The sequence below is a fragment of the Misgurnus anguillicaudatus genome, chromosome 19 (assembly GCF_027580225.2).
Source record: "Misgurnus anguillicaudatus chromosome 19, ASM2758022v2, whole genome shotgun sequence".
NCBI classification, from domain to species: Eukaryota; Metazoa; Chordata; class Actinopteri; order Cypriniformes; family Cobitidae; genus Misgurnus; species Misgurnus anguillicaudatus.
Genome location: NC_073355.2, coordinates 39,105,224 through 39,393,581, shown reverse-complemented (window position 1 = coordinate 39,393,581; position 288,358 = coordinate 39,105,224). Strand labels below are relative to the sequence as shown.

General features: G+C 39.3%; 5 protein-coding genes and 3 long non-coding RNA genes across 10 annotated transcripts; 2 read left to right on the top strand and 6 right to left on the bottom strand.

Moving 5' to 3' along the window:
* Nucleotides 1–3,587: 3,587 nt before the first annotated feature.
* Nucleotides 3,588–4,875, top strand: LOC141350903 (uncharacterized). The gene is made up of 3 exons (XR_012359002.1): nt 3,588–4,039; nt 4,127–4,228; nt 4,310–4,875. It is a non-coding gene; the product is annotated as an uncharacterized lncRNA (long non-coding RNA).
* Nucleotides 4,876–58,365: 53,490 nt separating this feature from the next.
* On the bottom strand, nt 58,366–169,837 carry LOC129425632 (Fc receptor-like protein 5). Its single transcript, XM_073856674.1, has 21 exons — nt 169,543–169,837; nt 160,356–160,622; nt 149,104–149,370; nt 148,395–148,589; nt 147,768–147,896; nt 147,186–147,281; nt 146,008–146,067; nt 137,548–137,820; nt 137,033–137,308; nt 136,189–136,470; nt 135,949–136,105; nt 135,714–135,853; nt 135,322–135,600; nt 113,347–113,598; nt 69,316–69,442; nt 69,021–69,199; nt 68,626–68,907; nt 63,408–63,656; nt 63,099–63,314; nt 58,674–58,730; nt 58,366–58,496 (listed from the first exon to the last, which is right to left on the bottom strand). Exons 1-21 carry the CDS (start codon nt 169,835–169,837, stop codon nt 58,414–58,416), a joined length of 4,161 nt encoding a protein of 1,386 aa, XP_073712775.1. The 3' UTR covers nt 58,366–58,413.
* Nucleotides 149,583–159,802, top strand: LOC129420928 (sterile alpha motif domain-containing protein 3-like). 2 transcript variants are annotated; one of them, XM_055176130.2, is made up of 6 exons: nt 149,583–149,871; nt 151,329–151,365; nt 154,085–155,046; nt 155,136–155,294; nt 155,383–155,475; nt 158,098–159,802. In XM_055176130.2, exons 3-6 carry the CDS (start codon nt 154,099–154,101, stop codon nt 158,419–158,421), a joined length of 1,524 nt encoding a protein of 507 aa, XP_055032105.1. In that variant the 5' UTR covers nt 149,583–149,871; nt 151,329–151,365; nt 154,085–154,098; the 3' UTR covers nt 158,422–159,802. The 2 variants fall into 2 exon arrangements, with proteins under 2 accessions (XP_055032105.1, XP_055032097.1); XM_055176122.2 differs by lacking the exon at nt 149,583–149,871 and adding an exon at nt 150,517–150,863.
* A 55,741-nt stretch (nt 169,838–225,578) lies between the features above and the next one.
* On the bottom strand, nt 225,579–227,318 carry LOC141351130 (T-cell ecto-ADP-ribosyltransferase 2-like). The gene is made up of 3 exons (XM_073857601.1): nt 227,197–227,318; nt 226,806–226,932; nt 225,579–226,727 (listed from the first exon to the last, which is right to left on the bottom strand). Exons 2-3 carry the CDS (start codon nt 226,860–226,862, stop codon nt 225,954–225,956), a joined length of 831 nt encoding a protein of 276 aa, XP_073713702.1. The 5' UTR covers nt 226,863–226,932; nt 227,197–227,318; the 3' UTR covers nt 225,579–225,953.
* A 5,371-nt stretch (nt 227,319–232,689) lies between these two features.
* On the bottom strand, nt 232,690–236,006 carry LOC141351132 (uncharacterized). Its single transcript, XR_012359365.1, has 3 exons — nt 235,632–236,006; nt 233,546–233,605; nt 232,690–233,445 (listed from the first exon to the last, which is right to left on the bottom strand). It is a non-coding gene; the product is annotated as an uncharacterized lncRNA (long non-coding RNA).
* Nucleotides 236,007–236,014: 8 nt separating this feature from the next.
* LOC141350842 (obscurin-like) lies at nt 236,015–277,898 on the bottom strand (the record flags this gene model as incomplete). Its single annotated transcript, XM_073856673.1, has 27 exons — nt 277,588–277,898; nt 276,086–276,236; nt 270,760–270,817; nt 270,397–270,675; nt 269,950–270,240; nt 268,674–268,727; nt 268,393–268,569; nt 267,869–267,949; nt 265,372–265,375; nt 262,232–262,342; nt 262,101–262,122; nt 261,945–261,992; nt 261,840–261,861; nt 261,692–261,730; nt 261,581–261,604; nt 261,456–261,479; nt 246,735–246,770; nt 246,370–246,654; nt 245,679–245,969; nt 244,881–245,159; nt 238,281–238,562; nt 238,069–238,194; nt 237,763–237,933; nt 237,374–237,649; nt 236,658–236,922; nt 236,385–236,566; nt 236,015–236,169 (listed from the first exon to the last, which is right to left on the bottom strand). Coding segments are annotated over exons 1-27 (4,044 nt in total), but the record flags the coding sequence as incomplete, so codon positions are not given.
* On the bottom strand, nt 266,418–267,756 carry LOC141351131 (uncharacterized). Of its 2 annotated transcripts, XR_012359364.1 has the most exons (4): nt 267,734–267,756; nt 267,408–267,497; nt 267,001–267,060; nt 266,418–266,902 (listed from the first exon to the last, which is right to left on the bottom strand). It is a non-coding gene; the product is annotated as an uncharacterized lncRNA (long non-coding RNA). The 2 variants fall into 2 exon arrangements; XR_012359363.1 differs by lacking the exon at nt 267,734–267,756 and having other exon boundaries at nt 267,408–267,640.
* A 6,457-nt stretch (nt 277,899–284,355) lies between the features above and the next one.
* LOC141350841 (Fc receptor-like protein 5) lies at nt 284,356–288,149 on the bottom strand. The gene is made up of 8 exons (XM_073856672.1): nt 287,990–288,149; nt 287,363–287,635; nt 286,929–287,207; nt 286,708–286,845; nt 285,647–285,814; nt 285,252–285,533; nt 284,665–284,919; nt 284,356–284,585 (listed from the first exon to the last, which is right to left on the bottom strand). The coding sequence occupies exons 1-8, from the start codon at nt 288,147–288,149 to the stop codon at nt 284,365–284,367; spliced, it is 1,776 nt and encodes a 591-aa protein (XP_073712773.1). The 3' UTR covers nt 284,356–284,364.
* Nucleotides 288,150–288,358: the final 209 nt, after the last annotated feature.

Here is a 288,358-nt window from a genome sequence, read left to right as displayed (position 1 = left end):
ATTACAGAAGAATCTGGCCAACATGGAAGCAGCAGGTGGTCAACCGATCTCAGCGTTGGAGGAGTTTCTCCAGCGATCTCTGGCTCGTATGGATCATCAGGATCAAACCATCGAAGATATGCGGAAGGCCGTCCAGGTAATGGTGGCGAAGGTTTCCGAGCTCTCTCAGCGATCTCCGGACATCACGCCTCCCACTGCGCCACCCATGCCGCCCGCACCATCTTCACCTCCAGGGGGTAGTTTCATCCAGGAACCGAGACTTCCTATCCCGGAGAAATACGCCGGTGAGCCCAACTATTGCCGTACTTTTCTCTCTCATTGCTCTTTACACTTCGCCCAACAGCCCCGGTCTTTCTTTCTCGAGGAGACGAAGGTGGCGTTTACGCTCTCGCTCCTCAAAGGCAAGGCTGCCCTCTGGGGGACGGCGGTATGGGAAAACAAAGACAGCTGTTGTTCCTCGTTCGCCTCGCTTGCAGAGGAGATGAAGAGGGTTTTCGACCGCTCCGTCGCCGGGAGGGAGGCCGCCCGTCTCCTCACGGATCTCCAGCAGGGGGAGCGGTCGGTCTCGGACTATGCCATCGAGTTCCGTACCCTGGCGGCGGAGTGCAGGTGGAACGAGGACGCGCAGTGGGATCAGTTTCTGCATGGGTTGGCGGATCGGATCCATCGAGAGATCATCACGGCGGAATTACCGAAGTCGCTCAACGGGTTGGTGGACTTGGCGATCCGGGTTGACGCACGCCTTTCCACCGCTGCCAAAAGGAAGACTCAAGGTCCGTCCCTACGTCAAGCGGAGTCCACGGATCCGTCCAACAAAGTTTCCGCCGGTGGTCTCTCAGATCCGGAACCCATGCAGGTGGGTCGAGCTCGGTTACCCCGGGAGGAGAGGAAGCGGCGGAGATCCTGGGGTCTTTGCATGTACTGTGGCGAGTCGGGTCACCAATGCCAGAGGTGCCCGGTAAAAGACCAAGCCCGATAGTAAAACAGAGGCTACTATCGGGCAGGATCTCCGCACAGAAGACCTCTACTACATCCACTCTCCTTCCGGTGAGACTACGGTGGTCCACTATGTCGCACTCAGGGCACGCACTTCTGGAATCGGGGGCGGACGGCAACTTCATCGACAGCTCACTAGCACGTAAGCTCAAGTTACCTTTCACTTCACTCACCCACCAGATTGCGCCCTTCGCCCTCAATGGACATCAGTTACCCACTATCAAGTACACCACAGCACCTATCACACTCATCACTTCCGGAAACCACACAGAGACTATTTCATTTTTTATTACTGACACTGCTCTCTCCCCCATAGTTCTTGGACATCCTTGGCTTCATTTCCATAACCCAAGAATTGACTGGAAACTGGGTTCTGTTACCAGCTGGAGCGAGGAGTGTCATAAGTCCTGTCTTGTCTCTGCTTGTGTTTCTGTTTCTGAGTCTGTGTTTCAGAGGAAAGCAGTGGATTTGTCTACCGTGCCCGCGGAGTACCACGACCTGAAGGAGGTGTTCAGTAAGTCGCGGGCTGATTCTCTTCCTCCTCATCGTCCCTATGACTGTGCGATAGACTTATTGCCAGGTACGTTTCCGCCTAAGGGCAAGTTATACTCTCTGTCCGTTCCGGAGATGGAGGCCATGGAGAAATATATTTCTGATTCTCTGGCAACGGGGTTCATTCGCCCTTCCTCATCTCCAGCGGGGGCGGGGTTCTTTTTTGTGGGGAAGAAGGACGGATCCTTGCGACCTTGTATTGACTACCGAGGGTTGAACAACATCACGGTAAAGAATACTTATCCTTTGCCGTTGATGTCTTCAGCTTTCGAGAGGTTGCAGGGAGCGTCCGTTTTCACTAAATTGGACTTACGTAATGCATATCATTTGGTTCGCATCAGGAAGGGGGATGAATGGAAGACTGCGTTTAACACCCCTCGTGGCCATTTTGAGTACTGCGTGATGCCTTTCGGTCTCACAAACTCGCCGGCAGTCTTCCAAGCACTCGTTAATGACGTGTTGCGAGACATGGTAGACCAGTTCATATATGTTTACCTGGATGACATATTGATTTTTTCTTCGTCTCTCCAGGAACATTTGCAACACGTACGACGAGTGCTTCTGCGGTTGTTAGAGATTGGGCTTTTTGTCAAGGCGGAAAAATGCGTTTTTCATGCACAGTCTGTTTCTTTTTTAGGACACATCATTTCGACTGAGGGTGTTCGCATGGATCCTGAGAAAGTTAAGGCTGTGGTAGATTGGCCATCCCCAGAGTCTCGCAAGGCCCTGCAGAGATTTCTGGGGTTCGCCAATTTTTACCGGCGTTTCATTCGCAATTTCCGCCAACTAGCCGCACCTCTGACCGCTTTGACCTCCCCTGGTTTGACGTTCAGGTGGTCAGACGCAGCTGAGGCTGCGTTTGCCAAACTGAAAAGCTGCTTTGTTTCAGCTCCCATTCTCGTTACCCCTGATCGTTCACGTCAATTCATAGTGGAGGTCGACGCGTCAGAGGTGGGGGTAGGAGCAGTGTTGTCCCAGCGCGCATCCTCAGACGGAGAGCAGAGCTCTGCTCCAGGCAAGGTCACGCACCAAGGCCAAGGCCGATCGCCACCGGTCGAAGCCTCCCCGATACGTCGTCGGTCAAAGAGTGTGGCTTTCAACCCAGAATATTCCGATGCGTTCCGTCTCGAATAAACTTGCTCCCAAATTTATTGGCCCGTTTTCTGTTACCAAAATCATTAATCCGGTAACAGTGCGTCTTAGCCTTCCTCCTGCGTACAGGAGGGTTCACCCCGTCTTTCACGTTTCCAAAATTAAACCGGTGATTTTTTCCAGTCTTAATCCGCCTGCCCCGGTTCCCCCTCCGCCTCGTATCGTTAATGGGGAGACCACATATTCGGTTAACCGTATTCTGGACTCCAGACGGAGGGGACGCGGATTTCAGTACTTGGTGGATTGGGAAGGTTACGGTCCGGAGGAGAGAAGGTGGGTTCCTGCTCGGGACATACTGGATCACCGCCTTATTGATGAATTCAATCAGCAGGTAAAGCAGGCTGGGAACGCCGAGGGGCGTTCCTAGGGGAGGGGGTACTGTCACGGTAGGAAAATCCATTGTTTTCCTCCGTGTCATGTTTGTGTGTGTGTGTTGTTCACTTACCCCTGCCTTGTGCTCGTTAGAGCAATCCCTGTCACCTGTGTGTTGATTGTCTCGCTCCAGCTGTTCATCATTACATCATCTCCATATATACTCACCTGACTTTCTGTTCCCTGCCAGATTCTATTGTTTGCTCAGTCTCCGTGTTGCTTGGTTGTTCCGTGTACATTGGATTACGTGTTTCAGTTTGGATGTGTATTGTCGTCGTCGTCTTCGTGTGGATGTTCCGTGTCAGCTTGGATTTCACCACTGCTCACCACTCCACCAACGTCGCACTCAAAACACCAACTTCCACCGTAGTCATCGTCACCATTGCCTTCAACAACACCGGACTGGATTACTTCCGCATTGACACTGAATACTCTCTCTTGGTTTACATTTAATAAACATTGTTATATTTTTCACCTGCGTTTGCTTCCGTCTCTTACAAGTCATTACAATGAGGAAATGTGAGGACTTCATTGAAACCATGAGGATCCTTTACAACTCTACACTCTGTGTGTCATCTGACAAAAGTGCCACTGCAGGGCAGATTCTCCCTATCCTGGACAAACTCAAGAATAAATTTAACGTGGAAGAAAATGATTCAGCTTTCAAGAGAGATATCAAGGAGAAGATCTGGACAGATCTCGCCCCACGCTACACGGTATGTAGCTCATTTATAATAATTTAGTAGTTAATTCACTTGTGTTTGTGCTTTAAACTATTCAAAATAAATATTCATTATAAAAATTTTAGAGTGTTTAATCTGGTTGTTAGGATGAAAGAAATTATGACCTTCAGCGGTTTCTTGAGGTGGCTACAGCCCTGGATGTTCGATTTAAAGCCAAGATTCAGGATGAGGCTGTTTGGACCCGTATTGAAGAAGATGCTGTCTTACTTGCAAGCAGAATCAAGGTCTGTTCATCATGAACATATAATAATTACATGTTTTCTATTGTATTCATACTGTTTTAATTTACTATTGTGAATTCTAAAATAAAGGATGGAGATGTGATCCAGGAGGAAAAAGAACTGCTGCAGCAGCAGGAAGAAGAAGAGGATCAGTTCAAAGAAGACAGGATCCCAGAAGTATCAAGAGCACATGTAAGATATGGAAATTAATACTAACACATGCTTTATGTATTGATCATGGTGAATTTTCATAAAGCCTTTTTCTGTTTAAAGACTCTGGGGCAGCTCTTTGAGGATGAGGACCAGGCCCTACTGGAAACAGTTAAGATGACTGTCAGTGACTCCTCACTCACTGAAATGGTCAAGAAAGAAGTACAGGTGTACCAGAGCTTCCCAGCAGTCCTAAGTTCAGTGGATCCTATCCTGTGGTGGTGGCAGAAGCGGGACCAAATGCCAATGCTGGCCAGCTTGGCAAAAAAGTATCTCTGTGTCCAGGCCTCTTCCACACCCTCAGAGAGAGTGTTTTCTACAGCAGGGGACACAGTGAGCGTGGAACGGGCACGCCTTTTACCCGAGAAAGTCGACATGCTAATTTTTCTGAAAAAGAACTGCTAGTATTATTTTCTTTATTAAAGTTTACTTTTATGTTGCTTTTATGACCTTTATGTTCATTCATTATTTATTTTACTTACACATTTTGTTTATTTATTTTATTTATATGTTAGACACACATAAAAGTGTGATTACACTATGCCCTGGATGTTGTAGGGATTACATTTTTTTGTTAAGATTGTGTGCATTGTTAAACATTTCAAAATAAATAAAAAAATTGGAAATGAGAGGTTTGGGTTATTATGTTTAGTTTGTCCACTAAAAGTCACTTAAGTCAGTGTAAAGTACCGAAAAAGGATCCGTTTGGTACCGGCACCGAATTCCAGGTAAAAATGTGAACGGTACCCATCCCTAGGCTTTTTTCTCTAATGACATTTTTTTCCTTACATTACTTTTACTTTTATACTTTAAGTAGTTTTGAAACCAGTACTTTTTCACTTTTACTTGAGTAAAAAGCTTGAGTTGATACTTCAACTTCTACAAAAGTCTTTTTAAACCCTAGTATCTATACTTCTACTTGAGTAATGAATATGAATACTTTTGACACCACTGAATATTGCAGTGTTTGTTATAAATAATTGATCTGTGCTGGTCATTATTTGTTTGAATGCAGCCTGAGGGTGGGGTCATAATGATTGGCAGCACTGCAGTCACTTATGCTTAACTGCTAAATAGTTACGTAATTTAGGTAGTTTTATCTGACTTTAAAAGATAAAATCTCGTTGTTTATAATATGAATCAGATTAAACATTACCTTTAAACACTTACAGAATGTGGATGATTGTTTGCTTATTCTGGTTTAGCTCTGGTATTACACTTGTTCATTCGGTTCTCATGGTCACACATGATTCTAGTATGGGCCTTATAATTAATATACTGAATTAATATAATTAAACTTATGCCAAGTGCTAGATGTATCTCTCAAATCCTCAGCTAATTCATTATGTACTATCTAACTGGGATTTAGGCTGATCCTAGCCTGATTTCAGCCCTTACGGTAACTATAGATACATTGTTATTACTTGCAGTGTCAACATTTACCCAGCAACACAGAATAAAATCTAGGTACGTGACAATCTCGGCGGTCAAGGCTAACATTTTGGTTCCTCTCGACGAAACTTCTGATTACCTTAAGCGACGTGCGGATTACAAAACATTCTTGAAATTGTAACTTTGATTTAGTTTAATTGCTAAACTGCACGTGAACGAAATTTCAATGAATTTGCAAGGGTTGTTTTACCACCTGCAAAATAGAAAAATACAATGGGACAAAATAACATGATGATTTTCGAGTTTCAAATGGCCAGTATTTTGTTATTCTTGAACCCATAGACATGGTCTTGGTGTCATCGTAAAGGTTTTTTTTAAGCTTTTTTCAAGCTCTGTCTATCTAAACAACTTTTTGTCACATACCTATAAAATCAAACATAACAGTTTATTAAACAAGTAGGAAAAACATAATTCAGAAGCCAATTTACCATCCAATTTAAATACAAAACAATCAAAACGGAAAAAAATTGCATAGAGACAGAGCGCAGTTATTCAAATTTAAAAACCACGCCCACCGGGGGGGAAACAATCCAACCGTCTCCAATGACTTTGTATTGCGAGAGGCCGCCTCCTTGTCATTTCTGGCTTATAACAAAAAACAGAATAATGCCTAAAAGCTGCCGTGTGACAAAATATACAGCTAACAAGCCAAAAAACACAGAAATTTTTAACAAGTTTTTTTATAAGCTGTCGAGCCGTAAAAGTCAGCCTTTAAGGAGCCTTTAAGTTTCCCCCTAGTGGACGCAGTTCTACTAATAGGAAAACTATGAAAAGTTGCCTGTTTCCACTTTTAGTGCAAAGACTTCATAAACTGTATCTATTTTAGTTTGGCTATGACAGTTTTTGTGGGGGGGTTCAGAAAATGGAAAGAGGGTTAACAGGTTAAAGGCTCGTTTTTTGGCTTGTTAGCTGTACACCTTGTCACACAGCTTTTATGTATTATTCTGTTTTTAAATTTAATCTGTAAATACGTTTTTATAAGCTGTAGACCCCCAAAAACGAGTGTTTAAGACACAAAAGTGGAAACAGGCAACTTTTCATAGTACTCATATTAGTAGAACTGCATTCTCTAGAGGGAAACGTAGTCGGCGATCCAGGTTTTTCTTCTTAAAGACTTAAAGAGTTTTACGGCTCGACAGCTTATAAAAACTTATTTCTGGGTTTTTTTGGCTTGTTAGCTGTACATCTTGTCACACAGCAGTTTTAAGGCATTATTCTGTTTTTGTATAAGCCAGAAATGAAAAAGAGGGAGCCTCTCACAATACAAAGTCAATGGAGAAGGTTGGATTGCCCCCCCCCCCCGGTGGGGGTGGTTTTCAGGTTATGATGCGCTGCGCTCTGTCTCTATACCTGGTTGAAACAAAGATTTGGTTACAGATTCCTCAAAAAAAAAAAAAAAACATGATCTTGAAAGCAATTAAAAGCCTTCTATTTTAACTTCCATGACTGAAAGAAAACGACTTTTAAAGGTTTAAATACCAAAAAATATCAATTTCAATACAAATGAAAACAAGACCATTTTTTAATATCAATCTTAAACTGATGGTCTTCTTGCTCCGCTTAGTTTTTCAGTTTACAAATTCCGCCATCTAAATAGGAAATCCGCATGTCACCAGTGCAACTGTCTTCTAAAGAGGATGAGAGACTCTCATGATCTATAGCATACACCCATTACTCATAAGGAGAATAGGAACAATCCTTTTAGGCCATGCACTTACCATTTTTCCAGTCGTTAAATTAGCAAAAGTGGAATCGAACACCCATTTAGACCATGCGCTTTAGACAATGCGCTTAGATCATTAAAATAGGGCCCGATTTCACACGAGGAAAGTAATGGGCGTGGGTTGTGTTTTCTAGTGTGAATTGATAGGATATAGAAAAGTAGGCGTTTTTTTCAATAATGGAACTTGCACCAGACTGACAGATGGAGAATTCTCATCAGAGAATGATTAACTCAAGAAATTTTACATTTTTTTAGATTTTGATTAAAGTTTATGAAACAAAATGACCCACACTGACAAACTGTTTATAATTAACGCTACAATATTCCAATGAAAAATAAGACGGTCTAACGGTCAGTTTTGATTTCATGGGGACTTTAAGCATTTAAAGTATTTTAATTATTTTTGTACAGCATAATACAAATCACATAACAAGCTAAATCAATCATACAAACACATTTTATAATGAATGAAATTAATTTACCTTCTGTTTGTTGAGAATGGATGTTTGAAATCAGCACTGTAAAAATGAAGAAGAAGAAGAGAAAAAGATAGGGTTTAAACATGGAAACCACCTGAAAGTAAAATACTGTGTGTTTGTGTGTGTGTGTGTGTGTGTGTGTGTGTGTGTGTGTGTGTGTGTGTGTGTGTGTGTGTGTGTCCGGTAATTATCACATTGTGTGGACCACTTCACCACCGTCATATGAATGTCTCCCTTAGCAAGCTTGGTAACTGCACCCTTAGCAGTACCAGGCTTGGAAGCCGGGAGCCATTCCCTGAGAAATGACACCTGCCCTGAAAAAAGACACACCCAACTGTGACACGAACGAGTGGCTGTCTTTAACAACTTAGTGGTGTTTTGTTAGTCTCTCGAAGTGGATAGGTCCCCGCGAAACGGTACCCAATTCGTTAGTCACGACGTGACATCGTAGTGACCGACTGAAAGGGAACTAGGTGATGATGTCACAAATAAATTAAATAGCGTGTGATGTAATTCAGCCCCACAGATACACAAAATACTAGCTGAAACAATATCTTATTTTATTCAGTACACAGAATGCTTTAGTTTTAGTCTGTATTTTAAAGAGCACCTATTATGAGATACACGTTTTTAAACATCCTTTTGTGTGTAGGTGTGTTTTAGTACTTGCTAACGATATGTATAAGTACATACCTCAAAGAAAACGATGACGCGAGTTATCGTCTCTAATGTTCTAGGACAACAAAAAACACTCGGATTGTCGGCAACAGTTTACTTCTTGGGATTGGTGACGTAGACAAGACCAACATTATCATAGTTCAGCCCTCTCTGCTTTGCTTGGGTACGCCCTCAAAGATGGGGGGGTGGAGAGCGCCGAAGAGAGCTGAAATGGCGGAGGTTGGGAGTCCATCTGTTTTGAGTGTGTTTGTAAACTATTGTTTCATCGTTTAAGCGATTAAATTTCTCGAGTAGACGCTGTCTCTTTAGATGCGAGGGTAAAATAGCACTTTATGGCCTTCCACAGAGGACATCATGTTTAATACGGTTCCGGAAGAATCCAGTCAGACGTTGTTCACAGAGTTTTCACATTGACTGCTTCATGAACCGAAGCTGGATTTGTGCGACGTCTCCTCCTGAAAGTTGGATTACCGTGCACTTCTGGATCACAGACTGTAAGTATCCATGTTTGTTATTTATCTTTTACATTACCGGTTACCGGAGCTTAACGTGTGCGTGTAGAGCTAAGCTTGCAAGCTAATTGTTTTGTGTTGTAATACTGTATTTCATAAACAACGTACCATATGTACACATTTGAATGTTGAATTATGCAGACTATCGTTTTTTTATTGATGTTGAACTAGACGTGTTTACAAACTTGCTAAGTTACCAGCTAAACTGTTATCGGTAAAGTTTGTTCTCGTGATCAAACTCAAGAAACTCTTAAGTACAAAAGGTGAAACAAAGTAAACACGTCATGTGTGTTGCTAATGTTGGGGCATGTAATGTGTAATACATGAGCGTTTTAATGAATAGTCTAACGATTTATAGTCATTGTACCCTATTGTTATAATATGACTTTTTGACTGAATACATGTTTGTTTTATTTGTTTATATCCTAGAATCGCAGCAGGACACACTCTTCTACACTGTAGACAGCAGGACACGTGATGTACAATGCCAAACATGCCACATGACAGTGGGCACACAGTACAAGCAGTCAGACTGGCATATGGAGCAAAGGTATGTAACACATATGATGTATTTAGCTAGTGATACCACTACCAGTCTTAAATGTATAACTGATGATGACACCGTTTTTTTTCTCTGCATAATCATAGGAACCCAGGCAGTAGCGTCGTTTCACAATGTTCACCATCATCAGTGGATGCCTTTGTCGTCCGTAGCCTGAGATTTCACATTTGCAGCAAAAATGATTTTCCCATTTTTAAATAAATACTTAAAAAAACTTAATGTATGGAACATGTTGCATTCTCCTTAAAACCTAATAAGTAATAACATAGCACTTATAAGTAAGAAGTCTTTCATAATAAACTTTACCATGGTAAAATGATGTAGAACTAACATTCATTTCAATGAATACTTTCTATGTGCTACATTTGGTGTTTCAATTTAGTTTGCACAGTAATATAGTATGTAAGCAGTCTTTTATAATAAAGTTTACTATAGTAAAATAATTTTAACAAATAAAATAACAAATGAAATAGTTTTATAACCATTTTATAACCATGTCACCTTCTATGTGCTACATTTGGTGTTTCCATATAGTTTGCACAGCAATGTAGTACATTATAATTACCTTTTGGATGTCTTTGCAACACATTTTCGTCTTCCTTCCGTCATTCTGAATCCACTATTTCTGATTTTTGTGTGTGTTAGTTTTGATGGCTGAATGACCAGCATCTTGATACAAAAGGTTTAAAGCGCCCTCACAGCCTCGGTTGGGAATCAATATGACAGCGGACTAAATAATCTGTATACTGCAACACACGTTTATACCACGTTTACCATATGTTACAGAATTTTGCAGAGGTGCATTACAGACACTATAAAGTGCACAAGTTTATAGTAGGCTATGTGTTATCACCTATTCATTAATAAATATTTAGAATCTTTTATTGTTTGAAAAAACACTTTCTATAAAGATTCGATCAGCAAGTTCCCCAAACTTCAGCTTCATCTCAGCTACAGAATCACAGTTACTCAAAACATCTCTCTGGTGTTTGTGCTGTTTACAGACTATGGACACAACTGACTGTTTCATACAAACATCATTCACTCATATATCATGAGAAGAGCATGAAAAGATTTAGTAAAAATACAGGAGCTGTAAATCTCTTGATCCTGTAAACAATGTGACAGTAATTGATGTGTAGTAAAATGAGAGGATAATACTCACAGAGAACTAGAGGAAGAGAAATCAACTCCATGATCGACTGATGACTGAAACTTAAACATTAAACACTCTGTAATAAACACTCAACACTTCCTCTATAACACCATGTACCTCCCTTGCCTCCAACTTTGCATACCATCTGTCCTAAACAGTATTTAAAGCTAGAATTAGTGTCCCAAATCATAGTATGCTGAAATGAGTACCTTAATAATACTTGGAGGACATACTGTAAGTATAGACCTATAAACTGCTGATATTACCCATACTGTAACTCATTGTGAGAGGGAGGTGTTCAGTGATGTTTAATTGAAAACTCAATATTATATGAAGTGAACATTGCATTAGAAAAAAATGAACGAACAAAAGCTAACATGTAAGAAGTTGTATTTTGATGTGTGTGATAGTAAACGAAAACAAGATGCAACTAGACAAAAACCACCACTTCTGTTATGTGTTAATATGTCCCAATACTTGCATAATCACTTACTGCACTCAATGCATACTGTATACTTTCACAAAGACTTGCATGCATTTCTACACACACACATTTTAATTACTTTTATTTGGATCTAAAAGACATTACAAAGACAACAAGATCCAAATACTCTGGGAAGGGTCTTTAGCATGATGACAGATCCACATTACATGGCTCTATACATTTGTACAAGTCCTTCTATTTATGATAACCCATTAAGGATAAACAAAACATCTCCGTCTCCATATTTTCATACTCCCAATGGTGGCAGAAACAGAGCAAAATTTTGCAAGCCTCTTAGCCTCCTTTTTTCGTAGCCCTCCTAACTGCATCCCCCTGATCACATTCTTATGGACATGGCCTAAACTTCCAAATACCAAAATTATCAATTTACAATGGTATCCAAGTTGTTGAATGAGATCAACCAAAAGTTGATATTTCAATAATTTAGAGTAGTAACACGTGTCCATGTACAGGTCAAAACAGCAGCCCACCTCAAAAATAGATACAGATTTCATAATGTCATTTACAATTACAATATCAGGAGTATTTGAAATGTTCTTAAAATACTCATTATCAGATGTATTTGAATGAAACCAGTTCAAATGTACAGTACTGTGTTTGTGGATCTTATTATCATGTTCACAGAATACCTTCTGCAGGTCTTTTGCTATCAGATCAACCAAACGATCATGTCTGGCCACATAAAGTCCTTTATAATTATAGCATCCATTCAGTATATGGGCAACAGTTTCTTTTTCCTGCTGAGTTGGATGGAAGATACAGTAGGGTTCATGCTTTGATGGATACCATGTTGCCAAATTATACTTCGTTGGAAGACACTGTAACCTTGCTTTAACCAAGAATATTAAAATGTCATCTGAAATTGAGGAGTTTATCAGGACAGAATGAGACAATGAATGGTCGGCAAATTGAAGTAATGCAAGTTTCCCTTGTAATTTGAGACCTGTCCAGTGCTGTCCATTTTGAGTCTCTCTGTGATGAAGAATTGAGGCTCTTGCATGTTTTATCTGCAACTGATGAGGTGTATTGTCTTTATTTAGAATTGCCAACATTGAAACCAGCGGATCAGTGATTAAGTTGTCATTAAGGGTGACTACCTCTCCATCGGATCCCATCCAGGACAGCTGTATTCCTGTACGATGGCAGAGATCATTTAAATCTAGCCAGTCGGAGCGCACTCCAAATCCAGCTGCTCTGATGTCTAGTTTTCCGTTCTGCTTTACTCTAAATCCGAGGAACTGGGACTCGTTAGGAGAAGCAGCAGGTATTTTGCGGCGCTGTAGATGTAAAAACAGCGATTCCCGTGATAATTCTCTAACAGTTGTATCATCATTGTTAAGCATGTTTAAAAGATGTCCTGTTCTAGAAGCGGTATAAAGCCATTCAATGTTTGGAACACCGAGACCTCCGTTTCTACGCGACTGAAAGATGATGTCCTGAGTTGTACGACTGTTGAGACACAACCATTTCCTCACCAACCTCACCGTGTCATTGTTCAACGCTGACAGTGTACATTGCGGAATATGTACGTTTGAAAGTAGGTGTTGAATTTTAGCCACTGCAATAAGCCTGATAGCTTCAATTTTCATCCTTATAGGTAGTGGGGCAGCATCAATCAGTCCAAGTCTTTGAGTGTATTGATGACATAACTCTGTGATTTGTTCCTCCCACTCACCACTGATGTTGAATTTATGGCCTAGATAAGGATATGTTTCATGGCGTTCATACAATCTGATGGGTTTCTGTATTAATGAAAAAGCGGGAAGTTTGTCAGACTTTGCTTTATACCATCTGTTTCCTCCACTGCGTCTTTCATAAAATGCAGCACATTTTGTATGTTTGATGTCTAAACCTGACCATGTTATAAACTCATCTGTGCGGAGGAGCATATTGGAAATAACCCTTTCATCTCTTGAGGATATTACCACATCATCCGCATAGCCTTGCACTGGATTTGGGGATCGCACCCCTGCTGGTGCACACTGGCACAACCACTTCATCCAGGAATTAATCGCCAGAATGAAATTAATGGCGCTCCACGGGCAACCTGTTTTAATGCCAATTTTAAGTGGTATGGGTTCAGTTAGGGCACTTCCACATATAACTTGAATAAAGGAATTATTGTAAACATCTTTAATTATATCTGCATACAGCTGTGGTAGTTTTATTTCATCTAATGCATGAAACATGACATCATGGGGCAATGTGCCAAATGCATCACGAAAGTCCAGAAAGACTGTGAAGAGCTTGGTAGATGAATGTTTAAAATCGTCAATTCCCGTTTTGAGACAAAAGATGTGTTCGTTCATCCCCTGCCTATTGATATAAGCTTTCTGCTTTGGTGAGAGTATTCCAGTCTCTACTAACCAAGGAAGTATTCGAGACAGTAAGCATTTCATAAACACCTTATAAACTGTGGGCAGCAGGGAGATATCTCTCCAGGTAGACGGGTCTTCAGGAACATTGTCTTTTTTGGGGATACGATGGATCAAAGCCCCTTTCCATGAATCTGGGACCTTACCATTTTCCAAACAGGTGTTAAAAATATTGGTCAAAATTGGACACAATATTTGTTTAGAGTTTTTCAATGTTTCATATGTCACTCCATCAAGTCCGCTTGCTTTTTTGTTGGGAAGATCTTTAATCACTTTCTCCACTTCAGTAACAGTGAACAATGAGGTATTAAGGTGGCTAGATTGTATGGGAAATATTATTCCAGTCCATGGTGGTGCATTTAACTCGCCTTCGGACCTCACGGCCGCACATTTAGATGTATAATAGTTCTGCACGGATGGCATATTATTTGCACAGACAGGTACATCTGGATATGTACTATTGTTAAGAATAATTTGGATTGCTTTAGATGTTCTATTTCGCCATAAATATGCAAGTTTATCTTTGCCCACCTGCTTTTGTTGATGGGATCTGCTTCGCGACGCACCCAGTGCTGGCTGAACGATGTCCCGCAGGAAGCGCAACTCCGCCTCGATCCAGCTGGCAAGGGAATCCGCAGTCATGACCTCAGGAAGGCCTCCGCTAACTTGCGGCATTCTCTTCAGAACGCGAGTTGTAAACTTTAGAAAAGGTAGTCCAAACTGCCTTCCATTTTGCCGGAGGATTGTAAAAGTTCCGTTCTTAAAGTAAACTCCATTTAGAATGCGAATGAGTCTAATCCACTTTGTCGGCGTTTCTCCTGAGAAGAGGAAGGTATGTTTATCCTCTAGATGTTTTGTATCCAGTGTCTTTCTAAATGCCCGTTCCTGCTTTTGGAATAGAGACCACTCACCCTGGCCCAGTGTTCTTACAGTGGTCGAAAAGTCTGTGTAGTTTTCACCCGCCGGGTGCTTGAGCACCGGATCGTGAATAGTCCAGCTTTGTTTGTAAATCCTACCCGTCCGAAGCGCGTCTTTAAACGCGCTCTTTACCGTTGTTATAAGGCACATTGACAGCAGACTAAATAATCTGTATACTGCAACACACGTTTATACCACGTTTACCATATGTTACAGAATTTTGCAGAGGTGCATTACAGACACTATAAAGTGCACAAGTTTATAGTAGGCTATGTGTTATCACCTATTCATTAATAAATATTTAGAATCTTTTATTGTTTGAAAAAACACTTTCTATAAAGATTCGATCAGCAAGTTCCCCAAACTTCAGCTTCATCTCAGCTACAGAATCACAGTTACTCAAAACATCTCTCTGGTGTTTGTGCTGTTTACAGACTATGGACACAACTGACTGTTTCATACAAACATCATTCACTCATATATCATGAGAAGAGCATGAAAAGATTTAGTAAAAATACAGGAGCTGTAAATCTCTTGATCCTGTAAACAATGTGACAGTAATTGATGTGTAGTAAAATGAGAGGATAATACTCACAGAGAACTAGAGGAAGAGAAATCAACTCCATGATCGACTGATGACTGAAACTTAAACATTAAACACTCTGTAATAAACACTCAACACTTCCTCTATAACACCATGTACCTCCCTTGCCTCCAACTTTGCATACCATCTGTCCTGAACAGTATTTAAAGCTAGAATTAGTGTCCCAAATCATAGTATGCTGAAATGAGTACCTTAATAATACTTGGAGGACATACTGTAAGTATAGACCTATAAACTGCTGATATTACCCATACTGTAACTCATTGTGAGAGGGAGGTGTTCAGTGATGTTTAATTGAAAACTCAATATTATATGAAGTGAACATTGCATTAGAAAAAAATGAACGAACAAAAGCTAACATGTAAGAAGTTGTATTTTGATGGGTGTGATAGTAAACGAAAACAAGATGCAACTAGACAAAAACCACCACTTCTGTTATGTGTTAATATGTCCCAATACTTGCATAATTACTTACTGCACTCAATGCATACTGTATACTTTCACAAAGACTTGCATGCATTTCTACACACACACACACACACACACACACACACACACTGGTTTCCATGTTTTATGGGGACATTCCATAGACGTAATGCATTTTATACTGTAGAAACTGTATATTCTATTCCCCTTACCTACCCCATTCCCTAACCCCAACCATCACAGAAACATTTCTGCTACTTCACATTTTCAAGAAACATTATTCTGTTTGATTTATAAGCTTGTTTCCTCATGGGGACATCAAAATGTCCCCACAAGGTCACAAAAACACTGGTATTCCTATTTTTGTGGAGACAATTGGTCCCCACAATGTGATAATTACCAGGTACACACACACACACACACACACACACACAAAATAATTTTTCATTCAGCATCAAATGGAGGTGGTAATGGTGGTAGTGACAGTTTTTGTACAACCCCAAAACAGAAAAAGTTGGGACACTGTAGAAATTGTGAGTAAAAAAGGAATGGAATAATTTACAAATCTCATAAACTTATATTTTATTCACAATAGAATATAGATAACAAATCAAATGTCGAAAGTGATACATTTTGAAATCTCATGGGAAATATTGTCTCATTTTGGATTTCATGAGAGCTACACATCCCAAAAAAAGTTGGGACAGGTAGCAATAAGAGGCCAGAAAAGTTAAAGGTACATATAAGGAACAGCTGGAAGAGGACCAATGTTTAGGAATAGGAATGTTGTACTATTCTTGTCTATTACAGGCTTCTAGTTGCTCAACTGTCTTAAGTCTTCTTTGTCGCATCTTCCTCTTTATGATGCACCAAATGTTTTCTATGGGTGAAAGATCTGGACTGCAGGCTGGCCATTTCAGTACTCAGATCCTTCTTCTACGCAGTCTTGACTTTGTAATTGATGCAGTATGTGGTCTGGCATTGTCATGTTGGAAATGCAAGGTCTTCCCTGAAAGAGACGACGTCTGAATGGAATCAAATGTGTCTAGAACTTGGATAAACCTTTCGGCATTGATGGTGCCTTTCCAGATGTGTAAGCTGCCCATGCCACACGCACTCATGCAACCCCAAACCATCAGAGATGCAGGCTTCTGAACTGAGCGCTAATAACAACTTGGGCTGTCATTGCCCTCTTTAGTCCGGATGAAATAGTTTTCACTTTGCCACAGTCCATTTTAAATGAGCGTTGCCCAGGGAAAACGCCTGTGCTTCTGGATCATGTTTAGATATGGCTTCTTTTTTGACCTACAGAGTTTTAGCTGGCAACAGCGAATGACACGGTGGATTGTGTTCACCGCCAATGTTTTCTGGAAGTATTCCTGAGTCCATGTTATGATTTCCATTACAAGTGCATTCCTGTATGTGATGCAGTGCTGTCTAAGAGCCCGAAGATCACGGGCATCCAGTATGGTTTGTCGGTCTTGACCCTTAGGCACAGAGATTGTTCCAGATTCTCTAAACCTTTGAATGATATTATGCACTGTAGATGATGATAACTTCAATCTCATTGCAATTTTTCTCTGAGAAACTCAGAAAACTGTTTTTCGCTGCAGCATTGGGGGAATTGGTGATTCTCTGCCCATCTTGACTTCTGAGAAACACTGCCACTCTGAGAGGCTCTTTTTATACCCAATCATGTTGCCAAATGACCTAATAAGTTGTAAATTAGTCCTTAAGCTTTTCCTTATGTGTACATTAAAATTTTCTGGCCTCTTATTGCTACCTGTCCCAACTTTTTTTGGAATGTGTAGCTCTCATGAAATGCAAAAAGAGCCAATATTTGGCATGACATTTCAAAATATCTTACTTTCAACATTTGATATGTTATCTATATTCTACTGTGAATAAAATATAAGTTTATGAGATTTGTAAATTATTCCATTACTTTTTTACTCACAATTACTACAGTGTCCCAACTTTTTCTGTTTTGGGGTTGTAAATTAAAGGAAAACATTTATTAGAAGCTGATGAACAACTAACGTCTGTCAAGCATTTGTTAATATCACAAAACTAAAACAGAACTGAAACTAAAACCACAATGAGCTTAACTTCTTCCATCAGATCACTTATACAGACAGTGCTAAGTTTGTTCACAGGTACATATATATCATTGTCACAGTTATCAGTGGTGCTTAAATCTCACAAGATGATGGTGGTAGGATTAGGATGAAAAACAACGGTTCTGGCAAAATAGAATATGATACGGCCTAAATCCTTTGAAATATTGGGTTTAGGGTTAGCTTTGGGGGTAGGATTTGGATGAAAACAGCGCTTATCCGGCAGTATTTTGGCCGTAAATGTATCCATTCTAGCCACAACCACTGCACAAGGCTATTTAGCATATCAAAGGCTAAACTGTTAACAATACCAAACAACCTCCAATATTCTTCTAAACACTCTCCAGTCATTGAGAAATTAGTCTTAATCCTACCAGAAGCATCTCAAAGTTGATGAACACTTTGTAGCTTTCCCGTCTGCCCTAGAAAATAGTAATGGTCGCTTTCGAAACACTGCTTTGTGAGGCTTCGAAACCTTTCTGAATCTTTTGTTTTGAATCATTGGTTCAGAGCGTGCGACCAAAATCCCCCAATGGCCTACCACGTTTTTAAAAGGCCCCACTTAAAATTTCCTGTTGTCCCGAAGACCTGTTCTAGGGACTAGAACGTTTTGGCAGGCGGGGATGTCACCAAGGGCGGATTAAACACTTCCTGTGAAGTGCCCAGAGCGCCGTTGATCCGAGGATAGTTTTGTAAGCGAGCAGAAAGAGTGCGAGGTGGAGAGAGGCAGAAAGGAAGGAGTGTAGTACAGCGGAGCCCCACGGAAATCGGAAGTTGTCTGTGTTGTGTTCAGTCTGTGCTGCTGTGCTGTGCTGTGGCTACTACGGAGGAATTGGAGTTGGATGGATGAAGGAAGGAAGATCACTAAGCAAATCGCCAAGACGGCTAAGTTGAAGACGGTTGCGGTTTTCAATGCGGATAGCCGGAAGCCACATTAAGTGTGAGTAAAACGAATTCTGCCAAACGGAAACGACTAAGTAAAAGTATTACCTGATTCTGTGTTGTGAGTAGCCACGTAGCATTACGGCCCCACCGAAGAGAGAGCGAGGCGTGGGCGAGCCGAGGAAACCGTTCTGGAAGTGAAGCATTTATGTGAGTAATATTGCTGTTTATGGTGTGTATTGTAAATACAAAGTATCACCTGATCTTGTGCGGTGTACCACTACAGCCCCACCGAAGAGAGAGAGAGGCGTGGGCGAGCCGAGGAAGTTACCCTGGAAGTGAAGCATCTATGTGAGTAATATTGCTGTTTATGGTGTGTATTGCTAATACAAAGTATCACCTGATCTTGTGCTGTGTATCACTACGCCCCACCGAAGAGAGAGCGAGGCGTGGGCGAGCCGAGAAAACCGTTCTGGAAGTGAAGCATCTATGTGAGTAGCACTGCTGTTTATGGTGTATATTGTGCATACCAAGTATCACCTGATCTTGTGCGGTGTATCACTACGGCCCCACCGAAGGAAGAGAGTCGTGGGCGAGCCGAGGGACCAGCCTGAAAGTAAGACACCGGCATGAGTAGGATTGCAGTTGGTATTGTGCTTATACGTGCAAAGCATTACCTGGCCTTGCGTGAGAGTTAATCTGTAGTGTTGTGGCCCCACTGGAGAGGAGGAAGCGTGGGCGAGCCAGGGAGCATCGGAATTACCACGAGGAGGTCCTGTTTCCCTCTCCTATCTACCCCACCCCCACCACGAAGGGCCACTCAACCATCCATACGGCGGCCCGGGTCGAGTCTGGCTTCGTCCTTAATTCACGAAGTGTGTGTGTAGTGCTGTGGGTGAGTCCCTGTCTTCACTTGTGTGTGTACGCTTAATCGCTTGCAGTGCTGTGCTGTGTCCATGTTGACAGAAGCCATTTCGAGACCCGAGGAGTCGCGAGGAGATTCTGGTTGTTGAGGCCTGTGGAGTGTGGGATGAAGACTCTTATAAAGTGGGATTTCCTTGAGCGCCCCCCCCCCCCCTTTTGCTATGAGGATCCGAGGACTGGAGATGTTGTTTTTTACTATTTAATTCCCCCTATTTTAATATTTAATAAAGTTTCATTTTTTAATATTATTCATCCCTTGTGTGTCTGGTCATTGGGGTGGTTGTGGGACCTCCTCGGGGTGGAACTAGGAGGAGCGTGACCCGCGACAGGGGTTGTCCGCTTCTCCGACCTGTGACATTTACATGCTCAACATTTTGTCAATCCAATTGAAATCAATACGATTGAAGGTTACAACAATACAGTTTACAAGCACCCTTAACAATGCAATCAGAATTAAATATTTGTTTAGATGTACATTATATAGAATCTAAACTGAACGTCTGTGCAGGGTTGCCAGATTCGCATATTCAAACCATCCGAACGGACATTCAAAACTAGCCCAAAAGCATCCTTATGGCTGTCCACCGCCCAAATATCAAAAACTAATCAACAAAATCATTTCATCTTTAACCCGCAGAAAAAACAACTGGTGGAAACAGTTTAAACAGTAGCCCAAGTCTAAACTTGAAAAAAAGCAGAGGATTTGGCAACACTACGCTGCGGAGAGCATCTCTCGTCGAGTTCACGCTTTATCTCTGGATTAAAGTCAAAGCTAGGGTTGCCAACCGTTCCGTATAATACGGAATCGTCCCGTATTTGACACATACAATTCTTGTTCCGTATTGAACTGATACGGAACACACTTTGTTACGTATTTTTTGAAAATTAATTCAGTGCAAATACATGACAGACACAGCTTCTAATATGTCAGACGATCAACGAAGACCGTGTCATTTGTATAAGAAAACCCTGACGGTGCGGTAATTTCTCCCCATGTTGGTCTATGATCAGCGTAGCGTTTTTAACATCTTGCAGCATCATCGGGGAATGCCGTTTTAATTGGTCGTTTCAGTCATTGTGATGTCACGTATCATAGCAACGATGACGACAAGTGACAACAGCATCCGAGCAGCGGGCGAAAAAGAAACAAGCACAAAAATATAGAATTGAATGGGAAAATTAATACCCTTGGCTGGAATGCGTGAGGGACAATGAATACAAGCCAATTGTTTTTGTTTGTCACGGCGGAGTTTGTGATATTAAGCAGCACGCATCAGAAAATGATGACAAGAGAGGAGCGAGAGGCTGCGGGCACAGGAGGGAGCAATGTCAAGATTCCTTGTCCGTCAGACGTCTCCAGAGGCTCGTCGTAATTATGTGGATTTTTAAAACTCAAATATGGTTGATAAGAAAGTGATTATATTAAAAAAGAATGGTACAGGTTTAGCCTAACATTCCACATATATCTACCCAGTGTTCCCCCTCTGTTCCTGTGTTCCGCTCCCTCCCGTCTCATAATGTGTCAATCATTTCTGATGGGTTTCTTAATAAATAATTATAGATTTAAATGGCTCAAGGTTTAAAAAGCGTGGGGTCTTTGAAGAGGTTTCAGACGTATTATAAACTTAATAAATCCATGGTTCATTGTTGGCAAAATGATCATGATAGCCTTTATATTTCACATCTATGTGGTTCAGTCTTGTATACTGATTAGGCAAAGTAGTATACTTAGTGTATTAGAAATATGACTGAAGTACATGAAATATAAAACAAGTATGCTTCTACTTGTTGTGCTTTATTTAAAGAGTATTTAATATGTACTTTTTAAAAGTGTACTTTTAGTGTACGCACAAAATGTACATAACTATAATTTGTGCTGCAATGCCTTTTTAAGTGTATTTCCGTTAGAATGGCAATGCAACGCAATTGTACTGTAAGTGTGCGCTTAATTGCTCAAGAATCTTAATTTTCAGTAGTGTGTTTTAGTGCACTTCAAGTTTTAAAAAAGTTGTTCCATTTAAGTATACCATTTACACTTGAAGTGTAGTCAAATAGATGTTAAGTTGAAGTTAATACATAATTGAATACACTTAACTCTACTTGGATTTGACAAAAATAGTACAAATTGTAGAAAATATACTTAGTACACTTTTTTTAAAGTATATTTTTCACAGAATATTTTTCACCTGGGATACTTTGCTATTCTATAAATATTTAGGCCTAAGAAGTTGTATGAAATATATTTATCTGAATGTATCAATTATTTTCACCAGGGGCCTCATGTATAAAACGTGCGTAGGATCCTTACTAAAAGTCTACGTACGCACAAAAGCCAAATATGGCATACACCAAAAATATTGAAGACTTCTAAAACAAAGCAATGTTCCCTTTATAAATAACAGATCACCTGCAAGTGTGCGTACATGAATCATCCTAATATCCCACCCTGCAAGCCCATTCTCCCATTAAGTTTTTTTTTTATAAATCACAACCTTTGCATGGGAACTGGCGTACGCACGTTTCCAGCCCCATTTTGTGCGTACGCACGCTTTATACATAAGGCCCCAGAAGTCTTCATTTCAGGTTTTTTTTTCACAATTCTCCTCCGTGGGGGCATGTCATCGGACCAAGGCAAACCCCCCCAAACCCCCCCTACTGCATGTTTCTGTGATGAGAGTGATAAAAGAGGTAATTATAAGAAGTGAACACAAATGTTCTGTGCATGGGCCAGGTACTAAGCTTGCCGGACTGGGGGGCAATCAGGAATTTTGGGTGAGCAGCCATTTCTCGACTAAAATGCTTCATACACTAAAATGATGGATGTTTCAATTCAGTTTTATTTTTGCATTTGTATTATATATAAGAAGTGAGCTCACCTTCTTTATCAATTAAAGGTTTTTTACTGAGAATCTACTTTCCATCTCAGCAATTGCTCTGTCCAGAATATGCAGCAATGATCATTTCAGAGACATGCTAGGACCATTAGAGGAGTCTGAATCAGTTTGACCAACAGAGGTCAGGACAAAACTGTCTGAGGTGTTTGTTCACTGTTCTTTTTCTTTTCTGGCCAGGGATTTCTGCACTCATTTCAAATTGATTCCATGATGGATCTGTTCGCATGTCATCTGTTCCTGCAAGGAAGTGCTGATGACCTCGCTTTTCTGGAACTGAGTTGCATAATTTCTGCCAGTTTTTTGTCCTTCATCATAGTATACTCAAAAAGTTTAAGGAAGATGCCAGTGCTATATTCTCCACTCTCAGATTCAGAATGAGAGCTTTCAGTACTTCCACGAAATGCAAGTTCATTGACAGAAAGGAAGCGCACAACTTCAGCTAGAGATTTAACATAATAACGTTTTTTTTCTCCACATGGGACTGACAAACAGGTTATAGTTTCACCGCTGGCCTTTCTACGCTCATACTCTGCCCATGTGGTCGCAGCATGTATGTGCCCATGGCAGGATGCATGCTTTTGAAACCCCTTATCTTTGCTAACTTTCAGTTTGTGTATCACGGCGAGTGAAAGCAAGATCTTTGTCATTTCCAGTTCCAAAATTGCGACAGGGGAAACAAAAGCATTCGTCCAGCTTTACAGAATTTTCCAAGCAAGGTCTTGAATGATACCAGCTAGAATTAAAAGCTCTGGTTGTGCTACCAAACATTCGTTTTGGGGAAGAGTTTAACACTGGCTGTGTTGGAACAGTATCATTCAGCTCATGGCTAACATAATCTACACATTTGTTCTGTGCAAACTGCACACTAGCTACATGTTCAGTGGTGCTTGGAGAACTGTCTAACTGTGTTCATTTGGCACAGCATCACACAAGCTTTGCGAACAGGTAACTCCTACATTATCAGTCCTTGTCTCGGGTTTTCTAAGGGCGTTTTCACATCTGTAATTCGGTTCATTTGGTCCGAACCAAAAGAAAAAAAATGATACATTGTAACTTTTTTAGCAGATTTGGTTCCATTTCACACCACACTGATTGCTCTGATCCGCACCAATTGAAACGAACCAAAATTCTGTCATGTGATAAGATCAATATCACTCATTGGCCACATGTATTTGAACGTATTTCCTAAACCGCTTCACGATTGGTCAGAATCAACGTGCGGCAAATTCCAACGGAACCCCCGGAAGTAAACAAAAGAAGGATAATACAGCAGACACCATGGACAGACGCAGAGGTGGAAAGTAACGAATTACATTTACTCACGTTACTGTAATTGAGTAGTTTTTTTGTGTATTTTTACTTTTTTGAGTAGTTTTTAAAATCTGGGCCCAGTTGCATAAAGCACCTTAAGTGTAATTTTCCCTTAAGTTGTTTCCTTTAAACTTAAGGGTGTTGCAGAAAAACCCTTAAGTTTTTCTGTTGCGTCTCCATGGCAACAATAGTATTTTATAACAACAAACCGGGGTTGCTGTCATGAACCACTTAACGATTACCCTTACCTAAGAGAACCGTTTAAGGGATTATATGCAAAACTCTTTAATTATTATCTTACAGTAGTTAAGGGGAATTTACCCCTTAAGTGTCATAGTTAAGGGAAAAACTTAAGGTGCTTTATGCAACCGGGCCCTGTACTTTTACTTTTACTTAAGTATGTTTTATTTAAAGTATTGTACTTCGCTACATTTTAAATCATATCCGTTACTGAGTAAAAAAATATTTTAAAAAGCAAAGTGAAAAAGACGCGAAACGGATGTAAATGGGCGGGGCCCGGGGAACGCGCAAAAAGAACCATGGAGACGGACGAGACAGGTGCGCGCTAATGCAGACCCGCCTCAGTTCAAATCTTATGAGAGAAACCCCTGGTCATATTTAAGCGACCACTTTCCACTTACGCGAAGCGAGTGTTTCATTTCTATGAAAGGTAGGATTCATGCTCTTAAGTACGAAATTGCACGACGCGTTTTTAATACCATGCGCATTATCTTCCGAGGTCTAGCAGCTTCGCGTCAAGTCAAACAGAACTTCAAAACGTCCTCGAGAAAGCGCAGGTCATTAGACATTGCAGAGAGAGAGAGAGCAAGAAAGAGAGAGCGCGCGCGAGAGAGAGAAGAATAAATATCATCAGGTCCCCAGGTCAGGGAAGTAAGAAGATAATAAACGTGTCAAATGTATATAGACATGGCTCTCATCTCATTATATGCTCATTTAAACTAGATATATAGTTTAATAAAATAATGTATGTTACCAGCAATACATCAATTACAACCTTACTATAGTGATTGTATTTACAAGCTGCTGACCACCTTTAAAAGTGCATAACTCACCTGTAAAAATCATTAAACAATTCCATAAATGTTTCTTACTTTAAAAAGCTTTTTATTTTATTAACTTTTTGTTATTGCACTTTATTGTAAAGATGTTCCTACAATTAAAAACAACTAGTTTGAGATTTATATTCCCTTGTCGTTTTTGAACTATACTAGAATCCTCCACCTCTTCCCGTTGTAAAAAAAAGTAACTTTTACTCTGAGTAAAGTTAAAATGACTTACTTTTTACTTTTACTTGAGTAGATTTTTAGACAAGTAACTTTACTTTTACTTAAGTAAAATATTATTAAAGTAACTTTACTTTTACTTGAGTACAATATTTTAGTACTTTTTCCACCTCTGCACAGACGGCTGCGCGCTGTGAATATGTCTACGTGGTTGTTATACATAGTTTGTATACAGCACTCTAGACAAACTGTTCATTTTCAGAATGAATCGCGGATGCGGCTTGAAAACAACGGTTTAATGCACTACAAACGGCGAAGACAAAAAATTTCCGAGGCTCCGCCCGCACCTCCTCGCAACTCCAGGTATGTCTGCGATTTGTCATTTTGCTAATATTGCTAATAGAGACGGTCAACAAACACTTCCTCATCCGATAATGCACTGCGCAGTTGACTACGGCAGCTGGTTTAGTCCAAAATGCGCAGTACTTTTGCAGTTAGGTCGGTTCGATCTCGGATCTTGTTCTCACCACAAACGAACCGCTCTAGAGTTCTTTTGAAAGCGTACCGAGACCACCTCTGCAAGCTGGTGCGCACCAGAGTTCGATTGCTGCATTCTCACCTGCCCAAACGAATTGCACCAACTGAGCAATCGAACTCTGGTACGATTCAATCGACCTAAACAAGGCAGGTGTGAAAACCACCTAAGAGGTATTAAAAACCTTCACATGGTGACAATTAAGTAAGGAGTTAATTACAGATGTTTTGCTAGCTAACAAATTTTCAAAGCAAGCCATTCACTACAAACACTAAGTACACCAATATGCTCAATAAAAAAAATCTGAATAAATCAAATAAGCAAATTAAGATTTATAATGAGTTTTAAAAACCTGTTTAGAGTAAAATAATCTTTAATTAGTAGAGAATATCTGAGTGCCGTTCGTTGCTGTTGAGAGCTCCAGAGAAAATATCCTACTGCTGTCAGTTAAGTCTAGACTGAACTGTACAATAAATTTACTGTGAAATTTACAGTAACTTACTGGCAACAATTAGCCAGTAAAGCACTAGCATAGTGGACTATGGCACGTGTTTTATTATCCCGGGAGTTTAGGACACGGCACAAGATTTTTGTCAACACAGGAAACATTTCATCACTGGATAGTTTTATTTATTGAAAGTGTTTTTATTTCAGCTGATGCGGAACAATTTTCAGAGTATATAAGGCACAATGTTTAGCACAATTCACACCCAGCGATAATTCAGGGGGAAAAAATCTCTGAATGCTCGACATGAACTTTGGTCTTTCGATCTTTTACCATTGTGACACAAGTGCAGCAGTTATCTACATCACACCACTCAAATGGCTTTAGCAGGACAAAAAAAATCGCTTTGGTAGCTGAGAGAAATGGAGGGAGAGTTATTAATTTTCTTTTAAAACTATTTAACTTTTTTAAATAAATAACGAAAGGCAATGTGGCAGGCAGTCGGTGTTGATCCTTCGGCGCACCGCCACGAAGTAGTCTATGTGCAGAAAACACTTTATGGCTTTATGTTAATGGGGCTGGGCAAAACAAATTTGAATTTTCGATTTATCGGTTTTGTTTTGTTTTTGGTCGGTTCAAAATCGATTCTTAAGGGCTCGTTATAGTTGTGCGTAAGTCCTACGGCGTAGGCGCAACGGCGTCGGTTCCGCGTCGGTTTTCTTTCTTCGTCGACGTGCAAACATCCGCGCAGGCCGCTGGTAGGCAGTAACCCCTCGTGTAACTACAATAGCAGCGCGAACGGCAAAGAAGTAGCAGCTTTGCAAGTTAAGCCACAAACGAAGAAGAAACAGCAACTTGTTGTGTATAATTTGAGAAGACTAGCAATAATGGATGTAAATAAACAGCGATTTTTTGTTGCAGTTTCAGTTAAATCACTCCTCAACTTGGCCATTCTTTGTTTTCACCGTCGCAAACGGAAATATTTATGACGCAGTATTTTTTACCTGACGGGAGGGGTTCTGGTGGACCAATCACAGCGCTTGCGGTCCGCGTAGAACTGACGCGCTGTTAAATTTTTTGCAAGGTGCGCGTCAGGCTACGCAGAGCTAGCTACGGCGTAGAACCTACGCACGACTATAAATCGCCCTTTAGGGACCACAAATCGTTTTTTACGAGTACATTGAGCTCAGTATCGGCCCGATATACGGTATCAGTGCATCCATAATAATTATTATTATAGTCAAACTAGGATTAATTATAAAATACCTTCATATATTAATTATTATTAATTATATTATAATTATCATTAAAGCTATTATCAGAACCTCACCTGTATCTAGTCAGTTATCAAATAGAACTCCCTGAAGTCCCTGATGAAGGAGATTACATGGGGGTTCATGTATGAAGTCTTCCGCTTCACCACTCTCCCTGTTGTCTTGCTCGCCTGCTCCTTGGCAGTGCACTTGTTGGAGTCAGGATTTATCCTGACTAAAAACCTCTGAACATGAGTATAGGAGTTAGTGGATGGGACAACATGTACAAATTAATGAAAACTGTAAGTGCAGAGAGCAATGTAGAATCATACATAAAAGGCCAGCTGACAGAGGCATTTCACATCACAACAGGAGTTAGTCAAGGCTGTCTACTTTCTCGATTACCATTCCTCTTGGAAGGTCGACTAGATCATGTGGCAAGCCACTGACAACAGGCGCAAAGGGATCCAGCAAGTGATGGCGGATCAAAAAAGGGATGTAAAGAGGAGAATAGGCAAGGCAAGAGCTGCATTTGGCATGATGGGGCCCAAATGAAGAGCACGTAACATCACAGTATTAGACACAGTAGCGCAACTCTTCAGGGGAGTTCAGGTCTCATTTATAAAACTGTGCGTAGGATCCCTACTAAAAGTTTACGTGCGTCAAAAGCCAAAAATGGCGTACGCCAAAAATATTTATAAAACTATGCGTATGCACACCTGTTGGCAATTTTGCCTTTATAATGTGACAGTGATTTTTTGATTATATTTTTGATTTAAGACTTTATAAAAAGATGTAGGCCTATATAAAACAATTTTCACTCAGTACAAGCACAAATAACACCTGGATTTAAACTTCATAAAAAACATGGATCTAACGTATTATATGGAGTAAAATTATGTGTGTGTGGCATCTATACTTATAATCATTCATCTGACATTTACTTTCTTCAATCTCACTTAAATTCACAACCAATTCCCTTTGTCTCCAGAATGTGCGTACGCACAGCTCAAGAGTTTGCTTATAGGTGCACACATTCTCCTGTCAAGTTTGTTTTTTTATAGATCACAACCTTTGTGTTGGAACTGGCGTATGCACATTTTGAGCCCCGCTTTATAAATGAGGCACCTGATCTTTAAATGGCATAGGGTTGATCACGTCTGACTGAAGCTGGACTGGACACATACAACCACACGTGTGTACAGAAAGCTGCTCACTTTTTGCGGTTAAATTATTTCAAATCACTTGAATGCTAACATTTGCAAACCTTTAAAACACGTGCAAATGATAAACTTTCCCTTTTTAAATTTGCGTATTAATCCCAGAATCGCATGCGAGCCGAACCGTGGGTCGTGACTTACTTTCTACGACTTACTTTCACTTTCATATTCAGGGCTCAACATAAAGGACTGCCCGGTGGCCCGCGGCAAGCATGAGAGACGTTCGGGCCAGTAAAAAATATTGTCACTTGCCCGATCGGGCCAGTGCTTCACCCTCAGTCACTAAAATTTTTTCATCAATGTATATTATTTAACATCTTTGAAGCAGGCATTACTTGGGTAAAACACGACGAAAGAAACAATGCAATATTTTGCACAGTTTGCTGTCAGTTTACAGGTACAGCAAAAAAGTTGGGAGCCTTTTTTGTTGGAACATGTCTGTTGTATATGTATACAATCATATTTCATTATCATATTTGACTTTTGAATTATTTCTTTTAAGTATGTGACACTGACGTTTTTTATTGGGGCCAGTGAAAATTTTGCCAGGGCAAGTGAAAACTTGAACCACTGGCCCAACCCGGCACGTATAAAAAATTATTTGCGTTGAGCCCTGATATGTGACAGTTTGCGCGTTGGCTTGATGAATAGATCGCTCATCTGTCTTGATGCGCGTTGCAGTAGCGTCATCATATCTGCCTATAAAATTTTTAGCACTGTTGGGAGGAGTCACTTGACTCTCTCACCTAAAAAAAAGCAGTTCCCGAAAATTCCCACACTATTTCAATGATTGGCTCACTGGTTGTGAATCGTCACTCTAATTTGAATAAAGTTACGTCATAATTTTATGTTCACATCGCGACCCGTCCTCTTGCATGCTTTCCATGTGAAAACAATGGTATGCTTCGCTTCATTGCGCTGTTGTTCAGTGTATTGAGAACAGCCGGTCACTCGCGCACTATGCTCCTAAATTATTTTACTCCAATTATTTTTATCCAAAATATGACAGATTTTCTTATTGGCATAAACAAGCTTTACTCCCAACTGGAATGTCACTGTTTGAACAGGTGAGCACACACATCACTTTTGAAGAAAAACCTAAAATTGATAACGCGGTGGATCGCGATACACTGTAATATCGAATTAAACGGAACCGATGGCATGGTAATCGTAACCGAACCGTGAGACCAGTGTCGGTTCACAGCCCTAATTTTAAAAGGAGAAGATGATTTTGAACAGATTTTCATTTGTCAATTTGCTTTTACACTGCAATCAAACTATTTAAGATAAAAAATACCTCTGAACAAACTCCAGTGTTGTGCTGGCTTCCACCTGATAACGACCCTTCCCTCGATCGACAGCATCCATTTTTTTGCAGTCAGGATTTTCTCTCCTTAGTAAAGACAGTCATCACAAAAATTATATTTCATAGCAAAACATTCTAGAGCCCGACCGATATGCGTTTTTTCGGGCCGATGCCGATACGGATATTAGGGAGTAAAAAAAGACCGATAACGATATATCGGCCGATATTCTTTATGTGTATATTATAGTTCATTATAAAACGGTTAGTTCCAATCATTGATTCTGATTGGTCAATAGGTGTGCTTTATTCGCAATAAAACACTGCTATGACCGCTTCACCCAACGGTTCTATTTAATATCACTGCGCCCTTAGCAACACCCTTAGCAACACATAAACATATAATGAGACAAAGTCTGAGAACAGTTTGTTGTTTTTATTTGAACTTTCATGTTGTTTTTCGCAGTCAGGGACTATTTTTTCTAGCGGAAGGAATGCTTTTATTAATTTAACTTCATGAAAGTTGCACTAATATTTTTTTTTATTTAATATTGTGTGGTAACCGTTTTATAAAAGCAATAAGGTACTCGAGGCAAGTGCTGTATCGTGAATAAGTAACGGCTGAAGGGGTTGCAGGCACTCCGCTTCGCGTCGTGCCTAACAACGCCCTTCAGCCGTTACTTATTCACGATACAGCACAGCCTCTCGTACCTTATTGCTTACGTATATACTACAGTATATTATACTAAAGTACTGTACATAGAATACACTATATACTTTAACATAATATACTATGAATAACTACAATGCAATGCAATGATCACTCACAAATGTGGTGATCCAACACTTATATTGATGTGACAAAGATATGTACTATAGGCAAGAAGTTAACAATAAACTTTATTATCCAAAATTAGTCTGATATCAGTGCACTAAACAGTAAACTTGACTTATTATAAATAACTTTAAAACACAAAGAGAACAAAATACATAAAACTTGCATCATTTGCAGTTTTGACGAGAATAACGTTATAAAGAGAAACTTATGAAGTCATTGATTAATATTAGCTTTACAGTAAGTTGTGTACTTCACAAATTAGTTAGCCACTCACAGTTACGAAGACAATGCTTGACGGAGCACATACTAATGTACACTATGTTTAATGTTGTGCACAACGTTTTTATAACACAAACCCAGGGTTCCGTGCAAACTTTAGACTTTTATAAAACTAAAGCGTCTTCGCGCCGCCTCTTTTATTTAGCAAGGGTGTAGAGTTGCGCGAGCTTATTGAATCAATTGCTCTGAAATTAGCCTGTTAACTAACAACACAAGCAGCAGTAATCTCATATAGTGTTATATAAGTGCACGGCTGCGCGTAGTTTAAACGTGTCATTTCTCCGTCTCGCGTCATTTCTCCCGCTTGCGTTTTAACTCGCAAGTCGACAAAGAGACGGATTAAAAACACCAAATGTAAGCGGGAATGCGTCTCTCTTGTCCATTTATAATCCAATCGACCAAAGCGCGTCTTAATACCAGGTGTAAAAATGTTGCGAAGAAGACACTGCGTGACTGCTTCCATGCCACCTGAACTGAGAGACTGACTGACTGAAGTGAAGGGGGTGGGGGATTGGCTGGTGTCACTACAGTGAGTGATCTGGGTCGCCATTAGCAACCAGTAAGGCGCACTCTGCTGGACAAACAAGTACTTACATCTTTCAAATGAATTTAATGTGTTATGTAACAAACGTTCATATCTGCGCATATATGCGGCTTATACTCAGATACAGATATATCTGCGACATGCTCATATCGGCCTATAAAATCGGCAAAACGATAAATCGGTCGGGCTCTAATACATTCTATAAAAGATTTTCTCCACATAAACTGTAAAAACAGGGCAGGGAGCACACATATCTTCGAAGCAGTGCATAAAGGATTAGTTCATCACAAAATTAAAATGTCTTAATAATTTACTTACCCCAATGCCATCCAAGATATCCATGTCTTTCTTTCCTCAGTGGAAGAGAAATTAAGTTGGAGGAAAACATTTCTGGATTTTTCTTCTAAAAGTGGACTTCAAAGATCTTTGAAACTGCATTGATTTGGACTTTAAAACGTTACAATTGAAGTGCTTAAACAGGCTGTGCAGGATCACAGCTGAGGATTAGGGTCTTATCTAGCGATAAGATCTTTCATTTTCTTAAAATATATATATATATATATATATATATATATTTTATATACTTTTTAACTACAATTGTTCAGATTGAGCTGGGAACTATGTCATCATGTTGAAAGGTCGCGCTCGATATCGCCGCCGGAAATACCCAAAGATGGCCGGCGACATCGAGCGCGACCTTTCAACGTGATAACGTAGTTCCCATATATTTTTTTTTAGAAAATGGCCGATCGTTTCGCTAGATAAGACCCTAATAGCTGGGATCCTGCACAGCCCATTGAAGCACTTCAAAGATCTTTGAAACTGCATTGATTTGGACTTCAAAACATTGATAACAACGTCCATTATTCGAAGAAAAATCCAGCAATGTTTTCCTAGAAAAACTTAATTTCTCTTCCACTGAGAAAAGAAAGACATGGATATCTTGGATGGCATTGGGATGAGTAAATTATTCGGAAATTTTCATTTTGAGGTGAACTAATCCTTTAAAGGGATACTCCATCGTTTTGTCATATTAAACTATGTTATTACCTTAACTAAGAAGAGTTGATACATCCCTCTATCATTTTAGTGCGTGCGCTTAAGCACTGTGGCGCGCGGCGACACTTTGATAGCACTTAGATTAGCTCGGTTCATTCAATGGTACCAACCAGAAACGAAGCCAGAAATGCCCAAACACATCAACATTTTTCCTATTTGAAATGAGTAGTTATACGATCAAATATGGTGGCACAAAATAAAACGTGGCGCTTTTAAAAGTGGGTTAAAAAGGGTAACTATAATGTATGGTGGAATAGCACTTTTGGGAGTACTTTTGGCGCAATAAAAAGTCATGCCTGAAAAATCTGCTCCCCTTCTCCTTCTCATAATGAGAGGGAGAGTTTTACTGCGCCGAGTCGAAGTACTTCAACAAGTGCTATTCCACCATACATTATAGTTACCCTTTTAAACCGCTTTAAAAAGCGCTATGTTTTATTTTGTGCCACCATATTGGTCGTATAACTACTCGTTTCAAATAGGAAAAACGTTAATATGTTTGGTCATTTCTAACTTCATCTCTTCATCTCTGGTACCATTGAATGAACTGGCCTAAGCTAAGTGCTACCAAGATGTCGCCGCGCGCCACATTGCTTAAGTGCACCCACTAAGATGATAGAGTATGTATTAGGGGTGGGCGGATCGATCTAAATATCAATAGTATCGATGCCAACACTGGTATTGGTATCAGATCGATACAATTGTAATTGAAGATACTTTAATTTAAATATCTCTATTCTACGTTCTTATACTTTGCTCATGTCTCCTAACTCTACAATCCTGAGCAAACGCTGCTTTCACATCCTTGCCCACTTTGCTACTCCTCATCCTCCTGCTGCAATTCGTTGTTGTGTCATCACGTGACTCACTGACACAACGCGCCGAGAAGCAGCGAACTGAGTGAGAGATCAGGATGGCCAAGAGGAAGAGAAGCGTTGTGTGGAGCTATTTTACAGCTCTAAATAATAATACTGTGTAAAAAGTAATAATTGTGTGCACTTTATTTTACTTTATTTCATTTGCTATTAAAACCAGAAAAAAGGGAGAGATTGTTATTCTTTATTTTTTAAAAGGTTGTACAGAATTCATTCTACAATTCCTAATAACTAATACTTTTGTGGACTTCAATACATTAATAAAAAAAATAATCCCTAAAGAATTGATCATTCATTCACCTCAGAAATAATGACATACTGCTCTCCCCTACACAAAAGTATTTTTTTTTAAAGTAAAAAGTATTATATTAGTATCGGCAATACTGACCCTATATGTATTTGGTATCAAATCGATACCAAATTTTGCAGTATCGCCCACCACTAGTATGTATCAACTCTTCTTAGTTAAGGTAATGGCATAGTTTAATATGACAAAACGATGGAATATCGCTTTAAGCAGCAGTAGCTGGTTTGGTGATAGAATAACAATGAGTGAAACAGGCATAGCAAGCTATCTGAAATAGCAATCACAACATTATAGGTGGCTACTAAAGTTTAGATTACTCCACTTAACTTACTTTTTTGAAGTGATGCTTTTCCTGACTGGTGCTTTTCCTGACTGGTGCATAGCAGAGAATGACACAACACACATTCACTAGTGTTTTCCAGAAACTTTGCTTTGCTTGTGCCTTATACATTGAAAGGATTCGTTAACATTAAATGTGAAACTTACCGAGCATGATGATCTTTGGAGTGATTGGGAGAGACAGATGGGCCTCTGCGTCTGCGGGAGTGGTACTCGCCTATGACAGCAAAGAGTTACTTGAAACAAGGTTGATAATGAATATAATGAAGCACTAAAATTTGTTGTGCTCCGAAGGTTTGTGCATGTTTACACACAAAAAATTAACTAAGTACCACAATAACCTTATCAATTACAACACTCCATAAATTTTCCTTTTAAGTACTGTGGCCGGTTGCATAAAATTTTAATAGTCTTAAAAGTTAGTCATTTTTTTTCTTCAAGACTGATAACTGTTTTAAGTATGTTACATAGAATGGTAGATTGATCTAATTTAAATCGAAATAATAAGACTGAATTAGCCATAACTAATTGCTAGTTAGTCAGAATCATTCGACGCAGTCTTAACGTCACGGCCTACGAAAGCATTTTGCGACGCCACATGGAAATCTAAAGTTAGCTAGATTTCTGTGTATGCTCAAATGACGAACAAATGCAGTAATTAAAGTTGTGGTGAAAATACAGTGCTTGCACGAGTACGTAATTCATTTTTATGGCAAGCTAAAATTTGTAACGTTAACGTTATGGCACTGAACTTTTTGCTCCTAGTAGTGATAGTAAATGTACTTACTTATATTCTGGAAGTTGTATAAAGGTATAAGCAGTTGGTGAAGGTCGGATCCGCGATTCCAAGATGGATACTCCGGCAGAGGCCACGGGTGGGAAAAATATATTAACGTTAACGGCTGTGAAAACGTCTCCGTCGTACGTCTCACGGAAACGTTATCGCTGAATTCCTCTCAGGCAAAAAGTGAAATATCAACACAAAGACGAAAACAAAATAAATAACGTTACAACCACCAGACAAAGCCGTGTGTAAAGAAAGATACATTTGAGTAATAGTATGTTATTAACGTCTGTGAAAACGTCTCCGTCGGAGCTCCCACTGAAACCTTTTCGCTGAATTCCTCTCAGGCAAAAAGTGAAAGAAATCAACACAAAGAAGAAAACGAAATAAATACAACCACAAGACAAAGTCGTGTGTAAAGAAACGTTAATTTGAGAATTAATGGAGCTTTTCTGTTACTAACGACGAGTCAGAAATTCAAGTGTTGCTTCTTTCGCGCTTTTTTCCCACAGATTGAACTTTCTAGACTGGGTTGCGTAAACCCCGCCCACTCCGCCGGCGCTTTGATTTCGCCCTGCAGCTCAGAAACAGCTCTGAAAACTTGCACGTTTATCTCTCCTGCAGCTGCTTCCGAAGAAAAAATACAGATTTTTGTAAATATATATAAAAAAAACAATGATAAGTTTTTATTAGTTGACCAGACAGCACCAATTTTGGCAAGTAATGCACATGACATAAAATAAAAGTCTACCCAAAATAAAAGTCTTTATGAATAGACACGCTTTAGAGTTTTGGCTCAAGTTCAAAACTCAAAATCAATCCTGTAACCCCGAGTTTGTTCAGCTACCTTCATGGTATAGGCCCCAGATGTTATTAATATTGAGATACATAAGCTCAAAAATAAAAACAGAAAGCTGCAGCCTCCAGAGGTCGCATATGCAGGCTCCATACGTCATCAAGCCTGGTTTATTTCAGTTAACTGAGCATTACATTCGCAAGTCATAAGCATATTACAACATTTTATGATTAACTAAATATAATAGTGTAAAACGTTATAATTGTTAATTCTGTAATAAGTCAGTCTTTATGACGTATGCAGTCTACAAATGCGACCTCCTAAGGATGCAGCCTTTTGTTTGAGAAACGGCCAGTATTTCACCTCCACGAGAAATCTCGTGACATATTTAATCTCGCGAGATCTGAGGATTATATCTTCAAAAATTATGCTTTTATGAAGCCTATATTGTTAGACCATGTGAGGGAAGACTTTAGAGAAGTTTAAGATAAAGCTTATATTTTAATATTTGATTGCCCTGTTAACACCCATTTTACACCTAAACACCCAGTCACAATATATATTATATATATATATTCTTGGAATCTTATGTGAATTCTTTAAAAATTATATATTGTATGGAATAGAAAGCTCAAACTAAAAGTTACATGACACATTTTAATTTATTAATATTACTCACCATTGAGTATTTATTCATATTCCAGTAATGAATTCTGAACAACAATAATCTGGGGCCGTCCATGTGAAAGGGGTACAAAGAAAGATATGATAAAAAAAGGAAAATTACAGTAGTTTACTTTACTATTTACAGTACCATAGTGGCTAAATTGTGATTTTTTACAGTAATGATTTGATTACTGTGATTTCAACTGTAATGCCTGGATTACTGTGATTTTTACTGTCTTACTGTAAACTTTAAAATGTTCTACTGTAAAAATCTTATACAGTAATGTAACTGTGAAATCTACGGTAAATAACTGTAGATTTCACAGCCATTTTTTACAGTGCACATAATGTGTTAAATAGTTTAACACAAAGCAATGTGTTAAAATTGACACATCCAGGGTGTGTCAATTTTAACACATTGCTTTGTGTTGGACTATTTAACACACCACGTGTTAACTCTAACACACTATGTGTCATTTCGTGCTGATTTAGAGTTCATATAAATAAAAGGGACAACACAAGATGTGCCAAAACAACACAAAGTGTGTTGTTCTAAAAATAACACAGAGATGTGTTGAATTGGGGGCGGCACACTGGGTGTGTTGTCCTTGACTGGACACAGGATGTGTTGGTTTGGCACATTCATTTTGAGAGTGTAGGGTCAAAATGCTTTTCTGATTGGCTAAGCAAATGCACTTCTAGAATTCGAATATTTATTTGTTATTGTTTTAGTAATATTTTTTAAGTGAAAGGGTGATGAAAATCAAATTGGTTTTTAATTAATCCTTTAATAATTAAACATTTGTCAGTAATTTGTCATGCCATTTTTATGTAATTAAATATATGAAATTATAAGCAGCATTATAACACGTTAATATGTCATGTAATATAAAGATAGGTTTAGGTTTTAATATATAATTTGCCTCCCTTAAAAAAATACATAATTCATATTCTGTGACTTATCAATTTTCTGCTAATGCAGAGAGAATAAAAAGAAACCCGGAGCCCTGGACGAATTATAAAAGTTTTTAAATCAATGTCAACATTGAAAAATATGATAATGCGGCAACGGTGTTCAATACAGGTACTGTATGTGACCCTGTCTGTGAAAACCCAGTCATTTTTTCTGATTTGCTTTGTTGAAATAATCATACATAACTTACAGAAAATAGGCTATAACTTTGGTATCTTTATATTGACTAAAAGTAAGATCATGTCAAAGATTGAAATCATAGTGATGGTGCTAGAAAGGTTTTCACAGGCAGTGTCATATAAAATGCTGGCTGTCTCTCACAGAACGTAAGTTTGTTGGCAATTGTTGGTGCAGTGTAAACACAGGACACAGTCTGTGGATTTATGCATTTTGTATGTGAAAGCAAATTCTTTTTGCACAGTGCATTCACGGAGCTATAACGAGTGTCATCCACGCAATCGAAATGTTATTTTTATGTGTTGCATTCTTATCATCATTCTTTAAAGGACAAGTTCGGTATTTTACACTTAAAGCTCTGTTTTCAGATTGTTTATGATGAAATAGAACGTGTGAGGAATTGACAAGAACGAACCCAAATGCAGACAGGACTAAAAATAATAATTTATTGACAACAAACAGGGAAATCAAAACCCACGAGGGGGTAAAACAAGACAGGAGCACACTACACTAAACTAACATTAAACTAAACATGAACCAACATAAACTACAAATAACAAACTAGACTAAATATACTAAATACTCACAAAAGCAAGACTCAGGAACACGACAGGGAATGTAACAATACGAACGTGCACCGGACAACAAACACAAGGACTCTTAAATAGGGAGAAAGTAAATTACATACACCTGGAAATCATTACAAGTAAGGGATCGGGGAAAAAGTGACGAGACCCGGGAAATGCGTGGTCAGAATAAACCAATACTAAAACCACACATTTCCCACATAAAACATGGTACTGCCAGGACCCCGAACACAAAGACTAGATGTAATAAAACAGATGATTTCAGACGGATCCTGACAGTAGCCCCCCCTTAAAGAGCGGCTACCAGACGCTCCTCAAGGGGAACACTAAACACGGGACAAAACAGACTGCATACAAGACATGACCCACGAGAACATTACAAATACTAACAAGGGCAAACAGGAAATGACAATAACAGGATTGGGATGGGACAACAAAAATAACAAACAAGGGAGGGGGGGTGGGGGAACACAAAAGTTCAAAGGGGGTGGTCCAGGGTGGGAGGGTGGTAAATGAGTCCGGGTAAACTTTGTGTGAGTCCTAGGATTTCTGGATGAAACAGAGGGAGTCCGGGGAGGTCTTGCGGAAAAGCTAGGAAGAGTATGGCAGGAAAAGGCAGGGGAAACAGGATCATAGGGCTGCGCACATGGCTGGGGTAGCGCTGGCTGCGGCGGCTCTGTCGGCTGCGCTGGCGGCTGCGGCGGCTCTGTCGGCTGCGGCGGCTCTGTCGGCTGCGCTGGCGGCTGCGGCGGCTCTGTCGGCTGCGGCGGCTCTGTCGGCTGCGCTGGCGGCTGCGGCGGCTCTGTCGGCTGCGCTGGCGGCTGCGGCGGCTCTGTCGGCTGCGCTGGCGGCTGCGCTGGCGGCTCTGTCGGCTGCGCTGGCGGCTGCGCTGGCGGCTGCGCTGGCGGCTGCGCTGGCGGCTCTGTCGGCTGCGCTGGCGGCTGCGCTGGCGGCTCTGTCGGCTGCGCTGGCGGCTCTGTCGGCTGCGCTGGCGGCTGCGCTGGCGGCTCTGTCGGCTGCGCTGGCGGCTGCGCTGGCGGCTCTGTCGGCTGCGTCGACGGCTCTGGGCGCTCTGGCGGCTGCGCTGGCGGCTCTGTCGGCTGCGGCGGCTCTGTCGGCTGCGCTGTCGGCTGCGCTGGCGGCTCTGTCGGCTGCGCTGGCGGCTCTGTCGGCTGCGCTGTCGGCTGCGCTGGCGGCTCTGTCGGCTGCGCTGGCGGCTGCGCTGGCGGCTCTGTCGGCTGCGCTGGCGGCTGCGCTGGCGGCTCTGTCGGCTGCGCTGGCGGCTGCGCTGGCGGCTGCGCTGGCGGCTCTGGCGGCTGCGCTGGCGGCTGCGTCGACGGCTCTGGGCGCTCTGGCGGCTGCGTCGACGGCTCTGGGCGCTCTGGCGGCTGCGTCGACGGCTCTGGGCGCTCTGGCGGCTGCGTCGACGGCTCTGGGCGCTCTGGCGGCTGCGTCGACGGCTCTGGGCGCTCTGGCGGCTGGTCAAGAGTTCCCTTCTTCCTCTTCTTTTTGCGAGGTCGCGGAGCAGAGAGTGGATGAGGTGGTGCAACCAACTCAGAGGAGGACCCCCCGGACGAAGACTCCCAGGAGATCCTCCTCTCTCTTTTCCCTCGAAGGGACACAGGTGGGGAGGAGCTCTCTGGAGCCGGAGGGAAAGGTTCTGGGTCGTCGAGAGTCAAGCCTCCCATGACTTGACCCTCTGGGATGGTTTGAAGAGGGGCTGGATGGGAAACTGCGGTAGGAGTTCTGAACTCCCGGTTCATGATGTATTCCACCGAGTCCGGGAAGCTCATGGGTTTGACAACCCACCGTTCAGTCTCGGATAGAGGCTCATCTAAGCAGCTGAGGAAAATGACTTTTAGTTCCGACTCATTAAAGCCAGTGCCCTTCGCTGCCTTTAAAAAGTCCATGGCAAACCCCATCAGTGGATCTCCCTTCTGGCGCATGCCAAACAAAACGTGAGCCCCCTGGGCTCTACAATCAGAAAACATATTGTTCATCGTCTGCTGGGTTCAGTGTTGGCACGTTCGTAATGTGAGGAATTGACAAGAACGAACCCAAATGCAGACAGGACTAAAAATAATAATTTATTGACAACAAACAGGGAAATCAAAACCCACGAGGGGGTAAAACAAGACAGGATCACACTACACTAAACTAACATTAAACTAAACATGAACCAACATAAACTACAAATAACAAACTAGACTAAATATACTAAATACTCACAAAGCAAGACTCAGGAACACGACAGGGAATGTAACAATACGAACGTGCACCGGACAACAAACACAAGGACTCTTAAATAGGGAGAAAGTAAATTACATACACCTGGAAATCATTACAAGTAAGGGATCGGGGAAAAAGTGACGAGACCCGGGAAATGCGTGGTCAGAATAAACCAATACTAAAACCACACATTTCCCACATAAAACATGGTACTGCCAGGACCCCGAACACAAAGACTAGATGTAATAAAACAGATGATTTCAGACGGATCCTGACAGAACGGTTTTGACTGAAATTTGGACATATGATGCTGGCCAGAGAATTTTTCGGTTTCTGTTGTATCACCCCCCACTTCTACAATGGTGCACTCAAACAAACCTTTTAAAACGCATTAAACTTTCGTTTACAAAATTTTTTACCATTCGTTGTAAACTTGTGGACCTATTTTTCCAAACGCCTCACACCCGTATATTCTTCCGTTGAGAGCTTGAATAATAGATACTCCAGCCCAGTCGCTGGCAATAATCCACCTTTGCAAGAATAGAAACAAAGTTCCCGGTGCAGAGTAATACCGTACCTCACAGCACATCTAATACAAGTCAATGGAGTTGGTCAAAAACTATGATAAAACCTGTTGGAAAGCATCTTTTGCAGCAATTTTTGTGTGAGCATATCAGTGAACGCCCCTGACCACTCGGTGAGTTTCACGTCTTTGTAAACGAACGTTTAATGCATTTTAGGAAGGATTGTTCTATTGCACCTATGCAGCCATTGTAGAAGTGGGGGGTGATACAACAAAGAGACTTGCCATTGGCAATGTTTGAATAAATAATGAGATGAGTCTAAGAATGGGGCTATTTTGGGATGTTTTACTATAAATATATTTAATTTTAATGTGTGTTGTGTTATTAAGTTTATGTAATAGTGAATTGCATTTTTTTCTGATATTTATTTTAAAGATGTGTTTTCTTTAAGTCACCGTCGTAGGGAATGGTAGTACTTTTCCTGTGAGTTAAATACTGCTGAAGAGACCTCTCCATTGTATGGTATAGGCAGACATTGATATATTTTATATAAATAGCGTATACCAGTAAGGGATGTTATTTGCGTAAAGATTCCGTTTGTTTTTAATTGTTGGCTGAACTTCTTTTGGGGGGGAATCTGGGGGGCAATGCCCCCCTAGCCCCCCATAGACCCGGCCCTAGAAAATACTACGATTCACACATTTACATGCATACTTTTCAACTGCTGACCGGATCACAGATCGGAGTACACCACCTTCTTCAATACCATCCAAATTTGCATCCAATTGTCCTCAACTGTATTGACTAAGGTGTTTACATGAAGACTTTTCAATACAATTGAGCCATGAATACGATTAACAGATTATTTGGTTGCATGTAAAAGTACCTACTAAAGGAACTAAAGGAAGAGAAAGTAACTCCATACTGATCTACAGCTAAAACATCAACACTTACTTTAACAGGCTCTTAACTGGGCTCTGGGGTTATTTCTTAGTGTTTGGTTATTTTATAACAAATATTAATCTTTCTAGTTATTCAAAATTATTTTTCAGATTGTTGTGAACAGTAGGGCGACTTGAAGTGAGAAAAACTGAGATCCACGTCTCTAAAGCATTCAGGTAGTAGGATACATATTGTTGTAGATAAAATCTCCAAATAAGCATCACAAAGACTTGCATTTCTACACAAATGTTTTGTTGTTTAACTTTTTCATACAGCGTTAAATGGAGCAAAACAACATTCATTTATCACCAGCTGTTCAAAATAATGGTGGTGGTGACGGTGTTTGTAATGAAAAAATCTATGAGAAGCTTGATACCTGAGATCCAACTTGTTGTTGTGTTATGTTTCTAAACAACCACACTTAAGATTTCTGTTTATGGATAATACAGTGAGTGAAAAACCCCACAGACTTGCTAAACATTAAAAGAGGAACAGAGACTTTATGGTGTAATCTTTTGAAAGAGCAAACCACCAGAACACCACAGAAACAACATAAGCACTTTTGATCACATTTGCTCCTAAAATTTTGGCTGTGCTACTTTAAAAAGTTTTATTTTAATTTTTGACAGGGTTTTTGCACGTTTCACCAGGTCAAATTTAAGACTTTTTAAGATCTTGTTTCGATCATTATGAATGAAATTAGAGACCTGCACCATGACAATAAAGACAGATTTATAGTCTAGTGTTTTCTAAGCCATTTTAACTTTCATGAGAAAAACAAGACATCTAGTCAGCATGTGGAGTACCCAGAGCACCTCAACTCTGGATCTGATTCAAAAGTGATACAGAGGTCACCTATGGCAATTGCGGAGCTACTGTATGGGTCTCTTATTTTAGCATGTTTGTCACACTTTAATGTTTCAGAAATGTTAATAAAAAATAACACAAGTAAACACAACATGCAGTTTTTAAATGAAGGTATTAATTTGCTGCGTCCGAAAACTCTTAAATGCTGCCTCCAGCATTCCAAGGCAGGAAGTCATTAGGGCACGTCCGAATCCAATGTTTGTTTACTTCCTGACTCCTACCTCCATTGTCCTGTCCCACAATTCTGTGTGTGAGAATGTGATTGGTGGAGCCTGGTCGAGTACGAAAAAATAAAATGGCTGCCAAGGAAGCGACTGGAACACAAATTTAGCGTGAATAAAGGTATATTTTCACTTTGTACACCTTTTGATTGCATTTCTAGCGATAAATTTGTATTTTAGTTTTCAAATATGTGATTAGTTGTCACAAAGTTGCTCTCTGTTTATATTTCAAACACGCTGCCTTTGAAGTGTGTCCGAAAGCGTTTCTCCGAGCTGCCTTCATGCCTCTAAAGTCATTGCCTCATGAGGCAGCAAGGCAACGAGTCACTGCCTTGAGTTTTCTGACGCAGCCATTATTAGGGGAAAACAAAATCCAAACCCACATGGCCCTGTTTGAAAAAGTGTTTTGTTTTCCCTTCATAATAAAAATGTTGTGTTTACTTGTGTTATCTTGATTGACATTTAAATTTGTTTGATGATCTGAAACATAAAAGTGTGACAAACATGCAAAAAAAATCAGGAAGGGGGCCAACACTTTTTTACACCACTATCTGGGACTCGACTGATGCCACTGTACAGTTTACATTACTTTTTTATTTCAAACCTCTTCAACATTAACACAAAATTTTATACCTTTTTATAAACTTCTCAGAAACAGATCCTCTTTTCCACTGAATGTAGGCCTATTTCTTCTGGTGTGTGGTGTTTATGTTCACCTTCTTCCTAAGCTTCTCTAAAGCATGATGATAGGTTGAATTCTTTTAGATTGACTTTTTTGCATTTGGCAAACACTTTTATCCAAAGAACAGCATTATAAGGTAAGCATTTTTGTATGTGTGTTCCCTAACGCAATGTTCTTCCAGTTAAACTACAGGACACCATTGAGGTACAGGAACATTATTTTTTAGATATTTTGTTCTCACCAGGTTTGCCATGATCTCTGTACAACCATCATAACAGTCATCAACTGAATCCAGTGTAATGGATCTGTCCTTCAACAACCCGGCTGTGATTCTGTAGCTAAGAGAAAAAATAAATTTACACCATCAGTAATCGTAATATTCACAATCATGTAAGCTCACTTGTCAACTTTACTGGTGACTATGAGAATAAGAGCTGCAGGGGTCAACATCCTGATTGAGTCTGAATCCTCAGATGCATGCGGTGATTAGTTCTCATTCCTGAAATGACCTGTAGGTGGCAACAGTGTAACACTAACAGTGTATAAGAAATAGAAATAAAAATTGAGAGCTGGAAGAGATGTTAGGAGTCCAATGTTAAAATTAAATGTTGTACTTTATAAACCATACAAGCTAATATGTAACTTAACCTGTGATGTAAAACATTACCTGTGAATATATTCATATACTGTACAGTACATCCACACTATTATTAAATATCCACAAGCATCTTTGTAAGATAGTAATAGTTGCAGTACAAAACCTTTGAGGAGTTAAAACACAAAGGTGATTTTTAGTGTTTGGATTAAGAACATATTTAGTTGTGATCTAACCATTAGTAATGGTTAAAGGCGGAGTGCGTGATTTTTGAAAAACACTGGAAAAGGGAGTCGGGCCGACTACCAAACACACTTGTAGCCAATCAGCAGTAAGGGGCGTGTTTACTTACCAACATCGTTGCCTGGGTTGCATTTGTGTGGGGCGGGTCTATCAAATGAAGGTCCAGATTCTATTAGGGTATAGGGTGTGTTTGTTTAGGTCAGGGATGGGCAACTTCGGTCCTGAAGGGCCGGTGTCCTGTAGAGTTTAGCTCCAACTTGCCTCAGCAAACCTGCCTAAATGTTTCTAGTATGCCTAGTAAGACCTGAATTGGCTTCTTCAGGTGTGTTTAATTATCGTTGGAGCTAAACTCTGCAGGACACCGGCCCTCTAGGACCGAAGTTGCTGATTTCAAATGTCAACATTGGCTTTCAGATATCATGCACCCCGCCTTTAATATTGAATCGTAAATGATTACTATGAAAGTAACATATCTTTGAATAACTCATTGTGAAAAGTAGGCTGCAAATTCAATGCATCACTTTAGAATCTGATTCTTGTTATCAAAACATATCTTTATATTCACTGATTGATTTAAAATATATTCATTTACTAGACATATAGGCCCTGTGTAAAACACCAAAGAACAATGTTTTTTTTTAATTAAGCTGACAAATGGACAAAATTAGCTTGTTGAGACCAGACTTTATCCATCCAGGGAAACCAAAATGATCATGTTTTATTTCAAAGTATATATTTTTTTTTGCTGTTTTTGAACTTTTGTCCATCCTTATACAGTGATGTCTGGTAATCCTTTGAATTGGCAATGCAAAATGATTAGTATGTCACGAAGGCCACAGAAATTACAGTATAAGTTTAGAACAAATATCAAGATCTTAAGAGAGGTAAGAATATGACATGCACAAAAGTTTGAGATCTCACATGCATGTCATGAACAGAGATGAGAAACAAACTAAAAGGGTTTTGTTTTATTTTAGGTCTGTTATAAAGATAACTGGTTTCTCATGGTTCCCATTATAACATCTGAGAATTTGATCATAGTTTTTAATTTGTATTTAAGGATGTTTGCAAGGCACAAATAGACTTACTTGGCTACATGTTCACACCTTACGAACGTGTGGCCTCAGTGTGTCACATCATGTCATGAACCAAAAATATCAAAGAGCAGAAGCACACAAAGTCCTCATATACAAGATCTAAGAATTCTTTACAGAATGAAAAGGTGGTTTTCATTGGGTCTGAATAATCAAGCAATGTTAATATAATCATCATTGTAAATGTATTAAGACAAATGTCTATTAACAGACATAAACAGATAAACATGAGACTTTAAAGAGGTAGAAGTCAAGGGTGGGTATAGGGGTGAAGTTGTTGAACACATACTTGACTAAAAGTCCCTTTAAGTCACCTGTATCTAGCGTTCTGACTTTCATACAGTTTTTGAAACTGGTATTTAAATTTGTGTATCAAATAATTCTCATTCATGTCCTAAGCAAAAACATCACAATCAATATTAAAATGTAGTATAATGAAAGCAGTGCCCAATATAAAGTAAAGCAATGAAGAAATTAAGGCCGGTCAGCCAGAGAGGCAGACACCTGTGATATATCTGAGACTCGACTGATGCCACTGCACAGTTTACATTACTTCTTATTTTAAACTTATTCAACACAATGTTACAGCAGTCATCCATCTTTATAGCAACAAATTAAAGATCGATTTCTCAGATGTTATAATCGGAACCATGACAAACTCTTCAAATGCATTATGCAGTCAGTCATGTTTCTAGCACACAACAGGTTTTACAGTTGCATAAATTTGTCAGTTTAGATCAGACTTTTGATCCAGGGATATAAAAAAAGTATCATGCTTTATTTCGATGTAAGACAATTTTTTTAATGTTTGAACCCTCATGAATTCTGCTAATTCTTTGGATTAATGATGCAAAACAATTAGTTTGTCATAAAGGTCAGATAAATTAGGCTACATTATAAGTTTATAACAAATATCAAGATAGGACGTGCACAGAAGTTTGATATCTCATGCATATCATTAACAGAGAGTTACAACGAGAAACAAACTAAGAGGGTTATTTTATTTTAAGGTAGGCAGGTCAAAGGCAAATCTAAGAAAACATGATCAGTTCTGAAACTGAATACATGTGCATATTAAATAAAGGGTTTGTCATAATTCCAATTACAAACTTCTGAGAATTTTATCATAGTTTTTAATGTGTGTGAGGATGTTTGTAAGGCACAAACAGACTTTACTTAGCTACATGTTCACACCTTAGCGTGTGGCCTCAATATGCCACATCATGTCATGAACCATCAAAGAGCAAAAGCACACGCTCTTCAAACTACACTGCTGTCTTATTAACCCTTTAACTGCCACACCAAGAAAAAGGCATTTGAAAAATTTTTTGTTTGCATTTCTGATCTCCTTATGTCACCACTTAACACAATCAATGTATTTTTTTTCAACACATCCCATAATTTTTTAAAAATCGGCCTCTACCAAACGGTTGATATGTCACTTAAAGGAATTCAAACACATACTATGGAAATTAGAAAATATGAACTATAATACTATTTTTTTACAAACATAATCCAAATAAAATGGTTTTGTATATTAAATCTTCTTTATTTATTGAAGTATAACATATTAAAATATTTCAGGTTTTCATTTTAACGCAGGACATGACATGTTTTCATTTTTTTTGCAATAATAATGACCAAAATTAACAAAAATAAGGATATTCTGCATTTAAAACCTAAAATAAAAGAAGGCCAAAGATAGTAATACAATGGCATATTAGTATTTTATGATTTAAGAAACACACTGTCAAGTTTGGTAGTGCAAAATAATGTTTTTTGTCTTTTTTTAGATAAATTAAAGGGGTCACGGCATGAAAATCTGAGATTTTCCATGTTTAAGTTCTATGATTGGGTCCCCAGTGCTTCTATCAACCTAGCAAATGTGACAAAGATCAATCCAGTAATGTTATGACTGAAGGAGAATAACAGGAAGCAAATGCAAGGTAAGATGAACAAAGGTTTATTCAAACAGATGACACAGATGATAATGCTGATATGGTTGGACAGACAAAGGCTGCGGTGACAATTCCTGGTGAACGTGGATGAAGTTTGGTTGACGGATGAAACCGGATACACAAACGGGCAGAACTCCACGCTAAGACGAGACCACAGGAATACACGAACACGAGAACACTGGTGAGACATGTAGCGTAATCATCTGGCAGTGAGAAGAGAGACTGGGTGAGTATATATGCCGTATGGGTAACTACCACCAGCTGGAGCAAAGCAATCACGCACACCTGCACTCACTCAGATCATTAGCGATCAGACACGCACACACACACAGTTCAGTCATACAGACAAACACAACACAGAAAGTCACGATGGACTTATCCTACCGTGACAGTACCCCCCTCCCCCACGAACGTCACCTGACGTTCCCGGGCTCCTTGACCTGCGATGGAAATCATCAATAAGGGAGTGATCCAGTATGTCCCGAGCCGGAACCCAACTTCTCTCCTCCGCACCGTAACCTTCCCAATCCACCAAGTACTGAAATCCGCGTCCCCTCCGTCTAGAGTCCAGAATACGATTGATCGAATAGGTTGGTTCCCCATCTACGATACGAGGCGGGGGGGGAACCGGGACAGGCAGATTAAGACGAGATTTAAACACGGGTTTGATTTTGGAAATGTGGAAAACCGGATGAATTCGTCTGTACACAGGAGGGAGATTAAGGCGGACTGTTACTGGATTAATGATTTTAGCAACAGAAAATGGACCTATAAATTTGGGAGTCAACTTATTCGAGACGGAACGCATCGAAATATTCTGAGAAGAAAGCCACACTTTTTGACCCACGACGTAAACGGGAGGCTTCGACCGGTGGCGATCGGCCTTGGCCTTGGTGCGTTGTCTCACTTGGAGTATGACCTCGCGTGCCCTACTCCAAGTGCGACGACACCTCTGGACGAAAGCGTGCGCGGAGGGGACCGCGACCTCGGACTCCAGACTGGGAAATAATGGTGGTTGGTACCCTAAACTACACTTAAACAGAGATAGGCACGTAGCTGACACTGGTAATGAATTGTGCGTGTACTCCACCATAGAGAGTTGTTGGCTCCAGGAGGAAGGATTTTTAGAGACCAAACATCGCAACACTCTTTCCACATCCTGATTGGCTCGCTCAGTTTGACCATTGGTTTGAGGATGAAACCCCGAAGACAGACTAACCGTAGCCCCTAGCAACTTGCAAAACTCACGCCAAAATTTAGATATAAATTGGGGACCCCTATCGGAGACCACGTCTGTCGGAAGGCCATGTAACCGGAATACGTGGTCAACGATATCAACCGCTGTCTCCTTGGCTGAAGGCAATTTGGGCAAGGGAATAAAATGAGCCGCCTTCGAGAATCGGTCCACTACGGTTAAAATCTTCGTATTACCCTGGGAGGGTGGGAGGGCGGTAATGAAATCGAGCGAAATATGGGACCAGGGTCTCGAAGGGACTGGCAGCGGTCTAAGTAACCCGTCAGGAGGACGATTAGACGCCTTACCCACAGCACAAACTGAACAAGCCAATACAAAATCGTGTGTGTCACAAGCCATCCCTGGCCACCAAAATCGTTGCTTAACCAAAAACTTGGTTCGACTGACCCCTGGATGGCAAGCTATACTGGAATTATGGCTCCATTTAAGTACCTCTGATCTCAGTCCCTCTGGCACAAATAACCGGTTCGGTGGGCAACGGGCCGGGGGCGTTACCCCTTCTAAGGCTTTGGTCACCTTCGATTCGATCTCCCATGAGAGCGCGGAGATGAATATGGTCTCCGGTAAAATGGGCTCGGGAGAGGAGGCACGATCGGAACGCTCAAAAATGCGGGACAAAGCATCAGGTTTGGTGTTTTTAGAACCTGGACGGTAGGACAAAGTGAAATCGAAACGACCGAAAAATAAAGCCCACCGAGCCTGCCTAGAGTTCAAACGTTTAGCAGATTTGATGTACTCGAGATTCTTGTGATCAGTGTAAACTATGAAAGGCACACCCGACCCCTCAAGCCAATGCCGCCATTCTTCCAGTGCTAGTTTAACAGCCAACAATTCTCGATTACCAATGTCGTAATTACGTTCAGCAGGCGATAAACGATGGGAATAAAACGCGCAGGGATGCACCTTTCCGTCTGAGGATGTGCGTTGAGATAACACGGCTCCTACCCCCACATCTGACGCATCGACCTCCACTATGAACTGACGCTTACGATCAGGGGCCACAAGAATTGGGGCTGAAACAAAGCAGCCTTTCAGTTTGGTAAAAGCAGTCTGGGCTGCCTCCGACCACCTGAACGCAGTACTAGCGGAGGTCAAGGCAGTCAGAGGTGCGGCTAGTTGGCTGAAATTAAGAATAAAACGCCGGTAAAAATTGGCGAACCCCAGAAATCTCTGCAGGGCCTTGCGAGACTCTGGGGATGGCCAATCCACCACAGCCTTAACCTTCTCCGGATCCATACGGACGCCCTCAGTCGAAATGATGTGCCCTAGGAAAGAAACAGACTGTGCATGAAATTTGCATCTCTCCGCCTTGACAAAAAGCCCATTCTCTAGCAACCTAAGAAGCACTCGTCGTACGTGTTGCACATGTTCCTGGAGAGACGAAGAAAAAATCAGTATGTCATCCAGGTAAACATACAGAAACTGATCTACCATGTCTCGCAACACGTCATTAACGAGTGCTTGGAAAACTGCCGGCGAGTTAGATAGACCGAAAGGCATCACGCAGTACTCAAAATGGCCACGAGGGGTGTTAAAGGCAGTTTTCCATTCGTCCCCCTCCCTTATGCGAACCAAATTATAAGCATTGCGTAAATCCAATTTTGTGAAAACGGATGCTCCTTGCAACCTCTCGAAAGCTGAAGACATTAACGGCAAAGGATAAGTATTCTTTACCGTAATGTTATTCAACCCTCGGTAATCAATACAAGGTCGCAAGGATCCATCCTTCTTGCTAACAAAAAAGAACCCCGCCCCCGCTGGAGATGAGGAAGGACGGATGAGCCCGGTTGCTAGAGAATCAGAAATGTATTTCTCCATGGCCTTCATCTCAGGAACAGATAGAGAGTAAAGCTTGCCCTTAGGCGGAGACGTACCTGGCAATTACTCTATGGCACAGTCATAGGGACGATGAGGAGGTAGAGAATCGGCCCGAGACTTACTGAACACTCCCTTCAGGTCCTGATACTCCACGGGCACGTTAGTTAAGTCCACCGTCTCCTCCTGAAACACAGACGCAGAGACAGATACACAAGCAGAAACAAGACAAGACTTATGACAAGCTTCACTCCAACCGGTGATAGTTCCTAATCTCCAGTTGATAGATGGGTTATGTTTCAGCAACCAAGGATGTCCAAGTACAATGGGAGCCAGAGGGGAAACGGTGACATAGAATTGCAAAGTCTCAGAGTGATTTCCAGAAATACAGATGGTGACCGGGTCCGTGATGTGAGTGATGACAGATAGTTCACTACCATTGAGCGCGAAGGGTGAGATGGGTTTGGTGAGAACTGTCAATGGAACCTGGAGCTTACGTGCAAAGTGGTGATCGATTAAATTCCCCTCGGCTCCCGAGTCCAGTAGTGCGTCACAGGTGAGATGTGTGTTGCGCCACCGCAGCTTTGCCGGGAGGAGGGTAGATGTTAACGGGGTCTTTGCTGAAGAGATTCCGCCCGAAAGTAACCCCAGCACTACTCTCGGGCGTTGCCTTTTACCGGACACCGATGGAGGAGGTGCCCGGCCTCTCCACAGTACATGCAAAGACCCAGTGATCGACGACGAATCCTCTCCTCCCGGGAAAGCCGAGCTCGACCCACCTGCATGGGCTCCGAATCGGAGAAGGATGAACCGGCCGCAGAATCTCTCGACAGGGGCGTCTTCTCCCTGCCCGCATGAGACACATCTTCATCGTCGTAAGCAGAAATAGTCCTCAATCGAATATCCGCACGGATGGCCACATCAATCAAACCATTCAGAGAGGCTGAAATCTCTCCGTGCTGGAGCTCCCGTTGAATGCGGCCGGTTAACCCATGCAGGAAAATATCCCACTGCGCCTCTTCGTTCCAATGCGTGTCCGCAGCAAGCGTACGAAAGTCAATTGCGTAATCAGAAACCGACCGTGTACCCTGACGAAGATCAGCCAATTTCCTGGCAGCGTCTCTTCCCACAGCAGATCGATCGAACACCTTCCTCATCATCGTGGAAAGCGCCTCGAAATTCTGGGTACACGGGTCGCGATTCTCCCACACCGCTGTTCCCCAACGCGCCGCCTTTCCCGTCAGCAGAGACAACACAAATCCAACTTTGCTTTCTTCTGAAACGTAGGTCTGGGGCTGAAGAAAGAAATGAAGAGAGCATTGAGATAGAAATGATCTACAACCTTCTGGATCACCTGCGTATTTATCTGGCGTGGAGAGCTTAGGTTCCTGACGGGAAGCGCTCGCGGGTGGTGTGGTAGGAACAGATGGTGCGGGTGGCACAGTGGGTAGCGTCAGCTGTTGGATCGCCTGGGTGAGCTCGGACACTTTGTCTGTCATGTCCTTCATTCCCCGGCTCAGTTCCTCGATACGACTATCCTGAGTGGTGAAGCGATGAATGGTAGCGGTGATGAATTCTTCGTACCGAGCCGGGGATCCTTTACCTGCTGCTTCTTTGGTGGCCAGATGATTCTGTTATGACTGAAGGAGAATAACAGGAAGCAAATGCAAGGTAAGATGAACAAAGGTTTATTCAAACAGATGACACAGATGATAATGCTGATATGGTTGGACAGACAAAGGCTGCGGTGACAATTCCTGGTGAACGTGGATGAAGTTTGGTTGACGGATGAAACCGGATACACAAACGGGCAGAACTCCACGCTAAGACGAGACCACAGGAATACACGAACACGAGAACACTGGTGAGACATGTAGCGTAATCATCTGGCAGTGAGAAGAGAGACTGGGTGAGTATATATGCCGTATGGGTAACTACCACCAGCTGGAGCAAAGCAATCACGCACACCTGCACTCACTCAGATCATTAGCGATCAGACACGCGCACACACACAGTTCAGTCATACAGACAAACACAACACAGAAAGTCACGATGGACTTATCCTACCGTGACAAGTAACTTAGTTTTGGTAAACCATTCTCTGTGAGCATGTGAAAAAACAGGTAATTAAAATGTGGCTCCCCTTGTGATGTCAGAAGGAGCCCTTATTATAATAATACCACCCCTTAATTTGCACTTTCCAACCACAGCACTGCCATTTCCAGTGTTTTAATCCAGAGATGGAGAGACAGAGAAAATAATTCACAGCACAACTAAGTTTCAATTTCAACAAACCACCATCATTGTGATCGGTGTTTGCATTTCATCCGCTCATTTGCATTTTAAAGGACACACCCAAAACTGCAAATTTTTGCTCACACCTGCAAAGTGGCAATTTTAACATGCTATAATAAATTATTTATAAGATATTTTGAGCTAAAACATCACATATGTGCTCTGGGGACACCAAGGATTTATTTGACATCTTAAAAAAGTCATGTGGCATGGCCCCTTTAACATTTATTTTTAAACCAGCAATGCTGTGTAGAGTACGTCAACGTTTCAAACAATCCTTCAAACAATTTAAAACATCATTTAAGAAGTAATTATTGATTAATTAATGAGTAATAATGCTTTCCATACATTAATTATATGAATTCATTATAGTTATTTCAAAAAAACTATCCAGAAGTGGCAAAAATACATACTTAAGAAATGATCTCAATATATTAAATAAGAAATAACAATAGCTGTGTCATATTCATAGCTGTGAATGATCAGAAATGTATATTTCATAGCAAATAGTTCACTCTGACTGCAGAAATGGATGATCTGAAAACATTACTTTAGCTTTTCTACTTTTACCATTAAGTGACAAATCAACCGTTTGGTAGAGCATGTTTTTGAAAAATTATTCAAAACATATGAAAGTTTTTTCATGACACCAAGTAACATAATTTTGTAAAGTTATGGCTCTTACAGTGTAATATGTCAAAAAAATATGGTTTCCTTGCAAAATTTCAACAAGAACAGTTCATATAACAGAAGTGATTTTTTATTTCTAAAATCCACATAACAAGATGTGTTGTGACAAGTGCTGTTGATTGATACATTGGTATCTAGTGGATTTTTTTGGCAAAACATATCTTACACAAATAGTAGAGATGGCTCAATCAGCTTGAGTTAAGTTAGGTACTTCTCTGAATAAAATATAGGGACTCAAAATGTGCTCAACCGTTTGGTTGAGCTATTCCTTATATACAAAATTGAATAAACCTAAGCGATTTAGATGGCACAAAAAATAAAAAAGTGGACATTATTGTGTCTGAATGAGCTGTTAATGTTAATTTAAATCATCCTTATAAATTTATTTAGACTACATTTCATAAACGGGGGATTGAATATAAGACTTTAAAGAGGCAGAAGTCAAGGGAGGGCAGGGGGTGTAGTTGTTGAACACATACAACACATTACTAAAAGTCCCTTTAAGTTTTTCTAGTTCACTATGTGGTCATTTTTGTTAACACATCAGGAACCCACTATATAGATAAACTACTGACATCTCCAAAATAATTGTTTCAAAAACATACAATACTTAGTTACAAAATCATGTGTATCAAATATAATTTTATCAGAACAGTCTTTAGATAAAATGGTAATAACTTGTAAAAGTATAGTATGAAAGTTTGCACGGTGCAAACAGTGACATCAACAAGATGTGGAAGCTGATAAGTTAACAGAAACTACGACTACAGCTGGTGTTAAGTTTATGTTTATTTACAAATAAAACACAAGGTGAGAGTTAGTATGCAAATGAGTATGGTAAGAATATTCTTAAAAACTGTAACAAACTAAAAATACAGTAAAACTGAAGAATAAACACTAAATAGTTTAAATCCTGTACAGATTTGTAACAAATGCACACATTTGCACAATATAATCAAAACTTCAAGCATAACACATTTTTTTAAACATAATACAGGGTTTAGATTAATCCAGGACTAAGGACATTTAAGTAGTTTTAACAAACAAACCTTACAAAAAACAATACTGCATCTTGAGACAAAACAAAGATTTTAAGATGTGTCCGTGTTTTTTTAAATGAAGGCAGCTCAAACATGCATTTTAGCCTAGGATTACATTTAAGCCTGTCTAGGAAACCACACCATAGTCCTTTATTAATAAGATAACAAAACCATGTCAAATATGCAACTAAATGCAGAAGAATTGTAGTAAGTATAATTATTTCAAAACAGAAACACTTAAACAGTAATATAGAACTATATGTTAAGGCCTGACTAGACTGAAATTTGCAGATTATCGGTGAAAAATTGGAGAATAATAATTAAAGTTTCGATTGGGCTGTTTTGAGCTAGTAGCAATTGGACAGGCTTTGTTGTGAAAGCCTGCAACCCTGGTGGTTGCCAACCTGTGTGCATGAAAAGTAGCTGAAACAACTTCAAAAAAAGTGTTGTTGGGGTTTTTTTAGCTTAATTTGAGCTTAAGAAAGAAAGTTATGGTAGTTGCGAGGTTTAATGGTTGGTCAGAGCGATGTTGTTTAATTGTGACTTTAGCATGTGAATCTAAAGGACTTAGATTTGCATGATTAAAATAACTGCCCGGAGGCTTTGCAAAGATTGCCTCCCTGTAGCGCGACTTCCCTAAATGGACTTTGGTGCGCCCTATTTTTATTTGAAAACTAAAAAAAAGATATTTTTATGACAGCTCATATGAGAAACAGTAACTAAATATAAATGAATGATACCATACCGGATTTTGATCATTAAATATTATTTTTTAACAAATGCCTTCTGTCTCTGTTCATGCACAGTTGAAAAAAAAACGATGAGTTTACAAAGAATTTAATATTAAATAATTCGGAAATGTACAGGGCTGCGTTTCCCAAAAGCATCTTAAGGCTAAGTTGATGGTAAAAACGATCGTAACAATACAAGTGCTCTGGAGTAATAAAAAAATCTAAGTGCATCGTAAGTGACAAAGTTACAAGGTCACCTGCAGGACCATCATTAAATTGCACCTAAACTTTACTCCTGTGCAATGACGATAATCAAATATTTTAAATGTGTATTTATTTATTTGGTTCTTCTTTGTTTATTGGTTAAATATAAAATTTAAAGAAATCAACCACATGCAAGTTTTTCAATCAGTGATAATGTTCACATGTGTCTGACTATCTTTTATCTTGTCTAAATTTAGAAGACACTATTTCAAAAGACTAAAGTTTTGCAGAGACATTAATCTCTTACCTTAATTCATTCTCTGATTGTGAGGTTAATGATCAACGGTTGTGCTCCCTATCCCATACTGCCAAAAATATATTTTTACATATATTTCAAAAACTACAAAAATGGCCAATAATTTATATTTGCTGAAATATATTTTGGAATATGTTAACAAAAATATATTTTTCACTGATATATTTTTTGGTCATTTTTGTGTATATTTTGAAATATATTTTAAAAGTTAATACACTTTAAAGCAGTAAAAATATATTTAGCCCTCCATATATTTCAATCCAATGAAATATAGACTGCTTCATTGGACGCACGTGCGGTGACGCGATTACGCGTCTGAGTGGAACTTAACTTCTGGTCTCTGTTTAATGGTCTGGCTAGTTGCTAAACTGAACTCTGTAACAAATACCCCGTCGAAAATAACAAATATTTTGGTTTCCTATAGGGAAGACAGTGATCATGGATTACTGCTATTTGATTTGTGTGCCAGCCAATCTATTGTATACTTTATATAGTACACATTTTACACATTAACGTTAGCTAAGTATAGTTTTTGATACGCATTTGCTATGATTTGAACTAATGTAATCTACTTGTTGTTTATTTAGCTTTTTATCATAAATAAACTACTCTAAAAGGACTTTGTTGTTATTGATTCGTTACGTGTGTTCCATGAAAGCAGTTTGTTTATGTTGTTACGGTTGAAACCAGTCTATATTTATGTCGTATTTGAAGAAAAACGAACCTGTTAACATAAGAGTTTTAAAAAGGTCAAAATTAAATATATTTTCAACTTCAAAAATATACTTTATAAAATTGACTTGTATCACATCAGGTGAAGATCATTGATGGCTAACCATTAAAAAAAGTCTGCTACAATTACGAGTCATTCTATAGGTGACATTTTAGCACTTGACAAACAGATAGCGACTCGTCAGTAGTACTCAAAACACACTGTGTGCCATCGTATTTAAGTGCATCTTTGGAAATCGCATGTGAAGTAATAACGAACATTTGTTAAGTAGATCGTAGAAAGCGCTCCTAAGTGCTAAGTTCAATTGTTCAATTGTTATCGTGAAACTCAGCCCAGGACATTTTCACTTTCATGTACCCTTTTAGGCCATTAGGTTGAATGAAGTATTAAGAGACAAACAGAGCATTTAGATATCAACAGTCTTGCTGTAGCATTTGTGCCTTAATGAGTATGTAACTGTACTGAAAAGTTTATTCATGTATATTTCGGGACCGAAAGTGACATCGTCTTAAATGCTGCACAATAGACATGTTAAAAGTTGTTAAAAGTTAATAAAAATATGAAGAGCTCAGATGCAAAACCCTCTAAGGGCTCAGTCACACCAAAAGCGCTTTAAACGCTTGCAAACGCAAGGCGCGACGCACTGCCTTTTTTAAAAAAGAGCAGTGCAGCGCGGCTTTTCATATTGCTAAGCAACCACCGAGTCAGCTTGTCTTGTCAATCAAATATTGAAGAGTGAGCGCTCTTTTGCTGTTAACTGTCATATTAGGAGAAACTTTAAAAAGAGGGCGCTTGATCTGACCTTGTTTGAGGATAAGAGGAGCACAAACACGCAGGAGAGAGTGAGCGAGTGGAGTCCGGTTCTTCAAAGCAACTGTAAACTTCCCTCACCACAACGTAAGGCCCGCCTCTCCCCTCATTCGATTGGACAATGGAAGACGCGAATGACGTCAGGCGCTCCTCCGCTCTCAGCGCTCCTTCAAAAACGCGTGCGCGGCAGGCGGCAGAAAACCGCAAGGCGTTCGGCGCGCATAAACAGCGCGCAAACGCGCCCTGCCCATAGAATATCATTCAAAAAAGGCGCCTGCAACTGCCATAAACGCTTTTGGTGTGACTGAGCCCTAAGTGAGTTTGATGTTTTCTTGTAAATGAGCATTTTTAATCAGACTCTTAATGGATTATTCCAACAAAGCAGTATTTCTGAATAGCCCGAGGCTGGGATTAAGTGGATTTGAAATTAAAGTATTTGATAAACATATACGTGCTGAGAGCATTTGGTTAACATCATTGTCTCATTTTTTAAGGAAAATCTGAGCTTCTCATAAGAAAACTCTTTTATGCTATTAAAAAATCAAAGATTAGGAAGCATTTATTCTGATGCACATGAAGGTTTGGATTGATAATAATAAGCTTTAGTTAATGTATTGCCGTCTTTTTCTCCTCTGGTATTTTAGTTAATCTGAGCATAAGTCACATCAACAGATCCAGAAGCAACATCTGAAAATAAATAGATGCTGAATACAGACACTAAGTGATGCATGCTGTATTCATTTTGCTTAAAATATTAGTTTATCTGACCTTCACCTTCTGCTTTCTTTAGTTTAGAGTACACAATGTCGCCACCTTCACTGTTATTTCCTAAAAATGACAAGAATTGGGAAATTTCATTATAAACAACCCAACATTCACAGATCTCTTCTGACAGTTTAACCTCTAGGAAATGACGACACTTTAGCTTCTCATTAATAGATATCAAACAGAAACATTACATTTAAAATAGAGATTAAATAGATATTAAAATAGTAATTTGTGTTATTTTAAATGTTTAGGTATTACAGGAAGGTTTTGTTTTACCTTTCTTCTCTTTCTTCTTATCTTTCTTCGGTTTCAGTTCAATATCAGCATAGGTGAGATCAGATGATTCACTTTCATTGTCTACAATGAAGAATAAAGAAATGTTTAGGATTTTTCTCTCAGTCTTTAGTTTTACTCTTCTAGTTTCTACCTTTGCTCTTGAGTTTCTTTTTTTTAAAGTTGACCTTTGAATACATGGCATCACTGGGGCCGGCCTGAGTCACTGAGAAAGGAAAATCATTTGACCCTTAAAGGAATACTACATTTTATTTAAAAAAAATTACTCACCTCCATGTCATCCAAAATTTTATAATTAAATATTTTGAATTTGAATGAGTATTCTTTTAAAACTCATTTTACTTTTATGAGATGAAGAACAATAATGACATCAATAAATTACCTGTGCTTGTGTCTTTATCGTCTGTTGCATCAGCTGAGTTATAAATATGAGCATCTCCTGTAATGAAGGAAATAATGAATAAAGACCATGAGCTTTTTATCTTGTAAAGCCTTCATAAAAATATTATTTAACATGAAGAGCTCAAAACGCCACTTCTGCCAAAAATGAGATATGACATTAACCAGATGCTCTCTTACCGTATTATACATTCATCAAATTGTTTTGCTTCAAATCTGCTTAATCACAGCCTTGGATTGTTCAGAAATACAGGTTTGTTGGCAGAATCCAATAAGAGTCTGCACTCAAAAAAACGATTCCTGGCAATATTAGCTTTTAAGTATTTGGATCATTTAGATTTTATTTAAATACTCGTTTTTTAAAATATATGTAATCCGATTTATTAGAATATATATAAATCTGTTCAATTTAAAAAGTATTAGATTTAATCAGTTAAAATGTATGAAGTAAGCAATAAGGTACGAGAGGCTGTGCTGTATCGTGAATAAGTAACGGCTGAAGGGCGTTGTTAGGCACGACGCGAAGCGGAGTGCCTGCAACCCCTTCAGCCGTTACTTATTCACGATGCGGCACTTGCCTCGAGTACCTTATTGCTTTTATAAAACGGTTACCACACAATATTAAAGTAAAAAAAATATTAGTGCAACTTTCATGAAGTTAAATTAATAAAAGCATTCCTTCCGCTAGAAAAAATAGTCCCTGACTGCGAAAAACAACATGAAAGTTCAAATAAAAACAACAAACTGTTCTCAGACTTTGTCTCATTATATGTTTATGTGTTGCTAAGGGTGTTGCTAAGGGCGCAGTGATATTAAATAGAACCGTTGGGTGAAGCGGTCATAGCAGTGTTTTATTGCGAATAAAGCACACCTATTGACCAATCATAATCAAGGATTGGAACTAACCGTTTTATAATATGAATTAAATAAATCTAGCCGTGAAACAAATCGGATAAATTCTATGAGATTGGTTTACATACAAATTTCAGGAAACTGACTTTAGTAGAAGCGGAAATGACGTCTATTCACACTCCAGTCAGGAGGTGGCGCCAAAATCAAAAATAGACGCTACAGCACATGGACTTCGCCATTTTGCATTGGACTGGATCGTCATCTCACTAGTTTACAATCGCCAAATTGTAGGTGAGTAAAGTTAACAAGTTTGATGTGATTACCTTAAATATAATTGTCTGTTGTTTAATTACATGTGTGACGCGTTGCATGTCTCAGAGTAAAATACACCTCACTACACAGACGGTCTGTTGAATACCCTGCAGTGTCTGTTGCTTTTATTGGTTAATTTTTGTGGTTTAATGTTTGAAACCTAAGAAATAAATAAAGTCATAGGCTACTGTAGGCTTATCAGAATAAAATAATCATAATCTCTGTGACTTTATTAACAAAAGAATGTTACAATTATACTATGTTGTTGAGTGCATTGTGTGTCTAACTAAAACTTTTTTTTTTTACAGATACAGCATCATTTCATCGTCAATATGGTGGGACAACCTGCTAGACAGGGTATGTAAGTTATGCTACAAAGATATTGATTTCTGATGCAAAGCTGGATTTTCATCATTCCAGTGTCAAATGATCTTTTAGAAATCATTTTAATATGATGATTTATTGTCAATATTGGAAACAGGTGGGGTTTTTTTTCAATAAATGCAGTTATGATAAGCATAAGAGGCTTATTTCCAAACATTTCACCGGTAGTGTACACACATGCTGGGACACAATATTTCTGAAACAGAAAAATACATACTCTTCGTCTCACAAAATCTTTATCTGTCTCTATAAAAACTATTATCTACATAAAATATTGTTAAAGAAAATCATTAAATAATGTGTGTTTTTTTGTCTTGTTCTAGTTGAAGACATCTGTACTTACCTCAAAGAAGGCATGGAGAGACAGATTAAACAATATGTGGTAAGTGTATGTCAACCTACTCTATTTTTATATCTATCTATTTATATATATGTATGTATGTGTACGTGTATGTCTGTATGTGTGTGTATATAAATATCTTATGGATAACTAGATTTTTAAACAAGGCGATTATCTGTTTTCAGGTCTTTTGATGGTTTTGTGACTAATGTTCTATTATTTTACACATTTGAATCAGTCTACATATTTTAAATATCAGAGTTTGTAAAACAATTTGCCTGCACATTTTTGAAAATTTCACTTTGACTGCTATTGGGACTGATTTTTTTGTTGTTCTTCTCCAGAATTGTGAAATTGGTGAGTTGGGGATTGCACAGACAGTGGAAGTTTTGCAAAACCTACTTGGTGTCACACATGGGTGTGAAATTACTTTTTGGACTCATTTATGCACTTAAACTGAACTACCAGAAGAACATCAGGTGCACCTTTGACCTTTCAAAAAATCCTAATGGAACTGGACTTGATACAACCAAGCAATCACCGAAAGATGCTTCAGTGAATACCTGACAGACACGCTGATACATCCCCCTCAAAGTGGGTAAATTTTTGGACATTTACAAGTGAACTTTTTAACATTAAAGGAATATTGCACTTTCATTAAACAAAAATCCTGATAATTTACTGTCTGTCATCGAAAATGCTTGTCTTTTTTGTTTAGTCGAGAAGAAATTGTTTTTTGAGAAAAACATTCCAGGATTTTTCTTAATTTAATAGACCTTATTGGACCTCAACAGTTAAGTTTCAAAGCAGCTTTAAAGGGCTCTAAACGATCCCAATCGAGGCATAAGGGTTTTATCTATTCAAAAGATTATCATTTTTGGCAAGAAAACTTTTAAAACACAACAACTTGTCTTGCATTATCCATGTGATACACAGTGCGACATTGTGTACTACGTAATAACGTTAAAGTTTACACATCACAAATGTGAAACGCACATTTGTGGAACATTTTAAATAATAAATGGACCCAAAGACATTAATTAGTATCATTTCGCATACAACAACATCTGAACGCTCCTCTTTCTCCTCGCTTGTAAACGCTGGAGCGGTAGTTTCAATTATGTCATGCTAGCGTGTCACACAGCTAGTGCAAGACGTTGTGAGTTAAAATTCCTCTTTTATTTTTATTTTTGAAAATGACGGTCGTTTGGCTGGATGGGACCCTTGTGCCTTATTCGGTATAGTTTGGAGCCCTTTTAGATCTGCATTGAAACTGTAAACTTGAGGTCAAATAGTCTTAAATTGAGAAAAATCCTGTAATCTTTAAGAAAATTATCGGCATTTTAGTTTTAATAAATTGGAATATTGCTTTAACAATTTTAAAAGTTGAAAAGTTTTTGAAAAATGTAATTGATGTATATCTAACATGTAATTAGAGATGCATGAAAATTGTTAATGGCACACGGCCACTCAAAACACTAAGCAATGTGCCATTTTTTTTTTCTTACCACCCAATCATTCTAAATTATTATTATTACATCATGTCACAGATTTCTGAAAATGTTAAAGTAATGTTGTTGTCCCTGATTTATGTCTACCTCGAGTTTTACAGGGTTTTTTGTATTTCTGCAGCCTGTTTGCTCAAAATGTTTGCACTTATTTGTGGATTGAGGTTGATTGTGGCTGAAATGTCTGAAACACACTTATTTATTTATTTTTGCACACATTACGAGGTGTATAAGCCATGGCTGTCATGCTAGTTGTTAGCTGCTCTTTTTTGCTGCCTTATGAGTAATGCCTTGAAGTATTAAATAAATTTATAAAATGTAAAACCAAGTGGTCTGGCTCTTCTTTTATTTTTTGTGTTTTTTTTTTTTTTTTGTTATAGCATATTGTGATTTAGGAGGGTGAATGGGGGAGGAATATATAAATGGTTTATTAGTAAGATACCTAAATGTAATGCATTTTAAGTGAATTGGGTTTATTAATAAAGAATACATAATCCATTTTTTTAATGCATTTAAAACACATTGGATTAAGTAAAACTATTACATAAATTTTACTGGTTTCATTTACATATATCTAAAAAATATCTATCATATAAAGTTTATTTGTTTTTTTTAGATTAGAAGTATGTAATCCAAATGGATGGAAATGTTACATGTAATCAAAATACATAAATCTTATGAATTAGGCCTAAATATTTTTTTGAGTGTGATTAAAATGCTCATTTACAAGAAAACATGTCAGACACACCTACAGTAAAGGGTTTTGCATCTGAGCTCTTCACATGTTGATATTGACCAAGCATATAAATGCATGTGGTCTTTCCCATGCCAACACTCCAGTACCATGCTATGCTGTTCTGGGTGGTTGCTAAGGTGTTACTATGAATGTTTTTTTAGCCTGTTGCTATGCAGTTAATAGGGCGTCGTTCTGGGTGTATGTTGGAATGCATCAGCTCTTATAAAAGCAGATTTATGGCACTGATAATACTGTATGAATGTATTGTAGACTGACCAAACTGCAGTGGAGTGTAACCATCCTCAGTCTGTTTCTGATCTGATGTCTGACTGATGTTCTGCTGTTGACTGACAGCTGAGGAAGACTGACAGCCGAGTTTTTTGTTTTTGTAGCACCACAGCAGGACCAAGAAAAAGACCAAAAACATGACGCTCAGTCCAAGACAAAGACCAACAATAAGACCAAAAGATGGAGGCTTCTTGAGGCTTGAGGCTGTAAAAACAGAGGTACATCCTTATGTAACTAGTGCATATGCACATTGTGCAAAAAAACATTTCAACAGTGCTTATAGAGAAGAGAGATCACCTCTGACTGAGATCCAGCTCTTTGGAGATTCTCCTCTCTCTGGGTATTTACAGTAGTAGAAACCCTCATGTGACTTTGAGACTGTAGGGATGATCATCATGTCTCCTGTAGTCTGATTCTGCACCACTAATCCATCTTTATAAAATTCAGCTTTCATGTTAGAGGGGTTTTTATCTTGATATAAACAGCGTAGAGTCAGAGGATCTCCTTCAGTTACAGGATGAACAGGACTGTCCAGAATCACAAAATCTACACAACAGAAGAAATGACTGATGATTATAAATGACAAAAAATATATCAGATTATTGCTATTTTCTATCAGCTTGTTACAACTGGCAGATGATAAAAAATAAAGTAAAATTCCATAGACTTAAAATGAAAGAGCATATTTAACCATTATATAAGGACCAGTGCCCGGTTGCATGAAACTCCTTAAGTGAGGGTTTCCCTGAGGGAGAAAAAATCCCTGAAGTAAGGGATTTATTTAAGAGCGTTGCAACAAAGGTCTTAACTGTCACCCTTACCTAAGTGTTTATACTAAGTATTTTACGGCAGTCTCTGCCAAAACACGGCAGCGGAGACGTGGTTGCTGTAGTTACAAAATCTCACAGCGGTAACAAATCAACGCACGCAGCTCAACAGACGGCGGATTTGTGTACAATGAAACATCGCAAATAACAGACTGTAAAGTGCTGCGTGTATAAAACCTTAAAGTAATTCAAACTGGAAACACTTTAGATTGACGGACGATCAAACCGCTATTCTCCTAATAAATACGCATCACTTTTCTCTAGGGATTATTTCGATCGTCAGAAATGCGCGTTGGTACTTCATTTTCTTAAATAACCATAAAATCAGCCATCGCGTGTGAAGTTAAGGGACCTGTTATAGTCCCTTAAGTTTTTAAGGGAAAATTGGACTTAAGGACTTTGTTGCAACGCATAGCAGAGCTTAAGGTAATACTTTAGCATTTAAGGGTAAATACTTATTGACAGCCTTAAGGTTCACTTAAGGGTTTTTCTTGCAACCCATTTTTTATTAAGGGCACCCTTAACCTTATATTTAAGGGATTTCTTAGCTTAAGGACTTTCATGCAACCGGGCACAGAATATTATAGAGACTCACATATCAACACCCTAGCAACCAGCAAGAAAACACATGCAACAATATGCTGTGCCCGGTTGCATGAAAGTCCTTAAGCTAAGAAATCCCTTAAATATAAGGTTAAGGGTGCCCTTAATAAAAAATGGGTTCCAAGAAAAACCCTTAAGTGAACCTTAAGGCTGTCAATAAGTATTTACCCTTAAATGCTAAAGTATTACCTTAAGTTCTGCTATGCGTTGCAACAAAGTCCTTAAGTCACATTTTCCCTTAAAAACTTAAGGGACTATAACAGGTCCCTTAAAGGGATAGTTCGGCCAAAAACGATATTAAACCCATGATTAACTCACCCCCAAGCTGTCCGAGTTGCATATGTCCATCGTTTTTCAGACAAACACATTTTCGGATATTTTAGAAAATATTTTAGATCTTTCTGTTGATTAAATGTAATGTTACGGGGTCCAGCAGTAGTCCACGACCTTCAAGTCCAAAAAAAGTGCGTCCATCCTTCACAAATTAAATCCAAACGGCTCCAGGATGATAAACAAAGGTCTTCTGTGGGTAATCCGTGCGGTGTTGTTGTAGAAATATCCATATTTAAAATGTTATTAACGTTATAAACTACCTTCCGGTAGCTCCGCCATCTTAGAGTGATGCGCATTCAGGATGAGAGCTTACGCAGCGTACAGAGTTTCTCTGCTGCTGCTCTGTGCCCCCGCCCTCCGAATTTGTCATACGTCACTAAGAAAAGTGCGTACACTACGCTAATACTCTCTCCTGAGTCTAAGATGGCGGCGCTACCGGAAGGTAGTTTATAATGTTAATAACATTTTAAATATGGATATTTCTACAACAACACCGCACGGATTACCCACAGAAGACCTTTGTTTATCATCCTGGAGCCGTTTGGATTTAATTTGTGAAGGATGGACGCACTTTTTTTGGACTTGAAGGTCGTGGACTATTGCTGGTAGGGATCGACCGATATGGATTTTTTTGTGCCGATGCCGATACCGATTTTTTTCCATCAGCTTTAGCCGATGACCGATACAGGCTGCCGATTTTCTTTAGCCGATATTTGGAGCCGATACTGCTTTTTCTCATTCAGTTTATATCATAAAAATGACACAATGATAAAACCAAATGTTACAGCTCTTAATTTAAAAAAGGAACATTTATTGAACTACATTTAACAAATAGTAAGGTGAGGTAGAACAAGTAAGAAAATTCAGTGCTGCTTAAAATACATAAATAAAATATTACACCATTGCACACAGTAGCAACAACCAAGCAGCATAACAAGGGGAACACTTTACTTTATCCATGAAAGTAACCAACTATTTACAACCTATTTAATGCTTAGGTCTAAGTTTTAGTGCACTTAACTTAATCTCTTGTAGAGCAAATGTCTTTAATAAGAAGACAAGGAAAATGTAAACAGCAATACTGATCAAAAAACAACTTAAAAAGAATTCTGAATAACATGCCAATTGCCCCACTTCTGTACCTCACACACCCTCTTGCCCTATAATAAATGCGAGGGATAGTTAGTTTGCCTCAGCTCGCTTAAAACGCATAAAACTGAACAAATACATGAGGATTTGTGTACGGACTTCGGTCAGATAGTAAAGCGCGTGCACGTGGGAGAGGTGCAGTGAGACATGGATGAGAGAGTGCATGTATCTTTGCGCTCCCAGTGAACAGAAATGTTGACAAAACTTACAAAAAAACACTTCTCTGGTCACATAAAAGTCATGTGGGAACTGTTTGGAACTAAGTGCTTGGGTCATATTTCTTTTTTTTTTTTCGCTGACGAAAATTCTGCGAAACTCCGTGTTAACAACCATAAACGTATGCAACCATGAACTGCGCTCTCCACAATGACGAGAAACTATCAGCAATGGATATAAATTTTTAGCCTTTTACTACTACATATATTTATGGAGATGAAAATTAAAAACCCAGCATGTCCAGCTATGATCAGCTGTTCGGCTGATGACCTGCGTTCGCTTGCGGCATTATGAGCATGCGTCGTGTCCAAACATCAGACTGGTGGTCGCTGAATAAAACTCCTATAAATACCACGAAATCACGGAACAACGTCAGCATTATTTAATCCTATGATGTTCGTAACAGCTGCCGTATGCATACGGTTAGCCTAAAGGCTATTTGAAGCTCCCTAAATACAATGGCAAGCAGTTTTATAGGCATTCGCGTTTTCCATTATGACCACCAAACTAGCTATGATTGCCCGCACATATAGAGCAACGTGCTAACACTTTCAAAGTATATGGCAATATTTCAGTCAAACAGTTAAAAGATGCTTTGAAGTTTAAAACTTACCAGAGCAGGCTTGGAGCGCTCCACTCTGCTAGTGGGGGGAGGGGCAATGCACGGGCAAAGAACACAGAGCTGCCTGTGGGCGCCTGTCTGTAATTAATGCCGGGGAAAAGCTATCGGCGAACGCAAGCCGCGAATCGGCCGATGCCGATACACCTAAAACCTGCTAAAATCGGCCCGATGTATCGGCCGGCCGATATATCGGTCGATCACTAATTGCTGGACCCCGTAACATTACATTTAATCAACAGAAAGATCTAAAATATTTTCTAAAATATCCAAAAATGTGTTTGTCTGAAAAACGATGGACATATGCAACTCGGACAGCTTGGGGGTGAGTAAATCATGGGTTTAATATCGTTTTTGGCCGAACTATCCCTTTAACGTCACACACGATGGCTGATTTTATGGTTATTTAAGAAAATGAAGTACCAACGCGCATTTCTAACGATCGAAATAATCCCTAGAGAAAAGGATGCGCATTTATTAGGAGAATAGCGGTTTGATCGTCCGTCAATCTAAAGTGTTTCCAGTTTGAATTACTTTGAGGTTTTATACACGCGGCACTTTACAGTCTGTTATTTGCGATGTTTCATTGTACACAAATCCGCCGTCTGTTGAGCTGCGTGCGTTGATTTGTTACCGCTGTGAGATTTTGTAACTATAGCAACCGTGTCTCCGCTGCCGTGTTTTGGCAGAGACTACCGTAAAATACTTAGTATAAACACTTAGGTAAGGGTGACAGTTAAGACCTTTGTTGCAACGCTCTTAAAAAAATCCCTTACCTCAGGGATCTTTTCTCCCTCAGGGAAACCTTCACTTAAGGAGTTTCATGCAACCGGGCACTGGTCTAAAAACACTTGGAAACCTTAGCAGTCGCATAGCAACACTCTGGCAACCATCTGCATTTTGCCCTGTGTTGTTAGTCAGTTTAAAGGAACAGTATGTAAGAATTTTATATCAATTAATCATAAAATGGCCCTGATATGTCACTAGACATTAAGAAATCATTTTCGTTTCAAACACTTATATCACTGACAACAGTAGTCCGGCCAGGATATTGTCATTTAAAAAGTAGAGTTGCAGCCCTCAACTGATGTTTATGTTGTCATTTTGTGTATTGGCCACCAGTTGTGTGATTGCAGTTCCAGTTTTAGCCACAAGTTTTGTAATTGCAGTACCAGTTTTGGCCACAATCCTACATACTGTTCCTTTAAAGTCATTTCAGATAAAAACACTTTATAAATGTTAAAACTGTATTGCTAAAACACGTTACACAGACTGTGTAGTACTGAAGTGTGGAGTTACACCGTTAACAGTTTTCAGGAAAAATTGGGGTGGGCGATGAACTGGACTCACAGACCCACGGCCTCATCCCTAACACAATCATGAGCATTCACATTGTAGCAGTATTAGCAGAAAATTAAGAGAGGCATCTTTCTGCGGGTTGGCGTGGTTTTATCACTGAAAACAGACACGCCCCCAGTGTTTGAGAGCAGATCATTTGATAATCCTGCCTTCTTTCCAAGATTTTGAGAAACATATTTAATTTATTTAGCTTTTTTAATCATTACTATTTATCTGGGTGGTTTATCACATTTTTTCTGTGCTGTCACAAACTACAGTAAGAACATTTAATATCGAAATTTGCATATTAAGTTCTGAATAAGTGAGTTTATGCATTTATATTTCAAAAAAATATTTAATAGATACTGAGTATTGAAATGGGCTGATTGTAAAGATTTTCTGCCGCTAAAACAAATAAATACAAACTCACTGTGTACTGAGATATTAACAAGATGAAGTTTCTCTCCAGATTCAGACTGACACCAGTACACTCCAGTATCAGATGTGTAGAGATATCTGATTGTACATGTAGATGTTGTTCCTGTAGATCTCCAGTCTGATGATGAACAAGGTTTCAGTTTATCTTCTGTGTATCTTCTCACTGTCCATCCAGTAGAGTTACTGTGATCCTCACAGCTCAGAGAAAGAGATTCAGATGAGAAGTGTTGAGATCTGTTGGGTCTGATGATCAGAGAGACTGAAGGAGAAACATCTGAGAAGAAAATGACAGAAAATCATCTTTATAAGAGATAAATGAATAAATGAATGATATAAGACACAGAGTGTAAGAGATTGTTGTTGTTTAGTTGTGTGTGATGAACTCACCAGTGATCCACAGTGTTTGTGTGTTACTGTACTCTGTGTGATAGACTGGATCTCCTCTCTCTGCTCTGCACATATAAACTCCTGTGTGCTTCACAGTCACTGAACTCACTGTGTAGTTGCCTTTAGATCCTCCATTGCTGCTTGACACCAGCTCATAATCATCTTTATTCACCAAAGAGTCAAAATGTGATACACATGTTTTTAAAATTAAATAATGAAAATCTATTTAACCCTTTTTTATAAAACCAGTTGATGTATTTGTTATAAGATGAATGAAATATTACCTGAGTAAAGACTCTGTACAGTGAACAAGCTGAATGTCCAGTCTGTAGATGAATTTATAACCTCGCACATCAGAGTCACTGAATCTCCTTCAGTCAACCACTGCTGTGGAGAAACACTTAAAACTGTCTGTGGTTTATCTGAAAGTGATCAATCTCTCATGAATAACATGTTACACTTCATCTCTTCACACTAATAATGATAAACCAACATATAAACTTACCTGATGATACAGTCAGTGTAACAGCATCACTCATCTCACTGTTTTGTTCACGTATCTTTCCTCTACAGGTGTATTTATCACTGTCAGTCTGTTGAATGTTGTTGATTTTACACTCTTGTTTGTTGCATTGTGTGATTATATTTCTGTTATTTGTCTTCTCTACAGTCCAGCTGTATGTCCACTCAGTGTCTCTTGTATCCTGTATGTCACATCTCATAGTAACAGTTTCTCCTCTGAACAGATGTTTGTCAGGATCAACACTCACTACAGGTTTAGGACTCTCTGTACAAACACAATTTATAGCAGTTACATTTTCAATTTAACACATAGCCTAAAAACCACAAATACAACTCAAGCGCGCACATATCCATTAAAAAATAGTATGAATTTACTATACACTTCTGTCAATATAATGAAAACAAATATAAACGTGATTTACTTTTCGTAAAACTTCACCTTAAAGGTTTTCAGACAGAGTGACCTATTGACTGCACTTCAGTTACTCACAACCTTGAGGTTTTCAGGTTAAAGTAAAGATGGCATATGTGACTGAAGTTAATGGCATTTTAAAATTCATATCATCTCTCACCTGTAACATTTATCCACAGTCCATCACTGTAGTCTGTGTAATAGTCTGTTTTTCCTCTTCCAGCTCTACACCAGTACTGACCTCCATCTGAAACTTTAACTCTGTTGACAGTATAAGAGTTTGTTTCTGTTGTCGTCTTCTCAGTGTTTTGCGTGTTTTTGTACCAGTAAAACTTCCATCCAGTAGACTGATCAATGTTACACTGCAGAGTCACTGTGTTACCTGTCAGTACAGATCCTTCAATATCTGATCTGAGTTCAGGTTTTGGTTTTGATCCTGCAGGAGAATAAAACACATTCAGGTCCTGAAGAGTCTCAGAGTTGATCTGTTCTTTATGAGCTTTATAATGTCATCACAGGCTGTTTACATGAAATCACAAACCTAAATTAAATGAACCAACATATTCTGGACACTATAAAACATTAATACACCACAAAAAAATAACATTACGTTCCCAATTGTACACACATGACACAAGAATAATTCTTCTGTATATTTTACAGCAACACTGATATTGAACTCACCCTTCACAGTGAGATAAACAGATGTGCTTAATAGTGAAGTTTGTGGTCGTCCGTGTATGTCTGCACTACAGTTGAACTCATCCTGATCAGATTCAGTAACTCCATTAATAGTGAGAGAGTCTCTGTTTAGAGTGTAACGCCCAGAGTTAAACACTTCAGTACCACGTTTATACCACTTATATCTCCAGTTTAATGATCTGTACTGATCCTCTATCTCACACGTCAGAGTGACTGTCTCTCCAGTGAACACAGATCTGTCTGGTGTTACTATCACTGTAGCTCTGGGTAAAGCTGAAGAAACAAGAAATATAAGGTTAAAAAACTAATGAACAATTAATTAAAACACTTTATTTCTGGTCCTTCTAAAGCATTAAAACAAAACAACCATCAATGTTTTTTTATTACTAACACAAACATGAGATGCTTATCTTTATTTATCTAATTTACAGACATTGATAATGAGCTTACCCTTCACAGTGAGATCAACAGCAGAGCTTGATAGTGAAGTCTGTGGTCGTCCGTGTATCACTGCACTACAGCTGAACCGGCCCTGATCAGATTCAGTAACTCCAGTGATGGTGAGAGAGTCTCTGTTTATAGTGTAACGCTCAGAGTTAAACACTTCAGTTGTGTCTTTATACCACAGATATCTCCAGTTTAAAGATCTGTACTGATTCTCTATCTCACACTTCAGAGTGACTGTCTCTCCAGTGAACACAGATCTGTCTGGTGTTACTCTCACTGTAACTCTGGGTAAAGCTGAGGAAAGAAGAAAAATAGCTGAAAAAACTCAAATAAATTATCAAATAAATGATCCCATTTGTTCTTTTAACTTTCTGAAGGATATTTTTAACAGAACATTTTTATTTTCATAATAAGAAATTGGTAATTATTTAACTTTATTTGGGAAATTAATTATGTAGTTCTAAACGTAGGTTCGGGAGGAGCCTAAACATTCAGGCCTGTCAATCATCATCAGTGTTGGGGGTAACGCATTACAAGTAACTTGAGTTACGTAATAATATTACTTTTCTGAAGTAACGAGTAAAGTAACGCATTACTTTTTAAATGTACACATTAATATTTGAGTTACTTTTTCAAAAAAGTAACTCAAGTTACTTTTTTATATTAATTAATTTGATAAAAAAATATGTACTGAATTAAACTAAACGTATGCACTCTCTGTTCCTGTGTTGAAACAGTTTGAGTCAGAAACTGAGATGGCATGCCAGAGCTCAACATTTTTGTAAAGAAATATGCAATTTCTGAAGGCAGAACTTTTCAGTCATAAAAACACCTGCAAGGCCTGAAAGAGATCGGCCAAGAAAAAGTAATGCAAAAGTAACTAAAAGTAACGTAAGCATTACTTTCCATGAAAAGTAACTAAGTAATGCAATTAGTTACTTTTTTTTGGAAGTAACTTAATATTGTAATGCATTACTTTTAAAAGTAACTTTCCCCAACACTGATCATCATCATCATCATGGGCGTATATAAGGCAGCCTTCAGGGCTCTGCGTCCAGCTGCAATTTTTTCCAGCATCCCTCCTCCTCCCCATCTCCTCCTTCACTCTCTCTTTCTTACTCTTTGCAGTTATGTTGCAGGGGGTTGAACTTGGGGCTCGAGCCCCAGCCTCAGGTTCACTCTCTCTGAAGGTTCAGAGCTCAGGTACAGAGCTCCCTTCGAGGACAATAAGCCAAGTTTATTTACCATTAATAATTAAGACCTGAATGCGCAGGCGAACTAGTGAATTAGAAGTTATTTTAAAACTACATGAAAATGAAGTTATAATTTATGTTGTTTTTCATATTGGTAATTAAAAGAAGCAAATACTCTTTGCATTACACACTTATCTTGTAAAATAAAGTGACTAAATCTAACAGTAAATTATGGGAAAATAAATGACCCAAGATTTCATTACTGACCTTTAACAGAGAGAGTCACATGATCACTGTACTGTGATGAGGGTCGTCCATATTTCTCTCCTCTACACCAGAACTCATCCTGATCTGATGGTGATCTGATGGTGTAGATGATTCCCTCAGACGCTACAGTCCAAGTTCTGGCTTTATACCACACATATCTCCAGTTACTGTACTGATCTGTCTCACACGTCAGATTGACCATCTCTCCAGTGAACACAGATATGTCTGGTGTTACTCTCACTGTAGCTCTGGGTAAAACTGAGGAAAGAAGTAAATGAGTTTACAGTATTAATCTCATCTCAGATCTGTTTACATGAAAGACATAAATCTATTAAATTTAGTCACCTTCAGTTTGTCCAGAGTGGATGTTTGAAATCAGCACTGTAAACAACAAAGAAAAAACTTGCTATGATAAATATTTTAACATTTGAGATGTCAATATGAGTAACACTACTGTATATCACAATGTGTGATCAAAGTTCAGACATCCCCTAACGTGTGGATGTTCTTAAGCCAGTAAAAATCTCCTTTTGTGTGCTGTAAGGATGACAAATACTGTTGAAATGCACAGCTTAAATGCTCTGTATGTCACCTTAGATAAAAGCGTTTGGCAAATGCATAAAATATAAATCTTTGGAGTGGACTTTTAGCTTTGTAACTTTGCAAATGTTTTTATGCTAAAACAGAAATGATGTTTTATATAAACAAGGTTTGGGAGGAGCTGATCAGTCAATGAACTCGGCTGGCTTTCAATCACTAATCAATGAACTTGGCTGGCTCTCAATGAACACGGCTGGCTCTCGATGATTAAGCAATGAACACGGCTGGTTATCAATCACTAATCAACACAACAACTTATTACCAGCTCTATAAATAATCATAGAGTCCTTACCCTCAATTCTCTGGGACATTATTGCAAGATGTCCAGTCAAACAAACCCAGCACAGGAAATTCACCATACCACACAGGATTATCTCGGGCCTTCCGACAGCGGTCGGGATGTTTCAATCAAGCCCGAGGCCTCCCCACAGGCCGGGCGATCTTCCCGCATTGCTACACGAATCCCGAGGAGAAAAGGACCGTCTTCTCGCACCCCGCAGAGGCGCTCCCCACCATCACCTTCATACGCTTCTGCTTCTCCAGGAATCCCCGACATCAAGAAATGGTCCATCCTAGGCCTCGAACTAGCTCTTGAAAATGCAGATATTCCATTCTCACGTAAACAAACAAAGGCGCAACTGTTCAGCCTACTCCGCGATAGCCGGAGGGCTACTCAACCCCCGCAAACAGCCGTGACAGCAAGCTCTGACTCCTCGTCTCTGCAAGCACGGAAAACACGGAGGTCTCAAAGACACCACATGAAGCCATCAGCTAGCCTGGGTCGCCCGCCGATGTCTCCAGCAGCCAGCTCACAAGCGAGTCAGCTAGCAAGCCAGCCAGACAGCACGAACATGCTTCCGCTCACGGCAACGGCTTCGCTCCTCCCACTGCCCCTTCTTTCTCCCGGCCAATGGCCTGCTGCCCCTCCGTCTCTCTATCACACGGGGTTGCGTTCAGCAGCAGCGCCGGCCGCATCTATTTTTCCTTCTCACATTTCTCCCATTTTTTCCGCAGGAGCTGACACGAGCGCGGCAACGGCTTCGCTCCTCCCACTGCTGCTTCCTCCTCCCGGCCAATGGCCTGCTGCCCCTCCGTCTCTCTATCACACGGGGTTGCGTTCAGCAGCAGCGCCGGCCACATCTATTTTTCTTTCTCACATTTCTCCCACTTTTTCCGCAGGAGCCGACACGAGCTCGGCAAAGGCTTCACTCATCCCACTGCCGCTTCCTTCTCCCGGCCAATGGCCTGCTGCCCCTCCGTCTCTCTATCACACGGGGTTGCGTTCAGCAGCAGCGCCGGCCACATCTATTTTTCCTTCTCACATTTCTCCCACTTTTGCAGCAGGAGCCGACTCGAGCGTGAGGATGCCTCCGCTAACGAGTCAGGCCCCAGTTTTCACCGCAGGAGCCGACACGAGCGTGAGGATGCCTCCGCTAACGAGTCAGGCCCCGGTTTTTGCCGCAGGAGCCGACACGAGCGTGAGGATGCCTCCGCTAACGAGTCAGGCCCCGGCACCCTCTATGACTTTTCAATCTGATATTTTCGCCCACGGATCGACCCAAAGCGTGAGGCTGCCTCCGCAAGCGGCTCCAGCGGCTTCTTTTTCTGTTGATTCTGTTCCCCAGACCCGTCAGCCTTTCACGCTGGCTACCGCAGCACCAATGCCCATCCCACCCAACGCATTGGCCTTGGAACCTCCCCCTGTCATCAATTCCATCAGGCAACAGATCCTCGCAGAAATTGAGGCAGCCGGCATCAGAAGCGGATCTTTACCCAACATTAGTGCCTCCCTATTCAACTATAATATTCCCTTAAATCATCCACTCAAAGACCTTCTTACCGCCTCTCTAGATACTATACTCCAAGCAGTCTCAATGGGAACTCTGCAAACCTATCTGACAGCTTGGAGAAGCTTCAGAACTTTCCATCATTTACACCAGATCCCTTTAGCCAACTTCTCTCTACTTACCATAACATCATTCATATCGTACCTGCATAAAGTCAAACACCTTCGAATCAGCACAATTAAAGGGTATATGAGCGGAATCCAATTTTTTCACAAACTAATGTTAGGTTCACCCTCAACTGCTATCACTAATCCCCAGACCGCCATGCTTTTAAAAGGTATTGAAAAAACCCAACCCAAGAGTCCAGATCCCAGGTTACCCATAACCATAGAAATCCTTTCAAAATGTCTAGCCACTCTTCGCAAAGGCTACTCCTCAGTACATACTGCCCGAACCCTAGATGCCATGTTCGTGTTAGCCTTTTTTGGTTTCCTCCGCTGTTCAGAATTCACTGTTTCAGCCACCTTTGACCCAAACCTACACCCAACCATCTCTGATCTAGCCATAATAGATGACGAAACCATCTCATTTTTTATCAAACACAGCAAGACGGACCAAATGAGAAAAGGACACCACATATACATTTTCAAAATTCAAACTCCCATCCAACCATACCAAGTTCTCAAAGCTTACACTTCCTACCGTTGCCACCAGATTAAATCCTCTTCCGACCCACTTTTTGGGGATGAATTCAACCGCCCAGTAACCCGCTTTTGGTTTCAGAAGCACCTAAAACAAGTTTTGCTAACATCTGGCTTCCCCCCCATGAATTTTCAAGTCATTCCTTCCGCATTGGAGCAGCCACAACAGCTGCTCAAAACGGACTCCCAGATACAAACCCTAGGCCGCTGGTCTTCGGAAGCTTTCAAAAATTACATCAGGGCAGATCGTGCTTCCATCAAAGAAGCCCACCAAACACTCACGGCCCAGCAAACGGACATAAGATCACACCGTCACACATAAACCCATCATCACCCTCGATCCACTTCCCTGCCTCCGCAGAAGCTAGTACCGGGAACTCAAGCTGACACCCTCATCAAAATCTTACACAGCCCTACCGCAACAGATTCCTTCTCAGATAACAACAACTGTCGCAGCGCGACCGCTCTTGCAGAAGCCCAAGCTTTTATTTCACTCTCTGCCACAGCAGATGCCTTTTTTAAGCCAGTATCGCAGCAGCGACCGCCCCCACAGGGGCCCGTGCTTCTTTCACTTCCTCTGTCAATAAAACCTTCCCTTTCCAACTCAGGCCAGTATCGCAGCAGCGACCGCCCCCGCAGGGGCCCGTGCCTTTTCCTCGATCTGCCGCAGCAGTCGACTTCTGAAGCCAGTATCGCAGCTGCGACCGCCCCCGCAGGGGCCCGTGCTTCTTTCACTTCCTCTGCCAATAAAACCTTCCCTTTCCAACTCAGGCCAGTATCGCAGCAGCGACCGCCCCCGCAGGGGCCCGTGCCTTTTCCTCGATCTGCCGCAGCAGTCGACTTCTGAAGCCAGTATCGCCGCTGCGACCGCCCCCGCAGGGGCCCATGCTTCTTTCACATGCTCTGCCAATAAAACCTTCCCTTTCCAACTCAGGCCAGTATCGCAGCAGCGACCGCCCCCGCAGGGGCCCGTGCCTTTTCCTCGATCTGCCGCAGCAGATCATTTCAACCTCGAAGCCCGTATCGCAGCGCGACCGCCCCCGCAGGGGCCAGTGCTTCCTTCACATTTTCTGCCCAGCAGAATCTATGCATCTATCGCTGCCTAAGCAGTACTGCTCCCTCTGGAGTTTTCTTCTTCCCCAACTACCTCATGTCTGGCTCCTCTAGAGCACAGCCCCATCTCAGGGCACAAACTGCTTCCTTCGCTCCCTTGGAGTCCTACCTTGCTCCTTACAGCACTACCTCACCTATTACCTTTAAAAACTCCCCGCTCTTCTTTAGAGTACAATTTTCTCCCTTCCCTACATATTGGCAGCAGCAGATTTTGCTCCCCCGGAGCCCCCTATATTCTTCAAACTACAGCCTTTGGGTCCAGGCCTCTGCCCCACCTCATATATCCTTCTCAACCTCTTCACAGCACTTCTCAACAGTGCCCGCTCTCCAGAGCTGCCTTTTTCAATTCTACTCTCTACTTCAGCATTTTCCCCAATGAGGGCCAGCACCTCGCCTTCTCAAGCCAGCCTTCTTTGGGGAATTGTTGTTCAGGCGGCTGTCCTGCACCACCTGCTCTTTTTGGGGATAACCCGGGTCAGGGCACGCCCCAGGCCCGGGGCTCCTTCCCCGGTCAAGGGACGAACGTTCCGAACTCGGGGGGTATTTCCCGAGCTCGGAACCTTCGCCCCGGGACAGCACGCCACTCACGCATATTAGCAGTCCCTCTTTATTGTCAGTGAGGCGAACTCGTAAAATGATGTTTTATATAAACAAGGTTTGGGAGGAGCTGATCAGTCAATGAACTCGGCTGGCTTTCAATCACTAATCAATGAACTTGGCTGGCTCTCAATGAACACGGCTGGCTCTCGATGATTAAGCAATGAACACGGCTGGTTATCAATCACTAATCAACACAACAACTTAGTACCAGCTCTATAAATAATCATAGAGTCCTTACCCTCAATTCTCTGGGACATTATTGCAAACCCACTGTAGCGAATTTGCGGGAGGAGGGAAATAACGTTATTTGAAACACTATGAACCTCCGACCGAAACACTACGGGGATTCCCAAGGGAATCTTAGATTTTAGCTCAAAAGGGAATATTATGTATAATTAACTGTAATTAATTATACAAGTTTATCAGGTTTTACCTGGCGTAGCAGAATTAATAATAACAATTAATTAATATGTTCGTCCACCGAAGACATATACCCATAATCGTATATTAACGTCTAAGAAATGTTAATTTCATGGCCTTTAAAATTAACCTTCTCACTGATATACAGTGCTACTCGCAGCGTGTAGCTGGATCAAAAGGCAGAAATAGTGACTTTAATTTCATTGAGCATTGAACACAGAAACAATTCAATTGTGAAAATGCAAACCGGTTTATTAACTATAACATGAAGTACACATAACGACTAACTAAACATACACACATACAATAACATAAAACATAGATGAGAAAGAAAAGATTGAAAGAGCTAGAGAGAGAGAGTAAAAGATTGGCAAAGCACTATTGCTTAACATCTGCACAAACCATCGGAAAATCTCTAAGTAGCGCCTTAATTTTATAAGGGGTAAAGCTTAAACATCAGCGAGTAAAACAAGTTTATACTTGCATTTGGCTCTTTGTGTTTTCGTTGCGAAGTTTCTGCTGCACGCGGTGCGAGCAAGGAGAGAGAGAGAGTCCAGATGTGTTCGTAAGATGTAGTCCGTTACGTTGTTTCGTAGGGCGGATTGGTCCGCGTGGTTTTCCGAACTAGCGCAAAGTGCAAGCCAGGAAGACTGTCCCGAAGAAAGACAGGGCTCAGAGAAAAGATGATGAATCCGAGGGACTCTGGTTGAGTCTCAGCGAGTTTCCAAACTGCGCTGGCGGGTTACCTGGGTAACCGGGCGATTGAGCGCTCATGAGTGAACTAAGCCACTGACTGAGATACTGAGCGAATCGTTCGAATTGAGCTATTGAGCGAACTGAGCTATGATGGCTTGGGCGATAGGCCGTTTTGACCTTTCACACGCCCAGCCCATTTTGGGTGTATGGCCAATGTGTGCGCGGGGAAACAAGCCTTTGTTCTTTCAGACATCACATTTGCATTATGATAAAAGTTTGTTTCCATAACTCTTCAAATCGATACTAAATGACATTGATGCGGCTTATGGTAATATGATACATAGAAATGATTGGGAAATAAAGAGTAGATTAATTTGATACTAGACAAGACATGGGTTTAAGATCACGTTGAATAATAATTTCATACCTAAGATATGAACCATGCTACAGTGAACAAAATCTAACTAAAGTGTTAACACACAGTTACATCACACATACATGATCATGCAGTAAAGGGATATAACAGATATATACATTAAAACAGCTCATTGTGATTTTTAAATGTGGTTTCATCACAGACATATAGTCTGTGCCCCCAGCTGTGTCTCTGGCAATCGTCGAACGAACGGCTCTCAGGTTTCTCTGGTGGGATCCCTTTGAACCTCCTTTGAAGACTGCATTTGTTTTAATTGTCGCCCACTTTACAGCCTTGATAGGTGGTAGATATCTGGGTGATTGTGTTATCAGGACACAGGGTTATCTAAAGTCACAATTTTAGGGCTGTTTACGATCAAGACGCCAAATGGCCTCAATCTGACTCCGAGCCATTTGCTACACCACCTCCACCCCTTCGCCTCACTACGTACATTTAGCTCAGCACCGGGGATAACCCGGGTCAGGGCACGCCCCAGGCCCGGGGCTCCTTCCCCGGTCAAGGGACGAACGTTCCGAACTCGGGGGGTATTTCCCGAGCTCGGAACCTTCGCCCTGGGACAGCACGCCACTCACGCATATTAGCAGTCCCACTTTATTGTCAGTGAGGCGAACTCGTAAAACAATAACTAAAGCTGATAAAGTGAAAGGCATAATAAGATCATTTTAGATTTTCAGTAATAAGTAATAATTAGAGACTTTGTGTTTTTGTATTTGAAATCTTCAGCCTTTTCTTATTGGTTTATTTCTGCCGCCAGACAGCTTTGAGCCAATCATTAACCAGAGCTGTTAAAACAGAGTTGCGTCAACAGAAGTTCAAAATCCCCTAAAGTTATTGTAATGAGAAATAATCCACTACAACGCATTCATGCACAACGTGATTTGATTCAGATGTGATGATAATATACAATACAACTTTTTAAACAGCTTAAAACTTTTTTCCTTTTTCATAAGTTAATTTGAGTTTTACAACCTCACTTCACTGAATTGTGCTAAATCTATCTCTTGTAAAATTTCACAAGTTTTTACACAAATGGTCGCTATTAATACTCTTAACACCAATATGGACAAGAGGTTTAACAATATCTCAGCTTCCCTCCACACAAAAAAATGCAGTAGATGAAGTAGTTATGCGAGTGGATGGAATAGAGCAAGCATCGAATGCACATGAACAGCGTATTGAGGCCTTGAAGCTGCTGTGTTCAAAGTTGACTACAGAGTCGTCACAAAAGTAGGCAAAACTGGACGACTTGGAATCCTGATCTCATTGCCAAAACATCCGGATAGAAGGTATAAAAGAAAAAGAGGAGCAAGGACAACCTACCAGGTTGGTCAGAATGCTGCTTCCGAAGCTCTTGGGAGTGCAACATTTTCAAAAATCCGGTACAGGTGGACCGGGCGCACCGTATTCTAAAACCGGTGACAGACAGAACCAACCGCTGATCTATATGGGAGATAACGGGTATCAACATACCCAGATCTGACAAAAAATACCTTAAAATAGCGGCAGGTGTTCAACAGCATCAGAGAGAAATGTAGAGCTATTAAGATACGGTGTGGATTTCTTTTTCCGGCAAGATTCATTTTAACAGCAGACGGCATCAAAGTGACATTTGAGACCCCAGAATCTGCAAATGAATTTCTGAGCAACAAGGTGGCGAACTGGTCCATCGGTGGCCAAGAAGTTTTGAATAATCAATGTGTTCAGTTATTTCGATGGAGATGAGTGAATAATTGAACTCTTTTATGTTATCAGACTGATTTGTTTAATGTTTTAAGAGTTTTTTATAATAGGATATGAATAATTCAGAGGGAGGTTGGATGGAGTATAACCTATATTTGTTTCTGTTTTGATTGGTATAGCGTTGCAAGGTATAACGAATGGAAACCAGGGCCGGATTATCCAATGGGCATTATGGGCACGTGCCCAGGGGCCCAATCGAATTGTTAATTATTTAGATTAACTATTTAAGCGCAAATAATCCCGCGCTGAATCGAGCGGACTGTGGGTGGCAGTAGTCTTCATAGTTTATGTTCTGAATGAGTGAGAAAAGCAGCAGTGCACAGTTGATTTGTTTATGTTTATGTTTATGTTTATTTATTTATATAGCACTGTTAATACAACTCACGTTGCCCAAAGTGCTTTACAAATCACCACTCAAACACAAAACATTTAGAACAGGAAATACAAGACAAGTTTAGACATATCCTACTCACATACACAAAACATTTAAAATAAACCCATTTAAAAATGCTCTCCATTTGAATTTAAAAGAAGTTGTTTTAACGCAGCCTTAAAAGAGTACAAAGATTTGGCTGATCTAATAGCATAGGGAAGGTCATTCCATAATTTAGGGCCTGCTCGCGAAAAAGCTCTATCACCTCGATGTTTATATTTTGTCCTGGTAGTACACAGTAGATATTGATTTTCAGATCTAAGAGATCTAGAAGGGGCGTAAAATTTCACCAAGCTGGACAGATACACAGGGGCTAGATTGTGCAAGACCTTAAAAACAAGTACCAGGATTTTATAATCAATGCGAAGTCGTACTGGCAGCCACTTTAAAGAAATTAGTAAGGGAGTCACAGAGTAGGGTTGCCGCGGTGATGTATTTTTCCCACCGGTTAATCAGCGCGTCACAAACCCGGTGATACCGGTGTCACCGTGTGGGAGGGGCTTATAAATGTGCATGCAGACGTGCACATTTTACTTTCACTTTTGAATTACGCAACTGTTTAAATGCAGTGCTTGCGTACGCTACGTTAAATTGCGTATGAATTTGCATGCAATGCTAGTGCAACAGTTGGTTTACTTAAGTGCTTGGGTCAATGTGCGCAGGTAATTCTCACAGAACCCGCCAGTCCCAAGCAGAGCAACCGGCTACTTCTCCATAAAGCACTGCTTGAATGATGGGTTTATTATTTTTCTTGATGAAAAACACAGCAACAAAATGATCTCGCTTATATTAAACATCATATATGTATATTATAACAAAAACGAGTAAGCACGCGGCTTCTGCCTTCGTCTGGTCAGTCAGCTCGCCTCGCAAACTCTGACAGGAATAAATGAAATCTGACACCTGCTGCTCTGTGACGTGACGCGCGTTCAGCTCTGCTGAATTCAGGCACCAGACACATTCAGTTTGCTCACTCTAATGAAACTAAATGATTAAATTACGCGAAAATATAAAAACGACGGTGAAAGACGGTGTCGCGGTGGGCAAGTGATCTAACCGGTGAGAGGCTGAAGCACCGGTTATCACCGTTTCACCGACTATCGCGGCAAGCCTATCACAGAGTCATATTTCTTTGCTGACTTTATCATCTTAGCAGCAGCATTTTGAATTTTCTGTAATCGCATAAGTGCTCGGGCCTCAACTCCATAATAAAGGGAGTTGCAGTAGTCCATTCTTGAAAAAACTATGGACGTGATTGCTCTCTCAAAGTCTGAGCTAGATAGGAATGGTTTAGTCTTAGCTAGCAGACATAAATTAAAAAAACTAGATCTCACCACAGCATTAATTTGTCTGTCTAGCTTTAAATCACTATCCAGAACAAATCCCAAGTTTTTCACATTAGATTTTACAAAACCGGTCAAAGAAGTTGCATTTAAGCACTGCAATACCTCATGCTTTTTTGGCCCAAACACAATAACTTCGGTTTTATTTTCGTTAAGCTTCAAAAAGTTTGCAGCCATCCAATCCTTAACATCGTAAAGACATGCTAATAGAGTGTCAATTGAGCTTGAATTTAACTCACTCACAGGTAGATAAATCTGAGTATCATCAGCGTAGAAATGAAATGACACTTTATATTTACGAAAAATGGCCCCTAAAGGTAGCATGTAAAGCGAGAAAAGGATTGGAGCAAGGATTGCGCCTTGGGGAACTCCCCACGGAAGGTGTGAGCTTGAGGAATTACAGCTATCAATATTGACAGAGAAGAATCGGTCCGTAAGATAGGATTTAAACCATTTGAGAACATTGTCTTTTAGGCCAACACAATGTTCTAGGCGATTAATCAAAATCTCATGGTCCACCATATCAAACGCTGCACTAAGGTCCAGCAAAATTAAAATGACATTACTGCCATTATCCAGTGAGACAAAGATGTCATTTAACACTTTAACCAGCACTGTCTCCGTGCTGTGGCAGGACTTAAAACCAGACTGAAATGGCTCACTAATTGAATTTACAGTTATATGTGTTTGAAGCTGCTTAAATACCACTTTTTCTAAAACCTTCGCTAAAAAAGGTAGATTTGAAATCGGTCTAAAATTATTTGGATCCTCTATTGCCAAATTAGGCCTCTTTAGTAACGGCAGAACTGTAGCATGCTTAAAGGGAAACTTCACCCATTTGCATTAAGCTTTGTACCGTTAGAACCCCAGTCATGTTTTTGAATGGTCGTGCATCATTCCCTCAGTTTCCCCTGAGAGGGGAGAAATACTGATTTCAGTGAGGCACTTCCTTCTTTCAATGATGTAAAAATCGTCATTTTGCGTCATTGAAAGAAGGAAATCCTGTATCTCTATTGAGTGTGAAAGACTACAGACACTCATTCCTCATTTTTCCAAGGTGGGGGCTATGGGTGGGACCCACTCACGCTTCAGACCAATTATAGATAAGTGGGTGGGACTTACGAAAATATACGAACACAGACCGAAAAAAAACGATCAGCCGCCATCTTTATGCTAAGCTAAGCTAAACAGAAGTTGTGGAGCAACCAGAATTCATGTTACAATAACAGTGGAAGTTAATCAATATTACATGGAAGAGGGTGATTTTACAAGCGTGATGCTCTAATCCGCTGTACATTGCACCTTTATGAGCCACAATACTGCAAAGAGCTAAGGCAGATGTAGGAACAGAAGCCCGAGGAGAAGCCGGAGCCTGGGCGTCGGCTGGGTAGAGGAGCCCGGTGAAGACGCAGCAACCATCGGCCTCTGCTGCGTAGAGAAGCTTGGACAGACTACTGCCTGTATTCTCGCTGTGTGCTTGCTTTATAACATTTCTGCATCAGATAAGGATATGGACGTTTGTTTGGTGAAGGTTTCTAGGCAAGAGGGCAATTTTGCGCGTGTTTGGAATGTTTATTTCACGGACATGTTTCGGTTTACGAGCAGACGCGCTGCGGAGTATATAAGCTTGGACGGACTCGCGCCGTTTGGTTTCGGTTTAACATTTCTGGATCAGATAAGGATATGAACGTTTGTTTTGTGAATGTTTCTGGTCGCGTGCTTATTTCAAAGACGTGTTTCGGTTTAAGAGCACAAGCTCCAAGAGCTGAGGCAGCGCGTCTGTGGAGATATTATGCAGGGGACGCGTTTGTGTGGAGGATGCAGGGATAAACGGACGTCTGACTAAAGTGAGTGTTTATATTTTCTTTGTTATACTAACGTGGCATTTATGTACACAATAGCATATCTGAGCGGTGTTTTATATGTCTATATTGTGAGAGCAGTGAGGCCAATAATAACACAAATGTAATTACAGTAAACAAGAGACAAAAAGAAAATTGGTAAAACTAAATAAACATTTAAAATGCATACCCTTTTTTTAAGTACTTGTAAAGACATTTGTACTGCGGATCTGAAACTGCACGTTACTGTTTGAATAAGACTTTGCTACACACCAGGCCAGAGTGTGTAACATCACGTTTAAAAGTAAATCATGATTGGTGTCAGTCAGACACAGTGGTGGTGGCTATTTTCTTTGTTTTACTAACGTGGCATTTATGTACATAATAGCATGTCTGAGCTGTGTTCCGATTAATGGGAGTGGCTTGCAGAGCTGTGCATTGTGGTGCATAGAGGGAGTTGTAGTTTTTCATACAAATGTGCTCTAAAGTCACATTTTGTCTTTTCTCTGTCAAATAGGCACAAAATTCTACATTTATGTTACATTTTGACTACAAATATGACTCACTTTCCATAAAGATTAATGTTCCTATCGGTGAAATGGCCCTTTAAAAACTGCTGGGCAGATGCCCTGGCTAAGACATTTATTCGTTAGATTCAGCACCGTAGTCCCTACACTAGTAAAAATCTGCTTAAAAAGGTGAGGTGACAAAACATCACTTTTAGAAGATGATGGCTTGAGATGTGCAACAATATCCGCCAAAGCTGGAAGGCTAATGAGATCAAATTCTCTCCATTCCGTGCTGCAAGGCACAGCTAAGTCACAAGACGGAGTTACCGGTAGTTTTGGTTTTGTAGAGTGTAAACCAACAATTTTATCATTAAAGAAGTTCAAAAAGTCTTTACAGTTCAAGATAGAGGGATCAGGATACCTAGTATGCATAGGATTTATAACCGAGTTTATCACCTTAAATAAAATTTTAGGGTCATTCACATGTTGAGCAATAACATTTGAGTAATACTTGTGTTTAGCATCTCTAGAGGCCATCTGAAATGTCTCTAACGATTCTCTGAAAATCTCATAGTTGACCTGTAGTTTATGTTTTTTCCACCTCCTCTCAGCTTGTCTAGCATGTTGTCTAAGTACCCGTAGTGGTTCATTAGCCCATGGCAAATGTTTAATTTGACCACTTTTTGCTTTGAGAGGGGCAACATTATCTAAAATATCAGAACAGACAGAATTAAACCGTTCCACAGACTCATCAACACTTAAATTCATCAAGGCCATTTCAGATAAAATAGAATCACCATAATCTTTGTACAAAGCAGAAAATTCAACACCAGTTGAGGAATTAATTTTCCGTGACCATATTTTTTCTGGCAGTTTTTTCCTCCTATTCTTATGAAAACATACATTGAACAGCACTGGTTTGTGGTCCGAAAACACAACCTCATCAATCATAATGTCTTGGATGTGCAAGTTAAAAGATAAAACGAGATCCAATGTATGGCCCAACTTATGAGTTGGCCCTTTGACCCACTGTACCAGATCAAAGGAGTCAATCATATTTACAAACTCTCTAGAGACCGCATCCTGCCCACAGCACAGGTGCACATTAAAATCCCCAACAATAAGAAAGCTTTCGTATTTTGTAATCAGCCCACTCACAAAGTCATAAAATTCATTCATAAAATCCTTATTTGACTTTGGAGGACGATACACAAGAGCCACTAACACAGGTTTAGTCAATATTGTCTGAAACGTTTGTAGTTCAAAGCTATTATACATTTCATTATAGATCGTTTGACACTCAATATCATTTTTAAAAATGGACATAAGGCCCCCACCTCACCCAGTTAACCTAGGAGAATTCAAATAGGAGTAACCCAGTGGTAAAACATCAACCAACGGCGTAAGATCTCCTACCTTCAACCAAGTTTCCGACAGAAAGAGGAAGTCCAGTTTATTGTTCGTAATAAAATCGTTGAGTATAAAAGTTTTGTTTCCCACAGACTGAACATTGAGTAAAGCATTTGCATAATGGCATTTTCTTCAGTCATTTGCCGCTCGATGCAGACAGAGCGGAGATTCCGGAGCTCAATGCCTCTAGTACAGACGCGTGACCGTCCCGAGTTTCTCACAAAGGCCGCGCCATCAAGCTTAATCGGGTAAATCCAACCACGCACGCCAGTCATAAAGCGCCGACAGACATCTCTTCTATCCGCAAGCGTTGCTCCTGTACGAAATATAACACTGCATTTTCTACCACCCATGGCCCGTTTCAGTTTCACAATGACACCGCCGCGCTTTCCACGCTTCCTCCATCGGCGTCTTCGAACACTGTGGGAGGAGCGGTACAGGTGCACGGGAATGTTCTCCAACAGGTACGGAGGGATAGAGCCCGATCCCTTAAAATCCTTAAAATCATCTTTAAAAGCCGCATCCACAGTCGCTTGGATCCTTAACAGTTGAGTCCGGTCATAAATAAACAATGAAGATGCATATTGACTAAAACAGGTTATTAATAACAAAAATAACACAAAAACAGACACAGCAGGTAGACGGCATGCCATGAGCACCGGCGCCATCTTTATCAGACAATCCATTACTTTTCTTCATTTATCCTGAATATGTGAATGTCCTGTAAATGACGCGAATCAGTGCTGCTCTGACAGCCTGATAAAGTAATCATTTGTATAAGAAATAATTTGTACTGCGTATGTGTCGAACGGAGCCGTCCGCGCTTGTCCGTGGTTTGGAAGCTGCGCGGGAACGCGCGCGCGACAAAGACAGACGGGGAAAGTTTGTCGTATTTGCCCAGATTGCCCTACCTCCTCGTCATCTGTGCGCAACAGTGAAACACACATCGCCAACAGACAGACAGGTAGGCAGGAGCTCTTCACACAGGTCGTATTCCAGCTGTGTTTTTCTTGACTTGTGGGGAAGTCAGTGGAGATCAAATGACATAACTACAAGTACCTCAGTTTTACAGCTCATTATCCAAAAGACAATTGTTGTCTTGCTAACATGACTCATAATACGTTTTCTAAAGTGTAGATAAGCCAATAGTAACAGGTTTTAGTTTAAAGTTCAATACTTTTTGAAAGGGTTTCAGTTGCTTAATTTTTTGTTTTGTCAATCTATCTGTAGTTTTCCCCCCACTTTTTTGCAGCATTTTTCCTGTGAAATTAAAAATATAGCAGCAACCCTCCTTTTTTAGTTTAGTGTAAAGATGTGTTATTTTAACACCAAAAGAATTAAAAAGATTTACTACCACGTGCAAAATAAACAAACACATTATTAGTGAAACTGTACCCTCTCCTTGGCGCAGTCATTTATTCTAAATATATTTGAAACTAGTAGAACAGAAAACATGCACATTGTTGGCAGTATCATTTGCTGTCTTGTGTTCTTGTGATAAACACTTTGTGTGAACTGATTATTTTGTATTTTGTAGAAATCTGTATTATTTTGTATTTTGTAGAAATATATATATATATATATATATATATATATATATATATATATATATATATATATATATATATATATATATATATATACATAGTTTGATTGTGTGCGTGGGGGGGCCTACAAGAAATTGTGCCCAGGGGCCTCTGAATTCTTAATCCGGGCCTGATGGAAACCTACAGTAACGTGATGTTAGGTTTAAGTGAAGCAGGAGAGAATGATGGACTTGCTGGGAGTATGGGGTAATGTTCTCTGAGTTCCAGCCCAGTCTCCTGAAGATGCGTATAAATAGCACGAAGTGTAAAAATCGTACAATACATACGCCAAATTCCACTTTGGTGTGCATATGATACGCCAGTCCTTCCCATTCACTTAAACGGTGCATCTTTTTTTGTCGTTTTATTTATTGGTTTCTCCATTTTTTTGCTATGTTTTACCATTTTCGCTTGGGTTTAGGGTTAGAACAACTTTTTGTTATATAAAAATGACATCCTAACATAAACCCCAATTCTAACCCCAACTCCAAGCGACCATGGCTTAAATATGGACAAAAACATAGAGAAACCTGTATATTAAATAACCTCATTAAGCAAATCTAAAATCTAAACCTAAACCCAAGCGAAAATCGTAAAAAAAAAAAAGAGAAACCAATAAATAAAACAACAAAAAATATGCACCGTTTAAGTGAATGGGAAGGACTGGCGTATCATATGCACGCCAAAGTGGAATTTGGCGTATGTATTGCACGATTTTTACACTTCGTGCTATTTATACGCATCCTCAGAAGACTGGGTAGTTGAGTTCTATGAGGGACTATGTACGAATTATTATGTCGGCGATCTTAAAGGATTAGTCCATTTTCTTAAAAGAAAAATCCAGATAATTTACTCACCACCATGTCATCCAAAATGTTGATGTCTTTCTTTGTTCAGTCGAGAAGAAATTATGTTTTTTGAGGAAAACATTGCAGGATTTTTCTCATTTTAATGGACTTTAATAGAACCCAACATTTAATACTTAATTCAACACATAACAGTTTTTTTCAACGGAGTTTCAAAGGACTATAAACAATCCCAAACGAGGCATAAGGGTCTTATCTAGCGAAACGATTGTCATTTATTGCCAGTAACTTACTGTAGATTTAAATGTATGTTATTTACTGGAAACAGTTTGTTCAAAGTTAAATTATTATATTTAAACTTTTAAAAATCACATTTCTGTAAGCCATGAAGTAAACACACAGCTTAAATGCAGTGAAGTTAATATGTCCTCAGCTTTTTTACTCATCGTATAGTTTAGGCCATTCACTTGACTTTCATCCACCTGTGTCTCTAAGCCTGATGGAATACAAAACCTTTCAAAACGCTTGATCAATTTCAGACAGTCATCTGCTTTAAATGAGAATATTTCCAGCTGAGAAACTTGAAACTGAAACATGATGGGATTGTCATCCTGTCTGTCTTTTATTCACTGACTGAACCAGACTCAATTCAGCAGTTAACTTGCATACAAACGTCTTCACAATCCACCATCTTCTGTTTATTGGGTACAACAAAACCCTTTCCATGAACACCACAGTGAGACAATCTTTCTAAAATCCATCCAGCAGCATTTAAATCATATATTCAAATAAGATAATTTCTCTATTAATAAATGTGGCTTATAATGTTAAAACTAAGCATAAGAGAAATCCATAAATAACAGTCTGACACAAGTCTTTAATTTCTCTGAATATTTGTAAACAAAATTTTAAAGATCGAGAATAGCATCTCCATCTACCCTCTCTGTAGACAAACTGTAATGCATCAAGTCTATACACCTTCAGTCTGCCGCCATATTGATTCCAAAACGAAGCTGTGAGTGACATATGACCTCATTTTAAGATAAGAGCAGCGCAAAGTGAACATAAAATCTGTTTTGTTATTAGCCTGTTGGTTAATCATTCATTTCTAATGTTGTAAGCATGTTTACTTTTATTTAAAACACTTTAAAATAAATGGGACATATTCTTATGATCTATACAAACTAGAGATGTAGACTTGGTTGTTGTCATTAATTATTGTATGGTTGCACTATACTGTTTTTTTAAGAAATGCTTACAACATAAGAAATTAGAGATTAGCCAGCAAGTTAATATCCAAAACAGATATTATGTACACAATGTGATATTCTCATCTCAAGTGAGATCATATGGCCCTTGTAATTTTTACAATCCATGTAATCTGAGGTTCTTACTCTTGTGAAAATTTGTAAAACAATGTATTTTCAGTGTTGTTGTGTTAGTTTTGATGGCTGAATGACCAGCATCCTGATACAAAACAATTGGTTTAAAGCGCACGTCCTGGATGTTCATCAACATGCCAGCAGACTGAATAATGCGTATAGCCTTAGGCTGCAGTCACACCAAAAGCGTTTATGGCAGTTGCAGGCGCCTTTTTTGAATGATATTCTATGGGCAGGGCGCGTTTGCGCGCTGTTTATGCGCGCTGAGCGCCTTGGGGTTTTCTGCCGCCTGCAACGCACGCGTTTTTGAAGGAGCGCTGAGAGCGGAGAAGCGCCTGACGTCATTCGCGTCTTCCATTGTCCAATCGAATGAGGGGAGAGGCGGGCCTTACGTTGTGGTGAGGGAAGTTTACAGTTGCTTTGAAGAACCGGACTCCACTCGCTCACTCTCTCCTGCGTGTTTGTGCATCTCTCACCCTCAAACAAGGTCAGAGCAAGCGTCCTCTTTTTAAAGTTTCTGCTAATATGACAGTTAACAGCAAAAGAGCGCTCACGCTTCAATATTTGATTGACAAGACGGCTGACTCGGTGGTTGCTTAGCAATATGAAAAGCCGCGCCGCACTGCTCTTTTTTAAAAAAGGCAGTGCGTCGCGCCTTGCGTTTGCAAGCGTTTAAAGCGCTTTTGGTGTGACTGGCCCCTTAGTCTGCTGTAAATCACTTCTTTAACCATTTTCCAAAACATTTTATGATGACTTTAATGCAACGTCTAAAATATTGAATAAAAACACTGAATCCGACAGTAATACGGCAACACATGTTTATACCAAATTTATCATGTTACAGAATGTTGCAGAGGTGCATTACAAAGTGCACAAGTCAATAGTAGGCTATGTGTTATCACCAACTGTACATGTATCTATAGCTTAAATGTGATGTTTAATTGACAACATGTATGAAACCCACTTTTAACACACAGTGATCTTCTGTCCTTATTAATAAAAATTTAGTCATTGTATTGTTTAAAAAACACTTTGTATAAAGCCTTGATCAGCATTGTTAAACTTAAGCTTCGTCTCAGCTACAGAATCACAGTTACACAAAACATCTCTTTGATGTTTGTGCTGTTTACAGGTTTAACACTATTGACAAACCTGATGGGCTATTTCATACAAACATCATTCACTCATACATCATGAAAGGAGCATGAAAAGATTGAGTAAAAATACAGGAGCAGTAAATGACTTGATCCTGTAGACAATGTGACAGTAATTGATGTGTATTCAAATCCATAGAGAGAAGATAATACTCACAGAGAACTAGAGGAAGAGAAATCAACTCCATACTGATCTACTGATGACTGACACTTAAACATTAAACACACTGTGTTAAACACTTAACACTTCCTCTATAACACCATGTACCTCCTCTGCATCACAGTTCACGTACAATTTTTCTAAATAGTATTTAAAGCAAGAATTAGTGTCCCAAATCATACTATGTTAAAATAAGTATCTTTATAATACTTGGAAGACATACTGTAAGTATAGATCTATAAACAATCTAACTGCTGATATTGCCCACATCTCATTGTGAGAGGGAGGTGTTTAGTGATGTTTCATTGACAACTAGATATTATATATAGTGAACATAATACATAGAAATAATGAACGAACAAAAACTAAAATGTAAGAAGTTGTCTTTTGATGTGTGTGATAGTAAATGATAACAGGATGCGTCTAGAGAAAAACAACCACTTCTGTTATGTGTTAATATGTCCCAGTACTTGCATAATGGTTTACTGCACATTTAGATGCATACAGTATACTTTTACAATAAAATAATAAATACTTTTAGGGCATATCATAAGCGGGTGAACTGGAATGCAGCATACATGAATGTTTGATATAAAATCCACAAAGATTCATTTCTACAGAAAAAAATGTTTGGTTGTGACTTTTTCATAGAATAGCATCAAATAGAGTAAAACTACATTTATAAAATGGGCAGTTCTGGTTCTTCATTCTGATTTCTTTATTATTTGTCACTGACTGCACATAATAATTGTGGTAGTGACCATTTTTGTAAATTAAAGAAAAAAATTTATAAGAAGCTGATGGACAACTGACGTCTTTCTCACATTGGTTAATACCACAAAACTAAAACAGAACTGAAACTGAAACCACACTGATCTCAACTTTTCCATCAGGTCACTTATAGACAGTCCTGTGTTTGACAATAATAATATTATGTACCTGTGAACAAAGTTATCAGTGGTGCTTAAGCGGATCTATTGTTTAAACTTAGTGAATGGAATATAAACCAACAAATATAAATGCACACTGTCACAAATAAAGGTACAAAGTTGTCACTGTGGCAGTGCCCTTTAAAAAAGGTCCTAATATTTACCATTTATGTAAAAATCTTTGAACTGCCAATATGTACCTTTGAAGTACTAATACAGTATGCACACTTTAGATACAAAAGTGTACCTTTTTGAAAGGGAACTGTCCCAGTGACAACTTTTGTACCTTTATTTCTGAGAGTGTATATAAAATATAAATATATATTTTAACTAATTTTTAGCCCTGGGGAAGTTTTGACATGCACTGACATTTGTGCTTTTTTCAGTTGCTTAAAAACATATAAATGGCAAGTGTCTCATAACACTGCGTTCAGCACAAACTGGGCTACAATATCATATAATCAACATGTATGTACATGTTTGTATTTTTGAGAGAAAAATGTTTATGCATGGTTTTTGAAAAAGCTAAATTTTTAAGTCACTGATACAAGTCCACAAAACTCATTCTAAACATGTTTTCCCAAGACTTTTCAAAATTTGATCTAGTAGTCTAGAGTTTTTTCTTCAAAATGATGTGAAAATCATCCGGCTTGCTCATTCACATAAAGCAATATATTGATTTACAATTTCTAAGACACTCTTTCTTGGGAAAGGCCATATGCGTGAAGGCGGGAAAGCTCCTGAATAATCAGTGATTGACAGCTGAGAGACAAAAGAGTTGAATAATGAGCCACATAATGAGCCTTATGGGGATGTTCAACAGGAATGTAACTTTCTCTGTAGTAAAACCATGATAAGGTTTACTTGGGAATTTATAACAATTCTCGCTGGTTGTCCAGGTTTACTTTTGTGCTGTAAAAAGCTCAAAAGAACTGCCTATCGTTGTCTGGACTCTTATTTGTGTTTTTGTAATAATTATAGTAGAAACACAACAAGGGACAAGCGTGATAAACTTATCAATGTTTGTTTACAGCCACTGCCATTACCTCATGTGTTGATCATGAAAGCAGTGAATGTGTGCACACGCGAGTGATCCTGTGTTTAATAAACTTGCTGTGCGGAGATATGCGCCTAGACGCAACTAAATAAGGATTGTACTGTATTTTATAAGAATACCAAAAAGCGCGTCGAGTTTCCTGACTCATGTGTTTGTGTATGTGCGCATCGCGTGAACTGTTTGACGGAAGAACAAAGAAAACACTCGTCTCTGGAGATACTGACTCACATATGCAAGTAAATAAGGATTTAGATGTCATGTTTGATGCACTCGGATGAAACAACAAGCTTAATGTAGACATTTATCTTTTGTTTCTATGACATGTATTCGTTAAGTTACAGTTAATTTTTCTGACACGTTTCTGAATGTACTTCACTGAGGGAGAGAGAACAAAACACGCATCATGTTTATTTTCTTAATATTTATATTTTCTGAATAATTTTCTTAAAAATTATAGTTTCTTTTCTTCCCCCAGGCCATCAGAGCACCAAATTCACAAAACTAACTCACATTCACCACTACACTACACTACTGCTACATTCTGTCCTGTATCATTGAACTGGCGGAAAACAAAACTCGAAGTACATTATAGCATCTATAAGGACAGTCTTTGTGCTTTCAATGTAGAACTAGGCACAGCTAGACAGACCTTATTTTCAAACATTATAAACAAAAACATAAACAACACTCGCACTCTTTTTGCTACTGTAGAGAGACTAACAAACCCCCCAAATCAAGTTCCTAGTAAAATGCTCTCTGACAACAAATGCAATGAGTTTGCAACCTTTTTCTCTGAGAAGATCAGTAATATCAGAATGATGATCAATATGGCCTCATATTGTACTGTGGTCAGTCAGATATCATTGCAACAACCTCAAAAATTACCCATTCTCTCAGAATTTGACATAATTGATATAAAAACCTTGGAAGAAACAGTACAACATCTTAAAGCATCAACCAGCAGCCTTGACACGCTCCCCACATCTTTTCTCAAAAAGGTACTTAACTGCTTAGAAACTGACCTCTTAAAAATAGTAAATACCTCTCTGATCACAGGCACCTTTCCAGAGTCATTAAAAACAGCAGTTGTTAAGCCTCTCCTAAAAAAGAGTAACCTAGACAAAACCATACTTAGCAACTACAGACCAATCTCAAATCTTCCGTTTATAGGCAAGATCATTGAAAAGGCTGTTTTTAATCAGCTGAACAAATTCTTAAACTGAAATGGCCATCTGGACAATTTTCAATCTGGTTTCCGTCAGCATCACAGCACAGAGACGGTGCTCATAAAGATAATAAATGAGATTCGCTCAAACTCTGATTCAGGTAAAATATCAGTGCTGGTGCTACTAGATCTTAGTGCTGCCTTTGACACAGTAGATCACACCATACTCTTACATAGACTGGAAAACTGGGTAGGGCTCTCTGGGATGCTCCTCAAATGGTTTAAATCATACCAACCCAGTCTCACCCCATGTCGTCAATATTTGACGACACTTGACCATTCGTCAATATGTGACGCGGAGGGTATACCTTTCGCGTCATTTTTTGACGAACTGGGGACTTCAATACTATTACGTCCGTTGCATTCTCTTCTCCTATTTTCTTACCATTTTCGCGTCGGTTTAGGGTTAGATTTACATAATGACATCCCTACCCAAACCTAACTCTAACCCCAACGCCAGGTGACAACTGTTTCTAACCCCAACGCCAGGTGACAACTGTTTAATTTCACGTACACTGTTTAATTTCGCGTACACTGTTTAATTTTGCGTAATCTAACCCTAAACCGACGCGAAAATGGTAAGAAAATAGGAGAAGAGAATGCAACGGACGTAATAGTATTGAAGTCCCCAGTTCGTCAAAAAATGACGCGAAAGGTATACCCTCCGCGTCACATATTGACGAATGGTCAAGTGTCGTCAAATATTAACGACATGGGGTGAGACTGTGTTAATCATACCTACAAGGAAGAGGTTACTATGTGAACATAGGTAACCATAAATCTGAGTGGACACCCATGACATGTGGAGTCCCACAGGGTTCAATTCTTGCACCGCTTCTGTTTAATTTGTATATGCTCCCACTTGGTCAAATAATGAAAAAGAACCAAATTGCTTACCACAGCTATGTAGATGACACCCAGATATACTTAGCCCTGTCACCTAATGACTACAGCCCCATTGACTCTCTATGTAAATGCATTGATGAAATTAACTGTTGGATGCGTCAAAACTTCCTCCAGTTAAACAAAGACAAAACTGAAGTCATTGTATTTCGAAATAAAGATGAAACTCTCAAAGTTAACACATACCTTGACTCTAGGGGTCTAAAGACACAAAATAAAGGCAGAAATCTTGGTGTAATTTTAGAGTCTGACCTTAATTTCAGTAGTCACGTGAAAGCAATAAGCAAATCAGCTTACTACAATCTCAGAAATATTGCCAGAATTAGCTGTTTTGTCTCAAGACAGCACTTAGAGAAATGTGTTCATGGTTTCATCACCAGCAGGGTAGTAATGACAATGAACCGGCAGTCAGTATTGCACAAACACAGGTATAAATACACAGACTAATGACAAACAGGTGGAATGAATCAGGTGATTAATCAATGAATGTCCAGGTGACAACGATCAGAACAGAAACAAAACATGACACGGATTTAACCGTGACAGGATTACTGCAATGGACTTCTTACGGGGATCCCCAAAAAGACCATTAGACAGCTGCAGCTCATACAAAACACTGCTGCCAGAATTCTGACCAGAACCAAAAAATCTGAGCACATCGCTTTAGTCCTCAGGTCCTTACACTGGCTTCCTGTTACATTTCAAATAGATTTTAAAGTATTGTTACTCGTTTATAAATCACTTCATGGCTTAGGACCCAAATACATGACAGATATGCTAACTGTATATAAACCTAACAGATTACTCAGATCATTAGGATCCGGTCAGTTAGAAATCCCAAGGGTTCACTCAAAACAAGGTGCATCAGCATTTAGTTATTATGCCACCTGTAGCTGGAATCAGCTTCCAGAAGAGATCAGATGTGTTTCAACAGTAAACACTTTTAAATCTAGATTTCAAACACATCTGTTTAACTCTGCATTTACTGAATGAGCACTGTGCTGCTTCACACTGACTGCACCTTTAACTCAAGTCACTTTTACTCCTGTTTTATTCTTTTTAACATTTTAAAGTGTTTTTATTAAAATCACATTTATTTTCTTTAATTGTTATTCTAAATTCTCATGTATCTTTGTTTTTATCGTGATTTTATTGTGTATCTATTATTTTTACATTTTCTTTTTTTTCTTTTATATATTGTTTTCTCATTTCTATGTAAAGCACTTTGAATGACCTCTGTGTATGAAATGTGCTATACAAATAAACCTGCCTTGCCTTATTCTGTGAAATTCTGCATTTACTGTGTATATACCATATTTACTGTGACCTGTGTATTTATTGTTGTAACTTGTGTACTTACTGTTGTATTACTATGTTTAGCATATTTATTGTTGTAACTTCTCAACTACACTGCTGCCAGGACTATGCACACAAGATATTCATTTTGTGTCATGGATGGGACAATAAAGTAATTTGATTTGAAGTGCACTACACATGGGTCTGGCTAGAGGGGATACATCTATGGTGAAATCTCAGGAAATCCGGCGTGATTTCATGAGATTTTTACTGTATCCCTTCTAGCCACAACCACTGCACATGGCTAATTAGCATATCAGAGGCTAAACTGTTAACAATACCAAACAGCCTGGGTGTCATATTCAATACTCTTCTAAACACTCTGCGGTCAATGAGAAAATGAGTCTTATCCTACCAGAAGCATTTCAAAGTTGATGAACACTTTGTAGCTTTTCCCATCTGCCATTGAAATTATTAATGGTCGCTTTCAAAACACTGCTTTGTAAGGCTTTGAAAACTTTACGAATCTTTTGTTTTGAATCATTGGTTCGAAGCTTGTTTTAAACTAACCAAGGCTGTGTCCAAAAGCTTAGGCAGCTGACTTCTTGCCTCACTGCTTCATTAGGCAAAGGCTTTGGCAGCATGAAGACAGCTCCGGAAAAGCATGAACTCATGAATCAATTTCTACTATGCTCCACTAATTTCGGGTCAGTTTTATTATGAATGTTAATTAAATGAAATTTTGTCTATTGAGTTTGCTGGTCATTTAGCATTTAAAGCTTTTTATATAATGAATGACATAAAAACAAGGCCAGTTGTTTGGGAACATTTTGAGAATTTGGAAAACAATATTTTTAGGTCTATGAAATCACCTGACATACCACAATAATACTAATACTTAATGATTTGTAAACTATATTGAAAGCATTACACTGTTGTGAACATATCTGCAATTGTTTGTAGAAGGTGTCATTATGTTTGGGCCTATAATCTCATTGACGTTACACATTTTGACCGGCAGGTGTCGCCAACGTATATGGTGTTTTGAACGCTTCAAAACAGTGAATCATTTTGCGAAACAATTGGTTCAATTGATTTGAAGCTTTAAAAAGCTTTGTTTCTGAAATCACTAGTAAGCTGCCATCCTGAATCAAGATGGCGCCGTTGTGTGTGGTTGGCTGCTTGTCTCTGCTGGGATATTTGTGAATTTTTCTGTTTTTATTACTAATTACTCAAATTGTGTCACCGCTACTGGTGTATTATCGCCTGACCCTTTTAACTATAGGTAAATCGGACTATAGTTCTTTGATCAACGGTTTTGGTGAACAGTAAAAAACTCAACCGCCCTTCCTGGAGTCTATACCAGATTTTTTACAGCGGCAATCCTGTTTATTAACTTGCAAAAACCGTTGCAGGGGACGTGGAAAGAGAGGCGGAGTTTGTGTAAGGTTTCGAGTTTACCTGGATTCAGTCTCCATGAGCGATCCGGACCGTTCGTTGCGATGGCTTCCTGAGGAGTTTGCTGGCTACAGATGATGGCATTCGTTGGCGTGTTGTTATCGTTGGCTGCGGACTATCGTGGATCCGTCCGGCTCTGGACGCCTGCTTTCTCGCTGCCGGACAGTGAGACTGTCTGAACTTGGCTGTTTGCTTGGGAATCTCCGCCCGCTTAGTCGGGCTTTACAGGGAACTGAGCCGTATTCATTTCGTATGGCATTGGCCAATACCAGATCAGTCACAAACTAGACTTTTATCCTAAAGGACTTTTTTACAATGAACAATTTGGACTTTTTTATGCTGACTGAGAACTGGCTGAAACCAGGGGAAAATGGCCCTTTCACGAAGCTCCTCCCACCCTGGCTGCTCGTTTTTTAATACTCCGCAAGTTTCAGGTCGAGGTGGTGGTTTGGCTTCTATTTTTAAAGGCACACCGTGGAACTTTTTGGCCACTAGGGGGCGCTAGACATGTATTTTTCACGCCTAGCGCCCCTAGCACCGCAGCACTGTCGCAAAGGAAAATAACTGGCCAACCTTAAAACTAAACTAAAAACTAAACCTTTAAAAACTAAACGCTAAACGATCAACATTTTGAGGCATCAGGGAGAAACACAGTCATGTTACAATTTTCTGATGAGGAACTCGTGGCAGAAGCCATTTCTCAATCTGAAGGTTGCAGCCTCTGGATGTCGTATTTATAAGCTGCAAACGTCATCAAGACTGTCTTATTTCAGAATATAAACAATTATAAAGTTGACTATTATACTTAGTTAATCGTAAATTGTTGCAGTATGCTTATGACTTGCGAATGTAATGCTCAGTTGACCTTAATAAACCAGGCTTGATGACGTATGCAGCCTGCATATTTGACCTCCGGAGGCTGCAGCCTTCCAATTGAGAAACGACCAGAAGCATTTCCTTGCCTTTTTCGAAACAAATATTGTTGCATCATCCCTCTCTCCTCGCCACCAGGATTTTCCCCAATGGCGCTCGTTTTTCCTCTCTTTTGTGTGAAAATTGTCGCTCCAAATCCAATAAACCGATGTGTTTAGGTCTGCCGTTTTGTAATACAGCGGAACACAGCAAATGAGGAAGAGAGAAGAATAGGGTTTGGTTTTACACTGTGTGAGTTTGAGAAAGTTTGACTGCTATAGCATCCTGGATTGTAATGTAAATACAGACAGTAAAAGAAAGGTAAATACGTAAACACGTGAATGCAGCATCTGAATACAGGGAACTATATGCAAGATAATCGCATCATTTATAAAGAAGATCGCATTTATGTATGAATCAAGATCGTGAGTTAATATAAAAAATTGCCTTAAAGGAGAATTGAACCCAGGTTGCCCATGTCATATGTCCATGACATTAACACGGTGCCACAGACTCACACAATAGAAGTTGCTCTCTACACTCCTCAAGTAGCCTCCAGCAAAATTCACGTTAAAAAAAATAGTGTGGAGGAAGTGACGTATGCCGTAAAGCAGTCAAATTTTTGTAGTTTTTTGTGCTCTGGTTACTACCCGAAACCCTAAGTTTTAAAGTACGAGTAAAAGCGATACAGACCCCGTCAGGCTATGGTAGACATGTCATTCAACCTATTTAAAGTCGATGTACTATCACAAGGGACTTGAAAATTTATTATGAAGGTTGAAAAATGACATGGTGTCGCTTTAAGGACGATTATAGATGCAGATTACTATCTGCTCACTGTTACGCCAGTTTTGAGCTCCAATTGTTAGTGGTTGACTTGAACTCACCAGTTTTATTTGCTGTCATTTTTCGTCCACCAAAACCCAACAAAGACTTTATCGGTGAGTTCTCTGAGTTTTTAGCTGATGTTATTCCTAAATCTGACAATCTCCTGATCTGTGGGGACTTTAACATTCATGTCTGTTGCCCCTTAAATGCTTTTGCCAATGATTTTAAAAATGTGTTAAACTCTTTTGGCCTTAACCAATGTGTAGATAAGCCAACACATAATCCTGGCCACACTTTGGATCTTTTGGTCTTTCAGTTTCAGTCACAGAAATATTAGAATCAGGTTTTTCAGATCACTTCTCCATTAAATTTGAGATTACTGTTCCAAAACCTCCTAAACCTGTATTTACAGTTGCTAACCGTCGCTGTTTTACACCCTCTTCAGCTGGAGAACTTTCTGTTTTATGCTAAAAATTGTATGATTCTTCCATCTTCCTCAAATAACATTCTGTCTGCTTTCTACACTGAAATTTTAGACACAGTCGCCACTTATCGATTCAAGTCTATTAAACCTAAACCGGACCCTTGGTTAAATGACAACACAAGAGTTAAGAGGCAACTATGCAGACAAGCTGAAAGGAGGTGGAAGAAGGATAAACTGCACATTTCTTTGGGAATGTTAAGGGATAGTCTTGCAGAATATCAGAGGGCAGTAAAGGTGGCAAAGATGGACTATCTCTCATCTGTTATAGTTAACAGTTGTCATGAACCAAAGGTCCTATTTAATACTATAAGCTCTGTTTTAAATCCACGTATAGTAACTTTGACAGAGGCTTCAACCAATACATGTGAGAGCTTTTTATGTTATTTCATTGAAGAAATAGCTTCTGTTAGACAATATGCTGGAGCTGATCTTAGTGAGCTTGTACCTGGTGGTCCTTTTCACTCAGCTGTTCTTAGGGAATTTAAACCTTTAAAAAATCTCTTTGTCTGTGCTCTCTCAGGTTGTACACCACATGAAACCTACCAATTGTAGATTAGATATTGTTCCTGCCTGGATGCTCAAGGAAGTATTTAGCACTCTTGGGCCTATGTTTTAAAATTTTTGTCTTAGTTCTGGCTCAGTCTCGGATGCATTTAAACATGCCGTGGTCAGACCTCTGCTTAAAAAAATGAATCTCAATCCAAATGAACTGTCGAATTTTAGACCTGTCTCACATCTGTCTTTCATTTCGAAGGTGTTGGAAAAGCTTGTTTTTAATCAGTTACAAGCTTTTTTACAAGATAACTCCGTGTTTCAGAAATTTCAATCAGGTTTTAGATCACGCCATATCACTGAATCGGCACTGTTAAGGGTTCATTATGACATATCACTATTTGTAGATTCAGGGGATCCTACTGTATTGGTGATCCTGGACTTAACGGCAGCATTTGATACAGTAGACCATTCAACTCTTCTTGCATGTCTTGAGCACTGTGTAGGCATTCAATGTTCTGCACTTAAATGTTTCAGGTCATATTTAACAAATAGGAGTTTTTCTGTTACAATAGGAGATTGCTCATCATCATCTGCTCCCCTCTATTGTGGTGTGCCCCAAGGTTCAATTCTGGGCCCTACAGTACTTTGTTTTCTTTATATATGTTGCCACTAGGGGCTATAATAAACGAGCATAATCTATCATTTCATTGTTACGCAGATTACCTGCACATTCATCTTCCTCTGAAATCAAATGACAGTATTGCATTAAATAGCTTGCAAAATTGCATTAAGCATATCAAGCAGTGGCTTTCTCTCAATTTCCTTACTTTAAACGAAGGTAAAACTGAATGTATTGTTTTCAATACAAGTTACATGGCAGTAAATTCAAATTTTATTTCGGGATTTTACACTCCATATACCAGACAAACTGTCAGAAATGTGGGCGTTACTTTCGATTGTGCCTTGCAATTTGACAAACAAATTAGCAATGTGGTGAAGGTGAGCTTCTTCCAATTTCGTCTGCTGAGTAGAGTTAAGCCTTTTCTTAGCAGGCAGGATTTGGAAAAGGCTTTACATGCCTTTATTAGTTCAAGGCTTGATTATTGTAATGCTCTTTATGTTGGTCTGAGTCAAGCATCTCTTTCACGTCTGCAACTTGTACAAAATGCTGCTGCTCGTTCTCCTAGAAGAGCACACATTACTCCGGTTTTAGCTACTCTCCACGGGCTTCCAGTGTGTTTTAGGATTTATTTTAATTTCATTTTGAATTTTATTGTTTGTTTTTAAGGCTTTGTATGGGTTAGCCCTGAGTTCTTGTCTGAGCTTTTAACTCTGGGTGGGCAAAATCGGTGCTTGCGGTCTTTTAATCAATGCATTTTACAGGTCCCTAAATCAAAGTATAAACAGTGGGGTGATAAGGCTTTGCTGTTGCTGGCCCTAAGCTTTGGAATAAGCTCCCCCCTGACATGCATACTATATCCAAGGTTGCCCTTTTCAAAACCAAACTTAAAACTTACTTGTTTAAATTGGTATTTGATACGCAGTAGTGGTGTAACTTGATGATGTTTAGTAATTATAGCTTAGTGTTTCTATGTTTTATAATTTTTGTTTTCTTTCCTATATTTTATTTCTATGTTATGTTCTCAAATGATGTGTTATTTGTATCCGATGTGAAGCACTTTGGGCACCTTGTGGCTGCTGTGCTAATTAAATAGAAATAAAGTTGATTTGATTTGATCCTGCAGACTTTAGCCATTTCTGTAGGATGGTAGCTCACCAGGAGCAAGGTTGGAGACTTCTGCTGTAGACAATGTGACAGTAATTGATGTGTAGTCAAATCCATAGAGAGAAGATAATACTCACAGAGTATATGTACATCTACATTTCTACACAAATGTTTTGTTGTTTAACTTTTTCATACAGCATTAAATGGAGCAAAACAACCAAAGTTACAAACAAAATTAAAAGTTGCAATTTTCTAGGCAGATATGGTTAGGACTATACTCTCATTCTGGCATAATAATCAAGGACTTTTCTGATGTAACATGGTTGCAGCTGGCGTAGTGATATTATGCACTTCCTGAAAATAGTCCCCTGCCATTGAAAGTAACCAAGGGGACTATTTTTGGAGATTTTTGAATAAAACAGTGCATTTCCTTCTTATTCTTCGTTGGATTACTCCTCTTCCAGGGACTCACAGGATAGCAAAGTGTGAGCCTGCCGGACGTAGTAGGTCCGGAACTTTTCGCCTACTGTTTTTGGAATACTATGAATTTGGACATACCACTCGCCCCACCTACTGCTTTTGTCTACTATATAGTATGGAAGGAGGCAGTATCGCACGCAGCAGGGCTTTCAAGTTTTACCAAAAGTTTGGAGTAAGATTACATCTGTTAGGGCAGGGGGCATTCAGGTAGTTACAGCAGCGGCCCCACCAAATTCTCTCAAGTTTTTGCTAGCAGTTTAATTGATTGTTTATAATTGATCAGCACAAATTGAAATGATAACAATTGGTAAGTCTAATAAAGGACAGACAAATTCATCCAAAAAAACGTCTCGGTTACATGTGTAACCCTCGTTCCCTGAAGGAAGGGAACGGAGACGTCACGTCGTGACCCACGAATTGGGAACCGCTTCGCGGGTGACCTATCTGCTTCGAGAAACCTTTAAAACGCCAATGAACTTGGCATGCAGATAATTGCATCTGCCGGCGCCGCCCCGCCGCGCAGGTATTTAATAAGCGGCAGGTGCAGTTATCAAATCAGCTATTTTTTTGCTGAGAAAGCTGGACAGAAAGAAAAGTGTCCGGCCGATATCAGCAGTGGAACAGCAAATTGTGGCGACGGGACGTGACGTCTCCGTTCCCTTCCTTCAGGGAACGAGGGTTACACATGTAACCGAGACGTTCCCTTTCAGTCGGTCACTACGACGTCACGTCGTGACCGACGAATTGGGAATCCCTACCAAAGCGCCACTGAAGCTGACCCTTCCAGTGCCTGCATAAACCCTCCGACTCTCCTCTTTAAGGGAACGTAAATGGGGTTGAAGCAGAGGCCGGTCACTACTTGTTCCTTAACCCACGATAGTGACTAGGCGAACTGGGAAGCGAACTCGTCAGGCGGGACTAAGATCGCTGCGGAAGAAAAACCCTCTAGGGGTCTACCACTAAGGTGATGGATAAAAAGACACGAGGTCTATAAAATACACTCTCTTAGCAACACTAGAGAGGCGCGGAACGGACTCCGCTAAGGGAAACGTGGTAAATCATAAACTTTCCACGGAAATACTCACAAAGAAACCACTAGGGGGCGCAATGTGGGCGCTAGCCTCACCCAGATAGTCAAGAATACATCCAGTGAGAGGCTGGCAGCCGATGCTCCGCAACATCGGCCACCAAGCGGTGGAAAAAGACAAAAAACATTTTTTGTAACGTTTTTGCCTTAATGGCCTTCCATAATGGTGCGGTTTCTGCGCAGCCAAAAAGAAAGGCTCCAAGCCGACACAGGAGCCGTTCCTCGATGTTCTCACTGATCTGACGAGAGAACTCGAGAGGATACCGGCTCAACACGAACACTGTAGAATCTAGTGAACGTATTAGGTGTCGCCCAGCCAGCAGCTCTACAAATATCTGAAAGCAAGGAACCACGAGCCAAAGCCCAAGATGAAGCCACACTTCTGGTTGAATGGGCTCTCAAACCAAAAGGGCAAGGAATGCCCTGTTTCTCATAAGCCAGGGCGATTGTGTCTACAATCCAATGACACATCCTCTGTTTAGTGACAGCTTTCCCTTTCTGCTGACCACCGTAACAGACAAAGAGCTGCTCTGAGGTCCGAAAGCTTTGAGTGCGATCCACATACACACGTAGTGCACGTACAGGACATAACAAAGCCATAGCTGGGTCTGCCTCTTCCAAAGGCAGTGCTTGTAAGTTCACCACTTGATCCCTAAAGGGAGTGGTGGGAACTTTAGGCACGTAGCCCGGTCGGGGTCTCAGTGTAACGCTGGATTCAGCCGGCCCGAACTGAAGGCACGAATCGTTGACCGAAAATGCATGAAGATCCCCTATCCTTTTAATAGAAGCCAGTGCGAGGAGCATCAAAGTTTTCATAGTGAGGAACTTGACACTCACCGTCTGCAGAGGCTCGAACGGGCAGTCCCTGAGAGCATTCAGCACCATGGACAGGTCCCAAGGAGGAATCGAGGGAGGACGCGAAGGATTCAGCCTCCGTGCACCTCTTAAAAACCTAATGACCAGATCGTGCTGACCCACAGATCTACCGTCTACGGGTGCGTGATACGCGGATATTGCCGCGATATCCACTTTAATAGTGGATGGTGACAGCCTCTTCTCCAAGCGGTGCTGAAGATATGAAAGCACAATACTTATCGGGCATTCTCGGGGGTCCTCTCATTGAGAAGTACACCAAACAACAAACAGGTTCCACTTCAGCGTATACGCCTGTCTCGTAGACGGCGCTCGCGCTGCAGCGATGGTGTTAGATACCGCCTGGGGTAAATCACCTACAACCTCCGCGCCCCGTCCAGAGACCACACATGGAGGTTCCACAGATCGGGACGGGGGTGCCATAATGTGCCCCCTTCTTTAGACAGAAGGTCCCTCCTCAGGGGAATCCTCCAGGGAGGGGCTGTCGGGAGGAGAGTGAGCTCTGGAAACCAACTCCTGGTGGCCCAATATGGAGCAACTAAAAGAATTTTCTCCTCGTCCTCCCTGACTTTGCACAATGTCTGTGCAATGAGGCGCACTGGGGGAAATGCGTATTTGCGAAGACCTCTCGGCCAGCTGTGCGCCAATGCATCCACGCCGAGTGATCCCTCGTTCAGTGAATAAAATAGGCGACAGTGGGTTGTTTCTGAAGATGTTAACAGATCTATCTGCGCTCTGCCGAAACGTCTCCAAATCAGCTGGATCGATTGAGGGTGGAGTCGCCATTCGCCGGGGCGCGCTGCTCGTGAAAGCGCGTCTGCCGCTGCGTTGAGCAACCCCGGGATGTGAATGGCACGAAGAGACCTCAGATTCTTCTGACTCTAAAAAAGGAGATGGCGGGCGAGATGCGACATGTGACGAGAGCGCACTCCGCCTTGGCGATTGATATATGCAACAGTCGCAATGTTGTCTGTGCGAACTAATACATCTTTGCCTCTTAACTCGCTGCTGAAGCGGACGAGCGCAAGATATACAGCCCACAGTTCTCGGCAATTTATGTGCCAATGCAGCTGGGGTGATGAAGCTGCAAGCTCGCCATACGTGGCTCCCAACCCCGTGTTGGAGGCATCTGTGCATACTATTGCATGTCTGGAGACCTGTCTCAGTGGCACCCCCGCCCTGAGAAACGCTGGGTCTGACCACGGGGTGAAAGTGAGACGGCATTTCGGTGTGATCGTGACACGGTGAAAGCCGGTTAGCCACGCTCTCCTCGGGACTCGGTCGTGAAGCCAATGCTGAAGCGGTCTCATATGCAGCAAACCGAGCGGTGTTACAGCCGCGGCTGCAGCCATATGCCCCAGTAATTTCTGAAATTGTTTCAGAGGGACCGCAGTCTTGCCCGAAAACGTATTCAAGCAAGCCAGAATCGACTGAACGCGCGCCTCCGTGAGGCGTGCTGTAAGATTGACCGAATCCAATTCCATGCCGAGAAAAGAGATCTTCTGTGTCGGGCACAGTTTGCTCTTCTCTCGGTTGACCTGAAGACCGAGACGGGCGAGGTGTTTGAGCACCCGATCTAGATGAGTGCAAAGCATTTGACGCGACTGTGCTATAATGAGCCAATCGTCGAGATATGCCAAGATGCGAACACCGCTCTCTCTGAGAGGCTTTAAAGCGCTCTCTGCTACTTTTGTGAAGACGCGGGGAGAGAGAGAGAGCCCGAACGGTAAGACTTTGTACTGATATGCTCTTCCCTCGAACGCAAAGCGGAGAAACGGCCTGTGCCGGGGAAGTATTGAGACATGAAAGTACGCGTCCTTCAGGTCGATGGCTGCAAACCAATCCTGTGGGCGAATGCATTGAAATATGGTTTTCTGCGTAAGCATTTTGAACGGCATCTTGTGAAGTGCTCGATTCAGAACGCGCAGATCCAGGATCGGTCGCAACCCGCCGCTTTTCTTGGGTACGATAAAGTAAGGGCTGTAAAACCCTGACCTCATCTCGGCTGGAGGAACCAGCTGAATCGCGTCTTTCGCCAATAAGACAGCAATCTCTGCACGTAGTACGTGCGCATCGGCGGGTTTCACTATAGTGAAACGGATGCCTGTAAATTTGGGAGGTCGCCGGGCGAATTGTATCGCATAGCCAAGACGGATCGTGCGTAAAAGCCAGCGCGACGGACTGGGAAGTTGCTGCCAAGCTTCCAGATACCGGGCGAGGGGAATTAACGGCACAATCGTAGTACCTGCGGCGAGCGGAACGGTGGTGCTCGATGACGCGCTCTCTTGGGCTGCGTTGACATGTGTATTGTGAGAATGAGCACTCACCTGACTCCGCTGATGGATGGCTGCGCGGGGAAGACTCTGATGAAGATATCTCGGTGCGCTTAACACATCCGCTGACGAGAGAGGAGGGGGAGGAGGACGTAGGGTTATGAGCCCATCCGTCACACCCGACCGCCTCTGATGACCTGGAGGAGGAAGAGGAATTCGCTCTTTTTGTGGTTTTGTGGGTGCCGGCTGAAAAGCCGGCGGAACGGAAATTAACGAAAACCAAAGATTCCCCACCCGGTCCTCCTCCGGGGGGGGGAGTGGTGCGTTCACCATCTCCCGAAGAGCGATCCCCTCCACCTCCAGGTCGCCCATCTCAGGGCCGCTTAGATTTATGCTTTCCACCAGGCTTAGCGGGCTGAGCGGGCGGGGCGGGCTGCTGACGGCCGGTTCCTCGCTTCCTAGGACGGCCCCGATGAGGAACGGAGGCGGCCGCCGCTGCAGGACGCCCTCGGCGAGGGGCAGACTGAGGTGCCGACGTCGACGGGGCAGGTGTTGGTTTCTTCCGACGCGGCATGATGTTGGCAAGAGCCTCAGTCTGCTTCTGGGTGGCTGAGACCTGCTGTGCAAAGTCTTCTACTGCCTCGCCGAACAGGCCGGCCTGGGAGACCGGAGCATTCAAGAGCCGGGTTTTATCGGCATCTCTCATGTCCGCCAGGCACAGCCAGAGGTGGCGCTCCTGGACCACCAAAGTGGACATAGCACGACCGACGGCTTGTGCGGTGGTCTTGGTCGCACGTAGCGCCAGATCCGTAGCCGCACGCAGATCTTTAAAGACCGCCGAATCGTGACCACCCTCGTGCAGGTCCTTCAGAGCCTTAGCCTGATGAACCTGCAACAAAGCCATGGCATGTATGGCTGAAGCTGCCTCCCCACAAGCCCGGTACGCAGACTCCGTCAGGGCTGACGAATGTCTGCAGGCTTGTGAGGGAAGGGTAGGACGGTCCTTCCAGTAGGAAACGCCGGCAGGACACAACTGCATCGCTACCGAACGCTCCACTGTCGGGATACCGGCATACCCTTTAGCAGCCCCGCCATCGAGGGAGGTGAGGGGTGATGGCTGATACGGACGGTTCCGGGAGGAAAACGGGGTTTTCCACGTCCGAGTCAGCTCATCATGCACCTCGGGAAAGAAAGGTACCGGTGGGGAAGACTGTGAAGCCCGTGCAGCCCCAAAGTACCAATCATCTAGGCGGGACGGTACGGGAGGGGGAGGAGCTCTCCACTCCAACCCGACCGTCTCCGCAGCCCGAGCGAGCATAGCTGTCATCTCCGGGTCGAGATCAGGAACCGCAACCCTTCCCGAAGGAGGGAGAGGATCCGGATCAACGTCCGAAAATGACGGCCCCCCCTTTGATGTTACGACAGATATCGAATCCTCGGGAGGCCCGACAGAGGTAGAAAGCGACGCAGAACGCGCGCTCTCCGTCTCCATCGGAACCTCGGATGGTTGCGGATCCGGTGGCTGAGAGCCGCTGGACGAACCAGCTTGCCGATTCAGCACCGTGAGGCGGAGGTCGTCTCTCCGTAGCTTCACAGCCGCCTTCTTAGGGGTGATCAGCAACGGAGGGCGGCGTTCGCGGAGAAACGCCACAAGCGGAGCATGTCCCTCCCACGAAAGCCGCCTCAGCGTGCTGGAGACCCAGATACGAGAGACAACGATCGTGTCCATCACGAGGACCCATATATTTGCCGCATCCAGAAGTCGAACACGGACGGAAAGACATCTTTAAAAAGACGCTTAACGCCCGTGAGCAGTGAACGGCTGTCTTTAAAAAGACGCAAGTTCAACTGCAGCTCTTTTAGGGAAATCACTCTTTCAGATGTGTAGTTGATGAAGCACACAGGGAGGAGAACGCACACACTCAACTAAAGAGAGTGAAAGCGATCACGAAGATCAAAAGGTGGTGGAAACACTATGCGAGCCCCGCTGTGGTGCCTTCGCCCAACCAACTAGCACGCAGAGATCTATTCCGGAGAGATAAAGCAGCTTCTCGTGAGCAGTTTAGTCTGCCAGCTTTCGAAGCTAAAAAGCTGATTTGATAACTGCACCTGCCGCTTATTAAATACCTGCGCGGCGGGGCGGCGCCGGCAGATGCAATTATCTGCATGCCAAGTTCATTGGCGTTTTAAAGGTTTCTCGAAGCAGATAGGTCACCCGCGAAGCGGTTCCCAATTCGTCGGTCACGACGTGACGTCGTAGTGACCGACTGAAAGGGAACTAAATTGTTTGTATATTTAAAAAATACAAACGTGTCAAAATACAAATAAAAATATTGTCCCAAACGGCTTGACAGTGCTCAATGTACACTCAGGTGATGACTAGAACACTCTCTTAATGTAGGCCTCTTTTTTCACACACTAATTTTGTATTTAATTTACACATTTTTTTTACATCTAAATAAACTTACCTGTGCTATTTGCCAGCTCAACCAAACGGTTGAGCACATTTTGAGTCCCTATATTTTATTGAGAGGAGTACCTAACTTAACTTAAGCTGATTGAGCCATCTCTACTATTTGTGTAAGATATGTTTTGCCAAAAAAATACACTAGATATCAATGTATCAATCAACAGCACTTGTCACAACACATCTTGTTATGTGGTTTTTTGAAATTAAAAAATCACTTCTGTTATATGAACTGTTCTTGTTGAAATTTTGCAAGGAAACCATATTTTTTTGACATATTAAACTGTAAGAGCCCTAACTTTACAAAATTATGTTACTTGGTGCCATGAAAAAACTTTCGTATGTTTTGAATAATTTTTCAAAAACATGCTCAACCAAACGGTTGATTTGTCACTTAATGGTAAAAGTAAAAAGGCTAGGGTAATGTTTTCAGATCATCCATTTCTGCAGTCAGAGTGAACTATTTGCTATGAAATATACATTTCTGATCATTCACAGCTATGAATATGACACAGCTATTGTTATTTCTTATTTAATATATTGAGATCATTTCTTAAGTATGTATTTTTGCCACTTCTGGATATTTTTTTGAAATAACTATAATGAATTCATATAATTAATGTATGGAAATCATAATTACTCATTAATTAATCAACAATTACTTCTTAAATGATGTTTTAAATTGTTTGAAGGATTGTTTGCAATGTTGGCTTACTCTACACAGCATTGCTGGTTTACAAATAAATGTTAAAGGGGCCATGTCACAAGACTTTTTTAAGATGTCAAATAAATTTTTGGTGTCCCCAGAGCACATATGTGATGTTTTAGCTCAAAATATCATATAAATAATTTATTATAGCATGTTAAAATTGCCACTTTGCAGGTATAAGCAAAAATGTGCAGTTTTGGGTGTGTCCTTTAAAATGCAAATGAGCGGATGAAGTGCAAACAACGATCACAATGATGGTGGTTTGTTGAAATTGAAACTTAGTTGTGCTGTGAATTATTTTCTCTGTCTCTCCCTCTCTGGATTAAAACACTGGAAATGGCAGTGCTGTGGTTGGAAAGTGCAAATTAAGGGGTGGTATTATTATAATAAGGGCTCCTTCTGACATCACAAGGGAAGCCAAATTTCAATTACCTATTTTTTCACATGCTTACAGAGAATGGTTTACCAAAACTAAGTTACTGTGTTGATCTTTCTCACATTTGCTAGGTTGATAGAAGCACTGGGCACCCAATCATAGCACTTAAACATGGAAAATCTCAGATTTTCATGCCATGACCCCTTTAATTTATCTAAAAAAAAGACAAAAAAATTATTTTGCACTACCAAACTTGACAGTGTGTTTCTTAAATCATAAAATACTAATATGCCATTTTATTACTATCTTTGGCCTTCTTTTATTTTAGGTTTTAAATGCAGAATATCCTTATTTTTGTTAATTTTGGTCATTTTTATTGCAAAAAACATGAAAACATGTCATGTCCTGTGTTAAAATGAAAACCTGAAATATTTTAATATGTTATACTTCAATAAATAAAGAAGATTAAATATACAAAACCATTTTATTTGGATTATGTTTGTAAAAAATTAGTATTATAGTTCATATTTTCTAATTTCCATAGTATGTGTTTGAATTCCTTTAAGTGACATATCAACCGTTTGGTAGAGGCCGATTTAAAAAAAATTATGGGATGTGTTGAAAAAAAATACATTGATTGTGTTAAGTGGTGACATAAGGAGATAAGAAATGCAAACAAAATTTTTACAAATGCCTTTTTCTTGGTGTGGCAGTTAAAGGGTTAAGACACCATGATATGAACTAAAATGTGCTTGTAAAATACCATCTCTGTTTTAGCACATTTTAGTTCATATTCATACAAATTAAAAAACAGACTACAAAAGTTATGTCTGTGTCACTAAATGCATATAATGTGTGTATTTGAATGGAAAAAAAATCAAAAGGAGACAGGATGATTTCAATTTATTTTGCATAGCACTTTTCAATTCAATTTCAAAGACCCTTTATCAACAAAAGTGGTGGCAAATCCCTCAGTGAGCAAGCTGAGGGTGACAATAATAAGTAAGATGATCCTGAATAGATTTTTAAAGAGATGAAAAAGAAACTGTATATCTGTACAGACAGAGAGGAGTGTCGCTAATAAAGTGAAATATGATACAAATTCAAAAGGGCCACAACAAATTCAACACAACTAAACAATCATACAGACTTCAATGTTATTTTATCTAGATATAATTCAGACACACTAAGTGATAATGACAATATGAACTAATTTGTTAAATTCAGTATAATAATCAAATATAATGACCCAATAAATCAGACAGATGATTCACTTCTCAGTCTGTAGCATTTGACAACCAGCACGACTGTTGCTAACAAATATGGACAAACTGCCAGCAGAAAAGTGAAAATCTTGAGACCAGACATCTCCTGATAAACACCTAAAACAGAAACACATGTTATCATGCGAGACTGTCCTCCAAAAAATAACAACCTCATAAGTCGTTTGTGCAAGCACCTTATTACGACGTAAAGTGGCGTATTAAGACATTAGTGTCATCTAGCGGCAGTAGCTTATAAATACAACCTGTTGTTATGTTATAAGTTTTTTGCCTTATACATCAGATTAGACACATTTAAATTTATGAATTTGTAAATGAAGAAATGGTTTCATAAATATTTATGGTTTTAAAGATATTTTGTAGCATCTAACCCCACCCTCACCCTTACCCTAAACCCAACCACTTCTCAACCATATAAAACACAACACGCAAGTAAAAGTACAGTCAAGTATTGATTGCATAAAACAGTATAAAAGTATTACAAACCATTCACGTTGCAAACCTTGCGAACTGAAGCTATACAATTACTTTAAATGAAGAACTCTGAGATTAAAACGCACAGTCAGATCTCATTCAAACATAAACCAGCATGACGTAGTCGGTCACAAGAGCCAATAGCGCTTTACATTTTTAGCTGATGTGATCGGTCACGAGACACACGAGAGCCAATGTCTTTTCACAATCATAGATGACGTAGCATCGCGGCAGTTTTTGAATCAGTGTACGTCCTGATCTGATATTTACAGCGGATTGTCATCACTTTTGCATCTTTTCTTCAAATAAATCGATTGTTTGACCTCGGTACACTTGGTATATTTTAAGTACATTTTAAAAAGTTGTGACTGTTTTGTATGTTGTGTTTATATCATATTATAAATAAATGGGTACGTTATTTGCCCTAAATGCCTGAATACTGTAATGTGTAATAAACTACAATTAATCCTGGTAGTTTAAATTGAAAATCTTATCCCTGTACATGTGATCATAACAAAATTATACCCAAAAATATAATTTTGTACCCTAATATATCAAGTTTCACCTGCTGCCGGTAGAGGCGCTAATTTAGTAAATGCATCTCTTGATCGTATTTGGTGAAATTGACAAACAACCAAACAATCGTATGGGTTGGAGGATATGTTGTATCATGCAGTATATCTGAACAACAACAAACAAAATCACTTGAGATCATTTCTATAGACTCTCACCTCTGACTGAGATCCAGCTCTTTGGAGACTCTCCTCTCTCTGGGTGTTTACAGTAGTAGAAACCCTCATGTGACTTTGAGACTGTAGGGATGATCATCATGTCTCCTGTAGTCTGACTCTGCACCACTAATCCATCTTTATAAAATTCAGCTCTCAGGTTAGAGGGGGTTTTATCTCGATATAAACAGTGTAGAGTCAGAAGATCTCCTTCAGTCACAGGATGAACAGGACTGTCCAGAATCACATCAACATCTACACAACAGAAGAAATGACTGATGATTATACATTAAAAAATATATCAGATTATTGATATATTCCATCAGCTTGTTACATCTGGTAGATGATGAAAAATAAAATAAATTCCATAGACTTAAAATAAAAGAGCATCTTTAACCATTATATAAGGTCCAGAATATAATACTCACCTATCAACACCCTATCAACCAGCAAGAAAACCTTTGCAACTTTATACAGAAGCAACCATCTAAAAACTACTTGGGAAACCTTAGCAGTCGCATAGCAACACTCTGGAAAACCATCGGCATTTGTCCTGTATTGTTAGTCAGTTTAAAGTCATTTCAGATAACTGTTTCTTAACACATTATAAATGTTAGAAATGTTGCTGAAACAAATTACAAAAGACCGTGAAGTAGTACTGAATTATGGAGTTAAACCACTAAACAGTTTTTCTAGCCTGGGTGCCAGCTGAACTTAGCCAGCTGTCTCTCAAATCATGTTACAAAAATCAGTTGAAACTCCACAAATACTCGTCACACAAACATGATACACATATCCAAAGAAAGCCTGAAATGTCTTCTTTTAAACAAGCTAATTATAATCAAAAACAAATATTGACTGTTTATATAATCTGCATTGAAGTAAAAAGAGTACCGTTTTTCCTGGCTGAGCTCATTATCTCTAATGCGGTCACGCCCACAGGCTGTTGACATGGTAATGAAGAGACCAGCAGTTCCAACAATAATAAACAAAGCGTAAAGTTTTATCAAATTTAAAGACTTTACCGCATGTTTGGATTATAAACTTTATACACACACGTGAGGAATATCTTCATTTATGTCTGTACATTGAGGAAGAGAAGCGTTTATCTTTAATGTTACCTAAGAAGAAGAACAATGGAAGACGCAATGGAGGAGGATATATTCCTGAAGAAACTGTAAGTCATTTGTCTTCATTTATATTTGCTATCATGTAATATGTTATGGCTTGTGCAGTTTAGCCTACATAAGCAACCTCAGCAGACTGCACGCTTCGGATTGAAAAACTTTTGCATTGTTTACAAACGAGTACGCGTGATCACATAATGGCGGATTTCACTGTTACATGTTGTACAGTGTTAGACACAGTTATTCACTTTCGTATCCTTCATGGCAACTTTGAATAATGCTGCACTGCTGTATCTTTTAAGTGTGTGCTGTAATATGATTCCATGTTTACATGCTTATTTATAAATGAGTACGCATGAGCACGTAATGGCGAATTTCATTGTTACATGCTGTACAGTGTTAGACACAGTTATTCACTTTCGTATCCTTCATGGCAACTTTGAGTAATGCTGCACTGGGGGATCTGCTGTAATATGATATTTTTTACATGCAACGCATTCTATACATTGCGCTTTACACGCGACACCATTTTATTATGAGCTCCACTTTTCTTAAACACTTAATTTAAGCAAAATTTTCTCACCCCATTGGCATATATTTTTGCTTGTTTTAAGCACAAATTCACTTAAATTGTATAGTTTTTGTCTAAAAACTAGACTTATTTTCTTACATCAATTTGCTCATCAAGAAAATAAATTTTTATTTAAGAAGTTTTTTAGATATTTCTACTGAAAACAAGACAAAAATACTAAGAAAGAAAGTCAGATTTTCAAGAAAAACATTCTTAAAAATATAAAATTTTTATATTTTTATATATAAATTATATATATATATAAAAAAAAAATTTTTAGTAAAAATTCTTAAATTAAGATGCTTTTTCTTGATGAGCAAAAATCTAGTTTTTAGACCAAAAATATCAAATTTTATGTGATTTTCTACATTAAAACAAGAAAAAAAATCTGCCAGTGGGATAAGCAATTTTTTCTTGAATTTTTCTTGAATTAAGTGTTTGAGAAAAAATTTCAAGATTTTTTTGCTTACCCCATTGGCAGATTGTTTTGCTTGTTTTATGCACAAAATCACTTTGTTATTTTTGGTCTAAAAACTAGACTTATGTCTTAGGTCATTTTGCTCATCAAGAAAAGCATCTTAATTAAAGAATATTTAGATTTTTTTTCTGAAAACAAGACAAAAATACTACATTTTTTCTTTAATTTTTTTTTCTTGCAGTGTACGACTGGTTTTGTGGTCCAGGATCACATATGTTGCGTTGTATACTTATGGTGTGTTTTCTTTTACATATGTAATGAATTTCATTGTAATCATTGACGTGATGCTGTTTTCTTCAGTACGGTGCTTTTGCACTGTTCGGTTGAGCTGGTGTTGCAGGGACTGTTACATGTGCAGTTGACATTGTTGAGGGTTTTATGCTGAGTATTTTTGTGTTGTTGACCGGCCTACACTATACCCATTTTTGATGCACCGTTATTCAATATTTTTCCTGTCCTGCTGTAATGTTTTTTCATCTGATCTTTTGTCCCCATCACTTTTCAACACAAACTGACGCCCCTGCGCAGAGCTATTTTAAGGTTAAAAAAGTACAATATTTCTGTAAATTGACTGTTAAAATTCTATTATTTAATGTATAATAAAAGCAGTGGTTTATATATATATAAATATACATTATTTTATATAAGTAAATAATTTCTTAACCTTCTCTTTAATAACTAAGGCCTATTAAAACCTTGCACTAAACTAACAAATAAAATGTATGTATACATTTATAAACTATTATAAAAAATTACCATCAGTAAGTGATTGTTTTTTGATTTATTTTGGATTGTTTACAGTCATAGTATTGACTTTATTATGTTCCATCTTTGTTATTCCACAGTTTTAATGAATTTGCTATTATATGTGGAAAAATATGAATAAGTGAAAGTGATCCTAAAACTTCTGAATGGGTAGTCAATGTTACATAAGCTAGTTAAACAGAAAAAAATTATAATACTGCTAGGTGTAATTGCATAGCAAGCTACATAATAATATATTATACTTCATTATATACAGCAGTATACATAGGCTACTTTTATCTTCTGTATGTTTCTCCTCATCTTTCCTCTTTTAACCTGGGCACTTTGATGGCAATTTTTTTTATCTGTAGTTTATGTGTTGCATTACATCTAGGGCTCTGCCTCATATTATGCGGTGTCTCTATTAGAAGCTGTGACTTGTTGATGTGAGCCCCACCGCAGCTCTTCTCTGAGTAACAGCTGATATTCACCCGGAAGTAACAAATCTTCTCTGGACAAACACTCCAAAGTCCCGACCCGATTAACTGATCACATGGTGACAATGATATGATTGACATGAGGTGCAGATGAGGAATTAAAGTACGATCACACATTCCGTTATCCTCGCAATCACGGAGCGCGCGCGGCACATGGATCATGCATAGCAACGGGTGACACGACCCACGCCACGGAACGCAACTTCCGCTCCCGAGCACTTTAGAAAGTAAGAAACTCCTTGACTCGTTTTAACGCGCGTTGTTAGACGCGACATGTGAACGAACCCTTAAACGTTTGAATTAAAAATGAAATGAATATGAAACAAAGTGAATAAAAATCTTTCTGCGGGCCAGATTATGTTATATTGTTGAAAGGTGCCGCGGGCCGCAGAGAGGGGGAGGGCGGGCCGCAAATGGCCCGTGGGCCGGGAGTTTGAGACCACTGCCTTAATCAGTGAGGACCAAACAGGTTTTATTAGGGGACGTCATGCCTCAGACAATATGCTTCGACTTCTTCATGTATTGGACTTTGCAGATTCTCATACCAATCCTTGTGCAGTTTTCTCACTTGATGCGGAAAAAGCCTTTGACAGGCTGGAATGGAACTATATGTGGGCTGTTCTACAAAGTTTTGGCTTTGGCAAATACTTTATTTCACTGATCAAAACTCTTTATAATTCACCTGCTGCTTCAGGTTTGACAGGAAAAATTATCTCTCGCTCCTTCCCTCTACAACGAGGAACACGGCAGGGATGCCCACTCTCCCCTTTATTGTTTTGTCTATCTCTTGAACCACTAGCACAAGCTATTAGGAATCCAAAGCAGTACCAATTAAAATTTATGACCACAATCACATTATTTCATTATATGCTGACGATATTATCCTGTATTTACACAACTTCGATATTTCTGTACCCTATATAATTAAGGAATTTGATTATTTCATTGGTTTTTTATAAGATAAATTTGACTAAATCTGCCCTACTGCCAATTAATAATGTTAAAATACTCTCTCCCACCCCCCCCCATTTATTCCTGTTAAGGATTCGTTGACATATCTGGGTATAACTATATATAAAAATATTCATAAGATAGTCAACTTCAATAATATGCTAAGTAAGATTAAAAATGATATTCAAAGATGGAATGATCTTAAAATCTCTCTGCAAGGTAGAATTTCTACGGTTAAAATAAATCTACTACCCCGACTTAATTTCTTGTTCTTTATGTTGCCACTTTCTCCCCCTTTAAATTACTTTAAACCGATCAAATCTACAATATCTCGTTTAATTTGGAATGGCAGAAACCCTAGAATTAAACTTGCCACATTACAACATCCTATATTTTTAGGGGAACTGGCGGGTTCCAAATTTTGAACTATATTATTGGTTGTTCCAGCTCAGGGCTCTTCATAACTGGATAAATTCTCAATCCAAAGTGTCATGGAGAGTAATTGAGTCTGATAAAGTTAAACCACATAGATTAGAGCAGGGGCGGGCAACAGTTTTAGCCTGAGGGCCACATTTACTTTGGCAAAGTTAGCGGAGGGCCACACTTGGGAAAACTGCCATTAAACATAGTTACATGATTAAATGGTAAAAATTAATTAATTAAGGCTACTAGTTACTTTGACGACCTATTTCAAGGCCTGATATTTATTTTTGCTAGGCTACTCTAACATTACAATAACTGGATTAAATTTCAAGGATTAATTTCTTACCCTGCATATTGTTCAACTGTCATTCATACCACACACACACACACACACACACACACACACACACACACACACACACACACACACGATTAAAGGCGGAGTCCATGATGTTTGAAAGCCAATGTTGATATTTGAAATCACCTAAACAAACACGCCCCTACCCCAATAGAATCTGGACCTTCTGTTGATAGACCCGCCCCACACATACGCAAACCGGCATTTGATTTGATTTGATTGGCTATAAGTGTGTTTTGGTAGTCGGCCCGTCTCCTTTTCCAACGCATTTTTCAAGCATCGTGGACTCCGCCTTTAAGTATTATTTCTTTTATATTTTATTTTATATTGACAACCACAGTGTTTCCCACAGGATTTTGAGAGACTGTGGCGGTGATGACATCACACACTGATTAGCATATATGTGACATCATTGCGTCGTGTTTTACTCTTTGATTTGTCACATTATATTGCATTTTAACACAACTGAATGCTTTTTTTACATATAATCTGTTCTGTTGTCTATTAAATAGTGACTAAACAGGACCCAGTAACTTTTTGTTTAATCAAACCAGCTCTTTCTTTAACTGCTGCTAAAAACGCGACATCATCTGAAAAAGTCATCATACATTTACATTAAGGCTGTACTGATGTTGCTCTTCTCATCAGTGTTGTTGTGTTATGAGCGCTTTTTATTTTAAATAAGAGTGGTAGTTTTATTGTATATCGCAGACAATTTGTTGCAAATTCAAAAATATGAGAGAATACACGGTTGCTGTTACTACAGAACATGTGCACGGGCATACCGCATCATAGGTAGGGAGAGAGCTCGGACACAGACTCACACCAGAACGGGTATTTGTGGGAAACACTACTGCTAACCTTTTGTTAAGTCAAGATGAATATGATCAGCCGTCTTCTCTGTTATAACATCCGTGACTGTTGACGTTAACGCGAAAAAGAAAGTACACGCAGTAACGTGGAGTTAAAATACTTTTCACTGTTATGTAAGAAAGCTGTGCTGCATGCAACACGAGAGAGGGGAGGGGCCGCGCGCTGTTGAGGCGCTGCACGTAACGAGAGAGAGAGAGAGAAAGAGAGAGAGATAGAGAGGAGGCACGCTGAGCGCTCGCTGCAATGAATTAAGACATTTTGGTAACACTTTACAATAAGGTTCATTAGTTAAAATTAGTTAACTACATTAATTAACATGAACTTATAATGAACTGCACTTATACAGCATTTATTCATCTTTGTTAATGTTAATTTCAACAATTACTAATACTTTTAGTAAAATTTTGTTAATGTTAGTTAATGCACTGTGAACTAACATGAACAAGCAAATAAAGCTTTATTTATATTAACTAACGTTAACAAAGATTAATAAATACTGTAACAAATGTATTGCTCATGGTTTGTTTATTTTAGTTAATACATTAACTAATGAACCTTATTGTAAAGTGTTACCGACATTTTAAATGGTAAAAAAAAGTGTAAATGGGAATCATGAAAAATCTATGTGGCAGCAAGTGTTGATTCTGTCACTGATAAATCAATGTATGGAAACACTGCAACCATGACAGTTTCATTGAAATTGCGAGTGCATCGCGAGGGCCGGATTGAAGCACTATGCGGGCCGTATCCGGCCCCCGGGCCGTATATTGCCCATGTATGGATTAGAGGATATTTTATTTACTGGGACAGGGAATAAAGCAGATAAGTACAAGTTTGGTCCTATTGTTGCAAATTCTATCAGGATCTGGAAAAGAGTCGAACGTCTGATGGGGAAACCTATTAAATTCTGTGACAAGACACCCTTATGTATGTGAGTATGTGTATGTGAGCACGGCGTGAGCATGGTGGCGTAGTTGTAGCTCCTCCGAATCTCACTCCCACGACTTTGTTTTGTTATTAATTTGATCGGCTGACTCTACTATGGCTGCCAAAGGAACTAGACTAAATCTGAAGATTCAAAATGCAGGTTTGGCTGCTGCTACTGAAGAAGTTAACAGTGATCCAATTAATGTGGCGACTCTTTCTAGTCTCCTGGATGATCTCAGGAAATCGATCGCTGCGGATTTTAAAACTTTTAAAATCTTTCTCTTCGCTGGAAATTAAGCTTGATTGTATGCAAGAAACTTTGTCTGACCATGCTTTGAAAATCTCAGCGCTTGAGACGAATGCTAATTTACAAGACGAGCGTATCTCACTGTTGGAAAAGTCTAGTGCTTCATTGTTGGCAAATAACGCTAAACTGCTGGCTAAAGTTGCTGATTTGGAGTCCCGTAGCCGCCGCAATAATATTAGAATACTCGGTTTACCTGAGTCTATTGAAGGCGGCCAGCCCACTTCCTTCTTCGCGGGGCTTTTGATGGAGGTGTTTGGTGAAGGTGTTCTGGGTCCCTCGCCGGATTGCGACATGGCTCACCGTACTCTCTCTGCAAAGCCTAGCCCTGGTCAGCGACCTAGGCCAGTTGTTATACGTCTTTTAAGGCATCAGCAGAAAGTGACTATTACAGATGTGGCCTTTAAAAACGCGCGGTGTCTCCCGCGGCCTTCGCCAATTCGTCTCGCAGAGTCCTGCAGCATTCTGCAAGTGCTTTCGGGGGGGGCTACTTTTCCCTTTCCCTTAATGTGTTTCGCTTCAAAGAATATCCACCAGGTGGCGCATAAAAACATTGTCACTGCCGTTGTTTCCAGAAGTTAATAAGGGCATTGCTGAATATTTTACATTGAAAACAGCAAAGTGATATGTCAACCCCTTCTTGCCAGCATAACAGCGCATACTGTACAAATATTAAGATGACTGTACGTGCAATGCGCATTTATAGTAAGTGCAACAGATAATTTAGTGTGAGCCTAATAAACGCGACTCTATTTACAATTAATATATCTTAATTATTTGTGTTGTCGAATTTTGACACCGTTTCATTGTTTGTTCATAATATTTATAATTGTCAGTTTTTCAAAAAGTATCAATATTTTAAAGAGATTAATGTGGTATAAAAAGACATGTTTTAAAGTTTAAAATGTTGTAAAAATATAGTAGTATTCTTATATTTTAAGAATAACAATATGATACATTTATACTGCGCTAAAATGCTTTACCTATGGAAAGAGGAATTCTTCTCAGAACAGATATTTTTATGTTATTATTAAGACGTAGGCTACATCTAATAAAATAGCGAACAGAGAAACTGTGCCTTTTGCGGACGAAAAACACCTCCGAAATATTGAGTTTATGAATATTTACACTTACAATATGTACTTTGTAAAATGTGTGTGTAAAATAATCAATTTTATAACATGTGGCTGTAGAGACAAACACGCTGCGTCGCCTTTCAGATATCTTACACGTTCGCATTCAACACTTTTCAAAACGTATTTATATTAAATCTAATGAATAATTATAAATTATGACATGAGAAAATTAGAAGTGTGCAAAAGAGCACAGTTCAGATATTGTTAATTAAAGCGGTTTTATACACCTTTCTGCCTTGTTTAAATTAACAAGCATTTTATTTGCCACTGTCAACACGTTTTGTGATTGATTTAATGATTTATTATATAAACTTCTATGAAGCAAAGCTATTGTACTAAGCATCTCTATATATATAAATAAATAAATAAATAAATAAATAAATAAATATATATATGTGTGTGTGTGTGTGTGTGTGTGTGTGTGTGTGTGTGTGTGTGTTTGTGTTATAAATGTTGTAAAAAATATATTAGTATTCTTATATATTAAGAATAAAAATATGATACATTTATATTGCGCTAAAATGCGTTACATATGGAAAGAGGAATTATTCTCAACCACCACCAATAAAGTTTAAACATTATTTTTTAGAAAAACGCCTCGGAAGTGTTGAGTTTATGAATATTTACACTTACAATATATACTTTGTGAAATGTGTGTTTAAAATAATAAATTTCATAACGTGTATAAAGACAAACACGCCGCGTTGCATGATTTTATAAATACCGAGGTCCATATAGGCTATGTATTTTCTAGGGCATGCACCCCAGGAAAAAAAACGTCTTATTTCCCTGCTCTACATATATGAATTTTAATAAATCAGAAAACCAAAGAATCAAATACCTATAGATTTCAAACCATATTAGTATGCAGAAAACTTTTGTTGGTCATTACACTGTAAAAAAAAATTAGCCTCCCTAACTCAAAATTTTCTAGTGACTGGTAACATTGACATTTTTCAATTGGGCCAATAGATTTTCTGTGAATTGAATTTTATCAATTGTGGCAACGATCTTTAAACATTAGCTCAATGGGAAATAACAGGTTGAACCAATTGAAAATAAGAAACCATGTTTTTTGCCCAATTAACTTTTTAAAATTGTGGTAGCATTCTTTTTTTAATTCACCCAATCTGAAAATGTATATTGGTAAAATTATATTGATAAGGAACCATGCTGAATTGTTTATTTCCCGTTGTCCTAATAGAAAAAGCACTCAAACTATTTTGTAACATTTTATTCATTTTTTATTTATTTGTAATACCTTAAAATTGTAAACATACAGAAATGGTCTGCATACAATTGCACATTAGACATTAGAAAATAATTATTTTTAATAAAAAGTTTAGAAAAGATATTACATATATCTCCAAAAACACCAATATAAAAGTGGGGAGAGTTCCTCACCCAACGTTAATCACAATTTCACTTGAATTTAACATTCTCACACGAAGTAAGAGCTTATGAAACTACTTAAAACATTTAAACATTTAAACAATGCCTCATAACAGTTTAAACATTAAACACCTAAAACATTCTACAAATTAAAGGCATAAAGTCTCACAAATGTTCCAGCACAACCGGCTAACTGGAAATGAATCTTGACATGGATCAGAAACTGCTCAGAGTTTCACGAATTCCCATTTTCATGTCAAGTGTGTAAATCTCCAAAGCCTTGCTACTCTGTAAGAAGTAAAAAAGTATCACTGAGCGTTCATATACCAAATGAAGCCAATGTAATAAATTAAACCAGATCAATATAGAATATCCTCAAAGTTTACACTTCTGAACATAGAAAAACGGCTGCTATTAGCTATATTGCTGTTCAACATTATGAAAATAAAACAGTTTTATTATAGAAGTACAGTTATTTTGGTATTGGACATTTTTCATTCCTATAGTTTCACTAAAATATCCTTTAGTGAGACTTTGGTAAATGTGTGGTTATTTGGTTATCCAACACAAAAAATTGTAAAACTATGGTTCATTTTCTGAGGGATTAATTGTTCAAGCAAACCTATAGTAATGTTAAGCGCTATTTTGTGTTGGTTTTATATTCGATTACTTACAGTACAGTTAACGCGCTGATTATTTATACATCTCGTTTGTTTTTGGCGGTGTTCGTGCACTTATTTGAGACTCGCGCTGTTGAGTATAACCGGCAGCTTTACAACACCAGGTAAGAGAGAGAGAGAGAAAGAGAGCGTCCCTTTCATATTTACCCCTCGGGGATTTCCTGATGCAAGATGACGACGGCAGCATGCGCGGCGCAGATCGATTGGCACATGAGATCAATGTAACGCGAGATATAAGCTTTTGAATGGCTTTCGCGGAACTTTGATGTCATAGGTTGTCTTGTCTGCGCAGTGCTGCACACAGTCGAATACATGTAAACAACGCGCCCGTTTCGTGACTTCCAGGCCAAATACAGAAGCCCCTACACTCGTAATATATTAATTTATTTAAAAAACGCGACAATTTCTCTATAGAAAGGCGCGGGTTGCAAGCAGTCTTTCATGTCTATGTGTGCACGTGTGTGGGCGCGGCGCAGCGTCTCTTAATAAAAAAATGCACCTAAATCTCGAAAAAGCTAACAGTTTTCACACAGATATGTTATATAAGAAATACAAATATAATATACTCACTGTGAAAGTTGTAGTGGCCTTGCCATTTCCTCACTAAATCATTTCCTCACTAAGCGTTAGCTCGGTGCGTTAAACTGAGGAGAAAACATCATATGCTTTTTGTTTGTATGCTGTAATTATTCAGATTTTCACTCAGTTTAACTAGAAAATGACTTTAAAAATACTTAAAAATGACTTAAATGTAAATATTTAAGTACTTACCATAACTTTATTGTGGAAAATGTCGATCATCAACTCCCGCACACCCACACTGAAGCCAATTATTTTCAGGTGTGCCCGTACGCTTTTCTGGCTCAAACTGTTCAGTCAACTCAGATTTTTCATTTGACATGATAAATTGGCTGAGCAGAGTTTAATATGTTCTGTGAATATACATTTTTGTTTTTACCCCAATACCTTACGTTTTAATTACCACAATGCATATTTTTGTTTGGGGAGAATTATTTGGAAGCAATATGTTGAGTCAATACTTAACTTTCAGTTTTCACAATTTTTTAAAGTATAAATTTTTTACAGTGTAGGAATACATTGTAATAATTATTTTACCATCCTGGGCACACTGCTGCACACTTTCTCTTCTTTTGTTATTTAATTAACTTTAATGACTTCAACAGGTAGGCCTTAGGACTAAATGCAATAAAATGTTCAAGCCAAAATATGAACATTGAATCTAATCATTATACAGTAAAAAAAACATATCTTCAAGAATTAAAGGTTGGCGTTGAATTTTGTTAATAAACACGCTGAATAACGGAAAGTGAATTACTGGAGGGAGTGAAAGCAGCGCATTAAATCTGGACACCCATATGTGCTCAGCTGCAGTAATGTTTCTTGTCCTGTCACCTTGACAGTCACTGCGGTTTCACATTTCTCGTCATTAAACTGCTGTATATAATAGTCAGCGTTTGATTACTTATCTTTCTTGCACTACCACTAACTGCGCATCTGACCTCTGTGTTGCACCTCTGTCTGACTGGTTTGATTTTATTGGTCATCTCGATTTCATTTGGACTTTATCTTAAAACTTAATAGACCCTTTAACTGTTTGTACACAATGATGACATGGCACCGTATGCGTGCGCATTTGGGCAACGGACCTATGGCAAGAATCAGCAGCAACTGACCCATTTCACAAAAAATTAACACGGCCGCGCCGCTCAATTAGCATGCTACACTTGCTACTTTAGCGGGTTGAAATGCACATATCAGGCTATATATTTGGTGTGTTTGACTTTCTGCCGAACTGCGCGATCCAATCGGCATATGAAATTACTATAGCGGCGCGAAATGACGTCTTAGCACCGCGAGACAGCAGGCCTACAGTATGCTTTTGAATAGATCTCGCGGTAGTGTGATGTCACAGGCCAACGGGTTTGCGCTGCCCCATTAGGTAAAATAAAGTGAAAATTATTCCTAGATGACCAATAAAATCATACCAGGCAGACAGCAAAGGAGTACGGATACCTCAGTTAGTGGAAGTACCAGAAAGATAGGTTAAATTGGGCCGGAGCACAGCTCCGCCTCCTCGGGTCCACAACACACCTTGCCGGAGCTCCGGTCCGTCTCCTTCAGCAACAGGGTTTGGTAAAATATAAAGTGTATAAAGTGTGCAGTATACAAAAAAATGCAAACAAATTATTTCTAAAAGTAGCAATATTTTAAAGAGACAAATGTGGTATAAAGAAAGACATGAGAAAAGTAGAGGTATGCAAAAGAGCACAGTTCAGATATTGTTAATTCAAGCGGTTTTATACACCTTTCAGCTTTGTTTGAATTGACAAGAATTTTATTCGGCACTGTCAAAACATTTTATGATTGATTTACTGATTTATTACAGAAACTTGTTGTCAGAAGCAAAGCTATTGTACTAAGCATCTGTATATGTAGGTTTTAAAGTTAAAGTTGTTGTAAAAATATATGAGTATTCTCTTATATAAAGAATAACAATATGATACAATTATTTTGCGCTAAAATTATTTTGCCATATAAATTATTCTCAACCACCACCAATTAACATTATTCTTTAGGGAAAAAACGGCGTTTAAACCCGTGGAGCGAACAAGAAAACATATGTTTATATGCTCATTCGGCATATCATATGATATTTTTTATTTAGTTTTACAGTTTTAAAAGTGGCAAAAAAAGTTCTTAAAATCTAATGAATACTGGTCTCTGTAAATATAACTGCAGGTGACAGCAGATCAGATTCAGTTCACCTACTAAGAAATAGGAGAAGCGATGATTTGTGATTGATTGGGGCTAATAGAATGACTGCCACACTCAAAATACACCAAACCAAATGAGCACTTTATATTACACTAAAGCAACACACAATGTGCAAGTCATGACCATGGCCGGGTTTCCCAAAAGCATCGTAAGGCTAAGTAGATCGTAAAAACGATCGTACGAATCATCTTAGAATTACGGGCTGTTTCCCAAAAGCTTCGTAACTTAAGTTGCACTTGAAAATCATCGTAGATCTACGAGTGCTCTGGAGTAATCGTTCATTCATAAGTGCTTTTGGGAAACCGGGCCCAGGCCTTGACGCTTTGTGTGTTCGACTTTAAATGGTGGGGCGCTGACTGGTCGGCGTTTGACATCAGAGTACCGCGAGAGCAAAGGTAAAGTCGGACCATTTTGTAACATTTCGACTTGCTGTCGCGGTACTTTGATGTCTTCGGTGCCGAACTGTCTGCGCAGCGCTACAAAGAAACGCCCTTTGACTCTTTACAGCAGAGTACCAGCAACATGAGAAGTGATGGCACGCAAAAGGAAGTGAAGGTACGCAGTACGCTAAAATATAAAGTGTCTGTACTGCGAGCACTGGTTTAGTTATTTACATCGTGTGTTGCTCTTTCACCATTGTGCACCCGCGCACTCGCTCTGTAGTTTGTAGCTCGCGCTCCGGCTTCTGTAAACAATAGCCGTTAAACTCGACAGGAATTTTCTGTGTATACCAGCACCTCCTTTATTAATTGTATAGCAGGAAAACTTCTATTTTACTTCTCAGCGTAGCTTGGTTTGGCGTGTGAACTGACATATGTCAAATTAAGTTACCCGATATCCACTTAATTTTAGTTATAAAAATTGATTTAAAATAACTTACAGCGTAGTAGGCCTAGATTTGCGTTTAAACAAAGGAACTGCAAGGTTGGGAATTAAAACGCCACACGCTGGTCAAAACTTGAAAAACCGGTTTTCTTTTGATTCGCTCGCTGAGAGGCGATTAGAATTGGGGGTTGGCAAAGAATTGGCAGACCTGGGGGTGGGTGGTTTTTAATTTCTTGACTTTCTGTGTCACTGGTAGCTGCTACTAGATGCATTACATTTTGGAATGAAATTCCTTCATGTCGTTTTATTTATACACTGTAAAAAATATTTTCTGAATTTGTAAGTAAAGTTAGCATTAAATATGTTTTACAATTTTAAATGAATTTTTGCTTTTATTATAATTATAACTTAAATAACTGTAAATATTTATTAAAAATAATATTACACATTTTTTATCAAAAAGACAAATAACTTGATTCTCATTAATAATAGGCATGGAAAACAAACTTCTAATTTTCAAACCCTCATACAGCTTGTGCCTATCTGCGTTGAACTTGAGAGCGCTTTAAGCGTTTATTGTGTCTTTCAGCACATTACATATATGACCCATTCTGTCTAAATGAGTGGGATGTTTTCAAATACTCTATTAATTAAACATCTAATACGTTTTCTGAGAGTAAAATGATTAATACTAAGATGCATGTCATGTCTGACATCTTGGTTTCGGTTTAAAAACATGCAGGAATTTGAAAATAAAATGCAGGACTTGCTTGATGTTTAAAAAGTTATTAAGAGAGATAAAGTTCAGGACTGATTTATGTTAAAAAGTTATTAAGATCAACAAGACTCGCGCTGACTGACAGATCCGAAACGCAACGCACAGACACGCAAGTACCTGCACTGACAGAATAGTAAAAAAAACATCTGTTTTGGCAAGAATTTACGAAAGCATATTAAGCATTACAAAAAACTTGTTAAGCTCATTATTAAATATGTCCATAGCCTACTGCGTTTGCGCGAACAGAACGAACTGTTTAAAAAAAAACTTTCTCATTAATCTTCATCTAAATTAATAAGTAATCAGATATTCGTTTATAATTTCAAATAACAGTATGCTCTATTATTTAAAAGTCAGTTTTGACTTAGTTCAAAACAAGCAAAATTATTTTAAACAAGGTAATTAGAAAGATGTAATTCAAATGTTTCAGCTGTTATTTACTAACTTTTTTATGTTAATTGCAATTCATGTCATAATAATCTTCAGTATACATTTTGCTTTTAAAATGTTACATTTTCATATTTTTATCTATTTACTTGTTTATTTTATATTCACCTAGATTGACAATGAAGCTGGCTTTAACTTGAAGTAATTAAAAGATCATCTGTGACCGAAGTCACGGAGACACGAAGTTATTAACGAATATTTTATTATCAGAGTGCAGCATTTTATCAAGGTTTTCTGGTCTTGTGTAATTAAATAAAACAAAAAAACTAAAATGGTAATTTTTTACAATTGGATTAAAAGAAGCTTGATATTAGGAGCGTTTTAAAAACTAATTCCAAAACATCTCAAGTTTCTAAATAAGGGACGCGCAGAAAATGTCATTCATTCATGTAATTTTATAAATTACACTCATTCACTTAACACACATATTATGCGTGCTTTAAGGGCTTTATAATTTAGCTGTAAACACTTGATTATGTCTGGCCGAATATTTTTTCTGCTATTCGGATGAATTCGTTATTCGTTTTAAAGCCATTATCCGTGCCCTTCCGAATAACGCATTCGGCTTCGGGCACACCCCTAATATATATATATATATATATATTTGACAAATATATATATTTGACGAATGCTTATCAGTACATTACTTTTTTGTTTCTTCAACTTTAAAGATGAATATTCTCATTAGAGATGGGCAATTTTTTGCAATAGCACATTATATTCAAAATTTTGAGCTCATAAAAAAAGATTTTTCGCTTATTTAAATGACTTGTTTATGTTTTTATGCACGTTTAGTTTTGGTGCAATTTCCCAAAAGCTTATAATTAGGAAATACACACAACACGCTTACCTTATATTTTCTTATATTTCTACTTATATTCCTACTGTTCGGTAATGCAGAAAAGTGCAACACAACCATGTTAAGCTATTAAAACGTTCAGATGCAAAAATGAACTAAATGTAAAATTAGATAAACTAGTTAATGATATTGCATAAATGCGCTCGGTCTCTTCAAAGGTCTTCGCGAGTTATTTTGTTATAAGACTCAGTTATCATACATCACGTCTCTTGTACTGTAAGTACACGGAAAAAAATAAGAGAAATGATGCGCGTTTGGGTCGGATTTTTATGAAGAATATGTGACTGTTTATGTAACAGGCAAAGACAACTTCGCCGACGAAATGTTTGCCAAAAAAGCGTGCATTTGTATGACATCAAAGAGTATCGCCTAAACACAGAAATTCCGTGTCATGTTACTTCAATATCATACAGTATACGCTCAGCATGAAGTCAAGCACACAAATTGTCGTCAGTATGGCCTACATGAAACACGACTGCCATCTACAGGTTTTTGTATTTCCTGCGTCCCCCACCGAACCCCCCTTCTGCGGGATCTCGCAGAATTTCGGAAGTGCTCGCGGCATTCTGGTCTCAGAGACGCGCATTTTTAAAGGCCACATCTGTATACGTGAAGCCAGAGCTAGAAGAGGAAAGCTTCAGTATCGTGGGACACCTATCGCGATCTATGAAGATTTCACTCCTGAAGTAATGGAACAGCGGTCAAAGTATCGTGAAGTTATGTCGGACTTCTATAAGCTTGGACTAAAACCTGCGCTGTTGTTTCCTGCAAGACTTTCCATCAATGCGGTGAATGGAGGTAGGAAAATGTTTTCCTCAGCTGATGAAGCCAGAGACTATGCTGCATTACTCCTTTCTACTAAGTAGAATTCTTTGGTGTTTACGTTACTGTGCTTTGCAGCCTGCGATGCTGTTTGATTTAATTTGGCTATGCAACTGCATTAATTACTGTGTTTGGCTTTTTTCTTGCTGACGGCCGAATATTTTAGTCCAATGTCTCAGTATGTTAGCTGATGTTTCTGGCTTATACGTAGCTATTGTGAGTTTTGCTTTTGACATTGGGCTATTTATAACTTTGTTTATTTATTTAGTTGCTCCCTTTAGCGTTGATATAGCCTACTAGGAATATATTAAAGAATAAAGTTAAAAAAGATTAGTTATTCTTAGGTATGTGGGATTGTAGATTCCCCGAGTTATTTACTTTTTATGATTAATGACCACTGAGCAATTATGCTCCGTTATGTCGCTGTGGCGCATGTTTAAATGTGTGTTTTGTTTTGTTTTTTGTTTTGTTTTGTTTTGTTTTCTACAACGGCTTTTTACACCCTCCCCCTTCTCACTTTTAACTATATGACATGTACCTCTCTTTTCATTTTCAATGGAATCTATTAAAGGTTTAAAGGTTGTTCACATTAATATCAGAAGCCTTGCTTCAAAAATTGATTATCTCAGAGTCTGGGTTTCTCAGTACAAACCTTCCATTATTACCATTTCAGAAACTTGGCTAAATAGTATAATTTCTGACAGTGATATTGAAATTAATGGTTATGTATTGTACAGAGCTGATAGGTTGTCTAGAGGAGGTGGGGTGGCCACATATGTTGATGTAAATCTTAGCTCTGAGCGTATTATCCCTGAAGTTGATTCAGTTAATTTTGAATGTATTTTTATTAATATTATCTTTCATGAAAATAAACATTTAATAATTGGTAATATTTATAGGCCTCCATCTGCTCCATCAGATTCCACACAGTGCATTTTGTCTACTATTAATTCATTATGCAGGCATAAAGAACTGATTATTCTTGGTGACTTTAACTCCAACTGGTTGAATCGTTCTTCCGATGGGGATAAAAACTTATTTAGTAGTGTTAACCTCACACAGCTTATTAAAGATCCCACTAGAGTGGATAGCAAGTCCTCTTCTTTGCTTGACTTGATATTGGTCTCTAATCCGGAAAGGATACTTAAATCTGGTGTCTTATCCGATTGTTTTAGTGATCACTCTGTCATCTATTGTGTTTGGAAAATTAAACTAGCTAATTTTCCTCCAAAATATATTAAAATACGGCAAAGTAAGAATACCAATGTTGACTGTTTTATACAGGACTTAACTTTTATTAATTGGGATGGGTTTCAGCTAATTCCTTTTGTGGAAGATGTGTGGACTTTTTTTCACTCTGAACTTATTAAAGTAATTGATAAGCATTTTCCGTTTAGAACTATTAGAGTCAAAGGGAAGCATTCACCCTGGATCAATTCTCATTTAATCGGTCTTTTTAAGGAAAGAGATAAGGCTTGGAGCAAATATCGTCGTACTAAATCTGTCCCTGACTGGAATCATTATAAATCTATTAGGAATCAGTGCAAGACTCAAACTAGAAATGCTAAATCAAGTTACTACAATGACTGTTTTCTTAAGGATTTTAAAAATCCTAGACAGTTCTGGGACCATTTGAATCGAGTTCTCAATAGGAATAGTAAAACCTCTGTTAACCAAATAAAAGTGAATGATGTTTCAATCTCTGATCCATCCCTTATTGCTCATGCTTTCAATCAGCATTTTACTGAAATTGGTGATTCTAATCATGTTACTTCTCCTATTAACGATCATGCCTCAACTTTCTCTTTTACACCTGGCTCATTTACATTTAACAAAATCATGCCCGATGACGTATTTAATGCTATAGCTAATCTAAAGGAATATAGTAGTGCTGGTCCGGATGGGATTGAGGCTAGGTATATTAAACTCGCTGCTCATGTATTGATTTTTCCACTTGCGGACCTGTTTAATCTGTCTTTATACTTATACTGTTCCTGCTATCTGGAAATGTGCAAAAGTTATCCCTTTATTTAAATCTGGTGATGTTTCTATTATGAATAATTACTGTCCTATTTCTATTATCTGTACCATTGCCAAAATATTTGAGAAAATTATTTTTAATCAATTATCAAAATTTATTATTAGCAATAAGATTTTATCTCCATTTCAATCTGGGTTTAGGCCTAATTTTTCTACCACCACAGCCTTATTAAAGTTCACCAATGATATTTTCTCTGCCTGTGATAAGGGATATCTAACTGGTGCTATTTTTATTGATCTCTCAAAAGCCTTTGACATGGTTGATCACTATATTCTTCTAGATAAGCTTCAGGCAATAGGTTTGAATCAAAATGCTTTATTGTGGTTTAATTCTTATCTTCATAATAGACGGCAGTGTGTTGCTTTTAAAGGTTTATTGTCAGATTATTTTTTGGTTGATAAGGGTGTTCCTCAAGGCTCCACTTTAGGACCCCTTTTGTTCTCGATTTTTATCAATGATTTATCAAATATTTGCACCATGTGTAATATACATCTATATGCGGATGATACCGTTATTTATACTGCTGACTCTGATATTCTTCTGATCCAGAAGAGTTTGCAAACTGACTTTTTCATAATTCAAAAATGGCTTCATAGTAACAACCTAATGTTAAATATGGAAAAGTCTTGCTGTATGCTCTTTGGGACGAGGCACAGAAGACCATGTGCACTTAACTTACAACTGTATTTTGCTGATGGTTCTTCTATGGTCATATTGGACAAATTTAAATATCTTGGACTGTGGATGGATTCTGAGCTGACTTTTAAACCTCATATTGACTATATTATTAAGAGAATATATGGTTGTCTTAGAACACTTTATAGATCTGTAAACTGCTTTACACTTGAAGTCAGAAAGAAGTTAATTTTTCAATTGATTCTGCCCATTATTGACTATGCTGACATCATTTATATGACCACTAGTGATGCTGTTCTTAAGCCACTTAATGTTGTTTTTAACTCTTTATGTAGATTTATTCTTAGATGTCCTTTTAAAACACATCATTGCATAATGTATTCTGCATTAAATTGGCTTCAGCCGTACGCAAGAAGGGATTTACATTGGTTAATTTTTATTTTTAAATGTGTGTATTTTGACTGTCCTCCATACTTGAGAGAACTCTTGGTACCGCGTAGCTCTTTATATCCTCTTAGAGATATGCTGTCCGTTATCTTTAACGTACCAGGTATTTTTTCAGCAGCAGGTCGTAAAGCTTTTCATTATAAAGCTTCCAGTGATTGGAATAATCTTCCTATGTTCTTGAGGTCCATTTCATCTTTTCGTAGATTTAAGCTGTCTTTATTTCAATACCTAAACAATGTGTGTGCATGTTATTAAAGTTAGAATGAATAGGTGCTTATAACTCTTTTTATTTTTACTCTATTATTATTTTTTTATGCAGCTGTTTTATTCACCTAAATAACTTGGGTGGACTTAATCTTGGGCTTTCTTTTGTGGACCCTCTTTTTTTTTTTTTTTTTCCATGTAGTATGTGGTCCATTTGTGTACTGTGGCAATTGAGTATTGAGGTAAAGGCGATGTGTTTATTGTGATAGTTAAAACATGTCAGGGTTATGCTGTGTTATAGGTTCAGGGTGTTGGTGTAGGCTGCCTAGTAATTTATTTGAGCAATTGTGTTTTTGCTGTTGTTGTTGCTGTTGTTGTTGTTGTTTTATGTTATGTGTATTGGACCCTCTTGAAAATGAGATGTTGCATCTCAAGGGGCTATCCATAAATAAATAAATAAATTACAAATTATGGCACAATTTAAATTTTTTACGGGGGAACTGTCCATTTGTGCAATCCTCATGGTCTGCACTCGGCATAAACACAATTGGGGATCTATATGACAGCAAGGGCCTCTGTTCACTTCAGGACTTTAGAACTAAGTTCTGTTTACCAGCATCCTCATACTTAGTTTTTTTCCAACTACGATCCGCTCTGATAACATATGGAGTTCCATGGGGATCAAGCATCTCCCCTCATCCTATGTGGAATTTGATTGCCCCATCTTCTGGTCTGCCATCCGTATCGATTAAATATATTAAACTCAATGATTACTGTGCAAAACCTCTCTCTATTAAGTCTATTTGGAATTGTGAATTGTCTAACTATAATATTTCTGTTGACTGGGAGAGGGTGTGGTCCAATCTAAGTCTAACATCTAAAAATCTAGCACATCGTCTCATTCACTTCAAATCTATTCATAGAGCATATATCATTCCCTGTAAAAGGTACAGAATGAAGCTACAACCGACGTATGACTGTCATATATGTGGCACTGCAGTTGCAGGCACTTGTCTCCATATGTTCTGGGAGTGTCCAGTTGTTTCCAGTCTATGGACTTATGTAAACTCCACTTTGTCCCTTTTATTAGAATCTGACCTTATTCCTCACCCAGGTCTGTGTCTTCTCAATGATGATTCTGGTTCAAATCTAAATTTAACACAGAAAAAAAATGCTTTTTGCTGGCTTTACCTCTGCTAAAAAAACTATAATACAGAACTGGTTTACCCCTTCCATGTGTAAAGAAAAATTTTGGGTTCAGAATCTTCTCCAAATAGCAACGTGTGAATGTACAATTGCTCGGCTTAACAAGGCAAAACCTTCTACAATTAATGCCTGGAACTGTATCTCTTCCAAACTATTGGATCATATGAAAAGAATGTAATGGTCCTGTAATCAACAAGATGTTAATTATGTGCATTATTTGTTTATTTCTTTATTTTTGTTTTACTTTTCACTCTGACTTAAACTGTGAGGAATTGTGTCTGTTGCTCCCCCCTCCCTTTATATTATTTTAACTATTTTTTATGTCTGTATTATTTTGTTATATTTGAAAAATAATAAAAGTTTTGATCACAAAAAAAACAATAATATTTTTTTATTATTCTTTATGCACTGATTGTTAAGATTTTCTGCCTCTAAAATAAATAAATACAAACTCACTGTGTACTGAGATATTAACAGGATGAAGTTTCTCTCCAGATTCAGACTGACACCAGTACACTCCAGTATCAGATATGTTGAGAGATCTGATTGTACATGTAGATGTTGTTCCTGTAGATCTCCAGTCTGATGATGAACAAGGTTTCAGTTTGTCTGTGTATCTTCTCACTGTCCATCCAGTAGAGTTACTGTGATCCTCACAGCTCAGAGAGAGAGATTCAGATGAGAAGTGTTGAGATCTGTTGGGTCTGATGATCAGAGAGACTGAAGGAGAAACACCTGAGAAGAAAATGACAGAAAATCATCTTTATAAGAGATAAATAAATAAATGAATGATATAACACATAGTGTGTAAGAGATTGTTGTTGTTTAGTTGTGTGTTATGAACTCACCAGTGATCCACAGTGTTTGTGTGTTACTGTCTGTGTGATAGACTGGATCTCCTCTCTCTGCTCTGCACATATAAACTCCTGTGTGCTTCACAGTCACTGAACTTACGGTGTAGATGCCTTTAGATCCTCCACTGCTGTCATCAGCTCATAATCAACATCTTTATTCACTGAAGAGTCAACATTTTATTTAACCCTTAAAAATGTTTTGAATAATACCAGTTGATGTATTTGTTATGAGATGAATGATATATTACCTGAGTAAAGACTCTGTACAGTGAACCAGCTGAATGTCCAGCCTGTAGATGAATTTATAACCTCACACATCAGAGTCACTGAATCTCCTTCAGTCAACCACTGCTGTGGAGAAACACTTAAAACTGTCTGTGGTTTATCTGAAAGTGATCAATCTCTCATGAATAACATGTTACACTTCATCTCTTCACAGTAATAATGATGAACAAACATATAAACTCACCTGATGATACAGTCAGTGTTACAGCATCACTCATTTCAGTGTTTTGTTCACGCATCTTTCCTCTACAGGTGTATTTACCACTGTGATAGTATTGAATGTTGTTGATTTTACACTCTTGTGTGTTGCATTGTGGGATTATATTTCTGTTGTTTGTCTTCTCTACAGTCCAGCTGTATGTCCACTCAGTGTCTCCTGTATCCTGTATGTCACATCTCAGAGTAACAGTTTCTCCTCTGAACAGCTGTGTGTCAGGATAAACACTCACTACAGGGTTAAAACTCTCTGCACAAACACAATTCATTTTTATAATTAATTCATTACATTATCATGTTAAATACTTAATACTTTTGATATAGTTGAACACTTAATTTGATTTATACAAACAATAACAGACAAAAGTTGGGGAAGCAGCAAACATTTCTTAATTGACAAAAAACTGGTTTGTAAAAAAATGTAGATCATCATGTTTGTTTCAAACCTGCATTTATTTATTTTCTCCGAAGAGGCACAACAAATAAATATAAAAAATGTACTGTCATTTTTCGCTTAATAAAAGTGAATAAAGAGCCTGTCAACCTCCAAGATGACATAAAAGCAACATATAAGCATTCAAATTATTATTTTTCAATCCTTTTAAAGCTATTCTTCATCTAGTTCTCATTTTGTGTAACAGATACATAAAAGACAAAGTTATAAAGGTTTGCAACATGGAGTAACATAAAGGACAGCAAATGATGACAAAAAATATTTTTGACATTAGAAATTTCTAACAACCTATCACAGACTGTCAGATTAAAATGCAGTTTACAATGACTGAGATTTTAAAATCCATGTTGTCTCTCACCTGTAACATTTATCCACAGACCATCACTGTAGTCTGTGTAATAATCTGGTTTTCTTCTTCCAGCTCTACACCAGTACTGACCTCCATCTGAAACTTTAACACTGTGGATTGTGTAAGAGTTTGTTTGTGTTGTCGTCTTCTCAGTGTTTTGTGTGTGTTTGTACCAGTAAAACTTCCATCCAGTAGACTGATCAATGTGACACTTCAGAGTCACTGTGTTACCTGTCAGTACAGATCCTTCAGTATCTGATGTGAGTTCAGGTTTTGGTTTTAATTCTGCAGGAGAATAAAACACAGAATCTCTGTTTAAAGTGTAATGCTCAAAGTTTAACACTTCAGTTCTGTCTTTATACCACAGATATCTTCAGTTACTTTACTGATTCTCTATCTCACACTGCAGTCTCTCCAGTGAACACTGATGTTTCTTTTTGTATCGAAAAAGTTAAATGTAGCTTTTGGTATATTCAACTTTCAATACAGTTTCCGTTTAAATATATACAGATAAACAGACTCACCTGATACTGTCAGTGTAACTGCATTACTGATGTGTGAGTATCGTGCTCCACTTGTCTCATTCCCTCTACAGGTGTATTTACCTGCGTCAGACTCAGTAACAGATCTGATTGTGTAATACTGAAGTTTATCCTGCTGGATGATTGAATCATTTTTATACCAGCTGTACTGCCAGCTGCTGACTCCTCCTCCATTGATGACACATCTGAGATTGACAGTTTCTCCTTTGAATACATGATCAGCAGGCAAAACAGACACTTCAGGTGTTGGTCTTTCTGTAGAATGACAACAATTCACACTGAAAATAATGTTGATTAAACACTTGATTGCAAACTATGTTGGGTGTAACTAGTTTCTAAGTAATTATTTACTGTAACTTAATTACGTTTGCCTTAAAAATGTAAAGTAAGGTAAATACTCTTATTTTTCTAGTAATTTAATTACAGTTACTTCTGATGTAATTGAACTAATTACTGTGTATAGACTGTAGAACAATTATATATAATACAATAGTCGATTTAATATACAAGGTATAATGTTTAAAGACTTGTTTTTTTTATTAATCCTTCTCACTTTAAATATTTTGGGAAATTAATCAAAATAATGGTAATACTCTAGTTTCCAATTCTCACTGGTTGGTTATATTAGCATTAACCCATTTAAGCCCACCGGCAACTATAGTTGCCAGAGTGCATAGTTGTCATTTTCCTTTTTTAATAATTTTTTAAGATGTTTTCCATGTTTTATTTCTCAATGACATGCAAGCTAACAACCAAATAAAGGATTTAAAAAAAAAAAAAGGTATTTATTTCCTTCCTGTCACATGAGGCTGTCAACAGCTTACCTCTTCTTCCAAGAAACATGGCGAAGGCAAACCCTCCCAAAGAAAGGTAATTTTCATTTTACTAACAAGTATTTTTGGTTGACATTTATATATCTACATAATCATGAAGGTCTCTAGAGTCATCCAAACAAAACAAATCTTATAAGAGATCTATAGTTTTTTATATACTTGGTCAAATGTCCAAGCGGCAACTATAGTTGCCGGTGGGCAAATGCCTTGTAAGTACATATATCATGGGGAAATGGGGTATACTGTGATAATAGTTAATAAATCAAGGTTATTGGTCTTTTAAAGTGCTTTTTTATTTTATAATATCATACCTAAACCCTTTAATTAACATCTCTACTGTCCATTAGACCTTAATTTGATAGGGAATAAATCTCTCAAAAGGATGAGATGAGAGAGCAATCTGTCCACAGTTCTACTCCCCCACCCCTGTGTCTGTTGTTACTTTGGGGGGATGGGCTGTCTAAAGTGACAGCAGCAGTTTCCAAACTTCAGTCTTCAAAAGATAAAGAGTTAAACGCATGGGATTAATTGCTGTAAATTATATTTTTCTCCCTTTTATAATATTATGTCTTGTAAGGGGCAAAATATTGAGGCCCCTTCATCCAGTTTGGATGCGTTTCATTCTAATAAGTCAAGGACCCTGATTATTTTTATGACTAGTAGCTTATGATTCCATTATAATGTTGAAATTCAGACAAATAATGAGTTTACTTTTGCATTATTATATGAAATCACCTATACTATAGTCAGCCATTTAATACAATGGACCTAAAAAAAATGTGTAATTTTCTTTCAGGTATACCTTGGCAGAGCTTTTGGATATTCTTGATACAGATAATCCATCTGGAAATTTTTGTAATGTAACAGTTGTGCCAGAGTCTGAGAAGAAAGCTCATGACACAGATTGTGACAGCGATGGATCTGATGATGACGTGGCATGCGATTACAAGCGCCTACCATCAAGGTTGCTGAAAGGAGAGGGCTTAATCTCTGATGATGCTTTTCAGCTACCCCTCCTTGACATGGCAGATGTACTTGAATGCCCTGCGGCCTTAGTTAGTGCATCTACAGAGCCAAACACCATCAATGCTGTTGAGGAAAAGGAAAATAGTCCAACAACCCCTGGACCCATGCTTAAGAAAATAAAAAACAAAGAGCGGAAGTTCAAGAAATTTAAGGCAGATACCAAAAAAACAATACAGGCTAAGCGTCATCAACTCCCTCCCTATCAACCCAAGCCAACCAATCCCATCATCACATCAAATGATCCAGCAGACATCTTTCTCACATTCTATCCCAAATCACTACGGGATATCACCCTGGAAATGTCGAATACATATGCAGCACAGAAAGGTGCCACCCTCAATCTCACTGATGAAGAGCTCCTAACATTCTACGGCATTCTTTTGACCACTGGGTACAACTCAGTCCCAAGACGACGTCTTCTTTGGTCAGGCGACAATGATGTCAACAACACAAGCATTAAAGATGCCATGCGGAGGAACAGATTTGATGAGATAATGGCTTCCATTCATGTTGTGGATAACATGAAAATCACAGATGACCCTTTCTTCAAGGTGCGTCCCGTGTTTGAGGAGCTGAATAAAGTCAACAAAACCATGACTATTCAGGAATATCTGGCAGTGGATGAGATGATGATTGAGTACTTTGGTAGGCATGGATGCAAGCAATTTATCAGGGGGAAGCCCATTCGCTTTGGTTTCAAGATCTGGAGTCTTGCATCCTCATCTGGGTTTGTCTACCAGATGGAGCCATACGCAGGTAGCCACACTCGTCTCGTTGAAACTGGACTGGGTCAGGGTCCAAGTGTGGTTCTTGGCTTGGCAGAGAAAGCTGGAGTGCCACCTGGATGCAAGTTCTATCATGACAACCTATTCACAACACTCACCCTGGTTGATGAGATGACCAAAAGGGGCTATGGCAGCTGTGGCACACTTCGGGAAAATCGCCTCTTTGATATCCCACTGACACCATCAAAGATCTTCCGGAAGACCTCAAGAGGCAATGTCGAATTCCTTATTGAAGATGGAAAACTGATTGTGAGATGGAATGACAACAGCGTGGTCACTGTTGTTACCAATATGGAGAATAAGTACTCTGATGTCGACACTCAACGATGGAACAAACAAAAACATGCAATGGATAAAGTGAAACAGCCTACTTGTATAAAGAGCTACAACACACATATGGGAGGTGTTGACCTGCACGACCAATGTGTGAACCGTTACCGGATTGGCATCCGATCAAAGAAGTGGTGGTGGCCATGCTACAGCTGGGCACTCAACAGTGCTATGGTCAACGCCTGGTGTTATTACAGGTACATGGGGGTGTAATGGGAAGTGGGAGGTGAGGCTGCTGGGTGGAAGGGTCTATATCTTAAGTGGCATGACAAAAACAAAACAAGTATTCATTAAGTATTTATTTCATTCAATACACACCAATAGAAAATTAATTCATCCATCCATCCATTCATACAGGGCATGTAAAGAGGGAGACGGAGATCTCCTCTCCTTCCACAGACTGGTTGCCCAGAGTCTCCTCCAGCGCCATGGGATGAGGCCACAGGGGCATGGAAGAAGGTCAGTGTTGGCTTCTGCAATGTGTGAGGCTGCCAGATTTGACAACATGAACCACTGGCCCCACAACACAGGGAGAAAGTACATGAGGTGTCGAAAATGTGATGGCCGCACTACCTTTGCATGTGAGAAATGCGGTGTTGCCTTGCATGTTGAGTGCTTCAAGAAATTCCATGGAAACCACTAAGAATCTACCCAGGAGAGAGAGGAGCAGAGGGAGAAGAGAGATAGAAAAATGGGAGCGGGGAGGGCACGACATAACTTCCCAATCCGAATGTCTTTTCGATTATAATGAAAACGCATCCCAGAGAAGGATCTACTCTGTAACCATGTATTAATTACCCCTAGGATCATTTTTCACCGGAGTAGTCCTTTAACTTTTTTATTTTCTATACACAATGCCCTGTTGGGGCAACTTAATGGCTGCACTTTGTTCTGCACTATGTTCCACCACTTTAAGACAAATGTATTTGTTGTTTGTTTTGTTTATCATACACAAGAGATTATAAGCTAGATGCAGTTTTTTTTGGGGTTCGCATCGAATGTTCTTTGACTGTTATACATAATAAATGTGTTTATGATAAAGGTTGATCTGTTAAAAGCAGTTATTTTGAGTTAGATGCCTAATGTATTCAAATTTGACATTGAAGGGGTGCATACAACCTATTTGCCCACCGGCAACTATAGTTGCCGCACATTCAAATACAATTTTCAAAAAAAGAAAAAAAAATTGGGTAAAATAAATGCAGAACATGTTTACAGAGGACACTATTTACACAATTATATGCATGAAACCATTCAGAAAAATTTGGGCACAAATGGGTTAATATTACTGAGTGTCAGGGTAGGCAAACCCATTGTTTTCTCTGTGTCATGTGTGTTGTGTTTACTCACGTGTTTGCTGCCATGTGCTCATTATGCCGATCTCTCTCTCTCTCTGTTGATTGTCTTGCTCCAGCTGATCATCATTTCATCTACTCCATATAAACTCACTTGACTCTCTGTTCCTCGACAGATCCTTACTCTTCCAGAATGTTTGCTCTCTGTTCGTTTGAATTACCGTGTCTTCTCGTGTTTGGATTACAGTGTCTTCTCGTGTTTGGATTACCGTGTGTTCTCGTGTTTTGATTACCGTGTCTTCTCGTGTTTGGATTACCGTGTCTTCTCGTGTTTGGATTACCGTGTACTCTCGTGTTTGGATTACCGCGTATTCTCGTGTTTGGATTATCGTGTCTTCTCGTGTTTGGATTATCGTGTTGTGGGTCGTCTTCGTGTGGATATTCCGGTCTGCTTTTAGATTATCACCATTGACCATACTCCACCATCTACCAGCACTCACTCACCACTGTAGTCCTTCGATCACCATTGCCAACAACTGGACTCTGTGTTGTTCCTGCTCTGTGTGTGTGTGTTTATTTATAATTTAAATAAACCTTTGAGTATTTCTGCGACTGCTTCCTGTTTCCTTTATAGTATCATTACAGAAGGATCTGGACAAATATGGAAGAAGCAGGAGATTGCTCCCAATCTTCTCTCAAAGATTTCCTCCAGCGAGCGTTTTTTAGGATGGATCGCCATAGAGGAGATGGGTAGAGCCGTCCATCTCCGGAGGGAACCTTCCAGTCAGAACTACGCCTTCCCATCCCCGAGAAATATCCGTGTGAGCCCAACTTCTGTCGTACATGTCTGACTACGCCATTCAGTTTCGCAGGCAGCGGAGTGCAAATGGAACGAAGAGGTGCAGTGGGATCATTTTCTGCATGGGCTGGCTGACCGCATCCAGTGGGAGATCCACATCATTGACTTACCCAATTCTCTCACCGGCCTGGTCAATCTCGCTATCAGGGTTGACACACGTCTTACCAAAGCCGCACGACGGTGCGTTATAGCACCTTCAGCCATCAGACCGAAGATCCTTCATCCTATCAGCGAGGGTGCTGCCAGCCTCCAGATCTGGAGCCCATGCAGCGGGGTCAAGCTCGGCTTTCTCGAGAGAAGAGGATCAGGCGGAGATCTCTTGGGTTGTGTTTTACCGGGCATCAAATCCATTGGTGTCCGGTAAAAGACAAAGCCCGATAGTAAAACTGAAGCTACTGTCAGGTGGGATCTCTGCCAGGAAGACCTCCTCCACCTCGACGCTCCTTCCGGTGAAACTACGGTGGTCCACCCGGTCACACACCAGTCAAGCCCTACTGGACTCTGATGCCAAGGGGAACTTTATCGACCACACCATTGGACGTAAGCTCCAGATACCACTCACCTCTCTCACCCATCCTATTGCTCCATTTGCCCTTAACGGACACAAGCTCCCCATCATCACATACATCACGTAACCGGTATCTCTCATCAAGTTGGGCAATCACACGGAAGACATCTCTTTTTATGTCACAGACTCTCCACTTTCACCCATTGTTCTCGGACACACCTGGCTCCATAAACATAACCCTAAAGTAGACTGGCGATTAGGTTCCATTACCAGCTGGAGCTAGGAGTGTCATAAGTCCTGTCTTTTGTCTGCTTGTCTCACTGTTTCTTAGTCTGTGTTTCAGGGGGAAGCAGTGGATCTGTCTAACATGTTCGTGGAGTACCACAACCTGGAGGAGGTGTTCAGTAATTCCCGGGCTGCTTCTCTTTCTCCTCACCGTCCCTATGACTGTGCTATAGACTTATTATCAGGTACATCTCTGCATAAATGCAAACTATACTCTTTATCTGTTCCTGAGATGGAGGCCATGGAGAAATACATTTCTGATTCTCTAGCAACGGGGTTCATCCGTCCTTCCTCTTCTCCAGTGGGGAAGGGGTTCTTTTTTTGTGGGGAAAAAGAACGGATCCTTGCAACCTTGTATTGATTACCGAGGGCTGAACAACATAACAGTTAAGAACTTATCCTTTGCTGTTGATGTCTTCAGCCTTCAAGAGGTTGCAGGTAGCGTCCGTCTTCACTAAATTGGACTTACGTAATGCTTATCATTTGGTCCGTATTAGGGAGGGGATGAGTGGAAAACCACTTTTAACACCCTTGGAGGCCATTTTGAATATTGCGTCATGCCTTTCGGTTGCTAGAGAATGGGCTTTTTGTCAAGGTGGAGAAACGCGTTTTTCATGCACAGTCTGTTTCTTTTCTAGGGTTCGCCAATTTTTACTGCAGTTTTATTTGCAATTTCAGCCAACTAGCCGCTCCTCTGACCGCCTTGACCTCCCCTAGCACTATGTTCAGGTGGTCAGACGCAGCCGAGGCTGGGTTTGCAAAACTTAAAAGCTGCTTTGTTTCAGCTCCCATTCTGGTCACCCCTGATTGCTCACGTTAGTTCATACTGGAGGTCAATGCGTCGGAGGTGGGGGAAGGAGCAGACGAAAAGGTTCATCTCTGCGCTTTTTTCTCACATCATTTATCTCCTGCGGAAAGGAATTATGACATTGGCAATAGAGAGTTGTTGGCGGTCAAACTCGCATTGGGGGAGTGGCGTCACTGGTTAGAAGTTTTGGGTGTACCTTTTACAAGAACCTTGAATACATTAAATCTTCCAAAACACTTAACTCCAGCCAGGCACATTATTCAGTGGGGTTACAATTCCAGTGTAGCTTGTCATCCAGGGGTGAGTCACACTAGATTTCTAGACAAACAACGATTCTGGTGGCCGGGTATGGCTCGCGACATTCACAATTTGGTTTTGGCCTGCTCGGTTTGTGCCACTGGTAAGACTTCCAATTGCCCTCCTGACGGGTTACTTCAACCGCTGCCAGTCCCTTTGAGACCCTGGTCCCACATCGCTTTAGATTTCATTACTGCCCTCCCACCCTCTCAGGGTAATATGGTGATTTTAACCGTAGTGGACCGGTTCTTGAAGGCGATTTATTTCATTCCCTTGCACAAATTACCATCAGCCAAGGAAACAGCGGTAACTGTCTTAGACCATAGCCGTTTCTCAATGCCAAGTACGCCAAACTCGGACTTGTGTCCTTCGTAGTTCGAACTTGCAAGTTCAGACTCGGAAGAACGAACTCCTGATGCAAAATGCATTCTGGGAAACTTCGCTGTCATAAGTCCACACAAGTCTCCTCTGATGCATCCTCGATAAAATGGGCAGATCAAGAACACATCCGGGGATTTTATGTGAACTTGGGCTTGATGCGAACTTTGAATTGGAACAGTACTTGGGCCGCAATTGATGACGTTTCACAAGTCCACAAGAACACAAGTACAGACAAGAACGCATATTGAGAAACGGCTCATGTATTCCGTTTACATGGCCTCCCGTAAGACGTGGTCTCTGACAGTGGTCCCCAATTCGTGTCCAAATTTTGGCTAGAGTTTTGAAAATTGTTAGGAGCGACTGTAAGCCTATCTTCCGGGTTTCATCCCCAGAGCAATGGTCAAACCGAGCTAGCCAACCAAGATTTGGAAAGGGTGTTGCGATGTTTGGTCTCTAAGAATCCTTTGTCCTGGAGCCAACATCTTTCAGTTGTGTACACACACAATTAATTGCCAGTGTCATCCACAGGCTTATCACCATTTGAGTGTAGTTTAGGTTACCAGCCACCTAATTTTCCCAGTCTGGAATCCGAGATCATGGTCCCCTACGCTCACGCCTTCATCCAGAGGAGCCACCTTACCTAGACTAGAGCCTGTGAGGCTCTACCGCGGGCAGGGTAGCGCACCAAGGCTAAAGCCGATCGCCACCGGTCTAAGCCTCCCGCCTACATAGTCAGTCAAAAAGTGTGGCTTACTACTCAGAATATTCCGATGCGTTCCTTCTCGAATATGCTTGCTCCCAAATTCATTGGCCCGTTTGCTGTCTCCAAAAACATTAATCCAGTGCGCCTTAACCTCACTCCTGCTTACAGGAGAATTCATCCTGCATTCCATATCTCTAAAATCAAACCCGTGTTTTGCTCTCGCTTTAACCCGCCTGTCCTGGTTCCCCCCGCCTCGTCTCGTAGCCCGGGAATTGACCTATTCAGTCAACCGTATTCCGGACTCTAGAAGAAGGGGGCACAGATTTCAGTACTTGGTGGACTGGGAAGGTTACAGTCCGGAGGAGAGAAGTTGGGTTCCTGCTCGGGACATACTGGATCACACCCACATTGATGTTTACAATCAGCAGGTAAAGCAGGCTGGGAACGTCAGGTGATGTGCTAAGGGGGAGGGTAGTGTCAAGGTATAATTTAAATAAACCTTTGAGTATTCCTGTGAATGTTTCCTTTACAGTATTGTTACACTGAGATGTTGGCTGTTTATTAGTTGTAAGGGTTTTGTCTTGTGTTGTGTTTTGTGTTTAGGGGTTTTATTTTGATACCCTGTTCTGTTCTGTCTTTTATTTTGAAATCTTGTCTTAGCACACTTCACTCTGATCAATTCCGGTTTGTTCCTACTTAAGCCCAAATCTGACTCAGCCCTAATGCGAAGTATTGTATATATGTCTATCTGCTGCACTACCAAGCGTTTATCCTGTTTCCTGTTCTATGTATCTGTTCCTGTTTTTGACCTGTTGCCTGTTTATTTGGACTCTGATTGTTTGCTGTCTGCCACGACTATTGCCTGTTTTGTGGATTACGTTTGTGGATTACCCTGACTGGATTTGTTTTCTTGCCCTTCGGGAATTTTACCAATAAACCTCTTTTGCATATGGATTCTACTCTCTCACGCTTTGTGTAAGCAGCCCATGTTACAGAATACTTTGCCTTACCAGAATCCAGCTGGTTTTGTGAATTCCTGCCGGTAAGATGAATCCTGCGTTTGCTTTGTTTAAACTACGCCAGGGCAACCACCCTATTGAGAAGTACGTTGAAGATTTCCTGGAATTAAGTGATAAGGTTGGATTTAATGATGTGGCGCTCAAGGACGTATTTTGTAATGGTCTGAATGAGGATTTAAGTCAGTGTATGCCACGTAATGCCTCAACCTGGTCCTTAGAGCGGTATATTGACTTTGCTTTGATAATGAGTGGATCTCCCTTCACTGTGGGTGTTGTGGATGGAAAACCAGAGACTGTTCACAAATCACCAAGCCATGCATGTCTCTAAGATGGCAGCCACCATGCCTGTCTCTAAGATGGTCGCCACCATGCCTGTCTCTAAGATGGCCGCCACCATGCCTTCTCTAAAATGGCGGCCACCATGCCTGTCTCTGCACCCAAGATGGTTGCCATATTACCTGCACCTGTTTTTAAGATGGCTACCACCTTACCTGCACCTGTTATCCAAAGAGCCGTCACCACCACCACACCTGCCTTGAAGAGGACTCTTGTTACCCCTGCACCTGCTATCAAGATGGCCTTCATACCTGCACCCGAGCCACTTCACAAGATGGCTGTCACACCTGAGCCACTTCACAAAATGGATGCCTCACTTACATATCCTGTTCATGTCAAGACCCGACTACTAATGTCAAGTCTGCTGGATGCCCCCATGGTGTCAGTACGGACGTCTAGAACCTCACGTCAAGTTGTATCCTGTTCTGTGGTTCCTACTGCTACTGAGATATGTATTGTGAACTCTGTGTTTCCTGCATTTGCCATGGTCCTGTGGTGTGTGTGGTCTGCTTTCTGCTCTTCTGTTTCCTGTGTTGCTCAAGCCCTTGTGTCTGAATCATCTGAGGCACCTCCTCTCGAGGCTAGAAGGTTCGAACCTGTGTCTCCTGCACTCGCTACCACGACTAGAAGGTCAGAACCTGAGCCTTCTGCACATTCCATCAATAGTGAATCACCTGGCTTACCTGAACCGCCTGAATTGCCTGGCTTACCTGAACCGCCTGAATTGCCTGGCTTACCTGAACCACCTGAATCGCCTGGTTCACCTGAGTCGTCTGTTTCACCTGGTTCACCTGAGTCGCCTGTTACGTCTGGTTCACCTGAGTTGCCTGTTTCACCTGAGTCACCTGATTCACCAGAGTCGTCGGCTGCACATGAGTCACCTAAGTCCCCTGAGCTTATTGTCCTGACCACGTTTGCTGAGCCTTAGTTTCCTGAGGTTTCTGTCAGTACCATAAGGCCTGTTTCTGAGTTTTCAGTTTCCGAAGTAACTGTGCGTCATGTAGAGGCCGAGATGGTTATTTCTGATTTCCCTGTTTCCTGTAGATTCCTGTAGCTAGTATGGTCACTCCTAAGCTCCATGAACTCTCTGCTTGTTACAAGATGGACATTATTGAACTCTCTGCCTGGCTCCTTATTGACATTTTTGAACTTTTTGTAAACACTGTTATTAGTCACCAGTGTTCTAATATCCTGCCTCTGTGTCTGCCTCTCTTTTAGTCAGTCTCTGGCTGCAGATATAAAGCGCCTCCAGCGCCACCCTGGTGGGCAGAAGCTCCCCCAAGATTTTTTTTGGGGGGTAGTACCCGGATGCAGGAAGGAGGCAGAGGAGGCTGAGGTGCTCTATGGTGTTCTATGGTCCACGCCTGCCCCACGACCCAGGTCCACGCCTGCCCCACGACCCTGGACCACGCCTGTCCCACGACCCTGGACCACGCCTGCCCTACGACCCTGGACCACGCCTGCCCCACGACCCTGGACCACGCCTGCCCCACGACCTTGGACCATGCCTGTCCCACGACCCTGGACCGTTTGCTGTTTAGTGGGCTCCGGGAGTCGCCCTTTGGAGGGGGGGATTCTGTAAGGGTTTTGTGTTGTGTTGTTTTGTGTTTAGGGCTTTTATTTTGATACCCTGTTCCGTTCTGTCTTTTATTTTGAAATCTTGTCTTAGCACACTTCACTCTGATCATTTCCTGTTTGTTCCTACTTAAGCCCAAATCTGACTCAGCTCTAATGCGAAGTATTGTATGTGTCTTTATCTGCTGCACTACCAAGCGTTTATCCTGTTTCCTGTTCTGTGTATATGTTCCTGTTTTTGGCCTGTTGCTTGTTTATTTGGATTCTGATTGTTTGCTGCCTGCCTCGACTATTGCCTGTTATGTGGATTACATTTGGCGATTACCCTGACTGGATTTGTTTGCTTGCCCTTCGGGGATTTTACCAATAAACCTCTTTTGCATATGGATTCTACTCTCTCACGCTTTGTGTAAGCATATATTATATCTCGTTCAGTGTCTTAGGAAGTAATGTAATCATGCTATTAGAACAAAGTGTATTGTGAGTATAAATACTTACTCTGTACTGTCACTATTATTGGTTTACTGTATTGTGTGTAAACCTGAGGGTTTTCTATATTTCCAGCTCTGCACTTGTACTCTCCACCATCAGAGACGCGCACAGATCTGATTGTTTTAGTTCCTGTAGTTTCAGTGAATTCAGTGTTTGAAGGGTTTATAAAGAAAAACTCCCATCCAGTGGACTGATCAATCTCACAGATCAGAGTAACTTTGTCTCCAATGAACACAGGTGTCTGTGGCTGCACAGTCAGAGTTGGTGTTATATCTGTCAATATAAAATCATTGGTAGCAGTGAATCTGAAAACTCATACAATATGATTACTAGATTAACTGATGTGTGTACTGTATGTGCATATATATACACTGTAAAATGATGTCAAATAAACAAAATACTTTTATGTTACTTAACTTAACAAATTAAGTAAAACAATTTCAACTTTTCAACAGTTTTTATATGTTATGACAACTTATGACTACACTGTAAAAGCAAATAGTAATCCTTACTATAAAAATGCTAGTATGTTTACTTGTTTTTAACCAAACTGTTGAGTTTACTTAAAACGGTTAATTGTTCTTTAAATGTTACACTACAAAGTTCACATAACTAATGCAATTTAAGTAAACTTACTCAAAATATCCAAGACGTTCTATTGAGCATGCGCATTTGAGCACATTTCCCCTCCCCCACACCTGGACGAAGCACATGGAGTGACTCATGAGGAAGATTCTCAAAGGAAGTTTTAACGTTACCCTCTGCAACTTTAAGGTAATTAACACAACATTTTCTATTTTTCTTGTTTGCTTGTCCTTATTGTCGACACATTTTCCACAATTATATGCATGCATGCTGTTTTGACGAATTTATTACGATGTTAGGCCTAAGTTAAATTTAACATTACCGGGTCAATTGGTGCAAAAATACAACCAATTTGAACAAATCTTTACTTAAATTAAATATAAAGGGGTAAAAAAAACAAATGTATAATTAAACTAAGTATATATTACAAGATAGTCTGCTCATGTTTGCAATAAAGATTGTTTTTGCAACGTTATACATTAAACCAATCACACGTGCGATGTCCAAACAGATGCGTTTTGAATGCTTCATCGTTGTAGAGAAACGCGAGGTTTTCATGAATAACAAACGTGCATATTTGATATAATAAAGCAATGAGCCAAAATAAGCAGTCTTTTACAGTAATTTAAGAACTGTCATGCAAGACTTAGTCCAATACTTGAATGGGGAAAACCGATATCTCTAAAATCACGTGCTGATATCACAATTAACGTAACACAACACATTTCCGACCAACAATTAAGCCTGACATTAACTGTACCATAATATTTGTATAAACGGCTTTTTTCTAGTTTGTTATACTGAGCATGCGCAAAGATTGGCAATCGCCTCGCTACTCCCTATATAAAGCCCCTCCCCAGAGAAGCGTCAGCATTTATAGATTAGCCTTATGGTGCTTTATTATTTCTTTTCTGAAACTTTGATTTCGTTTACTTGGAAAGGATTGATCAAATAAACGGAGCAATTGTGCGTAGTTCTTCATTAACAGTTGTGTGTGTGCGCGCGCAACATTACGGCTGCCAAGCAACAACACAGACGCAGTAAAAGGCATGCCAAATCGACGTCACCCTAAATGCGCCGGTTTGACGCGTTCATGCAATGTTTTGAGGGAGACGCTAATTTTACTCGTTTATCCTCGGTCGAGGACAACGCGGAAAAAAGAAGATAATAGATGCAAACAGGTAAACCCATTGTAAAATAAAACCATATGTAAATAGTTGTCTTAAAGGTTTAAAGGTATACTGCTTTATTTCTTCATGCATTGTTTACCATGCTTTCTCCTCCACACACACACACACAGAGAGAGAGAGGGAGAGAGGGGGCTTTATTTATTAATATAAGTAAAATTGTGTATTGCTTGTTATTTTACGTTTATTGTATATAAACTAATCTTGACAGATTTGCATTTATTTATCTTTAAATAAGGTAGTTAGTTAATGATAATGTAAAATGTTTTTGTTAGGCCATAGCATGAACACAAAGTTATTATGCCAACTTATGACTAAGGTTTTAAAGTAATACTTAATTTTCTTTTTACCCTATTGGCCATATGCATATCCGAAGTGGCCAACACTGTTTTAAAAAAGTAGTATACTTCTTCTAATTTTGACGAATGGAATAATGAATCTTCATTTGTCTTTCTTTAGATAACCTGCTGGTTTCCTTCTGCCATGCAGTGGAAATGTAAGTTTTGCACTTTTACATCTGAAAAGAGAGCACAACTTCTTAAGCACTATCGCATAAATCATGGAACATATTCCCGCATTGCTCCGATACCATGTCTCCATTCAGACTGTCCATGTACCTTTAAGTCATTTAATGCATTGAAAGTACATTTATCAAAAATCCATTCTCAACAAAGTATTGTGAAATCTAGTACTGTTCCAGTATGTTACAAGTGTCATGTTTGTGACTTTAATGAGCCATGCACTGAGTCAGATTATTTTGGCCATTTGCGTTCTCATTTGAGGAACAATGAAAAAGTTCAGTGTCCTTTCAACGACTGGGTTTTTGAAACAAATGTGTACTCCACAGTTAACGCTCATAAAAGTAAGGCACATCACCACAACCGCCCCGGCCCTGAGCATTTTAAATTGGGAATTATATCAAGTACTCAGGATAGTCACACAGAGGAAAATCCAGCTCAACCTCCAATTGACAGCATAGACAGTGAAGATGAGTGTAATTTGCCAGAGGAACAAGACAATTTGGATGATACAAGGCAAAAGCTTGAACACAATTTGGCTTCACTGTTTCTCAAAATGCAGACAATCTTGCATATTTCAGATAGCGCAACACAAGAAATTATCCAACAGCTTAATCAAATTTATTTGCTGTCTGAATCGCTGTTAAGTAGCACAATACAGCAGATTATTGTTAAGCACTGTGGTGAGGCAAACAGCTCAGTTGTAAAAGAGCTTGTCAGGGCAGTCACAGACAGCAATGTGATGTTACAGTGTACAAAAGAAGGAGGTCCTCTTTCCACAACCAACAGGAGAACATCATATTTCTTGAGAGAATTTCCAGTTGTCATGCCTGTTGAGTACAAAATTGATGGAGATGATCAGTGTTATGTCTATATCCCAGTTATTGAAATGTTGCAGAAGTTGCTGAAAAAAACAGATGTTCTTGACAAGGTGCTAGGTTCAGGTGAGACCTCAGGGAGATACAGCAGTTACAGGGATGGCACACATTATAGGAATAATTCATTTTTTGCAGAAAAAGATTACAAAATATGTCTTAACCTATACATAGATGATTTCGAAGTGGCCAATCCACTCGGAACATCACGAAAAAAGCACAAATTGTGTGCTGTCTACTGGGTTCTTGCAAACCTGCCTGCAAAAAATGTGTCATCTTTGCATACCATTCAGCTAGCTCTTCTTTGTAAAACAAATGTAGTTAGGCAGCATGGCTACTCGAAAATACTTCATCCACTAATTGAAGACCTGAAATGTCTTGAACAGCAAGGAGTATTTGTTGAGCAGTTGGGATCATGTGTAAGGGGATCTGTTCTTTATGTCCTGGCAGATAATCTGGGTGCCCATTCACTAGCAGGTTTTCAGGAGAGCTTTAGAGTGAATCATCCATGTAGATTTTGCCTTGCCACAAGGGAGGACATTAATATGAAGGAAGTTAGGTCAGGCTTGTTTGAAATGAGAACAAAAGAAAAACACCAACAACATGTCCAAGATGTTCTGCAGGACAGTACTTTGGTGGTACAGTATGGTGTAAAGAGAAGCTGTCCCTTGAGTGACAATTTGAAACACTTTCATGCCATTGGGGGTTTCCCCCCAGATCTGTTGCATGATCTTTTGGAGGGTGTCGTTCCTGTAGAGATGGCATTGTGTTTACGGAAATTAATTGGCAAACGTTACTTTACCCTTGAGTCCTTAAACAGTGCCATTAAACAATTTCCATACAAGTTTTCAGACAGGACTGATCAGCCACAGCCTATTCCACAATCATACACAAAAAAAACAACAATCGGGGGAAATGGCCATGAGAATTTGACCCTATTGAGACTCCTTCCACTTTTGATAGGCCATACCATAGCAGAGAATGACCATACCTGGGAGATTTTGATGTTGTTGAAAGATATTGTGGAGTTGAGTTTGTCTATCAAATTTGCTGATGACACTGTGGAGTTTTTGAATTGCAAGATCTCAGAACACAGAGCTTTGCTTCAAGAAGTTTTCCCAGACTTTGTTCTGCGTCCGAAGCATCACTACATAGAGCATTATCCTCAGTTAATCAGAATGTATGGACCACTGAGAAATCTTTGGACAATGAGATTCGAGGGCAAACATAAGTTCTTTAAGAAAGTGATCCGTGATGCACAAAACTTCAAAAATGTCCCCCTAATGCTGGCTAAGAAGCATCAAATGACAATGGCCTATCACATGGATGCAGGGTTTTTTTTCAAGCCAGGAATACAAATGGATAGGGTCTGTAGTTCACTTGTAACAGGCTTTCCTGACAATGTGCAGGAATATCTGCATCTAAGGAGCCCTAATTGCAGTACAGTGCTAGTTTCATCCAGTGTTACCATTGATGGTATTAAGTATTGCCCAGACATGGTGGTTTCAGTTGGATCTTGTTCAGGTTTGCCAGAATTCATGCAGATTAAACAAATCTTGGCAATCAACACTGACATAATGTTCCTCTGTAAACCCCAGACTGCGTGGTACATTGAGCATTTGCGCTCTTATGAATTGTGTAGTTTGCATTCACTGCAAGTAATTCTGCCTTCTGAACTAAATGACCCTTTCCCTTTGGCAGCCTATAATATCCGAGGCCAGTTCTTTGTCACATTGAAGCATCACATCTGCTGCTAAGTGACCTTATTGTATTTTATTTTATTATCGTTTGTGTTGTTGACTTATTTTTCTTTTTATTTTAGAATTTCAGCCAGCCATGTCAATGATGTTTCGCGTTATTGTGCACGACAGTGACATCCGAAAGGTTGTGATTTCAGAAAAACCAGCTGATGTTGAAGCCTTGAAACGTGTGCTTCAAGAGAAGTTGCAAGTCACATATTCTTTCAATGTCCAATTTGAAGACCCTGACTTTAATCATGCATTATGCAACCTAAGTGATATTAATGATTTGCCAGATAAGGCCACATTGAAAATAATTCCTCTATCAACTTCTCCCTCCTCAAGTCAGGCCGACACTGTACTTCTCTCAGGTTCGGATACATCAGAGCAGTTGTCTGCTGAACGCCAGAGTGAGTGGCCAGAGGATTTTGAAATCCCTAAATTTTCTGTTAATGTTGAGTATCGTCTCCGTCAGGGAAACCTTGCTTTTATGAAAGATGGTACAAGTCTTGATGTTGGAAGAGACATTAAACATGACATATTGGAATCACTTGCGGGTGCCATGTACACTTTTAAGGCATATCCATCAGATGAAAACTTTGCTCAAGTTGCTACCGCTCTTATCAGAGCACACCCCTGCTTGACTGAACCGGGTTCTTCAACAGGATCAGCTGGATGGAAAAACAGCCTGAAATTTAAAATGGCCAACTACAGAACAAAACTGCGTAAATGTGGCTGTAGTGATGTTGCTGTTGAGGGAAAGAGAGGTGCAGAAGCAGGCAGTGCTTTTAGGAGAAGCATTAAAAAACCTAGACGATTTGAAGTAAATTTTTTGCCAAATTTTCCTAACGGGGAGAATGAAGACAGTCAAGAATGCCTGAGAAAAGAACTTGTAGAAGAAATGAAAAAGAAGAGTCGAGACATGAGCCTCATTGGCCAAAAGATGGACAGTACATTTGCCCTGAGACGGAAGGAAATCATTCACTCTGAACCTCCTGTTTCTGAGATCTTGGAAAAATGGCCAGCACTTTTCACAGAAAGCCAGGTTTGTTTTCTTTTCCTCTTCACAACCTAAAGTGCTTTTTATTAATTTTAATCTTTTTAAGTAATTAACCATTCTGTGCTTGTGCTTAGATCTTTGCAGAATTCCATCGTATATCTGGCAAGAATCTGCGATCTGAATTCTATGCAGCACTGGACAAACACTCTGCACGTTTCCTTGAAATTTTCCGGAAGAAAGGGGGAACTCAAGGACGAACACTTGATGAAATTTTACGTCAGGTTGATTTAAAGGTACTCCTTTATTTTGTTAAATGTTGTTATTGTTAAACCATGAAATGAGTTTTACCCTCTTACCCTATTTTCTGTTTGTTTTTTTTAGTCATCTGATGTATCTTGTGTGCGTACAGCTGTACTTTATGGACTTCCAGTTCTCCTGGGGGATGACTCGGATGAGTTTTTCAAGACGTGCTTTGTAAGTAATGTTGGTGTTTCTGCTTTAAGTTTTGTTTCATGATTGTATGGATCAGGTTATGAGAAGGAGTATACAGTAGACAGACTAAAGCCCGGTATACACTGCACGATTATTGGCTGTCCCAGACGAAAGATTGCCATCGTGAAACAATCGTCGCGATTTCTGTGATCGTGGCTCTCCATCGGTGGTCCTATGTTGTACAATGAGAGAGGTTCAAAGACGGCCATTTTCCCAGTCTTGCGTCCAAAGATAGCCTACAATAGTTTTCTGACAGTGTCAGAAATTCGGCATGATCACCGCACAGTACGACCTGCGCGCCGGTATTTGTTTACCATGACCGCATGCTGGTGACGTTGCGCCACGTATGGCGCTGCCACCGAAGCTTCCGTGTCATCATCGTATAGTCTACGTGCCTCTCGTAGCCGAGTTTAAACGATACATGTCACACAGTGTGATAAGGTAATGATCTTATAAGAGGACAAAAATCGTGCAGTGTATTCCGGGCTTAAGGGGCCAATCACACCAAACGCGTTTATGGCAGTTGCAGGCACCTTTTTTAAATGATATTCTATGGGCAGGGAGCATGTGCGCGCTGTTTATGCGTTTATATGGATGTAATATGGCAATTCATAAAAGAAGAGCTAACGCTCCTAAAATCTATATGTGAACATTAGTTCAAATACAGTAAAGTAGCATTACTAACTCTTGGGTTGTTCAAACCTCTACATTTTCTTTGTTTATTGGAAACAAAACAAAATTAATTTTTTGGCAGTGTATGGTACCTATATCTTTAGCTTCCAAAAACACGAGTTATTTAATAATTCTTTGTAAAAAAGAAAGTCATAGGGGTTCTAAGTAGAGCTGCACAATAAATCCTATGCGATATTACTATCCTCAGTAAAGCCGGTTCTTGATTAGTAAATTGCTATCACCTGCTTTTAGATGGAGCTGCATGTACCACACAAAGCTGTAGTTCACTGACAAGCTGGGCCATATCGCATACATATTGCAGGCATAATATAGGCATAATAATTAATGCGAAATTGCCCCGATTGTCAGTGATCTACGGCTTTGTGTAGTAAATGCCGCTCCATCTGAAAGCAGGTGTTGCCAATTTACTACTAATCAAGGAACCAGCTTTAGGCTATGTTTACATGTGGGCGGCTATTTTCATAAACGGACATTTCAGCCTCTCCAGTTTCAAAAATAATATCAGTCATGTCAGTTTTCAGAAAAGTGTTTATTTACACGTGCCCGTGCATATATGCTGTCAAGAGAAGCTCAAGCCCACGTAAGCCAATCACCGGAAGTGCTGGTGGTGACGCGAACTGGTTCTTCATGTTGGAGGGAGGAGTTGTTGCAGTAGGTGATCGATGATGTCAAAGTACAGCGAGAGCGAGTTGAGAAATCACACGTAGAGGTCTAATTTCGAATCGCTCTCGCTGTACTTTGACATCATTCGTCTGTCGGTTCTTGCAGCGCCACATGAAGTCAAACACGCGTAAAATTGCTGACCTCCGAGCACTCGTCTCTGCTCCTCGACATAATGGAGCAGCTGTATTTGCAAATACAAACACACGAAACGAGTTTGCACGAACATAAATGTGATCTTGGAAGCGTTCAGAGTAGCAGTCACATGTAAACATAGGTCGCACTTTTGACGTAGGTGTGACCTCTGGCTCATACTCCGTGACGTTGCTTGCCTAAACATCCGTTTGTCTCAGTTTATATGCAACCTTGCAACCGAAGATTTTCAAGATCTCCACTCTGGCCAGAGTTTTTAGAAACAATCGGTTTCAGAGGCGAGTTCTCGGTTTGCGTGTAAACGAGGGGCACAAATGAAGGTTAATCTCTCAGTTTTTAAAAATAGCCATGTACGTGTAAACAGGGCCTCACTGAGGAGATGGGCATGACAATCACATGCGATTTTCCGTGCAGCACTAGTTCTAAGTGATAGAGAATTAGTAAATGATGAATATATTTTAATAATTATAACAGAACTATTAATTCTCTTTAGTTCTGTGAGATTAATAATTAGGAAGAATGCAAAAGAAGTCCTTCTGAAAGATATTTTGTAACTTGCACGATTTATTTTATTGATGTCTTTGGCAATCATGTTTGCCATGAAGCTTGATTACACTTTCTTGTGCGTCTTACCAACACAGTGCACTGTGGTGAACAAAATACTTCAAGCTGAAGGAAGAGATTTGCATTTTTTAAACAGCTTTTGGCCACTCTTTATAGACGGTTTCATCGGACGCACGTGTGGTGACGTGATACGCGTCTGGTCCGAACTTTACTTCCAGTTTCAGTTTTTTTTAATGGTCTGACTAGTTGCTAAACTGAATTCTTGAACAAATACCTCGTCGAAAATAACAAATGTTTTGGTTTCCTATGTAATCTACGTGTTGTTTATTTTGCTAATTATATAAATAAACTACATTTAAAGGACTTTGTTGTTATTTATTCTTACCGAAGTTTATCAGAAGTTACGCGTTGACCACGAAAGCCGCTAGTTTATGTTGTCACCTCTGAAACGTCTATATTTTGCTGAATATGAATTCTATACAATCAATGTTTTAGGTTAGAAAGACATTCATTCTTATTATTTTCTCTCTTTAGGATTCTGATGTAGATGCAGACTTCAGCCAAATTGATGTTGGCCTGCTTACAGTTCTACCTGAAGACATGCCTGCCAGAACTCCACATGCACTCAACGTTAACGCAATGAGGGAAATCATTCTGGAGGGAAAATTTGTCATGGACGATGTCCGAAGCTTGCCACATGCTGTATGTCTCCTTTTTGCTTTAATCTATGCTCTAAATTTAGACTACCCAAAGACAATGAGGAATACATTTGAATTTATTCAGAGGGTATTTCTGTCTTTAGGAGGTAAGAACCTGAAACCCAAACTCCAAACTCTAAAAAATCAGCTTTTAACCTAATGTCTTTTCTTTTGGCCTTGGGTGCCTATGCTAACCGTTAAAGGTATAATTCACCAAAAAATTCTATCATCATTTACTCACTTTCCTGTTACAAACCTGCCTAAATTGAAGATATTTTGAGAAATGTTTGCAACCAAACTGTTCATGGACCTTATTGACTTCCATAGTAGGATAAAAGAATACTATGGAAGTAAACAGGGTCCATGAATGGTTTGGTTGCAATCACTTCTCAAAATATCTTCATTTGTGTTCATCAAAAAGAAATGTAGGCGGTTTGTAACAACATGAGGGTAAGTAAGTGATGACAGAATTTTCAATTTTTTGGGTGAATATTACTTTAACTGGTTGATGCAAAAATTAAGAAAATGTTAACCCTTTAAATGTGTTTAGGCATGTTTAGTAATGGCACTTTTTTCACATGTGCCTTGACTTCACTTGTTAAAAAGGGATCAGTTATGTGTTTTTTAAGTAACTGTCCCTTTCCTTTCATGTTTTGTACTTGGACTAAGTGTGCCTTGGTTTTACCTCTTGTAACAAGGGGAAGAGTTTTTTCTTTAAGTAACACCCTTTCCTAAGTCAGTTGTCTGTATTTCAGGCATGTTTTGTAATTGCACTAAGTGTACATTGGTTTCGCCCTCTTGTAACAAGGGGATCAGTTATGGTTTTTGTTGTTTATAAGTAGCAGACCCTTTCCAAAGTTAGCTCTCATGTATTTTAGACATGTTTTGTATTGCACTTAGTGTGCCTTGGTTTTACTTTTGCTTTTGAAAGGGTCTGTTACTCAAAAAACATTAGACATGTTTTGTATTGCATTAAGGTGCCTCTGTTTCACCATTTGTAACAATCAAGTATTTTAAGTAACAGACCCTTTCCAAAGCCAGTCTGTATTTAAGGAATATTTGTAATTACACAAAATTCCAAATTGTTGTTTACAAAGCCAAATTTCTGCAGATACAGGCCTATTTTGTTCTCTAAAGTGCCTTTTCTTACAGAAAAGCTTTTTAGGATTTTGTTGTGAATGACAGAAAAAGGCAAGTTAGTCAGAAAGACTGATACTGTTTGAACAGAAGTGTCCATGTGTTCACTGCATTATGTTTTAAAAAGCTTTCTAGCTGTTTATTACAAAAATAAACAGTTCAGAATTCCATATGTGTGTTGAGTGTTTTCTCTATCAGTTGTACTTAAAAAAATATGTTCATTTTACTTAAAAAAACTTTGGAAACCGATTGCACATAGTTTTTTAAGTTGACATAGCTTAAAATTGTTAATTAAATCCATGTCCAGAGCACTAGTATTTAGAATGTTAGCAGTACTAAATAAAACCTTGTTAGTTTAATTGAATTAATACGGTAATCTTAATAGAAATTCTTAAGTATCATTAGTAACCATTGATAAGTATATTAACTTAAAATTACATATTAAACTAAATTGATATGTATTAGTAAGTTTACTCAGAAAATGTTTGTTATACTTACTAATAGCTAATTACTAAGTTAACCTTAAGTTTGCTTTTAAGTTTGCTTTGGAAAAATGAGGCAATCGGTTTCCTTAGTTTTTTTAAGTAAACTGAACTTGTTAGAATTTACAGTGTATTATATTATTCAAAACTTAAAATAGTAGGTTAAATTGACTTGCAAAACCAAGTTGCTTTCACTTTTTTATAGTATAGAAAAATGTTAGTGGTGATTTCTTGCTGACAATAAAGAAATAAATTAGCAAAAACATATTAGGATTTTTTGAATTTAAAAATAATATTTATAAAAGGTAAATGTTTTTTATTCAACACAATTTCAAACATAAACCAAATATAATTTGTCTCATTTAATTTAGAGCTTTAAAAGTTGTATCATATATAAATGTAATTGCTGTTTAGTGTCCTATGAAATAATTTTCATTTTCAGAGCTAAGTGTATTATGTGAGTATAAATACTTACCATGCACTGTCACTGTTATTGGTTTACTGTATTGTGTGTCAAAGTAAGGGTTTTCTATTTTTCTGGCTTGGCACGTGTACTCTCCTCCATCAGAGACTTGAACAGATCTGATTATTTTAGTTCCTGTAGTTTCAGTGGATTCAGTGTTTGGATGTTTTCTGAAGATAAACTCCCATCCAGTGGACTGATGAATCTCACAGGTCAGAGTAACTGAGTCTCCAATGAACACAGGCATCTGTGGCTCCACAGTCAGAGTTGGTTTTATATCTGTCAAAACAAAAAAGATTAGACTTGTTTTTTAATAGTTTTTTTTAACTGGTAAAAGATCATTAGTGCATTCATATTTTACAGATAAACCCCACATATAATCCAGACTGGGAATTTTTATATTTAAAGATACACATTAAAATGTAACTATAATCAAAATATTAAAGGTGTTAAAGAAATTATTTAAAAGAATCCATTTATACAATATTTTACATTGTTCTCTGATATCTAAATAGAAGGTATGTGACTTTATTACTCTATGTGCAAAAATTACCCAGACATATGTCCATTTACAGCCCTAGGATATTTGTCCTCAGAATGAAATGATCTAATATTACCTTATTTGAAAGGGTCATAAATAATAATGATGATTTAAATTTAGAGTAAGCAAACAGACCTTGGGCCCTATTTTAACGATCTAAGCGCATTGTCTAAAGCCCACTGCGCATGGTCTAAATGGGCGTGTCCAATGCCACTTTTGCTAATTTAACGACAGGAAAAATGGTTTGTGCGCCGAGCGCACGGTCGAAAAGGGTTGTACATATTTTCCTAATGAGTAATGGGTGTGTTTTAGGCGTAACGTGCAATAAACCAATGAGAGTCTCAGCTCTCATCCCCTTTAAAAGCCTGTTGAGCTGGCGCTGTGCGTAATCCCTATTTAGATGACGGCTTTGTAAACTGAAAACTAAGCGGAGGAAGAAGATCCTAGAGTTAAATAATTTTGTTGTTTTTCACTTGTATTGAAATTGTTATTTTTTATTAAAACCTTTAAAAACCGTTTTCTTTTAGTCATGGAAGTAAAAATGCAGGCTTTTAATTGTTTTAAATGTATGGTTATCCAATATCATCAAAAAATAATTTACAAGTATGTAAGAAAAGGTTTGTACTGTAAAAATACTTTATTTGTAACAAACAGGAGATAAAGAATTTACAAACGGCTCTCCGCACATTTAAGCCTTTGGACAGCGTCAGTTTTTTTAAGCATTACTTAAAAATATTTATCATCTCACCATATCCACAGGTACAGAGTCATCATATACAATAAATCCGTGAGGTAGCATTTATAAAAAACATTTAAAAACAGATGCATTTGTTTAAAGCAAAGCATTTATTTACTTACCAGGCTGCAGGTGAAGCAGCTCTTTTTGTCTTCTAACGTCTCATAATCGGTCCTCATTTATGTCCAAGAGACTCAATAATAATCTTTTACATTCAATCCTTTAATCTTTCATATTTAAAAGCGTTTTTGTGCTGCTGCGCATTCATGTATGTGATGAGCAAACCCGCGTTGTCGTCCCGTTTGTAGGCTCTCTTGCAACATGATCTCACAAAGTTCCGTGGGATAGTCACGGAATTTTTTGCTAATTTTTCCGTGACATTCTCACGGATCTCCGCATATTTCCGTGGCCCTGCCACGGACTTTCTTTTCCGTGGCATTCTCACGGATTGGTTACTCAACTGCTTTTTCCTATTTTCAAACCATTGTCGCTTCGGTTTAGGGTTAGATTTGGTGCTTGCGTTACTTTGTCACTGTAAATATTGGTTTATACACTTTTTTCTGATGTATTATTTTATATTTTCTAAACTTTAATCAATTGTCACCTGGCATTGGGGTTAGAGTTGGGTTTGGGTAGGGATGTAATTTTATGTAAATCTAACCCTAAACCGAAGCGACAATGGTAAGAAAATAGGACAAAACAGTTGAGTAACCAATCCGTGAGAATGCCACGGAAAAGAAAGTCCGTGACAGGGCCACGGAAATATGCGGAGATCCGTGAGAATGTCACGGAAAAATGAGCAGAAAATTCCGTGACTATGCCACGGAAATTCGTGAGATCAGGTTGCTCTCTTTAAATAACAAAAACATATTGTTGCCTCAAAATAGCAATGCGCCAACAATGCGCCTGAACACACCTCGTTTTCAGACCAGAACGCCCATGGGCGCAAAAGGGGGCGCAAATGCATTTGATGTTTAAACAACGTGGCGCTAAACGTGAAAATGATAATTGCGCAGGGTGGAAACTAGCAAAAGACCCTTGCGTCGCGCATTGCCCCAGGTGTAAGATAGAGCCCCTTATGTTTGAGCCTCTATCAGACGAAGATAAAGATTTTGAGGAATAAAAATTCTATGTTTTTGTTGTATATTTTAATTATGAAACTTTTATACTGCTTTCTTGGCCAGGACTCCCTTGAAAAAGAGATTCTGAATCTCAATGGGATTTTTTTCCTGGTTAAATAAAAGTTAAAAAAATAATTTTTTTCAGAGTTTGGAAATGGGCGTTTTTGTTTGGTAAATGTTTCTTTGTTCATTAAGAACTAGCAAAAAAACTGGACTGTCAATAGTAGAACTTCAGCCTAAACGCTAGCATATAGCATTAATTAGCATATGGAGCTGACTCAGCAATCACTTTTTTTGCAACATGATCTCACAAAGTTCCGTGGGATTATTTGATACTAAATCCGATGGAATATAAATATTTCTCTAATATGTTTGTGCACAAACTGCAAATGGATTATATTATATTATGTTATATTCTGAAGGCGTGAATCAACGCGAGCTCTCTGGAGAACGTGCAGTGCGGGTAGGAATGTTTCGGGGATTCAGACGTAAAACCCTTTCTTTTATTTCAGTGACATATGGCATGACAAGTTTAATTCCCTTTTTCATCAATGTAATACATTGTAAACGTATTAGTTTGTAAAGACGCGTATCCGCGTGCGTCAGTTTCGCGTCCTCGCGTAGAAGTGATCGTTTGGCATCGGCTCTATAACAGCTGCATGGTTTAAATGATTGTGAATTGACGCGAAAAAGTGTCACTTTACCTTAAATCATGCATGCGATGCCAAGTGTATTTAAACAGTCATGACTTTGAGATATTTATGACACATTAAAACACAGCTTGCCACAGCTAGTAGCCTGCATATATGCCATTTACATAATCTTCAGATAAGAAAGCTATATATCTAAATCGTATGCTTAACTAACAAAAACACGATCGATTGCATTATGCTGTCAATCATTATGCTGTCAATCACTCATTGATTTCACATGGAAAGCAAGAGGACAGGATCGCAATCTTGATGCGCGTTCATCTGTTGCATGAGATGCAGAGCGCGAGTCACCCCTTCACGTGTATTCGCGTTTTGGTCTGCCCGCGTCAACATGCGAAGACTGACAGTGGTGAGTTAAGAGACTCTATGGCTGTTTTAACTTTATTTATTGTATTTCCAGCTTACAACAACTCCTCTTCCGACAGTTGTTGTCTAATATGTCGGCTCAATGATCACTTGCTTATCCACAATGACATTAGATGTCTTAATAAAGGAAACGATTTTTGTGAACTAGATAAAAGATCCTGGCGTTTCTCCGAAGTTCAAAGCAGACAAAGGCTCAAATATTATGTGAGTCATCGTTCTCACACAAGAATGCAATTTAAACGAGTAAGTTAATCGCCCATCGCTCACAGCCCAGCACCTGCACCACTGTATGCGTATCGCGCTGACAAACATACACCTGATTTTACTGCCCTGACGAAATCTAAAAGTATAATTTCTCTTATTAGAAGCTAGCCTTATGTTTGCCAGTTATTAAGATGGCGGTTGTAGTTTAAATAGAGGTCGTGAAATGATTAGCATTGACAAAAAACTGCATAAAACAATGTTATGTTCCATATTATACAACAGTTCTTTCTGGTTCTCGAATCTGATTGGCTAAGAGCTATGCGATATTGTGCTGATATCGGCACTGTAACCGCTTCACCTTTCGTATCATTCCGCCACCTAGTGAATGGAGGTCCTAAGCAGGCTGATCTCTGAATGGAAAAACACAGACGCCCTGTTTTGAATCACTCTCCGTTTGTCTCATTAGTTTACTAGCTCATAAATCAGTCTGTGAATCCCCAATCGGAAGTTATTCCGTCAAAGATCAGCGCTCTTGGATGTTACGTTACAGTTAATGGGAGAAATGTCTTGTCACATCGTGTGGACGATTAACACTTGGAAAGAGCAATATAAACACTCTTTTTTTTTCTGGAGCTATATTTCTTATCAGAACGCGAAAACACAGTGGAACTGCAGGTAAGCACCGCAGCTTTTAAATGTGGACATTGATCATTTACTTTATCGTGACCTGACTATTAAAACATGTTATGAGATATCGCCACTGGTATATTTATAAGCAGCATGCAAAAACATATCTCTGACACTTATAAAAACCCGTTTAATATAGTACTGACAAGAACAAAGTTTAATAATAATAATCGAGTGCTCGTATCACGTTAAGAATAAATGAGAAAACAATAGTAACGTTATACAAGTAGTTTTATTAACTTTTACCTCGCGCCAAAACAATAACAACACAAAAGACACTAAATATGAATTAAAAAACAAGTAAAAGTTTGATCATGACACCAAATACTGCTGATTTGATCTCATTTTGACCATCATAAACAAACAAGGCCAACATGAGAGCCAGGGTATCCCTGTCAGAGATGTAGCCCAGAGAGGGCGGTGGTCAGCGGGGCGAGTGAACACTGACGTCCGCTCATGCTTTGGTACCGAATCTCACTAAGCAAACGTTCAAACAGGCGCTATCTTTACTAATCGATTTAAATATAATACATATACATTCTCGACTGAACTAATCTTAAAACTACGGCTAAGTAACGGCTTTTCCGTCCATTGAGTTGTTATGAGCTTCAAAGCAGCCGAAAGTTTTACCTGTCATTCTGGCCGCCCTCAAATCCGTGGCGGAAGAAGTAGTTCTCAAACAAAGAGGCTTTTAAAATAACTCCGTTGTTGTTTTCTAGTTTTCGTTTTTCAAACGTGTGCCGTCGAACTGTTGTATAAAAGCAATATCGCTCTCGGAGTCGTGTGATATAGCTCTATATCATCACGGCTGTGATTGCCTCTGGCCTAATCACAGCCATGATGATATAGAGCTATATCACACTCCTACTCGAGCGATATTGCTTAATTATAAACTTTTGGTTATGTGTACTTAAGTGAGTAAATAAGTTAAATTCTCAATAAGTGTGATATGGCTCTTATTTACCCCTTTAAATGTAGAATGAAGCTTACTCGGGGATCTTACAATGCACTTATGTTGTTATGCAGTTTTAAAATACAAAATTCGAACATGTCTGGATCTAGATAAAGCCTACTTGGTCATATTACAATGCACAAGTTTTGTTGTATGCAGTTTGAAAATACATGTTTGTAGAAAAAGTATATTGTACAATGCACTGATTTTGTTGTTATGCAGTTTCAAAATACAACATGAGTATTAGGGATGCTCCGATCAGGATTTTTGCAGCCGATACCGATCACCGATTTGTAATCTTCGTGATCGGCCGATACCGATTCCGATACCAATTTTTTTTAAAGCTGATATGCAAGCTCTTTGATGACTGTAACTGTTACAATCTTTCTAAATAAAATAATACCACGGATGTTGCCTTTGTTATATTACTTGCAGTAATTAGGTATATTATTGTTTTAATAGAGACTCAAATAAATAAGCACAACAAATATTTATTCTGCAAAGAGAAATTTAATATGGCTTTAAAAAGGCTTATGTCTCCTAAAAGTACTGAAAATAAAACACTAAACAGACTTTACTGTATTAATTAAATATACACGCATTCATATGAAGTATAAAAGTTCTTTAGTCAAGAGCAGAGAGTGATTTTATTGAGAGATTTGAATTAGGTTACTGCAGCTTTAAGACGTGAGAGAGAGATCGCTCTGTTCACGTGCACTGATGACAGGCTGCTGTGTGTGTGGGCGGCGGCTGAAAGCAGACAAGCAGCTGTGAGGAAAATAAAAGTTTAAACGCTCAAAACTTTAAGACGCATGCAAATAAGAAACTTTTGGCATGAGGATGCAATTGTCCGTGATAAATATGTGTTGTATACGCTGTTTGATGGGGATGTGAAGACGCCTCGCGCTGTTTACCGGAGTGCGTCCTCATACGCATATCTCTGTAAAGGCAAAGAGAGACATACAAATCTGCACGCTGCACATGAGCAACAGGTTGTAAAAATGCTTGCGCTACGTAAAAAATGTCTTTAATTGCAACTGCATTCAGGATCCTTTTGATGACAAAAGTAAACAGAAAGATCGGTTTATGAGATCGGCAGATTTAGTGAGCACAGATCGAGTCATTTAATGCCATTATCGGCCGATACCGATCGGTGGCCGATCGATTGGAGCATCCCTAATGAGTATGTTTAAATGTATTTGTAGTCATCATCACTGATATATCTCTGGCCCCCATGACAAACTAATTGAATAGCCCTGTCGTAGACGCTCAACACACAATAGTATTCATAAATAGTAAAGAAATGCAATGATATTAGGCTATCAGTGCTGCTGTCGCTCTTTCCTATCGCTTATTTTAAAAATGAGCTTATGATCAATAAAATGCAGCTTATATCTGCTGCTTTTGGTGACGTGAACTCTGGCCTACATTAAAGGTGCAGTGTGTAATTTTTAGAAGGATCTCTTGACAGAAATGCAAAATAATATACTAACAAATAATAACAAAATAACAAAATAATAACTATATTATCAGGGTTGTATAAAGACCTTTCATAATGAACCGTTATGTTTTTATTACTTTAGAATGAGACGTTTTTATCTACATACACCGAGGGTCCCCTTACATGGACGTCGCCATTTTGTGCAACCATGTTTCTACAGTCTTAATGGACAAACTTTTTTATTACGTTGTCTCCAATCAAGACATGTTTGTCTGGTGGTGGCTACCGTAGCTTCTCTATGCATTTCAAAAGCAAGGGGTGAGCTGTGAACTGAGCTTTTGGTTGCAATTTGAAAACTCACCACTAGATGCCGCTAAAATTTACACACTGCACCTTTAAGGCTCATGTTTTTAAGATTATCTTAAAAATCTCAAACTAATATTACTGTCTGTCAGAGTCCAATGCTTATGTTTTAAGTAAACATGTTACATGTCAGTGTATATAAGAGCTTTCTCTGATATTGGTGAAATAAGATAGCGCAACTTTTACACGCTTGTAAAATGAAACGAAAGACGCGCAGATCAGCAGCGTTAGTTTTATCAATGAAAGGCTAAAAAGAAAAGATGAAAAACCTTTATCTCAGTACCTCAGATTACATAAATGGGTGGAGAGACGGCGTGTGGCTGTTTGAACACATTAGACCACATGCGTGTTTACACTAACAAGTGTTATGCATAACCATGCTATAGTTAGCCAAAGAACTATAAAACTTCAAGTTTACAACATAGACTGTATAGATGTAAATGCTGAATTACCTGTGGAGAAGATAGAAATAGGCAACTTCGGTGTCCCTTTAGCCCCATCTTGGAAAACTAAATATTACTCCAATATTGACTTTGGTCTGGTTGTTTTTCCTGTCGCGTTGTCGTTTTAAATCCCCGTTTCGATTCCTTGGCGACGTGTTTTAATGTCCTCGAAAATAGGTCTTCAACAGCCTTTCAAATCTGCCTCAAATCAAAGCATTAGATCGCGGGATCATCACGGTGTGCAGCTGTTGTTGAATCCGAAGGATTCAGTCTACAAGGTCGCATATATTCGGGCTGCATACGTCATCAAGCCTGGTTTATTTAAATTAACTGAGCATTACATTCGCAAGTCATAAGCATATTACATCAATTTACAATTAACTAAGAGTAATTGTCAGCTTTATAATTGTTAATATTCCGAATTAAGACTGTCTTGATGAAGTATACCGCCTACACATGCAACCTCCGGAGGCTTTAGCTAGCGGCCAGCGTGAGTGTAGTCTGAAAGCGTGAAAGGCGGAGCTTGAATTTCAGGAATGTCCCTCGTCGGCGAATGTATTTCAAAGATGGAGGCACAACATGGATTCGGCCAGTCAAGCGACTCGACCGTATGTATTTTAAATAGCAGATTCTACACTTACGAGAATACTTTGATTAGTGGGTGGAAGTAATTACACATAAATGAGCACATACTTTTGAAAGAAAACATGGGTTTTTGCTAAGAATTAACTCAAAAAAGTACACAGTGGAGCTTTAAGTTCTAAAGAAGAATTTTTGGTATATTATGTACAAAACTAGTGTGTGAAAATAGGGCACTTGAAAGGGATTGTTCACCCAAAATTAAAATTATTTAAATTACAATTCTAATTTTTTTATAAGAAAAGACTGAACATATGCAGCACAGCCGTTATAATTGGTTCTAGGCTAGCTAGAGCAGGTGATGTAGGATAGTGATCCCTGTATTTACATAAAATGGTCTGGGATAAGCCCAGGATGTCCTTCAATGCTGGAAACACCCCTGGTTACAAGCCTGTGTACATTTCTCTCTCTGTGTGTGTGTGTGTGTGTGTGTGTGTGTGTGTGTGTGTGTGTGTGTGTGTGTGTGTGTGTGTGTGTGTGTGTGTGTGTGTACCTGGTAATTATCACGTTGTGGGGACCAATTGTCCCCACAAAGATAGGAATACCAGTATTTTTGTGACCTTGTGGGGACATTTTGATGTCCCCATGAGGAAACAAGCTGATAAATCAAACAGAATGATGTATCTTGAAAATGTGAAGTAGGAGAAGGGTTTGTGTGATGGTTGGGGTTAGGGAATGGGGTAGGTAAGGGGAATAGAATATACATTTTGTATGGTATAAAATGCATTATGTCTATGGAATGTCCCCACAAAACATGGAAACCAGAATATGTGTGTGTGTGTGTGTGTCTCAGCAATGCTTTCACAATGCGAGGATTTGATTTCCAATGCAAGGATGCACAAGATAAAAAAATATTCAAAAATTTTACATTTCACAAATCACGTTAGTGACCGCACCAGAGCAAGCACACTTTTGCGGTTCCTCCAGAAGTGCATTTTCTAGTTGACATTGTGTTTTTAGATCAAAGTGTATTATGTGAGTATAAATGCTTACCCTGTACTGTCACTGTTATTGGTTCACTGTATTTTGTGTAAACCTGAGGGTTTTCTTTTCTTCCAGCTCTGCACTTGTACTCTCCTCCATCAGAGACTTTTACAGATCTGATTGTTGTAGTTCCTGTAGTTTCATAGTATTCAGTGTTTGATGATTTGGTAAAGAAAAACTGCCATCCAGTGGACTGAGGAACCTCACAGGTCAGAGTAACTGTGTCTCCAATGAACACAGACGTCTGTGGCTTCACAGTCAGAGTTGGTGTTATATCTGTCAATATAAAATCACTCGTAACCATTTTTTCCAAAAATATATTTTTTTTGTTGTAACTGGTAATAATGATCATGTTATAGCAATGTTTATATCATAACCAGATACACTATGAAAATATTTGTCAGTTTTGTGTTGATTCAGAGTTGCTGTCATTTGAAATCCAACAGCCCTGAGAAACTCACAATTTATTTGTTTTAAAAGCAGATACAGACAGGTGGACTGTAGGAAAATAATGTAAGTTTTTGTTTTATTAAATTATTATTATATGTATCTTTTCACCTCAATATGAGAGAAACAAGCACCGTAAATGAAGCTATTGGCTGGCTATTGTGTCTTTGTTCCATTAAGTGAGTTGGTGAACAATTCTTCTTTGTTATCCATGGGTAAAATCAGCAGAGGACACTAAACTGAGGTGTGCAGCTTATCTCAAAGATAACATGGGGTATTTCTACACATGCCCTTTCCTGCTATCATGTTTACCTGCTTAAAGGGGGGTGATCTGGGATGCATTTACAACTGCTCTTTCTTGACTGACTGTAATCTTTCTTCATGTTTTTATTGTAATCTGAAGGCATTGTTTCCATCTGAAGGGACTGCCCCTTTAAATTACTTTAAATGTAATGCATTTATACTTTAAGTCAAAATTGATGACTGAAGTGCCCAAGCGGTTATATTCTGATTTATACATTGCTTTCTGCAATAAAGACTACAGCTCAATAAAAACTCAAGTCTCCTGGTCTTTGCTTAAAAAGTTTCCAACAGGACACAAAGGGCAAATATCAGATAAGGAAATATTGCATTGATTATTATTACTCTGTTTGAAATATGATCCAAAAAGCTTTGTAATTGGATAAAACTGTACCTAATAATTATTTAACATCAAGACATTTAATGCTTTATGTTCTCATTCATGCTCATTAGTGTTTCTCAGCACAGTGTTCAGAGAATGTTAAGGCCGTCAAGGTGCTTTTATTGGGGGGGGGGGTCTTTTGTTGAAGGTGAGTTTATACTAAAGATTTAGGATGTAACTGTAACTACTTGCAGAAGAATATGAGCAGCATCTGAAAGTTTAGGCAGTTGACTTAAGACTTCTGCATCAGGCAATGTTTGTTTATAAATGCAGCTAGTTTATATTTCTAATAATAATAATAATAATGTATTTTATGGATGGAATGTAAGGGACCTTGATTATAAGATAGTTCTGTCCCAAAAAGTATTAAAAAACAATGAAGTCCTGCAACATGATATGCATTATGTGTGTTTGATTTCATGTGGCGCAGTGAAGGGAGATCAGCAAAAGACATCAATGTTAAAAATCTCTTCTGTTGCTGGTGTGTCTCGACCTGAGGGTGGAGTTATAATGATTGGCAGCACTGCAGTCACTTATGCTTAACTGCTAAATAGAGACAGAGCGCAGTTATGCAAATTTGAAAAACACGCCCAACGGGAGGGAAAACAATCCAACCATCTCCATTGACTTTGTATTCCAAGAGGCTGCCTCCTTGTCATTTTTGACTTATAACAAAAAACAGAATAATGCCTAAAAGCTGCTGTGTGATAAGGTGTACAGCTAACAAGCCAAAGAACCCAGAAATAAGTTTTTATAAGCTGTCCAGCCGTAAAACTAAGCCTTTTTAGGAGAAAAAAGTGGATCGCCGACTACGTTTCCCCCTAGTGGATGCAGTTTTACTAATAGGAGTACTATGAAAAGTTGCCTGTTTCCACTTTTGCGTCTTTAAACGCTCTTTTTTTTTTGTTTTTTTTTTAGGTCGACAGCTTATAAAAACGTATTAAAGGCGGAGTCCATGATGTTTGAAAGCCAATGTTGATATTTGAAATCACCCAAACAAACACGCCCCTACCCCTATAGAATCTGGACCTTCTGTTGATAGACCCGCCCCACACATGCGCAACTCGGCATTTGATTTGATTTGATTGGCTATAAGTGTGTTTTGGTAGTCGGCCCGTCTCCTTTTCCAACGCGTTTTTCAAACATCGTGGACTCCGCCTTTAAAACTTATTTCTGTTATTTTTTTGCTTGTTAGCTGTACACCTTGTCCCACAGCAGCTTTTAGGTATTATTCTGTTTTTAATCTGTAAATAAGTTTTTATAAGCTGTCGACCCCAAAAAACAAGCGTTTAAAGACTCAAAAGTGGAAACAGACAACTTTTCATAGTACTCATATCAGTAGAACTGCATCCATTAGATTATTTCTGGGTTCTTTGGCTTGTTAGCTGTACATATTGTCACACAGCAGCTTTAAGGCATTATTCTGTTTTTGTTATAAGCCAGAAATGACAAGGAGGCAGCCTCTCGCAATACAAAGTCAGGAGATACAGTTGGATTGTCCCCCCCCCCCCGGTGGGCGTGGTTTCGAGGTTATGACGCGCTGCGCTCTGTCTCTATGCTGATTTTTGTTCTATGACAAAATCACCCAAGATTTGATATATTACTCCATCTTTTCAGTGCATAGAATCTGTCTGCATAAGAAACGATAAGGTTACTCACATAACCCTAGTTCCCTGAAATAAAAGGAAGGAGCATTGCATCAGTAGCTGACGCTATGGGGAAAAGTCCAGTTTTCTCTGCCATTGAAGCCTATTGGTTAACATCTGTAAAAATTACAGACCAATGGCATTTGAGCCCGCAAAGGGTCGGGGTTTATGACCTATATTAGTCTGGGTCAAACGCGGTATCTCACCATTATTCGACAAAAGCATGCAGTCAAATAAATCTCGCTGTGTGACGTTTTAAGCACGGCAAGCTACGCAATGCTCGTTCTTAGTATTTCAGAGAACTAGGGTAACGTGAGTAACCTTATAGTTCCCTTTCAATACGGTTCACTTCGCTTTGCATCAGTAGCTGAAGGACTGTGTATTGGTATGCTGTCCCCTCAAACGCGAATCTCAGAAGCGGTCTGTGACAAGGGGCAATTAGAATATGAAAATAAGCGTCTTTCAGATCCACCGATATAAACCAGTTGCCTGGTCGAATTAACGCCATAATCTGCTTGGCTGTGAGCATTTTGAATGGCCATCTGCCGAGGGCGCGATTCAAAACGCGTAGATCTAGTATTGGTCTGAGGCCGCAGTCTTACTTCGGAATGGGAAAATAATGGCTTTAAAAGCCTGACTCACTTTGTGCTACTGGGAACGTCTCTGTTATATATGTAGCTAAATGTTGTGCTATATGAAGAGTTGCCATTAGGGGGCAACAGTGTTCTATATTTGAGTGAGTTCTGTACTAAATAAAGCAGTAGAAGAAGTGAGTAAATCAGCAAAACAGCGTGTGAGTGTTGATCTATGTGTTTTGATAAAATTGTTTATATACATACATCAGCAAGCAACATAATATAAACTGGCAACGAGTTGTGTATTCCTGAAGACTTTTCTCTGCATCGGCGAGAGAAGTGCCGGTGTTGGTTAAGTTTGGAAAACAAAAAGAACAACCACGCTTAAACGACACCTTGCTAGTGAGCTGGTGTAGCTGTTAAAAGTTGATTCCGAAGAGTCGTTACAGTGCAAGCCAAAAGAGACGGACACATCATGGCTGGAATATTTGGACATATGGATCCCTTTGATGAGACCGGTGAGCAATGGGCAATGTACATTGAATGTTTTGAACATTATGTCATAGCTAATGAGATTAGGGATGCAAAGAAAGTGCTGGTGCTATTAAGTGTGCTGGGATCGAAAACGTATGGACTACTTCGAAGTTTGGTTGCTCCCGACAAGCCTGGGGAGATGGACTATGAAGATATTGTGAGAGCGTTGCTCATTTCGCTCCAAAGCCACTCGTAATTGCGGAGAGACTCCGGTTTCACAAGCGAAATCAGGGAGAAGGAGAAACCGTGTCACAGTATGTCGCGGTATTGAAAAGACTTTCGGAACATTGTAAGTTTGGTGCTTACTTGGAAGATGCACTAAGGGACAGATTTGTTTGTGGACTTAAAAGTGAAACCGTACAAAAGGGCCTTTTGACGGAGAAAGATCTCACGTTTCAGAAAGCAGTCGATTACGCTGTATCGGTGGAGACAGCAGCGCGTGACGTGCAGCAGTTAAAGGGCAATTTCACAGATAGGAACATTAATCTTTATGGAAAGTGAGTCATATTTGTAGTCAAAATGTAACATAAATGTAGAATTTTGTGCCTATTTGACCGAGAAAAGACAAAATGTGACTTTAGAGCACATTTGTATGAAAAACTACAACTCCCACTATGCACAGCTCTACAAGCCACTCCCATTAATCGGAACACGGCTCAGATATGATATTGTGTACATAAATGCCACGTTAGTAAAACAAAGAAAATAGCCACCACCACTGTGTCTGACAGACACCAGTCATGACTTACTTTTAAACGTGATGTTACAATGTGTTACACACAATAACACTCTGGCCTGGTGTGTAGCAAAGTCTTATTCAAACAGTAACGTGCGGTTTCAGATCCAATTGTCTTTTCAAGTACTTAAAAAAGGGTATGCATTTTAAATGTTTATTTAGTTTTACCAATTTTCTTTTTGTCTCTTGTTTACTGTAATATCAGCCTCACTGCTCTCACAATATAGACATATAAAACACTGCTCAGATATGCTATTGTGTATATAAATGCCACCTTAGTATAACAAAGAAAATAGAAACACTCACTTTAGTTAGACTTCCGTTTATCCCTGCATCCTGCACACAAACGTGTCCCCTGCACACTATCTCCACAGACGCGCTGCCTCAGCTCTCGGAGCTTGTGCTCGTAAGCCGAAACACGTCTTTGAAATAAGCACGCGCCCAGAACCATTAACAAAACAAACGTTCATATCCTTATCTGATCCAGAAATCTTAAACTGAAAGCACAGCGCGAGTCTGTCCAAGCTCATATACTCCGCAGTATGTGAAATAAACATGCCTGGAAACCTTTACCAAACGAACGTCCATATCCTTATCTGATGCAGAACCCTGCTGAAAAACCCAGCATACCAGCAAGACCAGCATATGTTGTGTTTTGGTGCTGGTTTGCTAGTGAACACCAGCTAAACCAGCATCAAACCAGCATCAGCACCAGCATTAGCACCAGCTAAACCAGCAACAAACCAGCATTAGCACCAGCATCCCATGCTGGTCATACCAGCATATGTTGTGTTTTGGTGCTGGTATGCTGTGACCACCAGCTAAACCAGCATAGACCAGCATAAGTCCCATGCTGGTCCATGCTGGTTTGATGCTGTTTTTTTCAGCAGGGAAATGTTATAAAGAAGCCACACAGCGAGAGAACAGGCAAGCTTCTCTACGCAGCAGAGGCCGATGGTTGCTGCGGCTTCTCCTCGGGCTTCTGTTCCTCCATCTGCCTGAGCGCTTTGCTGTATTGTGGCTTATAAAGGTGCAATGAACAGCGGATTAGAGCATCACGCTTGTAAAATCACCCTCTTCTATATCATATTGATTAACTTCCACTGTTATTGTAACATGAAGTCTGGCTCGCTCCACAACTTCTGTTTAGCTTAGCTTAGCATAAAGATGGCGGCTGATCGTTTTTTTCCGTCTGTGTTCGTATGTTTTCGTAAGTCCCACCCACTGATCTGTAATTGGTCTGAAGCGTGAGTGGGACCCACCCATAGCCCCCACCTTGGAAAAATGAGGAATGAGTGTCTGTAGTCTTTCACACTCAATAGAGATACAGGATTTCCTTCTTTCAATGACGCAAAATGACGATTTTTACATCATTGAAAGAAGGAAGTGCCTCACTGAAATCAGTATTTCTCCCGTCTCAGGGGAAACTGAGGGAATGATGCACGACCATTCAAAAACATGACTGGGGTTCTAACGGTACAAAGCTTAAAGGGACCATTTACAATATCCGCCAAAAAAAAATCAATTCATACTCCACACTCCAAACAGACGGGGGCAGTATACCTTCAGAAAGTGAGTTGGTCTATTTTAATTTAGCAGCTGCAAATTTAGCAGCATATATCAAGTTTGATTTACATTAGCAACTAAGTTATCATTAGTCACAAAAAAAACATTCGGTCTCATTAAAATTGCAATGTTTTCCGCTACGTTTCGTGCGTCCACTTGGTGTTCATTATCATCGAAGACATTTCAAGCTTCTTAGCTAATGTTACATTTTAGCATCAGCTTGGTAGATAACGGGTGAAAACCGGATCGGATCCGTAGAGCTAACTATTAAACAGTGGTGTAGTCTAGATTTTTGTAGTGAGTATACTGTGATTTTTCCCTCTCACCCTTATGCTCACTCGTCCCAGCGTGACACCCCATAAGCACCACCACACTCACAGATGCATACAGTATGGATCTTCATGTTACAAAGCATTCTGAAGGTGTACTCATAAACACATAAACTGAATGTGTTATCAACATGTCAGTTTATTATAAGAAAAAAAAGACTTTAACAGTCAATGGGTTTACAGCTGGGGAAACTGGATGGATTTTTAGACTGGTTTAGTGTTAATCAACATCTAACTCAGGGCCAAAAGTTACTCAACTGTTAATTAAAATTAAATAAACTGTTTACAATCTTCAATCCGTGGCTAACACATGCATTGAAGGAGAAAAAAATATCCACTCTTTCAATAGCTATTATATGACACCTAGTGATAACATTACCATGTGTAATTTAATGGTGTAAATGTTTTTAATGAATACACATTTAAGATGACCATGAATTAACTCTAATTTGCATACGCATTGAAATAAAAACGTATTTTATGCATATAATACAAGCAGTGTCTAAAAATGAAAATAGGCTTTTACTTAATTATTATTACAAGACCATCATGTAGCCTAATATTAGACACCCAAACCAAAGTGAAGAAAATTATTACTTTAATTTGCAAGTCTGAACTGAACATCAACGCAGACATGATTTTCCTCACAAAAGTTTAAGGTCATATACATCTTGAACGTGGATATATAATTAACACAGAGAAGGAAAGTTTAACACTAAGCACAAGCAAACATGCTGAAAGCTAAAACCATCAGGATATAATTACGGGCTTATTTTATTGCATTTGGAGCCTTACCTCCAGATAAAGTAATAAACTGGACTGATGTTTTAAATGTTGTTTACTCACATGTGCGTTGTTAACTCTCCGGATTTTATATTGCAGCACTCGTTCACTTCACATGGATTGTTTACAGTGTCGCGTGAACAGCTACACTGCAGGTTCGACTTCATTTGGCGCTAAGCAGACCCTTTGGTGATGTCAAAGTACCGCGAGAGCGATTCAAAGCAGATTTCTCCATGTGATAAATGCAATCGCTCTCGCGGTACTTTGCTGTCACTCGCCTGTGGGTTCATCTGGTGCCACACCAGTCTGCTCCCCAGTCACTTTCGCGCCGCTATGGTAATTTGATTTCATACGCGAATCGGATCGCGCAGTTTGGCAGGAATTCAAACACACCAAATATATAGCCTAATATATATATATGCAGTTCAACCCGCTAAAATAGCAAGTGTAGCATGCTACTGGTCAGTGCTTTACATCTGAATTATGACTAAAAGTTTGAAATGTCAGAAAACCATGCTGTTACGCATCCTCAAGCTATTTCTAGTGGGTATACGGAAATCCTTGACAATTTCTAGTGGGTATACGGCGTATACCTGCGTATCACGTAGACTACACCACTGCTATTAAACGCTAACAGCTAAGGATGCGCGATAATTTGCATGCGATAGTCATTGCGCTTCTCGTCAGTGAAGCCGGTTTCTTGATTAAAAGTGAATCGCCATTAGCTGCTTTCAGATGGAGCCACATTTACTGCACAAAGCCGTAGTTCATGTACAAGCTGAGCATAGGTTATCCCAATGCCTATTATAAGTGAACTTCTAGCGAAATTCTAACAGCATCTTACTTACCAATCGAAAAGAAATGTTGTCATTTCGGAGTTGAACCTCATTTCTTTCATGTCCATTAGTCGTCTCCAGCGATGAAAAGCAGTGCCAGTATTTACTCTGTTTCGTTTCCTTTATTTATCATATTTTATTTGCGATTCCGAGCGCGTTGTTCCCTGCAGCAAATGGTTGTGGTAGTGGTAAATGTCTCTTGCTTTAGCCATTCTTCCGCTCTCTTCCCTGAACTGAAATACGTCCGGAAACCCTATTGCAAGGCAGGAAGGCATGTCCGAATCCATGGCTGTCCGAATTGCATTTCTCTGAGCTGCCTTCATGCTTCTTAAGTCAACAAGTCAGCTTCGGACGCAGCGGTAGTAGTAGAGGGCTGTACTCCCACACACGCAACTTATTCGTGTATTGCAGTTTGGCTGGCGGTTATGTGCGTGGCCCGCATACCGCCTCCCATTGTCGAAACTGGTATTACAGCACCAGTCGGGCTGTAGCTAGTAATTTAGCATGCTAATTCAGATTGATATTTCTGCAGCACTATACCTTGTCATTTTTTTAATGACATCTTTGCCCTTATTTCTTCTCATTCTTTTGATGCGTGTAGCTAATTTTCTAAAATCTTTTACCTCAATTATTACAAATGGCACCTTTAATGCAAATGGGTGAAGTTTCCCTTTAAGTGGCTCGCTTAAAGTGAACGCGTGTTTTCGCTGGCGTTGTGGGAAAACTAATCATAATGATGAAGCATGTTGGTACAAAGATCGTGACTGTCATCAGTGTGGGAGGAAAGGCCACACAAGGCGTATGTGTAAGAGCATAGGCAAGAACAGTCGTGAACGAGAATGGAAACAGAAAGTGGAAAAACCTGAACAGAGAGGTAATGCGAGTAAGCGCAGTGTGAAAGGTAGAAAGAAGAAAATTTTTCACGTTGAGACAAGAGAAATTCAAAGTGAGGAAAATAAATCTGACACTGACTGTGAGTTGGGACTGTATGCTATGTCACAAAAAGGGAAATATTCACGAATCTCACTGCCTGTTGTAAATGGAAAGAAAATGGAGATGGAATTGGATACAGGGGCTGCTGTGTCTTTGATCCCTTGGGAACAATATAGAAGCACGCTGGGCCAACTACCACTGCAACCCACTGATATAATACTTAAAACCTCTTGAAAAGCACCCCCACTCTGGCCCAAACCATGAAAATACCTACTTTCACTAAAAGGGCTGTTTTTACTAAACCATTTAGAGTATAAGCACTGTGGTATCATTAGATAGAAGACACTTAGAGCTTCATTTTCCAGGTTTCAAAATTATTTTAAGATACAAATTAAAAAGGTTAGAGAGGCTGAAGTACATTGTAATAAAACATTTTTTGGATAACATCTTTTTTAATACAAAAAATTTTAATGATAACTATGTGTGTGAAACCTAGAAATGCAATGATGCCAAAGCCACAAGTCTAAAGAAGTTATATTTCACGTTTGAAGTCAATAGGTCCAAAAATTAGGTTCCTGCAAGAGTTTTTGTAAGACTAGTGCCTTTTCTAAGTGCCAGTCAGCCAGAAAGTCTTTTGTTTACATGCATAAACGTTCGTTCTTCTTATTGTTTATTCTTATGTAAGCGTATAAAATGCCGTTTCCACACCAGGAAATAAAAAGTCACACAAAGATCGTTGGATTCGTTATCTAATTGGATACATGTTCTGTCTATCAATATTTTCCATGAAGTCATTGAAGGAACGAGTGAGTCAGATGACTTCACGATATTTGACAGCGTTGTTTGGATATTATGTATTATACTCCCGCCTACATTTAGAAACAAAGTTTGACCGCTGGTTTTGAACGCGAGTGTAATCTCATATTGAAGTGTTACAATGTAAATAGTCCTCAGATTGTATATTATATTCTACAAGACTTGCATGTGTATTTCGTTGGAGAGTTTTTATGGGTTATTCACACATCTGAAACAGACTGGATTCGATTTGCGATCGTTATACCAATACAAAGGTAAGGAGTCCCGTTTATATTTTGCATGTTGTCATCTGGACTTCTGTAACAAAACACTATATTTAAGATGCTAGAGCATCTGTATCTCAAAACAGAGACCATACACTGATGCTAAACCCTTAGACCTTTTAAACGATGTAATAGTTATGTTAATATTACTATTGTTTGTAGACTGTAGGCTATATAGATATTGTTAGCAGCGTTAAAAAAAACTGAAGTCTTTCTGCTCCCGAGCTAGTGCGCATCGAGAGGTTAAGACATACACTGGAGAGCCTTTGTCACCTGAAGGGGTCATCAAAGTGCAATTAAGGTTAAACAAGCAATCTGCTGAATTGCCTTTGTATGTAGTAAAAGTGGATGCACCCGCACTGTTTGGTAGAGAGTGGCTGAAAGTAATTAAACTGAATTGGAAAGATTTAAAGACTGTGCATGCAATTGAGCATCTAGACCCAATGAAGGGAATTAAAGCCACATTGACAATCAGACCAAACAGTGTACCATAATCCTGTCCACCACGTAACGTGATATATGCCCTCCAACCGCGAGTTAAGGCCGAACTAAAGCGACCGACGGAGCTTGGGGTGATCTCACCAGTGGAGCCTAGTGATTGGGCCACACCCGTGCTGCCGGTCAGCAAAAAGGATGGCACAATGAGGCCATGTGGAGATTTCAAGATCACCATCAACCCAGCTCTGTGTGTGGATAGGTATCCAATCCCACGCATTGAGGACCTTTTTGCCTCTCTAGCGGGAGGCCAACGCTTTAGTAAGTTAGACTTACTAAACTTACTAAACTTACTGCCTATCTACAGATGGAGGTAGAAGGGAAGTCTAGGGAGCTGCTGACTATTTCAACACAAAAAAGACTATTTCTTTTTAATCGCTTACCTTTTGGAGTAGCTTCATCGCCCGCCTTATTTCAGAAGGCTATGGACCAAGTGCTTCTCGGACTGTCGTACACGCACTGCTACTTGGACGACATCCTTATCAGTGGTCCTGACGAGCTGACACATCTAAAAACACTGGATGCAGTCCTGGGCAGGCTAGAGGAATGGGGCCTGCATCTCAAGTTGGAAAAGTGCCTGTTTTTCCAGGAGTCTGTGGAATACTTGGGCCATATCATTGACGCAGCAGGACTCCACAAATCACCAGAGAAGGTACGTGCCATTGTAGATGCACCGGCACCAGGAGATGTCAGTTAGCTACATTCGTTTTTAGGCATGCTAAACTATTACGGACATTTTATTCCCGACTTAGCCACCGTCATGAAACCATTGAATGATCTGCTAAATAAGGGGAAGAAATGGCAATGGACGTCAGCCTGTGAGTCAGCGTTCCAGACATCTAAGGCACTACTTGTATCACAGGAAGTGTTAACCCATTACAATCCAAAACTGCCTCTCCAGCTTGCATGTGATGCTTCGCCTTATGGAGTCGGGGCTGTACTCTCGCACGTCATGCCCAATAATGAGGAAAGACCGATAGCCTATGCATCACGAAAGCTCAGCAAGGCGGAGCAAAACTATGCTCAAATTGAGAAAGAGGTGCTTGCAATAGTTTTTGGAGTACGCAAGTTCCACCAGTACCTCTATGGTAACAAATTCATTCTACTTACTGACCATCGGCCACTGACCTCCATTCTGAGCCCATTGAAAAGTACACCGCCAATGGCTGCAGCCCGAATGCAGCGTTGGGCACTCCTCCTGTCAGCGCAAGATTACACTATTCAATACCAGAAAGGTGCATTACATGCAAATGCAGATGGACTGTCACGGCTGCCACTCCCCTACACTCATAAAGAAAAGCGGAGCGCAGTAGAGGTATTTTACACATCTCAGTTGGACACATTACCAGTCAGTAGCACCGAAATCAGAAGTGACACCTTGGCTGATCCCACCTTGGCTGGTGTTTTTGAAATTGTCTCGACCGGTTGTTTTCCAGCTGCAAAGGATGCCGGTGAAGAGCTGTCGCCCTATCTGTTGCACCGGCATGAGCTCACAACCCAACAGGGATGCCTCATGTGGGGTGTGAGAGTGGTTGTGCCACCTAAACTGCGCCCCCGAGTTCTGGAAGAGCTCCACTCAACACATCCAGGTGTAGTGAGGATGAAGAGTTTGGCACGCAGTTATGTTTGGTGGCCCAGTATAGACTCGCAAATTGAGCTCCAGGTCAAATCTTGCCACTCCTGTCAGAGCGTATAAAAAGAGCCTGGGCTAGCACCTTTACACCCCTGGATGTGGCCCTCCAGTCCTTGGGAAAGAATACATGTGGACTTTGCCGGTCCATTTGAAATACATATGTACTTGGTCACTGTGAATGCACATTCTAAGTTGCCTGAGGTGCATATCATGGACAGCACCACTGCCAGCATGACCATTCAAGTGCTCAGGGGCCTGTTTAGTCGCTATGGCATTCCACATATCCTTGTGAGTGACAACGGACCGCAGTTCTGTGCTGAAGAATTCAGTACATTCCTGAAGTCCAATGGAGTCAAACACATCCGCTCAGCGCCATACCATCCTGCCACCAATGGCTTGGCCGAACGGTTCGTGCAGACATTCAAACATGCCTTAAAAGCATCCAAAGGCAGAGCACATGTGTGTCAGCGACTTGAGGCGTTTCTACTGACATACCGAAACACCCCGCACTCAACAACGAAAGAAGCGCCGGCTATGTTGTTTCTTGGACGCAGGCTGCGCTCTCAACTCGATTATTTAAAACCGAGTGTTGCAGTACACAAGTCACAGGATGCCCAACAACAACGTCGACAGTGTCACTCTAAGGCCAGACAGTTTGAGGGAGGAGAGTCATTTCTTGTGCGTGATTATTGGCAGGGGGAGGAAACGTGGGCACAGATGTTGTTAGAGAAAAGACAGGACCTGTGTTGTACAAGGTAAATGTAGGATCGCCAGGGGTATGGAAATGCCATGTGGATCAGATGCTGACACGCCCGGACACAGAGCCACAGCAAACTGCAGTGAACCATCCTTTAAGCCCACAGGTGTTATAGTGATGTTGTGCCACTCTGCACCCAAATACCCCTTCACCAGAAAAGAATGATGATCAAGTTCCAGAAATCACAGAACCATTAAAAACAAACCAGTCCACTGAACCACCATCTACGGAACATTCTCAGAAAACAGAGACTGTGAAACGCTATCACGTGAGGATCACAAAACCACCAGCACATTATCGTGATGAGTGAACAGTGATTAGTTAATATAAGGTTATAGCTCAGTTAGAGTGTGGTACATATCTTTGCAACATACAATTTATACAGCAAGCAGTAGAAGAAGTGAGTAAATCAGCAAAACAGTGTTTGAGTTTTGCTCTATGTGTTACGATAAAATTGTTTATATACATATATCAGCAAGCAACATAATAGTCTCTATCGCGCCTTTTGATAATAAAGAGCGCACCTCGTCTCTGAGGATCTGTAGGCGATCGTCAGAAACCATAGTGTAGGGAATGCTGCGAAACCGGGGTGGTCTGCAACATTTTGAATGCATTTGCGTGTCTAGAGCGAAATAGACATGCAGAAAAAACAAGCATTTGATGCAAAGTTCACACTTGTCCGATGCGAAATCCTCTTCTTGTGGGAGGTGCAAGTGCTAGGCGGTTGTCTGTTTGTAAGATGGTTGATGTTGATTGAGCAATCATCAAGAGTTTAACCGGTTTGTATTTGCTCTGGAGAGCAGAACAGCGGCGTAGGGGTCAGTGTCGCCGTACGTGGGCCCATCAGACCCTTCGGAGGCGTTCCAAGTATGGCGAGTTCCATCATCTCCTCCAGGAGCTGCGCCTGTCTTACTTCCGCCTGTCTTACGCCCAACTTGATGACCTGTTGTCCCGTGTTGGTGCGAGGATCACCCTCCAGGACACCAACTACAGGTGCTGTATCCAAGCTGTGGAGTGGCTGTCCATCTGTCTTCGGTTAGTAAATGTACATGTATTTTAAATACAGTATTTTACATAAATTAATTACAGTATGCTAAAATACGCTATGCTATCAATATTTCTCAAACTACGATTACCAAATTAACCATGGTTTTACTACAGTTACAAAAAAACATGGTTACTGTACTAAAACCATGGTAACCACATAATAACTATGGTAAGTGTAGTAAAACCATGATTACTGTTGTAAAACTATGGTAACCAAAAAAATAACCATGGTTAGTGTAGTAAAACCATGGTACCCTTTCAGTCAGTCAATATGATGTCATGTCGTGACCGACGAGTTAGGAACGTGCTCCGCGGGACCAATCTACTTTGAGAAACTTCTAAAACGCCAATGAACTTGCCATGCAGGTATTTGCATCTGCCGGCACCGTCCTGCTGCGAGAGTATTTAAGGATTATTATGAAATTAAAGCCACAAATAGGTGCACATTTATCGGAAAATAGGCCTACTGGCTCACAGTCTATAGGAACAGACAACTAATTATGAATTGTGAGAACACTTTTTCATTTGTTCACACATTAAAATTAGACAACTATTATCTCACCTTACATAGTCTGGTCTAGTAGTTTCTCTTGTAAACTATCTTTTGGAACAGCTGATTTGCAAAATATAGTATAGGCCAGAGTTTGCCAACATTATATATTTAGGGGGACATTTTGCAAATATTACAGGTAGGCCTAATACATTAATATATATATATTAATACTATATTTTTAAAACATAAAAGATGAGGGAAGCATTGTGTTTTAAGAGATTAGTTCATAGTTTATATATTTTTTTTTTAAACAAACTTTAATATACTGTATACTTTGCAATGCACTGTAAGTCGCTTTGGATAAAAGCCTCAATATTTTCATAAAAATATAAAAATAACAGTATTTAATCTGTATTTAAATACATTTTACAACATATGACACTCTTAACCCAATGCAGGGTTTCTAAATTGATGATGCTTATATATTTTAGTCAAGCAACCTTATGTCAAGTACTGTAGTTGAGTAGTGCAACACTTATCTAAATATGACATAACAAATAACTTATTTAATGATTTAAAACAGATTCTTGTCAGTGCGGTTTTGACAAGATAAGTTATTAACATAATTTACAAGTTTCCTGTTATTTAAAGTGCTCCCTTTGTTTGATGTCTTTGCTGGAAACTGTAGCGGGACAGGCTGCATGTCTGTCAGCATCCTCTCAGACATGGGGTGTGGGAGGCGGATGGAATTGACGAGGCGAGGTGCTTTGCAATCATTAGCTGAGTTGCTGACTAACAACACTGATGTTGATTTCTATCGTTAACTGTTAGCTAAAAACGGGGATGTAGCATTGCGAGGTTGTTTATAAATCTGAAAAAAAAGTTTCAGTATTTCGCTTAATCTTTCCTATTAATGATGGCAGGCAGTGAACCGGGTAGTGATTGACAGTTCTCTAATCCAATTGCGCTGGGCATTGTCAGATTGACGGCAACCTAGCCTAATGGCATTCAGCAAATCATATTTCAAAGGAAGTCGGTCCTTCTTAGCACATAAGTACCTTATTTTACTGAGTGTTTGAGGGTATATTTGCGTTTAATCGCATAATGCGATTGGATTAGCTACAAAAGAAGTGGAAATATGCCGTATACCTGCGTATGCCCTGCACTAAATCACTGTTTAGAAGTGGGTATACGCACATCCGACTGAAAAAGAAGTGGGTATTCCCCGTATACCTGCGTATACCCTGGACTACAGCACTGTTAAACCCGTACTGTAAAACAATACTAACAGTCCTGCATTACTAAAGTAAAAGTTTAATTATGAGCTCCCCAAAAAATGTTTAGCACCAGCTGCCACTGGTCAGGTCCCTCTTGTAAAAGTAATGTTACTCCCAAGCATATAACCTAGTAGACTACAAGTTAAAATGAAGTTTGTCATGAGTTCAATATGACTGTATATTGTGGATACAGATAAACAGACTTACCTGATACTGTCAGTCTAACTGCATTACTGATGTGTGAGTATCTTGATCCACTGGTTTCACTTCCTATACAGGTGTATTTACCTGCGTCAGACTCAGTAACAGATCTGATTGTGTAATACTGAAGTTTATTCTGCTGGATGATTGAATCATTTTTATACCAGCTGTACTGCCAGCTGCTGACTCCTCCTCCATTGATGACACATGTAAGATTGACAGTTTCTCCTCTAAATACATGATCATCAGGCCAAACAGACACTTGAGGTGTTGGTCTATCTGTAGAATGACAACAATTCACACTGAAAATAATGTTGAATAAACACTTGATTGCAAACATATATGCTGTATCATATTATAGTTTTTTTCCTTTGTAACTGTCATTGCCACACGTTCAATGTCTAAGGAAATAATTTTATCATTCTATTAAAAAAAAGTGTATTATGTGAGTATCTGTACTTACTCTGTACTGTCACTGTTATTGGTTCACTGTATTGTGTGTAAACCTGAGGGTTTCCTCTTTTTATGGCTCTACACCTGTACTCTCCTCCATCAGAGACTTGCACAGATCTGATTGTTTTAGTTCCTATAGTTTCAGTGAATTCAGTGTTTGAAGGTTTTCTGAAGATAAACTGCCATCCAGTGGACTGATGAATCTCACAGATCAGAGTAACTGTGTCTCCAATGAACACAGACGTCTGTGGCTGCACAGTCAGAGTTGGTGTTATATCTGTCAATATAAAATCAATGAGACAGTTTTTTTTAACAATATTTTGTTTTTGTTACTGTAAATCATCATTAATGCATTTATATTTTACAGATAAAAACACAGATAACCCACAGTGGGGATTTTTTATTTTAAAGATATATACATTAGAAGAACAATGTCACACACCTGTTAGTTGCGGATAGGTGCGTAGGATAAAGAGACAATAACTATACTCACTATTATCTTGTAAAAGATGAAAAAAATATTGCGTTGTTTTGATCACAAGATCTTCCTGTGGAACATTTTTTTTTCATCTTTTGCAAGGTAATAGTGTGTGGGATACCCTGTATTTTTAAAGATATATACATTAAAATGTAATTATAATCAAAATATGAAAGGTGCCAAATAATACATTAATACATTATGTTACATTGTTCTATCTAAATAGAAGGTATGTGACTTTATTTGGTGCAAAAATGACCAAGAGACGGTTTTAAATGTTCATTTACAACCCTAGGATTTGTCCCAAGAATAGAATGGTCTATTTTTATCTTATTTAAAAGGGTCATGAATAATAATGTTTAGCTCTGATTGGCTGTTTCTCAGAGCGGTTCATTTTAGTAGCTTTGTGTGCAAACAGATCCTATGTTTCAGCCTGTATCAGATAAATATACAGTTATTGAGGAATAATAAATTATTTGGAGATTGTAATGGACATTTCTGAGTGGTAAGTTTATGTTTCTTTCAGTATGGACCTGCAAAACGTAACTGTAACGTCAACAGTATAACTTTTTTAACACTTTTTTTTGCAATTTTAATACATTTTGTGTCATTTTGTGTTGATTTTGTGTTAAAATAAAACACAAGTTGTGTTAAAAGTAACACAAAATGTGTTGTTTCAATAATAAAACAGAAATGTTTGGATTCTGGGACACATTTAGTGTGTTGTCCCAGAATCAACACTAATGTGTTGTTTTTAACACATCCGTTCTAAGAGTGTAGATCAGGGGTGTCAAACATACGGCCCGCTAAGGTGTCCAGTCCGCCCCGCATGATGATTTGTACAGTTTTATTAAATATGATTTGATTTGATTTATTTAGACAGTAACAATGATAAAATGCATAACAAGATACCATCACAGCAACATTGTACATTTGTACATATGAAATACATATTTTAAAAACTCTTTCAGGCGGGTGTCTAGTTCGTTTTTAATATGAGAGACTTGCAGAAAGCAGCAAAACACGGTGCCCAGAAATCTTGCTGTTTTATTGTTACTGGTCCACTAAAGTTCCACTGATTCCGGTAATCTACTTAGCGTTTTCCCGCCCGCTCCGCAGCATCTCTGTGTCCACTCTCTGCCTGAAGAGCGAAGACGACAGTTTTCGAAGTTTGTTGCATTAACACGTAGATTCATTACATTATATCAGTTTTTAAATCGCAGAATTATTAATTTGGAAGTTTGTTTATGTATTTCTTCCGGTAATGATTTGCTGTCGGTGTTCTAAAAGTGCTAACAACTAAGCAAGCAAACCACAACAAAATAGCCACATTCTTAGTATTAACGGTACAATACTTGTCTAATCGATTTAATTAATATATCGATTTAGTTAATATAAACACCAAATTAAATTGCTGTTGTTGGAACACTTTGTAGAAAAAAACACCAATGCCTTTTCAAAATAAAGACAGAATGGAAAGGAGGCTGCTAAAGGCAGTTCAAGATTGCAAACATGGATTCAAAGCTCCATCAAGCCAGCAGGTAAATCATATTGAATATTTAGCAGATTGTCACACTTTAATTTTTGTTATTATATTTACCATTATAATCACATGCTAGTATTATAACACATCATATTTATAATACTTAATTAAAACCATAATAATAGTACCACCCCCATAGTGCCATTTTTGGTTTGGGCCACTGCCCCATCTAGCATTTTCACTTTCTAAATTACTGTTCTCATTACAAATATATTCCAAAGAAAAGTGAATGGTTTATAAATAATTTTGTCATTAAGGAAAAATGCAAAACAAGTTAAATTAAGGCTTTTCAACCTAAGGCCAGTGGATTTTGTACAGATGTAAATTTGTGAGTGTAATATCATGTACACTATGAGTGTGACCTTGTGAAATGTAGTTTTCACAGAGCTGTGTATTTCCCTAGTTTTCTTGCTGAACAAACTAATTAATTGGTTTGTTTAGTTAATATTAACACAATTATCAGCACACTAAGGTTTAAAAAAAGTATCCGTCCCTCACATCATGGCGTTATTTACCATCCGGCCCGCAGCCTAGATTGAGTTTGACACCCCTGGTGTAGATGAATACAGTTTTACATTCTATGGCACCTTTAAGGAAATTGTTTTGTAGGTCTATACATTTTTCATAACTAGTCTTACATAATTTGCATATTCAAACCAAAGCACTACATGGTTTATCCTCAGTAACTGTAATTGCCGCTTGTTTAGTGAAATAATTGACATTGTGAGTATAAATACTTACCCTGTACTGTCACTGTTATTGGTTCACTGTATCGTGTGTAAACGTTCAGGTTTCCTTCTCTTCCAGCTCTGCACTTGTACTCTCCTCCATCAGAGACTTGCACAGATGTGATGGTTTTAGTTTCTGTAGTTTCATCCTCTTCAGGGTATGGATGTTTTGTAAAGAAAAACTGCCATCCAGTGGACGGATTAATTTTACAGATCAGAGTAACATTGTCTCCAATGAACACAGACATCTGTGGCTGCATATTCAGAGTTGGTTTATCTGTCGATATACAATCATTGAAAGCACTGAATGTTTTTTAAAAAATATCTTTTTGTTGTATCTGGTAACAATGATCATGTTATATTAATGTTTACATAATAACGAGAAAATATTTGTCAGTTTTGTGTTGATTCAGAGTTTCTGTCATATGAAATACTAACAGAGTTGGATGCCAATTCTTTATTATTATTTACTCTTATTTCTGTCCAACAGCCATAAGAAATTCACAATATATCTGTTTTAAAAGCAGATATAGGCAAAAAAGGGAGAATAATTTTAAGTCATTGTTTTATTAATTATGATCATATGTATCTGTTCACCTCAATACGAGAGAAACAAGCACCGTAATTGAAGCTATTGTCTGGGTTTTGTGCCTTTGTTCCATTGTATGAGTTGGTGACCATTTGTTTATACTGTAGGTCATCCATGGGTAAAACCAGCAGGGGACACTAAACTGAAGGGGTGATTACATTATCTCTAAGATATGGGGTATTTCTACACATGCCCTTTCCTGCTATCATGTTTACCTGCTTAAAGCATCTAGTTTATATTTCTAATAATAATAATTGATTATAAGAGAGTTCTGTCCCAAAAAGTATTATAAAACAATGCTCTAACATGAAGTCCTGCAACATGACATGCATTGTATGTGTTTGATTTCATGTGGCGCAGTGAAGGGAGATCAGCAACTGACATTAAAGTACTGTAAAAGAGATTCAAAGCATACAGAGCAACATCGACCTATAGAGATATAGAGATGATTGAGACATCGAGCTATTGTCATACCACACAGTCCTCATCATGACTCAAGCTATTACACTGACAACAATGAATATTAGCTTATAAAAACACAGATGTCTATGGAATCAAAAATGACAATTCTTATTTTCTTATGGAATATTGCAGCGTTTGTTATAAATAATTGATCTGTGCTGGTCATTAATTCTTTAAAATTCATCTGCCCTCAAAATCCTTTATCAAAACATTATTTTCCTCTCACTGTCAAAAATCTCTTCTGTTGCTGGTGTGTCTCGGCCTGAGGGTGGAGTTATAATGATTGGCAGCACTGCCAGGGGCGTCAGTTTGTGTTGAAAAGTGGTGGGGACAAAAGATCAGATGAAAAAAACATAACAGCAGGACGAGAAAAACATTGAATAACGGCGCATCAAAAATGGGCATAGCATAGGCCATTCAACAACACGAAAAATACTCAGCATAAAACCCTCAACAATGTCGACTGCACATGTACAGTCCCTGCAACACCAGCTCAACCGAACAGTGCCAGAGCACTAGAAAACCGTGTTAAGTCAATGATTACAATGAAATTCATTACATATGTAAAAGAAAACACACCCTACTAAAAAATCCAGCAAAGACCAGCATAAGCTGGTAGTTGGTTTTAGCTGGTTTAAGGTGGTAGTAGCTGGTCTAAGCTGGTCCAACCAGCCTGGCAAAGCTGGTCAAGCTGGTGGGTCAGCTGGTCTTCCAGCATGACCAGCTATGTCCACCTAGACCAGCTTAAAAAGTGATCAAAATGTCACAAGGTGACGTTCTTTTCAAGGGCGGAACCAAAGTTAAGGAAGTTTGGTTCTGCCCAGAAGCGTTTTCGCCCGGACCGGAAAAGACGAACACCGGAACTTCCGGTAGCGCCGCGAGAGGGAAAATCGGCGAATTGGACGCAGCTGTGTCTAGTTAACAGGAGCGGCTGATGATTGGAGGACACGCTGAGCAGGGCAGTATTTAAGGACAGCTAAAATCACAGTTTGGGGTTGTTGTGTGCAGTGTTGAAGTGCTGCGTTGCATCCTCCGGTACGCTGGTTGTGGGCTGTTTATCTCTCTCTCAGGCTGAAGCTTATATGGCTGTGTGGACTTTGTGAACCTTAAGGGTTGAAGAAAGAACGGAAAACGTTGGAACCTGAAACACAATAACGGAGAGGAAGCGGAGTTAGCGTGAGTGTACACCTGCATGGAAAGTGTTGAGATGCATGAAATTGCTGTATAACCCTGTTAGGGGAAGAGACGCCCCGTTTTGTGTGACCGAAGGCGATCGCTGTGAGAATCAGAACAGAGGATAGTTGGAACGAAGGTTTACAGCATCCGTGAGTATATAATACTGCGTTGAAGACGCACTGTAAAATAACCTGTTGTTATAGCAATTACCTCCAAGTGAAGGAGGACGGCCCTACCCCTAAATTAGCGTGGTGGGTGAGCCGAAGGAACATTGGCTGGGGCTAGCCACGGCGACGCATCTACCGACTGGGCCGTATTAACCATCGCCGAACAGACCCCGGCGAAGTGGAGAAAGGCGGGCGTCCTAAGTGTACACTTGATTGTGGTGGGTGAGTCTTTGTGCTGTGGAACTTTCACTTTGACGTGGTGCTGTGTATTGCTGTGTATTGCTTTGTGTCTTGTCAGACAAAAACCCCCGAACGAAGAGGCTGCCGGCCCAGTGTGGTTATTCAATATATGTTGTGAGCACGCCCCAGGTGGAGAGTAACAGTGTGGTGCCCAGAACGATCCCTGTCCTTGACATCGGAGTGGGTCTAGGAGTGGCGGTGAAGTGCTGGAGTAGTACGGTTGTGTGATTACCATTAACGGTCACTGTTGTGGATATTGTCATCTGTGTGATACTTACCGTTGCAGAGAGGGAGAGGGGTAGAAAATCCCGTCTGTCCCGAGGTCTCGTCAAAGGGGCGCCCCTGTCCGGTATTCCATCGCCTAAGGAGGGTGAGGAGAGGGCAGCGCTCGGCCCGGTGAGACAGTACGACGTTTCCCCCTCTGCAACCGCCGAGCTCGTCGAGAGGGTTTGTCCCCGACGCCACATCGGAACCGTTTACCCCAGCTGACACATCGAGGACATCCGTGGCGTAAGTCCGCCACCCTGTGTAACCATATTAACATATTCAGGGATCTGCTTGTTAGGAACAAAGAACGTGCTGTGTGAAGTTGGAACGAGTGAGCGACACGACAAGGAACTGTGTGAATCCCGTACTTTCTGTACGCTGTGTCCAGCAGAGAGGTGAGAGTAAGCCAAGTCCAAATAACTGTGTCTTTGTGTCCCAGCCGCTGCCTGTGGAGAAAGAGAGAGAGAGAGTGAGCGACACGAAAAGGAACCGTGTGAAACCTGTACTTACTGTGCGCTGTGTCCAGCAGAGAGGTGAGAGCAAACCAAGTCCAAGTAACTGTGTCTCTGTGTCCCAGCCGCTGCCTGCGGAGGAAGAGAGAGAGAGAGTGAGCGACACGACAAGGAACTGTGCGAATCCCGTACTTACTGTACGTTGTGTCCAGCAGAGAGGTGAGAGTAAGCCAAGTCCAAATAACTGTGTCTCTGTGTCCCAGCCGCTGCCTGTGGAGAAAGAGAGAGAGAGAGTGAGCGACACGACAAGGAACTGTGCGAATCCCGTACTTACTGTACGCTGTGTCCAGCAGAGAGGTGAGAGTAAGCCAAGTCCAAATAACTGTGTCTCTGTGTCCCAGCCGCTGCCTGTGGAGAAAGAGAGAGAGAGAGTAAGCGACACGAAAAGGAACCGTGTGAAACCTGTACTTACTGTATGCTGTGTCCAGCAGAGAGGTGAGAGTAAACCAAGTCCAAGTAACTGTACCTCTGTGTCCCAGCCGCTGCCTGAGGAGGAAGAGAGAGAGAGAGTGAGCGATGTGACAAAGAACTGTGTGAATCCCGTACTTACTGTACGCTGTGTCCAGCAGAGAGGTGAGAGTAAAACCAAGCCAAACTAACTGTGCCTCTGTGTCCCAGCTGACGCCTGTGGAGAGGAAAAGAAAGGAAAGGAATCTATACTTACCCGACCGCATTCCAAGTGAAGGCGAGAAGAGGTCCTTCGCAGCTGGTTGTAGCCAATCCCCAGTGTTCTGTAGCAGCCTGTAGGAAAAGGAGATACACGTGAGACAAAGGAACATTGTTATAACCCTCCCCCCCAGAGCATGTACGGAGGAAGAGAAAGGTACGCAAAAGGATACATTAGGCCAAACACTCATTTTGCTTTTATTTCTGCCTCCAGGAGGGAAAAAGAGGGCGCCACGGGTAGACAAGACCAGGCAGGAGCCCGAGTCCTACACCCCCGGCCCGCAGTGTCTTGGACCCCTGTTGTTCCCCCCCTTTCTTGTTACTCTTCCTGGCCGTGGCCTACCTGGAGGGCGGAGCCGAGAGTATTAGTTTTAATTGCCCCTTCCCCAATTCCCAAGTTCATTTTAAATATTTAAATAAATAAAGTTCTTGTTTTTATACTTACCTGTCCTCGTTGTTGTCTGGTCATTGGGTTGGCTTTGGGGACCTCCTCGAGGTGGAAGTTAAAAAGGGGCGTGGCTTAGCCTATTAGTGCCAGCCCCGGGGTGTGACAAAAACACAGCTAAACCAGCTTGCTACACCAGCAATACCAGCTAAAACCAAGCTGGGAGACCAGTTAAAACCAGCTCACCAGCTTATGCTGGTCTTAGCTGGATTTTTCAGTAGGGCATAAGCATACAACGCAATATATGTAATCATGGACCACAAAACCAGTCGTAAGTCACACGGGTATATTTTTAGCAATAGCCAACAATTCCTGAGGTCCGTGGTCTCTTCAGTCAAGATGAGGCACTTCTGCGTTTGTTGCTGCCTCATCTGCTGAAGCAGAGAGAAGCTTCATTACCTTGAGACGCTTGAAGACCTAGCTGCGCTCTTCAATGTCAAAAATCCGACTCAACAGTGCGTCTGTTTGTCATGTTTACAGAGAGAGAATTTATAACTTGGACAAGAATATCTGCAATATCTGCAACTGAGAAGCTACTCTCTGCTCTTCTGGGAACAGTTGCTGAAGTTGGTTTGACAAGCAGTACCACAGCGGACACCGCAGTTCCACTGCTCTTCTTTATTATTTTGAGTTTCAGTGTGTGGGTTGCCTCTCCCTGTGCGCATCATCAGCTGAGCACCTATAGAGTGATTTCCCTAAAAGAGTGATACATGAGAGCTCTGTGTCTTTTTAAAGACAGCCACTCTCTCGTATATTTTCGGAGATCAGTGTCCTTTTCAGGATAGCTTTTCCTCTGTGCGATCTTGGATGCAAGAAGTACAGGGGTTCCAGAGACGGTCACGAGCGCTGTCTTCGTGCTTGGGCATCGAGCACTCCGAGGCAGCGTTCGTGGAGGGTTTTTGTTCTCTCTGTGAGTGCATGACCCTCTTGGATTGTGGAGACGCCTGATGTTTCTACGGGAACGACGCCCACGCCCTTGCAGTGCTGAACGTTGCCATGGTGCGGCTGCGAAGCACTTGGAGGACGCACTTCGCATCACTATGCTGAGCCGGTCAGGGGATGCGTCCTCCACCTCCCAGCCTCCTCGTCCTCAGCCAGTTGAGGTCCCGTGGGAGACCGCAGAGTCGTGTTCTACGATTTCTGCAGAGTCCATTGGACCGCCTTCTGGTCCCGCCACTTCAGCAGCATCAGAGGGGGCCCCCTTTCCCTCCGAGGCAGAGTTAGACCTGGAGATGGCAGCCGTGCCTGCTCGAGCGGCAGATCGGTAGGGTTTGAAGTGGGTTAACCCCCCTCCTCCCAAACCAGCCCGTCAGCATGATTGGTACTTCAGAGCTGCTCGGGCCTCTCGGTCCTGGTGGTCCAGGATCGCCACCTCTGGCTGTGTCTGGCTGACACGACGGACGCAGACAAGAACAAGTTCTTGGATGCTACAGTCTCACAGACCGGCCTCTTCGGCGAGTCCGGGGAGTCATTCAGCTCCGTGGCGCAACTGAGGCAATCTCCAAAGTCGTGCCCCGGTGGAAGACAGCTGCCCTGGTCCACCAATGCCGGATACTCAGTCTGCCTCTCGCCGAGGGCGTCCTGTGGCGGCCACCTCAATTCCCCCCCCTCGGACGGTCATCAGTAGCTCGCCCCGCCCGCTCAGCCAGTGGTTCAAGCAGCCCCGAGTCGGGCGACCCGGAGTTGGGGAGGATCACTCTTCGGGAAACGGTGAAGGCACCACTCCCTCCTCTGGAAGAGGGCCGGGTGGAAAATCCTTGGTTTCATTTTGCTGTTCCACCGGCTGTCCAGCCGGTACCCACATAACCACACTAAGAGTGCATTCCTCTTCCCTCTCCGGGTCTCCTGAGGATTAGAGAGCTGTGAGCGGGCACACACCAGCTCGGCTGCCCCACCGCGGGTACATACATGCCGCTAATTCCACTCGCACAGTCTCTGGGTGCTTGCCTTCAGCTCCCCAGCCCATCCCGTTGGTTATTACGCACGATCCGCCTCAGTTACAAAATACAATTCACCGGCTCACCCAAATTCTCGGGCATTCGTTTCATTACAGTGAAAGCGTCCGATGCACATGTACTGGTGCAGAAGTTGATGTCCTGCTGGCGATGGACGGTGTCCCTCTTACCGGGATGATGATAGGGTATATCAGCCTTATCTCATAGTACCCAAAATAAGCGGCGGGTTATGACCGATCTGGACTCGGTCGTTTCATCGGCACGTTTAACAAAAGCACATGTCCAGCCAATCCTGACTTGCCTGAATACATTTCGGGCAAGAGCGCGGTCTTGCTGAAACAATTTCAGAAGCTCCTTGGGCATATGGTTGCAGCTGCAGCTGTGACACCGCTCGGGCTGCTCCATATGAGACTGTTTCAGCGTTGGCTTCACGATTGAGTCCCGAAAAGAGCGTGTCGCACCGGCATACACCGTGTAACCATTACACCTGCGTGTCGTCTCAATTTCACCCCGTGGTCAGACCCAGCGTTTCTGAGGGCAGATATGCCCCTGAGACAGGTCTCCTGGCATTCTGTAGCACACACGATGCCCCCATCTCGAGGTGAGCAGCCGCGTACGACGGGCTTGCAGTCTCAGGGGTGCGCCTAGCGAGCGGTGGGCTGTATATCTGGGACTCGTATGCTTTGCTACGGAGCTGTGAGGGAAGGATGTATAAGTCGGCACCGACAACATTGTGACTGTTGCGTATATCAACCGTCAAGGCGGTTTTGCGCTCTCGTCACCTGTCGCATCTCGCCCGTCATCTCCTCCTTTGGAGTCAGAAGCATCTGAGGTCCCTTCGTGCCATTCACATTCCGGGTTCGCTCAACACAGCGGCAGACGTGCTTTCACGAGCAGTGTGCCCCGGCGAATGGCGACTCCACCCCCAGACGGTTCAGCTGATTTGAAAACATTTCGGTAGAGCGCAGATAGATCTGTTTGCGTCCCCGGACACATCCCATTGTCGCTTGTTTTATTCACTAACCGAGGGCAGCCTCGGCGTGGATGCGCTGGCACACAGCTGGCTGCGGGGGATGCGCAAATGTGCGTCACACTTTCCGGCTTTCTCAGCGAAATGAAGCTAATTTCCATATTTGCACCTGCTGCTTATATACGCACCTGATGGGGCGGCGCAAGCATTATGCAAATATCTTAATGCCAAGTTAATTGCCGTTTTAGTAGTAAACGAAGCAGATTGGTCTCTCTAAGCGAGTTCCCAATTCCTCGGTCACAACGTAACGTCTCCATTCCCTTCCTTCAGGGAATGAGGGTTACATACATAACCGAGACGTTCCCTACTTCAGGGAATGAGGGTTACATGCGTAACCGAGACGTTAGGGGTTGCCATAATAGCTATACAAACGCAGTAAATCTCTAAAAAATATTTATTTTAACCCCATGCACAAGAGCTGAATGTGTATGTGGCACACATGTACTCATGATCTGTATTTACAAATCCATCCAGTAAAACCTTTATAGAAACTACATGTAAACAATAAATATAATAATTGTTTAAAAACAACTAATATTATGCTGATAAAAATATGCAGATTAAGCTGCTTTATTTATTCTGCTACTATAAATTATTACAAAAATGCGATTACAGTACAGAATAGAGCCCGACCGATTTATCGTTTTGCCGATTTTATCGGCCGATATGAGCATGTCGCAGATATATCTGTATCGGCGTATAAGCCGCAGAGACGCGCTTTGGTCGATTGGATTATAAATGGACAAGAGAGACGCATTCCTGCTTACATTTAGTGTTTTTAATCTGTTTCTTTGTCGACTTGCGAGTTAAAACGCACGCGGGAGAAATGACGCGAGACGGAGAAATGACACGTTTAAACTACGCGCAGCCGTGCACTTATATAACACTATATGAGATTACTGCTGCTTGTGTTGTTAGTTAACATGCTAATTTCAGAGCAATTGATTCAATAAGCTCGCGCAACTCTACACCCTTGCTAAATAAAAGAGGCGGAGAGAAGACCCTTTAGTTTTATAAAAGTCTAAAGTTTGCACGGAACCCTGGGTTTGTGTTATAAAAACGTTGTGCACAACATTAAACATAGCGTACATTAGTATGTGCTCCGTCAAGCATTGTCTTCGTAACGGTGAGTGGCTAACTAATTTGTGAAGTACACAACTTACTGTAAAGCTAATAATAATCAATGACTTCATAAGTTTCTCTTTATAACGTTATTCTCGTCAAAACTGCAAATGATGCAAGTTTTATGTATTTTGTTCTCTTTGTGTTTTAAAGTTATTTATAATAAGTCAAGTTTACTGTTTAGTGCACTGATATCCAACTAATTTTGGATAATAAAGTTTATTGTTAACTTCTTGCCTATAGTACATATCTTTGTCACATCAATATAAGTGTTGGATCACCACATTTGTGAGTGATCACCACATTTGTGAGTGATCATTGCATTGCATTGTATTTATTCATAGTATATTATGTTAAAGTATATAGTGTATTCTATGTACAGTACTTTAGTATAAAATACTGTAGTATATACTGAACTATAATATACACATAAAGAATATCGGCCGATATATCGTTATCGGTCTTTTTTTACTCCCTAATATCTGTATCGGCATCGGCCCGAAAAAACGCATATCGGTCGGGCTCTAGTACAGAATATATACGACATAATCTGCTTCGTTAATGTTTATAATAGTTCGCAATGTGTTTGCGCGTACTTTTGTTATGTTTTAAATCAAAAAGCAAATACTTTTAAAAGTAAGCAAATAAGTTTATAAGCTCATGTCTTCACCTGCGTAAGCGATGTAATAATATTTTCATAAAACTAAAACAATACTCAATACATATGGAGTAGTTTAATATGTTTATTATGGTTTGTTCAAATAACTTACAATGTGCTGAATGAGAAAGATACTGCTGACTGCGTCGGACCGCGAGAAGTTTGACGTGTCACCGTACACAAGTCCATTAAAAATTACTGTTTAAAAAAAAACCTCACACAAGAGGGACAGTTGTGACATTTAAAACCATCCCCTGAAAAAAAAAACACGAAGGCTTGGTAAAAACCATGTACAAACCCTTGACTGACTTTCCCATTGTAAAGATACTGGTATGTCTGTGTGGTTTTATATTTGCGCATTGAAGACCCGTCACCTCTGATCAACAACACGAAATGATTGAATATATCTTCATATATCAAGCCACTTCTTAATTTCATCCTCACACTGGTTCATACGTGGCAGGTGTAGTAAATATTACCTGTTTAAATAATGTTTTTTGCATGCTCCCACTACGCCCCTCTACCGGCTTGCAATTAAAACAGAAGTCTCGGACAGGAAAGGTAATACGTCACATGACTTACTTCCTTGTTCGAGAAACAGGTGGATAGTTCAGCAAAATTATTGTGCTTCTTGAAAAATAGCATTATGGTTTTGAAATTTTAGTTCAAAAGCCTGGTTATAGTGTTTTAGCAATCGAGAAAAACTGTAATATAGCACTGCACAAACCAACATGCAGATGGCATCAAAATACCATGAGAGCTATGTAAAAACATACAGAGCAGTCGACTCTCGAATCGCTTTCCCTGTATTTAGATGTAATTTGCTTGTTGGTTCTTGCAATGCCACCTAAAGTCAAACACACTTCTTCTTTCTTGTTCTCCAACCAAACATATTTAAAGAATGATCATGTGCCTTTTACATTTCTACTACAGTTTTGCGATATGTTCCTTTTCGCATTGAATGAAAAACCACCTCACCCGAGTGAAAAAAACATTTTGTGACATATGGGACTGTTTCCATTAGATGCATTTAGATGCATTTTCAACTTACTATTTTAGTTTGCTTAATTTGTGTCATGTCATACCCAAACTGCATCTTAAATATTATTTACTTTATAATGTTATGTATTTCCGAGTCAAACGGAACATATCACATGAGGAAAATAATGGGCATGGCTTGTGTTTTCCAGTGTGAATTGATTGGTAGAAAAGTAGGCGTTTCTTTCAACAATGGAACTCCAAGCAGACTGACAGATGGAGAATTAACATCAGAGAATGATCACCAGAAGAGAGAAATTTTAGATTTTAATTAAAGTTTATGAAAAAATGTATCACCCAAACTAATAAACTGCTTATACAGTAATATTCCATAAAAAATAAGATTTGTCAGTTTTGATTTCATGGGGACTTTAAGCATTTCAAGTATTTTAATTATTTTTGTACAGCATAATACAAATGACAAAACAAAATAAAAATCAATCAAACAAACACATATTTTAAAATGAATGCAACTGATTTAGCCTACCTTCTGTTTGTTGGGAGTGGATATTTGAAATCAGCACTGTAAAAAAAACAAAGGGAAAACATGAAGCTGATAAACCATCTGAAAGTATAACATTATGTGCGTATGCAATTGTGAGTGCATATGTGTGTGCAATCAGTGTGTGTGTGTGTGCGTGCGTGCGTGCGTGCGCGTGTGTGTTTAGTTAAAAGTGAACCCCCTCTTTTGAAAACCCCAAAAAAGTAATACCCAAACTAAAATTAGATGCAGTTTATGAAGCCTTTGCACTAAAAGCATAAGTTTGGTTTCCTTTCAAACCAGACACTTGGAGGTTTATTGTAAAGACTGAATTAGTATTATTATTATTATTTCGATAATGAAAACACTAGTTAGGAAAGGCTAAAAAATAAATTTCCAATAACTTCACAAAATACATTTGATACATCTTTTTTAAGAACTAATTGAAATTGTCCCTAAAAGAATCTAGAAATGCATTGCAGCTAAAGCCACAGGTTTTTGTGTTTCAAATCTTATGATATATTTAAAACTCTTAGTTTAAAAAAAACTTTAATAAATTTATGTCATTCAGTATTTTTTAGAGAAATCTCAGAAATGCTAACATTTATTTACTTACAGGTTGCATTGCATTCTTTGAATGTATAGACCCCTTCACGGTTCACGTCACAGGCGGATCCCACTGCGCATGTCGGGGTCAGAAAAGTCATTACAGCAGATTGAGTTGTGTATTATTCCGTATCGTAAAAAATGCCTTCTTGCATCGTGGGCTTTGAAAATCGCACCAGGTATTCCGTTAAGTTTTCGCGCTTCATGCAGAATCTCAAAAACAAAAAAATACAACATCTGCGGCTGCAAGCAATTAACGTGCAGACTGGGACAATTCAAAGATAACATAGGCTTGTGTTTGTAGTGCTCACTTCATTTGGGGTAAGTCATCATTTTTCAGCCCTGTTAGATTAAATTATAAAGCCTCGATGGTATGAACAGTTTGACCCCATGCTGCGCACGCACCCGATAGTCATTCAATGTTTACAAACCTTGAATGGGTCTATTGTTCCATTAATTAGTGTATATAAAAGATTTAAAGTGCGCACATCCCACCTTCTGGCAGGTGCTGAACAAGAAGAGAACTACTAAAGCGAAAAAATTGTAATGTTCGCAACACTGCAAAATCAAAGTTTCCATCCTACTGGAAGAATTCCCAGTAGGGTTGAAACGTTGCTTTTTATTAAAATATGGGAGTAAATAGCAGTGTTTTGGACATTACAATTTTTTTTCATTATTTTGTGTCAGACTGACCGATTTAGTAAGAATGTCAAGGGAATAAACATTCACACCTCTTCAGATGAATTATGGCCATATCATTCTTTTGTAATTATTATTATTTATGACAATGATCTATTAACAGTGTTTTAATCCATTTTTCTTTAATTAAAAGGCTCACTTCACCTTCTTTGACTTTGTCTTCCAAAACAAAACATTTCAATGAGCTTTACCATTCGAAATCATTCCTAAAACCTATTTAACATATCAATAACACAACGCAGGTGCACATTAAATCCAATATCTGCCGTGTTATTCTGTTATCTTTTCACCTTTTTCCCCAAAACACGATAAACGCCACTCCTCCTTTTCTGCAGAATGCAATAAATCCACTCAACAAATCACAGCGCATAATTCCACACATTGTAAACAATAATGGCGGTGCTTTGTATACACACAGAATCCTAGTTTTCCTCATCTACTTTGTACTTTGTGATCAACAAACAAACAGAAACAAAATAATACTTTTGATAACTTTGATAAACCTGTGGTGGTTTTCTGTGGCGGGGAAGAAACGTAAGCAACTCTGCCACTCGGGCAACGGAAAAATTCTCACAGGACAGCATAAAGTTTCTGTCATGCTAACACATTGACCCCAGGGGATCATATGAAAAACTTTCCATTATTTTACTGGAAGTCAACGAAAATCGAGCAGGACCAAAACATTTTACAGCTGATCGCTGTCAAAAAAGTTCCGCAACGACGTCCCAAGGATGACAGCATTAATGACAGTGTCCTTAATATGACAAAGTAAGTGTTTTGATTAATGCCATTAATGTTTATTTTTTAATCAGTGTATACCCCTAGTTAACTAAATGAATATAACATGGCAAAGATAAATTCACATTTATATATTGATTCAATAGATTTATAGCATTTTGAAAAAAAAGTCAAAATTGTTTAAAAAATAGTCAGTTTTCATAATAAATCTTTCAAAATCAAATTATGGATTTTATTTTTTAACGTTATTATAACCTTAAAATGCTATGTGAAAGTTTGTAACAAAAATTAGTGGTTTTCATCTTGTCACTTTCTTGGTATAAAGGGTAAAGTGATTTGAGGTCCGAAGTCCTCCCTCAGGAAAATGTTAAAATTCAGATGGGATTTCTTGTATTCTGGTGCATTTTAAAGGTCACGTTCTTTCTGATACCATTTTTAAACCCTAGTTAGTGTGTAATGTTGCTATAATAGCATAAATAATACCTGTAAAACAGTGGGTTCTGGTGGCTTCTTTTTTTGAAGCGCACGATGCGAAGTTCGTCACAACATGTGTGTGGTTTGTCATTTCAGGATATGTGTTCTGCGCTTTGAGAGATCGTGTGTGCATCGCGTGTCATGCCAAAAGAAGTGCCTGCTGCCTTGAACTTGAACTTGAAAAGAGACGTTCGCATTGCCAAATACTCACATAATCTCATGCGTAATCAGTGTTTACTGTTAAGGGAGTGTCTTGCGTGTATTTAGGGAACGTGAGCGTCTCTTTTATCATAAACGGTTTTGACGCGTCGCGTCTGCAGCAGGCACTTATTTTGACAAAACACGTGATGCACACAGGATCTCTCCACACGCAGGACACATATTTTGGAAAAGGGAACCACACACGTGACAATCCGAACAGTTATTTTGAATTAGCGCATCCTCGGAAGAGCAGTTACGATGATAAAGCTCAAAGTTCACTGCCAGGTGATATATTTTCTTTAACAGAATTCGCCTTTCAAAGCCTACAGCGAAACGGCCGGTTTGGACTACGAATGGCGGTAGTATTGGTAACCTAGTAACCAACAGTAAACAAAACAAGGTACGCATGGAAAATGGAGACAGCTGCATGTAGCCACAATGGGACAAGTTATTCATGTATTTGCCGTAGAAGAAGGAATGCAGACTTTTTATGAAGGCACTAGCAGCAAGGACATTGCGACGACGTCGAGCCCCATATATGGTAAAGACAACTCCAACGGAAACAGGTAGACGGTCAGTCCCATTTGTTTAATGTTCGCTATGTCAGAATTAATTCGGCAAATGCATTTTCATCTCCCATTTTTGGCATTTACTCTTTTTCGCATAAATCAAAAACCACCTCAAGCAGTGTTAAAACTTTTTTGCAAACCAAGGGATTTTTAATCGAAATTTGGCTAGTGTCTTCAATGAGGCATTGTTGATGGGAATGACACAATTTAATTAATCTTTATTTTTGTCAACAAGGCAAAAACACATAAAAAATGTATCATTATTCTTATAATTAATATCATTCTTAAGAACTGTCTTCTCTTTATGCAGATTAGTGTTTTAATCTTAAGCTATACAATTTATGTTGAATTAAAAGAAAGGTATTAAAATTGTGTATAACACAAACTATTTTAACAACATTGTACAACAAGAATTTGATGACGTCAAAGTTCCGCAAGAGCGATTTAAAAGCAAACTCCTCCGTATGGTTTCGCGAATCACTCTCGCGGTAGTTTGATAACTCTCGGCTGTCAATTCTTGCGGCGGATGAAGCTGAACAAGCCATCGCCCAATGAAATCAACGCTAGCGATAGAGCCCAACCAATCACAGCCCAGAGTTTTTGTGCACGTTTGAAATCGGCTGGTTTGTATCTTTTGGTTTCTTAGCACAAACAAGAAACGATAACACTTTAAATACCCAAACACTACACCAGACATCTAAAGCAAAGCACAAAGTGAAGCAGTAAGTAAACACATGATTTTAAACGGTATGGATCGATCCGGCGTATGTAATGATTGAGCTGTGTTTTGTCTGAAGTTTAGAGCTGCGGTGTGCATCATGCCATCCAGAACTGAACCCCGGAAAATGCCTCTACAAATTATAATGTGGTTATAATGTAACGCTATAGCCTATGATGTAAATGAGCATCTTTTTTATGTATTTAGACCTAGGTGTATGTGTGTGTAGTGATAGCAATGCGTAACAATATGTTTTATAGTGTGCTGTCACCAGCAGTGCTTTTTCATATGTTATGGTGCGCTGTCACCAGTGTTATGTTTTTGTTGTGGTGCGCGTAGGCTATTTCTGATTTTGTCAGTCATCTAATGTCCTGTCCTGTCCTATTCATTGTAGCCTGCTTGTGGACATTCCGTCATCACGTGCTGTAGTAAAGGGCCCGCCTTGATAATCCTGCTTAGGGGCCCGGTGTTGGTTCGTTACGCTGCTGCTTTATACATGGCAAAAAAATCATGCAATCTTAATCTGGGCTTGTGTGCCAAGAGGATTTAGCTCAAAGGAAGTTTTCGAACACTGTACAACAGTGAAGGGACCAGAAGTTATCTAGTGTGTATTTTATGCTTAAATTCTGCAAGTTGAAAAGTTGAACTTTTTCACCCTCTAACAACGCTCACATCTACCATTTTGTTTGGTCACTAATGTCAAGGTTTATGTTCACAGAGATGTGAAAACATGTCAGACAGTTGTATTTGGGGATAATAATGGTTAGATAAAAATAGAATAATATATAGATAAAAATATGAAAATGTAAAAGCAACACTTTAACTGAAGATTACTGTGACATGAAGTGTAATTAACATAAAATAAAGTAAATAAATAATAACTAAAACATTTAATTAATGTTTCTAATTAACTCATTGTTTAAAATCACGTTGTTTGTTTTGAATTAATGGTCAAAACTGATGATGAAGATTGATGAGAAAGTTTTTTTTAAACAATTTTTTAGGTTCGCACAAACGCTGCATGGGCATAGAAAATAATGAGCTCAGTTTGTTGTAATGCTTATTATGCTTTCATGATTTTTTTGTCAAAACAGATGTTTTTTTTAACTATTCTGTGTATATGTGTATATATCAGTGCATGCACTTGCGCATCTGTGCTTTTTGGATCTGTCAGTCATCGCATCAGTTTCTTGTCCATCTTAATAACTTTTTAACATAAATCAGGTCCCGAACTTTATCTCTCTTATTAACTCTTTAAACATCAAGCAAGTTCTGCATTTTATTTTAAAATTCCTGCAAGTTGTATGGCGCAATTAACATTTTGTATTATTGCTTTTAATAGAATTTTTAAAAAAAAATTAGTTATTTGAGTTGTAATATAAAGCAAGAATGCATTTAAAATGCCATTTTCATGTAATTTGACAAACGTCCAGTTAAAGACCCACAGATACAAATAATTTTGAGATTGTTACAGATACAGATAAAATACTGACTCTACTGTTCACCCCTAGTAGAAAACCAGTTCATTTCTATTGGTTCACATACCTTTTGTTCTCACTGTACTTTAAAATTAGAAATTTTCTGGCTGAGAAACCTAAAACTGAGACATGATGGTGTCGTCATTATAAGTCCTGTCCGGGAAACCACCCCTATGTTTAATCAACACCTATCTATAGCTTAAACGTGATAATGTTTGATTGACAACATGTATGAAACTGACTTTAAACACACAGTGATATTCTGTTCATTACTAAAAAAATTGATTGTTTGAAAAGTATCAGCAAGTTCTTCAAACTTGTTCTCTATAGCAAAATTAAGCTTAATCTCAGATACAGAATCATCTGCAATGCTGTTGAATGTTACACATAACCTCTCGCTGCTGTTTGTGCTGTTTACAGATTTATACAGGATTATATTAGCTTTCAATAACACTCTAAAATGTCTGGGTTATTTTTGGCCCATAATGGGTAAATATTGGACAGAACACGTGCTGGGTTAAAAATTACCCGGTGCTGGGTTAAAAATTACCCAATGTTGGGTTGTTGTTATGCAACCATAGGGTATAATAACCCAGCAGTTGGGTCAAAATAACCCAGCATTGGGTAAATTTTTAACCCAGCATGTGTTCTGTCCAATATTTACCCATTATGGGTCAAAATAACACAGACATTTTTAGAGTGAAAGCATAATCTGCGCATATTAACAACTGAGCAAACACACTAAAGTCCATTCTTCACCTACCATAACCTATACATTTCTGTTTCAAACACACACATAACACTATCTACACACTGACTGACTGTTTCACATAAACATCTTTCACGTATATAGGAGCATAAAAAGATTTATTAAAAATACAGGAGCAGTAAATCTCTTGATCCTGTAGACAATGTGACAGTAATTGATGTGAAGTTAAATCTATAGAGAGAAGATAATACTCACAGAGAACTAGAGGAAGAGAAATCAACTCCATACTGATCAACGGATGATTGACACTTAAACATTAAACACTCTGTGATAAAACATCAACACTTCGTCTATAACAGTTTTTTAACTGTGGGCCAGGGTCCACTAGGGGGCCTCATGATGGCTTGAAATTATTAATTATATTATGATCTACTGTACACGTTAAAATAAAGAAGATATATAAAAAACAAGACATTTCTCCAACCCAGGCTCATTGGAAATACGTTACTCTGCCTACATTTTTGCAAAACCTAAAATACGTAGCTGAAAGTACATTTCCCTGTGAAACGTCCACAAGAGGCGCTATGTGGTATACAGCGAGTCATACTTGGCCCGTATCAGATGCATGTTTATTAACGTTTATAAAAGGGACAATATTAATAAAGGATGTTCAGACTTGTCAGCATACACTCATTTTGACATCAATTAGTAATAATTTCCATGTTTTTGAGGTGCCAAGAGCACATATCTTCTGGATCGCACTTCCTCGAGGTCATCGCACTTACTCGAAGTAAGTTACCGAAAGAGTATGGTATTGCCTCGCAAACGGAACAATTTATAATAAAAATGCATTTGTATGTTTTCGTTTTGTGTGTTTTGATGAAATTAAACGGCAGGGAATCGCACAATAATGATATCGCGTTGATTTCGTAATACGTACCAAACCGCACAAAACTAACGTTATATGGCAAACTATTCTTGAACAGCCAGACCAAATATTTTACATGGGTCTACGTGTCTCACTACCGAGCCTCGAGTAGGCTATGAGTTAACTGTAACTGTTAATCCGAATAGATAATATCAAAAGATAATAAAGTTTTGCCAGAACGTAACGATATGTACGTTTCAGTCAGGTGATTGTTTTATGTACTCGGTGAAACGTACAGCAAGTTAGTGAGCAGTGGACACCCGGCTTCAATTACCCTGGTACAAAAAATATATTTTATTGACCCCCATAATCTCAATTGATCTGTTTTTTTATGACCCGGATCATATTTATCTGGCCATTCAACTGGGTTTTAAATGTTAATATTCCCTCGCGGTCTGATCTCAAATCAGCTAGCGCGGTCTGCGGTGAGTTAAAGAACGCTGCAGGTTCAGTAACATTCAGCGGTGAGTTTACGCTCAAATGCGGGTAAAACAACATTCAGAAAGGAGTTTTATTAAAACAGCGATCATCTGCAGGTAAAACAACACTCAGAAGTGACTTTAACAACGCTCCACGGCGCGTGAGAGTAGCATTTTAAGCGTTTTCTGCTCATCTAACTGTTAGCTTTGATTACCATGCTGGATGGTAAATAATTTTTATCAGAGGCTCGTTGATGTTAAAAAATATAGATATAAATATACATTTTACTATACTTCGATTGTGTTTGATTAATTTATGTGTTATATGATTTTTAATTTGTTTATTTAAAATCCTGTAATTTAATAACTCTGACGTCATCGAACGTCATTTTTTTATCGTAGTTGACCTTTGCATTGAGTATGAAAGTTAAGGGGCAGTCTGATGTCTACTCTACTGCTAAAAACTACTAAGACCAGCATAAGCTGGTTTTAGCTGGTCTCCCAGCTTAGTTTTAGCTGGTATTGCTGGTGTAGCAAGCTGTGTTTTGGTCACCTTGACCAGCTGATCCACCAGCTTGTAGGTTTGCCAGGCTGGGAGGACCAGCTTAAACCACATTAAACCAGCTACCAGCTTATGCTGGTCTTAGCTGGCTTTTCCGGTAGGGAATATCAAAATTAGATAACTTAATTCAATAAATTGTGTCGTGTAAAAGTTAATCCTGCAGCAAGATACAGGGAAATGCAAGATTTTCAGTAGTGATATACCTATATTACACTAGCTCGCAACTAAGTTATTATGTTGGCTTGTGTGCGTGAGTGCGTGTGTGTATTATTAGTTATTTATTTATTTTCTGTTTATGTCCTTCAAATTTGCAAGCTTCAAACTCTTTATACCCCCACCACCACAAACAAACCAAAAACAAAGGCACTTTTAATAGTCACATGTGTTTTGTTAAACTGTACTTGTCAGTCTCACTGTAGCACTCTCTGTTTACATTTATATTTGTTTTATCTGTTGTTCTCTTTGTTGTGAGTCTTTCTGTCTGTTTGTGTTTCTGCCCATCAACATGTCCATCCATTCAGAGCTCCAATATCATCTCATGATCTTGGATAACTTGGTTGATGGTCAAGAACTGAGGATGAGCTCCAAAGTCCTGATGACACTCTTGGTGAGCTGCAAGAAGAGGAAGCAGCAGCGCCAGTGAAGACACCTGAGCCGAGGGTGCATTAGAGAAAAGAGACATTGATGGGAAATATTGTCTATGCAAGGTCAAGCAGTAATCAACCAAGGAAAGGTCAGTATTGTTTACATTTTAAAATATATTTTTAGGATCTACACTGTTTGGGTACTTGCAGGTGTATAAAATTAATGAATACTTCTACTTCTAAGGGGCCAATCACACCAAACGTGTTTATGGCAGTTGTGGACGCATTTTTTGAATGATATTCTATGGGCAGTGAGCGTTATGCACACTGTTTATTTGCGCCGAACGCCTTGCGTTTTTTGCTGCTGGCCGCAGCACGTGCTGTTTGAAGGAGCTGAGAGCGGAAAAGCGTCCGACGTCATTCGCATCTTTCCATTCTCCAATCGAATGAGGGGAGAGGCGGGCCTTCCGTTGTAGGTACGGGGTCACTCACTATCTCCTGCATGTTTGTGCACTCTCACCCCGCATCAAGGCCAGAGCAAGTGCCCTCTTTGTAAAGTTTCTGCTAATATCTGTCATAACAGCAAAAGAGCGCTCACGCTTCAATATTTCATTGACATGAGAGTTGCATCTGTGGTTGCCTAGCAATTTGCGCCCTTGCGTTTCCACACATTTAAAATGCGTTTGGTGTGATTGACCCCTAAGGCTATTGTCAATAGCCAATCAGATGCTTTCTTTATAATCGGTTCTATTTGAGCATTCTTATTTGCTGTCATCGTCTGCATGACGCATAGATATCCATACAGTTATTGGACTGTTAACATAAGGGTTTGGGAAAATAAAGTGTTCTAGTTTTTCTCTCAAGCTATAATGTTAAACAGTGAGCTTGCACCATTACAGACTGTAACCAGACTGTGCCACTAGCCTTGGGACAAGTTGGAATTTGTAAATATGTATATTATATTGTATGTTATATATAAATGTTGCTTTGTGTTGTTTTATTTCTCTTAAGCAGATCACATTCGGAACACTGATCCTCCCAATGTTCTTGACATTCATTGTGAGGTGGGCTTTGCTCCAGAGACTGTTGGTGTACTTCAGTGTGTTTAAATGATCATTTATATCTGTACATATACAGAATATGACAGTGGGTTATAATGTAAGTAAATACATAGTTTCTTTTCTTAAATTAGCTTGAATACTGGACCTTTTACACATGAAGTACACTTAGATGCTGTAAATATATATGTATAAAGAGAAATATAAAAGTATTGTTTTTGTATACTATTTTAACTATTTTAGTGTTTTCTACAAGATCACTGAACAATTTCTCAGAGGCATCACCTCCTGGAACCCCAAGAGATCCTCTTCTGGCTTCCTCAAACTGGAGCACACGTCAAAGTCTCTTTTCAGAGAGGTGGAGGGCATAGAGACCCCGTCTGCTGAACACGGCTGTGGCACAAGAAAATGTTTGTGGGAGAAGTCCAGCTGTTATCCAGTGTTGTGACTGTCGACCTCGCCCCTTCTTCTGTGCTGAATGTGACGTCATCATGCACACCAGACATGTCCTCCATAGCATAGATGCCATGACTGCTGAATTCTTCCAGCCATTACCTTTAACAACTGTTGTGGTGGATACGGCTCTTTCCCATTGTGGTAAGTTTTGTGTACGTACATCATATATCATTTTCAGAATAGTTAAGCTACAGTAATATGCTTTACTATCTCAATTATACCTTTTTGTTTGATGTTAAATGTATGTGGATACTCCGTGTCAGTCAGCATTTTAAACATGTACATTCTCATGCACTTTTTCAACTATGTGCTTCACCACTATTGATCCATTACAATCTTATGTTACTCAGTCAAAAGAAATGATCTTAATTGTCCTCTACTGTATGATGTTTTTCAGTGCGGCTTGTACCTGTGGAAATGCCTGACAAAATTTGTGGTTGTTCACCAGAGTCATTAAGGGTCTGTCCAGGAAAGACAATTGCTGTGGTCACAATTAATGGTAAGAATGTAAAGAACTTTGTTTTGTCCTGTTAAAACAGAATCTTAAATATCTTTTCATACTTAATTCCCAACAATTTAGCATAGATGTGAGCTCCAACACCTTCTTAACATTCATTTCCTTTTAGTATTTCATACCAAAGCCCATGATTTTAAATGTGAGGTAAGGAAAAGTTGCTGTGTGATAGAAAATAAATTAAACATCTGGTTCTTTCTTTCTTTCCTAATTTTTAACCAGGTGAAATGGAGTATGGCATATCAGGATGTTGCTGGATTAACACTAGGAGAGGAGGTGGAACACTGCAATGCCTTCCTCTCTAGGATCGCAGTGACCACAAAACCCAAGTCAAAAGCAAGTAAAACAACTGCACTAGCAGGTGCAATACTGCACTAGTTATATAATCATATAATAAATAGGGGGAATAATATGGTGACAAAATATTTTCTGTGTTTGCAGGATGCTCAGACCTGCCGACCCTCATGGCCATGGGCTGGAATCAGCAAAAGTTTGACAATTTGGCCATCTCACTGATATCAGAAGGTAATGACATCAGTAGAGTTTGTGGTAGATGTTTTGAATTGTGTGTTAGTAGTGTTTGAAGCTGTGCATTAAAGATTTGGTTTTGTTTCTTGCTATCTGTAAATGTTTGTCATTGTAGACCAAAAAAGCTCTGCAAAACCAGTTACAAAACCTAGAGGTCATGAAAACCCAATGACTTAAGACTTTCTCATAATTGCATTCCAGACTCTGTCGATCTAAGGACTGAGGAGGAGCAGAAGATTCTTGTTGCAGAGATGGACCATCATTGGAAATCTCTTTCAGCTTGTGCTGATGCCCTCGGAGAGCTGCCCTGCTTGTTTTCTAATGAGACAATGAAAAGTATGCATTTGTAATATATGGCATAATGGCAATGGGTATTTTTATTTTGTTGTTAGTAAGAGTATAACCTATTAACTAAAATCTGCTAAAGTGCACATTCACATAACTATATATAGGACATGTCCTCTCTAAGCATTGAAGTAACAAGTAGTAAAAACACAGAATTTCCTTTAATAAAATAGTAATATTTTACTATGCTCTTACCTTAACTTGGACAAATTAATACGCACATATCTTCTAAGTTGGGATCTAAGGGATTTTTTTACCAATAATTAATACCTGTGTTTTTTCAGAATGTATCATATTAGGATGATGCTGTAATTTGGTCTAGTAGAGGAGAACAATGATGTTTTCCTTTAAATACAAGTACCTCAAAGTTGTACTATGTTTTCTAATGACATTATCTGCACTTTGATATTACAGTGGCAAAACCTGAGATGACACCTGGGAGCCTGCCCGCGAATTCCAGCACAAGTCCCCACATCCCAACCAGCTTTCAGCATGACTGCCTACACCTGTACATTATCAAGCACCCTTCAATTGTTTATTTTTGTCTTTGCTTGCTGTTCTTTATTAAAGTTTTTGCACAGTACCCAGTCTCTTTTAGTGTTTTTTTTTTATTTTGTATTTTTTAAAACCCTGTATTTGTCATGAACTACACAGCAGACAAGAAGTGTCCCATGCAAGATCATAAGGTAGAGAGTTAGTGCTGTTTGCCATTATGAAATTCCCAAAGGCATTATATTTAAAGATTTTTGGAGCACTGGTTTAATATAGGTAAGTCTACTTAAACTATGTGGAATGCCAGACATGAATAATACCGCACATATGTTCAATTACATAAGAGTTACTTTAACGTTTATAATTGTTATTAAAAAAATAATTTACCTACATATATTCAGAGCAAAATAACGAAAATGTACCAGTTCATATTTAAAACAGTAATTCAAACATATTTTATTTTTGGATGTTTCTTTAAAGGACAGAAAATATATTTTTGATAGCAGCCTGCATGCTACAATAACTTTATTTAATTTTGTAAGCAAAAATTAAACATTTGGAAATATTGTATTATTTATTTCACATACAGTACATCTGCAACAAGTTACCTTTAGGCTTATACTATTGAAATAAATATTTGCTTAGATTACTGAGAAAACTTTTCTGTTTCAGTTAAGTCTGTGTTTGTGATATAAATAAACATTAAAAATGTACCTATAGCGATTTACAGCCGTGCTGATCATTTACATTCAGGAAGAACGTGCACGTGATAACCATATATAGACACGTGTGACGTTTCCTTGCCGTACACGCTGTGATTGGACTAACTTTATTCAAAAATAATAAGTGATCCGTTTTGCAAACTTTGTTTTGCCGTTGTTGTGACCTTAGTAATACTGTCAGTTATTGTTAGGTATTGCTATGTTAAAAGAAATTACCCGTTTATCGAGATCCTAACCCTAACCCTATAATGTAACTACAGGCTTCAATGAACTACAATTAACAGCGCCATGTTTCCCCGTCCCATCGACAGAATGACAATGGCTTATGGGCAATGTAGTTTTAAAACGTTTAGTAATGGAATTAAATAAATACAATCTTTAATGAACAAAATGGCATGTAAATATGTTCATTGTAAAAATCTCTATGACATATTTAAGAGTTAGAATGAAATTTGATATTTTACTGTGAGTACTGTTTAAAATGCTTTTTAACAGCTTTCCATGTATGTCAGAAATCTCTGTTCAACATTAGTAAACATATCATAAATAGTTGTCCTATCAATTTTCTCTTTAATAAACTAATCGGACTTTGCTATACAGCCATTTGAAATGTGCATTATTTTTGCATTTCCATGGGTTGTTACATGGGCCCCTGGGAGATGAAGGACAGTAAAACCTACACAGATGTACGCTCTTCATCATGGATAACAATCTGTGCTGAGTGACATTTTTATCTGAACAATATTTTTATTTTTATTTCCCTTTTACAAATTCATATCTTGATTGTGTTAGGTTTTGCTCATATTGTGAGACTATGTAATCAGAATTCAGAACTACAGTAACAGTTGAAGAGAAACCTCTTTTATAAATATTTATTTATAACAAATAAATGCTTGAACATGACATGATTTTTCATGCAAAGGACAAATGATCAGCAAATTAGTTGCCAATTCATTTATTTTTGCCAATCAAATTGTTTCTTCTGAGACTTTTTGTTTATAACAATATTTTATAAGCTCTCGCATGTGATGCCAAGTAATCTAAATGGCAGTGGAATATAAATAGAAAATCAGATGAAAAAAATGAGATACCTAAAATATCTACTGCAAAATAGTGGGTGAGAGTGGGGCACAACGCTTTTTGGCTTTGGCTCTATTATTCAAAAAATATTTAAGTTAGATGAATAATTTTTTACACAATCAACACACACATCTCTGCTACAAATGAACACTTAAAGTTCGTTTGTGAGACCTACCATTATCATACAATTACACCGAAAGTTACAGGAGGGCAAACATTACCCCCTAGGTGGGGTTCATTGTTACAAACAGAGGGTTTGTTGTAACACCTGCTAAAAAATTATTAAAATTCAATAAAATTCTGTCTATATACTAAAGGTGGATATTGTTTATATATCTGCCTATAATAGATATCCACACATTCATCCATCCATCATCCTTCATCTAACCATCCTTGTATTATGCATTAATAAATAGAAATAAATATATTTCAAAAGGGCTGCACAATTAAGACAAATTAATCATAATAGTGAGTTATTTCCTCCGATATAGTATTAACAGTTATCATTTTGATGAATAGTATTTACATTGTTTTCATTTCATTATCATCGTATACCTGAGGATTCATTGTAACACTGTGTGAAAACTAACCCAGCTTTGTAAAATGTTTTTAATCCCAGCTATCAGTTACTAGGACTTGCTGACATGTTTCAAATGCTGTTTTAAGTAAGACGACAGTGATTCAAATAATATAAGGTTGGATTTGGTGACTTACACACCCAACTCAGAAATGGAAAAAAACTTCCATGCTTCCAAAATCTTAACCAAAACACATCAAAACTTTTCTCAGGAGATCTTGTAACAGTAAGAGAAAAAGACCAAAAGCACAGATTGCTTGGCCCTGTATAAATATGTAATACATTTTCATTATTTTACTCTGAATATATGTAAGTAAATTATTTTTTTAATAACAATTACAAACGTTAAAGTAACTCTTATCTAATATTGTAATTGAACATATGTGCGGTATTATTCATGTCTGGCATTCCACATAGTTTAAGTAGACTTACCTATATTAAACCAGTGCTCCAAAAATCTTTAAATATAATGCCTTTGGGAATTTCATAATGGCAAACAGCACTAACTCTCTACCTTATGATCTTGCATGGGACACTTCTTGTCTGCTGTGTAGTTCATGACAAATACAGGGTTTTAAAAAATACAAAATAAAAAAAAAACACTAAAAGAGACTGGGTACTGTGCAAAAACTTTAATAAAGAACAGCAAGCAAAGACAAAAATAAACAATTGAAGGGTGCTTGATAATGTACAGGTGTAGGCAGTCATGCTGAAAGCTGGTTGGGATGTGGGGACTTGTGCTGGAATTCGCGGGCAGGCTCCCAGGTGTCATCTCAGGTTTTGCCACTGTAATATCAAAGTGCAGATAATGTCATTAGAAAACATAGTACAACTTTGAGGTACTTGTATTTAAAGGAAAACATCATTGTTCTCCTCTACTAGACCAAATTACAGCATCATCCTAATATGATACATTCTGAAAAAACACAGGTATTAATTATTGGTAAAAAAATCCCTTAGATCCCAACTTAGAAGATATGTGCGTATTAATTTGTCCAAGTTAAGGTAAGAGCATAGTAAAATATTACTATTTTATTAAAGGAAATTCTGTGTTTTTACTACTTGTTACTTCAATGCTTAGAGAGGACATGTCCTATATATAGTTATGTGAATGTGCACTTTAGCAGATTTTAGTTAATAGGTTATACTCTTACTAACAACAAAATAAAAATACCCATTGCCATTATGCCATATATTACAAACGCATACTTTTCATTGTCTCATTAGAAAACAAGCAGGGCAGCTCTCCGAGGGCATCAGCACAAGCTGAAAGAGATTTCCAATGATGGTCCATCTCTGCAACAAGAATCTTCTGCTCCTCCTCAGTCCTTAGATCGACAGAGTCTGGAATGCAATTATGAGAAAGTCTTAAGTCATTGGGTTTTCATGACCTCTAGGTTTTGTAACTGGTTTTGCAGAGCTTTTTTGGTCTACAATGACAAACATTTACAGATAGCAAGAAACAAAACCAAATCTTTAATGCACAGCTTCAAACACTACTAACACACAATTCAAAACATCTACCACAAACTCTACTGATGTCATTACCTTCTGATATCAGTGAGATGGCCAAATTGTCAAACTTTTGCTGATTCCAGCCCATGGCCATGAGGGTCGGCAGGTCTGAGCATCCTGCAAACACAGAAAATATTTTGTCACCATATTATTCCCCCTATTTATTATATGATTATATAACTAGTGCAGTATTGCACCTGCTAGTGCAGTTGTTTTACTTGCTTTTGACTTGGGTTTTGTGGTCACTGCGATCCTAGAGAGGAAGGCATTGCAGTGTTCCACCTCCTCTCCTAGTGTTAATCCAGCAACATCCTGATATGCCATACTCCATTTCACCTGGTTAAAAATTAGGAAAGAAAGAAAGAACCAGATGTTTAATTTATTTTCTATCACACAGCAACTTTTCCTTACCTCACATTTAAAATCATGGGCTTTGGTATGAAATACTAAAAGGAAATGAATGTTAAGAAGGTGTTGGAGCTCACATCTATGCTAAATTGTTGGGAATTAAGTATGAAAAGATATTTAAGATTCTGTTTTAACAGGACAAAACAAAGTTCTTTACATTCTTACCATTAATTGTGACCACAGCAATTGTCTTTCCTGTACAGACCCTTAATGACTCTGGTGAACAACCACAAATTTTGTCAGGCATTTCCACAGGTACAAGCCGCACTGAAAAACATCATACAGTAGAGGACAATTAAGATCATTTCTTTTGACTGAGTAACATAAGATTGTAATGGATCAATAGTGGTGAAGCACATAGTTGAAAAAGTGCATGAGAATGTACATGTTTAAAATGCTGACTGACACGGAGTATCCACATACATTTAACATCAAACAAAAAGGTATAATTGAGATAGTAAAGCATATTACTGTAGCTTAACTATTCTGAAAATGATATATGATGTACGTACACAAAACTTACCACAATGGGAAAGAGCCGTATCCACCACAACAGTTGTTAAAGGTAATGGCTGGAAGAATTCAGCAGTCATGGCATCTATGCTATGGAGGACATGTCTGGTGTGCATGATGACGTCACATTCAGCACAGAAGAAGGGGCGAGGTCGACAGTCACAACACTGGATAACAGCTGGACTTCTCCCACAAACATTTTCTTGTGCCACAGCCGTGTTCAGCAGACGGGGTCTCTATGCCCTCCACCTCTCTGAAAAGAGACTTTGACGTGTGCTCCAGTTTGAGGAAGCCAGAAGAGGATCTCTTGGGGTTCCAGGAGGTGATGCCTCTGAGAAATTGTTCAGTGATCTTGTAGAAAACACTAAAAGTTAAAATAGTATACAAAAACAATACTTTTATATTTCTCTTTATACATATATATTTACAGCATCTAAGTGTACTTCATGTGTAAAAGGTCCAGTATTCAAGCTAATTTAAGAAAATAAACTATGTATTTATTTACATTATAACCCACTGTCATATTCTGTATATGTACAGATATAAATGATCATTTAAACACACTGAAGTACACCAACAGTCTCTGGAGCAAAGCCCACCTCACAATGAATGTCAAGAACATTGGGAGGATCAGTGTTCCGAATGTGATCTGCTTAAGAGGATTAAAACAACACAAAGCAACATTTATATATAACATACAATATAATATACATATTTACAAATTCCAACTTGTCCCAAGGCTAGTGGCACAGTCTGGTTACAGTCTGTAATGGTGCAAGCTCACTGTTTAACATTATAGCTTGAGAGAAAAACTAGAACACTTTATTTTCCCAAACCCTTATGTTAACAGTCCAATAACTGTATGGATATCTATGCGTCATGCAGACGATGACAGCAAATAAGAATGCTCAAATAGAACCGATTATAAAGAAAGCATCTGATTGGCTATTGACAATAGCCTTAGGGGTCAATCACACCAAACGCATTTTAAATGTGTGGAAACGCAAGGGCGCAAATTGCTAGGCAACCACAGATGCAACTCTCTTGTCAATCAAATATTGAAGCGTGAGCGCTCTTTTGCTGTTATGACAGATATTAGCAGAAACTTTACAAAGAGGGCACTTGCTCTGGCCTTGATGCGGGGTGAGAGTGCACAAACATGCAGGAGATAGTGAGTGACCCCGTACCTACAACGGAAGGCCCGCCTCTCCCCTCATTCGATTGGAGAATGGAAAGATGCGAATGACGTCGGACGCTTTTCCGCTCTCAGCTCCTTCAAACAGCACGTGCTGCGGCCAGCAGCAAAAAACGCAAGGCGTTCGGCGCAAATAAACAGTGTGCATAACGCTCACTGCCCATAGAGTATCATTCAAAAAATGCATCTACAACTGCCATAAACACGTTTGGTGTGATTGGCCCCTTAGAAGTAGAAGTATTCATTAATTTTATACACCTGCAAGTACCCAAACAGTGTAGATCCTAAAAATATATTTTAAAATGTAAACAATACTGACCTTTCCTTGGTTGATTACTGCTTGACCTTGCATAGACAATATTTCCCATCAATGTCTCTTTTCTCTAATGCACCCTCGGCTCAGGTGTCTTCACTGGCGCTGCTGCTTCCTCTTCTTGCAGCTCACCAAGAGTGTCATCAGGACTTTGGAGCTCATCCTCAGTTCTTGACCATCAACCAAGTTATCCAAGATCATGAGATGATATTGGAGCTCTGAATGGATGGACATGTTGATGGGCAGAAACACAAACAGACAGAAAGACTCACAACAAAGAGAACAACAGATAAAACAAATATAAATGTAAACAGAGAGTGCTACAGTGAGACTGACAAGTACAGTTTAACAAAACACATGTGACTATTAAAAGTGCCTTTGTTTTTGGTTTGTTTGTGGTGGTGGGGGTATAAAGAGTTTGAAGCTTGCAAATTTGAAGGACATAAACAGAAAATAAATAAATAACTAATAATACACACACGCACTCACGCACACAAGCCAACATAATAACTTAGTTGCGAGCTAGTGTAATATAGGTATATCACTACTGAAAATCTTGCATTTCCCTGTATCTTGCTGCAGGATTAACTTTTACACGACACAATTTATTGAATTAAGTTATCTAATTTTGATATTCCCTACCGGAAAAGCCAGCTAAGACCAGCATAAGCTGGTAGCTGGCTTAAGGTGGTTTAAGCTGGTCCTCCCAGCCCGGCAAACCTACAAGCTGGTGGATCAGCTGGTCAAGGTGACCAAAACACAGCTTGCTACACCAGCAATACCAGCTAAAACTAAGCTGGGAGACCAGCTAAAACCAGCTTATGCTGGTCTTAGTAGTCTTTAGCAGTAGAGTAGACATCAGACTGCCCCTTAACTTTCATACTCAATGCAAAGGTCAACAACGATAAAAAAATGACGTTCGATGACGTCAGAGTTATTAAATTACAGGATTTTAAATAAACAAATTAATAATCATATAACACATAAATTAATCAAACACAATCGAAGTATAGTAAAATGTATATTTATATCTATATTTTTTAACATCAACGAGCCTCTGATAAAAATATTTACCATCCAGCATGGTAATCAAAGCTAACAGTTAGATGAGCAGAAAACGCTTAAAATGCTACTCAGTCTCTCACGCGCCGTGGAGCGTTGTTAAAGTCACTTCTGAGTGTTGTTTTACCTGCAGATGATCGCTGTTTTAATAAAACTCCTTTCTGAATGTTGTTTTACCCGCATTTGAGCGTAAACTCACCGCTGAATGTTACTGAACCTGCAGCGTTCTTTAACTCACCGCAGACCGCGCTAGCTGATTTGAGATCAGACCGCGAGGGAATATTAACATTTAAAACCCAGTTGAATGGCCAGATAAATATGATCCGGGTCATAAAAGAACAGATCAATTGAGATTATGGGGGTCAATAAAATATATTTTTTGTACCAGGGTAATTGAAGCCGGGTGTCCACTGCTCACTAACTTGCTGTACGTTTCACCGAGTACATAAAACAATCACCTGACTGAAACGTACATATCGTTACGTTCTGGCAAAACTTTATTATCTTTTGATATTATCTATTCGGATTAACAGTTACAGTTAACTCATAGCCTACTCGAGGCTCGGTAGTGAGACACGTAGACCCATGTAAAATATTTGGTCTGGCTGTTCAAGAATAGTTTGCCATATAACGTTAGTTTTGTGCGGTTTGGTACGTATTACGAAATCAACGCGATATCATTATTGTGCGATTCCCTGCCGTTTAATTTCATCAAAACACACAAAACGAAAACATACAAATGCATTTTTATTATAAATTGTTCCGTTTGCGAGGCAATACCATACTCTTTCGGTAACTTACTTCGAGTAAGTGCGATGACCTCGAGGAAGTGCGATCCAGAAGATATGTGCTCTTGGCACCTCAAAAACATGGAAATAATTACTAATTGATGTCAAAATGAGTGTATGCTGACAAGTCTGAACATCCTTTATTAATATTGTCCCTTTTATAAACGTTAATAAACATGCATCTGAAACGGGCCAAGTATGACTCGCTGTATACCACATAGCGCCTCTTGTGGACGTTTCACAGGGAAATGTACTTTCAGCTACGTATTTTAGGTTTTGCAAAAATGTAGGCAGAGTAACGTATTTCCAATGAGCCTGGGTTGCATTTCTCAGTGATTGGTTATTTTTAAACCAATATTTAACTTTCTAGTTATCCCAAGTTATGGAGTGCTTTATTTGAGAAGAAATTGTGTGTGGGGGGGCAACTGTTGTGGATAGTGGAAGGACTTGAAGTAAAGAAATTGAGTTCCTTTAACATGTACTACATAAACGTTTTAGACAAAATCTACAAATGAAGCATCACAGACTTGCATTTCTTCACATGTTTTGTTGTTTAAATTTTTCATATATGAAATATATGAAAAATTGCAGGACAACATTCATCAACTGCAATGGTTGTAGAGAGTTTGTAATAGAAAAATCTATTAGAAGCAGATGAACAAATGTTGTTTTTCACACATTGGTTAATACTACAGAACTGAAACTAAAACCACACTGAAATTTACCTCCATCAGTCCTCAAACACTTATGTATGCTGCTATAATGAACTTGTGAATGACATAATTGATTCTTAAGAAGACATTAACTATATATATATATTTTTTACGTAGGTTTCGAAATTTAAACAAACCCATTACAGTATTGAGATTTAGAGCAGAACTCATCCTGCGTCATTTGTGGTATAAATATAAATGAAACCCGAGATCAAACTTGTTAAGGAGTGATGTTATGTTTCTGAATATAAGATTTAATATAAAAAAAAACATTAATGGAGGAACCTGAGCTGTGTATCTGGAGACCAGAAAAACAAAGAGACTTCATGGTGTGATCTTTCTAATGTTGAAACTGTTCTTCTACTGTTGTGTGTGTGTGTGTGTGCTTGCATGTGCGTGTCAGAGGTGGAAGATTACTTAGCAGTTTGAGGATACATGTATCACCTTGGTAAATTATTTCACATGTAATCTATTACACTTGATCATTCTCATTACCAAAAGACAGAGGACAAAACAAAATGATTTAAGCTCTGTTCTAAATTTATAAGATCAAAAGATGTTTACATCATGAAACAGGCTCGTAAATAAATTAGCGTCAGCTGGTACTCCACTCATGGTCATGTTATTGTTAACATCACCATTTGAGGTTTGCGCACAGTGTTTACTTTTTCCGGGTGAAGTTCCCCTGCTAAAAAAAACAATAGACACCATCACAGAAATTCTATTGGTTTTATTGGGAATATGCCCCAAAACACACTACAGTGTATTGGTCTTTGTTGGTCTCTAATGGTATGTATTGGTTCTATTGGTTCTATGTGTTGGCTCTAATGGAATATGGCCCAAAACACACTACAGTGTATTGGTTTTTGTTGGTCTCTAATGGTATGTATTGTGTCACGGTGATCCGTGTCATGTTTTGTGTCTGTTCCGATTGTCGTCACCTGGACTCTTGTTAATTAATTACCTGCCTCATCACACCTGTGTATCATTAGTCTGTTTGTATATATACCCCTGCCTGTTGTATGTGCACTTGCCGGATGATTGTCGCTACTTTCATGTCTGTTCCTGTTTCTTGTATTGGATGTTCCTGTGTTACCTGCCCGTTGTTATATTCTCGTGTTTTGTTTCTTGTACTGTTAATAAATGTTATTTATTTCATTGTGAACTCTGCACTTGCGTCCTAACTTCCTCACTCCTGCATCCCAGTCGTGACAGAATCATCCGGCCATTATTGGACGCAGCGAGTTCACGGAGCGCGGCTCCCCAGGAGTTTCGTCGAGGGGGAGTAGTGACATCGGGGTTCATTCCCCATCAGCCCCGATGTCTCTTGGGGACCACCGTGAGCGATCGCTCGCTCCTGCGGGAGGAGGATCGGCCCAGGCGGTCCCCCAACGGTTGAGTCGTCGCCGACGGTCCCTCGGAGGACCACCATCCTGCTCGCAGGGGGATCCGGAACGGACCACGCCCAATCATTTCCCCGGGGTGGCTACCGAGCGAGGGTCTCCGTTTCCGCGAGGGGATGGGAGAAGATTTCCGGGGGCATCTGATCGTCGACGATTCCCAGGAGGGGGGTAATTCGTCTGCCTCGGTTCTCGGAGCGATCGCTCCGGTTCTCCTGGCGCAGTCCGGCCAACCGTTCTGTTGGTCTCATCCCGGCGGCTGCCGGCTTCGCCAGGGTCCCCAAGCCCTCCACCCCTCCCTTGGACTCTCGCTACCAGACTTTGTTTTTGTTTTGTGTTTATGTGAGTGTCTGGTAGCCACTCGTAGAGGGAGGGGTTATGTCACGGTGATCCGTGTCATGTTTTGTGTCTGTTCCGATTGTCGTCACCTGGACTCTTGTTAATTAATTACCTGCCTCATCACACCTGTGTATCATTAGTCTGTTTGTATACATACCCCTGCCTGTTGTATGTGCACTTGCCGGATGATTGTCGCTACTTTCATGTCTGTTCCTGTTTCTTGTATTGGATGTTCCTGTGTTACCTGCCCGTTGTTATATTCTCGTGTTTTGTTTCTTGTTCTGTTAATAAATGTTATTTATTTCATTGTGAACTCTGCACTTGCGTCCTAACTTCCTCACTCCTGCATCCCAGTCGTGACAGAATCATCCGGCCATTATTGGACGCAGCGAGTTCACGGAGCGCGGCTCCCCAGGAGTTTCGTCGAGGGGGAGTAGTGACGTCGGGGTTCATTCCCCATCAGCCCCGATGTCTCTTGGGGACCACCGTGAGCGATCGCTCGCTCCTGCGGGAGGAGGATCGGCCCAGGCGGTCCCCCAACGGTTGAGTCGTCGCCGACGGTCCCTCGGAGGACCACCATCCTGCTCGCAGGGGGATCCGGAACGGACCACGCCCGATCATTTCCCCGGGGTGGCTACCGAGCGAGGGTCTCCGTTTCCGCGAGGGGATGGGAGAAGATTTCCGGGGGCATCTGATCGTCGACGATTCCCAGGAGGGGGGTAATTCGTCTGCCTCGGTTCTCGGAGCGATCGCTCCGGTTCTCCTGGCGCAGTCCGGCCAACCGTTCTGTTGGTCTCATCCCGGCGGCTGCCGGCTTCGCCAGGGTCCCCAAGCCCTCCACCCCTCCCTTGGACTCTCGCTACCAGACTTTGTTTTTGTTTTGTGTTTATGTGAGTGTCTGGTAGCCACTCGTAGAGGGAGGGGTTATGTCACGGTGATCCGTGTCATGTTTTGTGTCTGTTCCGATTGTCGTCACCTGGACTCTTGTTAATTAATTACCTGCCTCATCACACCTGTGTATCATTAGTCTGTTTGTATATATACCCCTGCCTGTTGTATGTGCACTTGCCGGATGATTGTCGCTACTTTCATGTCTGTTCCTGTTTCTTGTATTGGATGTTCCTGTGTTACCTGCCCGTTGTTATATTCTCGTGTTTTGTTTCTTGTTCTGTTAATAAATGTTATTTATTTCATTGTGAACTCTGCACTTGCGTCCTAACTTCCTCACTCCTGCATCCCAGTCGTGACAGTATTGGTTCTATGTATTGGTTCTATTGGTTCTATGTGTTGGTTCTAATGGAATATGCCCAAAACACACTACAGTGTAGTGGTTTTAATGGTAAAAGCTAATGGTTCCTATTGGTATTTTAATGGAAACTATTAGAATTTTCTGTAATGGTTTTATTGTTTTTTCAGCAGGGTCTGACTCACACATACTTTAGGTCCCCTTCTGAAGCCAGGCTAATGTAGTTATCACATTCATATATGTGTCTTTTATTTGCGTGATATGTCGATGTAATGTATAGTAATGGGTATAGAGTATGCTCCTTACCTGTTGATGGTGCTCTATTTAGAGTTGCAACTTGCAGAACAAGACCATGCAGTTAGTGTCACGTCTATCTCATGTCTCGGTGATTTATTTGTATAACCCATCGCTACCTTGATAATGGACTTTGATAATGAGGATCATCTGAAAGTGCTCAACGAAAAGTTTAGAGAATACTGTGAGCCGAAGAATAACGTTACGCATCTGAGGCATATGTTTTTTCACGAGAGCACAGGGTATGAATCAGACAATTGAAGCATACCTGACAGATAAAGCAAAGGACTGTGCATTTGGACATTTAACCAATGACTTTATCAAATATCAAATTGTCTGTGGTGTAAAAGGGATAGTTCATCCAAATTTTGTTGGGTTTTACACTAAGCAAGCTAAAATCACATGTTTAAATGTCCCAAATTTTCACTTATCCTTAGTGATGGGAGAAACATAGCTTTTCGAAGCTTCGAATCAATTGAACCAATTGCTTCGAAAAATGATTCACTGTTTCAAAGCACTCGAAAACACATAAATATGGCGCCACTTGCAGGTCAAAAGCTGTATAAGCAACACAATCTCAGTCCAAACATGTTATACTTTGACTTTCTACACAATCATTGCAATGGTTTTTCTAAAAATGTGTTTTTAAGAAAAATTCATTATTTAACATAATAAAGCCATTAATTAAAGTGTATTATTTGTTTTTATTTCTATTTAGGGCAAACATTATTAACACTTTAGTTATTCTTTTAATTATGCACATGTTTCTCATTAAATCTTTCTAGAAACAAAAAGTAGGCAAAATGGTAGCGTTATCAGTCAGAAGGATGAATGTTTCATGAACTAGCATAATTAAACTTACAAACAAAGAAACATTTTCGGTAACACTTTATTTTATGGTGTCTTTGTTACACATGCTACATGTAATTATTATTGTAATAACAGTTAATTATGCTTAATTACATGCAACTAATCATAAACCAAAAGCTATTCCTAACCCCAACCCTAAGTACATGTTGTTAATGATTATTACTTAGTACTTAAATGTATAATTACACTGTAACATTGATACCGTAAAATAAAGTGTGATCACATGATTTTCTAAAACATTTAATTACATAGCATATTGACTTACAAATGCAATCTCTCAAACTCTCTTAAACAAATACTAAATGTATACAAAAATATGTTATTGTTAACAAATTGTTTTTATCCTACAAACATGGATTTTTTATTTATTTATTGGTTTATTATAAAGTTTATTTCATCTGTTGAGGGAGACCACTTATCAACACAAATAAAGAATGACCCAGTTGTGGAGAACATTTCTTTAATTCTGCAAGCAGATATTAATGCTCTGAACTAACTGTAAAAAATTTGATCAGATGTTTAGATCTTTATTTAGTCTTTCAATTAAAAAGAAACTTCTTAAAAATGTTATTAATTTTAGTGATCATCTTCAGGATTATTCACCCACCCATGTAATTATAATCAAGTGATAAGTAAGTGAAAAGCCGGTTATAATTGCAAAATAAACCCTTACAAAAAAATAAATAAATAAATAAAACACATTTTAAAAGTTTTTTTTAGTATAGTAACAAATTAACCATGGTTTTACTAAAATTGTCATAATGGTAATTAATTTGGCAGAAAACGGTTACTAAATATTTGCTATAATTTTACGACAAATATTCCGAGGGCATGTATTATCCTTTACTTTAGTTGAATAAATAACTGAATGTTTACTTGCCACATTTTTGGCTAAAGTAGATAATTAGAAACAAATCCTGATTTGAAAGTATCAAATTCAAACATGTAATGAGACAAAAACACCAAAGTGATACATTAAACATATAAGTCATATAGGTTAAGATAACTCAAAGTACATGAATATGTGGTGTGTTAGTATAAGCAATTGTTATTGGAGTATAACAGGCCTTAAAATGTCACCGCTGATCAGAATCAATTATCTTAAAGAGCTATGTCATGAGAACAACATACAAAATAGAATATAGGCTAAGTGTAATTTATTCATGCAGTTTATAAAATGCCTTGTATCTCATATTTTAGTTTAAAATGCAGAATGAAAAGGGTAAGAAATGGAGAGTTTTTTGACACTTATGATTTTTTAATACCTAGCTTATTTAACAAACGGTTAAAAGCTGATTTAATACTGAATTTCTTGTGCTCGACTGATGCCACTGCACAGTTTAAATTACTTTTAATCCCAGAGCTCTTTAACACAAACACAGTGTTACACCAGGCATCCTTCTCACCTTTCTTTCTGATAGCGGTGACTTTAAATTTCTCATATGGAGGAATCAGCACCTCGGTCTCATTTTTAAACTGGGAGTATTTTGTCACATTAGCACCATAACAAGTCTTGATTTCAAAACAAGATTCTTTTCCAAACATAATTGTTCCTTCACGTTTAAGAGAGCAGGACGCAAATGAGCCAAAACGAATCTCTGTATTATTTTTAATATTCTCATTAAACTTATCACTGGTACCACGATAAGTTAAATGACATTCATTTTGTGTTCTCTTAAGAATCTGTATCGCTTCTGTCAAGAAAAAGTGAAGTGAATACCATTTGAATGTCTTGTTTTTGTATTGTTGTTTACCGGTCCTAACATCATGATTGAATTCGTTGTGGATGTGACCACCAGTGTACGCAAAAATGGCACTTAAATGGTTGCCATTCAAGTTATCTTCATTTTTCATTGTATTATCTTCTTTAAAGTGAAGTATTCTAGGAATGATTTCTTTGTTTAAATATTTTTTCTTCACCAGGTTTGCCATCGTCTCTGTACAACCTTCATACCGGTCATCGACTGAATTCTTTGCCATATCCAATGGATAAATCTCTTCTTTAACAGACACTCTGTCATCCTAGCCATGAGAAATAACAATAACATCCTCAGTAATTATGTTTGTACAATAATATACAGACTCATATTTCAGTCTTACCATTCCTAGGACAACTTTACTGGTGACAATGAGAATAAGAGCTGCAGTGGACAACATCCTGATATAGTCTGAATCCTCAGATGAACAACGAATGGAGATCAGGTTAGAATAAAGTACAGCGAAGCAGCTGTAAGACAACAAATGCAATATTGTGTTACAAAGCCAAAATCATACTTTAAAAAAAATGTATGCACAATACAAAATTGCACATTGCAGCTGCATATCCATTTACAACTAAGGGAGATTTCAATATTTCGTATTTTGACCCATTTTGTTTAAAGAGCCATATAAAACATTATTTAAAACTGATCAAGCAAACATATTGTTTTAACCATGTAAATATCAAATCATAAGCCTCCTTTTTGAAATGAAATAATTTACAGTAACAAACCTTTTCAGATTTTAAGACCTTCAAGTGATTTTTCTTCCAGGATTTGATAAATAGAGTAACAAATTTCAAAGTATTAAAGTTAAAGTTCAGTTCATAAAATTACGAGATCATACCTGTATGCATGAACAATGAGTGTCATAGACGAACAAACTAAGACCGTTTTATACAATTTAAAAGTAGAAGGCGTAGTCAAAGACACCCAATACATAGAAAAACATCATCAGTACTCAGAAAAACTGAAGAAAACAGTTCCCCTATAACATCTGAGAATCCTATCACACAGTTTTTCATCTGTCTGTGTCAGGAATTTGGAAAGACACAAATAGATTTGTTTAAGCGATATGCTGACTTGACATCATTAGTACATTTATAATGTGCAACATGTGCAATACACAAAAGTCAATATGCCGCTGCCTCATTGAATTAACCATACATCAAATCTTACAATTTCTTGCTGTTTGAGAAGCACAGACAAAATGCATAACGTGTCATTCACTGGGTGTATCACCCCCCCACCCACCCCAATGGCTGCATAGGTGCACTGGAACAATCCTTCCTAAAATCCATTAACAAAGCATCTTTTGCATCGATTTTTGTGTGAGCATATCAGTGAACACCCCTGACCACTCGGTAAGTTCACGTTTTTGTAAATGAAAGTTTAATGCATTTTAAGAAGGATTGTTCCAGTGCACCTATGTACCCATTGAAGAGGTGGGGGCTGATACAACAAACACCCGAAAATTCTCGGGCCAGCATCATATGTCCAAATTTCAATCAAAACCATTCTATTTCATCATAAACAATCTGAAAACGGGGCTTTAAGTGTAAAATACCGAATTGTCCTTTAAATGGCCTTGAAACATTGACATTGAAATTACTGTAGTTTTCTAAACTTATTAGTCAGCTGGACAGCAACCTATTATATAGGCATTTAAATACAGCTACATTACTTAAAATTAAGATTTATTTTTTATTTTTTATAATTTAGAAATAAAGTAAAAAGTAATGGTATTTCTTGTGCAACAATGTTAACCTAAAAAGGTGATAATGTGAACACCAATTGTTGAATTTTCCAAAATGGTGATGATTTTATATTTTGTGGGTTTGTATCAAACATAAGTTTATCAGAGCAGTCTTCACCGTAAAAAAAAAAATGTTTTTGTGTTACTTTAACTTGTTTGACTTAATTTGTTAATGTCAACTTTTTTTCCAAGTCAAAACTTAAAATAGATTAAATTGACTTGCGAAACCAAGTTTTAACTTCATGCTGCATTTTATACAGTGTTGTAATAGTGTTGTTATCTACAGCCACACAATGTGGAAACTGGTATTCTGATAAAACACGATTTGTTGTCACATTACTCCTAATAAACATAACGTTGTTCATTGTCAATGAATATAAAGATTGATAGATATTAAAAGTTCTGCATTTCTTTCTCTTAAACAAATAAACATCAAGTTCCTCTGAATTTGAACTATTACAACATTAGTCCAAATAAAGAAGTCGATAGACAAGCAGAAAATAAATACCAAGAAAATTATTTTTTTTAGGAAGGAGAACTGATTCCTGTCATACATTTCAACACACTAAATGTAAACTGCATAAAAAGGACAAAATAAGCGACTTGGTGTCCTTTTGAGGAAGCACTGATGCTGCAATCTAAACCTATGCTGGTGCTGAATGTCTACATTTAAAGAAATGTATTGAAAAATATTATTATTATTATCGTCGTATGTATTTAGTAAAATACAATGAAATGCATTTTGCTCCTTCACACACATGCAGTATATCAGACATACAAAAATACTTACAAGAGACATTGACCGAAAGTGCATAGTGCAAGACAAAAAAGTGCATCAACTATTTAACAGTCCGACCGCCTGTGGAAAAAAAACTATTACTGAGACGGGTGGTACTGGCTTTAATGCTACGGTAGCGTCTCCCAGATGGTAGGGGAGAAAACAAAGCATGAGGGGGATGATTGGGGTCACTAATAATACAATCAGCTTTCCTCTTGCAACGTGAAACATAAATGTTGCGAAGATCAGGTAGGTCAGCATTTGTAATCCTGACTGCTGACTTAACAACTCTTTGCAATTGTTTACGATCATTGAAGGTTGTGTTCCCATACCACACTGTGATACAAAAGGAAAGAACGCTCTCAATGGTGCATCTGTAAAAGTTCACAAGTGCTCTGGTACTCAGGCCAAACTTTTTAAGGCGCCTCAGAAAATAAATGCGTTGTTGTGCCTTCTTGAGGATGCACTTAGGAGTTCAATGACCATGCTAGAGTGTCTGAGATGTTTATGCCTAGAAATCTATAGCTATCAACAATCTCTCCATTGATGGTAATGGGAGTGTGAACTACTCCGGCCTTTCTAAAGTCAATAATAGTTTCCTTGGTCTTATCGACATTAAGGAAAAGGTTGTTATCATGGCACCACAAGATAAGATTCCTTCCTGTAGGCTGACTCGTCATTGTTACTTATAAGGCCAACCAAGGGAGTGTCATCTGCAAACTTTATGATCAAATTTAAATTGCAAGTAGCTACACAGTCATGTGTAAACAGGCTATACAGTAAGGGGCTGAGACAGCAGCCTTGCGGGGCCCCGGTCCTAAGCACTAAGGTGGATGAGAATGCTTTGCCTATCCTTACAACTTGGGGCCTGTATGTCAGAAAATCAAATATAGCCAATTACAGATAGTGTTGCCCAAACCAAGGCCTCGAGCTTTAACACTAACTTAGATGGAACAATAGTGTTGAAGGCAGAGCTATAATCAATAAGCAACATTCTGAGGTAGGCATTTTTTGTTGCAATGCAAGTGAAATAGCATCATCTACAGATCGTTTAGCACGATAGGCAAACTGCAACGGATCGAGGGTAGCAGGGATATTATGTTGAATAAATGAAATAACCAGTTTTTCTAAGCATTTCATATCACAGATGTTAAAGCAATAGGTCTTTAATCGTTTAAACAAGAGACAGGAGTTTTCTTAGGTATAGGTATAATGATGGTTTCCTCAAAACACCGCACACATAGACAGGACAGATTAAATACATCAGTGAAAACCGGAGCTTATTGTGGATAACTTAAGAACACGGGATGGAATGCTGTCCGGGCCGGCAGATTAACGTCCATTTACCCTACTAAAAGTCTCATGCACATCAGTCTCTGTTCCCTGAAAATCAACAGTATCTGATGACTGCCATGCAGTTCATAGGCCTGGGTAGTCCGAGTTGGTGGCTTCGAAGCGGGCAAAGAATCTGTTCAATTCGTCCGGGAGATCCTGCCAAGTCTTGTAGTCTGTAAGCACCCGCAGTCCCTACCACATCCGATGCGAATTAAGACCGTACAACCCTGCTCCAATTTCTCTCTTTATCATCCTTTGGCAGCTTTGATAGCTCTCCGACGTACGTTGCCGTTCATCCAGGGCTTCTTGTTAGGATATTGGCAAATAGATCGTACTGGGATACAGAGCTCCATGCAGAAACAAATTTAAGCAATGACGACTGCAGTACCATCATCCAGACTCGATGCCCAGCTCCTAAAGATTGGCCAATCTGTCAGGTCAAAGCAGGCCTGTAGATCCAGAAATCAATTTGTTTTAACTAAAATGAATTTAAAGTATTTATTTGATTTATGTTGTTCCTGAATACGTTTGTTTTCTTTGTTTTCTTTCCTTTATTTTATTTGTATGTTGTGTTTTAAAATGATGTGTTATTTCCGATGTGAAGCACTTTGGGCACCTTGTGGGTGCTGTAAAGTGCTATAGAAATAAAGTTGATTTGATTTGATATGACCCCCAAGTGTAAACTATGCAACTTGCTTGAAATGGAGTTTTGGTTAGCTATATGTATCACGGTCTAAAATATTTAGTAAGGAACAATATTTGTCTTATTTATTCTGTGCCACCATTTTTATCACACTTTGAACCATAAGATAACTCCACCAAAATAGCGCTGCTATCGGTCACGGAAGCATTACGGCTAGGTATTATGTTATTTATGCAAATTTTATACTCGCATCTTATTAGCTTCATTATTGTACTACTGTATTTCCATTTGTTTTCCACTAAATCAGGATATTGACCACTGCAGCTCTTATTCTCACCAGTAAAGTTGCCCTAGGACAGGTAAGACTGAATTATGAGTCTGTATATTACAATACAATTATGACTACTAATGATGTTATTTTTTTCTTATTGCTACAGTATAGGATCACAAGTGCCTGTATCTGAATCCATTGCCATACCTAATGGATATATATATTTCCTTCAGCAGCCAGGCTGTGATCCTGCAATGAAAAATAGTAACTTCACATCATCAGTTGTCACGTAATATTGTAATATTTACACTCAAAATGTAAGCTTATGGGAGACCTTTACTGGTGACTATGAGAATAAGAGCTGCAGAGGTCAACATCCTGATTGAGTCTGAATCCAGATGCGTGTGATTAGTTGTTATTCCTGTTATGACCTGTAGATGGTGTAATACTTTAACAGTGTATGGTAGGCTTGCAAGAAATGGGTACGTAGAAATAAAGATGCTGAAGGAGGCGTTTTCTATTAATGTAAAAAATCTTTAAATAAGTCACTGTGAAAAGTCCAAATGCAATGCATCATATCCAGTCTGATTCATGTTTTCATAACATGTGATACCTTTATATTCACTGGTTGATCTTTTAATAGATTATGTAAAGCACTTAAGAAAAAACATTTTCAATAAAGCTGACAAGCCCAAGCAAGCAATTCAGGCTAAAACAAGGCAAATTTTGGGCTGTCAGTGAAACGTCTAGTCCAAGAATAGACAAAGCATATACGCTTAGACCATGTAAAAGAAATAAAAGCGAACACTTTCAACACTTGTTGACTTTGCTTACATGATGGAATACCGTACCTCTTTCTGTAGCAAGTTATTTTGGCATAAACAGCAAGGTAGAAGTAAATTACTCATAGTCGAACTATATTGGGTCTATAGTTAGCTGTCATTTCACTGTCTCGGTTACTGTGCATTCAGACTGCCACCGGCGAGAGCGTCAAAGTGGCCGGAAGTCATTCATTTTCAATGAGAGCTGGCGGCGAGCAGCGGCGGGGCGTGTCATGTACAGCGTGAGCGTCAATAAGAGTTAAAATCAGCTCAACTTTATGGTAATGAGATATAACGCAGTTCGGCAGCAACCAATCGGAAGGCAGAAATGTTCGGTGGCAAGCAATCGGAAGGCGGAAACCTCCGCCTGAGAGGAGTTCAGAGAATGCATTCGGGGGTCAGAACGTCCACTACATGTTTTCTTTAGCGTCGTTGGCAGGTCAGCCAGAGCTTTTATTGACGCTCTCATAAAGGCCATTTAAATTACAGTATAAGGGTAGAACAAATTTCAATATTTCAAGAGAGGTAAAAAAAATGTCATGCACAACAATTTGACAACACATGCATATCATGAACAGAGAGTTACAATGATTAAAAAATAGGTATTATTTTATTTTAGGTCTGCTCTTAAGATAACTGAATACATGTGAATATTAAATGAAGGGTTTGTCATAGTTACTATTATAACATCTGAGATTCAATCATAGTTTTCAATGTGACTGTGAGGATGTTTGCAAGACACAAACAGGCTTTACTTAGCAACAACTTTACACCTTAACGTGTGGCTTAATGTACAACATCATGTCATGAACCAAAAATATCAAAGATTAAAAGCACACGCTCTTCAAACTATACTACTGTCTTATTTGAGTCCTTATATACAAAATCTAATAAACCTAAGCAATTAACTAAAAATACAATAAAGAACTGAAGAATAAACACAAAAAAGTTGTAAAATCCCAAATTCTGTACAGATTTGTAAACAAAACAGAAACTTTAGTTTTAGTATAGTAAAAAGTTTTTTTTACTATAGGTTCTTATGTAAATGAGCATTTTAAACAGACTCTTGATGGATTCTGCCAATAAACTGGTATTTCTGAATGGCCTGAAACTGGGATTAAGTGGAACAAAAGTATTTGATGAATGTATACGTGCCGAGAGCATTCGGTTAATATCATTCTCTCATTTTAGAGGGAGCATCTGAGCTCCGCATATTCTGATAAGTAAACTCTTTTATGCTATTAGAAAATCAAAGTTTAGGAAGCATTACTCTGATGCACTTGAAGCTTTATATTATGATAATATTAAGCATTAGCTACTGTACTGCCGTCTTTTCCTCCTCTAATAATATTCCACATCAACAGATCCAAAAGCAACAACTGAAAAAAAAATGCAAAAGACTAAATTAGAAACTGAATACAGATTAGTGATGATTATAGATGCTATTTTCATTTTGTTTAATATTTTAGTTTATCTCACCTTGACCTCCTTCTTTCTTCAGTTTAGAGTAAACATTTTTCCCACCTTCCCTGGTATTCCCTAAAAGTGGCAAGAATTGGGAAACTTCATTATAAACAACCCAACATTCACAGTTAACTTCCGAAAAAAGATGACAGTTTAGCTATGTTTATAGATATTAAACAACAAAATTAAATATGACGTATGACGCTGCTGACGTGTTATCTTGTGCGCCCGAGCTTCGTTAACAGTCTGAGTGTGACGTAAGCTGTATTCAAGCTATTTTGGTATTGTTATATTTTAAAAAATGGTGCATGTTGCAAATGTCCTAATCCCTCAGATTGGAAACGAAGCTCGGGCGCACCAGACAGAGCATGTGAGCGAAGCAGAGCGGATCAAGCGCTCCACTCAGTCGCTCACCGCCCAACCAAGCGCTCCGTTAACTTTCCGCTCACGCTCGCAAATAAACCAATTCCCGCTCAGATCCCGCTCCGACATAAAAAAAATTAGTAAGCCTAATTGTTTTCTGTATTGACGTTCTTGGATAATTGCATTTAATTAAAGTATTAGCTGATAAATCGTAGTTATGTACAGTTGTGTGTTGGCTATTAGACCTAGTTTAACTGATACGGAGCTCCGGATATAATTCAAATTAACAATTTGTTTCCACGACATCCACATGTTTTACTAATTCACAATTTTAAGTAATAATAAATGTAATAAGTAATTACGAAATATTATAATACTTCGTTCCCCTTATGAGAAAAAGATTAACAAACTATACTATTATATTAATATATTATTTGAAAAAACTAAAATAAATTAAAGAACAGTTTCTTAACAAGAAGGTTTTTTAAGTGCAAATATACAGCGCATCAGTAAATACAGAACACAGCTCTGTCTTAAAGAAATTAAAATTAGACAGTATTTATGAACCTGTAAATGTACAAAACGAATGCAATACAGAAGGCCATGAGTATTTATTTATGGCATTTTCAATAGTATATTAGTAGATAATTTAACGTGTATATAGTATGAAAACGAATAAATCATTATTTTGGCTAAATTAATCTGGATAGATCATTTTAGTCATTTCAGAACAGGCTTAAATGCTATCTAAAACAACTTACATTTTATCCCGAGTGTTACTTGGTCTAAAATATGTAGAAATACAGCTTATGTGAAAACAAATTACAGAATGAAAATGTTTAGCTCACGCGGACCGAACGAAAAGCCGTTAATTAAAAAATCTGTAAAATAGAGGACGTGCTGAATCAGTCGAGTCGGCAGATTATCATCAATGTTTATAATGTTCCACGCAGATACTGTTGATGAAAAAAATTCATATCTAAATGTCCAGGTAAGTTTAGTCAGTTAATTCTAAAGGCACCGGCGTTTTTGACTGAAGCTTCCTCATCCACGGAGCAGAGAACTATAAAGGTTTTTATTTTAAGTGGTTTTAATGCTGGTAAGCAATCAGTTATATTATGGTATGGTAATACTTTAATTTAGCTGATCAACACAAATACAAAGTAATTTTAATCTTTAAAACTGCATCTAGATGCAGACGACGCTACAGTTATTCTGTCATCTTAGTTTCATTTCTTTCATTTTTATATAAGGCTGGCGACTTCATTAAAACAATATTTGAAATTCATAACTTATTGCTAGCCGTTTTTACAGATTCTCGAACTAGCAAATTACCAAAGGGCATTCTGGGATGAGCGAGCGGTGCGGAAATTTCGGGAATGCGCTCTGATGAAAATATTACCACAGCGCTCACGCTTCAATATTTGATTGACAAGACAGCTGACTCGGTGGTTTCTTAGCAATATGAAAAGCCGCGTCGCACTGCTCTTTTTTAAAAAAAGGCAGTGCGTAGCGCCTTGCGTTTGCAAGCGTTTAAAGCGCTTTTGGTGTGACTGGCCCCTAAAACATTGTAAACTGTTTTCCACAGATGAATGGAGGTCTTACGGGTGAGTCATTAATGACATAATTTTCATTTTTGGATGAATTAACCCTTTAACTTTCTGTTTTGTAGATCTGTTCAATAAAAGCAACAGAAAGCCACATCTGTGATTCCGGATGTCATCGCTGTTTATTTTACCTTTCTTGTCTTTCTTCTTTTTCTTCATTTCTTTCTTAGATTTCATTTCAATATTAGCATAGATGTCATCAGCTGCTTCACTTACATTGTCTACAATGAAGAATAAAGAAATGATTAAGAGTTTTCTCCTCTCAGTCTTTAGTTTTACTCCTCTGGTAGTTTCTACATTTGCTCTTTAGTTTATTTTTCTTGAAGTTGATCTGTGAATACATGACATCACTGTGGCCGGCCTGAGACACTGCTAAAGGAAAAGTTTAACCTTAAAATTGTTTTATTGTCATGAGATAAACAACATTAAATGATATCAATACATTATCTGCACTTGTGTCTTTATTATCTGTTGTAATAGAATAAAGATCAGCATCTCTTGTAATAAATAAAAAGTTTAAAAGACCATTTGTCAAAGCTTTATGTCTTGTGAAGCCTTCATAGAAATATTGTTTTGTTTTACCTTTCTTGTCTTCCATCTTTTTCTTCATTTCTTTCTTAGATTTCAGTTTAATATTAAGATAGATGTGATCTGATTCACTTACATTGTCTATAATAAAGAATAAAGAAATGATTAAGAGTTTTCTTCTCAGCCTGAGACATTGGAAAGGAAAATAATTTGACCCTTAAAGGTCACTTTTTTGTGATCCCATTGTTTAATCTTTAGTTAGCGTGTAATGTTGCTGTAAGAGCATAAATAATGCCTGCAAAATGATAAAAGCAGATTTCTTGCACTGATCATAATAAATGAATGTACTGACTGACCAGTCGGCAATGGATTGTAAACATCTTCAGCCTGTTTCTGATCTGATGTCTGGCTGATGTTCTTCTGTTGACTGACAGCTGAGGGAGACTGAGAACGTTTTTTGTTTTTGTAGCACCATAGCAGGACCAAGAAAAATATCAAAAACATGAAGCTCAGTCCAAGACACAGACCAACAATAAGACCAAGAGATGAAGATCCTGCGACTGGAAAAGCAGAGATACAACCTAATATAACTACCGCATATGCAAAAAGATTTCAACACTGTTTCTAGAGGAGAGAGACCATCTCTGACTGAGATCCAGCTCTTTGGAGACTCTCCTCTCTCTGGGTGTTTACAGTAGTAGAAACCCTCATGTGACTTTGAGACTGTAGGGATGATCATCATGTCTCTTGTAGTTTGATTCTGCACCACTGATCCATCTTTATAAAATTCAGCTCTCATGTTAGAGGGTTTTTTATCTCGATATAAACAGCGTAGAGTCAGAGGATCTCCTTCAGTCACAGGATGAACAGGACTGTCCAGAATCACATCAACATCTACAAAACAGAAGAAATGACTGATGATTACAAATTATAAAAATATAACAGAGGGATTTTCCATTTTCTATCAGCTTGTTACATCTGGCAGATGATAAAACTTAATTAAAATTCCATAGACTTAAAATGAAAATCTTTAACCATTATCTGGGGACCAGAATATAATAGAGACCCTAACAACACCTTAGCAACCAGTAAGAAAACCATTGTAACCATATACTGTAATGCTGGTCTAAAAAACCATTGGAGCACCCTGGCAACAGCCACCCACAACACTTGCATTGTGTAGTTTTGCAGAAGCAAATATCTGCATTTATATTTCAGAAAATGACACAATCTATATTTATTTAATATCCACTGATTATTGAAATTAATGGAATCTGTTTCATTTCACTAAGGGGGAATATATTCTCTGCCTCTAAAATGAATAAACAATGATTTGTAGACTCACTGTGTACTGAGATATTAACAGGATGTAGTTTCTCTCCAGATTCAGACTGACACCAGTACACTCCAGTATCAGATGTGTAGAGAGAACTGATTGTACATGTAGATGTTGTTCCTGTAGATCTCCAGTCTGATGAACAATTTTTCAGTTTGTCTGTGTATCTTCTCACTGTCCATCCAGTAGAGTTACTGTGATCCTCACAGCTCAGAGAGAGAGATTCAGATGAGAAGTGTTGAGATCTGTTGGGTCTGATGATCAGAGAGACTGAAGGAGAAACACCTGAGAAGAAAATGACAGAAAATCATCTTTATAAGAGACAAATAAATAAATGAATGATATAAGACATTGAGTGTTAGAGATTGTTGTTGTTTAGTTGTGTGTGATGAACTCACCAGTGATCCACAGTGTTTGTGTGTTACTGTACTCTGTGTGATAGACTGGATCTCCTCTCTCTGCTCTGCACATATAAACTCCTGTGTGCTTCACAGTCACTGAACTCACTGTGTAGATGCCTTTAGATCCTCCACTGCTGTTTGACACCAGCTCATAATCATATTTATTCACTGTAGAGTCAAAATGTGATACACATGCTTTTAATGAAATACTGACGTTCTCATTTAACCCTTAACAATGTTCTGAATTAAACCAGTTGATGTATTTGTTATGAGACTGTTATCAGATATTACCTGAGTAAAGACTCTGTACAGTGAACCAGTTGAATGTCCAGCCTGTAGATGAATTTATAACCTCACACATCAGAGTCACTGAATCTCCTTCAGTCAACCACTGCTGTGGAGAAACACTTAAAACTGTCGGTCGTTTATCTGAAAGTGATCAATCTCTCATGAATAACATGTTACACTTTATCTCTTCATCACACTAATAATGATGAACAAACATATAAACTCACCTGATGATACAGTCAGTGTAACAGCATCACTCATCTTAGTGTTTTGTTTACGTATCTTTCCTCTACAGGTGTATTTATCACTGTGATAGTATTGAATGTTGTTAATTTTACACTCTTGTGTGTTGCATTGTGTGATTATATTTCTGTTATTTGTCTTCTCTACAGTCCAGCTGTATGTCCACTCAGTGTCTCCTGTATCCTGTATGTCACATCTCAGAGTAACAGTTTCTCCTCTGAACAGCTGTTTGTCAGGATAAACACTCACTACAGGTTTAGGACTCTCTGTACAAACACAATGTATTAAACAATATTTAAAACAATGTGTGATATTGTGAAAGTATGATTTCAGGCTGTTGAGATTCACAGTAGTAAAATTAAACATAAATAAAGTAAAATAAAAGCAGTCTGTTAGGCTTAGAAATACTGAGATCATCTTGGTTACGTATGTACAGTAACCCTCGTTCCCTGAAGGAATGGATACGTCATGTCGTGACCAACGAATTGTGAACGTGAGAGGAGACGGAACCTGGGCTTACTAAATAAAGGCTGGTCGCTAGTGATTTAGGCAGACTGGGAAGTGAACCCTGTCTGGGCGGGAGTAGGAACGCTGCGGAAGCCACCCCCTAACTTATCAAAATACAGGCTGATGGTCGACCTGCTGGGGATTGCTGCCTGACGCACCTTCACCGGTGCCTTTGTGCAGTTGTGCTCCACCTCTTTAGGGCATAAAACGGGTCATCAGCTGGGGACCACAAGTCATGGATGTTTCGCTCCTTTAACCCCAGTGCATCTCCTGGTGGTGGAGCAATGGCAGGGATCACTCCCTGCCACCCCCTGCTGATGCCCTAGGTGTCACTTGGCCCCCAACTCCTATGCTTCCTCCTTAGCCACAGCCAAAAGCTGCCCCTTTCTGCCTCCTCTGCCAGTTCTTTAATGGCTTTTCGACACCCTGCTCCTGTACATCCCATCTCGCGGAGCAGGCGAACCGTTGAGGACCCTACAAAGCCCCTGCATCCCACTTCAACAGGATACGTGGTGGCTTTCCACCCAGCCTCTCTACAGTCTTCTACCAGGTCTGCATACTTGGCACGTTTCCGCTCATTAGCAGCCTCCATTCCCTCCTCCCATGGGACGGTGAGCTGCACCAACAAGATGGTCTTAGTTGGCTCTGACCATAGGATGAGGTCTGGCCGGAGCAAAGTTTCTGTGATCTCTCTGGGGAATTGAAGCTGCCTCCCCAGATCAACCCTCATGTTCCACTCCCTGCCAGATAAGACAACTCCAGATGTTGCTCTCTGGTAAGGTTGGTTGATTCTTTCTCCGGCCCTTGCGAACTGGATGGATCTACTCGTTGGCCTCCTGTCTGCATGACTCTGCCACCTCTGCTAATTTGTTCAACACAAGATCGTGTCGCCACCTGTAGCAGCCTCGAGACAATGCCGTCTTGCAGCCCGACAGGATGTGTTGGAGGCTTGCATTGCTGGTGCTGCAAAGAGGACAAAGTTCCTCAGCGCCGAACCATTGGTGGAGGTTTCTGGGACAAGGTAGAGTATCATCGGTGGATCTAATCAGGAAACTGAGCCTGGCTTGGGGGATCTTCCACAGATCAGACCATGACAAATGCCTATCCGTGACACCTTCCCATGACATCCAACGTGCCTGCTGACTCTGAGACACTGCCTTGATGTTAAGGCACTCCTGCTCAGTCCTTGTCACTTCTGCCACCACCATGGCTCTCCGCTCTTCCTTGGAGGCCTTTGACCAGAAGAGGGGGGTCTTGCTCCTTCCAAGGCCTGCTCGTCCCTCCTGGACTCTGCCAACTACTTCACGATGTTTCAGCCTGCTAATTGCCATGTCCACTTCTTCTTGGGCTTTCCACTTCCTCCCTGTTTGTATGGTAGGGCCAGCTGCTCTCACTAGTTGGTCAGTGGATTCCCTCAGCTCCAGCACCATCCGAGCCTTCTTCTGCTTATATCCTAAGCCAATGGATCGCAGTGGCAGCTGTAGTGTGTTCCTGCCAAAGAGGCCTACATCTGATAGGAATCTCGGCAGACCCAACCACTTACTGATGAATGAGTTTACCAGCCCATCCATCTTTTCTGCCACCAAGGAGGGAACTTCGCTCATCTTCAGAGGCCACATCACCCTTGGGTACAGTATGAACTGGTAGCTCCACACTTTATACTTGCCAGGGAGCTGGCTCTGATTGATCCTGGTGAGGCCATCTGCAAGCAGTTTCCTCACTGCTTCCCCCATCTGCCTATCAGAGAGGTCTGCTGTATAAGTGCGGCCCAGGCTACGAACGGGCTTGTTTGCCAGCAAGGGGATTTCTTCCCCACCTGGGACAAAGACAGTATGGTCACTTCTAACCCCTTTCCTCAGGGACAGGCTGCACGATTTGGAGGGTTTGATCTTCATCCTCGCCCACCCCACAAGCTCGTCAATCCTCTTAAGCAGTCTTCTTGTACATGCTGCTGTCTGTAGTATGGTGGTATTGTCATCCATATAGCCTCTCACTGGTGGTAGCTTTTGGCCTGGTGGTAGCTTCATGCCTCCAACCATCACCCTTGCTCCAATCAGGATGATCTCAAAGTCTGCTACAAACAGGATGGGAGAGATCGAACATCCCATGGCAATGCCCACTTCCAACTTTTGCCAGCCTGTTGTGAAGTCCTGATGGGTCCAACACATCTTCATGTCCTCAAAGTACTTAGCCACAAGGTCACGAATCCAGACAGGGATGTAGAAAAAGTCCAAGGCATACTCGATGAGTTGGTGGGGGACGGACCCGTATGCATTGGCCAGATCCAGCCGTACCACATGAAGGTCACCTTTGTCTCTTTTTGCTCTTTGGATCTGATCCCATATGACTGCGGAGTGTTCCACGTATCCTGGGAAGCCTGGTACATCTGCCTTCTGGCAGCTTGTGTCGATGTACCCATTGCTTATGAGGTAGGTGGTCAACCTCTTGGCCATGATGGAGAAGAAAACCTTGCCTTCAACATTCAAGAGTGCAATGCTCCTAAACTGGCTAATGGTGGTCGAGTTTGTTTCCTTCGGGATGAACACTGTAACAGCTCGTCGCCACTCTGAAGGGATGACTTTGTTCTTCCAGGCCATTCTCAGGAGATGCCACAGATATTTCTGGACCCCTGGGCAGAACTTGTACAGCTTGTACGATACCCCATTGGGCCCTGGAGCTGAGGCTGCTCTTGCTTTCCGTACAACTTCTGCTACCTCATTGAGCTTGGGGGGATCTTCGTTGAACAGGAAGGATGGAGGGGCTGGATGAGGAACATAACCTGGTGATCCCAACGGCGATGACTTTTCTGGGTCACTGTAATGCTTCCTTATGAAACTCTCCAGTTGTAACTGTGTTATCTCCAGCTCCCATTTCTTTTGTCCTCTAGTAGCTGTCTCGCATGCTTGAAGGTGTTTTTGAAGAAGTTGCTCCTCTCCTTCTCCTTCCGCCTTCTTCGTTTGCGGATGCGCTCTGCCCTCCGAAGGCTGGCTAAGTTTTTCTTCACCTCCTCTCACAGTGGCTTCAGGCCCTCCTTCTCCTCTTTGCTTGCCCTTCTCCACTGCTTTCGGAGATGGCGACGCTTTTTCACAAGTTGCTCGATCTCTCTCTCTCTCTCCTCCCCTTTTGCTTTGAGGCCTTTTGCTTCCCAGCCACTACTCCAAACCTGCTTCTGCATTCCTCGTACAGGATGTCTCCAATGCGATTCAGCTTGGTTTCCACCTGGCCACGCAGTGTCTGCTCCAGAATAATGCTGAGGTCATCATCGAACTGCTGCCACACTGCTACTTCATTTGCCTTTGGCCATTTGATTAGCTGTCTCCGCCCGGGTTCTTTCTCTGTCCTCTGGCCTGGCTCCTGGTTGCTGGGGTTAATTGATGATGGTGTCCTAAGAATGTTTTCTCCTGTTCCACCCTCAGAGGAATATGTATCGGCCAAGGACTCTCCTGTGTTCTCTACCTGCCTTCCATCAGCAACGCTGGAACCCTCAGCACTGTGGTTAGCGACCTGGCTTTGGGCTCCACTTCTCTGACCTGCGGTTGCAGAGCAATGTTGCTGCTTTTCCCCCGCCTGACACTTCTTCTTCCCCTGGTGAATCCTTAAACCTCTGAAGGTAGTGACTTTCTCCCATCCGCACCTGCATCTTCTCAAAACCTTTAAATAATTGTCTTTATCCATTCCGGTCATTACCATGAAGTCCGTCAAGTTTGGCCTTTCTTCCACCCCGCCTCTCGGAGGGCCACAGGGTTGGTTCCCTTTCTTCATCTTCGTAGTTTTTTTAAGGTGTCCACTAAAGGACTGGTGGATAAGGTAACTAGCCTGCCACCCCTGGTGCAGACTTTCCTGCTGTCATCCAGTCTCTCCTGGATGTGCTCCAGTCTTCCCTGGACGCCAACTGCCCTTTCACAGCATTTTAAATAAACGGCATTACTAACGGCGTTATTTTTTTCAGTAATGAGTAATCAAATAAATTACTGTTTCCCCCGTTATAATGCTGTTACCGTTATTGACAATAAATTCTTCGCGTTACTATAATTAATCTCACTAAAGCGATTTTCACCAGTGTAGGTTCTCTCATCCAGACAGGCAATGTTTTTCTCTTGTATGTGTGTATGTGTTGGGGGCTGAGAGACACATAACTGATGATGATTGGCTTAATTTCAATCGTTAGCCAACCAGAGGCAGGCAGAGTTAACACACAAACACATGCACAGTTCGGGAAGTGCAGTGCAGTGTTGCCAACTTGGTGACTTTGTCACTAGATTTAGCAACTTTCTAAACCCCTTTAGCGACTTACAAAAAGCAACTAGGACAAATCTAGCGATCTTTTCTGGCATGATTGGAGACTGATGCGAGAGCATGTATCGCTCTCTCTTCTCAACGAGCAGCGGCTGATGCTTCTAGACACTCACAGGCAGCCCGGTCCTCGCGCTGCAGTCCGTGAGTCCCACACCCGCAATGACAGAGTGATGAGAAGTACAACAAACTCAAAGATAGCAGTCGCAAACACAAAGTATAATAAGCACTACTTTTCCATCGTTGAAGTGAAACGCAAGAATGTTTATGTAATGTGCAACTTATGCAGAGTATAAAAGTACATCTTCACATCTGTAATTCTGATTTAATAAAGCACCCCACATCATCACATGCTGCCACCCCTTACGAAAATGAACCAGGTTTTTTTGTGGTAAAAGTGCAGTAACCATGGTTTTTTGGCGTATTGATTGCTATCAGCAACACCGTGGTTTTACTACAGTAACCATGTTTTTTTGTTTTAACTATAGTAAAACCATGGTTAATTTTTGAAAGGGACAAAATTAGTGGTTTCTCTAGTTTCTAATTCATTCATTTAACAAATTGTTTATTGGAGGCATCCAAGTTATTTGAAATATTTGAACTTTTTTTAATTAACGCAATAGTTACTTTGCCAGTGTAAGGACCTGAGGACTGGAGTAATGTGCTCAGATTTTTTGGTTCTGGTAAGAATTCTGGCAGCAGTGTTTTGTATGAGCTGCAGCTGTCTAATGGTCTTTTTGGGGATCCCAGTAAGAAGTCCATTGCAGTAATCCACCCTGCTGGTGATGAAAGCATGAACAATTTTCTCTAAGTCCTGTCTTGAGACAAAACAGCTAATTCTGGCAATATTTCTAAGATGGTAGTAAGCTGATTTGCTTATCGCTTTCATGTGACTACTGAAATTAAGGTCAGACTCTATAATTACACCAAGATTTCTGACTTTATTTTGTGTCTTTAGACCCCTAGAGTTAAGGTAAGTATTAACCTTGAGAGTTTCATCTTTATTTCCAAATACGACGACTTCAGTTTTGTCTTTGTTTAACTGGAGGAAGTTTTGACGCATCCAACCGTTAATTTCCTCAATGCATTTACATAGAGAGTCAATGGGGCTGTAGTCATTGGGTGACAGGGCTAAGTATATCTGGGTGTCATCTGTATAGCTGTGGTAAGCAATTTGGTTCTTTTTCATTATTTGACCAAGTGGGAGCATATACAAATTAAAGGGAAAACCTGGGCTAGTAGGATTAACCCCTCGGAAAATACTCACAAAGGAACCCCACGTAGGGGGACGCAATATGGACGCCTAACTCAACACAGGTTTACAGAGAATACATCTAGCTCTTTTAGTGAAACACTCTTATTGGGTGATGAAGCAAACAGGGGAGAGAAACGCACACACTCAAACTCAAATTCAAGTTCAAACTGAGAGGCAGAGGTGGAAATCCGCGAGCCTCCACTGAAGTGTCTTTTCTCCAAACAACTTCAGAATGCAGGGTGTGCCCATGAGCAGATAGAGAAAGCTTTTTCATAGCAGTTGATCTGCTGGCTTTCGAAGCATAAAAAGCTGATTTGGTATTGCACCTGCCTCTCGTTATATACTGGCATGGAAGGGCAGCGCTAGCAGATGCAAATACCTTCATTCCAAACTACATTGACGCTTTAGTAGCTTCTCGAAATAGATTGGTGCCGCGAAGGGCTTTCCCAATTCATCGGTCACAATGTGACGTCGTAGTGACGGACTGAAAGGGAACAATGGCATTGTAAAAATTCATGTTATCTCTCACCTGTAACATTTATCCACAGTCCATCGCTGTAGTCTGTATAATAGTCTGTTTTTCCTCTTCCAGCTCTACACCAGTACTGAGCTCCATCTGAAACTTTAACACTGTTGATTGTGTAAGAGTTTGTTTTTGGTGTAGTCTTCTCAGTGTTTTTTGTGTATTTGTACCAGTAAAACGTCCACCATCCAGTAGACTGATCAATGTGACACTTCAGAGTCACTGTGTTACCCGTCAGTACAGATCCTTCAATACCTGATCTGAGTTTAGGTTTTGGTTTTGATCCTGTAGGAGAATAAAACACATTCAGACCCTCAATAGTCTCAGAGCTTATAAATCTCATCACAAGCTGCGTTACCATTACAGATTTTGCTAATATTTTTGCAATATTTTTTAGATGTCGACAAAAAACATTGAAATGACACATTTCTTCTTGCGATACATTTTACTAATATCACATCCTCTGGCCGCAATATGAATAATTTTGGAAACGTAAGAGTATAATTTAGACATTATTGTCAAGGAAAGCCCCTTATACTAAGGAGTGGCAATGTACAGGTGTTTCTTGGAGGTAATAGTACATTATTTAAAATCAAAAGAGATGCAGGAGTGTTATCCAAACATTAATGGAAAGTCTGTTATATTTGGGCGCAGACGCGCATTGAGGTGTTTCTAGGATGTTTTAGTACATACCACTTCACATCAATACACCACAACCATTGACATGAAGTTTCCAATAGTTAATCAGAAGACCTTTTATAACTGTTTACTTTTGTATTACAGTAACACTAATATTAAACTCACCCTTCACAGTGAGATAAACATCAGAGCTTGATAGTGAAGCATTTGGTCGTCCGTGTATCTCTCCTATACACCAGTACTCATCCTGATCAGATTCAGTAACTCCTTTGATAGTGAGAGAGTCTCTGTTTATAGTGTAACGCCCAGAGTTTAACACTGAAGTACGTCTGCTGATCCACAGATATGTCCAGTTTAATGATCTGTACTTATTCTCTATCTCACACTTCAGAGTGACTGTCTCTCCAGTGAACACAGATCTGTCTGGTGTTACTCTCACTGTAACTCTGGGTAAAGCTGAGGAAAGAAAATTAAGTTATAACAATCTTGTCACAGATCTCTGAAAACTAACCGACAAATCTGAATTTTTGATCCCTCTAAAACAGTGGTTTTCAATTCCAGTCCTTGGGCCCCCCCCTCCCAGAACATTTTAGATGTCTCCATATATAAAAACACCTGATTCCGATCATCAGCTCGTTAGTGTGTTAATTAATTAGCCGATGAGTGAAATCAGGTGTTTCATATAAGGAGACATCTAAAACATTCTGGGGGGGGGGGGATGAGGACTGGAATTGAAAACCACTGCTCTAAAACATTGACACAACACAAAAATTGGCATAATGTTTCTGACATTTAACACACATGCAATGTTTCTGTCTTTATTTTCCTATTTTACAGACATTGAAGTTGAACTCACCCCTCACACTAAGATTAACAGATGAGCTTAATAGTGGAGGTTGTCCATATCTCTCTGCACTACACCAGAACTCATCCTGATCAGATTCAGTAACTTCAGTGATAGTGAGAGAGTCTCTGTTTACAGTGTAACGCCCAGAATTTAACACTTTAGTTGTGTTTTTATACCATTGATATCTCCAGTTTAATGATCTGTACTGATTCTCTATCTCACACTTCAGAGTGACTGTCTCTCCAGTGAACACAGATCTGTCTGGTGTTACTCTCACTGTAGCTCTGGGTAAAGCTGAGGAAAGAAGAAAATGAAAATATAAATCTCATCACAGTCTGTTTGCATGAAAAAACTAATCTATGAAATTCAGTCACCTTCAGATTGTCCAGAGTGGATGTTTGAAATCAGCACTGTAGACAAAAAAAGAGAAAAAAATGTTATCACACACAAGGACAGAAATCCCTTAAATGTGGATGTTCTTTAGCCAGAGTTGTGCCTTTTCTTTATTCATTTCACAATTCTTATAACACACTGTTTTACACAACCTCACACAATAAATGAAAATAGAAGAACATTAAGCCATATTTGGCAATTTCTTTACACATTTACCCCATTTACCCGATATTTTATAAAGCAGCTTGATTATTCGCAAACCAATGGACACTTTTAAAACTGCAGGAAAATGTAAATGTAAGCTCACGAGTACTACATAATGAAACACACTGTGAGTTATCTCATCAAAAAGGACTATTGACTATGCTAAAGTCCGTTTTAGAAATCTATCTATTTTTCGATCTATTTGGCATGCTTTCCGGGGAGAGGGCTCTGAGCGAAAGCAGAGTAAAAGCAGAGTTACTGTTGCGGCTCAGAGTAAAGGTTACTTTTTTTACAGCGGGAAGAGGTGGAGGATTCTAGTATAGTTCAAAAACGACAAGGGAATATACAACCCCAAAACAGAAAAAGTTGGGACACAGTAGAAATTGTGAGTAAAAAAGGAATGGAATAATTTACAAATCTCATAAACTTATATTTTATTCACAGTAGAATATAGATAACATATCAAATGTTGAAAGTAAGATATTTTGAAATGTCATGCCAAATATTGGCTCATTTTGGATTTCATGAGAGCTACACATTCCAAAAAAAGTTGGGACAGGTAGCAATAAGAGGCCAGAAAAATTAAATGTACATATAGGGAACAGCTGGAAGAGGGCCAATGTTTAGGAATAGGAATGTTGTCCTATTCTTGTCTAATACAGACTTCTAGTTGCTCAACTGTCTTAGGTCTTCTTTGTCGCATCTTCTTCTTTATGATGCACCAAATCTTTTCTATGGGTGACAGATCTGGACTGCAGGCTGGCCATTTCAGTACTCAGATCCTTCTTCTATGCAGTCTTGATGTTGTAATTGATGCAGTATGTGATCTGGCATTGTCATGTTGGAAAATGCAAGGTCTTCCATGAAAGAGATGACGTCTGAATGGGATCATATGTATCTAGAACTTGGATAAACCTTTCAGCATTGATGGTGCCTTTCCAGATATGTAACTGCCCATGACACACGCATTCATACAGCCCCAAACCATCAGAGATGCAGGCTTCTGAAAAGAACGCTAATAACAACTTGGGTTGTCATTGTCCTCTTTAGTCCGGATGAAATGGCATCCCAGTTTTTCAAAAAGAACTTCAAATTTTGATTCGTTGGACCACAGAACAGTTTTTCACTTTGCCAAAGTCCATTTTAAATGAGCCTTGCCCAGGGAAAACGCCTGTGCTTCTGAATCATGTTTAGATATGGCTTCTTTTTTGACCTATAGAGCTTTAGCTGGCAACAGCGAGTGACACGGTGGATTGTGTTCACTGACAATGTTTTCTGGAAGTATTCCAAAGCCCATGTTATGATTTCCATTACAGTAGCATTCCTGTATGTGATGCAGTGCTGTCTTAGGGCCCGAAGATCACGGGCATCCAGTATGGTTTTCCAGTCTTGACCCTTACGCAGAGAGATTGTTCCAGATTCTCTGAATCTTTGAATGGTATTATGCACTGTAGATGATGATAACTTCAATCTCATTGCAATTCTTCTCTGAGAAACTTAGAAAACTATTTTTCGCTGCAGCATTGGGGGAATTGGTGATTCTCTGCCCATCTTGACTTCTGACAGACACTGCCACTCTGAGAGGCTCTTTTTGTATCCAATCATGTTGCAAATTGACCTAATAAGTTGCAAATTGGTCTTTCAACTGTTCCTTACATGTACATTGAAATTTTCTGGCCTCTTATTGCTACCTGTCCCAACTTTTTTTGGAATGTGTAGCTCTCATGAAATCCAAAATGAGCCAATATTTGGCATGACATTTCAAAATATCTTACTTTCAACATTTGATATGTTATTTATATTCTATTGTGAATAAAATATAAGTTTATGAGATTTGTAAATTATTCCATTCCTTTTTTACTCACAATTTCTACTGTGTCCCAACTTTTTCTGTTTTGGGGTTGTACATCTCAAACTAGGTGTTATTAATTGTAGGAACATCTTTACAATTAAAGTGCAATAACAAAAAGTTAATGAAATAAAAAGCTTTTTTAAAGTAAGAAACATTTATGGAATTATTTAATGATTTTTACATGTGAGTTATGCACTTTTGAAGGTGGTCAGCAGCTCGTAAATACAATCACTATTGTAAGGTTGTAATTGATGTATTGCTGGTAACATACATTATTTTATTAAACTATATCTAGTTTAAATGAGCATATAATGAGATGAGTGCCATGTCATACTTTTGACACGTTTCTTGTCTTCTAGCTTCCCTGACCTGGGTACCTGATGACCTTTATTCTTCTCTCTCTCGGGCGCGCGCTCTCTCTCTTGCTCTCTCTCTCTCTCTCTATCTCTCTCTCTCTCTCTCTCTCTCTGCAATGTCTAATGACCTGCGCATTCTCGAGGACGTTTTGAAGTTCTGTTTGACTTGACGCATGGTATTAAAAACGCGTCGTGCAATTTCGTACTTAAGAACATGAATCCTACCTTTCATAGAAATGAAACACTCACTTCGCGTCAGTGGAAAGTGGTCGCTTAAATATGGCCAGGGGTTTCTTTCATAAGATTTGAACTGAGGCGGGTCTGCATTAGCGCGCGCCTGTCTCGTCTGTCTCCATGGTTCTTTTTGCGCGTTCCCTGGGCCCCGCCCATTTACATCTGTTGCGCGTCTTTATCACCTTGCTTTTTAAAATATTTTTTTACTCAGTAACGGATATGATTTAAAATGTAGCGAAGTACAATACTTTAAATAAAACATACTTAAGTAAAAGTAAAAGTACAGATTTTAAAAACTACTCAAAAAAGTAAAAATACACAAAAAACTACTCAATTACAGTAACGTGATTAAATGTAATTCGTTACTTTCCACCTCTGGTTTTTTGCGTGACGTCAGCAATCAGCTGGGCTGCAACAGAGGCATTAGCCCGTGGGTGAATGTACACTAATGTGTAAAATAGCTGTTGAAATTCACACGGCAAATAAAAGGGACGAAGAGAAATAGTAAACAATTCCACATCTGTGGTACATATCTTCTCTCTAATCACAACAGTGTTACAGTACCTTTCGTTCACGTAAAAGCACATTACAGTCAACAGGTGAAGACAATGAAGTTTGAAGGGCAAACGAGTACATCTTAGAATAACTGTTACAGTACTCTCCCCTCTCCCTAGGTGCGGCCCGCGCTATAACATAAACAACAACGAAGTGGAGGGAGGGGGGAGGCATCAACAATAAAGAAAGAAAATAGAAGAGGGTTGTGGATGATGGTGGGAGGAGCCCGGAGAAGGAGATGCCTGATGGATGGCCAGCAATTAATAATGGGGAAGCTCCAGGAGGGAGGAGCCAAGGTGTAGAGATGGGACTCGACACCCTGGAGAAGATTGACGGTGACAACAGCCATGTAGAAGATGACCAGGGTGGAGCCAAGCAGACATAGAGCCCAGTCAATACCAATCAAGAATACCAATCAAGGCGGAGCCGGAGGGATGAGAAAGCCTGTTGGAGCTGGTAGGGCGATGAGCCACAGTCGAGGTGAGGGAGTCTTGACCTGAGGTGTAGCTGATGTGTCGGAGGACTAAGGCTGAGTCAGGGTCTCAGAGGCTGCAGATGGAGACCTGGGAACTGCCTCTGAGACAGCAGGCAGATGGTTATGCCCCAGTTCAACCGACCCGCCGTTGCTGACGCTCCGAGGGTGAGCTTGGGTGTAATCAGAAACCAGATGATTGGTGGCTGAGTTCTTGACTGACGATGAGAGAGGAGGAGGGAGAGGGAGGTAGGGTGGGACCAGTGAGGATAAAGGGTAGCTGGGCGGGACCAGCAAGGATGACAATAAACACGTGGACACAAAACACTGAAGACTTTATTAACAAAGGTTAATGATGCAGGTAGAAAACTTGTAACACAGGGTAACATTAACATGAATGGATATCGGTACGTCTTCCGGAAGTCGTATTTTTTGACCGTATACGTCATAGAGGATTATTATTATTATTATTATTACAGAAAAGCAACCATTACATTTTTAGGTAAGAATGAAACTATGATTGTATGTTTTATGTTTTTAACTGAATGGCGTATGTGGTCAACAAATACGACTTGCGGAAGACACACTGAAATCCTGTCCAGGACGCGTCCGGGAAGAATGGCACGTATGGTCACCCTACAATGCGCGCACTTGCACATTTGTGCATTTCGTATCTATCAGTGAGCGCAAGTCTTGTCAATGTTAATAACGTTTTAACATAAATCAGGTCCTGAACTTTATCTCTCTTAATGACTATTTAAACATCAAGTTCCTGCATGTTTTTAAACTGAAACCAAAATGTGGATGGACATGCATCTTTGTAGTATTAGGTCAATCATGTAGGATGGTGCACCTCTGTACAAATAAAGATTTTAGATGTTTAATTACTAGAATATTGGGATCGCTAAACGAGGGATTAATGTAGGCTACTTATTTTTTATGAAAACATCCCACTCATTTAGGCCCTGTTTACACGTACATGGTTATTTTTAAAAACTGAGAGATTTACCTTCGTTTGTGCCCCTTGTCTACACGCAAACGGAGAACTCACCTCTGAAACCGATTGTTTCTACAACCCCAAAACAGAAAAAGCTGGGACACAGTAGAAATTGTGAGTAAAAAAGGAATGGAATAATTTACAAATCTCATAAACTTATATTTTATTCACAGTAGAATATAGATAACATATCAAATGTTGAAAGTAAGATATTTTGAAATGTCATGACAAACATTGGCTCATCCTGGACTTCATGAGAGCCACACATTCCAAAAAAAGTCTGGACAGGCAGCAACAAGAGGCCAGAAAACTGTAATGTACACATAAGGAACAGCTGGAAGAGGGCCAATGTTTAGGAATAGGAATGTTGTCCTATTCTTGTCTAATACAGACTTCTAGTTGTTCAACTGTCTTAGGTCTTCTTTGTCGCATTTTCCTCTTTATGATGCACCAAATCTTTTCTATGGATGAAAGATCTGGACTGCAGGCTGGCCATTTCAGTACTCAGATCCTTCTTCTATTCAGTCTTGATGTTGCAATTGATGCAGTATGTGGTCCGGCATTGTCATGTTGGAAAATGCAAGGTCTTGCCTGAAAGAGACGACGTCTGAATGGGATCATATGTATCTAGAACTTGGATAAACCTTTCAGCATTGATGGTGCCTTACCAGATGTGTAAGCTGCCCATGACCAATGCACTCATGCAACCCCAAACCATCAGAGATGCAGGTTTCTGAAATGAGCGCTAATAACAACTTGGGTTGTCATTGTCCTCTTTAGTCCAGATGAAATGGCATCCCAGTTTTTCAAAAAGAACTTCAAATTTTGATTCGTTGGACCACAGAACAGTTTTCCACTTTGCCAAAGTCCATTTTATGAGCCTTGCCCAGAGAAAACGCCTGTGCTTCTTGATCATGTTTAGATATGGCTTCTTTTTTGACCTACAGAGTTTTAGCTGGCAACAGCGAGTGACACGGTGGATTGTGTTCACTGACAATGTTTTCTGGAAGTATTCCAGAGCCCATGTTGTGATTTCCATTACAGTAGCATTCCTCTATGTGATGCAGTGCCGTCTAAGAGCCCAAAGATCACGGGCATCCAGTATGGTTTTCCGGTCTTGACCCTTACGCACAGAGATTGTTCCAGATTCTGTGAACCTTTGAATGGTATTATGCACTGTAGATGATGATAACTTCAATCTCATTGCATTTTTTCTCGGAGAAACTCAGAAAACTATTTTTCGCTGCAGCATTGGGAGAATTGGTGATTCTCTGCCCATTTTGACCTCTGACAGACACTGCCACTCTGAGAGGCTCTTTTTATACCCAATCATGTTGCAAATTGACCTAATAAGTTGCAAATTGGTCTTTCAACTGTTCCTTATATGTACATTCAAATTTTCTGGCCTCTTATTGCTACCTGTCCCAACTTTTTTTGGAATGTGTAGCTCTCGTGAAATCATAAATGAGCCAATATTTGGCATGACATTTCAAAATATCTTATTTTCAACATTTGATATGTTATCTATATTCTACTGTGAACAAAATACAAGTTTATGAGATTTGTAAATTATTCCATTCCTTTTTTACTCACAATTTCTACTGTGTCCCAACTTTTTCTGTTTTGGGGTTGTAAAAACTCAGGCCAGAGTGGAGATCTTGAAAATCTTCGGTTGTACGATTGCATGTAAACTGAGACAAACGGATGTTTAAGCAGGCAACGTCACAGAGTATGCGCCAGAGCTCGCACCTACGTCAAAAGTGCGACCTATGTTTACATGTGACTGCTACTCTGAACGCTTCCAAGACCACATTTATGTTCGTGCAAACTCGTTTCGTGTGTTTGTATTTGCAAATACAGCTGCTTCATTATGTCGAGGAGCTGTGACGAGTGCTCGGAGGTCAGCAATTTTACGCGTGTTTGACTTCATGCGGCGTTGCAAGAACCGAGACGGATGATGTCAAAGTACCGCAAGAGCGACTCAAAATTGGACCTCTACGTGTGATTCCTCAACTCGCTCTCGCGGTACTTTGACGTCATTGAGCACCTACTGCAACAACTCCTTCCTCCAACATGAAGAACCAGTTCGCGTCACCACCAGCGCTGCCGGTGATTGGCTTACGTGGGCTTGAGCTTCTCTTGAAGGCATATAGGCACTGGTACGTGAAAATAAACACTTTTCTGAAAACTGACATGTGTGCACGATATTATTTTTGAGAGGTTGAAATGTTCGTTTATGAAAATAGCCGCTCACGTGTAAACATAGCCTTAGACAGCATGGGTCACATATGTAACTGTGCTGACCTGGTGCTGACAGACACAATACGCTTAAAGGTGATGTTCAGTATTGTCCGTGCTCTTTAAGTTTGTTATTTTAACTCTACAATACAGTGATACATAGCACATAGCTGTATGGGACTTTGAAAATAAGAAGTTTGTTTTCCATACATAGGCTACACTGTAAAAAAATCCATAGAATTTACAGTGTTACTTGCAGCTGGTTGCCGGTAACTTACCGTAGATTTAAATTTATGTTATTTACTGGCAACATTTTATTAAAAGTTAGATGAACATTAAACATTTACAAGTCTTTGTCTTTACAGAGTAAAACTAAAATAACAGCCTCAAGCAAAGCATTCTTTGTAGTCGACATCATAACTCGCATCATCGTTTACTTTGGGATTTGTACCTTTGCATATGGTTAATATGTACTAACACACACACACAAAATGTAAAATCGTGAATCGGATAATAAGTGTTCTTTCACATCTGATGGGAGATGTCAACTTTATGACTTTCAATTCTTATTCATCCCTAAACTCATTAATACATCAGCATAATGGATGCATTGAGAGAATAAAATTTACAATTAATAAGCTTGCTAACTTTATCCAATATCCTGTCCTAGCCTGACCCGTTTTCTAATAACATCCCCTAAATCTAATGTTATGAGAAATAATTCACTACAACCAGTGGCGGCTTGTGACTTTTTTCCGAGGGGGCATGAATGCGAAACTCCTCAAAACATTGTCATGTGTGTGGATTATCATATCTTAATATGTGTTCGATGCATCATGTGAATCTATGTGCATTGCGCGTCATGTCAAAATACGAGCCTGCTACAGACGCTTCGTAATAGTTTATGATAAAAGAGACCTTCACCTTTGCTAAAAACTCGCTTTATGTCAAGTCCAATTGACAGTAACTTTCGGAATCTATTGATAGGCTCCATGATCTGCCATTGCTGACATTTTTCTTCCTCATCAGTTGATGTGAGTTTAACCACCTCACTTCACTGAATTGCGCTTAATCTATCTCTTTGTAAAAAATATTACCCACAAATATCCCCCCAATTGTCAGAAATGATTAAATTGTCCCCCACACTATAAAAAATACTTTGCTGCCTTAAAATTTTTTGTTGAATCAACTTGGATTTACAAGTCATTTCAACTTACTCTTATTTATCTTGCCTAGAGATGAGTTGTTATAACTACAGGTGAGTTGTTATAAGTTTTATAGGTTGTGACAACTCATCTCTGTTGACATGACTTGTAAATCTTAGTTGATTTAACAAAAAAATTTTAAGGCAGCAAAGTATTTTTTACAGTGCAGTGCTATTTTGCCAAGGTCACCACTGGCGACATTAGTAATTTACACGCTATGATGCATAACACAATAGTATTAAAGAATTATATTTATAGTAAAAACCTCCCCAAAATAGCCCGTATAATCCTAAAATTAAACTCATGATTTATTCAAATAAAGCAGCCAATAGTCAGTCTCCAAGTACACATTCATAAATATTTTTATATTTTGTTTAAGAAGTAGTTGTGTTTATTAAAAATTTAAAATGGAGTTTGTTTGTAGTATGATATATAGTAGATATAAATTATGTAAAATTGTTATACAGTAAGCATACAGTAATGTAGGTTCATTCGTGATTACTTTTGCGCAGCTGCACATCGCACGCAGTCTTTAAAACAAATTTTGGAAGTTTTGTCAACGTCACCAGCAGCTGCATTTCAGAAAAATCTCACTCGGAAATGTAAACATGAGTAAAAAGATGAAGCTCTTCATAGATTTAATATGCTGCGGATGCATTTTGCTTAATGCTGTGTGATACATATAGCCCTAATTGTTTTCATTCCATCAATGTTCAAGCTGTGGTTACGGCCTTGGTTAACCACAATAACTAGTAAAACTATTGTCATACAAATGGTAATTAATCTTCCAAAATAAAAAAAAAATTATTACAATAAAACCAAAAGTGACTTTCTATAAAGACTTTATCAGCAAGTTCACATGTACAGTATTTATTTCACAAACCTCTTTACCACGGTAAAATAACCCTCATCTTAGCTACAGACTCTCCAATGCTCTTGAACACAAAATCTCATTCTGTTGATTGTCCTGTTTACAGATTTCAATATCACACCAGACAAACGTTTCTGTTCAACTGTTCTGAGAACAGCACATTTAAATCAAGCCAACAGTCTGGATTTCACATTACAAATACAGGATTATTTATACACACTTACTGACTTTCATATCTACAAGGATAGATGTACAAAACCACAGGACTAATTTAAAACACACGCACGCACACAAACTCTGACAGGAACATGAAAAGATTTAGTAAAATTAAAAATGACTTAATCCTGTAAACGATGTGACAGTAACTGATGTGTAGTCAAATCCATAGAGAGAAGATAATACTCACAGAGAACTAGAGGAAGAGAAATCAACTCCATACTGATCTACTGATGACTGACACTTGAACATTAAACACTCTGTAATAAAACCTCAAGACTTCCTCCTTAACAGTTTCTTAACCAGCCGGGGGTCCACTAGGGGGACATACAATGGTTTGAAATTATTTATCAAAGATCTACTGTACACGCATTAAAATAAAATATTATTTTATTTGTTTTTATCAATATATTTAGCAGTGATTGGTTCTTTTTTTAACAAGCATTTATATTTAAGTTATGGAGTTCTTTACTGGGAGGGGCTTGATAAAAACTGAGATCCACGGCTCTACCACACCATACTACTTGAAAGTTTTAGATACAGTATAATCTACAAATGAAGCATCACATAGACTTTTTTACACAAATGTTTTGTTGTTTAATTTTTTCATATAGCATTAAATGGAGCAAAACAGCATTCATTAATGGTTACATAGTAATGGTGGACAGTGTTTGTAATGGAAAAATCTATAAGAAGCTGATGAACAAATGCTGTTTTTACACATTGATTAATATTGCAGAACTGAAACTAAAACCACACTGAACATTATCTCCATCAGACCTCTAAGACTAATGTTTGCTGCAATATTCTTGTAAATGACATAATTCAGAACAATAACTATCCCTCAGTTTCACAAAAAAGGCTTAACACCTGTTAAGTTGAGCTTCTCAGCTGAAAATAACTTACATTAACAGATCTTAAAATATGTACTATTGATGTGTCTCAATATACGCAGCAATAATGTCTTTTTCTAAGGCATGTTTGCTAAAGATGCTTCAACATCTTACCCTAATAGCAGTAGGTTCAGGGGCGGATCCACCACAGTATTGTGGTTTAGAGCAGAACTCATCTTGCATCATTTGTACTATAGATAGAAATGAAACCTGAGATCATACTTGTAGAGAAGTGATGTTATGTTTCTGAATAAAGGGAGGAACCTGAGCTACTGTGTACACATTTGCACCTGAAATTTTGGCTGTTACCTCAAAAAAAAATTTTTTTAAAACTTATATTGCAATTGTGGAGCTATTGTATAGCTCGAACTGATTTTGCCAAGTGGTTGATGTCCTCAGGGCAACATATTGTGCTGTCCCAAGGACACAATTTTTCTAAATAAAACCTAAACTTACCCCAAACCCCAACCCTAACCATAACCAAACCCCAAAAACAGAGGGACATGATAAGTAAAAAACAATGGTCTAGAAACAGCTAAATCTGGTTGTAAGCTTAAACTTAAAACAAACTATAATCTTATTTCTGAAATCTGATTGGTTGATTGAAATGTTGTCCTAGGGTCAACATAATGTTAGCCTGAGGACATCAACCACTTGGCAAAATCAGGAGAGCCGCTGGGCTCACTTATAGGCAGTGTGGACCCACCAGATACTGGCTGCTGATTGTAGTTTGTTGGTGACCCTTCACAAGGATATTCTCGACTTCTCTAGCCATTTTTTTAAAGAAACAATGTTATGATTTTGTGGAACTGTGACACTGGATCAAACTGTTTCTTAGTTGCAACTTCAGACCAGTTTTGCTTCTATTCTCTAAATATTATGTATTGTAATACAGTGTGTTGCCCAAAAAGCCATTGTCATTAACATATTTTCTGTTGTCAGTTTAGATTTATAACCATAACATCGTCTCAATCACCACACACCCACATTAAACGGCTATATTCTTTCAGAAAATCTACTGCCTGGCTAACCATGTGCTCATTTACAGACAGATGTGTATATATTCGGTCGATAAAAGTGACAGGTTTCGGAAACGCTGTTTTGTACTCTTTCACTCATGGGTCGGCCGCCGTACGGGTGAATGGAATGCACTGCTTCTCATTGCTGCTCACTACACGGAGTAGTTGCCGAGATAAACAATCACTGAGCTGAAAAGCGAGACCTTGCGTCTAACACACCCTCATGACCACCTGATGATGAGAAGGGTTTCAGTTTGTTACTGTCATCCTCACTTGGGCCTTGAAGCCAATAAGGTTGAAATCCACAGATCTACAATGTACTACATTAATGTTCTAGATTAAATCTACAAAAGGGGCATCACAAAAACATGTGTATTTGTACAAAAATGTTTGGTTGTGACATTTTAAACAACATTTTTTTCTCATCATCAACACATAATAGCTATAGTGACCTGAACCTGAATCTATTAGAAGCTGATGAACAACTGTTGTCTCTCACACCACAAAACAGAAACCAGAACCACAATGAGCTCATCTCCATTAGACCACTAACACTGATGCATGCAGATATATTTACCTGTGAACACAGATCTGATGGTTCGTGAAGAGATGATGTCATTTAGTAGATTTGTGTGAAATACTTTGTACAAATACAATTCAACAAATGTAAAAAGTAACAAGATTTTATGAAAACGAAGATAGGTTGCATTCATTTGTATTTTAATCAATATTTAACTGCACTGTAAAACCCGATAAGTTAACTCAACTTAAACCGTTTGAGGAAACCGATTGCCTTAAACCATTTAAGTTTTAAAACTCATACATATGAGCACTGTAAACTGTAAATTATAAGTGCATATGACTAAAAATGTTTGAGTTACCTTTACTCAAATATATTAAGTTTGCTTAAGTTCATACCACTCAAATAGTTTTAGTTCACTTAATACATTTTATTTAGTTCATACAACTATATAGCTACTCAAATGATTTATGGAAACCGATTGCCTTAAATGGTTTAAGTTGACTTAACTCAAATGAATAAGTTCACACAACTATATAGCTACTCAAATGGTTTGAGGAACCCGATTGACTTACATGGTTTAATTTGATTTAACTCAAATGAATTAAGTTACATAATATCAGAAAAACATTAGTATAAAAAATTATGACAAAAAGGGTAAAATTATTACAGTTTATTGAACAATCACTTATTTTTCAAACATTGCTTAGACATAAAACAAAACTGTGTTGTTCATTCCAAATTCACATTAAAACTAATATTGCTTAGACATAAAACAAAAGTGTGTTGTTCAGTCCAAATTTACATTAAACAAATATTAGATTTACACATTCCTTATGAAATATATCAAGAATTCATTTAATAGACTGTCCAAACAGGAATATTTTAAAACAAAATCAGTGTACAAATATTATTGTTTCACTGACAAAACTGTGGTGTACTCACAGCATGATGAGTAAATAAATAGGTCCACTTGTAGTAACATTTCTTTAGTTTTTGTTGTGATAATGACGGTTGATAGATGAAAGCCAATTTTGGGAGTGAAAACCGTATTTACTTACAGGTGTGAGTCTGGAAGTGTCCTGTTCACACAGCAAATTAAGGACACAAATATAACACTGCCTGTATGAACGAGCAACCAACCTCAAACCCGTATGCCAGTTACACGCGGCGCCTGTAACCATAGTGACGGACAAAAATATTTAAAAAAGTATTATTTATGCAATGGGCAAAACTTTACTTATGTAATTAACAAAACAGCTGGCTGGTTTAACGCTTACCATTGTGCAGAGAAAAATAAACAAGGGTGGTTCCGTATTAAAGTTTTAATTTCCAAAATGAATGAACATAAAATCAGTTTCAGCAACTGCACGTTTTACCAAAGCAAATATATCCAATACAGAAGTAATCATAATGACTTGTGAAGCAAATCGATCAGTTTTTGAAAGAAATTTAACTTTATTTAAAGCATTAACGCAGCCAAATAGGAAGTGCACTTACGCTCCCGCTCTGTAGGTGGCGCAGAGAGTATGGTTTACCAACCGCAGGCAAAACCAGCCTCTTAGCGCCACCTAAAGAGTGGGAGTGTAAAAAGCGCACTTTATATGTTGCCACAGTTCTGTATGGATGCTAATAATGTTGTAAATAACATTCAATATACTGCAAAAACTGACCGATTTGCTTCATGTCACACGGTGACGAATGCATGGGGCGGAACCAAAATTCGAGAAGATTGGTTCCGCCCGGAGTTGAGTTCCGCCCGGCGGCATGAGTAGAAACACCGGAATCTCCGGGAGAACGCCGCGACCAAAATCAAGCTGATGATGCGCAGGTGTGTTAAATAAACGCAGCGATCAAGTATTGGAGGATGTAAGGAAGCAAAGGAGTATAAAAGGGAGAGGAAAATTAAAGGTTGGTGTTGTGGTTGTTGCTTCGGGTCGCTTCGTGTGGTTCGTTTGCCCATCGGGCTTGCTGTGTTGACTGAGCTTATGGCTACGGTGGTGAAGAGGATACTGGCGCTGTTGTGGTGAGCAGACGGAGGATTGAACGAACTGTGAGTTGGAAACGGAAGAAGAGAAGAAATCGTTGGCTGAGTATACTGAAAGTTCTTGACATTGTGGAAGTGTTGACATGTATATCCTCATTTGAAATCATTGGCTGAACTTGACTGAAATTATATGCAGCTTCGCTGTGCGGGTGCCACGCAGTCTAAGAGAGAGAGAGAGTGTGACAACTTACCGTGAGTACAAGGAATTTACTGTGGGATGTGTATATTGAGAACCTGTCGTTTCATGTGTGTGTGAGCCCCCAGTGAAAGAAGATAGCGGCCCTGTCACGGAGCAAAGTGGTGGGCGAGCCGGCCGTGTATTATTATCAGGAAGGAGAATCCTTGCAACTGCTATTTTCAACATCAGCCTTCATTACAACGTCCCGCCGGCCCATAGCTGACTACGGGAAGATCTTGGCCTGACCTTACTATTTGTCACAAAGTGTGTCGTGGGTGAGTTTTGACTTTGCTGAGTGTTACACTTGATGCTGTGAAGTGTTGTGCTGTGTATTCGTTGTCAGGAGCCATTATAGTGAGTCGGCCGTAAGAGAAGAAGCCGTGCGGTGGGCGAAGTGCTAATTATACATCTGCTGTGCAGCGGTTTGGTGAAGAGACGGGCGTGGCATCAAGAGCCCCCGTCGTGGAGTTGGTAAAGTTGATGGTGGATTATACTGAAGGCCCAGACTCTGGTGTGAGCAGAAATTCGTATGCTGATGAGTATGAGGAGAAAAGCACAGTGTGTGTAGAAGTGTAGTAACCTGGTTGTCACGGAGCCTCTTCAAAGGTGCGCCCCGTCCAGATCTTTGGAGTTGCACATACGGAGAGGAGAGGGAAGCGTACAGCTCGCCAGTGACAGTATTCTACCCCCTCGCTGCGATTGAGGACTTGGAGGTAAAAACCACCAGAAACCAGCTCACCATGAGAGGCCTGTGAGTAGATCCATCCACTGCACACACACTTTGTGTTACAGCCCAAGCCTCTAAAGGAGGAAGATGATAAATAGTTACCTGTAAAAGTACTCACCGCATTTACTGTTACCAGTCCCATCTGTAAGAGAAGGTTACAGTTAAAGGTACAGTGTGAATTGTGTTACAGCCCAAGCCCCTAAAGGAGGAAGATGATTAATAGTTACCTGTAAAAGTACTCACCGCATTTACTGTTACCAGTCCCATCTGTAGGAGAAAGTTACAGTTAAAGGTGCAGTGGGAATTGTGTTACAGCCCCGAGCCTCTAAAGGAGGAAGACGATTGACTAGTTACCTGTACGAGTACTCACCACATCCGCTGCTACCAGTCCACCTGAAAGTAAGAGAGAAAGTTGAAGTTCAAGGTGCCGTGTGATCTTATGTTACAGCCCCGAGCCTCTAAAGGAGGAAGACGACGAAACAGCAACCCAAGGAGTACTCACCGTATCCATTGTTGTTAGCCACCTGCAAGTAAGAGAGAAAGTTGAAGTTAAAGGTGCCGTGTGATCTTATGTTACAGCCCTGAGCCTCTAAAGGAGGAAGACTACGAAACAGCGACCCAAGGAGTATTCACCGTATCCATGGTTGTCAGCCACCTGCAAGTAAGAGAGAAAGTTACAGTTAAAGGTGCAGTGGGAATTGCGTTACAGCCCTGAACCTCTAAAGGAGGAAGACCACGAAACAGCGACCCAAGGAGTACTTACCGTATCCATTGTTGTCAGCCACCTGCAAGTAAGAGAGAAAGTTGAAGTTAAAGGTGCCGTGTGCTCTTATGTTACAGCCCTGAGCCTCTAGAGGAGGAAGACTACGATTCAGCGACCCAAAGAGTACTTACCGTTGTCTGTCACCTGCAACCTTGTGAAGTTCTGCCTCCAGGACAAGGAGGGCGCCACGGATAGAAGGGACCTGCAAAAGAACCTGTCCCCCTTTCCCTCTCTCGCACTTGCTGGAAGGCCAGAAGAGGCCGTTATTTTAAGTTTCCCTTTCCCCTGCCCCTTTACCATTTTAAGTAATTTAATAAAGTCTATTTTAATTTTATTCATACCTTGTGTGTCTGGTCATTGGGGTGGCTTTGGGAACCTCCTCGAGGTGGAAACTAAAAAGGGGCGTGACCTCATTAGCATCTGGGTCCGCCCCGACTTGTGACACTTCACAAGCAGCAAAAAATGTCACCAGGAGTCATGGAGATTACTTTTGTATTGGATATATCTGCTTTTTGACCTCTCAAAGTGACGCATCTTTTGCCTTGCATTATATGAATCACAGATGGTTTTTTTTTTTCAAAATATCTTCTTTATTGCTTCACTGAAGATGAAAGGTGAGTAAATAAACAGCTAATTTTTAGATCCCTTTTATTATACACTTAACATTATATTAATCGTCCACTTTTAAGGTTTAAACTTTATATATCTCACTTACTGGGCTGCACGCAATTTTATGCGTAATGTAATATGTTCTGTGGGGTCTATGAAGGTAATATAATATCACATAACCTTATGGAGCAATTCTGCTGCGTAGTTTGCAGCCATTTTCATGCACTGCAACGTTATCTTAACACAAGCAACGAATGACGTGACAAACAACTGGTTGTCTAGTGCGATTCCATTCACACGCCACAGCTTCTCTGTAAATACGGTTGTGAAACCCAGAAAGTTACGGGTGTGAGGTCGGTTATAGAATGCGGTTGTCAAACCCGTAAAATAACCGAACTGCGTGTGAACGGAACCTTCTTAAGGAGTCAAATACGGGTTTGACAACTGTACTATGGTACCGTGTGAACGCAGCCTTAGTTAACGTTAGTCCTTACTGAGAGAAAAAACGCATAATATATGATTTTCCACTTAAGGTTACAGAACTGTGGTGTACTCAATGCACATTAATCTGCTGAAAAAAATGAGTCTGAGGCAATATTGCTGTCAATGTCGCGTTGTCTCGTCATATGTCCAACATTACACAAATTAATGTAACTGAGTCAGTATTAAAATGAAGAGTCACAACAAACAACACGTTTTTACAGTTTTAAGATGCTTTAAAGAGGATGAAGGAGTCTCAAGCAATATTGCTGTGTAAATGTCGCATTGTCTCGTTATATGTCCAATATTACACAAATTATTGTAACCGAGACAGTATTAAAATGAAGAGTCACGACAAACAGCATGTTTTTAAAGTTTAAAGATGCTTTAAAGAGGAAGGAGTCTGAGATAATACTGCTGTGTCAATGTTGCGTTATTTTGTGGTAACATTTCACAAATGTCCTTAACCGAGACAGTATTACAATGAGTCACGACCAACAGCATGTTTTTAAAGTTTAAAGATGCTTTAAAACGGTTGAAAGAGTTTGTAGTGCTTACCTGTTAGCTCTTTATGTCTGTGTCCTGGCTGTTGCTGCTCTGTGAAACTCCGTGAGAGATGTGAGGGATGGGCGCGTGTCAAAATTAAAGCCCATTATTTACTTCAGGCGTGTGTGAGGGAGAATGTGTGATTGAGCTATTCATACTTATTCTGTTTAAGTTCAGTTTTAATGTAGTACTTATTCGGTTTAAGTTATGGTTAATAATAATAATAATACCTTACATTTATATAGCGCTTTTCTCAGTACTCAAAGCGCTTTACATATGAACGGGGGAATCTCCTCAACCACCACCAATGTGCAGCATCCACCTGGATGATGCGACGGCAGCCATATTGCGCCAGAACGCCCACCACACACCAGCTTATTAGGTTAATGATTTGCAGTTTTTGAGTTCATATCACAGTTTTTATTAAGTGAAATTAATTTTTTTTTTTTAAAAAAACAATAAGTTAAATAAACTCATTTTGTTTAGTGACTTACACTGTTAAGTTTTACAGTGTGTATGACTGAAGTAAAAAATGAAAATACATTGACGTGTGGCTTCAATGTAGCCTACCACATCATGTCATGAACCAAACATATAAGAGAACAGAAGCACACACTTTATCAAACTATACTGCTGTCTTATCCCTTATGTGTTGTTGGGGCCTTTTTTTTTTTTTGTCTTAATTTGGCCACAACTTTTTCTGTGTTTTTCTTGTGACTCTATGCACAAAAACTAAAAATGCATCAAAGCCAATGTTTTTACTAATATTTGGCATGCCCAAGACTGTGAAAAATGTGAAAAAAATCCAGTCCACAATCCCTTTTTATATTGAAAATCAGTCATTTTGTGTTTTTTCCCCTCAAATCAGTGACATCACTTATGAACTTGGCAATTAAAGAGTTAAAATCATGAATTTTTTGTAAACATTTGGTAGTTTTGATCAATACTAACAGATGTATGCAAAAAAATGAAAAAAAAAATAAATAAATCTGATACATTTTTACAGCCATTTAATTTGGTGGCCATTTTTGGCCACTAACAACACGAAAGGGTAGTGAATTGGAACAATGCTCAAGGGTTATTTAAGTCCTTACATACAAAATCTAATAAACCTAAGCAATTTGGATGGCATAAAATAACAAAAAACTGAATGAAAATGTGGATTTCATTGGGTCTGATTGAGCTGGCAATAAAAATCACTACACTACAGTGGTTCATGTGTAGAAATGCCTAAATGACTGAGAAATGTTAACAGCCAGATGGTGATAAAAATGTAGGATGTTTTCTACGCAGCATTTTATAAATGAGGGCCCAGAGCTCAAGGAGACCAGCCCAAAGGAGGATGAGGGAAAGAAGAGCCAAAAGAAGCCCAGAGCATACCCATACATAGTCTTTTATCGCTGTGGCCAAACCCAACATGATACATTCAAACTGACCAATCAGAAGACCCCCTTTAACCCCCACCGTACTGGATAAACAACTCTGTCTTTGATCACTATCAGCAGTGGCAGCCGGTGATTTCTCTTCCGAGGGGTGCAAATTCAGAATGTGTGTTCATTTTTTTTGCTTGTCATGTCAAAATATGCATTTGTTGCGTCAAGTGAACTATGTGCTCAGATGCTTCATTTCAAAATACGTGCCTGTTGCACATGTGTTGAGATTGAGTATCTGGCAAACATGAGCGTCTCTTTAATTATAAACCCCTTTGGAGTGTCTGCAGCAGGCACTTATTTTGACATTACACGTGATGCACATGGCTCACATGACGCGGCGAACACATATTTTGAAATGACGAGCCACACACATGACTGGCTAAATACATGTTGTGACGAGCTTCGCATCGTGCGCCCTCGAAAAAAAATCACTGGCCGCCATTGACTATCAGTGAGCATAGGAATGCAGCAGGACGGAAATGGGAGACAGAGTCATACATTCCTACATTTTCAATCTTACAACTTATATAGACAGCTGTCTATAAACGGGGGATTTGACTTGAAAGATGGAGAAGTGTGGGCAGGGGGTGTGGTTGTTAAACACTACTAAACGTCCCTTTAAATGGGACATTTCACAATATATTTTTTAAAGATGTCAAATAAATCTTCAGTGTCCCCCATATGTGAAGTTTTTGCTCAAAATACCATATAGATCATTTATTATAACATGTTAAAATTGTCACTTTGTAGGTGTGTGCAAAAATGTGCTGTTTTGGGTGTGTCCTTTAACATGCAAATGAGCTGATCTCTGCACTAAATGGCAGTGCTGTGGTTGTATAGTGCAGATTAAGGGGCGGTATTATCCCCTTCTGACATCACAAGGGGAGCCAAATTTCAATTACCTATTTTTCAGTGGTCATTTTTGTTAACCTCTGGACAGAAACCCACTATGTAGATAAACTAATGACATCTCCAAAATAACTTCAAAGATTGTTTCAACAATACTGTATTTTAAATCAGAAATGGAAAAAGGTGATAATGTTTTGTACGGTGAATTGGGCGAAGTTGAATTGGGCGTAATGACAAATTTGTGTGTTTAAAATATAATTTTATCAGAACAGTCTTTAGATCAAATGTTAATAGGAAAGTGTGCATGGGTGCAAACAGTGACATTAACAAGATATGGAAGCTGATAAGTTAACAGAAACAGCTGGTGTTAAGTTTTATATTTATTTACAAAAGGTGAGAATTAATATGCAAATGAGTATGGTAAGAATATTCTTAAAAACTGTAAAAGACAAAAAATACAGTGAAAAACTGAAAAAAAAAACACAAAATAGTTGTAAAATCCCAAATTCTGTACAGATTTATAAACAAAAAAGAAACTGTAGTTTTATAAAAAGTTTCTTTCTTACAGTTTTCTTGTAAATTAGCATTTTTAATCAGACTTTTGATGGATTCTGCCAACAAACTGGTTTAATGATGATGAATGCATACGGGCCGAGAGCATTCAGTTAATATCATTGTTTCATTTTTAAAAGGAGTTTCTCATATCCTGATAAGTAAACTCTTTTATGCTATTAGAAAATCAAAGTTTAGGAAGCATTTACTCTGATGCAGATGAAGGTTTATATTGACAGTATTAAGCATTAGTTACTGTATTGCCGTCTTTTCCTCCTCTGGTCTGTTATTTAATCTAAGAGTAGGCCACATCAACAGATCCAAAAGCAACACCTGAAAAAAGAATAATGCTAAAATGGATACTGAATACAGATACTAAGTGATGCGTTTGGTTTTGTTTTCATTTTGTTTAATATTTTAGTTTATCTCACCTTGACCTCCTCCTTTCTTCAGATTAGAGTACACATTGTCCCCACCTTTACTGGCATTTCCTAAAAATGCCAAGAATTGGGAAACTTCATTATAAACAACCCAACATTAACAGATCTCTTCTGACAGTTAGTTTAACTTCTGAGAAAATATGACAGTTTAGCTGTTTATAGATATTAAACAACAAAATTAAATAAATAAAAATAAAAAATACAGATTAAATAGAAATTAAATAAATTTACGTTAAAGGGCTAACCCTTTAACTTTCTGTTTATAGATCCGTTCAATATAAGCTACAGAAAGCCACATCTGTGATTCAGCATGCTATTGAAGCATGAAAATAGTAATACTATAAGTTATTTTATTTAAATGTTTAGATATCTCTGTTGACCATGAGGTTTCATTTTACCTTTCTTGTCTTTCTTCTTTTTCTTCATTTCTTTCTTAGATATCAGTTCAATATTAGCATAGATGTGATCAGCTGCTTCACTTTCATTGTCTACAATGAAGAATAAAGAAATGATTAAGAGTTTTCTCTTCTCAGTCTTTAGTTTTACTCCTCTGGTAGTTTTTTTTTTGCTCTTAAGTTTATTTGCTCTTAATAAATTTTTTCTTGAAGTTGACCTGTGAAAACATGGCATCAATGTGGCCAGCCTGAGACACTGAGGAAAAGTTTAACCTTAAAATGTTTTATTGTCATGAGATAAACAACATTAAATTACATTAATACATTACCTGCACTTGTGTCTTTATCATCTGTTGTAATAGAATAAAGATGAGCATCTTTTGTAATGAATAAAGTTTAAAAGACCATTTGTCAAAGCTTTATGTCTTGTGAATGTTCTTTATAGAAATATTGTTTTGTTTTACCTTTCTTCTTTTTCTTAATTTCTTTCTTAGATTTTAGTTCAATATCAGCATAGATGTGATCAGCTGCTTTACGTACATTGCCTACAATGTAGAATAAAGAAATGATTAAGAGTTTTCTCCTCTCAGTCTGAGGCATTGCTAAAGGATTTGATTCTTAAAGGTCAGGTTCTTGGTGTGTAATGTTGCTGTTAGAGCATAAATAATACCTGCAAAATTTCAAAAAGTTCAAGTTCTCTCTCCTGCAATCATCAACATTATCACTCCTTAATTTACATTAAATTATCAGAAAAGACTTTGGCGGGACTACATTTTGTTCTGGCTAATGCTAAAAAGAATAGGAAATACCCTGCAAAATAAAACTTATAATAATAACAATGACATAATTTGTAAGGTCTTGGGCCACATAAAATGATGGGGTGGACCGGATTTGGTAAGCGGGTGCATGTTGGGATGTTACTGCATCAGCTCTTATAAAAGCAGATTTCTGGCACTGATCATAATAAATTAATGTACTGTAAACTGACCAGTCTGTTTCTGATCTGATGTCTGACTGATGTTCTGCTGTGGACTGAAGGCTGACGGAGACTGAGAGAGTTTTTTGTTTTTGTAGCACCACAGCAAGACCAAGAAAAAGATCAAAAACATGAAGCTCAGTCCAAGACACAGACCAACAGTAAGACCAAGAAATGAAGATCCTGAGGCTGGAAAAGCAGAGATACATCTTTATATAACTAGTGCATATGCAAAAACATTTCCACAGTTTTTATAAAGGAGAGAGATCACCTCTGAGTTCAGAGTCACTTACCTGTCAGTACAGATTCTTCAGTCTCTGATATGATATTAGGTTTTGGTTTTGATCCTGTAGGAGGATAAAACACATTCAGATCCTGAAGAGTCTCATGCTGCGTCGAAACCGCCTACTTCTATACTATATAGTAGGCGAAAAGCAGTAGGCAAGGCGAGTAGTATGTTCGAATACATAGTATTCGAAAAACAGTATGTGAAAAGTGCCCGGATGACCTACTACTTCCGGTTAGATTTTGCAGTGTGAATGCGATGGACACTTCACTATCCCATGATGCCCCTGAAGAGGAGTTATCCAATGAAGAAGACAACGCGTAGGCTGTTTTTGCGCTGGAATGACATGACGTGATGACGACGGATGTCACGTGATGTAGCAACATGGCGGATGTAGTACGTCCAAATTTTATTCATACTACCAGGATTCATACCATACAGTACCTACTGTTTAACTGTAAGTAAGTAGGTACTTCATCTCATTCAGTACCTACTGTACAGTATGAAGTTTCGGACGCAACCTTGAGAGTTCATCTCTTCTTTATAAGCTTATTAACCTAATCACAGGCTACATTACCTTTACAGATTTTTTTTTTTTTAGATTTCAACAAACAACTATTGAAATGATGGCATTTCTATTAACTAATGATACTTTTGCGATACGTCATTCCAAACATCACGTCGACTGATGTTGGTAGGTTTACTAATATGACATCCACCTGCCGCAATATGAATATTTTTTACCTAATTGTTTTACATTATTTGAAATCAGAAGAGATGTAGGAGTGTTATCCAAACATTATTGGCAATGAACATCTGTTATACCTGGAAGCGACACATATTGAGGTGTTTCTGGGAAGTTTTAAATCATACAACTTCATCTTAAAATATGTGACTTCTGTACATCAGGTGACCTGGAAATATGAATAAAATGTTTCCATTGTTGTTTTGCGAAATACACCTCTTCTGAATTGCCTGAAAAACCACCTCATGTGCGAAAAAAATCGTTTGCGATATATTGGAGTTTTTGCGAAAATGACGTGTTTCCATTGGCCATATTCGCAATGTCAATTTGCACAATTTGAAGGGTAATGGACACACAGCTACTGTCTGTTTACAAGAAGTCCCAAACCTAAATGATCAAATAAATTAACCAAGATATTCTGGTCCTCATAAAACATTAATACACCAACCATTAACATAAAGTTCCCAATAGTTAATACACACATCAGAAGACCTTATGTATAATTTATACATATTTTACAGTAACACTAAGAACTCACCCTTCACAATGAGATTAATAGCAGAGCTTGATAGTGAAGTCTGTGGTCGTCCGTGTATCTCTCCTATACACCAATACTCATTCTGATCAGATTCATTAACTCCATTGATAGTGAGAGAGTCTCTGTTTACAATGTAACGCTCAGAGTTAAACACTGAAGTATGTCTGTTAGACCACCGATATCTCCAGTTTAATGATCTGTACTGATCCTCTATCTCACACTTCAGAGTGACTGTCTCTCCAGTGAACACAGATCTGTCTGGTGTTACTATCACTGTAGCTCTGGGTAAAGCTGAGGAAAGAAAAAAATAAAGCTGTAACAATCTCATCACAGATCTCTAAAACATTGGCACAACACACCCATTGATATAATGTTTCTGATCAATAACACATATGAGATGTTTCTGTCTTTATTTCATAATTTTACAGACAATGAAGTTGAACTCACCCTTAACAGTAAGATTAACAGATGAGCTTGATAATGAAGGTTGTCCATCTCTATTTACTATACACCAGTACGCATCCTGATCAGATTCAGTAACTCTATTGATAGTGAGAGTGTCTCTGTTTACAGTGTAATGTTCGGAGTTAAACACTGAAGTACGACTGTTAGACCACCGATATGTAAAGTTACTGTACTGATCCTCTATCTCACACTTCAGAGTGACTGTCTCTCCAGTGAACACAGATCTGTCTGGTGTTACTCTCACTGTAGCTCTGGATAAAGCTGAAGAAAGAAGAAAATGAGGTTTTAAAAATCTCATGACAGATCTGTTTATATGAAAGACACAAATCTATTAAATTCAGTCACCTTCAGTTTGTCCAGCATAGATGTTTGAAATCTGCACTGTAAAGAACAAAGGGTAACACTTTACAAAAACAGTACATGAATAATCATGTACTAATACATGAATTAATAATCACTTTAATATGAACTAATGATAAGTTAAACCATGTTATAATCAATAACTAACCATAATTATGTCGTGAGTCATATGAATTCATGCATGAAATACAGCCACCTTAACTACACATTAATACATGTTTGTTAGTTAATGCATTCATTTACACTTTTGGTAACCCATATCAAACATGCTCTCTAGAAGAACAAAAATAACTTTTATTTATGCAAAATGTTTAGGTTTGTAATGCAAAACTGCTTATACATTTGCTCCTGCAGCTGAGCTACAAACATCATTGAATGGCACTGGATATCTTGCAACATTTATGAGTTATTGACTTATTCCACTGCTGCCATTAAGAGTGACAGACGCTATTCTTACTAAATTTAAATCAGCCTACAGCTTTTCCAAATGTCTGTCCAATTTTCACATTTGCTTCTCTCCTTTTAAACCACCAAAAAATAGGATTTAGATGAGCTGAATATGTATAGAATGTGTAATTGATAACTTTTTAACAGTGTACCCCTCCAAGAAAAGTCATTACCTACACAATCATACATTAACAAATCATGAATTTATGTTAGTTTTAGGGCCTGTCCCATTCATACGCCCTTAAAACTTCCACTTGGTTTTGAGTTCCCTTGACAGTAAAGACCCCTACTGGTAGTAGCCTCCTACTATTTTCATTCAAGAAAATGCTGGGCTCGCAAAGTATCCTTGGTAATTTCATCTCCCACTTCGTTTTAGCCTGCATCGGTCCTGACTACATTTGCCCTACCCCTACACGTGCACGCGCAAAAGCGAGGGTTAGTGCAAAATGTAGGGGAAGGGGAGGTACAGATGTGGCCTTTAAAAACGCGCGTTTTCTCCCGCGGCATTCTGCAATTCGTCTCATGGAGTCTCGCAGAATTCTGCAAGTGCTTTTTGGGGGGGGGGCTTACTTTCTCTTTTCCCTTAATGTGTTTCACTTCACAGAATATCCACAAGGTGGCGCATAAAAATTATTTTATATGCTTTGTCATTGCGGTTAAGGGCATTGCTGAATATTTAACATTGCTATTAAAACAGCAAAGTGACGTCAACCCCTTCTTGCCAGCATAACAGCGCATACAATTATTAAGATGACTGTATAATGTCGCTGCCCGATGAAACTCACGTATGTCCAAAACAGTTACTTTTCAGAAAGTGAAAAAAACACTGTATATCAAAAGCAGTTGAATGTAGCGTTGTCATACTTGGTACGGCATATTTACATGTAACCATATTCTTGCCAGTGTAATGATATAATCCACATTTGACCAAAATTGAGTTTAAATGGACATGCGTGCATATTTTACAGTACAGTAACTGTGATCGATACGCGTTCTTCCGATCATTAATTAGAATGGCCAAGTCGTGTTTCGTATTGACAGATGAATACGCTCAGTTCATTAAATAGCCTACGTCTTAGTTAAATACGCTTACTTTATTTAATATTAATTATAAGTGTATTAAATGTCTCTTGCAAACTATGAAGGGACAATGAATCAATACACTGACATGGTAATGCTAGACAGCAGTTTGTGTTGAAAAGTGGTGGGGACAAAAGGTCAGATAAAAACATTATTGCAGGACGGGAAAAATATTGAATAACAGCGCATCAAAAATGGGCATAGCGTAGGCCAGTCAACAACAAGAAAATACTCAGCATAAAACCCTCAACTAAGTCCCTGCAAAACCCGCTCAACCGAACAATGCCAAAGCACCACACCGTAGAAAACAGCAGCGCGTTTAATAAATGATTACAATGAATTTCATTACATATGTACAAGAAAACACACCATCAGCATACAACGCAACATATGTGACACTAGACCACAAAACCAGTCTTAAGCATCGCTTGATTTTTCAGAACATTTTAACCAAATGCTTTCAAAAAGTGGTGGGGACATCCCCAGCGTAATAACACCAATGCTATAGACAGATACTTTGTTTGCACAGTCCTACCGTAATTAAGTCACTCCTAGATGTTCGTCTGGTGTCCGGGGAAAACGTTTACCTCGATGAAGGAAAGTCATTGTCATGTTTATTCGGCTATATCCAGTGCTGAGCTTCGATGAAACTTTACGAGACCGGCGAGATGCTTCACGGGCGGAAGATATGCGGCGTGATTGACAGCTTTGACACCAAATGGGTATACGTGAAAAACAGATGACATGATTTCACAACTTTTCATCGGCCATTTAGGTATGTGACGCATATTGTATACGGAAATGAACCTGGACATTCAATCTGTCGAAAAATCTAAAAATCGGCAAAATGAACATACGTGAGTTTCATCGGACAGTGACGATAAGTGCAATGCGCATTTATACAACAGAGAAATTAGTGTGAGCCTAATACACGTAACTCTATTTACAATGAATATCTTAATTATTTGTGTTGTCGAATTTTGAGACCGTTTCATTGTTTGTTCATAATATTTATAATTTTGTCAGTTTTTCTAAAAGTATCAATATATTAAAGAGATTAATGTGGTATAAAAATGACATGTTTTTTTCAGGCGGACTGAAAAATTAATAAATGTATGGGAATGTATAATGACGCTCTCACTTGTATGATGTCACAGCAGTAGGCAGCGCAAATATAACGACACGCCTTTAATCCCTCCCACTGTGAAGTGATACCAAACTCGATGGAAAAGCTAACCATGCCAAAGTGAGGTGAGCTGACCCGACCCAAACTAAGCTAAACTGTGGGGTACTATGCAATGGAAAAGTGCCATTACTCTGTCTACTCTCCACTAATATGCTGGTGTGTGGTGGGCGTTCTGGCGCAATATGGCTGCCGTCGCATCATCCAGGTGGATGCTGCACATTGGTGGTGGTTGAGGAAAATCCCCTTTCATATGTAAAGCGCTTTGAGGGCTGCAGAAAAGCGCTATATAAATGTAACGAATTATTAATTAATTATAATTACATCTAAAAAACGTAATAATAAATACTATTATATGTTTTTGCATTAATATACACACTATTCACCCCCATATAATTTAATAGCCTTTATCTTTATCATACAATAATGAATGCATTGAGAGAATGAAATTTACAATAACTAAGCTTGCTAACTTTATCCAATATCCTGTTCTAGCCTGACCCGTTTTCTAATAACATCCCCTGAATCTAATGTTGTGAGAAATAATCCACTACAACGAGTGGTGGCTCGTGACTTCTTTTCCGAGGAGGCATGAATGCGCAACTCCTCAAAACATTGTCATGTCTAAATAGGTGTTCGGTGCGTCATGTGAATCTATGTGCATTGCGCGTCATGTCACAATACGAGCCTGCTACTGTACAGATGCTTCGTAAGAGTTTATGATAAAAGAGACCTTCACCTTTGCTAGACATATCGCTTATACAGATCACAATAACTAGTGAAACTATATATAGTCATATAAATGGTAATTAATTTTACTACAAGTGTACCACAATAAAACCATGGTATATTTTCCTAAGATACTTTCTATAAAGACTTTATCAGCAAGTTCGCATGTCTATATTTTCCCAAACCTCTTTACTACGGTAAAATAAGCTTCATCTTAGATACAGACTCTACACACACACACACACACACACACACACACACACACACACACACACACACACACACAAAGATTTCAACTCTGAGAGCAACATGATTTAGTAAAGATTTAGTAAAAATTCAGGAGCAGAAAATCTCTTGATCCTGTAGACAATGTGACAGTAATTGATGTGTAGTCAAATCCATAGAGAGAAGATAATACTCACAGAGAACTAGAGGAAGAGAAATCAACTCCATACTGATCGACTGATGACTGACACTTAAACATCAGACACTCTGTGATTAACCTCAAGACTTCCTCATTACAGTTTTTTACAGACGCTAGGACATATTTCTCAATACTTAGGTCACTTTTGCAAAATTCTTCACACAGTGAGCACAACAGAAGTCTATGTGGGCTAAACTGAGGATCAATTATCATTGCTTTGGCACACAATGCATTCAATAACTACATCTCTCAGATTTCATGAATTCTTTTCTCACTCAGACACAACAACTGCCAAAACTCTTTGTACATACAAGCCAATTTGCACATGCTTACATACTGTTTTCAAAACTGTTAAACTTATGTTCAAAACAATAACATAATACACAACTGAATAAGACAGCGATTTGCTACATTTCTACAGTAATATTTTAATGAAATATATTTTAAATCTTAAAAATAAATGTTATAAAACAATTGACCAAATGGAGAAGACAGAGTAGATTACCATTATTATTGTATACTATTGGAAGAATGAGTTGATTTGAGACCTGAATAAAGTGTTTTGGTAGTTGTAGTGCATTTTGAATGTGAAATGAACTGCTTTGTCAAGCTGAAAGTTTGTTAGGAGAACTGTGTGAAGAGTTTTGCAAAAGTGACCTAACTATTTAGAAATGTGTCCTAGCGTCTGTAAAAACTGTAACAGTTTTTTAACTGGGGGTCGGGGTCCACTAGGGGGCCTCACAATGGTTTAAAATGATTTATCAAAGATCTACTGTACACGCATTGAAATAAAAATATTATTTTATTTATTTTTTATCAATATATTTAGCACTGATTGGTTCTTTTTTAACAAACATTTAGATTTTTAGTTATCTCAAGTTATGGAGTTCTTTACTGGGTTGTGGGGAGGGCCTACAAATTGTTGTGAACAGAGGAGGGGCTTGAGAAAAACTGAGATCTACGGCTCTACCACAACATTTACTACATAATGTTTTAGATATAACCTACAAATGAAGCATCACACAGACTTGCATTTCTACAGAAATATTTTGTTGTTTAACTTTTTCATACAGTATTAAATGGAGCAAAATAACATTTATCAACTGCACTTAGTAATGGTAGACATGTGTTTGTAATGGAAAAAACTAGCTGATGAACAAATGCTGTTTTTACACATTGGTCAACAACTGAAACTAAAACCACACTAAACTTTATCTCCATCAGATCTCTTAAACTGATGTGTGCTGCTGCTATATACTTCTGAATGACATCAATGAGAAAAACAACTATCACAGTTTCACAGACAAGGCTTAACACCTGTTTGAGCTTCTCTGCTGAAAATAACTTGCAGTAACATCTTAAAATGTGTACTATTGATGTGTCTCAATATACGCACCAGTAATGTCTTTTTATAAGGAATGTTTGCTAAAGATGCTTCAATATCTTACCCTGACAGGAGTAGGTTCCAGGGCAGATCCATCACAGTATTGAGCTTTAGAGCAGAACTCATCTTGCATCATTTGTAATATAGATAGAAATGATCGTACTTGTAGAGAAGTGATGTTATCTTTGAAGGAAGGAACCTGAGCTACTGTGTATCTGGAGACCAGAATAACACAGAGACTTATGTTGTGATGTTTTGACAGAGCCATTCAGCAAACATCCAGAACAACATAGAAACCACATAAGCCATTTAAATCACATTTGCACCTGAAATTGTGGCTGTGCTACCTTAAAAAAAAAAGTATATTGCAATTGTACGGGTGAATGGAATGCGCTGCTTCTCACTGCCGCTCACTACACGGAGTAGATGCCGAGAGAAACAATCACTGAGCTGGAAAGCGAGACCTTGCATCTAGCACACCCTCATGACCACCTGATGATGAAGAGGGTTTCAGTTTGTTACTGTCATCTTCACTTGGGCCTTGAAGTCAATAAGGTTAAAATCCACGGATCATGTACTACATTAATGTTCTAGATTAAATCTACAAAGGGGGCATCACAAAAACGTATGTGTAGTTGTGCAAAAATTTCCGGTTAATGGCTATAGTGACCTGAACCTGAATCTATTAGAAGCTAATAAACAAGTGTTGTCTCTCACACCAAAGAGCAGAAACCAAAACCACAATGAGCTCATCTCCATTAGACAACTAACACTGATGTCTGCAGATATATTTACCTGTGAACACAGTTCCCTTTCAGTCGTTCACTACGACGTCACGTCGTGACAGACGGAATGGGAACCGCTCCGCAGCGACCTATCTACTTTGAGAAACTAACAAAACGCCAATGAACTTGGCATGCAGGTATTTGCATAATGCCAGCGCCGCCCCACCAGGTGCGTATATAAGCAGCAGGTGCATAATACCAAATCAGCTTTATTGCTTCGAAAGCCGGGAATATTCTGCTCTCGAGAAGTGTATCTGATCTGCAAAGATCCTGTTCTACCTGGGAAAATCAACACTGCTTGATAAAGTTGGTTGGACTCACGGCATCACAGCGGAGGCTCGCAGCTTTTTTCCATCCCATTTCTCTCTCTCTCTCTCTCTCTCTCTCTCTCTCTCTCTCTCTCTCTCTCTCTCTCTCAGTTTAGGACTTGAGTTTGAGTAAGTGTGTTCTGCCTCTCTTTGTGTGCTTTGCTTCATCAACTGCACAAAGAGTGATTTCCCTAAAAGAGGAAGAGGAGCACATTTGAGCTTTGTGTCTTTTTAAAGACATCCATTCACTTGTGTCATGGTCAGGTGCGTCTTTTTAAAGATGGTATTCCGTGCGTGCTGCGTTTCTGAATGCGGTGTTTTCATTGCTATCCCGGGATGGCCACGATTGCTGTCTTTCGTGTCCGGGGTTCCAGCACACAGAGGCGGCGTTCCGTGATAGCTCGTGCCCCATCTGCGAGGACATGACTATGGTGGATTTGGGGAGATGGGTGGCGTTTATCAGGGAACATCACCCTCCTTCCAAGCCAAGCCCTGCCAAGGGCACAGTGGCGAAGCTTGCCAAGGATGATCTCCGTATAACGGACTGAACCGGTCCGCTGTTTTGTCCAGCGACCCTCAGCACCCTGGTCCATTGCCAGCGGAGATTTCCATGGAGACGAGCAGCCTGTGTTCTAATGTGTCCTCGCCCTCTGCGGGCCTCCACCGAAGACAATGTCAACCGTAACATCAGAGGGGGGCTGTCAACCTCAGACGCCGATCCGGACCCGCTCCCTCCTTCGGGTAGGGTTGCGGAGCCAGCGTTTGACACTGAGATGGCAGCCATGCTCGCTCTGCCCGCGGCGAACCATCCCGCCTCAATTATTGGTACTTTGGGGGTGCTCAGGCTTCTCAGTCCTTACCCCCTGTGCCCTTCTTCCCCGAGGTACATGAAGAACTGACGCTGTTGTGGAAAACCCCGTTTTCCTCCCGGAACCGGACGTATCAGCCTTCACCTCTCTCGATGGTGGGGCTGCGTAGGGGTATACTGAAGCAACTCTGTCCGGCCGGTGTCTTTGATGGTACAGAGGAAATGGGAGTTGTGACAGAGTAATAAATTCCTACATTTTCAATCTTACAACTTATATAGACAGCTGTCCATAAACGGGGGATTTAACTTGAATGAGGAATGAGGGTGAGGAGGGGGTGTGGTTTTTGAACACATACATTACTAAAACTCCCTTTAAGTTTTTTTTAGTTCACTCAGTGGTCATTTTTGTTACCACCTTTGGACAGAAACCCACTATGTAGATACATTATTAAATTCTCCAAAAAAAAAATTCGACAATACAATACTGTATTAACTCAGATATCAGAAATGGCATTGAGTATGCAACAGTGCAAATCAAAAAGGTGATAATGTTTTGTACGCTAAATGTTGAATTGGGCATAGTTGCAAATTCATGTGTATTAAATATACATTTATCAGAACAGTCTTTAGATAAAATGTGAATAACTTGTAAAAGTATAGGAAAGTGTGCAATGTGCATGGGAGCAAACAGTGACATAACAAGATATGCAAGCTGATAAGAAACTACGACTACAACTGGTGTTAAGTTTTATATTTATTTACAGAAGGTGAGAATTAATAGGCAAATGAGTATGGTGAGAATATTCTTAAAAACTGTAACAAACAAAAAATAAAGTAAAAAAAACTGAAGAATAAACACGAAATAGTTGTAAAATCCCGAGTCCTGTAAACAAAACAGAAACTATAGTTTCATAAAAAGTTTCTTACTATAGTTTCTTACAGTTTTAATGAATGAATACATGCCGAGAGCATTCGGTTAATATCATTGTCTCATTTTTGAAGGAGCATCTGAACTCCTTTTATCCTGATAAGTAAACTCTTTCATGCCTTTAGAAAATCAAAGTTTATGAAGCATTTACACTGATGCGCATGATCATTTATATTTATATAATTTTATAATAGTAACCATTAGTTACTGTATTGCCATCTTTTCCTCCTCTGGTCTTTTATTTAATCTAAGAGTAGGGCGCATCAACAGATCCAAAAGCAACACCTGAAAAAAATAATAATGCAAAAGACTAAAATGGATGAATACAGAAACTAAGTGATGCTTATAGGTGCTGTTTTCATATTTGTTTAATATTTGGTTTATCTCACCTTGACCTTCTCTTTTCTTAAGATTGGAGTACACAATCCCACCTTCTCTGGTATTTCCTAAAAATGCCAAGAATTAAGAAACTTTATTATAAACAACCCAACATTCACAGTTAACTTTTGAGAAAAGATGACAGTTTATAGATATTAAACAAGAATATTAAATATAAATAATACAGATTAAATAGAAATTGAACAGATTACACGTTAAAGGGTTAGTTCTTCCAAAAATAAAAATGATTTCATTAATCATGAATCACCCTCATATTGTTCCAAACCCGTTCCATATTTTGTTATTTGTTTTTGATGCTTCAACAAATTCTAACTGACCCACTGATGTCACATGGACTACTTTGATGATGTTTTTATTACCTTTCTGGACATGTACAGTATACCGTACATACATTTTCAATGGAGGGTCAAAAAGCTCTCGGAACTAAATCTAAAACATCTTAAACTGTGTTCTGAAGATGAACGAAGGTCTTAAGGGTGAGTCATTAATGACATAATTTTCATTTTCGGATGAACTAACCCTTTAACTTTCTGTTTATAGATCTGTTCAATAAAAGCAACAGAAAGCCACATCTGTGCTTCAGCATGTTATCGAAGCATGACACTACTATAAGTTATTTTATTTAAATGTTCAGATATCTCTGTTGACCATGAGGTTTTATTTTACCTTTCTTGTCTTTCTTCTTTTTCTTCATTTCTTTCTTAGATATCAGTTCAATATTAGCATAGATGTGGTCAGCTGCTTCACTTACATTGTCTATAAAGATGAGCATCTCTTGTAATGAATAAAGTTTAAAAGACCATTTGTTAAAGCTTTATGTCTTGTGAAGCCTTCATAGAAATATTGTTTTGTTTTACCTTTCTTGTATTTCTTCTTTTTCTTCATTTCTTTCTTAGATATCAGTTCAATATTAGCATAGATGTGATCAGCTGCTTCACTTTCATTGTCTACAATGAAGAATAAAGAAACGATTAAGAGTTTTCTCCTCTCAGTCTTTAGTTTTACTCCTCTGGTAGTTTCTACATTTGCTCTTAAGTTTATTTTTCTTGAAGTTGATCTGTGAATACATGACATCACTGTGGCCGGCATGAGGTACTGCTAAAGGAAAAGTTTAACCTTAAAATTGTTTTATTGTCATGAGATAAACAACATTAAATGATATCAATACATTACCTGCACTTGTGTCTTTATCATCTGTTGTAATAGAATAAAGATGAGCATCTCTTGTAATGAATAAAGTTTAAAAGACCATTTGTCAAAGCTTTATGTCTTGTGAAGCCTTCATAGAAATATTTTTGTTTTACCTTTCTTGTCTTTCTTCTTTTTCTTCATTTCTTTCTGAGATTTCAGTTTAATATTAAGATAGGTGTGATCAGCTGATTCACTTACACTGTCTATAATAAAGAATAAAGAAATGATTAAGAGTTTTCTACTCTCAGCCTGAGACCTTGTAAAGGAAAATGATTTGAACCCTTAAAGGTCACATTTTTTGTGATCCCATTTTTCAAACTTTAGATAGTGTGTAGGCTAATGTTGTTGTTAGAGTATAAATAATGCCTGCAAAACAATAAAGATAAAAGTTCAATGCCAAGCAATACATTTACTTTAACAGAACTCGCTTTTTAAAGCCTACAGCCAACGGTCAGTTTGGACTACAGCCTTCTACTAAGATCAAACGGCTCAGGCTAAGCTAAGCTAAGCTGCTGTACAATCACAACACACTAAACAAGCTAAACAATCAGAACTTGATACGTAAGGAGGGACTTCTTAAAACAAGTAAGATATCATCCTATTTTTGGACAGTGAAAACAGCAATAAGTAAATTGTGTGAAAAATACTGGGTTCTTTTACACACTAAACATGAACGCATGTTATATTGCGCACTGTAAACACAAACATAGCTTCAAAAACACAGGAAAAATGTTAATGTTAATAACAATCATAAAGATGAGCATGTCTTGTAATGAATAAAGTCTCAATAGTTGCGCGTTCAGATCTTAATGATTAATGGTAAACAAATTTGGCTTCCTGTCCTCGAAGGGAGCTATGCAGCTGAGCTCTAAACCTTCAGAGAGGGCGAACCTGAGGCCGGGGCTCGAGCTGCGAATGTTTGAGGGACAGCAAGTGCCTGCAAGTAAGTAAGACTTATAAGATAAGTATTAAAATCCTCTCTACCCCCCTCTATATTACAGCTTATGACTTCTGCGGAAGTTAATGGAAAACGCGTGGCCTGGGGCTCCTGCGGGAGCGATGGTGATTCACTAATGTGTTAGTGCAAGTGTGATGAAGTCACTGCTGAGGCAGTGAGCAAGTTGTACCAAAAAATCCTGTGAAAAATTTAGGCTTAAGACTTCTGTGGAAGTAAACGGAAAGTGCGCAGCCTGGGGCTCCTGCGGGAGCGATGGTGATTCATTAATGCGATAGTACAAGCGTGATGAAGTCACTGCTGAGGCAGTGAGCAAAGTTGGACCAAATAATGCAGTGCGAAAATTTCGGCTTATGACTTCTGCGGAAGTTAACGGAAATCGCTTCTGTGGGAGCGATGGTGATTCAACTAATGCGTTAATGCAAGCATGATGAAATCACTGCTGAGGCACTGGGCAAAGTTGTACCGAATAATGCGGCGTGAAATTTTAGCTTATAACTTCTGCGGAAGTTAACGGAAAGCGAGTGGCCTGGGGCTTCTGCGGGAGCTAAGGTGATTCACTAATGCGTTTGTGCGAGCCTGAGGAAATCACTGCTATGGCAATGAGCAAAGTTGTGTAAATAATGCAGGGCGAAATTTCGTGCGGCCAAGGGCTCCTGTGGGAGTGGCCAAGGGCTCTTGCGGGAGCGATGAAATCACTGCTCAGGCTGTGAGCAAAGTTGTACCAAATAATGTGGTGCAAAATTTCAGCTTATGACTTCTGTGGAAGTAGACGGAAAGTGTATGGCCTGGGGCTTCTACAGGAATGATGGTCACTAATTCATTATATGCGAGCGTAAAGAAAAGAGCACTTTTTATAAATTCTAAATTACCATCTTGCAGACATATTGTAAATAATCAAAAATAACATAATATTAGCTACATCATCTGGCGGCCTGATGTGCAGCCGCTACCCGCTGGTCAAACTGAGCAGCCTCTCTGCTCAACACAGTATATAAAAATGCTCAACCCGTTCTGCAGGTCCAAACATGTCCAGGATTTTCAAAAATAGATAGGAATCAGTGAGCGGCCGCTCCCCAAATGGCATAGCCTGTTGGCCTTTGATGTAAAAAGCAGCCGAACGCCTGTTTCACACACACTCTGTATGCAGTGCGTTTGTGGTCGGATCCATCAAGCACCCGTTGTGCTTTCACACATACTGTTTGCAGTGCGCTGCTGACCACTGATTCTGTGTATAAAATTATTGTGTAATTGACACTTTCTGCAGAATTGCGAATAAACAATATAACAAAGCATCAAGATTATTACAATTGCAAGAGCAAATCACATTTTGCCGAATGTATATCAACAGGTACGCGAAGACGCACATACGTACACAAAAGGTGCAGATCAGCCATTATTGATTGACTGTGTCCTGGTTTGCCAGCGCAATGACGGTGTCTCTTTCTTTTACTGTTTGTAATCTTTGTTGTGTGATCGGTTCTCACATATAATGTTTGTGGTAAAATTGTCAGAAGAAAGTCCAAGTACAGAGTCAGAAGTTTATAAATTAATACCGAGCCTGTCGATGACAGCGGAAAAGCTAACTCTCACCCTTCATACATCTTAAAATAGAAGTTTTCTTTATTAACTCTTACAAATTTCAAGACGTTGGTTGTGGCATACGGAAAGTGTTGGTACATCAATAGCACTGTTCGTTATAATTAATTGCTTAAAACATTTGCACCCTGGGTGATTTTAAATTCATTTAAGCTTGTTTGATGATGAACTACTTGTATGATGGTTGTTACACTCATTTTCATTCATGAAGTAATGACAATATTGCTAATGGATTAAGTAAAATATAATTATCAAAATTGAAAGTTGTGCATCACCTGGATGCGGTGGAGTTTGGGAATCACCATATAATGGCTAGTATATCTTCTGTGAGGCTGGACAGCTCTCTATTCACTCCATCATTAGAAAGCAAAAATCGGTATGCATAAACGTTACTTACGGCAATTCATTCAAGCTAGCATGAATAACTCTAACGATATGCTCTCTGTATGTGTGGGTGTTCGAACCACAGTTTTAGGGAAGGGGGAAACAGTGATCGTGACCATTACGATAAAAATTTTATTCCTGAAAAAATTCTAGCAGAAACAGACATTTAAGGATGAAGTCCTGCAGCATTGGTATGAGGTAGCCTGAGTTACTCCAGACAAGTCTTCTTTAGTTCGAAAAGTCTATAAAGTTTGTCACCATGACAACATATTTATAGATCAAGCTTTGAAGTTACAATGGATTGCACTTGCTCGAATCGCCCCCTGTCGGGTCAAAGAATAGTGCAACAGCGAGCACGTCGACTATGAATGCCTTCCGTTTGTTGACAGCGGAGGCTTGCTGTGTGGAGCAAAGCGCGAGTTTTCTCGCCCATCCGCAGAGACCGTCCTATCAAGTATGCAGGGTATAGCAAATGAAGTGCGATGTTACCTTGACAGAGGAACGACGCAAGAGCGCATTCTTCTGCGGAGCTGTGAATAAACAATCGATAAGGAGAAAACAAGCAGTTTGATTACATTGACAATGAGGTAAGTTTCACAACAATTGAAAATCTCTGGTATTTGTAGCTTTGGTGGAAAAGGGGTTAATTAAATGCGGAGTCTAGGGCAGCACAGTCCTGTAAGCCGCCATTGTTGTTTTGGTCGATCACACATCCCTAGATTGAAATAACAGATGCACCTGATGCCGTTATTGTCAAACCCATTTGCTTTTTCCTAACCCAAACATGCCATTGTCGAGTAAAAGAAACATCCGGACTGCATAAAAAGTTGTGTACACTGCCCCTGACATCACTACTGCATGACATGTACTGAATGTTTAGGCTCCTCTAAAACCTACGTTTAGAACTACAATTCAAAAGACTGTATGTTGGGATGTCACTGCATCAGCTCTTAAAAAAGCAGATTTCTGGCATTGATCATAATAAATTAATGTACTGACTGACCAGTCGGCAATGGACTGTAAACATCCTCAGTCTGTTTCTGATCTGATGTCTGATTGATGTTCTGCTGTTGACTGACAGCTGAGGCAGACTGAGAGTTTTTGTTGTTGTTGTACCACCACAGCAGGACCAAGAAAAAGATCAAAAACATGATGCTCAGTCCAAGACCCAGACCATTAATAAGACCAAGAGTTGAAGATGCTGCGGCTGGGAAAGCAGAGATACATTCTTATATAATTACTGCATATGCAAAAACATTTCAACAGTGCTTATAGAGGAGAGAGACCATCTCTGACTGAGATCCAGCTCTTTGGAGACTCTCCTCTCTCTGGGTATTTACAGTAGTAGAAACCCTCATGTGACTTTGAGACTGTAGGAATGATCATCATGTCTCCTGTAGTCTGACTCTGCACCACTAATCCATCTTTATAAAATTCAGCCCTCAGATTAGAGGGCTTTTTATATCGATATAAACAGTGTAGAGTCAGAGGATCTCCTTCAGTCACAGGATGAACAGGACTGTCCAGAATCACACCAACATCTACACAACAGAATAATGACTGATGATTACAAATCATAAAAATATATCAGATTGATTATCGGCTTGTTACTGTATATCTGGCAGATGGTAAAAAAAGTAGAATGCCAAAGACTTAAAATGAAAGAGCATCTTTAACCATTATATAAGAACTAGAATATGATAGAGACCACAACAACCAGCAAGAAAATCTATATTAATATTTATTTAATATCCACTGATAAATACTAATTATAAATGAAATAAAAATAATAAAAACTGCTTCATCGGTTCATTGCACTGATGGTAAAGATTTTCTGCCTCTAAAATGAATAAATAATGATTTGTAAACTCACAGTGTACTGATATATTAACAGGATGAAGTTTCTCTCCAGATTCAGACTGACACCAGTACACTCCAGTATCAGATGTGATGAGAGATCTGATTGTACATGTAGATGTTGTTCCTGTAGATCTCCAGTCTGATGATGAACAAGGGTTTAGTTTATCTTCTGTGTATCCTCTCACTGTCCATCCAGTAGAGTTACTGTGATCCTTACAGCTCAGAAAGAGAGATTCAAATATGAAGTGTTGAGATCTGTCAGGTATGATGGTCAGAGAGACTGAACGAGAAACACCTGAGAAGAAAATGACAGAAAAGCATCTATACAAGAAATAAATGAATAAATGAATGATATAAGACATAGAGTGTAAGAGATTGTTGTTGTTTAGTTGTGTGTGATGAACTCACCAGTGATCCACAGTAGCTTTCTGTTACTGTCTGTGTGATAGACTGGATCTCCTCTCTCTGCTCTGCACATATAAACTCCTGTGTGCTTCACAGTCACTGAACTCACTGTGTAGATGCCTTTAGATCCTCCACTGCTGTTTGACACCAGCTCATAAACATCTTTATTCACTGGAAAGTCAAAATGTGATACACATGTTAAAATGAAATATTTGACCCTTAAAGGACAAGTTCGGTATTTTACACCTAAAGCCCTGTTTTCAGATTGTTTATGATGAAATAGAACGTTTTGACTAAAATTTGGACATATAATGCTGGACTAAGAAATTTCAGTTTTTGTTGTATCACCCAGTGTATCTACAATGGCTGCATAGGTGCACTGGAACAATCCTTCCTAAAATGCATTAAACTTTCGTTTACAAAGACATGAAACTCACCGAGTGGTCAGGGGTGTTTACTGATATGCTCACACAAAAATCGCTGCAAAAGATGCTTTCAACAGATGTTTTACCATTCATTGTAAGCTTGTGGACCTATTTTTCCAAACGCCTCACACCCGCACATTCTTCCTTTAAGAGCTTGAATAACAGACACTCCATCCCAGATGATGGCGATAATCCACCTTTACCAATTGCAAGAATACAAACAAAGTTCCCGGCGCGGAGTAATACCGTACTTCACAGCACATCTAATACAAGTCAATGGAGTTGGACAAAAACTGATAAAACCTGTTGGAAAGCATCTTTTGCAGCGATTTTTGTGTGAGCATATCAGTGAACACCCCTGATCACTCGGCGAGTTTCACGTCTTTGTAAACGAAAGTTTAATGCATTTTAGGAAGGATTGTTCCAGTGCACCTATGCAGCCATTGTAGAGGTAGGGGGGTGATACAACAAACACCCGAAAATTCTCGGGCCAGCATCATATGTCCAAATTTCTGTCAAAACCGTTCTATTTCATCATAAACAATCTGAAAACAGGGCTTTAAATGTAAAATACCGAACTTGTCCTTTAAAACTATTTTGAACAAAAACTTTTAGTAGATGAGATGAATGAGATATTACCTGAGTAAAGACTCTGTACAGTGAACCAACTGAATGTCCAGTCTGTAGATGAACTTATTACCTCGCACATCAGAGTCACTGAATCTCCTTCAGTCAACCACTGCTGTGGAGAAACACTTAAAACTGTCTGTGGTTTATCTGAAAGTGATCAATCTCTCATGAATAACATGTTAGACTTCATCTCTTCACACTAATAATGATGAACAAACATATAAACTCACATGATACAGTCAGTGTAACAGCATCACTCATCTCAGTGTTTTGTTCACGTATCTTTCCTCTACAGGTGTATTTACCACCTTGATAGTCTTGAATGTTGTTGATTTTACACTCTTGTGTGTTGCATTGTGTGATTATATTTCTGTTATTTGTATTCACTGCAGTCCAGCTGTATGTCCACTCAGTGTCTCCTGTATCCTGTATGTCACATCTCAGAGTAACAGTTTCTCCTTTGAACAGCTGTGTGTCAGGATCAACACTCACTACAGGTTTAGGTCTCTCTGTGCAAACACCGATGTATTACACAATATTTAAAAAAAGTATGATATTATGATGAATGATGATTTCAGGCTGTTGAGTTGCACAGTAGTAAAATTAAACATAAAGTATAATAAAAGCAGTCTGTTAGACTTTTATGTTTCATGTTGTCTCTCACCTTTAACATTTATCCACAGTCCATCACTGTAGTCTGTGTAATAGTCTGGTTTTCCTCTTCTAGCTCTACACCAGTACTGACCTCCATTTGAAATTCTGTGGATTGTGTAAGAGTTTGTTTCTGTTGTCGTCTTCTCAGTGTTTTGTGTGCGTTTGTACCAGTAAAACTTCCATCCAGTAGACCAATGATTAATGTGACACTTCAGAGTCACTGTGTTACCTGTCAGTACAGATCCTTCAGTATCTGATGTGAGTTCAGGTTTTGGTTTTGATCCTGTAGGAGAATAAAACACATTCAAATCCTGAAGAGTCTCAGAGCTTATGATCTCATCATAGGCTGCGTTACCATTAAAGATTTTCACAAAACTTTAGCAATATTTTTTGAAATGTCGACAAAAACTATTGAAATTATGGCATTTCCATTAACTGATGATATGCGACTGAAACATAGTTTTTCCTCTTACGCATTTAGACACCAAACTATGCTGCTACGATTTGTCTCCCTCTAACCTGTGTCTCTATTCTTCGAGCGCTGCCTTCATGGATAGTAATTCCTTATTACCCACATCATAGTTTCTCTGTGCTGTGGTGAGTTTACATGAATAAAATGCACAAGGGTGAACTTTACCTGGATTACCGTGAAGTTGGGACAAGATAGCTCCGATGCCTGTATCTGAAGCATCTGCTTCAATGATAAAAGGTTTGCTAGGGTCTGAAAGTTTCAGGATAGGTGCGTGGTGAAACAGTTCTTTAGCTTGGCAAAGGCTTCTTGAGCGTTGGATGACCATTGTAGTTTCTTGGGTTTATCCATCAACAGTGATGTAAGTGGGGAAGCTATTATACTGTAATTCTTAATGAAGCGGCGGTAGAAATTTGCGAAACCCAGGAATATGGAGATCTTTAATGGTGTGTGTTTGGGCCAGTCAGTAATTGCTTTGATCTTAGAAGAATCCATTTCAACCCCTTGATGACTGATGTTGTACCCCAGGAAGTTAGT

Bases quoted from the DNA above. Each gene is read 5' to 3' on its own strand.
- LOC129420928 (XM_055176130.2), top strand. From the start codon at position 154,099: ATGTCAATGATGTTTCGCGTTATTGTGCACGACAGTGACATCCGAAAG. The intron at 155,047-155,135 runs GTTTGTTTTCTT...GCTTGTGCTTAG, and splicing joins CACTTTTCACAGAAAGCCAG to ATCTTTGCAGAATTCCATCG. The intron at 155,476-158,097 runs GTAAGTAATGTT...TTCTCTCTTTAG, and splicing joins AGTTTTTCAAGACGTGCTTT to GATTCTGATGTAGATGCAGA.
- LOC129425632 (XM_073856674.1), bottom strand. From the start codon at position 169,837: ATGGTTACGAGTGATTTTATATTGACAGATATAACACCAACTCTGACT. The intron at 135,601-135,713 runs GTGAGTTCATAA...TTTTCTTCTCAG, and splicing joins ACAAACACTGTGGATCACTG to GTGTTTCTCCTTCAGTCTCT. The intron at 113,599-135,321 runs GTGAGTTTGTAT...TCTGTTGTGTAG, and splicing joins TGTTAATATCTCAGTACACA to ATGTTGATGTGATTCTGGAC.
- LOC141351130 (XM_073857601.1), bottom strand. From the start codon at position 226,862: ATGTTGTCCACTGCAGCTCTTATTCTCATTGTCACCAGTAAAGTTGTC. The intron at 226,728-226,805 runs GTAAGACTGAAA...TCTCATGGCTAG, and splicing joins GTAAAGTTGTCCTAGGAATG to GATGACAGAGTGTCTGTTAA.
- LOC141350841 (XM_073856672.1), bottom strand. From the start codon at position 288,149: ATGGTCATCCAACGCTCAAGAAGCCTTTGCCAAGCTAAAGAACTGTTT. The intron at 286,846-286,928 runs GTGAGTTTATAT...GATCACTTTCAG, and splicing joins TGTTACACTGACTGTATCAT to ATAAACCACAGACAGTTTTA. The intron at 284,920-285,251 runs GTGAGTTTACAA...TCTGTTGTGTAG, and splicing joins TGTTAATATATCAGTACACT to ATGTTGGTGTGATTCTGGAC.